Genomic DNA, 244,986 nt, shown 5'->3' with positions numbered 1-244,986 from the left:
AGATTCTACTATGGCGTCATGAGCCGCTTGGAGTCGATTCCAAAAATTGTTGAGATTTATATTTTTGATTTCTAGTAAAGATTCCGAGTTTTCGTGAATCGGTGAAGAGGCAAATCTAGTGCAGTATCTTGTTAAACTGTCACTTTCTGAAATAAATCTAGCAACCTGTTTTGAGCGTGTAGCTCCAGGTGTACTTTGATTTTTGTTATTGACCATTTTTGTTATATTATTAAAAATATTTATTTGTTATTTTATATATTTATGGTCCGGCTCGAAGGACCATGTCTAAAAGAGATACAAAATTTATAAGAACACGCGCTCTTAAATATAAATATATTTTGGTTTTATTTTGACAATATACATAAATTACGGCACTTATAAATTTTAATATCAAAATGTTTTAACGTTTAATTTTAATAAAATTAAAGGCCAACAAGCGAGGCGGCGAGAATATACTCGAAGATGATTTGATTTTTGTTGACGACCAAGTTTCCGCACATCGATGTCACAAAGTAGAATCGCGGTAGAAAAGCGTAGGTGTCGACCCGCCGCAGTGCTTAGGCGAATGTCCAAAGTAGCGATGATGCAATCCTTTTGTTAGTTAGATAGTTGTCATCCTGCTGTGGTGAAATGCAATTTGTCCCCAGGTGTGTTGTATTAGTGCATGTTGTTTTCCGATGTTGAGTGTGGTGTTCGTCTCAGGGGAGTTGAGTTGTGCTAGGGTGCGCCAGTTTTTCTCGGATAGAGTTGCGGAGGCTTAACTCATTTAAACAAACTTAATTTTGATTGATAAATGTTGAGTGGTATATATTTCCAAAAGATATCTTGTCAAATAAAACAGTTTTGCATACAATGACTTGACATTTGACAATACTGTCAATTTGTGTGGCAGCAACTGCTCTGACAAATGAGCAGCTTCAAATCAGGAGAAAAAAGGACGTGTACAAAATTTCACATCAATATCTTAAAAACTCTAGTGTTCACTTTTGGCGTATATACCGACAGACAGACGGACATGGTTAAATGGACTCACTCGTAACGTAAATTATATTATATCGTAAATTATATGTATATGTATGTGTGTACACTCGTGGCCACGCAAAGCTTACCACTCAAAATTTTCAAGTGTTGTGCATATTTGACAAAACTTTATAGCGGTACTATTGCGTTATAAACATTTTTTATTTAGAAATAAGTTAATCACATGTTATTTATCAAAACTATTAAAAATTAAAAACAAAATACATTCAGCTATAGACAAAATCATTTGAAAGTTAGTGAGCTTTACAAAATGAGCTCGAAATGTAATAGACTGATATGCGATTTCATTTACACCATAATTGAAATTAGTGTTTTATTTTATTTATTTTTTTTTTAACTGAGACACAAAGTTTAGTCGCGGTAATTAATATCAGTCTCTTTTCTATAAGCACAGAAAGTCTAGTTTGTCTTTTACTCATTAAACGTAATAAATTAAAAACTATAATTATAATTAGATTATATAACTTTGTTTACTTTTGCTTACTAAAAACTTAACAAAAAACAAAATTGAAAAAAAATCCTGGAGGAAAATAATGGCGAAGAAATAAGAAAGAGTTAATTCCGGGTGAATCTGAACATTGTATATTCTCGCAATTACCAAGGATCATAAGCGGAGCAATACGTCCAGATGTTGATGAAAGCGTGAATTGATCATATACAATAACGAATCTTTTATTCAAAACATTTGGAAGGATTAAAAACTAAATTTTCATTGTTTAATCCCAATTAAAAACTAGATTTTTAATATATATAAAGTACACAAACAATTAAAACAATTTCTTTTTTAAAAAGCATATAATTGCTTTGGATAACAATTTTTATTTTTTATTTTCCAATCCGGTTTGTGGGATCAATTTTTTTAATTCATTTATTGATTAAAATTATCAATTATATTTTAATGCATTATTTGCAACCCTGCATACAATGGATCATTAATCATATTTGGCACCTTAACTTTTGGACGACACACTTTTTATACTTTACATCAAAGATACTTACAAACTGTATTTACTATATAAAATAATTTTAAAATTAAATATGTTTTTGAACTTTGACAAGGGTAACAGTTAATAAAATACCACAATTAACACACACAAAAGTTATTAGTATAAAGATCTCGTTTAACAAAAGTAAATATTGTATGGGCTGTTTTACGTCTCAAAATGTTTTCTGAAGGTTAATAAATTATATTATAGGTTCTTAACTCCTCTAGTTAAATTACTTATTTGTAAACAATTTTTTGAAATTGGTTGTTAGTGTTGAGTTATTAGTGGTACTCATTTACTTACGCAAACTTGTAGCATGTACTACAAACTTCGCAAAATGGCAATGTCGCAAAACAAAGCTACTATTTCTTACATGCAATTTTGCGTTAATTAAATATTTAAAGAAAAATATTTAAATGAGGAACAACTGATTTATTGCAATATTACCACGGGGCGCTTATTTAACCGAAGCTGCCATTTTGCCACTATTTTATAAATGCCATATTAAATGTGTGGTGTTATTGTGTTTCACCTGAAGGTAGAACACCATTAATTCCGATTTCTACACATATAAGAATCTTCCATGCCATCTTGCGATAATGTGTTTCACCTAAAATAGAAGACCTTTAATTCCAATTTTTGCACATATAGAGCTCTTATTGTAAAATTTAGTGCTTCTGGCTGTTTGTTTAGTGAGTACTCGCACTTTCAGTGGTTTTCAACAAACCATAGATATATGTATCTGATATAGATTGATAGATATTTAAGGATATCTACGTTAACCCTCGGGTTGAAACCATGCCCAATTGTTAAATAATCGCAAACCACGGATACCCTCCCTACTTCCATTTCCAGTTGATCGGACGGAGGTACAGACCGCCAGCGGGATTATGTCTTATATAAAATCATTAATTTTTGTCCAAAATGTTTCAATTTGCAGTTAAATCTCCCATAAGAGGACACTGGCAGGACCAGGATTTCTGTCCGCTTAATAGATTGTCCTTAACCCCCAAAAAATTTTGGGCCAGCAAATGTCAACGGTTTATGGAGATATCTGCTTAGAAGAGAGTCCGTTTAATAGAGCTTTCAAATTTCGAAGTCGATCCGCCTCAACCCATTTGGGGCTGTTTCGCCGTGGAGGATGAATTTAGCTTCCTTGCCCACTCTGGCGTTAAAGTCACCCGGCCCGATTTTGACGTCTTGGCGGGGGCAGTTCTCATAGGTGCGCTCCAAGAGCTCTTAGAAGGCATCTTTGGTCACATCGTCTTTCTCTCCCGTCGGGGCGTGGACGCAAATGAGCGATATGTTGAAGAACTTCGCTTTGATGCGGATTGTGGCTCGACGTACATCCCCCAGGGTGAATTACAGTACTCGAAGTCTCCCTTCCCCACGAAGCCCACACCGAATTTGCGCTCCTTTATATGACCACTGTAGTAAATGCCACAAGGACCTACTTGCCTCAGAAGAAATGCTCAATTCTGCTATTTTCCATTCCCCTGATGTTGAATGTTGGTGAAATCCGATAATAATTTTTTGTGGTGAAATCCTCTAATCTTGACGAGTACCCTCCAAAAAGGGGAACGTTTTGACAATCGGCACACCATGAACATTCTCTATAATCAATGGTCTCTGGTAATATATAGTTCGGAGCTTAATTTTTATTCAACGCTCAGCTCTGTTCAAGCGCTACTGTTAAAAATTTCTCCTTCTGAGTTGCCCAGAAATATTTTTACGTTATCTTCACTGTGAACCTTCTCATTCATATACATACATACATACGTTCTCCGGCCAAGATAAAATTACTCCTTCCGAGCTAGCTGTGGTGAAACACGCTGAACGCATTTTATTAGCTTTTGACAATACACGCTTGTTCGTAGTTGGACCTTCTCTATAATTTACGTTCTCTGGTTCTACTCTTTCGCAAAACAATAGGATGCGACACCGCAACCACATTTTCGCGTTTGAACAGACTCTGACGAACGACACAACTTGTTTTATTGAGTTACCATAGAAATTGTTGTATAGTGCATTGTCATTATAATGCTATTCTGTGTTTTATTTTGAACACTTTTTTCTTGTGTAGAAAAATCGTAAAGAAAAAAATGGTAGAAGAAAGAATTGAAAAGTGAACAGCTAGCATAGTAGTGATTTGTACGTGTTTGGGAAGTGTATTGTTAAATACATAAATTTTAAATTTGTGCATACATATGTAATTGTGAAAGAGGTCTATATCATTATAAAAAATTAAGTAATTTACGCTCATTCCCCAAAAGAAGTTAGAAAACCGCAGAAGTTTTACAAAACTTATATATGTATATTATATATGTATGTATATGTATTGTAAATACTGAAGTCACTGTAAAGTAAGATATTGAAATTCGTTGTGTATAATAATTACATTTATTTTGTGCAGGAAAGCGCTAAAGAGAATAGTGTTCCTTTAAGTGAAAAAAGTACATAACAAACCTAAAGTAAAAACAATACCATGTGATTTAGATATTTCAAAAAACCCTAAAAGTGTTAGAAGATATGAATCGTAACCTTGTCAATGGCAAATGCAGATAATGAATATATGTATTTCCCGCATATAAGTATATTGTATGTACTTTTGTACACATACATGCAATTACATATAATTTTTTGGTAAATATATGGAAGCGATTTAGAATAGCATCCCCGAATTTCGGGGTTAAAAGGGTTATGTACGGATAGGGGAGGTCCTCCAGATTAAGAATATATATACATATATATACATACATAGTTGCCGCTGACTTATGGTTTTTGAGATATTTGCATTTAAAGTTAAAAAAATAAACTATTTAAAATGCGTGTTTCTCCGATTTATAATGCATTTTACACTTATATTTTTAACCTTTATATTCACTAACACTTCACTAATTCGCTTCTAATCATTTATTTTATAATAAATAGTGCAAAAATAACTTTAATTCCATATCAAACTTTAGTTAAAATCCATTTATTAATAAAATAAGAAAATGGTTGTAAACAAGCAAAACATTAGTGTTATCATATGTTGTAATGGAATAAAAATAAGAAAAAAGAAAGATTATGAAGTCATAACTAAATTCATTATCGTGTGATGTAAAGAAAAACATTTCAGAATTCTCATTATCTTGATAAATCCCGGTGTTGGATCGGCCAGTGTTATATTTTTTTAAGCGCGGCCGAAGGCCGCCAACGCAAAAAAGAATTCAACGCAAAAGAACTGAGGGCACAATTCCGATTTCTTTGGCGCCGCGATTTGAAGGTACCGTTGGAAAGAGGAAGTCCTCCTGATTAAAAAATATATAGGGTTATACATAGGTACCGCATACGCTTAGTTTACGAGATATTCGACCTTAAAGTTCAAAAATTCCCAAAATTCGAACATTTCAACAAGCGATTTTACCACATTAAACACACTTTACTCACATTTTTCATTTCAAATTAATTAAATTAAACTATAAACTTTTAAATAAATCCACATTTTACACTTTTAACAGTCTTTTCACCGAAGAAATCTTTATTTTAACAAATAAGGAAGGGCTAAGTTCGGGTGTCACCGAACATTTTAAACTCTCGAATGATAAAGTGATAATCGAGATTTCATTATCCGTCATTTACATATTTTTCAAATACCGTATTTGTGTAAAGTTTTATTCCTCTATCATCATTGATTCCTAATGTATGTATATACTCGTATTATACATAGAAGGCATCAGATGGAATTCAAAATAGCGTTATATTGGAAGAAGGCGTGGTTGTAAACTGATTTCACCCATATTTCGTACATGTCATCAGGGTGTTACGTGAATATTATATACCGAATTTCATTGAAATCGGTCAAGTAGTTCCTGAGATATGGTTTTTGGTCCATAAGTGGGCGACGCCACGCCCATTTTCAATTTAAAAAAAAAGCCTGACGTTTTTTGTTAGTCGGTTAACGCACTTTTAGTGATTTTCAACATAACTTTAGTGTGGGAGGTGGGCGTGATTTTTATGCGATTTCTTCCATTTTTGAACTGTATATGGAAATGCCTGAAGGAAACGACTTTATAGAGTTTGGTTGACATAGTTTCCGAGATATGTACAAAAAAATTTGTAGGGGGCGGGGCCACTCCAACTTTTCCAAAAAAATTACATCCAAATTTGCCCCTCCCTAATGCGATCCTTTGTGCCAAATTTCTCTTTAATATCTTTATTTATGGCTTAGTTATGACACTTTATAGGTTTTCGGTTTTCGCCATTTTGTGGGCGTGGCAGTTGGCCGATTTTGCCCATCTTCGAACTTAACCTTCTTATGGAGCCAAGAAATACGTGTACCATCATGATATCTCAATTTTTACTCAAGTTACAGCTTGCACGGACGGACGGACGGACAGACCGACGGACGGACAGACAGACATCCGGATTTCAACTCTACTCGTCACCCTGATCACTTTGGTATATATAACCCTATATCTAACTCTTTTAGTTTTAGGACTTACAAACGACCGTTATGTGAACAAAAGGCACGATTCCGATTACTTTGGCGGAGGGGTAAAAAAACCGAATTTCCGTATAAATGGGGTATGTACGGATAGGGGAGCTTCTCCAGAGGAGGAATATCCAAAAATAATGTAAAAATTACTAATTATTTTTTCTATATTAACTATAAAAAAATACTTTCTACATATGTATATGTGTAATACGTAAATTATGTGACTGAAGTACTTTGGCGAAGTACTCTTTTCTGCGTGGGCGGCCTTCGGCCGCGCTTTAAAAAAATAACCCTGGTCGAGCGAATACCCGGGGTGACTGAAGTACTTTCGCGTAGTAATCCTACCCGGGGTGACTGAAGTACTATCGCGTAGTACTCCTTTCTGCGTTGGCTAAAAAAATAACTCTGGCCGAGCAAATACCCGGGGTGACTGATGTACTTTCGCGTGGTACTCCTTTCTGCGTTGGCGGCCTTCGGCCGCTCTCTAAAAAAATAACTCTGGCCGAGCGAATACCCGGGGTGACTAAATACTTTCGCGTAGTACTTCTTTCTGCGTTAAAAATAAAAAAAGATATTGACTTTTTGTTATAAAGTGGTGAAAGTGGTTATATTCTTTGGTTATTATGCACTCATATTCAAACAAGATTTAAGTTTTCGTTATAAAATTTATACATTTTGGTTATTATATCTGTCAGCAATTTCCATTTATTTTTTATGATACATTGGTTTGTATTTTAGGTGACGATATATTTAAAATATGAGTTTTGGATATAAAGTGGTTATATTTTACGGTTATCATGCACTCACACATATTGAAACAAAATTTGAGTTTTCGCACTGTACTGTAATAGCCTTGACAGACGGCAGCGTTAATCCGGATTAACTGCGCACTTAATCAGATCCAAATTTGTAGGTGACAGACGGCAGCTATGCGAGTTTGAAACTCTCATAAACAGCTCATTGTCCTTTTTATAATATTTTCAATGAAAATTGATAGAAGATAAACATTACGGTTGTTAGCCGACCAATTTTTACCAAATCATTTTTTATTACAAAAGCATATCAACACATTATTTTTAAAACTGCATCATAACATAGAAATTTTATTGGCATTATATTGAGAATTTGATAAACAGCTGTCAGGGTTGCTTGTATTTCATTCACAATAGATAAAAATTGGCCATTTTTAACAATGTTGCCAACGAAAATCTCACAAACTCCTAAAATTTTGAGAGTTATTTTTGGATTCAGCAACGGAGTTAGCTGTGGTAACTCCTGAATTAATCCCGAAAAATGCAATTAATCTGGTTTAACGCTGCATTATTACAGCAAATTGAACAAAAGTTAAGTGTTAAATAAAAGTTATTTTTGCATTATTTAATATAAATTAAATGGTTAGAAAGGAATTAGTGAAGTGTTAGTGGATATAAAAGTTAAAAATATAAGTGTAAAATTTATTATAAATCGGAGAAACACGCATTTTTAACAGTTAATTTTTTAAACTTTAAATGCAAATATCTCAATAACCATAAGTCAGCGGCAACTATCTATTCTTGATCTGGCGGACCTCCTCTTTCCGTACATAACCATTTTAACCCCGAAGACGGGGATGCCATCTAAATCGCAGTCTTCCCCGATTTCGGGGTTATCGGTATGTACGGATAGAGGAGGTCCTCAAAATCAAGAATATATATATATATACATATGGTTTTAGAGATATTTGCTTGTTTCTCCGATTTATAATGGGCTAAACACTTATATTTTTAACTTTTACATCCACTAATTAGAACCGAATTAGTGGATATAAAAGTTAAAAATACCTTTGTTTTGTAGTAAAAAGTGCAAAAATAACTTTAGTTCCATATTTAACTTTCTTTGAAATCCGTTTATTGATATAATAAGAACACGTTTGCAAGCAACCAGAGCATGGCACGATTCCAATTACTTTGGCGGAGCAGTAAAAAAACCGAATTTCCGTATAAATGAGGTATGTGCGGATAGGGGAGCTTCTACAGAGGAGGAATATCCAAAAATAAAAATAGCTTATACTTTTTAAAATATTTACGATTAAAAATTCAAAAATTTGCACTAATAACACATGGTATTTCTCTATGTTTTACTAAATTTTTCCACGTTTTTCACTTCGTATATGTAAATATACACTCTAAACATTGAAATAAGTTCACATTTCACATTTATTTTGTAATTTTTCAGCTAAGTTTATTCATTTAAAAATCACTTATCAAATTCTTGGCTGAAAAGTTTAGAGTGTTTATAATTCCGAGGAAAACCATATATTTTTTTAAAGGAGACTTCAGTCACCCCGGGTATTCGCTCGACCAGGGTTATATTTTTTAGAGCGCGACTTAAAGCCGCCAACACTGAAAGGAGTACTTTGCTAATAAAGAAAAAATAATCACGCGGAAGTACAAACAAAGAAAACGCTGTCGTTGAAAAATCCTTCGTATTTGGTTTTTAAGATGTGGCAACGCCCGTTTTCCTCATAATTGTAAACACTAACCTTCTCAGCGATTAGTGTGATTTTTAAATTAATAAATTTGGCAAAAACAAAAAGTGAACTTATTTCAATGTTTAAAGTGAATATTTCAATATATGTACAAAGTAAAAAATGTAAAAAATTTAGTTAATTTATACCATATAATTGTACCTTTTATACCGAAATTCTTTTTCAATTTGTATTACCTTGATAAATATGTTTTATATTTTCCCCAAGTATTATTTGTTTTCTTATTTTTTTGATTCTTTTGTAAAATATATACCTAAGATAACTTTGATTATTGGTTAGAATGCAACTCTTATGTTATTGTCTGAATTGTACAAAAATTAGATATTGAATAACAGTTATTTTTGCATTATTTAATATAAATGCTTGCGTCAAACAATTATCACCAAATGCCTTTTCCAAGATTCTATACGTTTCAGCATCAAAAATTTGATTCCGCACACAAAATTTAATGAAATTTCTTTGTTGAATAATTTCACTCAACTTAAAAATCGCTGAATGTACTTTATGTACTTTAGAAAGATAAGCGTATACCAAACACTAATGATTATTTTGATGTGACATTTGGCACAGCTGTAACTGACAGTCATACTAATCTCGAAAAAAATGCTTCGAATGGGTTTTCTGACCAAATTTAAATTAAAAAGTCTTACTTTCTTGCCACACAGTTGCCTCTGGCTTATGGTTTTTGGGATATTTGATTTATAGTGTTATATTTATATGAATTTTACACTTATAGTGTTAACTTTCATACCCACTTACATTTCGGTAAAAAAAACTTTATAAATTAGAGAAATACGCACTTTAAAAAGTTGAATTTTTGAAATCACAAAAACCATAAGCCAGCGCAAACTACACTTGTGGCCCATAAAAACGCACCACGAAGTATAATTGAATTGCAATTTGTTTATAAAGGTAAAATATTAGGCCCATTTTTATTTGTATACCCACATAAAGTAAATTAGTTACCCACAAATTTTTTCTCGAAAATAGTTTTTATATGAAATAGACAATTAAAAAAATTGAACATGTGAAGTTAATTTAAAGTGGCTACATTATTTTCACTTCGAATAGTACAAATATAGTTTTCACAATATAATCTTCTAATAACGAGTCGTTCTACTTCTAGCCTCAATAACTGCCTTAATCCTTGAAGGGATGGAATTCACTAGGACCTCAACCGATTTCCTTATAACGGGACAATACTAAACAAGTTCTAAAATCTTTGTCAATTGACTTTTATTTGTTGGCTTCTGTTTAGCAACTTCACATTTCTTTATGTGCAATAAGTGCTTAATAGAGTTCAAATCGGGAGAGTTCACAGCCAATCTAAGCGTTGAATCCTTAGTTCGTTAAATTTATCGGCCAACTAAAAATAAAATTTCGAGCTGATTAGGATCATATACACCAATATTGTATAGATGTTTTATACACGATTTGTTTCCAATCAAAACTTAACCATTTTGCACGATGGTTTTGCGCTGAATCATCCTGGAGGATTAAGCGATCTCTAGAAGGATATTGCCCTTCAATTGTGGGTACTAAAAAATTGTTTACCACTGTCGCATATTTTTGTACATTCATTATTTCATCAACAAGGTATAGAGGTGCGAAAACATGGTATGAAAATCAGCATCAAATTATTTGTCCTTGAGAAAACTTAATTTTCTTTACTACATAATTATCGAGGAACCTCTCACTATTTGAACGGCGCACGTAAAGCAAAATTTGTAAGCTTAGCAAATTAAATTTAATTTCGTCAAACAACATAATCTATTGCCAATCATATTAATGCCAATTTTGATATCTTATAGCTCATTTACGACGTGCAGTCTTAATTTTTTATGTTAATAGTGGCTTTTTAGCAAGGCGTCATCTCTAAGCAACGACACTTAAGCGATCGTCTCAGTGTGACTCCCCGAAAAATCATTGATTTTCGAGTTTTTTGTTTTTATAAAAAAATACATACATACATTCATTACGAATGCAAAATTATAAAAGGTAAATAAATTGTTGGAATGACACGTAAAAAAAGTCCTGTACGATGTTCATCATTGCGGCCGCAATTATGGTCTAAAACAAAAATTTCGAAACGATTATTAATCTGTAGGAAAGTCGTTATTGCGCCATTGAAGCTTTTTTGTTTTTTAAATTTTTTTAAAAGTAGGAGATGTTGTTGTTGTTTTAACGGTTATCAATCCCCGTTAGGATGGTAAGGGTTATCTGTGTTGTCATCGACGTCATCTAACGAGGGGCCCAGGAAATGTGCTGTTTCGACGGGGTCGGACCAAAGGGAAAAGGGTGTTAGATACATACATATGTACATTGGGTATGCCAGGGAGTTTAACCTACTACAATATCCAGAACGAAGCTGCGCTAGGGTCACTCGCGTTTCTCGCTGCAACTCGAGCTCTTCGTCTGCGATGGGTGGTGGTTTGACTCCAAGAACGTCATTCACGGGAAGGGAGTCGGTGAAGGTGTTAATGGCTCCACTGTGAATGGCAGTTAGTACCTGTCGAATGTCAGTTGCGTTCGAAGTTCGGTCGGCGTACTGTACGACGTCGTCGACGTAGTCAAGGAAAGACCTTTTGATGCTCCCAGGAGGCGGTTCCGCTCCGAGCAGATGGCTGCAATGGTGATTTCTACGAAAACATCCTAGCAGGAACTACTTGGAGAGGAGTTCATTATGCTCTTTAACTGGGAGCATAAGCGTCTCACTGTGAAGGTGTTCGATAGGAGACATCAAAAGGCATCCCGTCGTCGTCCGAAGTGCAGTATTTGGCAGGTCTGGAGTTTCCTCATCTGCGTACTACTGCATCCAGGCGACCGTATAGGTGTTGCGTAGTTGACTACCGGCCGCCCGATTGCCTTGTATGTTGCCAACAACGTTTTTTGTACTTTGGCGATAATCGCGGTCGTATGGGGAGTGAAGGAGCCAAAGGTTACACCTAAAATTAGGGTTATTGACAGTCGGAATTTTCACGCCATCGACTGCAATATTGAGTTCAAGTCTATACTTCTTCGTCCAGTTCGTAAAAATGGACGCTGTGGATTTGGTGGGGGAAAGTGTGAGGTTCCGTACAGTGAGGAAACGAGAAAGGTCGGAGAGGTAGTTGTTTACCTTTGAACACGTGCCATCGATACCATTGCCCGACGTTAATATCGTGCAATCATCTGCGTACGAGGTTATGGAAACCCCTCTGTTGGCTGCGGGAGTTTCGAGATGTAGAAGTTAAACAGTAACGGGGAGAGGACACCACCTTGCGGAACCCCCTCTTTAATTCTTCTCAGTTTAGATGTTTCACCTCGAAATAGTACGGATGATTGACGACCGTTCAGGTAGTTCATGGTCCACCCCTTTAAACCTGGAGGGAGCGTGGTTTTCTCAATGTCCTGCAATAGCGTTGTGTGGTTGACTGTGTCAAAAGCTTTTGACAAGTTCAACGCTACGAGGATCGTTCTCTCACAGGCTGGTTTCTGGTTGAGGCCCCGAACTATCTGAGCGTTTATGACGCTAAGTGCTGTGGTGGTGCTGTGCACTTTTCGGAATCCATGCTGGTGGATGGCTACGCTCAGGTGGTGAGTGAAGGCCTCAAGTGTCTTCACTACTGGGGAGAGGAGAGTTATCGGACGATAAGATTCCCCTTTGTTGGCGCGTTTCCCAGGTTTCAGTAGTGGGACCACTCTTCCGACTTTCCACACATCGGGTATTTCAACAGTGGTCAGCGACAGGTTGAGGACCTTGGTGAGATAACTTACTCCCGTCGAGCCTAGCTGCTTTAGCATTAGCATGTTAATTCCATCAGGGCCAATGGATTTAGAGGATTTTGCTTTGTTGATGACACTCTGAACCTCCTCATCGGTGAAAGTAAGTGGCGCGCAGTCGTTTGGCATTTTGCGCAGCCGACGGTTAACACATCTCTTGGCTTTGTCTACCGAAGGGTGCAGTGTGAACTGCCGGCTGACCATTGAATTGAACTTCAACTCGGTCGTCGTGTCTCTTCGGTTTAGACAAAGCTTTGACAGTAGCCCAAAGCTTACTCACACCGCTGGAGAGGTTGCGGGACTTGAGGTGCTCTATCCATTTCGTCCGCTTATGTTGATTTACCATACGCCGAATCTCCAAATTGAGATCCCTTATTCGGGGATCCCCGGGATCGGCATGGCGTAAGGGTTCGCGCTTGTTAGCTAAAACGGCTGCTTCGGCTGTGAAATTGTGGCGGATTTCCGCTGTTCTTCCAGCCGGGATGAAGCGAGCGGTAGCTACTGCGATCACCTTGCGGAATCGACGTTCGCCAACGCATATGTCGTAGGAATGCGTATAGCGTTGAAGGTGCTCTCAGTAAATTCTGTGAAGCCGACCCAGTTAGCTTTATTAAAGTTAAGGAATGTACAGTTTTCCACAGAAACGAAATCAGGAGGTTTCTCGATCGAGATAATTATGGACAGATGGTCTGATGGGAGAGTTAGCATAGGTCGCCAGGTTATGCTATTTATCAGACCACCGCTAGCAATGGTTATATCGGGCGAGCTATTACAGGTGACCATAACTCTGGTGGGGGCTTCGTCATTCATTGTGCAGAATGTCGAGTCGTCAATCTGTTCTGCCAGCTCCATCCCCCTACTATCATTTGACAAGTAGGGATGCCAAAGATCGTGGTGCGCGTTAAAGTCGCCTAGTACCAAACGGTTTTCACCACGAAGTAGCGCGCCTATATTTGGGTGATACCCTGTAGGGCAACATGTAACTGGGGGGATGTATATATTAAATATTTCGAGCTCGACATCGCCTGACCGGATAGCTATACCCTGACATTCTAAGGTAGTATCCCTGCGGTCGATGTCTTCATCGATTAGACGATACTACATGGTGTTGTGTAATATGAAAGCTAGGTCACCACCATAATCTCGCTTGCGATCTTTACGTATTACGTTGAAACCGGCACATCTCAGAAGATCTGAGCGGCTGTTTAGTTTGGTTTCTTGGAACGCAGCTATCAATACGTGTTCCCGATTCATAAGTGCAACTATCTCCTCGATCTTACTCTGGCCGGAACACGCCGGGAAGTGACACCAGCCAGTGCAGGAATTGCACTTAACTGATGTAACGCTCCGACGTATGGCGGTCTGACACACGGAACAGACTGTGCGAGGAACCAAGAGTAGCTGATTGGTTCTCGCACGAGGATTGGAGTGGGATGAAGATTTGGCTCCTAGGGACCGTGGAGGTCCTCGGTTGGCCACTCGGGGTGAGTGGCGGCGCAGCGCGCAAACTATGTGCAGATTGCACAGCCGTAGAGGCTAGTGTCGCAGTATTGCGTAGGCAACATGGGGCCACGTAACTCGTGGTCCACTCCCTGTGAGTCTTAAGATCTGAGCAGGTCTTAAGATGGCTCCATCCATTGCATGTATTACACCTAACCGAGGTGGAGTTTGAATGGAGCCTTTTTGCGCAAACGCAGCAGAAAAATTCCTCTGGGCCCGGGTTGGACTCAATGCCAGCACGAGTCAGGAGGATACGGAGCAACCCTGCTGCAAGGCATTGCTCTCAATGACGATAAACACAAATCAACACTCACCGATTCAAACGGGGTTAGATCTCCGAAAAAACAGCCCTTGGTCGGATGAAATCCGAGTCAATTCCGGTGCGTAGAACCGGCTGTCGTGGGAATTGGAAAAGTGAGAGATCGTCCCTTTCGCTTACCTTAGGGATGAAGAATTCTTCGATGCCACAGTTAAAAAAGAATTCTTCGGTGCCAAAATTAAGGAAGAATTTTTCTATGCCAAGGTCAATATTAGAATAGAAAAAATTGCATATTAATTTTGCTTTATTTATGAAAGTACATGTTTTCGTTATGAAAATAAGTATTTATTATATGTATAAAAAGGAATGGTTTTATTTAAATTTAGTGGCTGAGTCTCTTTTCGTTTTTTTTTTTCAAGCAACGAGACTTTTTTGAATTTGGTGAGCATACTCCGATTCAGTGAAGCCTTCTACTTTTACACATTCTACAAAAAAAGTTGAAACCGTATATAGTTATAAATTTCCTTCAATGATAAAAACACGAAAAACTTACCAAATAGTAACGCATTAAAGTGCTTCACTTTCTTCATTTTTAATTAGTTTTCTCATATGCCTTTTCGAGAATATTCTTTTATTACTTTATTCAAAGTCTAAACACAAAAATAAGCAAAATTTTGATTAAAATAGCAGCTCACCTAAACACAACCAACTTTCTGCAAATTTTCTTCAAATGCTTGACGATTTGACCATGTAATGAAAATATTTACATATAAATTTTGCGCTTGTATTTGTTGTTTACATATTGTATTGTAACGTTTTTCATGTACTTGCTTGATTGTAAATATGAACGCTGTAGAATTTAGCCGCATAGCTTACTTTTATATATTACCTGGTATGAAAGAACTCTACATAGAATTTTCTTCGAAGCATTCTTCAAAGAAAAATGTAAGCGGTGGAAGACGTTTTGAAAAACGCCATTCTGAGAAAAACGCGTTTAAAAATTTCGGGTTTTTTTTTGTAAAAGACGAACAATACTTGAATGCCTACAACCAAGTCTACCTGCTATTTGCCGATGAGATCTTTTTCTTCATCTTATACCATATAGCGATTTGTTTGGTCACGGCTTAACTTCTGATGTTTTGGCACTACTATAACTGAACGGTGTTCAACCACTATTCATAAAAAATAATTGATTTCTCAGTGCTTACTAGATCAGTAAGTATTGCTTAGGATAGTCTAAAAAAGTGGAGGTGGGTTTTTGTTGGTTGCAAGTATATTATATATATATTCTTAATCTGGATAACCTCCCCTATCCATACATAGGTAACCGCGGAAATCGGAAAGCAAATTTTTTAAATAATTCTTCTTTTTTGTTTATTTACAACCAAAATATTTTTTTTTAATAAACGAACTCCTTTCCGCATAGGAGTTTCCGCGGATGAATTATGAACACTTCGGAGTTGCATAGCCGCACTATCACACTAAGTGATCTGAATTCTGCAGAATTGTGATGTTAAAACCAAAAACTAAATTAAAAGAAAAATGTGTGTTAAATATATTTATAAAAATATATACATAAATATATTTATAAATATATATATATATATACATATATATAAATATATATATATGCATATATATTTATTTATTCGTAAATATTTATTCATAAATATATATATATATACATATATGTATATATATTAGAGTGATTCAAAAAAATTTTTTTTTTCGTTTGGTACTCGGAAAAATAGGTTCCTAGACACCTCTAAGAAAGCCTCTCCAAACATGAGTTTTTAACTGTAACGGGAAGGTCCTCCTTTAATATCTTTTAAACGTTTGGGTTGAGCATTCAATTTCCCCACAAAATCTAAGAAACAAGATATTTTTTTATGTAGTTGGAAGCGAGATATAAATTTTTCTATCTGATAATAAAAAAAATAGAAAACTGTATGTAGGAGGACCTTCCCGTTACAATTAAAAACTCATGTTTGGAGAGGCTTTCTTAGAGGTGTCTAGGAACCTATTTTTCCGAGTACCAAACGAAAAAAAAAATTTTTTTTTTGAATCACTCTAATATATATATATATACATATATACGTAAATTATTGCCTTCGCCTCAAAATAAGACAACGATTTAAAAAATAACCGAGCTCTAAAGACGAATACGTTTGTTCTCATGAAAAGTATCCATGGTTATTAATATTTTTTTCTTATTAACCATTTAAAATTGCCTAAAAATTTTCTTGTGTTAAAAGCAGAAAAGATTATTGTATGGACTTGCAGACCTTAACTAAGACAATATCAATCATCACCAATCGGAGTCTAAATGTAATATAAGAAAACTATTTAGGATAGTTTTGCAGATTAACTCGAAAAGTTTACTTCTACACAAAACTTTCAAAGCGGAAAATTGTGTCCAAATGGCGACTTCAGGAGCAACTGCGTCGGCGACAGCACACGCTACCAGTGTCGTGGTTCTGGATCGCGGTAACAATACAACATGTACCATAAATCTGCATGGTGAGTATTCGTAATATAAGTTCCTTATATTGACAATGCTTATATCAATTAATTTTGTACAAAAATTAAAGTATTAAATGTTGTAGCATTCTTACTTCTCAGAATTTTTTACCATATTTCGATAGAAATCATTTATCAATCACAATTTGTATATTGAACGAGCGAATTGAAATGTCATACGTATATACATACGTAAATATGTGTAAATGCAGTGAAAGCTCTATTAATCGCACTCTCTTCTAAGCAGATGTCTCCATAAACTCTAGACATTTGCTGGCCCAAAATTTTTTGAGGGTGATTAAGGACAATCTATTAAGCGGACAGAAATCCTGGTCCTGCCAGTGTCCTCTTATGGGAAATTTAACTGAAAATTGAAACATTTTGGACAAAAAGTAGTGATTTTATATAAGACATCGGGATGAGCTGTAATCCCACTGGCGGTCTGTACCTCCGTCCGATCAACTGTCCTTACAATTGATATATTGAGAAATCTTAATGAAACTTAGTATTTTGAGTGACTGCTGCGTACAAAACTGTAATATAGGGAATAGAAGTAGGGAGGGTATCCGTGGTTTGCGATTATTTAACAATTGGGCATGGTTTCAACCCGAGGGTTAACGTAGATATCCTTAAATATCTATCAATCTATATCAAATACATATATCTATGGTCTGTTGAAAACCACTGAAAGTGCGACTACTCACTAAACAAACAGCCAGAAGCACTAAATTTTACAATAAGAGCACTACATGTGCAAAAATTGGAATTAAAGGTCTGCTATCTTTAGGTGAAACACATTATCGCAAGATGGCATGGAAGATTTTGATATGTGTAGAAATTGGAATTAATGGTGTTCTACCTTCAAGTGAAACACAATAACACCACACATTTAATATGGCATTTATAAAATAGTGGCAAAATGGCAGCTTCGGTTAAATAAGCGCCCCGTGGTAATATTGCAATAAATCAGTTGTTCCTCATTTAAATATTTTTCTTTAAATATTTAATTAACGCAAAATTGCATGTAAGAAATAGTAGCTGTTTTGCGACATTGCCATTTTGCGAAGTTTGTAGTACATGCTACAAGTTTGCGTAAGTAAATGAGTACCACTAATAACTCAACACTAACTTAACCAATTTCAAAAAATTGTTTACAAATAAGTAATTTAACTAGAGGAGTTAAGAACCTATAATATAATTTATTAACCTTCAGAAAACATTTTGAGACGTAAAACAGCCCATACAATATTTACTTTTGTTAAACGAGATCTTTATACTAATAACTTTTGTGTGTGTTAATTGTGGTATTTTATTAACTGTTACCCTTGTCAAAGTTCAAAAACATATTTAATTTTAAAATTATTTTATATAGTAAATACAGTTTGTAAGTATCTTTGATGTAAAGTATAAAAAGCATTAAAATATAATTGATAATTTTAATCAATAAATGAATTAAAAAAATTGATCCCACAAACCGGATTGGAAAATAAAAAATAAAAATTGTTATCCAAAGCAATTATATGCTTTTTAAAAAAGAAATTGTTTTAATTGTTTGTGTACTTTATATATATTAAAAAATCTAGTTTTTAATTGGGATTAAACAATGAAAATTTAGTTTTTAATCCTTCCAAATGTTTTGAATAAAAGATTCGTTATTGTATATGATCAATTCACGCTTTCATCAACATCTGGACGTATTGCTCCGCTTATGATCCTTGGTAATTGCGAGAATATACAATGTTCAGATTCACCCGGAATTAACTCTTTCTTATTTCTTCGCCATTATTTTCCTCCAGGATTTTTTCAATTTTGTTTTTGTTAAGTTTTTAGTAAGCAGAAGTAAACAAAGTTATATAGTCTAATTACAATTATAGTTTTTAATTTATTACGTTTAATGAGTAAAAGACAAACTAGATTTTCTGTGCTTATAGAAAAGAGACATATATATATTATTAGATATTAATTACCGCGACCAAACTTTGTGTCTCAGTTAAAAAAAAAATAAATAAAATAAAACACTAATTTCAATTATGGTGTACATGAAATCGCATATCAGTCTATTACATTTCGAGCTCATTTTGTAAAGCTCACTAACTTTCCAATGATTTTGTCTATAGCTGAATGTATTTTGTTTTTAATGTTTAATAGTTTTGATAAATAACGTGTGATTAACTCATTTCTAAATAAAAATGTTTATACCGCAATAGTACCGCTATAAAGTTTTGTCAAATATTCACAACACTTGAAAATTTTGAGTGGTAAGCTTTGCGTGGCCACGAGTGTACAGACATACATATATAATTTACGATATAATATAATTTACGTTACGAGTGAGTATTTAACCATGTCCGTCTGTCTGTCGGTATATACGCCATAAAAAGTGAACACTAGAGTTTTTAAGATATTGATGTGAAATTTTGTACACGTCCTTTTTTCTCCTGATTTGAAGCTGCTCATTTGTCAGAGCAGTTGCTGCCACACAAATTGAGAGTATTGTCAAATGTCAAGTTATTGTATGCAAAACTTTTTTATTTGACAAGATATCTTTTGGAAATATATACCACTCAACATTTATCAATCAAAATTAAGTTCTTGTATGTAGCAGAAGTTAAACTTTTTTGTTTAATATATGAAAAGGCTTTTAAATAAAAATTATGATTGAAAAATATTTACAATTATTAATATTTTTAATGCTTATGAGGTGTCTAATGTTTGGTTCTGCCCGAAATTAGCCTATATATTTTTCTTATGCCTTACATGTGTATGCATCTTGAGAACTTTAAACACTGTATCCATATTTGCCAATGATTTATGATTGTTACTTTGTAATTTTAACACAAATGTATACATATACATAATGTATTTACATATGTATATATTTGGGGGATTCATTTGCTCCTACGAAACCCTTTTACGGTGCACGGATTGCTAAATTTTCTGATCCTTGCAAAGGCGTAACCAGAGAAAGTGAATTAGAGCGAAGGTTCATGGTGTGCTGACTGTCGAAACGTTCCTCTTTTTGGAGAGTTACTCGTTTCTATTAGAGGATTTCACCACAAAAATATTATTAGCGGGGTTTCACCAATATTTAACATGAGGGGATGGGGTCGAAAATGGCAGAATTGAGCATTTTCAGTGTTAAATGAGAAAAATAATGCTAATTTCAATGTTTAGAAACAGATTTGCATATTTACAATGTGCAAACGACTATGACTATAATTTATAGATATTCTCAATTAGGGGTGTTGTGGAATGCAAGACAGAATTGCTTAGCTGCCAGAAATGCAAACCAATTATAATTTTAAACCAGTTCGAATTCGAACCAGCTGTTTCCTAATGTGACAAAACTTGCTAATGAATACATTTGGAAGCAATCCTATTAAAGTTTTTAATGGGTTCCGAATTAAAGAAAGATTTTAAGAGATAATATTTATCGAATGAATGAAGCCTGCTTTCGAAGCTTCAAAAAATTGATTTTTTTTTTTACTTAAATCTCTTCAAAAATTATCTGAGAATATGTCCCTAAAGTTATAGATGGGAATTCGAAATTTTGTCGAAGCTAGAAGGGAAATAGTGACTGTGCGTCCGGCAGATACATACCTATATGAGCGCTTGGGCAGAAAGCAAAAGGTTTGACTCGGTTTTTCATTTTTACGATTTTTCTTAATTGGCGGTCAGGATTGAAAAAAAACTAAACGTATGGAATTGGGGCAAACTTTATTATTTTTGGCATTCAATTATCTTCTATTTAAACTAAAAAAAGCTAAGAAAAGTTAAGTTTGAACATATGTTTAAACAACATAAAGTAAAATTTTTTTGGTCAAAAACCATATTTTATTCAAATTATAACAAATTTTAGAATTTTAAACTTTCTTTTCAAATTTTCCTAGTTCAACGTGATCATAAGTTATTAACAAATATGAATCTCTTTGACTTTTTTGTTTCCGATCGACATTGCGACCTGCATACTGCCCGCCGTCAGACAAATGCACATGAAGAGTATCAAAGAATTCGTATCCAAAAAATTTTCGGGTTAATCAATATTTCTTTCCCCTCCCAAAAAAAAATCAAAAAAATCGATTTTTTTAAGCATCTTTTTGAAGCCTCTCCTCCCCCCTTAAATATCCGCATTTTTTTCCAAGACTGAATAATTAAGACATTTCGTGTTTTATTCTTATGTTTTTTTCCTATAGAAATAAAGATAAATCAATTCGTAACAATAAAATTACTTGATTTCTTAACTTACATTTCAAATCTGTGTGCGACTATCCTCTTGCTTTGTTTCTGACAGCAAACCCGATAAAATTGGTTTCCGTGACACCCAAAACCGATACGAATTCTGTTTCGAATATCAAACCAATAACATCTGAATTCATGACACCTACTACGTTTTTTGATCGGTTTCAATTTTGATTCCGACAACTATCAGATTCCACAATACCCCTGAAAGTCATTTTTGTATTATTACCTAAATATTTAATTAATATTGGTTTGAAAAATTATATACATATTTATATATGAATTTATTTGCTTTGGGCATTAGAAGTTTTGATAACATCTTATAACCAAGCCCTCCTGCATTCACATACGCATGTAATTATGTTTACATGTAAAAAGATTTTAAAAAACCATACGCATAATATTTGTAAATTTGTCTACACACAACTTTGTATGTAAATAAATATATACACCTATTGTTTACGTATGTTTGTGTGTGAACTTGCATACATATCGACGGAGATTTTTGGGAGCCGCGTAAAAATATTTCAGAATTATAAAATATTTTTTTACATTCCCTGACAAATACAGCCAATGCCGGTTATGTGCCACAATCAAAGATACAGATTTTTGTGGTTTGTTAAAAATAAAAAAAATAATAAGGTACATAAGGGAGTGCGGATACTTAAGCGAGTCGTACTTAAAACAATAATTTGAATGTATTTAAAAAAACAAAGCTTGAGATGCAGCAAGATACAGGAAGTTAAGAGGAAATGGCACTTAAGCGGAGTACTACTTAACGGGGAATGACTGCACAAATAAATCAGAGGAATATTGTATATTTTCTTTGAAACATTTCTTGACTTGATAATCGACATGAACTATGTTATTCTAAAATATTTCAATACTTATATTTGCAGGATTGTTTCTTTTCCCTTCTCATTAATTTCAGAAATACAAGGTCTGTCGCAAAAGAAACAGGACTGTTAAAAAAACAACAAAAAATTAATATTTTTCAAAAGTTATATTTTTTTATTCAAAGTAGTTTCCTTGTGCTTCGATACAGCGTATAGCCCGGTCAATTAGCATTTCAAATGAGTGTTTAAGGTCTTTTTTCGGAATGCTCTTGAGAATATCGGTCGTCGCCTTTTGGATAGCTGAAATGTCCTGAAACCAGTGTGCTTTCATGAGCAAATGAAGTTTTCCAAATAGGTAAAAATCACAGGGTGCCAGATCAGGTGAGTGGGGTGAGTGATTAATGATTAATATGGAGTTTTTGTCAAAAAATCAGTGACAAGCGTCGACCGATGACACGGCGCATTATCGTGCAACAGGCGCCAGGACCCTGCCTCACGGTATTGTGGTCGAGAACGACTAATGCGTGATAAAAGACGTTTCATAACACCAAGGTAAAACACAGCATTAATCGTTTGGCCAAGTGGGACGAACTCTCGGTGTACAATACCCTCGGAATCGTAAAAACAAATCAGCATTGTCTTTATTTTTGACTTCTGAAGACGACCGACTTCTGATCGTCACAGAGGTCCTCACGACCTTCTTAGAATCGCTTAAACCACTCATGCACATTACTACGGGATAGGCACTGATCACCATACACTTTTTTCATCATTTAAAATATTTCAGTAAACGTTTTCCCAAGTTTAAAACAAAATTTAATATTTGCTCTTTGTTCAAAATGCATTTTACGACCGATGACCAAAAGCTGCTGTCACTTTTTGATCGATAACATCGATTGTAGTTATCAAATTGTCCTAATTTTACGAAATGTCAACAAGAGATCAAACTTTTTATTACATATACCCACCAATAGGTGGCGCCACCAGAAACAGTTCAATTTATGATTTTTAGCTTTTGCCATCGTCGAGAAAAACCGCTTGTAGGTAAAGGCATGCTCGGGGTGATGTAATGGCGTCTGCTATTATGAATGATTCGAATTTGCTTTTTGTAAGTGCGTTTGCGTTCATGAATGAAAATTTTGTTGTTGCGTAATTTACTATAAATTTTGGCGTCAGCAATTTGGCTGCCATATTGATTTGTGATGCTATTTTAGACGATTGTTTGCAGATATTTACATGTGTTCGCATATAAGTACATACATATGTATGATGATGTTTGAAACGATTGTAGAAACACATTTATAGTTTTTACGGGCAACATTTTTACGCAGATAAGTATGTATGTATGTTGTTTATACGAGTATGTACATCATTTGTGTGGGAACCCTGCTAGCCAAGAGCGGTTAAAAAACTAGTGAAACAGTAGGTTGAAAAGTGGTTAGATGGCCATAGGCCGCGTGAAGATTCTTACCTCTCGTACGTATACATGTGATCATACATCTTTGTTGCGCTCATTCAGCAATGTCATATAAACAAGTATATCTGTCCTGCTCTAATATCCCCAATCGACAGCTGATGTAGGGTTGCATTTTCTCTTTCCTAATTTAAAATATTTTTAAAATTTTAAACATTTTACATTTAAATTTTTTTATTTTTCTTTATTAATGAACATTTTTTATAGAATTACAAATATGTACATATGTTCAATAAAAAAATTATTAATATCTGAAAATAAAGCTTAATTAAATAAAAATAGTGATAAAATCTGAAAAAAATTGTAATTAGATAAAAAGAACAATAGCATCTGAAAGAAAAGATTAATATTGTCTGATAATTTAAAATATAAAACAAACATTTGTGCTCAGTTATTATATTGGATTGTGCAGGCCGCCTTAAACGCATAAAATACATACATATGTATGTATTTATTTTTGCGTATTATATTGGACTGCGCTGTTCAATTTCAAACAACACACACTTATTTTCACATACTTAACAATTGATATTTGCTGCTTCTGATGATATTGCTGCTGCTGCTATTTCCAATTCATTATGATTTCCAATGCTATAAAAACAAATGAAGTAATTATTTGCAAATTATTTAAAAAAAAATCACATAAAATTCACTTAATTACCTTCTTGTTGTACGAGCACGAAGGCCACGGCTAACCACTTTTCTCAAATATTTCAATATAACTACACATTTTTTCTCTATGCACATTTTCGGGTTATTTTTTGTTTACCTAAATGTGATGAAAAAAAGGTTCTTTCATTTTTTTGATTTATTTGAATGAATGCGAAGGAGAAAACATAATTGTCAATAGTGCCAAAAGAAAATCCCAAAAAGGGTAATAAAAAACGATTGAAAGACGCATGTCATTCGTAATCGTACCATCGTAAAGGAGGCTCGTACAACAAGAAGGTAAGTGAATGATTTTTATGTGATTTTTTTTTAATAATTTGCAAATAATTACTTCCTTTGGTTTTTATAGCATTGGAAAGCAGAACTGAATTGTAAATAGCAGCAGCAGCAATATTATCAGAAGCAGCAAATATAAATTGTTATGTACATATGTGAAAATAAGTGTGTGTTATATGAAATTGGATTGCGCAGTCCAATATAATACGCAAAAATAATTACAAATGTAGATAAGTATGTATTTTATGCGTTTAAGGCGGCCTGCACAATCCGATATAAGATGTGAAAACAAATGTTTGTTTTATATTTTAAATAATGAGACAATATTATTCTTTTCTTTCAGATATTGTTATGATTTTTATATAAATAATCTTTCTTTCAGTGTCAATTCTATTTGTATTTAATATATTTTGTTGTTTTTTCAGATAATATTAATCTTTTCTTTCAGGCATTATTATCATTTTATATAATTAATCTTTATTTTCAGATATTAATAATTTTTTTTATCGAACATATGTACATATTTGTAATTTTTAAAAAATTTTATTAATAAAGAAAAATAAAAAAATTTAAGAAGTTTAGAATTTTAGAATTTTAGAATTTTAAAAATATTTTAAATTAGGGAAAAGAAAATGCAACCCTGCATCAGCTGTTTAAAAATGGAAAGTGCAACTCTTACCTTACACTTACTACCTACTGTTTCACTGGTTTTTAACCGCTCATAGTTGGCAGAGAATGTACGCGCATACATACATACATATGTATGTATGTACATATAGAGCAGCGCGCTCATATTATATTACTGATAAATGACAAATCTTGATCTGTACTTACATACAGCCATATCTGCAGGATAAATGCGTATGCAAGTTTTAAATGATAAAAGGTGTAATTTACATATATTATTATTGTAATATATTACGTTTTTATAGTAGATAGTATATCATTTATACAACATATTTACATACATTGAAGTTATATTATATTATCAAAGATAAGAAAAATTTAAAAAGTAGTAGTTTGCACGTTAACTACAAATATTGTTTGTTATTATTATATGTTATTGAATAATTTAATTATAATACTATCAATTTTGCATTCATTCACAAAAATTCGCAAAATGATTTTCATATCAATTGATATGATTGCATGTAAACGTATAAAAATAATATATAAGCCAAAGGGCCCAACATACATACGTCTGTAATAGCAATGTACATTTCTGAGCATAATTTTCATTCAATGCTGAGCTCTGTTCACTCGTTTCACTTAAAATTTCTCTTTCCGAGCCAATAGTGGTGAAATTCACTAATAGAAAATTAATAGCTCTTGACAGTTCACACGACTCTCCGCAATTGAACCTTTTCTATAATTCACGTTCTCTGGGCGTAACAACAAAAAATGCAATGGCTGCAAAATATGCTACCCCAAAACTCATGATATTTTTCATGAAATAATTATAACCGTGTGGCATTTGTCATATTACATATACTCATATACATTTCGCAGATATTTTTTGTTTCTGTAATGTGGTGTTCAAAATATTTTTTTAAAAAGTTTTTGTATTCCGTGCAATCTTGCAAGAGGTAGAGAATCCGCCTATTTTCTTATTACATATAACCTTTTTACGTACTGTACCTTTCGTCAGCATTTAATAAAGTTAAAATTCTCATACTTGTAAGCAAGGGCATGAGAAATTTTAGACAGAAATTTGTCATTGACGCAGTTACCCTTTATCATTCAGTCGTTACTGGGATAGTGATGAAGCAACGCTAAGGGAAATGTTCTTTGCACGAAACTCATTATGATTATATGGTATGCACCTTCCTGTTTTGAATTACATTTTGTGTTTTAGGTTATTTAAGTACGATAAAGTTAAGGTATTTGTGCTCCAATGTAATTTTCTAAATTGTAACATATCTAAAATTAATAAAAAAAAATATTTTTAAAATATAAGGTTACATAGTTCTCAGTGGGTCTCAATGACTGAACGTGTGATATGAGAAAATGTTTATATGAAAAAAATACCCATATATTTCACGCAACATTATTCCATTCCTTCTTATTTCTTCTTCTCAACTCAAAAGCATTTGTAATTTGTTTTTGTAACAATTTATCACAGCCTAAACCGAAAAAAGTAACGGTAAATCATTGGCGTAATCTTGTATTTTATCATTCTGGTGCTCTAACCTGTCTACTCCTCCTTTGCTGACGTTATAAAAACCTATCATATTTGGCTTTTTTGTTTTACATTAATTATGCACGAGGACAATAAGATAATAATTTTATTAGGTTTTTGTTCAAGACTTTTTTCTTTTGAGTTGAAAAATCTCTTAGCAATAGTTAAATTATATGGTTCTCTAAATAAAGTTATTGCCAGAAGAATTGATGTAAACTAATTATCCATTGTAACATTTCTGTTAGTTCCATGAATACTCTTGGTCAATTCTTTGACGAAATACTCGATCAGAGGCTGATTTCCATAGGTAGACCTTTTTCTGAGGTATGGCATCGTATTTACCATACACATATTTAGTGCCACTTTCACACATTTTTACTATTTTTAGTCCACTTCGCGGGTTCGGCATATAAATTCAAACTGACGATCTACTGCTAAATGTCAACAGTTGCCTCTTAAGCGTCACATAACTTCTCGGAGTAAAGTTGTCGATAAATTAAAAAAAAAACAAATTCCACACATTTCGAATCGGGTCGAATTTGTCATCAAACCGTAAACGCCGTTTGTAAAAAACGAAACCACTGTTTGCTCTTAGTGACAGCGTATCGCAATTTAGAATAAGAGCTATCAACGAAATGGAGTTCGACTATGCGACACTTATTACTTACTTATAATACCCGCTCATAGTATTTTCAAGGCCAAATTTATGATGGGAATTTATCTACTGAAACACTCATGAATTAATTATATTTCTTATTTTAGTTAAAATGATACTTGAATCGGTTAAAACAAATAAAAATTAAAGCATCTTAATACTTTTATGTAAATTTACAAAAATAAAAGTAACTCCGTTTTCATTAAAATTAATTTATATATAAGTAAACAATTTCTCTTTGAATTTGTTTTAAAAATTTTATTTCCCTTGGTAATACCAAGGGCAGCCGGTCTCAGCGGAAGAGTTGAAATAACTGAATTACATACGAGCGACGTTAGCGTCTAAATACCTACACTACTTTGCCCTAACTTTAGTTGCTGCACGTTATTGGCTGTGTGACTTTTTAGTTGCTTACACTTTGTTTGTTGTTGTCACGCGCAAGGCTAAAAGCGTGCGATCAGCATAATGGCCGGATGCATACTTAATGCGGTATTGAGTTCTTATAAAGTTGCAGACGCGCCGTCAGCGAATTCGGTGCAAGTGATATTTTTGCCGGATGTTTGGTTACCTGTGCGTCCCCGGTTTCCTTTATGATGTTCTTCAGTACTACCATATTTCTTTGTCGTTTTCGCAGAAATATTGCTATGCTCATAGCTGTGGCAATTAGGATTAGGATCAAGGCGGTTCCCGATTGTATGGAGCGGGTTTCAATAAGATTCTGTAGGTGCGCTATGTGCCTGAGGTTTTTTATATTAACTCTTTGTAGGTGTGGGAGTGATAACAACTCGATATGTTCTGTAAAGTTAACGTGCTGCGCGGGTACTGCTTCAGGATACGAAAGTATTACCTCGTTCCAATTGCTATAAACGGTGGAGTTTATTGTAATTTCCCCTTTGAATGTTATCAAAAAGGTTCCTCTAGCTAATCTTGTCAAATTTTCATTTTTTATTACAGCGGGTTGATCATTAATTAGAATTACACCGTTATTGATCTCCTCAAGAGCGAGAACGTGATCGGCGGATTTGGATTTACATTCTGCGAAGTGCTGGTTCAATAGTTGTCGTACACAGGAACTTTCTTTCAAGGGTTGGCAGAAGTTTGATATTATGGCTTCCTTGCAATTTTAAAGTGGGATGTATTCTCTGTTGCATTCGGCAATAAGATTTGTTTCCAAGGAAATAATCTTTCCTTCCTGGATTACGGGCAGCAACTTATTACAAACTCTAGCTATTTTTGGGTATTTAATAATGAAATAAATAAATTGTGTATTTTGAAATATCTTAAGTTTAGAAACAGAAAGTATGTCAGTTATACTGGTATTTGTAGAGAGCTCAGCAGCTAATATATTATTTATTTCCATGCCATTAACCAGAATGGGGTTAATAACATTTACTTTTCCTAGAGCTACCGACGTTATAATGGTTTCTAATTCCATTATCACCGCTCTATTTTTAGTACTGACTAAAGAAAAGAGATTTCCAGTGTCGATCTGTGTCTGTTTTGCCTGTGCTAAAAGTTTATTAACTGTCACCGTCAATTCGTTTATTTGTTTCTGTGTAACTAAATTAATTGTTGCCTGCTGTTCGTTTGCTTCTATTAGGGCTTCAGCTCTGGTCTCAATTGTTTGAAAGTCATCAAAGTCCGGGGTGCCGGTTATGTATTTTAATGCAGTCTCTAGGATATTGATGCTTCGCGCATGTCGGTGATGTACTCTGTCCGCGTCTAGTAGTTTTAATATTTCGTTAGCGTCGTTTCGAAGTAGTTGCCTGGCGTGGGAATGCGGAAAGTGCTTTAATATTGTGTCCGTCTCTTCGGCTATCGTCTCGAATTCTGATAAGTTTGTCTTGTGTAGTAAAAACTCGTATTGTTCATGGAGGATTACTTTCCCTGTTGTTAATGGAATGTAGTGAGAGGTGGTATAGTTGAATATCCTCGCGGTAGTCCAATGGTTCATTGCCAAGAGTAGGGTTATCCTAAGGAGGAGGGAGAAGTTTTAGTTTTTTAAGTTGGATTTGTGAACTTTGCGTCCGTCTATCAAAACATAGGTACCTAAATCGTTTTGGACTGTTTTTTCGGTGTAAAGTCTAGTAAATTTGTTTCCTATTCTCCTGTTGGTCTTTACAAAAACTTTTTCTCCTGACTTATATTGTCTTGTTTGTTTTTTTATATTGTGTATTCTTAAGTCCTTTTGTTGGGTGCATATAAGTTTGTTTTTTATTTCGTTAAGAAGTTCGTCAGGCGCTGCATGTATGACATCTATGGGTTTCTTGCCTGTTACGGAGTGTATGGTGCGGTTGTATTTAACCGTGGCTAGCAGGATTAATTCGGCAGTGTCGGAAATGCAGGTCTCGAGCTTTTGGCAGCGTGCGATTTCCGTTAATGTACTGTGGAACCTTTCCACTTGGCCGTTAGTCGCACTATGAGCCGGTGGTGTGGTGTAGATCGTGACTCCAAAGTGGTTTTTTAGGATTGCTCTAATAGTCTCAGAATTCAATGACCTCTCGTTATCGCAAACCAGAACTTTAGTATTTTTGTAAAGGTTGAGGAGTTCATAGATTGGTTCCTTAATATCTACTATGGCTCTAGATTTTATTGGAAAAACTATTGCAAATTTAGAGAATTTATCTATTGTTGTGAGAAAATGCGTTTTGTCTGTTGAATAAATGTCAACGTGAAGGATTTCTCCTGGGTAGGAAGGTATGGGGGTTTACCCTATTTCAGGGTTTAGGGGATGTCGTCGGTATTTGGCTTCGTGACAAATTTTGCAGTTTGAAACTATTTCTTTTAACATTTTCCTTAAGTCAGGAAAGTAGTAATTCTCTAAGACTTGTTGTTCATTTTCGCGACAGGATCTATGTGCGCGACTGTGTTCGGTTTGGAGGATCTCTCTTTGGTCTTCCTTATTGAAAACGTCGATAACCTGTTTTGTAGTGTGACGGAACTTTATTCCCGGGAAAGATGTGGTAAGTTCGCTTTGGATCAGTGCCAGAGTGGGGAGTTCGCATAGCAACCCGTTAACGACGTTCGGGTTAACACATTGTTTAATGGATTTCAGTAAATCCTGTAGATTACTGAACGATATTCGATGCCTTACTCGTGTCCTAAAGAGGATTGACGTGCTAACTGGTTGGCACCCTCTTCCAGAATAATCTGAGTTTGGAAACAATTAATGGGGTTCTTTACTGTAGTTATTACTTGAGTGAGTGATAACTCGCTGTTGGTGGCCATACTTTCTGTGTCTGCCTCATGATCCAAGGCATTTATGTATTGCCGGGAAAGTGCATCGGCGATAAAGTTTGCTTTGCCAGGTTTGTAGTGAAACTTGGGTGAAAACTCCTCAACAAAAGCGCGCCACCTTTTCATCTTTGCATTTGGGTTTTATCGGACAGAGCAAAGGTGAGTGGTTGATGATCAGTATAGATGTTTAGGTGTTTTACGCCGTACAAATAGTTGCGCAATTTTTGTAGGGCCCATACGATCGCCAAGAGCTCTCGTTCATTGGTCGCATAGATTTCCTCTGTCTGAGACAGAGTTCTCGAGATCATGGTGATGGGTCTGCCGTTTTGCGACAAAACAGCGCCTATGGCATGTGAAGAGGCGTCCGTTGTCAGATCAAAGGGCTGTTTGTAGTCTGGGTAAAGGAGCAGTACATCCTCTGATGCAAGAATCTTTTTGATTCTACCAAAGGCGTTAAGTGCTTCTTCATCTAATGTTATTTCGATTTTCCGGGATTGGTTAGCACCGATATTTCCATTTTCCCCACGCAAGTATTTTGTTAGAGGCTTTGTAATCGCAGCGTAGTCTTTTACGAATCGTCTGTAATAGCCGGCCAATCCCAAGAATGAGCGTAAGGCTCTCAAGGATTTGGGAACAGCGAAGTCCAAAATGTCCCTGACTTTATCGGGGCATGTCTTTATACCTTCTTTAGACACTGTAAAGCCCAGAAATTCGACGCTTTCTTGAAAAAATTTAGATTTTTCAGCGGACACTCGCATGTTAGCGGCATGAAGTTTGTGTAGTACCTGGTCTATGTCCTTTGAATGTTGCTCAGCACTTTCTGAAAAAATTATCACATCGTCCACGTAGACATGGCATATTTTACCGATTTCTTCTCTTAATACGTCATAGATAGCTCTCTGGAAGATGCTGGGCGCATTTTTTAAGCCAAAAGGGAGCCTACAGAACTCGTACTTGCCGTTATTGACTGAGAATGCTGTTTTTTCCCGATCCTTTTCAGCTAACTTAATTTGGTGGAAGCCGGACTTGAGGTCTATTGTTGAAAAAAACCTGGCATTTCCCATGTTAGCCAGAATTACAGAAGTATTCGGGATTGGATACTTGTCACTAACCGTTTTGTTGTTCAGTTTCCTAAAATCTATCACGAGTCTGGACCTCCTATTGCCATCTTCATCGACGGCCTTTTTACTTACAACTCAAATCGGATTATTATAAGGAGAGCGGGATGGTCTTATTATACCATCACGCAAGAGGTTCGAAATCTCCTTATTGACAAACTCGGCTGAAGCTATGGGGTATGGGTAGCTTCTTGAGTAAACCGAAAGGTCATCGGTGGTCCTTATTGTTCCTATGATATTGGTGTTATAGGGTAGAGCTTCATTGGGGTCCGCGAAAACTTTAGCATGTTGTTACAGTAACTTAGGAATATCCAACTCGCTCACGTTTGTTTCTATTAATTTATTCAAGTCCGGGCAATAGTGATAAAAGAGCCTTTCCTGCCCACCATTTTAACTAAGAAGACCATTTTTACAATCTATTTTACCGTTCACTTCAGTTAATAGATCAAAACCTATGATACCGTCGAAAGTGTCCAGGTTGGGTAGGATAAAAAAATCTAGTATTTTTGTTAAAAATATTGATTGTACAATATTTGTCAATTTCAGTGGTGCCGTGGATGGATTTGGCTGTAAAGGTGCGGTTTGCGTGTTTGATTCCCTTTAGATCGTTGAGATATCTTATGTAACTCTTCGCGGCACCAGTGTCCATAAGGAATTTTATACCTCTTCCCCCGATTGTCCGCTCGATGTAGGGTAAGAGGGATTTTGCCCTAAAAAATTCACCTCGTCATTTGTTTCGTTTTGGTATTCGACTGGTTTAAACTCTTCATAAACCTCACTCTGGTGGTAATAATCATTATTGTCACTATTCCAATATTCTCCTTCAGACTCATCCTGTTCGTGGGTAAGGTTGTTTATGCTTTGTACCTTTGCTAGCGCCTGCTGGCCATTCCCGTGTGGTCTTTTCTCTGGCCTTTCCCTACTCAAAAAATCTGGTACCTGTTTTCCGAAGGTTTGAGTGGTGTTTCGGTTGGACAAGCCACTGGGGTTGCCAATACCCGGACGAGGAGCTCTTGGATAGGCTCCTTGATGGATCCTCTCGTCATTCTTGTTTATTTGTGGGGGTCCATTTTGTCTGAACCTTGAGAGCGATGTATCTACATCCATTGGTACGACCCTTTGTGCCTGAGTTTGTCGCTGTTGGTCAGGCCGAATCGTTCGGTATTGTGGTAAATATGAAAATTGGTTGGGAGCCTGAATTGTTTGCCTGTTAAAGGACTGGGCAAACATTGACCTAGCTTGATTTGATTCAAGCTCCTGTGCTAAAGCTAATGCAGAGGGGAGATCGCTAGGCCTGGAGGAAAACAATATGTCGCACAAAGGACGTTTGAGTCCTGAGATAAAAACACGAAGAGCGTCTTCGCGATACTTATTATTGAGTGATTCTATTAGGGTGGCATTTCCACCATGGGTCATAATGGTTTGTTAATTATTAGGGTCAGCTTCTTTTCAACCTCATCGTAGAATCCTATCACTGAAAGTTTACCCTGCCTCAAAGTGGAGAGTTCCTGCTCTATCAAATGGATAGGCCTCTTATCGGCGTAGGCGAAGTCTAGCCGTGAAATAATTGCATGAAAATTTAAAATGGTGTTGAAGGACGACAGAACACCATCTGCTGCACCTACCACTTATTCCTGATGATGCCTACGGCTTGGTAGTGCCTAGAGCTACCCTGGAAATTTTCAAAAACCTTATACGCAATGTGCGCGGCTTGCCTCCAAGATACATAGCGGGTAGGGTCGCCCTTGAATTCTGGCATGGTTTTTACCAGATCCAAAGATTCGTCACACACTACGTTTGGTTCGATTGTGACTGGTTCATATTGGACGACCTGGGTTGGAGTTTCAATTCTGGCTAGCCTGTTTGTCAACTCATCTATGCGAGTTTGGAATTCCTGCCTTGAATGTTCCGTTGCCGTACGGATTGCGGTATTAAGAAGGATCTGGAGGGTTTGGTCCATCGTTTAGAATTTAAAAAAAAAATCTCTGATTTTGTATTTGTAATTGTATTTATTTTAACAATTTATCAAATTATCTGATTGGAATACTATATTACTCTCGAATGGAATTTTCAGAATAGTAGCTGCTGAACTTTCTACTTACAAAAATATTCCCATGTTAAGTTGCTTTCGGTCTTCAATGGATGATTGATACTTGATTATTGACCCTCGAAAGTAACGCCTCTGCGTGGCTTGATGATTTATTGATGATCTTATTGTGGTACTTCTTTGGTGTCACTAATGGTTTTATTTAAAATTTTTAGCTCGTAATATTTGATAGCACTTCTATGATGGCACTGGTAGTTTTTAAAATAATATTTGGTGGCACTGATGGCTTAAAATCTTTAGCTCATAATATTTGGTGGCACTTCTATGGTGGCACTGGTGGTTTTATTTAAAATTTTTGTTCGTAATATTTGGTGGCACTTCTATGATGGCATTGATGGCACTTCTATGGTGGCACTGATGTTTTTTAAATAATATTTGGTGGCACTTCTATGGTGGCACTGATAGTTTTATTAAAAAAAATTTTGTTTATATTTGGTGGCACTTCTATGGTGGCACTGATAGTTTTATTAAAAAAAAATTTTGTTTATATTTGGTGGCACTTCTATGGTGGCACTGATGGTTTTATTTAAACTAGTAAGGAGATGGGTCCGAACCCACGGCCAAACTTGCGTGTCCTTTTATAAGGATTTTTTTGTTTGGCCCCACGTTGGGCGCCAGTAAACAATTTCTCTTTGAATTTGTTTTAAAAATTTTATTTCCCTTGGTAATACCAAGGGCAGCCGGTCTCAGCGGAAGAGTTGAAATAACTGAATTACATACGAGCGACGTTAGCGTCTAAATACCTACACTACTTTGCCCTAACTTTAGTTGCTGCACGTTATTGGTCGTGTGACTTCTTAGTTGCTTACACTTTGTTTAAATGAGTTAAGCATCCACCCACTCTACCTGGGTAAACTGGCGCATCTTAATAAGACAGCTTAATTCACCACAGCTGATGACACCAACACAACTCACCATACCTATACACCCACTCTTCAAAAAGGATGGACAAGGAGAAAGCAGACACAATTCGTTCTACACAAGCCGCCCAGCCACAATCGTTTCTTACTTTCACTGCGTCGCGATAACACCTCACGCTACTCTCCCTTAATCATAAAAGTCAATCACAATTCACGTCAACTTTCGCCAGCATCTACAATCAACAACATTGCTCATCAACATTCATCAAGATATTCGATTCTACGCGCCACATCGACATCTTCTACAATCGCTCAGCGGTCCGGTTGGCAAATAATATCCACTCACTCCGTACATTCGGCTTTCGACTATAACTTTATATTTTGTAAACATAAGTACGTCTTAAGTAAACAATAAATTAAAATTAGTATACATTTAAAACGTGTGAGCATCTGTATTTAAGTGCGAAAGTGGTTAGTATTATTATCAAAGTAAACACACTTTGTTTGTTGTTGTCACGCGCAAGGCTAAAAACGTGCGATCAGCATAATGGCTGGATGCATACTTAATGCGGTATTGAGTTCTTACAAAGTTGCAGACGCGCCGTCAGCGAATTCGGTGCAAGTGATATTTTTGCCGGATGTTTGGTTACCTGTGCTAACTTATACTATTGCATTTAATACTTCTAAATGTCATTACATATTTGAATTAGCTATCTTATTTTTATCCTTAATAACTTTAATATTCTTAAGACTAACTCATTACATAAATCTTACTTCTATTTATACTAACTAGTGTGTTTACTTATTATTAGTTGATATTTTGTTTTGATACATTATGTATATATTTTAAGGAATACGTTCCTTAACACACCCGACCACAGGAGCCACGGTCCTTTCGTCCTTCCTCGTTGTCCCCCCGCCCACAAAAAACCTTTTTTGGGCGACAAAAGAATCCGTATGTGAACTGGCAATTGTAAGCAATGAGCTGCTGACTTTTTGTTGCTGTGTTGTATGATAATTTATAACATTATATACAATTTTACCTAACATGTCTAAAATATTTTAATATTTTCAATAATTCTATTAATTTTTTAATATTGCGACCCTATCTCCATCTCCTTTAACCCTTTCGATCCGAAAAACCGTTGAAGTAAATAAAACATATTTCGCATAATCAATACGCGTCTAAATGAACACGTGTTCACTATTTAAAATACGAATACAAATACCAGTAAGAATAGTATAAGCTACAAAATGGGTTAAGGGGCTATACCAGTGTGACACTTTCAAAAAAAAATTTTTTTTGCTTTTTCGATAGTTTATATGTGGGTGATAAAGGGTTAAACGACAGCCGTCGCACACAGTAAATAAGAAGAAGCATCGACATCCACCATCCACCGACGCCTTGAAAGAAGAAGAATTCTACGAGCTTACAACAAGGAGTTTGAATAAAACGACGGACGCGAAACGACGTGGCATAAAAAGACGACGCGCATCAATTCTCCTCATCACGCATAATAAAATCCCACATAGATGATAAGATAAATTAAACTAAATAATATTTAAATCCTTTTTATAGATCAAACATAATAAAATCCCACATAAATGGGGGCTCAACCTAAAAAATAAAGTGCAAACTGAAAGTGTAAATTAACGTGAAAAAAAAAAAAAAAAAAATCAAAAGCACAAAAAAAAAAAAAAAAGCATAGCCGAAATGGCATGTCTCAACGATTTCATGCAGTACAGCCTGCGCAATAGCAGCAAGCCTAAAATTGCGACGTTACATAAATACATCTTTGAAAGCGAAGGCGACAGAAGTAACTGCCGACGCCTCAGAGAATTTTCTGGATTCACATACGACGAAGGCAGCGCTGAATACAAACAGAAAGCAGATTACATAAATACGAATCTAAACGAAAGCGACCTAGTAACAATATGCAACATGTTAGAAATCGACTACAATGTAGCTGACATAAAGCTGCACATTTTCAAAAACTTACGACGTAACCACTTGTTGGCCGATCGAAACAGAGACGAAGCTGATATAATTGAAGACGAAGACGAAGACGACGAAAACAACAGCGCCGAAATTGACGACAACGGGAGTAATAACGATGCAGAGAGTAACAGCAAGCTTAACGAAAATAAGGGTGAAATTACAAACTACTACAGTTTCCCTACAGGTGCAACTGAAAGAGATGATGATGAACAAGACACGAACCAAACAAACGCGAGAAACAACGATATACGCATGAGCAATAGTGTTTCAAAACATATACCAAAATTTGCAATATCAATGCGCGACGTAGAGGACTCAATTAGAATTTTCGATGGTTCTGATAAGATTCCAATAGAACTATGGGTAGAAGAATTCGAAGAACAAGCAATCGTGATGCAATGGGACAATTTACAAAAACTGGTATTCGCAAAAAAATCGATACACGGTATAGCTAAACAATTTGTGTTAAGTGAAAGAGGCCTAAATTCGTGGCAAAAACTGAAAGACGTTCTGATAAGTGAATTTAAATCAACAACAAATAGTGCAGTGTTACACAAGCAACTATGTGAACGTAAAATACGAGAAAACGAAAGTGTGCAAGAATATTTCTACACTATGAAAGAAATTGCCTCGCAAGGTAATATCGAAAATGATGCGTTAATGCAATATATAATTGATGGCATTACTGACTTAAGTGTAAACAAAGCGATGTTACATGGTGGCAAAAATTTAAAAGATTTTAAAGAAAAGTTGAAATTCTATGAAATTATGTGCAAACGCAATACGAATAAACAAGGTATAACCACAATAAAAAAGAGTATACAAAGTAATGTAAAAAAAGAAATCAACTGTTTTAACTGCGGTGAAAAAGGACATTTGTCTAACAACTGCAAGAATAAGGAAAGAGGCAGAAAGTGTTTCAAATGTAATCAATTCGGACACATTTCGGTTAACTGTGAACAAAAGAGAAAAGAGACAAATGCAAATACTCGCCAAATCGTATCAAGTCGTGATTTAACTAATAAAAACGTCAAAATCGGTGATAAATACTACATATCATTGTTCGACACTGGTAGCAAATTTAATATAGTAACAAAAGCGGTGTATAACAATTTACACAAAACAAAATTACGTGCATGTAATATATCATTAATCGGGTTTGGTGGAAACATGAAAGAAAATAAAATCAAACCAGACGGTTACTTCGATCACGATATACAAATAGACGGTCAAATATTTCATTTAACGTTCTACGTTGTTCCAACCAAGTGTATGGATATCGATGTGGTCCTGGACGAAGATTTATGTTTAAAAGCAGAAATAACAATTAGCCGTGAAGGTTTAACAATTAAAAAGATCCAAGCGGACAACGAAAATAATGAAGAAGTGCCATTTATGAAGATAGATGCGTTGACTGACAATTTTGAATTAGATATTGGTAATGACGCGAGTGCAATCACCAAACAAAAAGTACGCGAATTAATATACAATTATGAACCCAAAAAGATTGCTACAACTGATGTAGAAATGCGAATTGTACTTAGTGATGAATCGCCAATTTTTTGTAGACCACGCCGGGTACCTTTCTCGCAAGTAGCTATCGTTAATAATCAAATCGATGAATGGCTTAAAGACGGTATAATCGAAGAATCAAACTCTGACTTTACAAGTCCAGTTGTGTTAGTTAAAAAAAGAGACGGGTCACATAGACTTTGCGTTGATTATCGACAAATTAACAAAGTAATTATTAAAGATCGATACCCACTTCCACTTATAGACGACCAATTTGATCGATTACAAGATGCAACAATTTTTAGTACCATAGACCTTAAAAATGGATTTTTCCACGTTCCGGTAGCAGAATGCAGTAAAAAATACACATCGTTTGTAACACAAAATGGTCAATACCAATTTAATAAAGTACCGTTTGGATTATCGAATTCTCCGGGAGCTTTTCAAAGGCACATAAACGCAATCTTCAGAAATTTTACACGACAAGGTATTGCATTGCCATACATCGACGACATCATAATCCCAGGTAAAAACGAAGAACACGCAGTAAGTAATCTAGAGAAAGTAATCAACACATGCAGAGACTACGGGTTGCAGTTAAACATTAAAAAATGTCAGTTCTTGAAAAAGAAAGTCACATTTCTCGGATACGTTATAGAAAACCAGACGCTACGGGCATCACCAGAGAAAATAGAAGCTGTTTTAAACTATAAAACACCACAGACGACAAAACAACTTCTTAGTTTTTAGGATTGGCAGGTCATTTTAGAAAGTTCATACCAAATTATTCTATTATTACAAACCATTAACAGACATGACTAAACAAAATTGTTCATTTAAAATCGGACATGAAGAAGAAACAGCTTTCGATTTACTCAAGAAAGCTCTAGTCGAAAATCCCGTACTTGGTATTTATAATCAGAAGTACGAAACGGAGCTTCATACTGACGCTTCTATAGACGGTTTCGGGGCTATGCTATTACAGAAGTCTCCAAACGACGGACAACTTCATCCAATTTACTACATGAGTAGAAAAACGACTGATGATCAGAGAAAATTCACAAGCTATGAACTTGAAATACTTGCGGTGGTAGAAGCGCTAACAAAGTTTAGAGTGTACTTATTGGGTATAAAATTTAAATTAGTTACGGACTGTAACGCATTCACGAAGACGCTAGAAAAAAAAACCTGTGTACACGTGTAGCAAGATGGATACTATTGTTACAAGAATTCGACTATGTGGTTGAACACAGAAGTGGCAATCGTATGAAACATGTCGACGCTCTTAGCCGGTACGCAATTGTGATGATACACTGCGATGACTTAACCATTAGAATAAGCCAAGCACAACAACAAGACGAAAAATTAATCGCAATCCGAGAATTACTCAACAGTAATAAAAGTTCCTATGATGACTATTTTCTTAGATCGAATATTTTATACAAAATCTATAAAGGTAATGAATTAATAGAAGTCCCGGAATGCATGCAAAATCAAATTATTGCACGTGCTCATGACAGAGGCCATTTCGCCGTTAGAAAGACAAAAGATCTCATCATTCAAGAATATTTCATACAAAACGTCGACGATAAAATTAAGAAATACATTAGTTGCTGCATACCTTGTATACTAAGCAATCGTAAACATGGCAAACAAGAAGGCTTACTACATCCGCTGAACAAAGAGGAAACACGACTACATACTTTTCATATAGATTTTCTGGGTCCGCTAGAGTCAACAAATAAAAACTACAAGCATATTTTGGCAGTGGTTGACTCATTTACTAAGTTTTGTTGGCTGTATCCCTCTAAATCGACTACTACGTCCGAAGTAATATCGAAACTACAAAATCAGAGCATGATTTTCGGTAATCCAGCAAATATTATCTGCGACAGAGGTGCTGCTTTTTCCTCAAACGACTTCCAAAATATTGTGACAATGAAAACATAAAGATGTTCCAGATAACAACAGGACTACCTCGAGTAAACGGACAAGTCGAAAGGCTGAACGCTATCATTATTTCAGTCTTATCGAAACTCAGCATAGACGACCCTCGAAATGGTACAGATACGTGGACAGAGTTCAACAAGCAGTTAATTCAACGTATTCAAGAAGTATAAAAACTACGCCTTTTGAATTATTAATCGGCACGAAGATGCGAACAAAAGATGACCCTCAAATACACGATCTCATCCAGCAAGAGATTACAGAATTATTCAACAACGAACGCTGTGAACAACGTAAGCAAGCAAAATTACAAATACTTAAAATTCAGAGCGAGAACAAGAAGACGTACAACCTGAGACGCAAACAAGCACAGCAGTATAAAATCAATGACTTGGTGGCAATCAAGCGCACGCAATTTGGTAGCGGTCTTAAACTAAAATCTAAATTTTTAGGACCCTATCAAATAACTAAAATCAAAAATAATAACTCATACGACGTACGAAAACTTACAAACGCAGAAGGTCCCATCAACACAACAACTACAGCTGAATATATGAAGCCATGGGCGAAAGACAACGACGCAACATTCGGGTCGAATGTACAACAGGATGGCCGAATGTGGGTGATAAAGGGTTAAACGACAGCCGCCGCACACAGTAAATAAGAAGAAGCATCGACATCCACCATCCACCGACGCCTTGAAAGAAGAAGAATTCTACGAGCTTACAACAAGGAGTTTGAATAAAACGACGGACGCGAAACGACGTGGCATAAAAGACGACGCGCATCAATTCTCCTCATCACGCATAATAAAATCCCACATAGATGATAAGATAAATTAAACTAAATAATATTTAAATCCTTTTTATAGATCAAACATAATAAAATCCCACATATATATTCAAAAATATCCTGTGAAATCGTCTTGTATCTTGAATAGTTTTTGAATGGCAGCGTTCTAAACAGCGACCGCTCAGAAGTGCTAACATATATAAGTGAAACTTTAAACACGTTTTTCTCGAAGCGACACATCAAAATTGCTGACATCATAACTTAACGAGAATTGACCGATCGAGATAAAATTAAAACTGGGTATAGTTTTTTTCGTAAAAGATCGTAGTTCATGGTATAGAATATGTATTTAAGTTTATTAAACATTTTGAATTTATTTGTTTCAGCTACTCATTCGACCGGAATCATGCCAGCGGTTGAGGCACTTTTTTTCGGCACTTCCGCAGACAGCACATAACTCCGTTATTTTTCAATATTTTTGTAAAAAAAAATTAATATAGCTAAAAATATACTTTATTATGACCATAGAACGTCGAAACATTCAATCTAATACTTTCTTTTAAAAAAATTCACGAAAATCGCTTAATTTTTCATGCGTCACACTGGTATAGCCCCTTAAGGGGGTATTCTCATGTAATCACTTCGAAAAATCGATTTTTTTTATATTTTGACAGTAAAACCTATTGAAAACATGCTGTGAAAAATTCAGACCGAAATTCATACTTGATAAGTTACAGCTCATATTCGCCGACTCTCTACCAGGCGCCATGACAAGTCTGCAGCTCTTGAAACTTTAACCCTGGTCGAGACCAACGGTCTGATACACTTAGTCGAGACCAATGGTGTTTGGCTAGGCCAAGTGGTGTTTACATACATTTGTATGGAAATACGTGTTGTATTTACGCTCATATATGTACAATATAAATACATTTTTGAAATTTCTTACCTCTCGATTTGGTTGAAATCAAATTGACTGCCTTGTTCACGCTTGGCGTGGCAATAGCGTTCACAAAAAATGTAACATTTTGAGAAAAATTAAATTTTTTCTTAACCTTTTAAAACGCTCTAGCGGCTAAAGTATTGACCTAGGTGGGTCAAATAAAGTGCACCGGTTAGGTAATTTAAAGAGCTTTCAGGAAATGTATAATTCGCCCCCAAGGCCCCACCGGGGGCGTGGCAATAGGCGAATTTCACCATGTCCCCCCTTTTGTTTCACTACAGTTGGGGGGGTGTGGGGCCGGGGGGAATCAAAACCATTTTGCGAGTTAGTTCACCCCTGGGGATTTCAGGAAAGCCCTCAACCTCCCCTCTATCCCTACCAGAGGCGTGGCAATAGCGTTCACAAAAACTGTAACATTTTGAGAAAAATTACATTATTCTTAACCTTTAAAACGCTCTAGCGGCTAAAGTATTTGACCTAGATAAAGATACAAACCAATTTGGACATGTAACAAACATGAAAACAGATAAATCAACCGTGCAAAGTGATAGAAACATACCAAAGTTCATATATTTTCATACAAAATATATGGGGTCTAGACAAGGTCTAAGGTGTAATATTATAATATCCTTTTTTCGTCCTTTTCGATACGATATCCTTGATTTTTTTTCTGAATTCTATAGACAATAAAATTCTAGGAAGCTACCTGGAACCGCAAGTCGTTTGCTACACTCTAAATATATTTAAATAACATTTAAAAACAAAATATGCCTGGCCAGACCCGAGGGTCTCGATGAGGGTTAAACGCTTTTTTTCGAATCATCATTTTCTGAAACCATCATGGTCCTAAAAAAAGTATTCAACCGATTGATTTAAAATTTACATACATATGTTCATCAACTCGTATATAGTCATCGTCCCTACCAGAATTGTTTTTTTTCGAAAATATTTTCATATTTTTTTAAACGATTTTTAACAAAAAAAAAACAAGATTGTCGTGACTTTTGTTTTTGAAGTTCGACATTTTTTTTAATGAAATTGATTATATTTGGTAGGGACGATAGCCGCAGAACTACTGAATAATAATCCATTCGACTTTTTTATTTCAGACAACATGAACAGCCGCTATCACCATGACCAGTGAACTATTTTTTTTTTTGTTGGGGACTACTTTGATTTAAAAAAATATATATTAAAAATGTAAAAAACAAAAAAAAATTGTTTGTACATTTAAAAATACATTAAAATTATTGAATTTTTTTGTCGCATAAAAAAAATTTTCCTAAAAAGTGGTAAAATGTATGCGTTCACATGAGAGTACCCCCTTAAGGGGTAAAAAGGGTAATATTTTTAAATTTTTTTTGCATTATCTGTTCCCTTATTCCCTTAGAATTAATGTAGAAACCCACTTAACCATTGGAAGGTTTCGAAAAGGCCCAAAAATAATAATACCGCTCGACGTTCGGAGCGCTCGAACTTTAAAAGCGTTTTTCTCAAAACACATTTTTTTTAAACTGGCGGACATGATTCCGGTCGAACTACCGATTTGCTTAATTTTTTTTTAAATGTTCACAAAACGCCTGGCTATCGTCCCTATATATGTATATATTATAATTATTGACAATGTGACAAAATTTATGTAAAAAAACATGGTGAAAATTAAAAAAAAAACGTTAATTACTTTTTTATTTATCAACATTTTTTCATGACTATTATTTTCTACGCTAGGTATCTTTGCAATTACACCGGAGTAAATTCATAATCTGCTGTGTTTAATCATTTGCGGTCAATAAAAACGCACAATCAAATCAAATATAATTAAAATGAGATGACATTAGTAATTTGTTTACAAAGTTTTGTCGAAAATTTTTTTTATAAGGAATATCCAATTAATAAAAAAAATTAACAAATGTGTACATTCCATGGTTTTCTTGATTAATTAAAAGAAAACAATGTGAAGTTAATTTAAAGGGACTACATCATTTTCACCACTAACGGTGTAAATATAGACACAATAGGCTCTTCTAATAACGAGTCGTTTTACTTCTAGCCTTAATCCTTGAAGCCATGAAATTCATTAGGAACTAAACTAATTTCCTTATAACGGGACCATACTAAACCAAACCTAAAAACTTTATTATTTGACTTTTATTTGTTGGCTTCTATTTAGCAACTTCACTCTTCATTATATGCCATAAGTGCTCAATAGAGTTTAAATCGAGCGAGTTTCCAGACCAATCCAAGCGTTGAATCTTTAGATCGTTAAACGTACTGGCCAGCTAAAAATAAAAATTCAAGCTAAATAGGATCATGTACACCAATATTGTATAGATGTTTTATACACGATTTGTTTCCAATGAAAACTTAGCCATTTGGCATGATGGTGGCGATCTCCAAAAGAATAATGCCCTTCAATAGCGGGTACTAAAAAATTATTAAGCACTGTCGCATATTTTTCACATTCATTATTCCATAAACAGGCAGTATCAAATTATTTGTCTTTTCATTTTCTTTACCACCATGAGCTTAGCAAATTGTTGTGGTCGATTGTAACGATGCGAGGTAGGCAGTCTGTTTGGCGCAGATTGTGGGGTCTCGCTTTTTGTGCCGAGTACACTTAAATTCCAATCGTCAGATATGCTTTCGTCCGACCATATTCTACAAAGAAGTTGATGTATGCTTCTTATCAGAACTTCGCCGTCTGGTTTGAATAGCACTAAAAGTAGACGTAAGGTATTTCCCTGAGGTATTCGTGCTTCAATATCTTTTAGTTTCGAGAATTCATTTCCTTGTTTTACACGGAAAAAGCTCACGGTAGTATACGATTCTAGAAAAGCATAATACTTAATCGGAAGACATGATTTTAGTTTTTGCAAAAGCCGGATTAACTGCTTTTCGTTGAGTATAGATTTCAACCTTTGATAAATTCATTTTTCAAAAAGTTTTTAGATTTGTGGAAGTAGTGAAATTGGGCTATATGACTAGACAATATGAGGATCCTTTTCTGGCTTAGGAACCTTAACAACTTCTGCAACTATCCATTTCTTGGAAAATGTGTCAGACGGATTGCTGTATTGAAAAGATAGGCGTGCTTCAGTGATTGCTGGTATTGTTGTATGAGCCTCTTGAATACTACTAAGGAACGCGATCTCACTATTCAGGCCAAATGAGAATAGGTTTCAGCTAGGTATTTTTCAAATGCATTAGCCTTATCACAATCACTTCTAGCCCATGTATTAGAAGCAATTTTTAATTGTGCAACGTGGCTTGTTAGACGTTTAAGATATTTAGTCAGTATTTGTCAGCGGATAGTTAAGATACATATGTATTTTTTAATTGACTCATTCCTAATTTTCGTTTTACTTCAGCTGTTGCCTTATTAAGGTTGGTTTTGTCGAGTGGTGAGCGTGTTTATATGTAATGTAATAATATTATGAGGATTTTTATATCTTTAAAGTAATTTGAACCTATAATTTTCCGCTTTATCTCTGGAGTAATATCCCAAGCTGCTTGTTGGATTTCTTTCGTAAATGTGTCAACTTCTAAATCTAGTTGTTCAATTGTTGTGATTTTTGGACACTTTATTTTAGTCCGAAGTATTTGTTTGAGCGTAGTCCAATTTTCGATATATATTCTTAGTTATAAAGAAGTCTGTTACATCTGGTATTTTGTTGGTATCCGTTGGTCAGTAAGTTGATGTTTCGGTCGATACAAACTCACACCCCGTTTCTTGATCTGCCTGGACTAAGTCTCGCCCTCTAGCGATGATGTCTCCATTAGAATCAAGAGTCGCTAAAAACATTTTTAAAGATTCTCGTGTTTTCCACTTGAGTTTATTTACGACGTTCATAACATTTAAACCTTGTTTTTTTAAATTCGCGATAGTATCACTAATGCTACACGAATGATGGATATTTTTAATCATAACCTTTATTAGGCGGTTTTGTTTGTCTTCAAAGGAATACCATGGTGCTACCGTCGCAGACAACATTTTTGTCACAGGTCTATAGATTATTTTGTTTTTTAAACTTTTGATTCTCACTTTTCAATTGTTGGCATAATTGCTCTAATTCTTTAAATTTTTTGTTTTAGTTCATCTATTTCACAAACTAATTTTTTCGGTTGACTTGTTGGTATTTCTTGACCCCCTTCAGGGGGCGGGGTACGAAGCTATTATACATTTTTTGTGATTATAGGGTATTTTTCATAGGTCAAAGTCCAAGTGGTGGTGAGACGGTTAGTTAGCCAATAGTTAGTAAAAATAAATATGTGGCTACTATCATAATCGTCTACCGATTTTGGTGTATACTTTACAGCTAAAAAAACTTAAACAACGGAAATATAATTTGGTTCTTGTATTGGATAACAATAAAACTTGTACTATGATAGTCACTTTTTCAGACTCCCTTTTGCTGGTCAAAGTCCAATATGAAAAAATGGTACTTAGAAACTAATAAACTGGTAACAGCCTCTCCACTTAGTCATCTCACCGTACTTCAACTTCCAGCCGGACTCCGTTAAAAGCACTTCCTGCGAATAGTAATACGCAGCCCCCGACCAAGAGCTGCAAGAGAGAAGGGCTAGGCTCAAAACGCCTAATGCGCCCAATGATGCTCCGGCGAAGAAGCAAGAAGATGCTGCCTTTAAATAAGGGTCCACAACCCCCACCAGGGTTGCACCGAGGGAGAACCTACCCACGAGAGGGAGGCAACAAAGCGACGAGGAAACCATACAGCGAGCGCCAACAAAAGTGCACAGATGTCGACGAAAACCCTGGGCAAGCGCCCATCAGAATCGAGGTCAGTAAGATTCTGATTATACGACAAAGTACTAAAAACCCGTAACGGATTAGTTTGACAAAGGGCTGGTGAGGGCAGTATTCTATCACGTCATTAAGTAAGAGTGACATCTTACCGAAATGGCTGGCAGGTTAATACTCTTCTCACCTTCGCCTCAATAAAACCATGACAGGTCTTCTAGTTTGTTCAATGCACGTCGCCATAATTTTTTGTCCGCGCAGATTCAGTTCCCATAAGGACTTGTGTCAGCCCTTGCGTGGCCTCCCTGCATAGATAACTCTGGTTCATAAAGGGCAACTGTTACAACGTGCGGAGATAGCTTGATAGCGGAGATGGCTTGAAGCGGAGACCCATTAGAACAAAAATGAATACAACGCAACAACAACAAAAACCGCAACAGAAGGAACAAAAAAACTAAAAATGGCCAAGACGAGAAATACGGGGTCGTGTTCCGTTGAAGAAGAAAGAAGAAGATCCCCTACACTCACCATCACTTCTAAACAACCTGAGAAAACTGGAGAAAATATAGCCTCACAGGAAACTCCAGCCACACAAGCACTACCAGCAAAACAAAGAGAAGGAAAGAGCACTGCAGTTGCCACCACAGAAAAACCTCAAAACTCACCGAAACAGGAGTACATTACTCAAATGAAACGAGCAAAAGAAGAATCCTTGCAAATGCAAGGGTATCGTGCAAATTATGAAGACGGTGATGGCAAAGCAAAAGAACGTCAGTTTGGACGTCAAGAACAGCGGCACAGCTAGATGAACTCTTTGACGTAATCAGGAGTTATTGCTCATCGCAGAAAGCACATCACGACCCCAGAGCCAACAACCTCGAAGCGGCGGACTACAAGCCCGTTGGAGCCTCGAGAAACAGTGCGACCACGAAATGAAAAGGATGGCCAGTGGCAAAAAGCCTTTCCCAAAAAAGCAGGGAAGACCCGCGCAAACGAAGGAACGGAACACAAAAACGCAAAAGAGGCACAACATTCCCCCCATGTTGTGCCTCTTTTGGCTACAAACCAAAGAGCAAATAGTAGGCAAAAACGACAATCAGAGGTCGTGATTATACACCCAGTAAAAGGAAATATCTACGCCGAGGTCCTCAAGAATATCCGTAGCAAGATAAATCTTAAAGAAGCAGAGGTTAATATCAAAGGGATGCGCAAAACAAGAGCCTAAGCTTTATTACCCTTCAAGAATATGCAACTGGGCCGACTTTAATTCAAAGTCCACAATAGAGATTAGAGACCTCGACCCCCTTTCAACAAAAGAGGTAGAGCAGAGGCAGTAAAAAATCGCTACAGGACCCCATAGAAGACTCGATAAGTATAACAGCACATAACACAAGAGAGCAGGTCAGGGCATATATAACGCTCGCGCATTAAAATTGGTTGGGTTAACTGCAGGCTGCGACTGAAAAAAAACCCAAAAGGCTAGAAGATAGCAACTCGACCGCCGCTATATGGTTACCACCAGGGAGTATAAAATACTCACTGTAAACAAAGGGAAGGCAACGGTTTTGTCTGGGCCAAATGTGATCTTTTTACAGAAATTAGCTGCTACTTGACGCTAAGCGATAGCATACAGGAAGTCCAAGAAAAGCTCGACAATATTGATGACATAGCCAGGTCTATAGAAGGTCAACTAATTATAGCCGGGGACCTAAATTCCAAAGCCGTAGAGTGGGATATGCAAAACATGGGCTCGAGAGGAAAGCGCATTCTAGAAATGGCTGCGCGGCTAGGTCTAGTAGTGCTCAACACGGGAAATTCAGCCACATTTAGAAGACCGAGATGCGAGAACACTATACCACATATTACCCTATCATCAGAACACATGGCAGTCTCAATGAAGAAATGGAAAGTCCCGGAGGATTACACTGACAGCGATCACTAGTGTATTTCCTTCACGTGCGATACCGGAGCAAACGTTAACCTCTCTTTACTGGCGTAGACACCGCTTACGCGATTATAGTCGAGTTAACAACAGCGCGCCAGTCGTTCCTTTTCGCTACGTGGCGCCAATTGGATATTCCAAGCGAAGCCAGGTCCTTCTTCACTTGGCCCTTCTAACGGAGTGGTCGAGAAAGGACTTTACTTTTCAATTGTAACATTGTTGGTGGTGCTTATGCTGGTACCCAAATATACGAAACTATCTACAACTTCAATACTCTGACTGTCCACGTGACTGTCAACAGTGACGTGGGAGCCAAGTCGCGAGTGCGAAGACTGTTTGTTTGATGACAGGAGATATTTCGTCTAGCTCTCGTTCACTGCCAGACCCATTTGCTTTGCTTCCTTGTCCAGTCTGGAGAAAGCAGAACTAACGGCGCGGGTGTTGAGGCCGATGTTATCAATGTCAAACAAACGCTAACCAGTACAGGAAAAGCATTGGAAGACGAAAGTGGAACCTTTAGAAACTAAATGCTTCGAAATTGATCTACGCAATAGAAGACCAAAATCCATCTAGCAGCTCCCCCAAAAATGTAAGAACAATTATCGAGCACGCAATGCTTAATATAACAAGAGCTAGTCAAAAATCAATCTCCAATGCTTCCCACAGCAAACATTAAGCAGCAGGTTTCCTGAAAATATCGTAGAACTCAGACGCTCATGCCTCCGCCTTCGGAGATCCTATACGAAATTCAGCCGCAGAGGAGCTACATCCCAAGAAGCCGTAAGCAGTAAAAAAGGAGCTGAAGCACGCCATCGACGACAGCAAAAAGAAAAAATGGGAGGAACTACGCGAGGATATAAACAGAAAGCCCTGGGGACTCAGGTATAAAATAGTAATCAATAAACTCGGCGCTCGAGCAAAGCCACCTGTCTCAAGCGTTGCCAAATGGATATAAAATGCGTAATTGAAAGCGTAGAAGCCGCACAGCGTAGATGGCATAAATATAAAAGAATAGTGTTGCTGGCAACTCTAGATGTCCGAAACGCCTTCAACAGCTGTAGATGGGAGGATATGATCGACGCTCTCGAAAAAAGCTTTAAGATACTCTACTACCTCAGGGCTGTGGTGCGGAGCTACCTTAGCAACAGGAAACTGCTGTACGAAACTAAAGAGGGATCACGGCAGATAGCGGTCACGTCAGGAGAAGCACAAGGATCCATTCTAGGCCCAGACTTATGAAACATTAGCTAAAGCGCTATATTAAAACTAGAAATTCCAGATGAATCGTATTTAATTGGCTACACGGACGACATTGCGGCAGTAATCAAAGCAAGGGATACAGAAGAAGCGCGAAGAAAGCTGAACCGAGTTATGTTACGGACGTAAGCATGGCTCGATTCACACAACCTCCAGCTCGCTACGGAGAAAACTGAGCTACTACGGCTAACAAACAAACACATACCCCTCGAGATAAGCATGCACACGACTACGGATATTATTAGAACATAAAGAGCAGTAAACTACCTACATATGCGTAAGACTGGACCCCAGACTAACCTTTCGGGTACAAATCTAGCACGCCGCAGGAAAGGCAACGAAGATCACCTCTCAACCTAGCCGATTAATAGCCAACATAGGAGGCCCCAGCCGAGAAAAGTGAAAGCTCCTAATGTCGACGACAATCAGCGTCTTATTTTACGGATGCGTGATCTGGGCAGACACACTTAAAAAGAAAAACCGGCGTAAAGTAGTGGTCAGAGTACACCGTACTTCAGCCTTCAGAGTTGTATCAGCCTACCGAACAGTATCGGGCGAAGCAATATTAGTTATAAGCGGCAATGCCCCCATTGACCTTTTAGCATATGAAAGGAAAAAGCTGTGGGACCTAAAGGAATCATCCGGCAATAACAAGAGCGTAAATACAACAAATAAGGAAAGATACAATAACAGCATGGCAATAAAGATGGGAGAGTGAAAGGAAAAAGCGGAACCTGAACGCAGGTGCGCAGCTGTAAATCTCTCAACGAGAAAAATGGAAGGCCACCCTAAAGTAATGCAAATGTGGTCCCAGGTAGGCGACGGTTCCTTAGAAGGGGGTTTTTAGAGACCTTCAAGTGGCACATAACGTTGCTCTGACGACAGCACTGGTGCGGAAGACATTTCCACCCCCTCATCCGCAAAAAAAATTACTCATTTCGCTCTGGTCTAGGGAATACACCATTAATGTGCACCATTAATGTGTTGTTTTTGGTCAAATATTCGCAGATTAAAAAAGTGCAAAAGCCAGTTTTTGTTCTGCCACAAATCCGAGCGTTTCTGGCGGATTGCTTCGCGCAAATTGCGTATAACTTGCAGGTAATATTTTTTTATTGGCCGTACGACCGTTTGGCTAGAATTCGTTGTCAAAACCATGTTTTTAATTAGCAAAATTCGAAGACGAACCAAAACGAGTCCAAGTAAAACAGCTGTAAAAATTAACTCAAAATTTAAAATAGCCAATCTTTTCAGCATAAGCAAGGAATATGAGTACCAACATGACACAACAAAACAATCAAAAATTTCAAAATTCCGCAAAAAATCGAAATTTACGATACTTTTTATATAAACCTCGTATATCCTCCAGCTCCCAGATTCCTAATATAATTATATTAAACTGGAAACTTTGAGAGTGTAAAATGTTCGGTTACGAACTTTCTTACTTGTTTTATATTTGGTTTTTATAAACTTTTTTTCTACTATGTCCTCTAAAATTGTTCTCTAATTTCTTTCAGGCGCAACTGTCGTTTCGTGGCGTGTTAATAATCAGGAGCAGCTTTTTGTAAGGTACAATTATAATGATTCATTAATATATTACAATAATTGCAATTAGTATCAATGTTTTTTCGCAAGTTATTTTATGGTATATCGTTACAATGTGTTTGTATACATGTATGTATACCCCTGTTCGGGGTATACTAAATTGCCAAGAAGCTTGTAACACCCAGAAGGGGTATATATGTACATATATATATGTATGTATGTATATGATCAGCCTGACGCGCTGGGTCGATTTAGTCCATCAGTTTTTGAGACATTGATCTGAAATTTTGCTCACGTCCTTTTCTCACAGCAGAACATTGGTTAGTACATCCGATATCGTGCTACAATATCATATAGCTGGCATACAAACTGTTTGTTTTTGTATGGAAAACTTTTTTACTTAAGATATTTTCAAAAAGTTTGGTTTAAACATTGCTCTAAAGTGGTTTTGTAGTCGAACAAAAGTAATGAAACTATAAATGATTTGGTAGGATTTGCTCCCGTTTATTTTTACTAAACCCCTATTTCCATTTTACATTACAAAAATCAGAAAACATGAAACAAAATAACATATATTATTTATAGATGATCATATCGTATATTCAAGTAAACAGCGAGAAAAATGTCGAAAACCTACATACATACATACGTAGATATATTATATTTCAATGAAACTTGAAAAGTAAACGGTGTTTTTATTGATTGAAACAGAACATTTTGTAGACTGTGAGCGTAGATACCTTCACGTTTAATGTTTATTTAAATCTAAAAATTTTTCGTATAGTTTTTCTCATATTTTTGCTAAACAGTTTTAGTTCACGAGATGTTTCTGTGCACGAAAACGGTGCGAAAAGCCCCAACACGACTTGGAAAATAAATGTAATTACTCAGAAGCCGATAATTGATCAAAATATAAGATAAGCAAAATATCTTAAAAACAAAAACACATTCAAATTTCTCATGAATAATTTCATAATTTGGGCACTAGAAACCATCAAAATTTGATAAGATATCTAGGGCACCAAAAAAATTGTGTAATTGTTCACGGCAGTTCTATAATTTTAAATTTATTCAAATGTTCAGATCGGATCACTTTAGTATAAAGTTGACAAATTAAAATTGAGCAATCAACATCTTTTGATACCCTTATATCAAGAAAAATTATTAGAAAGTAAATACATAAAGCTAATGTACAAATCAGAATCTTAAAAATAAAAAGTTGTTGAGAAAGAATTGGAAGTAACTATGCAGACGAAAAAAAAACTAAATGAGCGAGAAACGTAAAAACTCGTTAGTTGTCTCTGATTGTCGTATAAGTCAAAAACAACGAACTCATGAATACATACGCCTTGATTTGAGGTGACGCAGCGGGTTCTATTAAAGAACAAAGTGTCGTTTTGACTTATTAGCATACCTTAATAAAATCATGAACGGCGCTTAAATAAAGCGGCAACGTTACGCCAAATTCTCACTTAAATTTTAAAATTAGTACAAAAGAAGTTAAATACAAAACGAGTTAATTTATTAATAATAGTTTCATCTATCTGAACAAGCATTAAACAGAAAATTTTAAGAGAAATTACATAAATGGATACAAAATCCATGGGAATTTTCTTTAGGGACGGCAGTTAGCCTTCGCAGAGTGTATTGCACTGTGTATTGTTTGCTTGATTAATATTGTATAGGCAACAGCTTCTCTTATAAATACATTAAATATTTTAGTTGAAAGTTCATTTAAATAGGCCCACGTCCATCATAGTTTATTTTTAACTTCCTACAGTAAACTGTTAAAATATATGAAATATCTTATTTTTGAATTATGGAAGAAAACACTTTTGGAACCAGTAATTTTCAATATAGTAGTTAAATTAATATTTAATATGAATCGTATTCTTTTCATTTGCAACGATTTTCATAAAAAAACGCGTTCAATGATAAATCGAAAAGTTCCTTCGCTCAATTTTATCATTTCTTCGATTTTTCAGTCCCATTTAATAATGTTTTAGAACAATTACGCGCCTTTCAACATTTGTTTGGTTCATTTTGATCTACAATTTGCGAATGTCCCCACTAGCAAGTCAAAAGTATCAAATTCTGATATACAATTGATCTCCTTTTTGCATGGTTAATTGGAACTGTAAGTTATCCGAAAACAGATTTCCATAAAAAGTCACTATCAGAACCAATTTAGAAAAAAACCGTGCAAAAAAGGAAATCATGTAAAAGATATCTCATTTTATATATGTATAAATCTATTTTTTCGTACAGAGAGAATTACACAATTAAACAATGTAGATTTTCATGGTATTACAAGTATATGTACTGCCGTTAAAAGGTACAGACAAAAAATACTCTGCAAATGGTGAAAAGATAATAGTAAATTTCAAATTTCACGAATTAAAAAAAGAATCGTCATTGATCGCTGTATCTTCCTTACCTTTACTTCATCATACATATCACGGTAGCATTCAGCTACTTAAATAATTTTATTGGTGATGAAATCTTGCAGACCGTTCTCTATTTGGGTCCAAGTTGAGGAAATTATTATTACGTACGTAGCCATTTTTCAACTCGTATATAAAATACTTTTCGTCGTAGACGTAAATATTTAAAGGTAATTTTTTAGAGAGTTGAAATTTTGAAAATTAATAACTCAAAAATTTTTCATATTGAGTTGAAATAAAGAAAACAGTGTCCAATATTTTGTTTCAAGGATCACAAAATCTGTTTTGCAGAAAAAAAAAGTTGAAAGCAAATTTTGGATGGAATGAATTTTACTAAAAAAGTACAAACTACCTTTAAATAAATTACTGCTTACTAGCTAGAAAGAAAGCCTTATGATTTTCGGGAATATTTGGCTTCTGGAAGATCTTTTTTAAGTTTAGAACAATTGTCCATATTCTAGTATCCCTGCCTCTAATTTCTCTTAGTAGCGCTTTTCCATTAAAGAAATAAAAACCTTTTCTCAATAAATAAAAGATATAAAGAGTTTTTGAACAAATGACAAATTATTTATTTAAAACAGAATTTAAAAATAACAATTTGGAAATGTCAAGCGCTCCAGCTTTAGAAAACAGTCGTTTACTAGGGACTGAAGTGGCCACAATGGATAAATATTTGGAAGCTTGTTTATTCAATTCAAGTAATACAATTTTCATATCATCCCACCTTTCTGTTGGATTCTGATTGATAGAAGCTCATCCAAAAAATATTTGCACTTCAACTTCCGTTGCTGCAATTGCAGATAAATTGGAAAGCTTACATTTAATTTGAATTGTTTAGGATGGGTCCAAATATCAAACTAGTTTTCTGTCACACACTCATCCGAAGATTTCCACGTACTAACACCACTATTTGCGTCATTTATGAAACTTTTTAAATACAAAATTGTTTTGTTTTTAGCCAGCACATCTCTAAACCGCAGTAATTTTAATCTCGGAACCAATACAGTAGCCAACGCCAGAATTGATTTGAATTCAAGTTTGTCAAATCTTTTATTTATGTTATTTTGCTCAGTTCACTTTTTAATTCCCCTACAATAGAATATTGGGCTGAAATTTTTGTCAGAACTTCAGTTAAACAACATACTAAAGGTAAAAACTTGCTAACGGTAACGTAGGTATTCGCGGAAATCCCGCTGGTCACAATTTCAAAACACTATAGTAATTCAAACACCTCCTCAATTTTGTTCAGCTCAGGCATTAATCGTAGAGGGTGCTTCCAGACGAGTGAGCAGTACTTTACTTAAAATAGGGGCTAACTGGACAAATCTCTCTAACATATAAAAACATAAATTCCATCGCGTTCTTACGTCAAGAATCATTTTCTTGGTATTACTTGTAGAAGCCCCGGCGTTCATTTGTTTCTTCCGCAATTTATCACTGGTATTAACAGTTCTTTTAAAAACTAAACAATGTCACGCACCTTAGTGATCAAAGCTGATACTTCCGTAGACTTATCTATTGATTGCGTTACAACCAAATTAAGGGTGTCTGTGCAAAGCAGGGTATTACTTTTTTTTCGTCAAACTCAATTTCATCATGGTTGTATCACACAAGCAGAAACTCTAATTATGGAAAGGTTCTACTCGTTGAAAAGTCTAGACATATTTTCTTCTAAATAAGCTACTCGTGCAGTTCGATTACTCCTAGAGCCATCTTGGGAAGAAATACTTTTGGCCTGCTCAAAAAAGTCTTTCACATTAGGTTGGATGAGCGCTGGACGGAAGGAGTACATGTACTAGGAGACGATTCAATACATGCTGTCTTATTAGTACTGGCGGATAACTCATTTAGACTTGACGCTGTCGTCTCAGCGTTTGGTGATATGTTAATTATTTTAGAAATTTTTGGTTCCGGGTGCAGCGTAGTTTTGGAGAAGCATTCTGCATTATCAACTTGATTGAGTAATACCATTTTATGTATATTCCCAACATGACAGCGAAGACTCGACGTGTTACCTGACGTTTTTAATTTCTTGTTGCAGAGTTTGGATGTGGGGAAGCATCTGAATTTCTTATAAAGAAGCTTCAGACCTTGCCTTTTAATTTTGAAGGCAGCATTTTAAAAATCTGAAATATTATGTACAAAATATGTAAACGTCTAAAGCAATTTTTTACACATATTTTATATTTACCAAACCTGTAATAAAGTTGTGCCTTATAACAGATGAATTCTAAACAGAACTTATATGAAACGCTCCCAAACAACCTCTTAAACACATAGCATGAAATAGACTGTCACACAAAATGAATTTTCGATTTTTTGTACAACTTACTTCGCATTAATTCAATTGCGAATTCTCAGTATTATTCAAGTGCACATTTCACCAACCAGGTTTTCACATTAATACCGAGAAAAAGTGCTGTAAAGATGTGAAGTAAAATTTGAACGAAAAACATCGATCCAGGCAACATTGATGTATCGATGTTTTTAAAATCACAACTTCAATAGCATACATCGATGCTTTTTGACAAAAAATCGATGTATTGTTTGCATCCCTACTTACAGTACGGATTTGTCGGAAAGAAATTCAGACGAGAGTCCAGTATATCGTCACCTGAAATGCAAAATAACGTAACAACATTTTCGGAAATTTACAGTGGCATGAATTAAACACGACATAAAATGGAACATAAGTGAAAAAAATGTTTAATATTGGTTAAAACGGGTTTATATCTGAGCGCAGAACCTGACAATGTTGGACATATGTAATATTATGTTTGTAATTTGAAGTAGTGAATCATAATCAATAAGGCACTCAATTTCGAATTTTTTGATGATACGTTATTTTGCATTTCAGGTGACGATATGTATCTTTAGAGGCATATTTCACCCGAGGCTTTATATGATATTATAAATTCGTTTATTAAGGCATTGTAATTTTCCGATTTTTGGCTTCCTTGAAAATTGTGGACAACGTTCACAAAAAATTTCGTGACGAATTTTCCCTGACCAATCAGTCTTTCTTCAAAGTTCTTATCTGCTGCTACAGATTATAATAGTTTTGTTCTCCTAACGGTAGTATGTATCACCCAAAATTCATCGAGATATAGGGTTATATTACAATAAATGATCAGGATGACGAGAAAAATTGAAATTTGGGTGACTGTCTGTATGTCCGACTGTCCTTACAAGCAGTTACTTGAGTAAAAATTGAGATATCTTGATGAAACTTGGTATGCGAGTTCCTTAGTACAAAAGTAGATGGGCGTAATCGGACCACTGCCACGCCCAGAAAACACCACTAACCGAAAACCTATAAAATGCCATAACTAAACTCTAAATTAAGACAAAAAGATGTTATTTGGCACAGGGAATCGCAGTAGTAAGGGGCACCTCTCGGTAAAAAATTTTGAAAAAGTGGTGTGGCGTCGCCCTCTAATAAGTTTAATGTACATATCTACAATAACCAAATTTGCCCAGCTCAAATACTACAAGTATAAGAACTGCTACGACAATGTGAAAATTGATGAAATCAGAAGATAACCCCGCTCGCTCCCAATATAACGGTACTGTTAAAAACTACTAAAAGCGCAATAAATCAATAATTAAATAGGCCAGAGACATTAAATTTAACCTCCGAGGGCTTTATGGAAGTCGGTGTTAAAATTGGACGATGGGCGTGGCACCGCCTAATTTTAGGTGAAAGCACATATCTCGGGACCCGACCCACCGATTTCGTCAAAATTTTGTAGTTCCTATATTCTCATGTCGCAGTGTAGAAGTGGGCGAAATCGGACTACAGCCACGCCTACTTCCCATATTATTAATATCATAATTTTTGAACATCCCGCTGACTTTACTCCATGTGATTGGAGATTGTATATGAGGTGCCTTAATGAAACCCAGAGAACATTTTTTTAGTATGTGGCATGATAATAAGTCATAGATAAAATCGGATCGGTACTACTCCAACTCCTATATACTACATATAATGATTTTCGTTTTTCTAACAAACCTTATGCCAAATTTGTCGGTCTGTGTATGAGTTATATACTCTATATCGCCACCTGAAATGCAAAATAACGTATCATCAAAAAATTCAAAATGGAGTTTTTACTAATTACGATTCACCACATCATATTACATACATATGTGTCACAAATTTTAAGCTTCTGCGATCAAAAATACCCAAGCTATATTAAAAATTCAAAAAAACGTATCATCAAGTGCTTGATTTCGTTAAACAAAATAACGTATCATCACTCATGTATGTAAATATGACAGAGTGTTTTTTTTTATATAGAAGTTAGCCTTCATTTATTGTTTATGTTTATTTTTAGTGATTAAGTTCAATGTGCTTTGGTTAGTTTAGGCCACATGGTTGATCGAACGTAGACTACTATATACATACGTATATGTAGTCCTTTGTGAGGCCATAGAAAAGAAGAACCCCTGTGTTCGAACTTATAAATTGACAAAACGCTTCCCGCCAGTTCGGTGGGATGCCTGAAGGTATGCGCCCCCAAGTGATTAAGTCTTGACCTCCCTAACGCAAGACAGCCAAGAAGGAAGTGTTGAGTTGTTTCCACCTAATCTTCTTCAATACAGCTTCTGCAAAAGGCGTCTGGTAGGACAATGGCGTGTTACAAGCTTCTAAAGTAGGGAAAGGCTGCCTTACTGAGGGCAAAGAGATCACTAGATCTCATGCGAACGATCTTGAGACAAAAGACTTTTTCGACAGCGTGTGTAAAAGTTGTGGCCCAGCAGTAATAGAATAGGATACGGGAGCACAGATCCGCTTCCATTCTACCGATAGCGGTTCTAGGGTGCCTCTCCTTGCTAGCTCATGTTTTCTGCTGTTGCGCTGTGGTCTGGCACTCATATCATTCTTATCATAAAGACACTCGATGCTATTGATAGCGAGGTTAGGTCTTCGATCAACTCTGAATTCTTTCATTGTTAATGAGTTCAAGGAGGCTGCACTCCGGAGTAGTAAATCTACTGCTACCTTAATGGCTCTAATCTCGGCCTGGAAGACACTGCAATACTTAGGATGTTGGAGAAACTGGAGTTGATAGAGAGCTCCTGATAGTAGACCCCTCCACCTTTGACCCATCCGTAAAAAAGCTCACTGTCCCTTTTCTCCAACGGCTTCTTCCCACCCACAACTCCCTCGGTATATGGGTAGAGAAGGAGCCGCCAGAGTTCGGTTTAGCGACTCCATGATCCAAGTGATCAGACCCGTGCTTTTTTAGGAATTCAGCAGCCTGTTCTTTTGCAAAGTTTAACAATAATTAAGAAGAAATGGCAACATCTGCAGGACTTAGAAGCTTTAATTCCAGCAGAATGTTATTACTTTTATGATAATATACCTTTGGAATAACACAGTACAACAGCTAATCTGGAGGGCGAGAAATTCCAAGTCAGGGTGACGGTACTAGGTCAGTATAGTAAAACCCTCAAAGGGTTTGGCGTTCGTATGTGTCAGTTTTTTTTTATGACCTTTTAAATTTTTTCCTTATCTTGATGTTTTTATTTAAAATTAAAACAAAGTATTAATATTCAAATTTTTAACTTTTATTCAAATTTAGATTGATCATACGTTATTTTGTTTCAGAAATTAAAATTCAAAATAACGTAAAACACCTACTATAAAATTTGCTTAATTTTTTCTTTATTTTTTTCTAAAATATACTTACTGTTTCATGTTAATTCAGATTTGAAAATTTTGTTTCAATATCTCAAGTGGTTTTCTTTTTATACGGTTTTTTGCTTCTCCTGTAAACCTACGAAAAGTGATGTTACGTTATTTTGCATTTCAGGTGACGATATGTATATATAAAATGTCTTAGATTGCGATCCTCTGGTTGAAGTGTTACATCTTAACATATTTCCTTGACGTTGATTTATGCAAGTTGCAAGAGTACAAAATGTTCGGTTGCACCCGAACTTAACCCTTTTCTGCTTCTTTTGTTTTTTAACACAGCCTATCAAACAGTGCCAGCTAAAAAAAAAGTACGTACAATCGTACAGATGAAACAATAAAAGCGTTATAATAAATTCGGCCTACACAAAAACTTCAACTTTCATATAATAAAAGATAACAACAACGACGTCATAGAAGCAACAGCATCATACTTACAGTGGGACAAATTTGAAAAAAAATAACTGTTTATTTGTTTGTTATTGTATTCAAACCGATATCTTCTATATTTTTTTTAAGAGATCAAATCTGAAAATACGTACGAGATTAAACAAATGTATGTCCCAATATTCCAGGCTTTCTTCCAAATGTTTGCGATCAGAATTTTTTTTTGATAATAAAATTGTTTCTAATGTACATACATACACCCGCGGCCAAGCGTAACTTACCACTTGATATTTTTTTACTATTTTCAATTTTTTCGTTCTTTGGGGAACTTTTTTATGGATTTAATAGAATACGGGGAATATATAGATGGCTCGAATATATTTGGTTAACTGTTGACTTTAATCTGGCCCATTTGTAAAATTAAATTGAGACAACTTTTTTTTATTTGCACACAAGTCTTTGATTTCATTTTTTATTACTAATTCTTGTAATAACTTAACAACATTTTTTGTTTCAATTGAAAATGGAATTACAACATATTCAAAAAGAATAACGGGAAATGTAATATGGCGTCGGTCCACCTCTAGCGAATATTACAGCTTCGATACGAGCAGGCATTGACCCAACAAGTTTCTCCAAAACACTGCTTGAAATTTCCTCCTCCCAAACACTTTCTAACATTTTTTTTAGTTCTGGTTTACTTTTACTTTTTTGACAAAACTTATTTTTTTCTTAATATTTTATATTTGTGTAAGTCAGAGATCACTTCGTTAAAACTTAAGGGAAAAATTCCATTACCGCAACAAGTACCGTTACAATGAGTGATAGAACACGTTTTCGCTAGAAATTTCTTAATGGTAAGTTACGCTTGGCCGCGGGTGTACATACATACGTATGTACATCTCTTCGAATATTTTTTTCACGTTGGAACATCATCTTCATTACTTTTATACTCTCGCCATATGTTTCTACAGAATATAATAGTTTGGTTCACCTAAGGTCTGTTTGTATCACCTAAAACTAATTGACCGGAGGTCTTCCTCTTCCTCTGCTTACCCCGGCGGGTACTGCATCGAATACTTTCAGAGCTGGGGTGTTTTCGTCCATTCGGTCAACATGTTCTAGCCAGCATAGCCGCTGTCTTTTAATTTGCTGAACACTTGTATGTCAATGTCGTCATATATCTCATACATCTCTTCATTCCATCGAATGCGATATTCGCCGTGGCCAACGCGCAAAGGACCATAAATCTTTCGCAGAACCTTTCTCTCGAAAATTCGCAAAGGACTTCTCAATTGCCTACTAAGTCCGAAGTAGCTCTAGTTGGCAAGAGATATTCTGCGTTGGATTTCGAGGCTGACTTTGTTATTGGTGTTTACGCTGGTTAAAACAAAGATAGACGAAAATATCTACGACTTCGAAGTTATGACTGTCAACAGTGACGTGGGAGCCAAGTCGCGAATGCGACGACTGTATGTTTGATAACAGGAGATATTTCGTCTTGCCCTCGTTCACTGCCAGACCCATTTGCTTTGCTTCCTTGCCTAGTCTGGAGAAAGCAGATCTAACGGCGCGGGTGTTGAGGCCGATGATATCAATATCAGTCGCCTTGTCTGAAACCTCGTTTGGTATCGAATGGCTCGGAGAGGTCCTCTCCGATCCTGACGGAGCTTTTGGTGTTGCTCAACGTCAGTTTACACAACCGTATTAGTTTTGCGGGGATACCAAACTCAGACATCCCGGCATAAAGGCAGCTTCTTTTCGTGCTGCCAAAAGCAGCTTTGAAATCGATGAAGAGGTAGTGTGTGTCGATTCTTCTTTCACGGGTTTTCCAAGATTTGGCGCATGGTGAATATCTGGTCGGTTGTTGATTTGCCAGGTCTAAAGCCACACTGATAAGGTCCAATCAGTTTGTTGACGGTGGGATTTAATCTTTCACACAATACGCTGGATAGAACCTTCTACGCGATGTTGAGGAGGCTTATCTCACGGTAGTTGGCGCAGATTGTGCGGTCTCCCTTTTTGTGGATTGGGTAGAGCACACTTAAATTCCAAATAAATATTTTACAAAAAAGCTGATGCATTCTTCTTATCAGTTCTTCATCGCCGTGTTTGAATAGCTTGGCCGGCAATCCATCGCCCCCCGCCGCTTTGTTGTTCTTTAGGCGGGTAATTGCTATTCGAACTTCTTCATGGTCGGGCAACGGAACGTCTGCTCCATCGTCATCGATTGGGCAATCGGGTTCGCCTTCTCCTAGCGTTGTACGTTCACTGCCATTCAGCAGGCTGGAGAAGTGTTCCCTCCATAATTTAAGTATGCTCTGGGCATCGGTCACTATATCACCTTTGGGGGTTCCGCTTCTGAAACCTTCTGTTAGTCGCCGCATCTTTTTGAAGAATTTTGGAGCACTACCCTTGTCGGCCAGCTTGTCAAGCTCTTCATACTCACGCATTTCGACCTCTTTCTTTTTCCGTCTCGCTTCCCTCTTCAACTCTCGGTATCTATCCCATCTCGCACGTGTTGTGGTCGATCGTAACGTTGCGAGGTAGGCAGTCTGTTTTCTCTCCGCTGCGACACGGCACTCCTCATCATACCAGCTTTTGCATTTTCCGAAAACCAATGGATTCGTTTGCAGCTAGACGGAAGGAGGTGTTGATGAGTGCTCTCAGAGAGTAGAGTGCAAGTAGAGTAGAAAATCGTTCAGCTGTCTGTTCTGATTGCAGCTTCTCGACGTCGAACTTTCCTTGTGTTTGTTGACGTGCGTGTTTTGCTGCACAGGGGTGCGAATCTTGGCTGTAACAAGATAGTGGTCCGAGTCGATGTTAGGACCTCAGAGCGCACGTACATCTAAAACAGTGGAGACGTGTATTCCGTCTATCACAACATGATCGATCTGGTTGGTGGTTTTTCGATCCGGGGACAGCCAGATGGTTTGATGAATTTTCTTATGCTGGAATCTAGTACTACAAATAACCATAATTCGGGCCACGGCGAAGTCGATCAGCCTCGATCCATTTGGGGATGTTTCGTCATGGAGGCTGAATTTACCAACCGTAGTGCCAAGGATACCTTCTTTGCCCACCCTGGCGTTAAAGTCGCCAAGCATGATTTTGATATCGTGGCGGGGGCAGCTCTCATAGGTGCGCTCCAAGCTCTCGTAGAAGCCATCTTTGGTCATATCGTCCTTTTCTTCCGACGGGGCGTGTGCGCAAATCAGCGATATGTTGAAGAACTTCGCTTTGGTGCGGATTGTGGCTAAACGTTCATCCACCGTTGTGAATGTCAGAACTCGGCGATGGAGTATCTCTCCCACCACGAATCCCACACCAAATTTGCGCTCATTTATATGGCCACTGTAGTAAATGCCACAAGGACCTACTCGCCTCAGTCCTTATCCCGTCCATCGTATTTCTTGGACGGCGGTGATGTCAGAACACGTCAAAATATTCATTAGTATTTGAGATACGCGTCGTTTTGTGAGGCTCTAAAAGTGTATTTTTTAATTTTGACTATGTCTGAATTTATTGAGCTAAGAAGTGCGATAATGCATCATCTTATATTGCATTGGTTATTCGTGACATTTCGCCACATTTTCAACTAATATTGTGCCGCAACCACCTCATTCGCCTGATTTACGTTCGTGTAACTTCTGGCTATTCAGCAAATTCATATGACCACTCCGTTTTGATTCAATTGAGGATGTAAAAGCTGAGTCGAAGAAGGCTCTGATCTGATCACGACGGAGAATTTTTCCAAGTGCTATGATGACTGAAAAGTTCTTTGGCGTAAGTGTATTGCAGCGGGAGGAGATTACTTTAAAGGAAATGAAATGGACAAAATTCACCTTTCAATTTGATCACAGTAGTATGTCGGCTTACCAGGAGATTATGTCAAGGTTATTGTGCCTATTTTATTAGTGTGATACGGTTGTCCTCCTTTCTGATTAATTGATTGCATCGTGAGCCCCAATACATGTGTTTTGCCTCCTAGAAATCAATGACCTAGTGTTCCAAAAAAATTTTTAAATTGGATATCTGTAATTTTAAATCGAGGTGGGCAGTACATGTCCGTGAGGTTTAAGTCCCCGTAGCGATTTTTTATAGATATTGTTGTAGCTTGTAACCGCGCTGCAGCATGAGATTCTAATACCTGGGTGGTTTGTAACATAGGGTGTAAATCCCGGTATAAATAAATTGTTTTTTACGTAAGATGAGTTTCTCACAATAGCATTCCATCTATATTATTTTTATCAAGAAAGCTAATAAGCTCCAATATATGTTGGTTAATTCCATATACAAATGTTGAATACACTGATTTTTATTTAAAAAAGTTTTCCCCATTTGGTTTTGTGATTTGAATATATACATATACATATATCATATTTTGCATTGTAGACATAAGTTGTGTCATACATTGGGCAAGGTTAAAAATTATTTGGTTGGTTTTGAGACAATTGCATTCTCTGAAGCACTAGGTTTTCAAACTCTCAAAAAAGTCTTAAGTTTGCCATAAGCCTCGTGCTGATGCAGGGTTGCATTTTTTGATTCCTACTTTTAAATATTCTTAAAATTTCAAGCAAAACTTTTTAATTTTGAAGTTATAAATTTTATTATTTTTTCCACATATTTATATAAAATTTATTATAATTATATATACAAGGTCTGTCGCAAAAGAAAAAGGACTGTTAAAAAAAAAACAACAAAAAATTAATATTTTTCAAGAGTTATATTTTTTTATTCAAAGTAGTTTCCTTGTGCTTCGATACAGCGTTTAGCCCGGTCAATTAGCATTTCAAATGAGTGTTTAAGGTTATTTTTCGGAATGCTCTTGAGAATATCGGTCGTCGCCTTTTGGATAGCAGAAATGTCCTGAAACCAGTGTGCTTTCATGAGCAAATGAAGTTTTCCAAATAGGTAAAAATCACAGGGTGCCAGATCAGGTGAGTGGGGTGAGTGATTAATGATTAATATGGAGTTTTTTGTCAAAAAATCAGTGACAAGCGTCGACCGATGACACGGCGCATTATCGTGCAACAGGCGCCAGGACCCTGCCTCACGGTATTGTGGTCGAGAACGACTAATGCGTGATAAAAGACGTTTCATAACACCAAGGTAAAACACAGCATTAATCGTTTGGCCAAGTGGGACGAACTCTCGGTGTACAATACCCTCGGAATCGTAAAAACAAATCAGCATTGTCTTTATTTTTGACTTCTGAAGACGACCGACTTCTGATCGTCACAGAGGTCCTCACGACCTTGCACATTACTACGGGATAGGCACTGATCACCAAACACTTTTTTCATCATTTGAAATATTTCAGTAAACGTTTTCCCAAGTTTAAAACAAAATTTAATATTTGCTCTTTGTTCAAAATGCATTTTACGACCGATGACCAAAAGCTGCTGTCACTTTTTGATCGATAACATCGATTGTAATTATCCAATTCTCTTAAAATTTTTACGAAATGTCAATAAGAGATTAAACTTTTTATTTCATCCACCAAGATGTTAAGCGAATTTTTATTCTTATTTTAAAACACCATTTTTCTAAATGAAAAATTCAAATATGCACAGATATAAAGAGAACCGCCACAATGAAATATGTAAATACTAAATAAAAAACCTTTATGACGGTGTAAAGTATATACTTATATATATATTTAAATAGTACGCTAAAAATAATTAAGTGAAGTTTAAAATACATAAATACAGCACGCAAAACTAACATAAAATAAAATTTGTGAAAATATTATATATTGTAGGAATATTAATTAATAGGATTAATATTGGTTAAAATAAATTTACGCACAACTATATACAATTTTTAATTTTAGAATTCATTTTAGTATTATTAGAATAAATAACATTACTAACTAATAATATATAATTTTCTGCTTGTGTTTGTTGTTGTGCCGTTGCATCAAGAGGGAATTTCTGAAATGGCAAAAAGTGGTCGACTAAAATGGTGCATACTTGTTTTTTTATTTATTAGTATAAATATAAAAAAAGAAGTTGAAGTTTTATTAGAAATACGAAAAGACAACACAATATATCTCACACATAGACCGATATTTTCGATCATTGAACAGTTTTTATTTTAATTAAAGAGTTTTTAGTCATAAGGTGGCATACACTAAAGGCATTATTCGTGTTAAGTTTTATTCCGTTATATTAATTGCTTCTTGATTTGTGTACTGGGAAATGAAATAATCAATCACACTGTGGCATAGAAATGTAAGAAGACAGCCACATACTAACTTTAGTTGAAATCGGTCGGACGGGCCCAGAGATATGGGACTTCACACCAAAAAGTGGGCGGTGCCATTCTCATCGTCCAACTTTCACACCGGCTGCCATAAACACTCATACTAACTCAAAGCTAAAATTTAATGTGTTTATCGTATTGAGTTATTGATTTATTGGGGAGATTTGTATGGGGAGTGAGCGAGGTTATCTCTCGAATTCATCCATTTTCACATCGTCGATAGGAGTTGTTATAATATTTGTGCTAGGTAAATTTGCTTGTTGTAGCTTTAGTGATTTAGAAGATATGTACAATAAACTTATTATTACTTTTCAAAATCCCTTGTTCCAAATTAGAGTTCTATGTTCTAGTTATGGCACTTTATAGGTTTTCGGTTAAGGGCGTTTTGTGGGCGTGGTAGTGGTCCGATTACGCCCATCTGCGAACCCGTAATTGTTTTTTTTATACTAAGGAACCCGCATACCAAGTTTCATCAAGATATCTTAATTTTTACTCAAATTACAGTTTGCACGTACGAACGGACAGACAAAGATTCACCCGGATTTCAACTTTGCTCGTCATTCTAATCATTTATATATACATAAGCCTATATCTATCTCGATTAGTTTATGTTGATACGTACAAGCGTTAGGTGAACAAAAGTATTATACTCTGTAGCAACAGGTTGCAAGAGTATAAAAATATTACAATTGATAGTACAATAGAAAAAGTTAATAATTTACATATTTTCGTGCCTTTGATTTGGAAAAATCATACAAAACTGTTCTAAGAGTTTTTGCCGCTACATTTTCAACAATAAACGATAGCAAGCGCCAGGAAACATCTGTCAAATATTAAAATTCACAATTTCTTACCCGCACAGTTATTTAGCCAACAGCACGACTTTATGGCAGAAGGCTTAGAGTTGGCGTTGTGCTAAATTAAACCGATTTCTAATTTTGGCGCTTGGTTCACAAATATGTGAAATGTAAGAAAACTTTTTCACACCGTATTCCACCTACATGCACAATTTTCAGAGGAATGGCATTTAAACCTGTGAATCACTTGGAATAAATGAAATTGTAGTTCAAAAAATTTACCATTTGCGCGTAAGTTATGATTTTATGCCCAATATGTCGTTTATTTTAAAAAGACATTCCTTCCTAAGATTTTCTATTTGAATTCTACCGCCACTGCTCAAAGAGTTAACTTTATTTTACCAGAAGTATAAATTAACTCCGAGGTATCATTTCAACGGCAATAACGAAGTTGTGTACATCAGCTGCTTGATATGTTGCTGCTGTCTTCAAAATGTTCAAGAAGAGCGCTTCAAGATTACATTTATAGAAAAAAAATTCAGTGAGGTGCAGTCATGTCATGCAGCATTTGATAACAAAAAATCAAAACAAAACAAGTAAGGAAGGGCTAAGTACGGGTGTCACCGAACATTTTATACTCCCGCATGATAAAGTGATAATAATTTAAATATTTTTTTTATTTTGCTGTAAAATTAATTAGATTAAATAAATTTGTGTACTTTGAGTATTGAATTGTATTTTCATTTCCTAATGTATATATTATACAGAGAAGGCATCAGATGGAATTCAAAATAGCGTTATATTGGAAGAAGGCGTGGTTGTGAACCGATTTCACCCATATTTCGTATATGTCATCAGGGTGTTAAGAAAATATTATGTACCGAATTTCATTGAAATCGGTAGAGTAGTTCCTGAGATATGGTTTTTGGTCCATAAGTGGGCGGCGCCACGCCCATTTTCAATTTTTAAAAAAGCCTGGGTGCACCTTCCTTCTGCCATTTCTTCCGTTTGCTGTAGTGTTTCTGACGTTTTTTGTTAGTCGGTTAACGCACTTTTAGTGATTTTCAACATAACCTTTGTATGGGCGTGGTTATTATCCGATTTCTTCCAATTTTGAACTGTATATGGAAATGCCTAAAGGAAACGACTCTATAGAGTTTGGTTGACATAGCCATAGCAGTTTCCGAGATATGTACAAAAAACTTAGTAGGGGCGGGGCCACGCCCACATTTCCAAAAAAATTACATCCAAATATGCCCCTCCCTAATGCGATCCTTTGTGCCAAATTTCACTTTAATATCTTTATTTATAGCTTAGTTATGACACTTTATAGGTTTTCGGTTTCTGCCATTTTGTGGGCGTGGCAGTGGGCCGATTTTGCCCATCTTCGAACTTAACCTTCTTATGGAGCCAAGAAATACGTGTACCAAGTTTCATCATGATATCTCAATTTTTACTCAAGTTACGGCTTGCACGGACGGACGGACGGACGGACAGACAGACATCCGGATTTCAACTCTACTCGTCACCCTGATCACTTTGGTATATATAACCCTATATCTGACTCTTTTAGTTTTAGGACTTACAAACAACCGTTATGTGAACAAAACTATAATACTCTCCTTAGCAACTTTGTTGCGAGAGTATAAAAAATGTGTGACATATTGACGATCGAAAGTCCAGTCGAGTACTTTTATGAACAATATTTCAGCCGATTGCTTGTACTTCGTTGTATAAATCTGTTGCATCTACTTATATCCGTCAACCAAACGTGATCAACGAAATACTCGCAATCAACGCACAGCAACGTACTTGTATATCATATATACGGTGACCATAAATATGAATCGAAAAAGCAGGACAATTTTTCAAATGATATATGTATGTACATATTTTTATTTACGCAACATTAAAATAATAAAAAAAATATATGTAAATATTTTTCAATCCAATTTTAACTTGAAACATAAATCACATTTTCTTCATTGGTATGCATATTTTTCATATGAGAGTACAAAAACTTATTGTAAATGATAAAATGCTTGTCAAAATAATAGCACCTTGATATTTAAACCATTTTCCCTACAGTTCTTTAATGTTCATAAATTTTGTATAAGGTTTTGTTAATTTTATAACTACAACCATATAAATCCACATTTCAAACCTTATACAAAAGAGATACAAAATTAACAAATTTTCACTAAAAATTAAAATTTTTAAACCGAATCTGTATAAAAAATATGGAAATGCAGTTAAATTTTAGTACAATTAAGTTCAAGTTTGAAGTTGCTAAAAAATCCTGTTGATTTTTTTAATATTTTTTTTCTCTTAATGGCGTCACGCTTATGTTCAAAAAATAAGAAGAAAGTGCGCAATCATAAAAAACTGCATTACAATATTTTTTATAAAGATTCGGATTTTTAGTGAAAATTTAGTAATTTTGTATCTCTTTTGTATAAGGTTTGAAATGTGGATTTATATGGTTGTAGTTATAAAATTAACTAAACCTTATACAAAATTTATGAACATTAAAGAACTGTAGGGAAAATGGTTTAAATATCAAGGTGCTATTATTATGGTCACAACAGGTACATATGTATGTATGTAAGTATATCTAATTATTGATATTTTTCTGAACTATAAATTTTTTTTAATAAATGATTTTTATTTTGTAAATCCTCCTTAAATTCTAGGCAGGTAAGATCATAGTTGCATTTTGTTATTAATATTGCTTTGATAGTTTCCACTTTTATCTGGGATTTTTCATCAGTCCACACGTTGTTTAAGATTGAAAAGATTCTTTCGGTTGGGGCATTTGAGCCTGGCAAACACAAGGCAAATTCAACAACTTTTAAAATATTTTTAAAAGGTATAGAATTATTTTTAAAATGCATACATATTTCAACCCATTTATCTACTACAGTTTTTTCACTGTTTTCCCATTCGTTTAATTTATCGGAAGTTAAATAATTTTTAACGAAAGAAAACTCGTCAAATAATTCACCTTCATTTATATCAGTTTTATTTCTGATTTCCATGACGTATATTAAATTTCTTTCCACAGAATTCCAAGATGGTAATTTACGCAGAAGTACCCGTTCCATCACTTCTACGTCTTTAAAGGCTTGATCCCACTGATGTAAATAATCAATGCAATTATAATAAAATTTTGTCGAGTTACTATTAAATTCATCTGCATATTTCATTCCCGTTTTATCCAACGCGGAAATTAAATTCCTTACAACTATAGGTATAAAAATTTCATCACGGCGTTCGGTTATTTTAAATTTGAGTTCTTTAATAAGTAAGGCCACTTCTATCATAGAGATTTTCTGGGACTCAATTTGAAGAATATAAGTGTGGAAAAAATATGCTTGAAAATGTGCAAAAAAAAGCCACGCTTCGGATGCAGGATATCCAAAAAATTGTATAAAATAGTCGGGCATTTGGGTTGTTGTAAAAAATATTCCTTCAATGGTTTATAAACCTTTAAAATTCTTTCTATTGACGGCTTAAGAGTAAGCCATCTGGTTTTACTAAATCCAAGTAATTTTTTGTATTCAACATCAACTGCGTCACATATTTGCTTTAAATTTTCAACTATAACTGTATATATGTAGAAGTACGAAAAAATTGTAACTACAACTACTTCAATATCTATCGGCTGACAATCTATGGAGGCTTGAATACAATTATTAATAATGTGCGCAGCACAATTTATTCCAATAAGCATATTACCGGTAGATTCTTTAAGCTTATGAAAAAGATTTTTTTTCCACGTGTTGCTGCTCCACCAAAATTGCAGTTGGTGTTATCCGCGCATAAAGCGAGTAATTTTTGGTTCACATCAAATTTAGACACTACATTGGAAATTAGAGCTGTTAAAATATCTGACGATTCACCTGACAGTTCCTTTACATCCAATATTTTTATTTGTATCCCCTTTTGCGGCAAGAAGTATCTGACAAGCACCGGACAAATCTTAATGCTGCCATGATTTGAACAATCGGAGAAAATGGAAATAAAATTAACTTCCCGCAAATCAGCTTCGATTTGCTGCAATACGTGTGGTATTAATACATTACACACAATAGCTTCAGTTTTAGTGCGAGGGGATGAATAGTTTTCGTCAAAACATCATTTAATTAATTTTGATGTGCAATCATTAGAACGAAACCAAAAGTTGTGGTTTACGGTGTGGTTCGCCCAAGTACCTTCATTGATGCTGGTCTTCATTCCCTGGTCATCCATTGTACGTGGTCGCACAAAATTGAGAACGGATTGACTGGTTGAAGCTTCAAAATCAGCCTTACGATGTTATTGCGATATTAAATGGCGTTCAATATCACATTTACCACCATTAACAATGGAAAAAACAGCACTGCATTTCAAACATTTCACTTCATTCTCATGTGCAGCCTTTTTTATAAACGCGTACTTCTCTTTCAAATTATTGTTGAAAGTGCATTTTCTATGTGGAGCCATAACGCTACAATAAAAAAAGTATTTAATTGAAGTGTTCAAACAATTTTCTGAAGACTTACCAATTTTGTTCGCTATTTCTTGTTCGATGGTCAATCGTTGCGCAGCATTCACGAAAATTGCATTGCAAGAAACATATGTTCATTAGAAATGGTAGTTATTATCGATAACTTCCTACATTTTGATTAGTAAAGGGCTGCCACCGTACATTTTTAAGTATCGAATAAAATGCGGGACAAAGGCAGGACACTTGGGAAAAAACAGTACATTTTCAGGTTTATCTGTTTCGAAAAATTTCGCAGGACAGAGGTATGAAAAACAGTACGGTCCTGCAAAAAACAGTACGGATGGTCACCGAAATCATATATCAACAACCGGTGGGTTTTATTATTAAAGAAATTAACATTACTCCCAGTGATATTTATAATTTTAATTAGAACCAAAATATGAAACTATGAGTTTCGTATATTCAACCTAGTCGTGAACTTCGCGTGAACGCCGTTTCTAATGAAAAAATTCCCAAATTTGTGTCTTTCTTATCGTGAACTTCACGTGTATTCTTTTTTTTCATGTGAAATCATAAAATTCGTTCACAAAGCCTTTGAGAGGGAACAAACTTTCATTGAAATGTAAGTATATTTTATTAACAATTTTCTTAATTTAAAAAAATGTTTTTATGGAATAAGGTCTATTAATAAGGCCCAGTTAACATATTTGGTCAACACTATGTCGAAAAATCCTAACAGAAGGAGAATAAAGAATGCGTATTGTAATAAGTTGTATGATTCTCTCAACAGCATGGGGCCACCATTGAAATCAATTGCAGAATGGAGAAAGGTAAACAATGATTGTCGATTGATTGTCTTAATCAAGGGTGGGCATATTAACCTTCAGTGGCATTTTGCCCGTTCGGGCACGAGTGCACATTTTGAGGGCTAGATGAGGGGATCATCGCGGGCAAACATGAAGAGGGAAGTGAGAGCAACGTATTTTACCACTCCATATTTACAAATGAGAGCAACGTATTTTGCCACACCGTGTTTACAAATGAGAGGGCGAGTTATGGTTTACAAAATAAAAAAGCTTCGGCCTTTTTTTGACAACCGTATTTATTGAAGTGAATCTTAAGACTGACTAACTTTATATTCCTTATTAGTTTACATACTCCTTATTCTAATGCTAACTGTACTGACATTCTTAGTTAGTTAGCTTCTAATATTAGGCTTAACTGTATTATCGTTCGACATTAGCTTATTTACTTATATATACTTATTTATATATATATGTATGTATATATTTATGTTTTTAGTTGAGTTGGCGTTAGCAGACCCGAAATACGCTCACTCTCTTATTCCACAACTAATAGCGCCCATACATGAGCACACAAGTGCGTTCGATCGGTATGAATTCGTTTGCCCATACACGACACACAAATCCATTTTGCGTTCGTTCTTCACAGAGTTAACATGTGCGATAGGCAAGCGGAACATTTCTTGGAATTTATTTCTAATGTAGCATTTTAATTATAATTATAATCAATAATTTTGATCGTAAAAAATCAAACATTTTCGCGAAAATGGATCGGTACGCGAACAAGCCCATACACGATAAACCGCAAGCACACACATACCGATCGAACGCACTTGTGTGCTCGTGTATGGGCGCTTTAAGCCTAATGTGGAACCTAATTTTATGTTAGTAAGCTATTAAGCATTTACTATATACATACATAAGTATATATTATTACAAGGTGTTTAGAGTATAGGAATGTAACTCCTCCACCCTTTGATTTGAGATTCTCCTGGATCTCATTACAAAAATATCTAATAATTTTATTAAATTTTAATTAATTCAATAGATAAAATAAGTTTTTTTTTATAAATATGTAAATTGTAAACATTTTTAATTTGGAGTTGTTTTAAATATGATTTTAACAGCGTAGCGTATCTATGTACATATGTATAGTGCTTAAACAAAAGAAACGTTGTTTTATATTAATATTAATATAAATTATGATAGGTAATTATTGTTTTATATTTTTGCAATTTTATTTTCAACAATGGTAAGTATATATTTATTAAAATTGAGACGATCGATGGGAATATAGGTTATATACATACATATAACCGGAATTAAAAAAAAATGTATATTTTGTTTTTTTATCTTCTTTTAAAAGATATATATTGTGCATTACACTGAAGGGGATAGATTTTTGTTTTAAAATGGGCTAATTGTCGTTAGAGTTTCTATTGTGATTGTTGTCATTTGCAAATTTAAAAGGGCGTTTAATATTTGAAGTATGTACGTTTTCTAGATTTCTTTTAATAAATTTTGGTTCTTCTTTGTGTCTAACGCTTTTGTAATTTCGAATGAAACCTTCTCGCCTTTTTTCTAGGTAATTTTCCTTTCTTGTGTTATGCTTAGAAATGATCTTCAATTTTGCTTCTTCTAACCGATTTTTAATTATGCTATGATTAACTTTGTTGTTTTGAACATCTAAAGGAGTAGCTTTTATTGTGATATGAAATGAATTGTTATAAAGTTTTACGGCTTTACACATTTGAATGGTAATTGGAACTTTTTCTTCTACATTTAGGATTCTTATACGTTCGGTAAGGGTATTATTTATTCTCTCTACATCTGAATTTCCCGTATGGCTATGTGGTTTAGTGGCATGAAATTCTATATTTTCTCTATTTAAAAATTCCCGGATTGGTTTTGAATTAAATTCATTACCGAAAACAAACTTTTTTATATGGCCTTTAATTGACAAGAATTCATTAATTTTATCTATGATCGTTAGACTATTTCTATCAGGTAAATGGAAAGAAATAACATGTTTTGAAAATTTATCGATGAATATTATAAATGACTGTTTACTGTTAACATAAGTATCTATATGAACAATTTCATTTCTTTTGCTTCGACTAAAATTAATTGCTGTTTGAAACGATTTACGACTGTATTGAGAATGTTAAAGAGATTATAAAGATTTTCTTCATGAGAATGGCTAGTTTGGACTTTTATTGAAAGCATTGTTTGGTCTTGTTGTTCACCAGCGTTTAAATCTTTTATTTGCAACATTTTGTTAAGGGTAATTCCCAAATTTTCGGAATTCACCATGTTTATTTCATCACTGTTAATTCGGCTCAGAAAATCCGCTATTTTATTTTCCTTACCGGTTATATAATCGATTTTTGCATCGTACTCTCCTAATTGTACCAGCGACGTTGAAGTCTTGGATTTATATCCTTACCAGAATTTTTCTTTTGTAGCCTTTTAAGTGGTTGGTGATCTGTTTTTAGATCGAATTCTCTTCCATATAAGGAGGGTCTATAGTATTTTACTGACCACACTATTGCTAATAGTTCCTTTTCGATGGTTGAGTAGTTTTTCTCGTGAGTATTTAATGTGCGTGAAGCATATGAAATTGGGTGGTCGTCTTGTGTGAGAACTGCGCCAATAGCAAAGTTGCTAGCGTCTGTAGTTAATTTAAATCTTTTTGTAAAAATTGGATACCTTAAAATGGGAGGATTTGTAATAATATTTTTTAAATTTTCGAAAGCGGTTATATAACTTGGGTTATTAACGTTAATCTTTGCATCTTTTTTCAGATATGCGACCATAGGATAAGCTATTTTAGAATAGTCTTTTATAAATTTCCTGTAAAAGCCGGTAATGCCTAAGAAAGATTTTATTTGCTTTTGAGAAATTGGTAACTTTAATTTTTGGATAACTTCAACTTTGTTTGGATTTGGTTTTATTCCTTCAGGAGTTAGTATATGACCTAGAAAGTCTGTTTCTCTCTTTAAAAACTGCATTTTTCTAAACGTATTTTCAATTTTGCTTGTTTTAGTTTTGTAAAAATTTTCCGCATATTATTTATATGTTCTGACAAAGAAGTACTAAAAATCAAAATGTCTCAGTATACAGCATATCTTGTTTATGAAATCTCGAAGTACTGAGTTCATAAGACGTTGGAATGTCGATGGAGCATTTTTAAGACCGAATGGCATTCTTAAGAATTCATAATGTCCTAACGGAGTAGAAAACGCTGTTTTCTTCCTGTCTTTTTCATCTACCAGTATTTGATGAAATCCTTTCGCGAGATCGATAGAGGAAAAATATTGTGCTCTACCTAGTTTATCCATGATACCATCGATATTAGGTATCGGGAATTTATCACAAATAGTAATTTCATTTAATCTCCTGTAATCGACGACGATACGCCATTTTTTATATCCGTCTGCATCCGCTTTTTTGGGGACTATCCACAAAGGGCTGTTGTAAGCAGAGTTGCTTTCTCTAATTATATTATGTTCTAACATTTCTTTTATTTGTTTTTGTATTTCTAATTCATGAACTTGTGGATACCTATTTCAATATTTTCACTATAACCAGTATTACTTGGCGTGTTTTGTTTTATTTTGATGGTTAAATTCGGTTGTCCGTAACGTAATTTCCGTTGTTACTGTTGCAAGCTGTAAATTTCTTAAATCTTTGTCGAAACTGTACTCTTTCTTTGTGATACGTGACACTAGCACTTTTTGGACGACTTGCAACTTTCTGTATATTTTTTTCTTTTTTAGCACTTATTTCGCTTCTCTTTTCCTTCAAGACTTTAATGCTTTTTGTTTAATGCTTTATTTTCACTTATTTTCAAAAAAAAATTTTCTAATTTTTTTTTTCACTGTAACTTTCGTTTTCTTTTTTTTTTGGAAATTTGAGTTCGATTTTCACTAAAAAAAAAATGTTTTTTTTGTTTTTTTTTTTAATTTTCACTGGAGCTTTCGTTTTTTATAGATTTTTGTACTATTTTCACGCTCACTTTTATTGTAAAATGTATACTTTAGTATTTATTTTAAACTTTTTGCACTATTGTTTCGTTTTTTATAGAATTTGTTGCTATTTTCGCACTTCCCTTTTTTTGTAAAATGTACATTTAAGTATTTATTTTAAAATTTTTGCACTTTTGTTTCGTTTTTCATAGGATTTTTACTATCTTCGCACTTCCTATTTATTTTAAAATTTTTGCACTTTTGTTTCGTTTTTTTATAGGATTTTTTACTATCTTCGCACTTCCTATTTATTTTAAACATTTTGCACTTTTGTTTCGTTTTTTATAGAATTTTTTTTTACTATTTTCGCACTTTCTTTTTTTTTTGTAAAATGTATATTTAAGTATATATTCTAAACTTTTTGCACTTTTGTTTCGTTTTTTTTATAGAATTTTGTTTACTATTTTCGCACTTTCTATTTATTTTAAACTTTTTGCACTTTTGTTTATTCTATATATCTCACTAATTTCACTAATTTATGCATCGTTTACTTTTTTGTAATATTAATGATTATTTTGATTCTTTTTTTCTTTTCGGCATAAAACATTCGCTTATTTTTTTAATTAAACTTTTTAAATATTTTCGGCATTACGATTCGATTCCTTTGATCTTTTGATCAAAGTTAACCCGACTGCGCCAGTTATGGTTTACAAAATAAAAAAGCTTCGGCCTTTTTTTGACAACCGTATTTATTGAAGTGAATCTTAAGACTGACTAACTTTATATTCCTTATTAGTTTACATACTCCTTATTCTAATGCTAACTGTACTGACATTCTTAGTTAGTTAGCTTCTAATATTAGGCTTAACTGTATTATCGTTCGACATTAGCTTATTTACTTATATATACTTATTTATATATATATGTATGTATATATTTATGTTTTTAGTTGAGTTGGCGTTAGCAGACCCGAAATACGCTCACTCTCTTATTCCACAACTAAGCCTAATGTGGAACCTAATTTTATGTTATTAAGCTATTAAGCATTTACTATATACATACATAAGTATATATTATTACAAGGTGTTTAGAGTATAGGAATGTAACTCGCGCGCATATATGGGAAGTTGCACTGTGGGTAATAACTATAAAATTGCCTAACAATTCTAAGTTTCTTTGTAACTACTATAAATTTATAAAATGTAAGACAAATAACAAAAAGTATAATAAATATTTTATTTTAGTAATAATTTTTTTCATATTCACATAATAATTTCTATGTTTTGGTTTAATCTCATTTGCTGTAGCTGCACGCATAATTGTACCAAAATTTAAATCAAATAAGCTACTTCTTATTTTGTGTTTGTTTAATTTAATTTTTGAAAAAAATTGTTCACAAGTTTATGTGCTTTGAAACACAGATATAATTTTCGAAGCAAAAAGTTTCAAACCAGGTTATTTCTTTAAGCTTCCTTATAAAAAGTAATTTCAATAATAACTTCAGGTTATGAACCACTGTTTCTTCAAACGCATATACACAAATGAATCTTATGAGAGCGCAATGTAAAGAATTGCCCAACAACGCTTCTACCGCCCGCTTACCGTAGAATTTCCAACGACTTGGGGGTTTTCCCCATAGAAACAACTCAGCTGATTGCTCTCTCACAACGAAGGGTTGCCAGGCTCGATATACTGTAGTAATTATAAAAATTGTCTTCAATATATTTGAAATTTTCTTAAACTAAAGCAAAATCAGAATCGAATGCTATTATTAATAAATACATAAACTAGTTTTACTAGTTTGATTTCAGTGTTGATATTTTATATTACGAAAAATTATAATTGAAAAGTTAGATGTGTGCAAAACTAAATATGCGTATTGAGTAATGGCAACATTGTTCGAATGAAAACGAGAAAAAACGCTTGCCGCTCGTAGCGAAGGGAGAAGCGGTATTCTATGTTTCTGCCATTAGCCTTTGTATCCCATTTGTGTGCTTAGCCACTCTCAATCAATAATGCCATACCGCGAAAATATATTTTTATTTGATGATTTCTTATATTTTTGAAAATATGTGTTCCCTTTCTACAGCGCGTATTATTATTTTAATACATTTTCAGAGGCAATTTAGATTTTTAAAATTTAACAGATCAATTATAGAAAAAAACCTCACTTCTTTGAATATTTTGATAAAACAACCAAACTGAAAATATCACAAATATTAATATATATTTATATATATGTATATATATTTAATATATATTTATTTAAGCATTTTCATTAAATGGAACTGCAATATGTTTAAAAAAATATATATTATGGTCACAAGTATCTTTTTTTTTATATATTCAGATATATAAAACTGCCTTGCATATGTACGTATAAAAGCCCACAACTTGAGAAAAGTTTTCCCAATTGTAGCTAAAATGAGTTTTTACAACTGGCATCAGCACCATTACTGTTCTATCGCATGTACAGTGGTGTGAACAAAATAGGAACAACCATAAGGTGTTGTGAAGTTTTAAAATGTGCTGTTTTCTTATTAAATAAAATTGTTTTTAGATACAAGTATAACTCATATAATTTTTCCTACCAGTGATTAGAATTCCGCAACATGCAAAGGAAAATAAAAACAAATATTAATGCGAAACTTTAAAACTTGCAAATTATGTTTACCTCTTTTTGTTCTCACAACTGTACAATTCCGATATGAAGTAAACTTCCGCTCTTTAATTTGTGTACAATGTCAGTATTGGCGCAACCATTCTGCCACAGTATATACAGTAGATAACCTTTTCGTGGTAGCTTTCTGAGGGGTGAATAGCGGCCATCTTGGATTTTCAGAGGTAGCAACGCAGTGCTGTATATATTGAGGCAGTAAATACTTAGCAAATTTATTCTATTAAATAACAAAAACTATAAATATTGTTGCTTAATATAAAAGGAAATTATTTATTAATGACATATATTTACTAATACTTGATTTAAACGCCATAGTGTGTCATGTTTCGCCCATAAAAATATCATTTACTGATAGTCAGATATTTTTATGTAGTGAGTTCTTATTAATAAAAAGCAGCCCTGTTCTTAGATTTCTCGGTGGTGAGTTTTCTTCTGAATGTATTTGTTTTCAATTGACAGACAGAAAATATAAAACGGTTTGTATTCGTAAGTTTTTGAAATATTATTACCAATAATTTTAATTTGGGAAGAAGATATTTAGGCATTTGAAGCCGAATTTTTAATACATCGTTCTAATTCTCATCCGTATACTATTTTTGATAATTTATTTTTGAATATTTAAGTTTTGCATTTTTCACACCACCCCAGAGGTTTGCAATAAAGCGCGTTACAGACTTTTTTTAGGTGTTCGGTTCTCCGGTAGGCCTATTTTCACCTTTTCAACTTAAAATAAACATAATTAATAATTTACATAAAAATTTAAATAAAAATATTGCACAAAATAATTTAATAATTAATAAAGATTTCTAAGCTCTCACAATAGATGCATCCAAAATCCTACAACTCTATTAAATATATTAAAATACATAAGCTAACTTTTAGAATGGGGAGGTAGTTACCTATGTGAAATGCTCAAAAATTTGATGTGCCGAAAATGAGGGCTGGCTGCCTGCCCATTAAAAATTCTTAAAGAAAAATATGTTCTAATTCTTATAAAAAGTATTTTAATACGTCGGGTTGTGAATTTTCGCAGCAATAAAAAGGCTCTACAATTTTTAATATAAACTTTATTATTAACATTAATATGTATTCTTATTAAAACTTCGACATACATATCTTTCATTTCAAACTCAATTTCCAATTGATGTTTTCCTATAACGGCTAACGAGTTGTCAATTTGTATATGTCAAACGACAAATTACCACCCAGGATTGTATCCTACTGCATGCAAAAATTTGGAAATACTTGAAGCGTGTTTAAAAATTGCACAAAAAAAACTGATTTAACATTAAACAACAACTAATATTCCAATAAAATTGAACAGATATGCAAAGTAATTCAATATAATCACTTAAATAACGTGAACACTTGCATTATTTAATATATTTTAAAGTCTCGGTCATCAAAATTTAAAATTTATATGTAGTTTAAATGCTAACACAACACCCTGATTACCATTAAAGTAGCAAAAAAAGTGTAACACAACACCCTAAGATTTTCTAGAGGTGAGTATATGTATGTAAACAAAGAAAAGGTTTATTAAGTTATGGAGGAATGTAATTGATTTTTTTCGCAACATTTTATGCCCTTCCCTCCGTAAACTGATATTGCCCTCATCTAGCCTTCGTGCGCACTTTGCTAATTTTGCGGGCTAAAAATGTGCCCATCCCTGATCTAACACAATTGATAGCAACCAGTGTGAAACAAGTAAGAATGAAGAACCTGATATACTCACAGATACAGAAGACCAAAGTTTTGCCTATGAAAAAGTTTTTTGAATAATAGCTTTGACGGTGAAACTATCATTGAAATACCAACGAAAAATATAAGTGCAATGCCTACTCACAAGCAGGAGCGACAACCCACAACAAAATTAATACTTCAGAAGTACTGCAAATGTAAAAAAAAAATATGTGCTAACTTAGGTAAGAGTCTACAAATACGGATTAATATTGGCTGCAAGGAGCTGCATTAACTAGTAATGTTGTTTTATATAGTACACCTCTTTGTTGTTTTTAATTTTTCTTTTTCTGCATTTAATAAACTATATTTACCTTATTTTAACACATTTTATTTAAATTAAGAGTTAATAAAATTTGTGAATAAAATTAAGTATATTTAGTTTAAAGAAAGAATTATATGGTTTATTGAATGAAACTATTGTTTTTAAAAGTACAATGAAAATGATTTATTTTTAAATTAATAAAGCATGTTTTTAAATTTATAATGAATTCCCTATAAAAGCTCTAACAACACATCTAGCTTCATTGATATAGGAGGAGTTAGATTCAGTTTCATCAAACTGTATTGCTTCAAAAACTTCATCCTGGGAAGATTCATTTGTTATAAAATCGGTAATTTACACAAATGTTGTGTAATGCACAGCAAAAGTTAATAATTTGTAAAGCTTTTTTAGGAGAGTAATGCAATTGTCTAGCTTCCAGTACACATCTCCATCAATTTTTGAAAACACCATTTTTTCTCTACAACATTACGTACGCGTGCATGTACATCGTTAAATTTGCGTCCTGAAGATCCTTCTGTAGGCGATCGGTGGGGTTTTAGCAGCCAAGGCTCTAGTGGATAGCCAGCGTCACCTATGAAAAAAAATGTATATATTTAAAGATTAAAATATTTAATTAAAAATGTACCTGACAACCAAACGTTTTTTGTACCCCCATATACTCCTGCTCCATTAAAGTTCTTAAATGACTCGTATTCCAAAGGAATGAATCATGGCAGGCTCCAGGGTGTGTATCATCAACATACTATACATATCTTATTTTCAATTTAAATCATATACCTTCAAATAAACTTTTATTAAGAAACATATACACACAAGAAAATTCCTTTAAGTTACCAGCAAAACATTTATACTTAATAATACTTTCCTGTTGTAGTGTAAGGGGTTATTACTTTTGGGAGCTATAATTTTAACGTGCGCGAGTTAATTTATTTACTCGTTAGGAATAAAATAAATATATAATTTTAAGTCAGCCAATGAGATTGGTTCTGACTGATCCTTTATTTCTATAATATTTCACCGTATACACATGCACTTCAATATTGAATATAATTATTACACTTAAACTGTACAAGTGTTACAAGTGGTAACTTGTTACCCGGCAGTCGATGATGATAAAGTGACCTCGAGGCTATTGTTCCAGCTGCTTATATAGGCTATGGTTATCGCTGCTCATACTATTGAGATGCTGGTTGTTTACCAGTCAATAACTATTTGGGTTGTTATTGTTTGTTGTACTGATAGTGCCCTTCTATTGTTCAAAGATAAAGTTGTTTTGATGATTTTTCTTTAATGTTTACTGAAACATAAGGTTGTGGTTAAAGGTTAAAGTATTAACTCTCCCCTCTCTTGTGAAAAATAGATCTCCTGATCTATACTTGAGTCTTGAGTAGATGAGTCATTCCTACACGTTCTATGGTAGCGTTGTAGTTTCTCAGATATACAGTTTTTTGATAAATTATATATAGTTTGAATATTACAAATATACTTAATTCTAGGACTACAAGTACTCCTATCGTTATGAACATATTCTTGATTGGGTGTTCCTCAAATGGTATTAAAAATTTATTTAATTTTTTAATGTTGTCAAATTGATATTCGTTTTCTGATTCCAATATTTCAAGAATGTGAACTCTTTCGTTTCCATTAGCTATAATATAATCTTTAATTTCTTGTTCCTGGTTGTGGAAAACTTCTGAGTCAATAATAATTGTTCCATTAAATTGAATTGGATTCAATCCTTCAATTGATTTTTCGTTTAAAATATGTTTTCCTTGTAGTACGACATTACCATGTCCTAAATCAATAATAGGTGCGTTATTTTCTTGGATAACATTACGAGTACAATGGGCTTCGCAACCTTCGATCATTGGTATTGTACAATTGTCATTAGGTTCTTGTTTACAAATATATTTACTTAAATTATTTTTACATTTAGATGTTAATATTATTTTATCTTCACATTTACTTACGATTTTATTCATATCCAAAATGACTTGACGATAGGATAATGGAGTAACTTTGTATGTTGTGCATTTCTTTTCAATGACTGGATATTTATAAATTACAATGAAAGTGAAATCTACCTACATGCGTGTCTGCATATTCTAGTATGTCAATAACCGGTATACTAGTTTGTTCCTTTTCTAATATCCTTTCAATCTCGTCCGTATTTATTGCTGCTGAATAAAAATTTCCGTTCTTCGCGAAATTAATTGCCGTAGGTAAGTCAAATAACTCCTGTGTAATTCTTGCAATATAACTTTTTGTTTAATCGTCCCAATATTAAATGTTTTCATCATTATTTCAAAGTTGGAATTAATTTGTCTTTGTTTGTTATTATTTTCAATTATGTCGTTGAGTATTGTTTTAATTTCAATCAGGTCGTCGTGGTCTGGAACTCCTGTGATAAATTTCAAAATCGATCCTAAGAAATCAAGAGATCGTCTTGAGCGTCTGGCTCGTCCATTATTCAGTAGTTGTTTTCTGAGGATTTTTATTCTGTTGAACAATGCTGTTTCTGTTGCGTCTTCACTAGGCATCTCTCCTTTATATTCAACGATCTTGTAGTATGGTTTAAGTATTTTGCTTAAGTTCGTCATATGGAATAGGTACTCATGTTCTTGATACAAAAATGATGAGTCAGTCTCGGTTAGCACGTGCTTGCGATCTTGTAAGTCGGTTATTTCCTGAGCTAAGGATGTTGCTATCATTCATCATTGTTTCTGAGGTTGTCCTTGTGTACGATCTTCCCCTCCGTTGTTAAAATTGTGTCCTAACGATTCTCTTGTACTGTTTTCTTCAAATAGCGAGGATTTGTTTTATTTCGTCGGTTTTGTTTCACATAAACTGTTTGTCCTGTTTTATATTCCTTTTGTGTTCGTTTTTTATTGTGGTATGATAGCCTATACTCCTGCTTATTTTCGACCAGTTCTTTTATTCCTTCAGTCTTGCTCCTTTCAAAAAATAATTCGATAGGTTTCCTTTTTGTGACGGAATGTTTTGTCCTATTGTATTCTTTGATTGCGTTGAATAGTTCTTCAGTCGCGGTTGATTTATTTTGTTTAATGCGAATTCTAGTAATTTCCAGAATGGTTGAATGCAGCCGTTCAACTTGAGCGTTCGATGTTGAATGGTTTGCTGCGGTCAATGAATGTTCAATATATAGCCGTTGGATTAGAGCTTTTGCTGCTATGCTATTAAATATAGTCTCGTTATCTGTCATTATTTATTACAAAATGGGAATATTGTATGAGTACTTCCTCTAATATTTTGTACAATTCTCTTTCATCGTTTAATTTTCTCATATATGCGTATTTTGAGTATCTATCTATGCATGAGAGATACACCCAGTTAGAACAGTGACGGTCATGTTACCTAGTGACATGCCGGTAACGCGTGCAGGTTTAATTGTCACACTTTCCTATCACGTTCTTAAGGGCGAATCAAAAAACCTCCCAAAACTTTTGTATACATGTGATTTTTTATCACCTTCTTGAGCACACATTTTCTGCTACAATAAAACTATATCCTCACTACTCACACTTTAGTTAAATTTAAGGCAAACGGGGAAAACTGGTTCCAGGAAAGCGCGACGCTGCCTGCTATACTAGCCTAGTGGTTAAACGCACGGCTTGGTATTCCGTGAGACTCGAGTTCGAATCTCAAAATAAAAGATTTTTTTTTTTTTTTAATTTTTAATTTTTTTTCAAATCATTTTTAACAAAAATTACATTAAAGTTTTAATTAAAATAAATATTTCATTATTAATTCAATTCCTGCTTTGCAATGCTTTCTTAAAATCTAGTATGTATTAAAATAATTATTTTTAATATATCAGAAATGCATGTAACTTTTTATTAAATATTTAAAGGGTTCACTCCTCAGTTTTCCTCTTCCTATAAATTCTTTGTTTGTGCCTATGGTGGCTCATTTCAATGGCTTTTCGAACTTGTTTTTCGAACATTGCCAATCCATACGTTATGAATGAATCTATAAAAAACATAATGAAAATTACAAATTAAAACAAATAATTATAAGTAAAATTAAATAAAAACAGAATTTACCGTATAAAAATGTTGGAAACCAGCAGGAATTTGGAGAGAGGTTGCTTCCCACCCCTACCGTCCCAGTTACATAAATAAAGAAGTTCATCAGTGTACAGACTTCGCAACACATCATGTACACTATCTGAAGTACCTTTTATCCTCAAAACGAATTGTTTCTGTAAATAAAAATAGTATGTAAAAACTGAATTGTTTATTGAAAAAAGTTTATATATTACTTACCGTTGTAGCAGCAAATTCGTCACATTTCAATTTTTCGTCCATTTCCAAAGCTGCAGCAAGCGTATTTAATGGTAGGGTGGAAGCAATTTCGGTTTGAACGTTGTCGACATCTTCACCAGTCATTCGCCATACCGATTGATGAATTTTGCGGATGAGGACCTTGCATTCATGAACCGTTTTTTGCTGCGCCATTTCTTCACTTTTATGAATAATCTGAAAAAGAAACAAAGAGACATGTAGAGAAAAATAATAATGTATGCATATAAAAACTGTTCACTTACATTTTCTTTTAAATGCTTATCGATTTTAGTTTCCAAATCGCATACCCTCGTCGTCAAATCGTCAAGCTGTTTGGAAATAGTGGTTAAAATGTCAATAACCTTTGGAAAAAGGTTGGAAACATAATAAATTAAACAAATTTAAAGAAATAAATTATATGGATGTTAGATTACCGTTTTCCTTCCACAGGTCGTTTTGAAATGCTGACCTCTGTATTGCCAGCAACCAGACGTGTTAAACTTTTTATGCTTTAAATGTAATTGGTCTATAATAACAAAAACGTAACAATATATTGAAACGAAATTTTGTAAGTTTACATTTATTTACATACCTTTTGTTGGGAGTTGAAGACGTTGTTGGACAATCCTCTAAGTCAATTTCGTCAAATATATTTTCCATCTAATTGAGAAATAAAAATTGGCAGTATCAAAGTTCTTTTCCAAAAATTTAAGAAAATGTAATAAAATGAGCCGAGAAAAATATATGTAAATACTTAAAAATCCTAATTTGAAAATTTATGAAATAAATGATGTAGAATGGGTATAAGGAGAAACTTTCCCTCATGTGGAATAGAGAAATATTTGTAAACTATATCGTCTTTTTTGATTTTAAATACCTTTTTATCTAATTCCTTCGCTACTAAAATACCTAAACCCGATGACGATTCTAAAGGTTCTTCAAAATAATTTTCAACATCTAAAAAACAATGTGCAGATACCATAACGCAACCAGATTCGTCTGACATAGTTATTACTTTTATGGGCCCTAATTTTTCACTAAAACAATAAGAATCTTTTTCCTTTTAAATTCTATATTAAATAAATTAATTTTTAAAGTTTTGTTGGGTTCAATGTTTGTATTAGTTCTTTCATCAAGTCTTAAATGCAATTGCTGAAGGATTTTATTCGGTTTATTTATAAGTTTTTTAAATATTGCATATGGTTTTCAAACTTATAGGCTGAAAACTGATCTAGAGGACCGAATTGCTTAGTGCAGTCAGTTAAATGCAGTAAACCATGCACGTTATAACTAACTAAATGGTCTCCGTATATATTCCCAAACAAATCAACGAATTCTTGTAATATTTGTTGGGCAACGTTAGCTTCAGTACTATATGATTTTTCACATGATAACAGCCTTATCCTGCGTGCAATAATAAAAAATGGTAGTAATGGTCACTACTAATACAATCTTTTAGGACAAATATGCCTATATACAATAAAAACTGCCTAAACTCTGTCGCTTTCCAATTGCTGATTTCATCTAAACTTCACCACATATCCTGCCAAACTCAGAAGGAACTAAACTAGAGAGAAAAGTTATTTTTTCGTTAATTTTGCTTACATTTATATTCCCTTTTTTAATTAGTAATTGAAGCAAATTTTTACATACACCAAGATCTACAAGATGCATCGGGTCTAATGGAAATTGGGAGACCATATTGAAATTAGCTAATTCTAAAATGCTTTCTCTAAATTTAAATGGATTAATATGATGTGATTTATCAATTCTATTTTTAAAAGACAAGTCAGTTCTTAAGTGATTAACTCGTTTTGAAAAACAAACTCTTCTCTCTTTGTATTCTCCGATTTGATCGCATTTCGAACAGCTGTTTTTTCCAGTGTGCGATTGCACACCTGTGACAAAAGCTCGAGCGGGAGAATCACAGCAAAATAAACGAATGTTAAATTTCTTTTTAACGGTAGAAGAACCTACCTGAAGACCGTTTTCTTTTAAATAAGCTACTTCTTCACAAAAGTCTTTTGTGACGGAATGTTTTGTCCTATTGTATTCTTTGATTGCGTTGAATAGTTCTTCAGTCGCGGTTGATTTATTTTGTTTAATGCGAATTCTAGTAATTTCCAGAATGGTTGAATGCAGCCGTTCAACTTGAGCGTTCGATGTTGAATGGTTTGCTGCGGTCAATGAATGTTCAATATATAGCCGTTGGATTAGAGCTTTTGCTGCTATGCTATTAAATATAGTCTCGTTATCTGTCATTAGTTTATTACAAAATGGGAATATTGTATGAGTACTTCCTCTAATATTTTGTACAATTCTCTTTCATCGTTTAATTTTCTCATATATGCGTATTTTGAGTATCTATCTATGCATGAGAGATACACCCAGTTAGAACAGTGACGGTCATGTTACCTAGTGACATGCCGGTAACGCGTGCAGGTTTAATTGTCACACTTTCCTATCACGTTCTTAAGGGCGAATCAAAAACCTCCCAAAACTTTTGTATACATGTGATTTTTTATCACCTTCTTGAGCACACATTTTCTGCTACAATAAAACTATATCCTCACTACTCACACTTTAGTTAAATTTAAGGCAAACGGGGAAAACTGGTTCCAGGAAAGCGCGACGCTGCCTGCTATACTAGCCTAGTGGTTAAACGCACGGCTTGGTATTCCGTGAGACTCGAGTTCGAATCTCAAAATAAAAGATTTTTTTTTTTTTTTTTAATTTTTAATTTTTTTTCAAATCATTTTTAACAAAAATTACATTAAAGTTTAAATTAAAATAAATATTTCATTATTAATTCAATTCCTGCTTTGCAATGCTTTCTTAAAATCTAGTATGTATTAAAATAATTATTTTTAATATATCAGAAATACATGTAACTTTTTATTAAATATTTAAAGGGTTCACTCCTCAGTTTTCCTCTTCCTATAAATTCTTTGTTTGTGCCTATGGTGGCTCATTTCAATGGCTTTTCGAACTTGTTTTTCGAACATTGCCAATCCATACGTTATGAATGAATCTATAAAAAACATAATGAAAATTACAAATTAAAACAAATAATTGTAAGTAAAATTAAATAAAAACAGAATTTACCGTATAAAATGTTGGAAACCAGCAGGAATTTGGAGAGAGGTTGCTTCCCACCCCTACCGTCCCAGTTACATAAATAAAGTAGTTCATCAGTGTACAGACTTCGCAACACATCATGTACACTATCTGAAGTACCTTTTATCCTCAAAACGAATTGTTTCTGTAAATAAAAATAGTATGTAAAAACTGAATTGTTTATTGAAAAAAGTTTATATATTACTTACCGTTGTAGCAGCAAATTCGTCGCATTTCAATTTTTCGTCCATTTCCAAAGCTGCAGCAAGCGTATTTAATGGTAGGGTGGAAGCAATTTCTGTTTGAACGTTGTCGACATCTTCACCAGTCATTCGGCATACCGATTGATGAATTTTGCGGATGAGGACCTTGCATTCACGAACCGTTTTTTGCTGCGCCATTTCTTCACTTTTATGAATAATCTGAAAAAGAAACAAAGAGACATGTAGAGAAAAATAATAATGTATGCATATAAAAACTGTTCACATACATTTTCTTTTAAATGCTTATCGATTTTAGTTTCCAAATCGCATACCCTCGTCGTCAAATCGTCAAGCTGTTTGGAAATAGTGGTTAAAATGTCAATAACCTCTGGAAAAAGGTTGGAAACATAATAAATTAAACAAATTTAAAGAAATAAATTATATGGATGTTAGATTACCGTTTCCTTCCACAGGTCGTTTTGAAATGCTGACCTCTGTATTGTAGCAACCAGACGTGTTAAACTTTTTACGCTTTAAATGTAATTGGTCTACAATAACAAAAACATAACAATATATTGAAACGAAATTTTGTAAGTTTACATTTATTTACATACCTTTTGCGGGAGTTGAAGACGTTGTTGGACAATCCTCTAAGTCAATTTCGTCAAATATATTTTCCATCTAATTGAGAAATAAAAATTGGCAGTATCAAAGTTCTTTTCCAAAAATTTAAGAAAATGTAATAAAATGAGCCGAGAAAAATATATGTAAATACTTAAAAATCCTAATTTGAAAATTTATGAAATAAATGATGTAGAATGGGTATAAGGAGAAACTTTCCCTCATGTGGAATAGAGAAATATTTGTAAACTATATCGTCTTTTTTGATTTTAAACACCTTTTTATCTAATTCCTTCGCTACTAAAATACCTAAACCCGATGACGATTCTAAAGGTTCTTCAAAATAATTTTCAACATCTAAAAAACAATGTGCAGATACCATAACGCAACCAGATTCGTCTGACATAGTTATTACTTTTATGGGCCCTAATTTTTCACTAAAACAATAAGAATCTTTTTCCTTTTTAAAATCTATATTAAATAAATTAATTTTTAAAGTTTTGTTGGGTTCAATGTTTGTATTAGTTCTTTCATCAAGTCTTAAATGCAATTGCTGAAGGATTTTATTCGGTTTATTTATAAGTTTTTTTAAATATTGCATATGGTTTTCAAACTTATAGGCTGAAAACTGATCTAGAGGACCGAATTGCTTAGTGCAGTCAGTTAAATGCAGTAAACCATGCACGTTATAACTAACTAAATGGTCTCCGTATATATTCCCAAACAAATCAACGAATTCTTGTAATATTTGTTGGGCAACGTTAGCTTCAGTACTATATGATTTTTCACATGATAACAGCCTTATTCCTGCGTGCAATAATAAAAATGGTAGTAATGGTCACTACTAATACAATCTTTTAGGACAAATATGCCTATATACAATAAAAACTGCCTAAACTCTGTCGCTTTCCAATTGCTGATTTCATCTAAACTTCTACATATCCTGCCAAACTCAGAAGGAACTAAACTAGAGAGAAAAGTTATTTTTTCGTTAATTTTGCTTACAGTTATATTCCCTTTTTTAATTAGTAATTGAAGCAACTTTTTACATACACCAAGATCTACAAGATGCATCGGGTCTAATGGAAATTGGGAGACCATATTGAAATTAGCTAATTCTAAAATGCTTTCTCTAAATTTAAATGGATTAATATGATGTGATTTATCAATTCTATTTTTAAAAGACAAGTCAGTTCTTAATTGATTAACTCGTTTTGAAAAACAAACTCTTCTCTCTTTGTATTCTCCGATTTGATCGCATTTCGAACAGCTGTTTTTTCCAGTGTGCGATTGCACACCTGTGACAAAAGCTCGAGCGGGAGAATCACAGCAAAATAAACGAATGTTAAATTTCTTTTTAACGGTAGAAGAACCTACCTGAAGACCGTTTTCTTTTAAATAAGCTACTTCTTCACAAAAGTCTTTTAAGAAATCGTTAATATTCCAGGGTTTTTCTGTTCCAGAAAAACATGCTACTGTAAATGGCAATTCGTTTGGCAAATCAACGATGGACGCTAAAATTGGCCATAATACTTTATTCGAATTTTTGAATAATCTAAGACCATCTATTCCTATATCAAGTACAACGCTATCTTTTATTTCAAGGTGAGGAAATGAATTTTTCTCAAAATAATTTTGAATTCCTCTATATAAAAACGCGCCACTTGGAATGGTTTCAATATTAACCTTTTTTCTACTTGTACCTAATAGACTTTTTGCTGTTAAGGGCAAATCCACTAAACCTATTTTTCGCAAGGTTTGAAGCAAATCAGTCACTGTATTGTGGGACACTCTATTGCGTAAAGCCCAAGCTTTTATTTCTTTGCATTTATCATTTTTCACTACAATATTCACATTGTCACTATCACTATCAATGGTATCTTGGCTATCATAATCATTCAAAGATATATCTACGGAGCTCAATTCTTCCACATTTGAATCACTATCAGAATTCACATTAATATTACATATTTTGGCAAATTTGGAGGCACTGACATTAAAAGCCTTTTTTTCTCGGCTCATGTAAGCACTAAATGTATTTTTTTTCATATTAAAATGTACTCCGTTTACTCACCTTTTCAAATTATATATGTACCACTTTTATAATCACGTTTTTAATCACTTTTTTCATCAAATATAACCCAATTTAATTTGAATACAAATTTTTCACAATTTAACACGCGTGCCGAATTTCTTTTTCTTTGAATTCGAATTTTCGCAACGAATAAACGAATGTAAACAATCATGTTATCATGTTGTATACTTTTACATGCATCGTTTTCCATAAACAGTGGCAAGTCCAAAATCAGTTTGTCTTCTTTTGTTTTGTTTTTATAGAAAAGATGTTGTGTGAAGAGCTTGTAATATAAAACAATCAAAAGGCACAGCGGATAGACTCTTTACGCAATTAAATGATTTGTGAGGGTGTGTTAGTAATAAGTAAAAATTGTGTAAATGTGTGGGAGTTTCAGTCACGCAGGTTTTGCTGGGCATTGTTCCATCGATTTCAAATATGTCGATTTGTATTTGTGTGCCTATACCTTCGGTTATGGGTGATTTTGCAAAAACTTGTTTTGTCGGGTGGCGTTCGTATTTGTTCTCTTCACAAATGCTACAATTTCTAGTTAGTCGGATTACATCATTTTTTATATTTGGCCAATAGCAAGTTTCTAGTATCTCTAATGTATTATTTTTTGCGTTTCTATGTGCTCTTTAATGCGTATGTTTAATTATATTTTCTCTATCCTCTTCACCATTAAAAATGCCGTTAAATAGCATTTCTAGACTAGAATAAGAAATGCTATTTAACGGCATTTTTTAAAGTCCAATAAAAAAAAAACTAAGAACATTTTTTCTATCCATATCCAGAATACAATTTTTTATCAGATATTTATTGATATTTTAAGAATACAAAAAAAAAATAAGAAAATAAAATAAGGGTGCGCCCTTCCTGACACGGTTCCAACACTTTGGGTGATTTGAAAAAAAAATATTTAATCAGTACAAATGCCGCTATCGTCAAATCGCTATCATAAATAAAAAAAAATTGACAAAAAACCTTTTTCTCTATATTAAATGAAGAGTTTATAATATCATGAATTTCATACCAGGGGGTTTACTCTGTAAAACGATGCGAAAGACAATGCGATTCGAAAGCCCAATGCGATGCGATAGGCAATTGATACTCTGTATTGCTTTCGCATCACTAACAATGTTGTTCACCTTTGCTTTATTTCTTTTTAAGTAATAGTTGGCATTACTTCCAAAAATGTCAAAGTATAAACTATTGCTAGAAACATTAGGGACGATATTAAAACAAATATGATAAATGCTCGTAACTCAACTTAATTAAAACGAACTATTTGCAAATTAATAAATCCAATCTTTTATTTCATTGTAATAACGAAAATTAAATTTAAATAATTACGGATTAAATTTGTAGTTTTTAATTCTGTTTCTCGCAGTTATATAGTTATTTAACTTACATTTTCCAGTTTCTCAATTTTTGTTCATCAATTTTTTGTTTATATAGACATTTTTCCTTTTCAAAGGTTAGTCTCCGTTTTTCTAATTTATTTCTTTTTTTCAGTGTTTTAAAAATGTTTTTTATATTAAAATTTATATCGTTTAACACTTTAATCGAGTTATTGTGGAATATAATTTGGTTTTCGACTTGTTTTTCAATCAGAGTCTGCTGCTTTTTGCGCGGTGGGTACGTCACATTTGAACAATGTGCTAGTTCATTTTCTTGTGTATTAAGAGGAGTCTGCTGTTTTTTGTGAGGTGTGCATGCCACTTTGGAACATTGTGGTAGTTCCCTGTTTTGTGTATTTGGTTCGGTAGGGTCTGCATTTACCTCCGACATGCTGCTTGTAGCTGCACCGAATGACAAGGTACCACTCATTCCATTTATTGATTCCTCTATTGATAATAACTCACTCACTTGTTGCTCTAACTGTGATAAGGGTATGAAAAGTGAGGGACCACCTTCAGTTCCCGAAATATTATTTTTGTTTCGTCGCATTTTTGCCTTTAAGTGAATCTTATAGTCTGTCCAAACCTTTAATTGATTGCATTTAATCACATTTATAATTTATCTGTGCAATTATTGGAATTACCTTTTTCCACCCCGCAATGTCGCGCAATGGTGGTCCAACTGCGTTTAAATGGGAAACTAAATTTTTCCATAAATTATTGGAGGTATTTTTGGCGTCTGGTGTTTTTAGGGATCTTTTCGATAAATCGGGATGCGCCTTCATGAAATCCACGAGAATTTCAAATTGCTTTGGTTGAGTTTGTTGTTTTATTTTCGGTGCTTCCCTGTAAATTTGTGCAAAATAGTTCATGTGCACGGCGTTATATATTTTAGTAGCAATTAAAACAACTAATTTATATTTGAAACTTACATTTTCAAGCAATGCGACTTCTTTATACTTGTAGCACAAAAATTACGAATATAACGCATGTTTGACAATTGCTTTAGCAAAGCAGAGTACCGCTAATGCGAAAGGGAAAAACTAAATTCGAAAATTTCAAAATTTACTGCGATTGTCGAATTACAGAGTACCAAAATTGAAGATGCGAACATTTTCATATTCGTATCGCATTACAGAGTAACCCCCCAGGTTTCTAGTGTAGAGTGAAATGCGGTCGTGATATTAGGTTTGATAATTTTCGTTAGTGTATCTGTCAAGTCTTGTGGTGTGACGTAATTAACATAAAATCTCTCGTGGTTTGCAAAAATTGTTGCTCTTTCTAATGTATCTATTTCACATTTTTTTTATCACAATTTGTGTTTTAAATTGGTTCAGTAAAGCGCTGACATCTTTAATTCTGATTGACGAGGATGATTCCTGCGAGTGTATTGAGTCGTTCGTAGTTACGTTTACTTGACGGCTGAGTGCGTCGGCTACTACATTTAAATCTCTTTAACCCTAGAACACACACCCGGGTACAAATATCGGGTGATTTTTTTGAGGTTAGGATTTTCATGCATTAGTATTTGACAGATCACGTGGGATTTCAGACATGGTGTCAAAGAGAAAGATGCTCAGTATGCTTTGACATTTCATCATGAATAGACTTACTAACGAGCAACGCTTGCAAATCATTGAATTTTATTACCAAAATCAGTGTTCGGTTCGAAATGTGTTTCGCGCTTTACGTCCGATTTATTTTTGTTCAGCGATGAGGCTCATTTCTGGTTGAATGGCTACGTAAATAAGCAAAATTGCCGCATTTGGGGTGAAGAGCAACCAGAAGCCGTTCAAGAACTGCCCATGCATCCCGAAAAATGCACTGTTTGGTGTGGTTTGTACGCTGGTGGAATCATTGGACCGTATTTTTTTCAAAGATGCTGTTGGACGCAACGTTACGGTGAATGGCGATCGCTATCGTTCGATGCTAACAAACTTTTGTTGCCAAAAATGGAAGAACTGAACTTGGTTGACATGTGGTTTCAACAAGATGGCGCTACATGCCACACAGCTCGCGATTCTATGGCCATTTTGAGGGAAAACTTCGGAGAACAATTCATCTCAAGAAATGGACCCGTAAGTTGGCCACCAAGATCATGCGATTTAACGCCTTTAGACTATGTTTTGTGGGGCTACGTCAAGTCTAAAGTCTACAGAAATAAGCCAGCAACTATTCCAGCTTTGGAAGACAACATTTCCGAAGAAATTCGGGCTATTCCGGCCGAAATGCTCGAAAAAGTTGCCCAAAATTGGACTTTCCGAATGGACCACCTAAGACGCAGCCGCGGTCAACATTTAAATGAAATTATCTTCAAAAAGTAAATGTCATGAACCAATCTAACGTTTCAAATAAAGAACCGATGAGATTTTGCAAATTTTATGCGTTTTTTTTTTAAAAAAAGTTATCAAGCTCTTCAAAAATCACCCGATATATACACTTTCAACTTTGAAGTGTTGTAACTTTTGAACCGCTATACCTCTATACCGCTAACCGGATCTAGGAAGATTATTTAGTTTTGAGTTCAAATTCAAAATTTGAACCAGATCGGACCATTGGTTCAGGAGCTACAGCCTTCCAAACACATTATATACGTAAACACACACCCGGGATACGTTTGTACCCCAATAGTAAAAATCCTCATAATAATCAAAAAAAAAACATTTTTTATATTATTTTTTTTTGTTTGAAAAATTAAAAATATTCATTTCACACAATATATTATTGACTTTTATTATAAAAATTATAAAAATGCATCCTATATCCAAGGAAAATAATGGCAAATTGAGCAATTTGTTGATGTGACCGAATGTTCAAGACACATTGGCTTCTTACATTTGGCGCACAGCTTTCTGTTTTTTCTACGGCGTTTTTCCTCTTGTGCGTAACATAAATAGCAAGATCCGGACACAGGTTTTGGCGTGCGCGCTGCGGCAGATGTTGATGCTGCTGTTGACACCATTGATTCCACCGGTCGGTTGAAATATGCTTCAATAGCAATTTTAGTCGAAAAATTTCGCGTAACTTGACGATTTATGGCTCTAGCTTCAATAATGGGCATACACAATGCTTCAGCCAAGTAGGATCTGCTTACGCTTGTTGTTTGTTCTCCAAGGCAACATAGGGTTATTCAAATCGTAGACAATGTAGGCTGCAAGAGTTGTAATGTCCAAAATGTTGAAGAACATCGCTAGTGGCCATCGTTTTGTTTGTCTTTGTGTCGGATATTCCGCAAACATTTAGTCCATTCGATCAACACCACCTTTGGTACGATTATAAAATTCAATTATTTCAGGTTTCCCACTGTCAGCTATTTCAGCATCATTATGCATGGTCGAAAGCAAAATTACTGCTTTATTTTTTTTTTTGGGAACATAAGAGCACATTGTCACATTATTTTTGAAACCAAATGTCGTTGAACCAATTGTCCTGTTTTTGTTCTGCTTCATTTCTTGAGGAATATATGATTTGTTTTTGCGCAAAGTTCCAACGATCGTGAGTTTCCAGGTGAGAAGCAGTTCTGCAACTGGCACGGTCGTAAACAAATTGTCCACTGTAATGTTTCGGCCACTTCCTTGGTATTTGGCAGACAAATCCTTCACCACTCGTTCGCCTTGGTTTGTTTCCCTACCAGTTTCTGCTTGGCCAGTATATATTTGTCCATGCAGTGGATATGCATTTGTGGCATCGCAAATCCACCAAACCTTGACAGCATATTTAGCAGGTTTTGACGGTATGTACTGCGTAAACCGTGTGTGTCCAGTAAGGAAATAATTGTTCATCAATCGTCAAGCATGAGCTGGGCTTGTAATGTGCAGCAAGATTATTGTTCATCATCGTCCACAACTCACTGATCGGTGCTGCTTTATCAGTTAGTAAGCGTGTTGCACGAGTGTTTTTATCGTCAAATCTTAGGAACCGCAATATCGAACAGAAACGGTTGCTCCCATTGTGGCGCGATATAGTTTTTGACGCTCCATAAATCTCGAACATGTTCTCCATTGCTATGGTTCGCACCAGTCATAATAAGTATGCCAAAAAATGCATACAGCTCTGTTATTGACACAGGCGTCCATGACTTAGGAGTTGTGTTTGGATGCGCATTGTTGTAAGCATTATAAGTTTCTTTTGCTAACTTATTTGTGTGGCGCATAATTATATCAGCCATTTCAACGTTCATGAAACATTTGAATGTTTGCTCTATTGACAACATTTCAGTGCATCTAGCTGGTCCAGAACGTTCTCTTATAATATTTTGTCTGAGTACCTGACGACTTACAATTGGTTCTTTCATCCACTCAGTACCATCACGTGCAACAAATTTTTCGGCACTAGCAGGTAATTTATTATTTTTTTCTACTTCTTCTTTTTCATCATCTTCATAGTCCGCATAATCAAGTAATTCTTCTGCGGCACTTTGCGAAACTTCAGCATCGTCATCAGCAATTTCAGTGACATTGATTTGAATTTCTTCTTCATCTTCTGAGTCAAAGTCATAGGGAGCGTCATCGTCACAAATTTCATCAAATAAAGATTGTATATATGATTCTCGCTGTTCCTCAGTTAGCCTGCATAATAAAAAAATTAGTATATGTTTACATTGTTGCTTATTTTACATTTTTTACCTATTATATGCTGCACTTGATAAATATTCGTTTCTTCTTGAAGTCATTTCGTATCCAGTTATTTATAGTTTCAGTTATATTTTCACTTCTTACACTTTTGAGCACCAAAACAATAATGAAAATATCAACAGGCAGCATTTATAACAACACCTCGTGTGAAAACAACCCTTGCAGCTGCATATAAAATACAAAAACCAGTTATACCAGTGTATTTGCTACCTATGTATGTACCCATACCTTGCGCAACCTTTTTGCACATATCTTTTGAACCAGGTAGAATATTTCAATGAAATAAAAACCAAAATGTGTATTCGTTGTTACTCTACAAGTATATTATTATAAATTACATTATTTTGTTTTGCATTTATCAAGACAACAACAAAAACAAAAATCCACTGTTGCATGTCCTGACTTTATTTGCCCATATCGCTGGAACCAGTAGGAATATTCGAATGAAACAAAAGACAAAATGCTTATTATATATTAAAATATACATTAAAAAAAAAAAACAATCATAGAAATTGGTTGAATAAGCATTAAAAAAACCGCAAAATAAGGTCCCGGGTGTGTGTTTACGTGGCATTTTCTGGATGTGTGTTCTAGGGTTAATATATTTAATTTTTGGTCCGTATTCTTCTATAAAATTTTTCCATCGTTTTAATTTTGAATTTGGGTTGTCCTCTGATATTAAAAAAATTAGGGATTGATGATCGGTGTAAATAGTAGTATTACTAGTGAAACCATATAGATAATTCCTAAGTTTCTTGAGTGCCCAAACGATTGCTAACATTTCTTTTTCGTCTGTTGAGTAATTTTGTTCAGTTCGCGTTAATGTACGTGAAATGAATGCTATAGGTTTCTTGCCTTGTGACAATACAGCTCCAATCGCATGATTGCTTGCGTCTGTGGTCAAATTAAATTGTTTTCCAAAATCTGGTTGGAATAATTCTATTTGTTCTTTTAGTTTATTTTATAGTGTTTCAACTGCTTTAAGTGCTTCGTCATCTAATTTTACATGTACTGAGCTACTTTTATTCTTTGAAATATTACCATTCTCTCCTCGTAGGTAGAGTGTTAATGGTTTTGTTTAAATGAGTTAAGCATCCACCCTTTCTACCCGGTAAAACAGGCGCATCCTAATACAACAGCGCAATTCACCACAACTAATAACACCACTCAACACAACTCACCACACTTCTACATTATTCATCCCATTCAACCAAAAGGATGAACAAAAGGGAAAGCGGACACAATTCGTTGACACACAGCGCCGCGTCGACACCTTTCGCCAGCACATACTTACATTTCGGTACACATCTTATCAACAGCACTTCAACTTTCAGTTTGTGACACCCATCCCACGCATTTAAGTTGTAATAAAAACGTTCGACATCGTCTCCACCCATCTCCGCCGCGCTAAAGCTGTACACTTCGATCGCCTCCTATCCTGCGCGCAACGCTCAGCTTTTAATTCTAAAACAGCCGGATGCTGTCTCACTAATGCTCCGGATTATGCGTTCGACCATGATCCGAAGCAACTCGATCGCCAGCACCGGCATCATATTTATTAACTTGTAAAAATACAAACTTAACGCTTTAAATAAAATTGTTAAATACAAACCTAAAATTCAGATATTTTCATTTCAATCAAAGCAGTGGTGTGTGTTCCCTAATAAATTGGGTATATATTTAATTAGGTTTCGTTATGGATGCAAATCCCTTTATAAACTTTCTATAATATGAGGTCATTCCCAAGAAAGATCTTAAGTCTTTCAAATTTGTAGGGGTTTTATACCTATCTATAGCTTATATTTTTCCTGGATCTACTGTAATTCTACCGTTTTTAATTATATGTCCTAAAAATTCTGTCTGTCTTTGAAAAAATTTTGACTTTTCATCCGAGATTTTCATGTTGGCTGCGTGTAAAGTGTGTAGTATGTTGGTGATATCTTTCATATGTTGTTCAGGGTTAGCTGAATATATTAGGACATCATCTATATACACCAGGGTGTGTCATTCTGAGGCAACCTTTTTTTTTCAACTGAAAAACAGGTTAAAAACTTTCGAAAATGTGAAAAAGAAAGTCACTCAAAAGATCAGCTCTTAATATTAATACTAAGAGGTGCCTATTTCAAATTTTCTGTTTTCCATATAAAATTACATGGAAAAAAATCATTTTTTTTTGTGGTGGTTATTGTGCGGAGGTTATTATATGTGCACACGATGGCTGCCAGTAGGGATGGTAAACTCGATTCCGATTCTACTAGAAAATCGAGTTTTCTCGTAAAATAATCGATTTTTCGAATGTCAAGAATCGATTCTTAATCGACTTCGACTACTGAAGATCGATATATATATAAATGATCAGTATGTCGAGCTGAGTCGATTTAGCCATGTCCGTCTGTCTGTCTGTCCGTCCGTCTGTCTGTCTGTATATATACGAACTAGTCCCTCAGTTTTTAAGATATCGTTTTGAAATTTTGCAAACGTCATTTTCTCTTCAAGAAGCTGCTCAGAACCACTATAACATCCAGCTGCCATACAAACTGAACGATCGGAATCAAATGCTTGTATGGAAAACTTTCACATTTGACAAGATATATTCACGAAATTTGGTATATATTATTTCCTAAAGCAACAATGTAATCTCCGAAGAAAATGTTCAGATCGGTTGACTATAGCATATAGCTGCCATACAAACTGAACGATCGGAATCAAGTTCTTGTAAGGACAACTTTCACATTTGACAAGATATATTCACGAAATTTGGTATAGATTATTTTTTAAGGCAACAATGCAATCTCTAAAAAACTTGTTCAGAAGGGATTACTATAGCATATAGCTTCCATACAAACTGAACACATAGTTACTAACAGAAATGCATCTGTGTTTTTTTTGTTTTTATTTTAATTTGATGAAATCCTGATTCCAAATCTAGCGTCGTGAAGTACTGTGCTTCTCCTAAGTTTTGGAGCATCATGGTGATATCCGGAATGGGATATCTATCAGCGATTGTTTGCGCATTTAACTTCTGGAAGTCAATAACCATGCGTCTTTTTGGGTTGCCTTACTCGTCATTCCCTTTTTAGAAACTGTCCATATGGGTGAATTGTACGGGCTTTTGCTTGGCTGTATTATTTCATTACCCAATAATTTTTCTATTTCAGCGTCTACAAATGCTCTATCCGCTTGGGGGTATATAGGATTATTTGTTTCTGTTCTGATTTCTGCCTCTACTGTAGTTACGTAGGGTAATGTTTTACTCTGCTCATTTCTTTTCATTAATTCATTCATTTCTTTTTTATACATTTCTTCTCGTAACATATAATTTATCCTTGTTAATTTATTCTTTTTCACAATTACTAAATTTTTTTCTGTATCTATCATTGCTTTCATTTGCTTTAAACCTTTAATTCCTATCAAGAAATCGAAATCTTGTAAGCTATCGAGTTCTAAAAATTCCATACTGAATCCTATTATATTCACTTTCTTTTTATATTTAATTAATGATTTACCGTGTAAAGTAGCGGCTTGTTTTTTACTTTCTACTTCTATCCTTTTAGCGTGAGGGAATTTTGGATTTACATAATTTTCTTCTGCACCACTATCAATTAAAATATACACTGAGTTACCTTCTTCTGTGGTCCTTACAAGCGTTGGTAACCCATGCCTTAGAATAAAAAATATTCTTCATGTTCATATTCTGTATTTGATTGTTGGTCCTGTGTAATTTGGTTTATCCGTTGATTCTTCGGTAGTATATTAGCATGACTTGTATTATCTCGTTCTCGTTTGTATCCCAATGCTTCTGCTACTTTCTTAAATGGATTTTGATAATTCTGTCGAGGCTGCGGTTTTCGCGGTGGTTGTTGCTGATTCTTGTTGTAACCTTGTCTCGTTAGTCCATTGGTTCAACTAGGGGTTTTTGTTGACAAGAATAATTATTGTGATGTTGATTGCTGAAATTATGATTCTGATGATGGTTGTATCGTGGAATGTACTCGAGGTTCTGATGGCGTGAATCATGTTGCATTGTACGGGCGATACTGTAGGCATCTGCTAATGTTGTGCAGGCTCGTGCATAGATGGCATTCTTAATAGCTACACTTCTCAGTCCAGTGACGAATGTTCTGATTGCTTTAGCTTGGATTTCTTGTGTCAATACTTGGACTATTCGTTCTTCCTTGTGTGTCATCTCAATCTTGGATAGCACTACATTCAATGCTTGGTTCAGATTGTCATACTATTCATGCAGTGGTAGTACTTTTTGTTGTATTTTCATCATATCTTCCTCCAGAACGTATATTGGTCGTTTGTTGGCATAGGAATCGTCTAGCCTATCGATGATGTCTTGGAAGTTTCTCTTTACGTTGTGCATGATCAGGATCTGTGCTGCTTTCCCAGTAATTTTTCCTCTGTTCAATACTAATGCTTGGGCATATATATTATGTCCTTCGAATTGTCATATGTCTTCCATTAATGTGGTTGCTACTTTCCTCCAATTCCTGTATTCGTTGTAATCACCATTAAATTGTGTTATTGATTTAAACATATTCAGATCAACTTCTTCTGGTTTGGTAAGAACATATTTGTTCTGTTCGTTGTGGAATGGTTGCACTTCTTCCTAATTGTAGTTCGGATAACTGTCGTTGCAGATCGGCGAAAGCGTTGGTTAATGCAATTAAATTTGCTTGTTCAGTCATCTTGCTGATTTATTTGTTGATTTGTTTTACTGAAGATCGGTCTGTCCAGCTGTATTCTTGGAGCGATGCTTGATATGGTATTCTTTCTATGAAAGCGTGTTGTTTGCCAAGGATGGTATATTGATCCTTTACTTTCAATTTGTTGTCGTATTAGGATTTTTATGTGAATCCCTTTTGATTGACGTTGTGTGGGATGATGCACTGGTAAACTTCTTGGATGGTTTAAATTAATCATTTTTTTGTTTCCAGGGACTAGGTTCTTCCCTTTCAGGTAGGCTGACTAAAGATATTATTGATGATCCGTTTTTGTTGCTGCCCCACGTTGGGCGCCTGTAAATTTATTTACTCGTTAGGAATACAATAAATATATAATTTTAAGTCAGCCAATGAGATTGGTTCTGACTGATCCTTTATTTGTATAATATTTCACCGTATACACATGTACTTCAATATTGAATATATTAAACTTAAACTGTACAAGTGGTACAAGTGGTAACTTGTTACTCGGCAGTCGATAATGATAAAGTGACCGCAAGGCTATTGTTCCAGTTGCTAATATAGGCTATGCTTATCGCTGCTCATACTATTGAGATGCTGGTTGTTTACTAGTAAATAACTATTTGGGTTGTTATTGTTTGTTGTACTGATAGTGCGCTTCTATTGTTGTAAGATAAAGTTGTATTGATGATTTTTCTTTAATGTTTACTAAAACATAAGTTTGTGGTTAAAGGTTAAAGTATTAACTCGCGCCATCCAGGCAACCAATGATGCCAGGGATATTAATTTTTTGGTAAGAATTTAAATTTATTTCCTGCATATCCTCTTTAGTAGGCCACGTTATTCACTTCTTGCATATATTTGACTCGAATACGTCCAACACTTCAGGAAGGATTTCACTAAGGCTGGATTGTGATAAACCAACATCCATTTGCCTGCCCACACCTTTCTGATACGCTCCATCTCCACAAAATGGCAAACAAGCTGATAGTTGTACAACTGTATCAATTGAAAAACTTTTTTTTCGCCATTGGCAAGCCATTTTGTAATACTTCCAATAAGTATTTAAACGTAGGCTTGTTAATTCTAACTATAACTGTTTAAAACTATAAATTTTTTGAGATATGTTTATATATTTCTTAAATAAAGTAATAAATAAATAAACTTACATTATATTAGGTAAATCAAGACGATTGGTGTTATCTCCCAAAATCCGTCCTTACAGCCACCTGCTAAGCGGGAATTGTTTTCCTCCTCCAATATACGTTGTTGCAAATAGTACAACATCTGTGACAGATTGCCGAAGTTCACAATAGTTTAATCGAAATTCGAACACAAATCTTCGTTCATGCGAAATTCGCGATAGGAATTCTTCGTTCGCGTGAAAATAAAAATACACGGGAAAGAATTATTCACGCGAAGTTCACGAAAAGGCTGATATAACGGGTTATAACTAAAAATCTGCACTAATTTTATTTCAGCGTAAGTCAAAAGATACTATTAACATATTAACAGAAAGGTAAGCTATTCCATGTAGTATAATTGCATTATTTTAAAAATGAAAAAATTATGAACTTCAAAATACGGGCCATTGTCAGCAACCCGTCTTAGTTTAGTCAGGATACTTGCGCAAGCACGTTGTACACGCTAGTATCAACTTTCTTAAGGCACTTCTGGGATGCGATGTGTCAGCTGCTTCAAATTTTGAGCCTTCCAACTATTTTTGTACACCTAAAGCTTTGACTTCTCCAGAAAAAATCCTCGATCGGTCGGCATTGTGTTAAGTTTGTCGGGTTATTTTCTTTCGGCACAAAGTAGATGTTTTTGTTGACCAAGATCTCCAATGTTGCATTTGCATAGTAAATAGAGGATTTGACCGGCCAAAATAAGACTTCATCGTTTTTATAGAGTTTTTGTATTGGAGAAATCAAAATTTTGTCCAAACATTGATTGATGTACGTCTCATGATTTATTGTCAGTCCATTTGGTTTAAAGAATGGCTCAGAAATACTCATAGGAGAAACTGTAATGTAGAGCATAACTTTGGACTCAATTTGTTTTTTAAATTTGTATTTTATCCCGGGAAGCGTTATAGACATATCGTTTGTGTAATAAACATCATTGCCCGGCATTTGCGGCCCGCTGAGTGAAAAATGGCTCTCATCATCCAAAATGGATGATTTTCCACTCAAATTCTTGGACATCCACCGACATTGTGATTTTACTTGACTTATCTGCTCGGTGTACCCTGGACAACGCTGCTTTTTTCTGGCTTTAATGTTAAGTCTATTTAATGTTTTGCTGATATATGGCTGTGAGCAACCGAATTTTCGTGCGGCTTTGCTTTGACTTATGCAATCCTTATTGCTGAACACTGTCTTCAGCTTCCGAATGTTTTGGGGCGTCATAACAGAATCCAATGTGGTTTAACGTGGGTATCTGCCTAAGGAGGCTCAAATCCACGGTGTTTTCTATTACTAGAAACACACAGATCAAAACAATGCGTTGATCAGCGCCCCAAAGCGTAAGTGTGTGCACCCACACTACACTCTGGAAGAACCACGGCATGAGTGACGCCACACACACATACACTTTGGTTCCAATTGGTAGGGTGAAAACCAAAGGAAGCACCCTTTCCACCTTGGTCGGGTTCGAGGCCCATCTAAAACCGTACTCTGGGTCCGGCACCCGGCCGCAGTGCGACTCCACATTGGACTAATGTCCTTCCTGCATTTAGGTTTAAACCACACCCACCACGAATCTCCCCAAAAGGCCAAACCCAATGAGCAGACTGAAGTGAACTTCAGGGGCGGCTGCTCCCCGTGGTACCATGTTTTAGTCTTTGGAGTGACCTGTAGCCCAAGCTTGCGCTTAAGCTACTGCCAGTCGAGCCCCCAAGAATTCCAATTAATTCTTAAGAACCCGACTGTATGATTTTTGTTGTCGCTTGAAACTCTAGTATTTGTTATATAATTGCAAACCCATTTGAAGAATATAACATCATGTCGAGCTATTTTTATAGCACTTTTCCGACTTAGACCATGCTGACATTTAAAACAGACCTGTACTTGTCAGACATAGTGCATTTGGCTTTTAGTCGCCTCTTACGACAGGCCTGCCTTGGGCCTTGGGGCTCGTCATAACAGTCGGCTTGCTTCAAAACCCGGTTGCCTTTCTATTTTTAGAATACTTAATATTGAGTATATTGTTCTTCTGGAGAGGCCTTCCGCCATAAAATGCACACACGTAAACTTTTTTCCAGCGGTTTCAGGTTTTTGATAAAAATGTACAACGCGGTCGCGGAGGTGTTGTTACTTAGAAGATTTTAAACACTAATTGAATTTGTAAGCTGTTACAAATTACACGTCAAAAAGATGATGCAAATAGTTCGCACAAAATATAATTATAAAAATAAAATAAATCTACAAAATTTAATAACGTAAAGATTTTTAAGTCTTCTCGTCTTTTAATTATTAATTAATTACAGTAAATTTAAAATTGTTATCAATTATTTTATTTTTTATTGAAATATAATAACAGTATATGTACATATCGTCGCTCGCATGACCAACTAACGGAACTGACATTTTTTCCGAAATTGAGTTAGGACCACTATGGGACTTCTTTAGGCATGTCGCATCTTGTGTGTAAATTATGTGATTGTATATAGTACCGTTATCTCAGAAAACGCCATAACATTTTCAACGTATCTGCAGATGGACCAAAAAAATTTTTCACTAACTAACGTAACTGCAATTTAATACCTACTGCTATACTTTATAAAGAAATTTTCCAATATTATTGCAAGATATTATTTAATATGCCAACAAAATGCATGCAAAACTACAGTATTCTTATAAAACAAGTAAGGAAAGGCTAAAGTCGGGCGTGGCCTACTATAATATAGACGGACGGACGGAAGGACAGACATGCTTAAATCGAATCAGGTAGTGATTCTGAGCCGATCGGTATACTTTAAGGTGGGTCCAGCTCGCATATTTCGAGGTGTTACAAACATTTGGGGCAACGAGGAGGTCGTCGTCAAAATTACATCGAAAGAGATCGACTTATAACTCTTCAAGTGGAAAGCCATATTGATAGATTTCCACGAGTGGAGTCTCATTATTGCCGTAACAACTCGACTCGAGAGTACCTTAACGGCGATCTGACAATAAAAGAAATAGTTTGTTTACAAAGGAAATTGGAGAGGGCGCTGTTGTCAGCCTTTCGACTTATCGAAAGATATTTCAAACAAAAAATTTATCATTCCATCGGCCCAAAAAAGATCAGTGTGGACTATGTATGAGTTATCATAAAGGAACTGAAGAAGTCAAAAATAATTTAAGCAAACGATTTGAAATACACAGTGAGAAAAAAAACAAATTTCGGCTAATTAGAAATGGATGTAAAGAAGCCGCTAAAATAGATCGACAATTCTGTGCGCAACTTTTGACATGCAGCAAGTCATAAGTCTTCCAATTTCAATGGACAATGCTGTATTTTATAAGAGACGCCTTTCTGTATATAATTTGACATTCTATAATATTGCATCTGGTGATTGTTCTTGCTACGCTTGGCACGAAGGAATTAGCAAACGAGGCGCAGATGAAGTGTCTACTGCTGTTTATCATTTTCTTCAGAAGTATGACAATAATGGCTGCAAAAAAGTTTATCTGTTTGCCGACGGATGTAGTGGTCAGAACAAAAATTCAGTGACAGTTGCTACTTTACTATATATAGTAAACAACTCAACTAATATTGAAGAAATAGAGTTAAGAATATCGGTACCTTGCCATGGACAAAACGAAGGAGATTCTGCCCACAGCGCTATCTCCTACGCCTTAAAGAAAAGTGGTGATGTTCATGTTCCAAGTCAACTAAACTCAATATTCAGGCTGGCGCGGATAAAGAAGCCATACGATGTAGTTAACATGGATTATTCTGATTTTTTAAATTTCAAATTCATTGTCGACCGATCTTAAACTATTATCCATTCGAAAAGACGACTCAGGAGAACCAATAAACTGGACCCAAATGGTTGAGTACAGAGTAGAAAAAGGAGAACCTTTCAAATTGTTTTTTAAAAATAAACATACAGACAAATATTATAGATCCTTGACTCTAAAACGCCTTGTTGTCAGTTTATTGACGGGAGAGATTTCAAAATTAAACACGACTCCTCCTAAAATACCTCAAAATAAATCCGAAGATTTAGTATTGCTTGCTACTGAAGATACGCCAGTAATCAAGTTATGTGAACATACAAATTTTTATAAATCCCTTCCTCATTAATTACAAATATTGTTTTCATTAATTTTTTTTATTTTTGTATTTCATATCTATAGTCCAATAAAGATTAAAAAAAAATTCAATTCAAAATCCTGTTTTTTTTTAATAAAAAAAACGTATCTGCAACTAGGCAAAAAAAAATTTCACAAAGGTAACGTATCTGCATTGCAATCAAAAAATCGCATTAAAATCCAATATAATACCATTTTGCCATAATAATATTGAAGAGTAGACGTCAGAGTACATAATTAGAAAAGCAGACTGAAAATATCATGCATACCTATCGACAGGGACAATGGAATAAAGGGTCAAAAATATTAAAACTGCTCTCCTGTAAAATTTTGTAAATGTCAGTTCCGTTAGTTGGTCATGCGAGCGACAATATGTATGTATGTTAAGAAAGTAACCAAAAATTTGGCCCTAGGCAATTGCCTAAATGGACAGAAGGCCGGCCTTTTATAATGCAGATTAAATTTATAGTTGCGTTTAACTTTGCATTGGCACACCAAAACTATTTTGAGCAAATAAAACACTGATTTTCCATTCACTGCTCACTGTGGGCAAAAAATAGTAAGACTTTTTAATTTAATTTAATAATTTAATTTCGCGTGAAAACACATTCGTAGAAATATTTTTTCTTTGTTGGTATGACTGTCAGTGACGTCTGTCCCAAGTGTTACATCAAAATAATCGTTAGTGTTTTTACGATGAGTGAAATTAATCAACTCTTGCCAACAGGTGTTACTTCGGACTGAATAGGCAATTGAGAAGAAAAGTCCTCTCTCGACAAACAAAAACCAAACACTATAAGTCACTCATAATTCCCGTCCTGCTATATGGTGCAGAGTCTTGGGCGATGAGCTGTACGAGATATACGACGACATCGACATAGTTCAGCGAATTAAAAGACAGCGGCTACGCTGGCTAGGTCAAATATCCAATTGGCGCCACGTAGCGAAAAGAAGAAACGACTGGCGCGCTGTTGTTAACTCGGCTATAATCGCGTAAGCGGTGTCTACGCCAATTAAGAAGAAGAAGAAATTAATCAACAAAGAAGTACGATTGGTTCCAAAATCACTAAATTTGTCGAAAAACAGAGTCGCATCAACGCCTGTACAACATCTATGCTTACGGCCCAGAAACAGACGATCGATCGCCCGAATATCGTGGAAAAGGTGAGCCGTAGCCGAAAAGCCATGTCAAAGCAGGTCAAACATCAAGGTTATGTTGACAGTTTCCTTCGATTACCGAGGTGTGGTGCACTCCGAATTCTTTTCGACCGGGCCCCACTGTCAACAATGGATACTACTTCAGTGTTATGCGTCGTTTGCAAAGCTAATCGTAAAAGGAACGAAAAACTCAACGCTCCGGGGAAACCGTTTTGAGTCTATTGAAGACATTAAACGACATAGATTTTGAAGAATAAATACAATTTTAAATTTATAAACAAAGTCTTACTACTTTTTGCTCATACTAGTAGTCATAATAGTAGTCATAGCATATATATATGTATGTATATACTGGAAGCAACTCCAGAAAATTACCATTTTTAGTACATTTTATATTTCTGTCCATATTTTATATTTTTTCAGCAAACTTGCCTCATTTGATGGGAAAAAAGCTATACGTGGCGGCATTCCTTTTGTGTTTCGTAAGTTATTATTGCTACCGTATTTGTTTAATATAGAAATTATTTGCATATCTTTTCTAAACAAAATTTTATAAAATTTCAATTAAATAAATTTATTAGAAATCTAATAAGTATAGCGTTTAAGCTCTTACAAAGTTATTATTTTGTTGTGTGCCCACAATTTTTCAAATTGCTTAGCGTACCATGCCTCCTTGATTCCAGTCTAAAGTTCTTTCACATATTTGAATTTTTTCTTGGCAATCTGTACCTTAACGTCGAAACGTAGAAAAGGATTAGTCGATCGGATTGGGTCTCTTTTTCGATTTACCCGTGACCCGTGGTTTTTGCCGTTGGTATGTGCGCCAAAGTAACGTTGCTAGATAAAAATATATTCATTATTGAAAGTGAAACATAGTCATTTCATTATTTTCGAAAAATTTGCATATTGTGTTTATATTCAACATTCAAGGTGCACGTGAGTATATCACCGATATCAGGGGGAACCAAAAAAAAAAAATAAGTTAACTAAACAAATGGGCCTTCGAGCCTCTTTGAAGGGCACCTAGAAGAAACAAAAAAAAAAATTAAAGAAAAACCAAAATTACAAATGTACAAAAATATGCATTTGCAAATTACATACTAACAGTGCAATAAAATTATAATAAACGGGCGCGAAACACAACTAATACTCACTAAAATCTAAAAGCGAGCGCGAGCTAATGCAAATTAAGTAAAAAAAACCACAAAAAACCAACCAAAAAGGGAACAAGTAAGGAAGGGCTAAGTTCGGGTGTCACCTAACATTTTACACTCTCGCATGATAAAGTGATAATCGAGATTTCATTATACGTCATTTACATATTTTTCAAATACCGTATTTTTGTAAAGTTTTTAGTACATTGGTTCCTAATGTACTATATATTATACAGAGAAGGCATCAGATGGAATTCAAAATAGCGTTATATTAGAAGAAGGCGTGGTTGTGAACCGATTTCACCTATATTTCGTACATGTCATCAGGGTGTTAAGAAAATATTATATACCGAATTTCATTGAAATCGGTCTAGTAGTTCCTGAGATATGGTTTTTGGTCCATAAGTGGGCGAGGCCACGCCCATTTTCAATTTTTAAAAAAAGCCTGGGTGCAGCTTCCTTCTGTAATTTCTTCCGTAAAATTTAGTGTTTCTGACGTTTTTTGTTAGTCCCTTAACGCACTTTTAGTGATTTTCAACATAACCTTTGTATGGGAGGTGGGCGTGGTTATTATCCGATTTCTTCCATTTTTGAACTATATGGAAATGCCTGAAGAAAACGACTCTGTAGAGTTTGGTTGACATAGCTATAGTAGTTTCCGAGATACGTACAAAAAACTTAGTAGGGGGCGGGGCCACTCCCACTTTTCCAAAAAAATTAGTTCCAAATATGCCCCTCCCTAATGCGATCCCTTATGCCAAATTTCACTTTAATATCTTTATTTATGGCTTAGTTAAGACACTTTATAGGTTTTCGGTTTCCGCCATTTTGTGGGCGTGGCAGTTGGCCGATTTTGCCCATCTTCGAATTTAACCTTCCTATGGAGCCAAGGAATACGTGTACCAAGTTTCATCATGATATCTCAATTTTTACTCAAGTTACAGCTTGCACGGACAGACGGACGGACGGACAGACAGACATCCGGATTTCGACTCTACTCGTCACCCTGATCACTTTGGTATATATAACCCTATATCTGACTCTTTTAGTTTTAGGACTTACAAACAACCGTTATGTGAACAAAACTATAATACTCTCCTTAGCAACATTGTTGCGAGAGTATAAAAAGAAAACGAGAATGAAGAGAAATATGCATACATAAGTATCATCAATCTGAAAAACCCTTAGCGGAAATTAATGTGAGTCCAGATCAATTGAAATTTATGATTGAAGTATTTTATGCACGTACTTGTATGTAAATACACATGTATGTATATTTCATTTACAGTTATTAGTATTTCGGCATACAGTTCTTAAAAATGTATGTATATACAGTGGGCCAATAAAGTTTACATACACCTAGTTCTATTAAATTACGACATGTTTGTATTAATTTTGTTTGTTTAAATTTTGTGGTTTTTTTTTCTGTGCATTTCAAGATATGTATATTTAACATTAAATATAGCATATCAAAATATTTTTTTTTTTTTACACAAATAAAAAAATTAATGCTAAAGCTTAAAATGCGCCTAATTCATATCAAAAAAGTTTACATACGCCAATGATAATTTATATAATTCATAGGTAATTACAAGAGTTTTAGCGATTTTTGGGCTACATTTTGTTGCTATTATTGTACCTAGACGTCGGCGTATGCTCCCCACTTGCTTTCTAGTATTATTTTCGAATATTTTGATCCACTAAGTCGATAATCCAGTTTTTTGGCCTTATTTTGAAGAAATTGGATATTTTCGAATACAGTTTTCCAAAAAGTTTTTATGCTCAAAGCTTCCAATTTAATTCTATAAATTCAATCTGAGAAATCAAACCAATCTGAGAAGTTAAACCAAGAACACCTCAATTATTGGAAATTCAAAAAATAGCTGATGATGATAAATCAAAAAGCACACCTGCAGAAGGTACAAGCTCAAAGCAGGGTGCCAAACAAAAAATAACCAAAGATAATGCAGTGTCAAGGTTCATAATTGAAAGTGAGTTTTATTAGATAATGAACACGATTTTCGGCTTCTTCTATTAATGACAACACAGAATCCGTTCTAAATTTAAAAATTCAAAGCATAGATAGCATATGGGCACGCCTTCTGACAGCGTACGATACAGTGATGAATACTGACAACGCTGAACTCCCAGAAAACACGAAAGCTTCTCGTCCCCCGAGAGTAGTTACAACTCAAAAAGAAGACCTAGATACAGGTATATTCTTGAAAGTACCAGCTTGTGATACTGAAGTTCTTCACGGATATTATGATCAATTACCGTCCTTCAGGGACATGTTTACTGCTGTATACATAAACCATCCTAAACTTTCACGAGCACGAAAGTTGTACCATCTCAGGTACAAAACAAAAGGGAAAGAAGGCAGTATCATCAAGCGCTTCGCTTTAAAAGACGAAAAATTTAATCTGGCTTGCGAAGCACTAGTTGAAAAATACGAAAATGAAAGAGTATTGGTGGATAACCAAACAACAATTTTAATGAATTTAATGAACCAAAAATTCAACAAGAAACCAGCCAAAAATGTCAAAAACTATACTCGACAGTGACTAATTGTTTATCTGTGTTAGAAACACAAAACATTTCTACAGAATCGTGGGACCCTATTTTAGTAAATATTTGTCCAGCAACACTGTCTGGTGCTGCTTTGCTACGATGGGAGTAATCACTAGTGGCAAGAAAGAAATCGCCAAAGTGGAATCAAATGAAAGAACTCTTAACAACTCAGTACGAAATAGCTGAGCGAGTAGACAAAAAAATAGTAAAGCCAAAAAATAATTCAAATGACTCGAATAAAAACTTGTTTAAACCTCAAGCCAGAAATAATATACAATATAATAGACACGTTAATAGAAGCGAACCATCCGTGTCAAATCAAACAAGTCATTGGCAATCATTATGCGATATTTGTAAAGGAAGTCATAATATAAGATCTTGCGAGAAGTTTACAAAAAATGTTTCAAACATTTTCAAAATATGAAGAAAAAACATTTCATAAAACCACCGGGTTAGGCTCTCAGAGATCCTTTATATCATCAAAGGCTCAAATCGGCTAAAATTGCCAGTCAAAAAATTCCAATTTTCAAATTTCAGGAATGGGTGCTTGAACTTACAAAATTCAAATAAAATTTGCCCAATCACCATAGTCTCTCCAAACGCAGATATAAGAATAGATGCAGAAGCCATCGCTCTACCGCAACTCACAAATTTACTTTCAAGTTGTGATGTAAATAAAAACAGTGGGAAACCAGCAGAACCCAACTGCCATACCCCATCACAAATCGACATATTATTAGACAGTGATTTAATACTTCAAATAATCGTTGAAGGTATAGAAAAAATCTAAATACAATCTTTGGGTGGATTTTAAGTGGCCCAGTCACTGAAAAAATAAATTATTTGACTACACAAGTTAAAAATATTTCAAAATATTTCCATTATTTGGCAGTACATTTTAGTAATGTCTGCCGTTAAAGCGTACTTGTGTAAACGAAAACGAAGAAGAGTTGAGTACAATTCTTCTTGGAAGGTTGGGCCTACCATCAAAAGTTTACACAATGAAACTTGATATGAAGTACGGTAGGTAGGTAGGTAGGAGTGCAGCCTTAGCACTTGATGTGCCATTTTGATACACCGTTCGTTGAAACTCCTGTATCTGCTATTACGTTTCACTTCCTCTCTCAAACCATTTTGAGGTTTCGATGAAACTACTTATGTCCGATATGCTTTTAGTGGAAATCCATCCAAGGTTTGGTGCTTGATGAATTCCAAGTGTTTTGTGTCGAATCTGTGCTAGAGCTGGGCATTCGCAGAGAAAGTGGAAGATTGTTTCCTTGTTCCCTGCTACTCCGCAGCCACGGCAGATGTCGTTGTAGGGCATACCCATGTTGGATGCGTGTTCCCCAAATGGCCAGTGCCCTGTTGTGGTAGCTGTTACTCTGTAAATACTTTTTCTTGACCTATTTAGTAGGTCGTTGGTTCTTTTCCTGTCATATGTTGGCCATAATTGTTTAGTTATGACGCATTTTGTAATGTTTTTCCACCTGTTATTTGCAACTTGTTGAAATTGTCTATTGATCTCTCCTTTGATCGATCCTAGCGGGCTTGGTGTTAGCTCCGCCTCGGATTCGTTGAGGAAAGCTCCTGTCTTTGCCAACTCGTCTGCTTTTTCGTTACCGAAAATGTTCCTGTGGCCGGGAACCCAGATCAAGTTTAGTTGGAGCTTGTCTTTTATTGAGCTTAGTGCTCTCTTGCAGTTGTTAACTATGCTGGAATTTGTCATGGGTGAGGCCAGGAGCGCCGCCTGGCTATCCGTAAATATAGTTGCTTTATTTATATTCCCGTGGTTTTCTAATAGAGCTTCGCAGGCTTTTTCTATGCCTAGTACTTCTGCTTGGAAGATGCTAGCCGTGTTCGGTAGACGTATAGAGAGAGATATGCCTAGATCAGCGGAGAATACCCCCGTGCCTTCTCCTCTGCCTACTCTGCATGGAAAAAAGCCTGACGAAGAAAACCGAACTCAAATCAGAAATGATAATGTGATGGACGAATATTGGGATCTTAATCATATGGAAGAAACGGTACCAATGGAAAAATATTTAAAGGTAGAAATTTATCGTTTTATCTTCCTGATCACGGGGTATTAAAACCAGATAAAATCACAACAAAAGTACGAGTGGTTTTCAATGCCTCAAAGTGTACGAGGTCAGGCAAATCTCTTAACGACGTACCATATACTGGGCCAACATTACAACCTGACCATTTTACTTAAACTGAATTGGCGCATCTGTTTTCAACGCATATGTTCTCAACGGGGATGTAGAGAAAATGTATACACAAATTCTAAAGCATAAATATCACGACGATTTCGAGCGTATAGTCTTCCGCAAATCAAGTATCAGTCCAATCAGCGACTACAAACTTAAAACCGTCACCTTAACATATCAACTAAATTTGCCTTTAGCAACTTCTGTGTTACAAACACAAACATACCTTGACGATATGCTTTCAGGTGTCCACAGTCTCTCATTAGCGTGCAAATCATTATCCCAAGTGATCAAAGCACTAAATTCGATTCGTCCAAAAGAAAATTACATCAAATCATCCCGAGATAAGAAAAAACATGAAAATGGAAGATTTATTAGATACAGATTTCCTTAAATTTGAAAAGGGCAGTACAACAAAAACCCTAGGGATTCAATGGAATGCGATAACAGATCAATTCTCATACACAATTGAGTCAATATCTGCAATTTCCGCCATAACCAAACGCCAAATCCTTTCTTCGGTGGCAAAACTTTTCGACCCCGAAGGATGGCTTTCGCCAATAATGATTCAAGCAAAAATCCTCATTCAAGAATGGGATGAGCAGGTAAAAGCTGTGCGTTTAACAAAATGGATTCAATCAATTAGAATCCCTCGATAGGTACATTTCTCTCCTAACATTAATGCAGAATTACACAGCTTCTGTAATGGCTCTTGAAATTTCTCAAGATTTTTTGAGACACGAAAAGTAACTTTAAATAGAGATGCGCGATTAGAAACTAAAAACCACCAATTAATTACCTGTCTCGAAAGAAGTAAAATTAGCCGACAAATTAAAACACGTGCGTACGGTTTCACGGTTCGATTCAAAGATAGTTCTTTATTTATTCCGTTTTATGGTATCGCATAGCCTAAATCTTAAACTAACGGCTTAATCTAGTGGTAATGTAAGTATGTGTTACAAAATGAGTTCGTTAAACATTATACTAGTTTATGTTAGGATTAGTATTATGAATGCATTATTAAGGTAAGTATTTTATATAATTGAGTTTCTTAATTTAATTTTTAATAATTCAATGTTCAATATTTTACAATTCATTTAATTATTCTTCTTTTAGGTATAAATATGTCACTGGCCGGTCACCAAGGTCAGTTTGTGGATGGGACGCTTAATTGTGCTCGGCTTGGTTGCTACGTCTGCGACTCGCACCTTGCCGTTTAACCCTTCGACGGTTGCGACGACGCGTCCTAGTACCCACCGCGCTCCTTAATGCCCGTCAGGTATACTTTGGACCACTGTCACCTTCTCTGGGGGTAACGCTCGCAGGGAGCATCCTATTAGCAGATGCGCTGGTGTTAAGGCCTCGCCGTCGTTGGGATTTTAGCTCAGAGGTACTAGGGGGCGAGAGTTGAAGATGGCGTCCAATGAACCTTTTTAGGCCGAAAATAAATGAATTAGAAGATAGGTTCGAAACTAATTCTAAATGTACTGCTTTGGAAGTAAAACAAACGAAAACTGCAATATATATTTTTACGGGTGGTCGAGCGCGTATTTTTAGAGTTGTGTATATCAGACCACAAAAATCTACGCCTCATATAAGAAAGGGCCGTAGTGCTCGAAGTCTTTCGACTGGCGAATTTCCCATTATTTGGTTTTGCAACTTCGGCTTGTAATGAAAACAATGTGTACAGTTTCTTACGGTTCTTGCAGAAGCTTGCAGTTCTCTAGAATTAATTAGCCATATGCGTTCTCGAAGAAGCGCAACCAACGCTTTAACCCCAGCTTGGTTATTTCGAATGTGCAGGAACCGTAAATATGTTATAACGAAGTGCGAACTTTTATTTAGTAAATAATAATTTTAATAGGCGTCCTCCTATTCAGATTAATTTGAACGACATCGACATATCCGAGTACTCATGCAAAAACGGGTTGAATTTTTGCAATTTTGCGGGTAGGGTGGTACATTTATGCAATTTTTGAATAACATCCGAAATTTCTAAATGTTGGACCTCCAGTGCATTTTTAGAAAACTCAAGTTTAATTCGTCTGCAGTCAAAGCTCTTCCCACAGTAGACATTTGTGGTCGTCTAATCCATCGTAATAAATATGCGACCACACGATGCAACTTTTGATGAGAAGAGCATTTTCAATCAATTCCATTTTAGGGTTATCACTAACATTTGCAGAAAATGTGAAAGCGTTTTTGTTCCTCTCTAAGGCTTCGTTTTCTGGGGAGAGCTGGAAGTGAATGTTAATTGGCCATTAAGCGGGGTCTGCTAGGAGGAACTGTGCACCGCCAACCCATATAGAATTATTCAATTCGCCCACGTTACAACTCCGAGACACTTGATCCGAAGGATTTTGTTTTGTTGGCACATGTCGCCAATGTACATTGTCAGTCAATTCTTCGGACACTCTATTTGCGACAAAAGTTTGTAATGAAGATGGATGCATTTTTGCCCAATGCAATGTCGATAACTTATTGACAGGATCTGAAATTTTGAGTCTATAACAAGTGAAGTAATTAAAATATTAAACTCGGTCGGATTCACCTTAACGAAGTGGTTTTCGAACCACCTTAAATTTTTCGGCAGCCAACTTTGCTGATCTGCGAGCCACTAAACGGATCATATTGTCAGTCTCCGCTCGCATTTTCGATCCTCTTGGATTATTAGCCCCACTAGTTACCAAAGCAAAAATCTTATTGCAAGAGCTTTGGATTCAAAAACTATATTGGGATTAGTTGATTCCATTGCGCTTCAACACTAGCTGGCAGAATTTCAAAGCCAACCTACTGGAGCTCTCGTCAATTAGTATTCCTCGGTATGTAAACCTAGAGTCGACTGCTATATGCCAAATCCATGGCCAATCTGCTAGTGGTCTCAAATGTATGCTGCTTACTGCAAAATTTAGAGTGCCTCCGCTGAAGACCAATTCTCTTTCGCGTCCCTAGCTCTCGGCAGCACATCTTGCCAAATTATGATCACGAGTTGCACCAATGTTGAGTCAACGATTCGAGGACATTACATTTTGCAGACTCTGAAATCGTATTGCATTGGGTAAAAATGCATCCATCTTCATAACAAACCTTTCTCGCAAATAGAGTGTCCGAAATCCAAGAATTGACTGACAATGTACATTGGCGACATGTGCCAAAAAAACAAAATCCTGCGGATCAAATTCCAACGGTCCACAGTTCCATCGACATAAAAGTCTCTTTTAATGGCAAATGAACCGAGTGTATATTTAGTCGAATTAGCATCGGTGAGCTTTTGTAAACAGAGTGACGGTGTGAAGTCGAAAAATTTTAATATGCTCTAAGGGATGCTCCACACAATAAGCTGACAATTTCTGTCTTCTTCGTGCACCATTATTTGGCGGTACATTTTAGTAATGTCTGCCGTTAAAGCGTACTTGTGTAAACGAAAACGAAGAAGAGTTGAGTACAATTCTTCTTGGATGGTTGGGCCTACCATCAAAAGTTCACATAATGAAACTTGATATGAAGTACGGTAGGTAGGTAGGTAGGAGTGCAGCCTTAGCACTTGATGTGCCATTTTGATACACTGTTCGTTGAACCTCCTGTATCTGCTATTATGTTTCACTTCCTCTCTCAAACCATTTTGAGGTTTCGATGAAACTAATTATGTCCGATATGCTTTTAGTGGAAATCCATCCAAGGTTTGGTGTTTGATGAATTCCAAGTGTTTTGTGTCGAATCTGTGCTAGAGTTGGGCATTCGCAGAGAAAGTGGAAGATTGTTTCCTTGTTCCCTGCTACTCCGCAGCCACGGCAGATGTCGTTGTAGGGCATACCCATGTTGGATGCGTGTTCCCCAAATGGCCAGTGCCCTGTTGTGGTAGCTGTTACTATGTAAATACTTTTTCTTGACCTATTTATTAGGTCATTGGTTCTTTTCCTGTCATATGTTGGCCGCCTCGGATTCGTTGAGGAAAGCTCCTGTCTTTGCCAACTCGTCTGCTTTTTCGTTACCGAAAATGTTCCTGTGGCCGGGAACCCAGATCAAGTTTAGTTGGAGCTTGTCTTTTATTGAGCTTAGTGCTCTCTTGCAGTTGTTAACTATGCTGGAATTTGTCATGGGTGAGGCCAGGAGCGCCGCCTGGCTATCCGTAAATATAGTTGCTTTATTTATATTCCCGTGGTTTTCTAATAGAGCTTCGCAGGCTTTTTCTATGCCTAGTACTTCTGCTTGGAAGATGCTAGCCGTGTTCGGTAGACGTATAGAGAGAGATATGCCTAGATCAGCGGAGAACACCCCCGTGCCTACTCCGCAGTCCATTTTGGACCCGTCGGTGTAGACTGAGATGGTATCCTCCTCTCCTATTGAACCTCTTCTCCATTCTCGTCTAGATGGTATCCTCACCTGGAAGTGTCTATTGAAATCCAGCTTTGGGAGAATGTAGTCTGATTTATTAATGGTGAGCTTGTTTAGGATTACACTATGTCCGTAGTTTTGCTGATTCCAACCTCCCAATTCTTTTATTCTTATCGCCGCAATAGCTGCTGTTTTGTGAATAAAAATGTCTATTGGTAGTTGATGCAGGATAACATTGAGCGCATCAGTCGGACACCATGTACCAGTAACACCCGCACATGCTGCTCTTTGTATACCATTTATTTTTTTTATGTTGCATTGTTTGTTTAGCGCTGGCCACCATACCAAAGCTCCACATGTAAGTATAGATCTTATGACAGCTGTATACATCCACATGATTATACTTGGTTTGAGGCCCCAATTCTTGTTGACAATTCTCTTACAAGTATAGTAGGCCATGTATGCTTTGTTTATTCGTTTTTCTATATTTATTTTCCAGGACAGACGAAGCAAAGGGTACCACCACGGTCGTGAATGCCAAACCCCCTCCAATCTATTTGCGTGAGCGTAGCTCAAATACGCTTGTTTCAAAAATGAGCAATATAATAGGCACAAACAATTTCCACATTGTGCCTTTGAAAAAAGGTAACATAGATGAAACAAAAATTCAAACATACACTGAAAAAAGTTTCATGGAAATTGTAAAATTCCTATCAAATAATAACAAGAATTACTACTCTTACCAACTGAAGAGCTCAAAAGGCCTAGTTGTTGTCATAAAAGGTATAGAGTCTTCGGTAGACTCTAACGATGTTAGAGAAGCACTAGAAGAAGGTGGTTTTAGCATTAAATCAGTAGTAAATATTTTTAACAGGAACAAAGTCCCACAACCAATGTTCAAAATAGAATTGATGCCAGATTCCAACAAATTAATGAAAAATGAAATACACCCGATTTACAATTTAAAATATCTTCTCCATCGCAGAATCACCGTTGAGGAACCACACAAGAGAAATGGTCCAGTACAATGTACAAACTGCCAAGAGTATGGACACACGAAAGCATATTGCACTCTACGAAGTGTATGTGTAGTATGTGGTGATCTACATCCAACTTCAAAATGTACTCTTAAAAAAGAGGATTTAAATAAAAAATGCAGCAATTGTGGAGGAAATCACACTGCTAACTACAGGGGTTGCCCTGTATACAAAGATTTAAAATCGAAGTTGTCACAGGGCATCCAAGCACGTCGTAATCAAATGATGAATATTCCATCTAATGAAAATATTAAAATCCCTGTCCAAATTTCAAAACCAGTAAATCTTAAGGACAATGCTACACAAGGGAGTTATGCAAACGTGGTGAAAGGCAATACTACACAAATGCAATTGCCCCAAAACCAACCAAATGGAAGCGTTGAAACTATGATTTTAAACCTCACCCAATGTATGACACAATTTATGGCTTCAATGCAAAATATGATTCAAGAGGTAATCAATCACAAAACCAAATGTTGCAAACTTTTTTAAGTAAAAATGAGTGTATTGAACATTTGTTTATGGAATGCTAACGGTGTTAACCAACATAAATTGGAACTCATTAGATTTCTGGATGAAAAAAGTATCGATGTAATGCTATTGTCAGAAACTCATCTTACGAACAAAAACAATTTCTTTATACCGGGATTTAGACTCTATGTTACAAACCACCCAGATGGAAAGGCACATGGAGGAACAGCAGTGTTGGTTAGAAAACGGTTAAATCACCACACATCAGAATCTTATGCCACCGCGCAATTACAAGCTACAACAATAACTATTAAAAATCGCTGCGGGGACTTAAATCTGACGGCCATATACTGCCCGCCTCGGTTTAAAATTACAGACATCCAATTCAAAGACTTTTTTGGAACACTAGGCCATAGATTTATAGCAGGTGGAGATTACAATGCAAAGCACACGTATTGGGGCTCACGGCTAATTAATCCGAAAGGACGACAGCTGTATCACACTATTATAAATAGGCACAATAACCTTGACATAATATCTCCTGGTAAGCCGACATATTGGCCTAGTGATCGTAAAAAATACCAGATTTAATTGATTTTGCTGTAATCAAAAATATAGATAAATCGCTTATAACAGCTGATACAAGTACTGATCTATCTTCTGATCACTCTCCTGTACTAATAAAGTTATGTGAACAACCTATATTCGTTAATCCAAAAGTAGGTTTGACTTCTTATAAAACGAATTGGCTAAAATATAAAAATACGTGAGTAGCCACATTAATGTTGAGTACAAAATAAATACAGGTAGAGATATCGACGAAAGCATAGAAGAACTCAATGATATAATAACTAAAGCAGCTGTCTTAGCAACACCAAACAAAAACTATAAGCCGCTTGGTGCCAGAAAATTACTAACAGAGAAATAGAAAAGCTTGTAAACGAAAAAAGGCGTGCAAGGCGTGAATGGCAGATAAGTCGCTCCCCTTCCACTCAGCTTCAATTGAAATCAGCTGCACGTAACCAAAAAGCGCTTAAACGTGAGGAAGAATCCAATACCGAAATGTATATAAAGAAGCTGAGTCCAAATTCAAGCAAGCAAAATTCTCTTTGGAAAGCCCAAAAGTCCCTGAAGCCACCAACTAACTCCAACATGCCTATACGAGACATAGGCGGAAATTGGGCTCGAAGTGACGAGGAAAAAGGCTAATTGTTTTGCAAATTACCTAGAAAAGGTATTTCAACCAAATTGCCCAAAGAACAACTTCGAGTTGTCCAGCTTACCCAACTCAGTTAACGAGTCACTCGAGTCTTTTAAGACTTCACCTACTGAAATTATTAGAATAATAAAAGAACTTAAACCAAAAAAGTCACCAGGACATGACAATATTACCCCAAAAATGCTAATTGAGTTACCAAATATTGCTGTAGAAATGCTCTCTTCGCTCTTCAGTGCAATTCTTAATCTCGGATACTATCCTATTTCATGGAAAAAGTCGCAGATTATCTTGATAGATAAACCTGGGAAAGACTTAACACAGCCGTCTTCATACAGACCAATCAGTCTTCTACCCTGTCTTTCTAAAATATTTGAAAAAGTGTTACTATCAAAGATGTCTCCTTTCCTCCACAAAAATAATATAATACCAACGCACCAATTCGGGTTTCGTGAAAAACATAGCACGATAGAGCAAGTAAATAGATAGAATTACTAACGAAATAAGAAAAGCATTTGAGCAAAGAGAGTACTGTTCAGCTTTATTTCTAGACGTGGCTCAGGCGTTTGATAAGGTGTGGCATGAAGGCCTTTTGTATAAGATTAAAAACATTCTACCTTTAGAATTTGTATAAGACATTGGAGTCTTATTTAAAAAAATAGACAATTTATGGTAAAAGTGGAGATTTCATATCTGACGAACGACAGATAAGGGCTGGTGTAAATTCTGGGGTAGTGTTTTTAGGCCCAACTCTATACATCATTTATACTGCAGATCTTCCTACAGCTAATAATATATTGACCTCAACTTTTGCGGATGACACAGCTTTAGTGAGCCGTAACAAATGCCACATAATAGCATCAAGAATATTAGCCGAGCACTTAAGGTCTGTCGAAGAATGGCTAGCCAACTGGCGTATAAATGTAAATGAACAAAAATGCAAGCATGTTACGTTTTCACTAAGACCTAAAATGTGTCCGGCAGTAAAATGAACAATATTCTAGTACCCCAAGCGAACGACGTAACTTATCTTGGTATTCACCTAGATAGAAGACTTACGTGGAGAAAAAACACATATCTAGTAAAATAACTTGCATGAAGATAAGAGCTGCAAATTTAAATTGGCTTTTAAATAAAAACTCAAAACTTAGCCTAGACAACAAAGTGCTTTTATATAATGCGGCCATAAAGCCGATTTGGATGTATGGCATTCAACTGTGGGGTACGACCTGTGCAACTAATATTGATATAATACAAAGGTTCCAATCAAAAATGCTTAGAAAAATCACGTGTTCACCGTGGTACATGCGTAATGAAAATATCCATAAAGACCTTGGTATTTCTATGGTAAAGAAAGAAGTAGAAGACAGCAGAATTAAATATATATCTAAACTCCGAGATCACCCAAACCCTTTGGCTAATGCTTTGGTACATTCCTGCGATCAAACACGACTTAAAAGAAGAGATATGCCTGCGTACTAAGGAGCAACGTATCACCAAAACAGCTCAAACACTTGCTTGAGCTTGTCTAGTTTTTAAATAGATTTAAGATTTTAAAACTTATTGTTAGGCTTTTAAAACAAAAAGCAGATTCAATAAATAAAAAAGATATTGCAAAAAAAAAAAAAAAAAGGACAGTTTGGTGTCAATCTCCACCCCCAAGTATTTAGCTGTTTTTTTTTATAGTAGGGGGAAGCATCGAAAGCCGGAGTGCGGAACTTTAATCCGCTAAACCCAACCTACTCCCAACTCAGGACTCTCCCACGGGACCACCGATTAAATATTACTTCGTGGGAGGGACAGGACATTTAAGTCTCCTCTATCGCGCGGATTGACGGACGCCTAATTTGTTCAAAAAGTCTCAGTTTTGTCATTATGGATGCTGACGCTTCGCTGACAGCTTTCCATTTATCAGTCGACTGACACATGAGTATCTTTAAATTATCGACTGTGAAACTACCACCGAGTGTGGTTTTTAGTTTTTCCCTTGTATTTGAAAATCTAGGGCAATAAAATAATACATGTTCAGAGTCTTCTATATGCTCTGTACACGTCGGACAGTTCGGACTAATGTCATTGTGGAATCTGAAAAGGTAGCTTCTAAAGCACCCATGTCCACTAAGTATTTGGGTCAGATAAAAGTCTAGGTCCACATGTCGTCTATCAATCAAAGAGTGGATGTCTGGTATAAGTCGGTGGGTCCAACGCCCTTTGAATGAGGAATTCCACCGCTCCTGCCACATTTTAATGCTGTTGTTCCTCTCCTCTGATAGATGATATAAACGCTCGAGTTCATCAACCTGGATGTCAATGGGCAGCATGCTGGCTAATACTTCAGCAGCGTCAGTTGATGTAGTCCGGAAAGCACTTATTACTCGAATTGCAGAAAGCCTATGCATTGCAATTATTTGTTTAGCATATGCTTTCATATTCATTGCCTGTATCCATACTGGTGCTGCGTACAAGATTACGGTACTCATTGCTTTCGCTATTAAGAATCGCCGACTGGAACGCACACAGCCTGTATTGGTCATCATTCTCGATAGTGCATTGTAAATTTTGTTTGCTTTACTGGAGGAATACTCCAGGTGTTCTTTGAATTTTAATTTATAATCTAATATTACCCCCAGATACTTCAGCTGCTTCTGCGAAGTAATCTCGCACTCCCCTATGATGAGCTCTATTTTTTCCTCTACCTTTCTGGTGCTTATAAGTAAAACTTCAGTTTTTTGCTCCGCCAGTTCCAGACTCACAGAAGAGAACCAGTGCCGTAGATCATTTACGCACTCATTGCATTTGCTTCTTCTCTTCTTCTTCTTAATTGGCGTAGACACCGCTTACGCGATGATAGCCGAGTTAACAAGATGAGAAGATCTGTCTGTCAAACTGCGACAGTTACGCGCCATGTGACCCAGGTGGAAACATTTATGACATCTAGGAATAGGCGAGTATTCTCGAAGGCGACAGATCGACCATCCTATCATAACTTTGCCCGACTTTAGTGCAGCTTTGGCATCCTGAGCACGTAGGCATACTAGAGCTATCTGAGTGCCACTACGCGTTTTTCTCATACTTTGGACGCTTGATTTCTCCAGGTTTTGGATCCCCCACTCGTTTTTAGCGCCTCACAGATTTCTTCAGGTGCAGTAATTTCGTCTAAATCCTTACACACTATTGTGACGCTATGGGTTTTTGGCTGTATTAGCGCCATTTCACCCACCGCGAATGATTTGGCTCTCTTGTCCGCCTGATTTTTTAGCTCAATCAGTAGGTCTCCCTTCATCGTTTTTCTTATGTAGGTCACGTTTCCGTTTCGTTCTTATTTTCTTCTGAATCGGCTTTCTCTTTTTGACAACATCCACTCATTTTGCACATGCGTTATGTTGACCCGTGATATCTATTATTTTCGTGGCCTCACTGGTCATTTGTTGCACCTTTTCAACAGTCTTTTTTGGCTTTTTTGTGGAGGGTAGCTCTCCCGATGCTTCTCGCAGCCGCTTTGGAGTATTAATCTTTTTGGAAATATGAGAAAGCTGTGTTGCTTCCTCAACCATAGTTTTTTTCCGCCGGTTTCTCGGCTTTACTATATAAGCACATTATGCTACTAAGTAAATCGCGCATTGCCTGGTTTACGTGCCTTTGACCAGCCATCATATTTTCTAACTCTTTTATTTTGCAGCCCAGCTTGTTGAAATAGTTGGAGGATTCATTATTGATTTCTCTTCACTTTTGCTTGCCCGGTCAGCAGTTTCACTAAATGTTGGTCCCGCAGCGGTGGATTCCTCATTTCTGCCGTTTGGGGGCGTTCTTAAAATTTTAGAATTCCTCCGAAAAGGATTCTCTGGTGTACGCTCCATACTATTCTCGGAGACCATAACCTCAGTGAGAAAATAGTTTGGGTACACCTGTTAGTGAGTACGTTCAGTCCCTGCCGCTAAAACCAAATTTATATTATGTATTATTGGCAATGCCTAAACCAAAAGCAAGACGAAAAGGAGAAAAAAGCGGAAAAGCGAGAAAAGCTGATTTGATCAAAGCAAAATGGCAAATTAAAAATAAGCGCACGTTTGATTCGCTGTTATTAGGGGTAATAAAAAAGTTATTTAAGCCGAAGGTCTTGGCAGTCAGTGCTTTAGTTGTTAAGTGGAATAATTATTTATAATTATTACTCTTGTAAATAAATAAATAAATAAAAAAGTTATTACTAAATAATTTGGAAATTGGCCGCAAAAAGGGCAGGTATTTGCAAATAAATTTTGTTTAAATTAAATTGTACTTATCTATTTTTTTGGGTTTAGTATCCACTTTGATCGTCCGGAATTCCGGTAAGTCCTAACACAAAAAATCTATTGTTTCCACTATGAAAAGCTAGGATTATTCAGCGAGTAATCCAAGAGCGTAAATAACACGTCCACTTCACTCAACACTAAACATATAACAAACATATTTAGCTGTGGAAGATAGAGTGAGTGTTGTACCGTTTAGTACCGGAAGTTGAAACTGAGGTATCTTGGTTCTGCTTGTGAATAGCAACAGTTCTGTTTTGTTCGGGTTAACTCCTAGTCCATTGTTTTTAGCCCATAGGTTTTACCTTCGAAGTGCACTTTCCATAATCTCGCTGACTGTTGACATGACCTGATACCAAAAACACTATATCGTTTGCATACGCTACTGCTTTCACTCCTCCTCCGTTTAGTTGGAGCAGTATTTCGTTCAGCGCTACAATCCATAGAAGCGGAGAGAGGACCCCCTTAAGGCGTCCCTCTACTCTCATAACTTGTTTGTGTTGCAGCGCCGTTTGAAGCTATAATCTTCCTATTCTCAAGTATTGATAGTATCCATCTGCACACAGTGTCATCTATGCCACCATGTGCTAGAGAATTAATTATAGCATTTATTTCTAAGTTATTAAAGGCATCCTCTATGTCTAGAAAAGCAGCCATGGTGTATTGTTTGTGATGTAGGGATTTTTCAATTACACTTATCACCTCGTGAAGGGCAGTTTCGGTTGATCGGCCCTTTATGTACGCATAATGGGACTTCGACAACTTCTCCGCCATTATTGTTCTTACGTGTAGATCTAATAGCCTTTCCAGTACCTTCAGCATAAAGGAGGTAAGGCTTATAGGTCTAAAATCCTTGGCATTCTCGTGTGTTCTTCTGCCTGGTTTTGGAAGGAACACAACTTGACTTCTTTTTTAACTTCTTTGGATGTAAGATAGTTGAATGCTAGCCTTGTATATATTTTCAAGCTTTTGAACCATTGGTTCTACCAGTTTTTGCAACATTATGGCATGGTGCAAAACTGTTTATGGCATATTTGATTTTGCTTTTGTCTACTATTTGGCTTTGATAATCAGCTGCGTTCAACGGTGGTTCTGGTTGAACCCTCGTTGAAGGTGTTTGCTGACTCCCGGGGAAGTGCGTTGTAATTAGTACCTCCAGAGACTCTTTTGCCGAGGAGGTCCAATCACTTCCCCCCGTCCTAATGTAGGCAGTATTAATATGATCTTTGGATAGCATTTTGCTCAGCCTAGCGGTTTCTCTGCAACTTTCTATCGATGTGCAGAAAGATCGTCATGAGTCGTTTTTAGCTTTCCTGACTGCTTTTTTGTATCTTTTCATAATATCTTTATATGGCCATCAAATTTTAGTTCTAAAACTCTACTTGAACGCTTTCCTTAGTTGTGTTCTCAAATTCTTGAGATCACTGTTCCACCAAGGAAGAGACTTTCTCTTTTTCAAAACTGTTAGCGGAATAGATTTATTGAAAGTTGTGGTTAAGATTTTTTCCAACTTCTCTACTTCTGAATCTAGATCCTGAAGATTTCTGATACCCTTATTGCCCCCCCTTTTCGAGGCATTTTGTTGCTATACTGGTAAATTTTTCCCATGCTGTTCTTCTGGGGTTCCGGTATGTGAGAGGAGCACTGTATTTCTCGCGGAGGCTGAAGAATATCCAGGAGTGATCCGACATATAAGGCTCATCGGATACCCTCCAGTTATCCACAACGAGACTGTCTGTGTCTGTTGATAGCGTGATGTCAGGTACTTCCTCCCACCCCGGAAACCTATCAGAGCTTCGGAAAAAAAAAGTTGGTAAGAGTGACTCACCTCTGGTGTTTATGCTGAAGCTTCCCCATACGGTGTGCCTTGCGTTCGCATCACACCCTATTAGGACATCTTCTTTCCTGTTCTCCTCTACTAGTCTGATGAGTGGGGCCGGTGGTATGTCTTCGTCATGGGCCAAGTAGGCCGAGACCAAGAAGAAGGGCTTTTCCTTCTGTTCCACCTTTACCACTATGATATCTGCTGTGCTGTAATTAGGACAAAGAAATGCATTTACACTTTTATTGATAAGAATGCATGCCCTAGGTTCACCTTTGTTCCGTGTGTAAAACAGATTATAGTTGCTGCTGTTTAGCCCTTTAATGGTATCTTTTCTGACCCAGGGCTCCTGTATTATGCTGATGTCGATGCCCCCCTCGTTCATGAGGGTTGTGTGATTCGCTGTAGCACTCTTCGAGTGCTGCAGGTTTATCTGTACGCATCTTAAGTTATTGGGCATCTCGGGTTTCTTCGATGCCGACATTCCTTAACAACTGGCTGGCGTCGTCGACCTTTTCCGTTTCGTCTTCGTCAGCCGCTTTGTCGCCTTGGAAGATTTTTAACCTGGCCTTGCGAATTCCGACCGCCGAACTGCAGTTTCATGAGAGTGACCGAGTAACTTCAGTTGCTTTCACGAAAAAGTTTTCACACTCTTCTTGCTCTGGTGTGAATTTGATGCCATTTATTTCTGAAGGTAATTCTTCTAAAGCCCAAAATTTTTGGACCACCGAATTTATTGACGTTAAGTCATCTTCAGATTGGCATAATGTGCTAGTTGCAGAAGGAGGAGGACTTAGATTGCTGACATATTTGCCAGACACAACCCACCCCAAAAGGGTTTTCTGTAGCGTTGGTTGATTAGGGCCACTTTTAATTTGGCCAACCCCTAACAGATCGAAAAAGGCTTCTGATCCCAACAAGATATCAATCTTTTTTGCTTTATGGACTTCTGGATCCGCCAATTTAATATTTTGCGGAATTTTCCAGCCATTAGCATTTATGATATGGTCTGTATAATTAGCCGTGACTTAACAAACGCGCTTAATTTTGCCCCCACTTTCGTAGGAATTTCCAATTCCTATTATGTTTAACGTTTTTTGTTGGCGTCGAATCCGTAACTTTTGTGTCAAGTCCTCCGTCATAAAGTTGACTTGGGAGCCTGAGTCCAGCAACGCTCTCACAGGTAGCTTCACAGTCCTTCCTCAGGGGAAACTTATCATAATCCAGCTGTTCCTCCCATTTGGATCGGGTAGCAGAGTCGACCTTTGTCATCACTATGTGTATAATTATAGCGTTTGTTATCTGTTTCTCATCGCCCAGCGATAGCAATGAGTCATATACCGCTGACACTTCGTCAATCATTGATGGCAATGAAGGTGCGGATGGCTTTGGGATGGTTGGCATCTCAAAAAGTTTAGATATTGTATTGAAAAATATCAAACATTTATTATTCGGGTAATTTTCATTCGACATCTGAAACGCTTTAACTGTTCCCAAGCCTCTCCAGATAGACAATTAACCAAATGGTTAAATTTTTCAATATCTGGGATAGTTTGATCATCATGAACCAAGCACTTAAACAAATTCATAAATTTTTTAAATTCTGAACATTCTCCCTTGAATTTCGGCAGATTCATTTTCGGGAGCCTTGGCTTCGGCTAGTGAAGTTTTATTTTTCGCTAAAATTTACTTTATTATAGACATCGTTTCAACGATTATGTCGCTAACTCCTCTCGGGCCATTTTGTCTTCATCAATTTCTTCAATCTTTGATTGGCATTTCATTAGTTATTCACTATGTGAATTTAAGATGTTGAGCGGACATTCAAAAGGATCTAGCGACATGGTTTTTTCGAGAAGGTCCGTTTTTATGCGCAAAATGCCTTATTAAGCACAAAAGGCATCAAAAAAACGCAAGCGAATGGAAAACATTTAAACATCACTACTCGGTCATAAACCCAGCCAGAAATCGTATAATCTACTCGTCAACAGTTCCAACTAGCGCAATGAAGACATATACTCGATTAAGGATTGGACACACTATCATAACACACGCCCACTAACTATCGGGTAAAAGCCCATCCATTTGCCCCCTTTGCGATGACACCGCTACTATCAAACACTTACTCACACTCTGTCCGATGCTTCACCCAACAACCCACAACTCTGGCAACATTGATCTCATAAAACTACTAAGTGAACCTTCAGAAAAAAACGTGATGATTGTATATAGATTCTTAAAAACCAACGATTTGTTAAAATATATTTAAGCAACTTACATCTTTACTAACCCTTAGCAAATAGAATTTTTCACCTAGTTATAATTACAAGACGGCTGAAGGCCTCGTAGCCAGTGCTACGTTTATGTATTTATATAATGAAACTCTTTTTGTTATATGAATTATTATAAATAAATAAATAAAAATAAATAAATATGCGCAAAATGTTACTTTTCGCAACCGTTCTTTGACGTCTTAACGACTTTAAGTCCGTCAACTCCTTACTTGGAGACAAGTTTACGAGAGTTGGCTTGGCTTGCTCATTGTGTTTTGTTTGAATTAAAAATTCACGAAAAAATATTAATTTAATGTTGGGAGTCAAATAGCGTAAGCGAAAAATATCGATTCCCAAATAACGAAAAGCCAAATCGAAAAAAGACACAAATGAGCAATAGCACGACCAGAGAAATGTGATACGAGAAAGTGTGTTTGAAAATCGAAAATTTGTCACCTTTATTTAAAAAATTAAAGGACTACCGCAAATTCCAAAATCCCTTGTTTCACTTGCGTACGCATATACATACGTAGGTTGCTATATATATTTCTGACCTAATAATGTAAATAGGTATATTTATCAACGAAAAATTTTTTTTTTTTTTGTCGATTGCTGTTTTGTTTCGGGCTCATACGCCTAGATCCATGATTCATCACCTGTGACGATCTTATAAACGTCTTTTGAAGCACCGCGATCGTATTTTTTCAGCATTTCTTTACACCAATCCACACGAGCCTTTTTTTGAGCGATTGTCAAATTGTGCGGGATCCAACGAGAACAAACCTTTTTTACGGCCAGGTGTTCTTGCAATATCGAATGATGCTGATGGGAGAAATGCATAGGCATGCCTTTATCTGAAGGTATGTTACATGACGGTCTTGCATTATCAGTTCACATACGGTATCGATGTTTTCTGGCACAACGGCTGTTTTTGGACAACCTTCAAGAAATTCCCCTTTGAGCGAGCGTCGGCTACGATTGAATTCGTTGTACCAGTTTTTCACAGTGCTATTGGATGGTGCTTCATAGCCATACAAAGATTTTAGTTCATCGATGCACTCTTGTCGTGATAATCCACGTCGAAAGCTGTGAAAAATGATCGCACGAAAATGTTCACGAGTTAATTCCATTTTTTGGCCGAGATGAATTTTTTAATTCCCTGAAAATAAAACAATTCACGATTAAATGACAAAACGTTCTGAGTGCTGTTATGCTTAAAAATGTCAAACTTTCCAATGGAAATGTCAGATTGCACCTGGCAACACTTAGTGTTGCCCTAGGCCAGAATATATATAGCAGCCCTCGTATATGGGCGTATGTTTATTGCATTTAATTATGTATATGTTTATTTATATATGTATGTTATACATATGTATATATATACATACAAGGTCTGTCGCAAAAGAAACAGGACTGTTAAAAAAAACAACAAAAAATTAATATTTTTCAAAAGTTATATTTTTTTTATTCAAAGTAGTTTCCTTGAGCTTCGATACAGCGTTTAGCCCGGTCAATTAGCATTTCAAATGAGTATTTAAGGTCATTTTTCGGATTGCTCTTGAGAATATCGGTCGTCGCCTTTTGGATAGCTGAAATGTCCTGAAACCAGTGTCCTTTCATGGGCAAATTAAGTCTTCCAAATAGGTAAAAATCACAGGTTGCCAGATCAGATGAGTAGGGTGAGTGATTAATGGTTAATATGGAGTTTTTTGTTAAAAAAAATCAGTAACAAGCGTCGACCGATGACACGGCGCATTATCGTGCAACAGGCGCCAGGACCCTGCCTCACGGTATTGTGGTCGAGCACGACGAATGCGTGACAAAAGACGCTTCATAATACCAAGGTAAAATACAGCATTAATCGTTTGGCCAAGTGGGACGAACTCTCGGTGTACAATACCTTCGGAATCGTAAAAACAAATCAGCATTGTCTTTATTTTTGACTTCTGAAGACGACCGACTTCTGATCGCCACAGAGGTCCTCACGACCTTGCACATTACTACGGGATAGGCACTGATCACCATACACTTTTTTCATCATTTGAAATGTTTCAGTAAACGTTTTCCCAAGTTTAAAACAAAATTTAATATTTGCTCTTTGTTCAAAATGCATTTTACGACCGATGACCAAAAGCTGCTGTCACTTTTTGATCGATAACATCGATTATAGTTATCCAATTGTCTTAAAATTTTTAAGAAATGTCAACAAGAGATCAAATTTGTATTTCATATACTCACCAATAGGTGGCGCCACCAGAAACAGTTATATTTAAAAAGTTCTGTTTCTTTTGCAACAGACCTTGTATATGTGTATTTATATGAACGTGTCAATATAATAGAAAGTGAAAAAAGGGAGAGCCAAAAACTGAATGTGTGCACTTATGTTTATTTTAATTTTATTTGTATGTGTTTTCGTTTTATTTTTTGTTTGCACTGCTTTCAGTAATTCGCACTCGTTACCTGGTGCGTTGATAGCACAAACATACATTTTTTTAACGTTTTAGGACGGCTCCTCTGGTTAATTACCAAGTTAAACACTTTGGTACGATTTTTTATGGAATTCACTGTACCCTTTGCGTATGTACATATGCAAGTACAATCTCCTTGTGCGCAGACCTTTCCCTTTCACACTTTTTATTTATTACACTCTTTTGTATGTTTGTCACTTTGACTATGACACTATACATATGCACCTCTTGTTTTTTTGTTTTTGTTTTTCGTAGGTTTAGGAAAGCAGAGTTGGGTAAGTATTTTTGTTATGTATACTTTAGAATTGTTATTTTCAATTATTATATTTTTTTCTTTTCGTCTTTTTTGCTTTTTAGGTATCACTGCACCACACTATGTACAAGGTGCGTTCCAAAGTAAACAGGAACAAACACACAAAACAAATGGTTTTTTCAGCAAAATCAACGTAGTTTAATCAAAATAGTCTCCTTCTGCTTCAATACAGCTTTTTGCACGGTCAATAAGCACGTCGAACGAGTGTTTTAGCTTGTTGGCCGGTATTTTTTCGAAAAGGAAGAAGTCGCACGGTGGAAAATAAGAAGAATACGGGGGAGTGGTTAATGCTTAAATGTGATTTTTGGTTAAATAATCGTCCTTCGAATGTTGGATTCTGAGCAATTTTTGGTCGTCAGTCAATTTGTGCGGAACAAACCGTGCACACACCTTTCGTAAGCCCAAATGTTCGGTCAAAATGCGATAAATCGATGTTTTAGAGATGTTCAATTCCATTTCCATGAATTTCAATGATGGTTTCGGCACAGTTTCGATTCAATTTCCGGTGATCACGGATTTTGATTGACATGTTGATCGTCATTTATGTCCTCACGACCACTTTGAAAACGTTGAAACCACTCGTGCACTCTGCTACGGGATAGGCAATCATCGCCATAAACTTGTTTCATGAATTGAACCGTTTCGATGAAAGTTTTACCAATTTTAAAACAAAATTTAATGTTGGCTCTTTGTTCGGAGATCATTTTCGCACCGATAGCACAAACATACTGACACGTAAAACGAAATAGCTTCAGTTCTAACGCACCAGTCGACATATAGATAGCGCCACCAGGGGGCGCTAGATTCGAAAGGTCCTGTTTACTTTGGAACGTACCTTGAATTATTTTATTAACTTTTTGTTCACTTTGTGCAATGTATATAATTTTCGTTGTGGCACTTTTTGTTGTTTCGTATTTGTTAATGTCACTGCACTTCTGACACTTCACTTTTGCACATATGTAGATATGTATGTATGTATTCTTGTATTAATTTTTTATTTTTTTATGTCCTTTTTATACTCTCGCAACAAAGTTGCTAAGGAGAGTATTATAGTTTTGTTCACATAACGGTTGTTTGTAAGTCCTAAAACTAAAAGAGTCAGATATAGGGTTATATATACCAAAGTGATCAGGGTGACGAATAGAGTTGAAATCCGGATGTCTGTCTGTCCGTCCGTCCGTCCGTGCAAGCTGTAACTTGAGTAAAAATTGAGATATCATGATGAAACTTGGTACATGTATTTCTTGGCTCCATAAGAAGGTTAAGTTCGAAGATGGACAAAATCGGCCCACTGCCACGTCCACAAAATAGCGGAAACCGAAAACCTATAAAGTGTCATTACTAAGCCATAAATAAGGATATTAAAGTGAAAGGACACAAAGGATCGCATTAGGGAAGGGCATATTTGGATGTAATTTTTTTGGAAAATCGGGCGTGGTCCCGCCCCCCACTAAGTTTTTCGTACATATCTCGGAAACTACTATAGCTATGTCAACCAAACTCTATAGAGTCGTTTCCTTCAGGCATTTCCATATGCAGTTCAAAAATGGAAGAAATCGGATAATAACCACGCCCACCTCCCATACAAAGGTTATGTTGAAAATCACTAAAAGTGCGTTAACCGACTAACAAAAAACGTCAGAAACACTAAATTTTACGGAAGAAATTGCAGAAGGAAGCTGCGCAGAGGCTTTTTTTAAAAATTGAAAATGGGAGTGGCGTCGCCCACTTATGGACCAAAAACCATATCTCAGGAACTACTAGACCGATTTCAATGAAATTCGGTATATAAGATTTTCTTAACACCCTGAGGACATGTACGAAATATGGGTGAAATCGGTTCACAACTACGCCTTCTTCCAATATAACGCTATTTTGAATTCCATCTGATGCCTTCTCTGTATAATATATACGTATACATTAGGAACCAATGATGATAGCGGAATAAAACTTTACACAAATACGGTATTTGAAAAATATGTAAATGACGGATAATGAAATCTCGATTATCACTTTATCATGCGAGAGTATAAAATGTTAGGTGACACCCGAACTTAGCCCTTCCTTACTTGTTTAGGTTTTGTTTTATGTTTCTTTTATATGTTTAATTTTTATTTGTTTTCACTTCACAAGGCTGAAAACCGAAAAGTATTAAACAGGCAATTGGTACCGAAAATAATAACGAACACTAATATATGTTTCTGTAGGTTAAAAATTTTAACTTTATTTTTTTTTAAGTCTTAAATGCACGCACGCATGTCCCTTCTCAGGCGCCATGAAATTTCTAAAGCTTTTTTGAGACACGAAAAGTTACTTTAAATTTGGATGCGCGATTAGAAATTAAAAACTACCAATTGCCTGTCTCGAAAGAAGTCAAATTAAAATAGCCGACAAATTAAAACACGTGCGTACGGTTTCACGGTTCAATTCAAAGAGAGTTCTTTATTCCGTTTGATGGTATCGCTTAGCCTGTATCTTAAACTAACGGCTTAATCTAGTGGTAATGAAAGTATGTGCTACAAAATGGGTAAGTAACTATCTTTCGTTAAACATTGTACTAGCTTATGTTAATATAAGTATTAAGGTAAGTATTAGATTAGTATTATGAATGCATTATTAAGGTAAGTATTTTATAAAATTGGGTTTCTTAATTTAATTTTTAATAATTTAATATTCAATATTTTACAATTTTTTGAATTATTCTTGTTTTAGATACAAATATGTCACTTGACGCAACAGCTCTGAAAAGGCCTATTGCGCAACAATTTACGTACGCACTCAGTATGATTACAAAATATCTTTACATCTTTTGGTAGCAAAAGCCAAAGTTGCACCCTTGAAGACGCTAAGCCTACCACGGTTCGAACAGAATAGTGCAGCGGATCTAGGGACAAGAGGCTACAAACCACTTTACCTCACCAGCACTAAACTCTGGTGAAACAGTTCTATGTGGCTGACAGAATCACAAGAATTCTGACCAAAGTCTCCCGCTCGCAATATCTTAGCTCCTCCTGAAATTCGGAAAATTAAAAATTTGTATATCACTCCAGATAAGTATGATATTCTACATATACCCAAACTCCATATTTCAGTCGAGAGAAATTAAACTTGCTCTAAAGACGATCTCGAAAGGGGAAGCTCTCTTCTCGTCTAAACCCCATTCTTGAACGCCAAGGGCATAATATGGGCAAATGGTAGACTAGCGAGCTCCAGCCTTAGTTACAATGAACAACATCCCATCATTATTCCTGAGAAATCCCGTTTCACTTCTTTATTTCTAGTATATCTCCATCAGTTAACACTGCATGGTGAGCCTCGCTTGATGCAACAAATGGTCCGACAAGAATTTTACATACCGCGACTAAAGCCACAAATCAAATAGGTGATTTTTATGTTTAAACAATGCACTATGTACAAACACAAAATGCGTGCGCAGATCATGCCAGCTTTACCACCTGAACGCTAAAATTATAATCTACCCTTTACCATTACTGGTGTTGGTTTTGCTGGACCTTTTCAAATAAAGACCTCGGTGTTAAGGTCTTCCTCATTTAGAAAAGGGTATGTGGCTGTCTTTGTATGTTTTACGACAAAGGCAATACACATCGAGCTTTGTTCAGATCTGAACAGACGACGCGGATTTCCTTCAAAGATTTAGATCGACAATGGAAAACCTTTATCGGAGCTCAAAGAACCACAGAGAAAAAGTTTATAAACTTCATGAAATAAGTCTCCCCTGAATTTGTCGAAAAGTACATATGCACCTCAAGGGATCGATTGGCAGTTTATACCTCCATGTTATCTACAAATGGTCGGACTTTGGCAATCAGCAGTAAAAAGCTTTAAGTACCATTTAAAGAAAACGGCACGTAATTCATTTATGAGGAGTTTACTACACTACTCGTATCGAAGCCAAACTAAAATCACGACCCATATCGCCACTCTGGCAAGATTCCTCCGAGTTAACAGCTTTTACAACTGGTCATTTATTAGAGAAGCTCCACTTCCCGCTATCCCTGAGACAGATGGAGACTCACTCAGTTTAATAAACCGATGGGAAAGAATCAAAATTCTCTATCATGAATTCAACCATAGATGGAAGTAAGACTACCTCAAAGATCTCCATAAGAGATATCGGTAAAAAACGATCCAGAATGAACCAAGCAAGAATGAATGCGTTATCATACAGGAGAGGCATTCCTCCAACCGAATGGCGTTTAGGCCGTATTGAAAAGGTCCATCGGAGCGATGGTCACATTAGACTAGTAGATGTCCGAACACAAATTGGCATACTAACTCGACCATTAGTAATATTGTGTTTCCTTCCAAACACTGAAGAACCGATAACACAAACGCCGCGAAATCAAACGCATAAATATAATCAAAATCGGGATTGCTGCGCCTAGAGCATCACCTTCACCCATCGCCGCACCAAGGACATCAAGGTCTTGAGTCCGCCAAGCTAAGCATCTGCTGCAGCACATAAGGATGCAAATGAGGATAAATTTGAAGAGAATTTGCCTCCACGATGCAGCTTATGCCATCGACCACGCGTTCTGAAGAGGTGCACCATCTTTAAAAGTATGAAGCACGCTCAACACCAACAAATCGCCAGAGCACACGACCATTGCATGAATTGCTTGGCAGACACCCACACCATATTCGAATGCCTAACGGGTCATGCCAATATTGTCAACGCTCTCATCATATCCTGTTTCACCGATTCCCCCGCCGAGTCAAAAAAAGTATCAGGCACAGACAACACGGAGATCCCGTCCAGCGCTGGAGAATTCACCATTCCAGGCGCAGCAGAAGAGCGTAGTCGCGGCCAGACTTCTAGGCGATAAATCCGCCTAGGGTGGCCGGGATGTTCATGCGACATTTGATCTTGCGATATTTTGATACATACAACATCACACGACCCAATGCAACACAACATATCATCCACACAACCACAACACATCATACCAATAACCAACCACATTACACACCAATAATTCGTTCTTCCACCACCCACAACCAATAGAAAAGGATTTGTCAGATCAGAATGGGTCTATTTTTTCAATTTATCCGTGACCTCAAAGGTTTTCGCCGTTTGTACGTGCGTTAAAGTAACGTTGGTAAATAAGGTTCCTTTTATCCATATATGTTTTAAGCTGCATCCACTTAAAGTGTTAGGAAAAAGTGAAAACTAAAGTATTAATAATAAGAACATTTTGTACAATTACAAAAATAATATAAATGCATTTAAAAATATAATTATTCATTATTGAAAGTGTAACATAGTCATTTCTTTATTTCCGGAAATTTATTGTGTTTATATTCAACATTGCAAGGTGAGTATATTACTGATATCGGGGGGATCCAAAAAAAATATAATTTATGTGTTTTTTTTTTGAAGTTATACTTCTTATACGAGTTGGGATTCGAACCTACGTACCTACGTGCTCGTCGTAACCTTTGAAGCGCTTACCACCTCGACCACCATTGACTCCTGTATTGCGTTGTCCTAATTATGGTTTGGTTATGCATGAAAGAAATATACAATGGATCGCCGGTTGTTACCTCTTTCCTTGCTGCTGCTGCGCATATGTATGTTTATATGCTTGTGCATTATTGAAGTTATGCTTCTTTTTCTTTCGTTTGTCTTTCATTTCTGCGAATTCTCAACTATTTTGCGTATATTTTGGTTGAAATACTCTGCGTTGGCCGTTGAAAAATTAAGGCTATACTTTACAGGATCATTTCTGTAGTTAGTCTTCATTTAAATTTTTTGGAAATCGACCCGCGATTACGAGGTATATCGTTTTATCTGACAGCGTGAGGTTTATATATTGTGTTGTGGCATATTAGAAATGATGTTTCTTCGAAAATCGCTCGCTTACAACGGATAAAATGACTTCTGAGTGGTGATTTTAATGAATAAATTCCAAGGTTTTACGCAAAAATAATGCGGCCAATAAGTACAGTACGCTTATGTATGCTTGCGCATTATTTTTCTTTCGTTTGTCTTTCATTTTTGCGAATTCTCAACTATTTTATGCGACTTTATTTCTTTCGTCTCTCTTTTTTTTTGTGCGAATTCTTTGAATTTCTGAACGCGCACATGCCTATACATACATACATTCATATGAGCATGTGCAGATACACAAGATAGGATAGAAAGATGTATGCCTTTTAACATCGTATACTATACTAATAATTATTTTTCGTACTAATAGAAATTAAATTTATCACAGCAATATTATGTATATGTATATTAGGTATATTGCTGTGATAAATTTAATTTCTATTAGTAAGAAAAATATTTATTAGTATAGTATTACGACATTGTGACTTTTTATGTGCTTACCACCAACACCACTATTGACACTTTCGTGGCGTTGTCTTAAGTATGGTTTGGTTATGCATGTAAGAAATATACGATGGTTCAAATAATTTTGTTTAAGTATAGAAATATGCTTTTGTAGAACATTTGCTTTCGCAAACATACAGACAAATGTGCAAACGACATAATATATGTATGATTGTTTCGCATTTTGCTTCTATGCCGGTCAAATTTCTATACAAAAATCGACTGATATACATGAGAAAATAAAATGGACAACTAGGGCAAATAATTTAAAAAAAAATTTATTGATAATTAAATATAAATGAAAATACATGTAAATTTACTTAAATTTATTTAAACTTATTAAAAAACTTATTTAAATTTATTAAGAAACTTATTTAAATTTATTGAAAAACTGCAAAGAAAAATAAAAAGAAAATTCATTTTACTTTGGCCCAGTTTTGTGCGCAATACAAATGCAACGCCACTAATGAATACAAGAAATTGACTAAACACCATGATATAAGATATACAAATTATAATATGACAACCCAATTAGAAGAGTACAAAAGAGAGATGGTTACGCTGCACGCACCTTTTTTTTATTTGGATAGGTGTCACTTTTTTCGACTCATTCCTCCAAACAACTAACTATCATTTGGACGTCTTCGCACAAGTCCACTGGATATGTTAAGCCCAAATTCGTTATTTACTTCCGCCACAATCGCTCTGTATGATTTAAAAAGATCAACCTTGCTTTTTCTGATGATGACTATCAACAAGTTCCGTTGTTTTACGCCCAGGAGCTTTGTGGATTTTTTTATTTTTGAGCAAAATCGGATTAATTTTATCATAATTAGCAATCTGTGTTGGATTTTTGCCTTTCCTGTGAAGGTCCAAAATTACACTGGTCAACAAATTTGTATTTTTTTGTGTCACATGAAAATTTATATCAAATTTTGAATATAGTAGGGCCACCAAATAATAATATATCAATGAAAAAAAATGTACACATCATCATACACATCACATCATCACCACATTTTTGTGACATCAAAACATATATTTTCGTAAAAAGTACAAAATTCAGCCACACTTACAGAATTATTTCCTAATATCTAATAGATACTTATGATTTTCTTGAATATTTGGCTTCCGGTAGGTCCCTTTTAAGTCTCCAACAATAGTCTGCTAGCATTCCTGGACTCCATTTCCCTTGATAACGCTTCTCCACTAAGGAAATGTCTTGATGGAACCTCTCACCTTGTTCGTCTCTCACAGCACCCAAATTTGCCGGAACGAAATCCAGATGAGAGTCCAGCATATGTATTTTCAAGGACATATTACACCCCAAAACTTTAAATGATATCATTAGTTCATTTATTAAATCTTTGTAATTTTCCGCTTTATGGTTACCTAGAAAATTTTGAACAACATACACAAAACATTTCCAGGCGAGTTTTTCCTGATCATTCAGTTTTTCTTCAAAGCTCTTATCCTTCATCAATTTATCAGGCCAAGCTTTATGTGCAACGGTGGTAAAAGTATGTCATCAGGGTTCACTAGAGGATCATTTTTAACATTTTTATGGCCTGGAGTTAGTGATTAACGCTTGGGCCACACTTTCTTTTTATAGTGACTTTTTCTGTCTCTACTGTCTCATTCACAAATAAAACAGCAAAATTTCGTATAACCAAGCTGTAGTCCAAGTAAAAGTGCAATGACTTTAAAATCACCACAAATTTTCCAAGCGTGTTTACTGTATTCAATTTTTTCAAGTATAAATCTCATATTTTCGTAAGTCTCTTTCATATTAGAACCATGAGCAATCGGCACTGAAGGAAGTTTGTTTTCGTTATGCAGTAACACTGCTTTTAAACTAGTTTTTGAAGAGTCAATAAACAGTCGCCAGTGACTTGGATCATATTCGAAATTTAATAAATTCATCACAACAGGAACGTTATTACAATAGACTAATTCACTTCCTTCAGAAAATTAATGTTTTATTTCATCGTCACGGCGTCGAAAATAAGAAATCTTTGTACCACGAGAAAGTAAATTCCAGTCGTTTAATCAAGACCCCAAAAGCTCAGCCTATTTTTTGGACAGATTTAGATCACGTACTAAATCGTTTAAGTCACGTTATGTCAATAAGTGCGGTTCTTTTGAAGTTGACGGTTCATAACTTGAGTCACTACCTTCAGATACCTTACTATGCTGACTGAGAACAAATTCCGGACTAGAATTCTCACTTTTTATCGATTTGGAGGCATCGGCACTACGTAGGATGGGTCTCTTGGCGGAAGACAAGTTTGGATACTGGATAGTGTGTTTGGATTTGCTAGAAATACCTTTTGTTTGAGTCAAACAAAAATAACAATCACTTACATGATCCTTTGGTTCCGTCCAAATCATTGGTATATCAAATGATAAATGTCTAGGTTCTTGTTTGGCCCAACCTAAAAGGAGCCTCACTCACGTTACACAACATTTATGTGGAACCCAGGATATGTCTTGATTCCTCACAGGAAATTCAAAATAGTCTAAATAGCACTGTTCAATTAGTGATGTGAAATTTCGACGCCGAGATGTAAAAGTTAAATCTCCACACACATAACAAAAATTGTCCGGGTTGTTCAAACACTTTCGTGGCATATTTACGATCTAACTAATATAAATAAAATGTAATTTAGCAAACACAATAGTTACACAGTCGACTAAATGCAATTATGTAAACAAAGAAATGTATATGAGATCAGAAATGAATATGTAGCTGTCACAAGAAAACTGGATGTGATAGAAACAAAACTGTTATATATTTTTAATGAGGGTACACCAACATATATAAAAATCATAACAAAGTTCATGTGACAAAAACAGTGTTTACCAGTGTTGTTCAGTGTTTTCGAATGCACATTTCTTCCCGTTTTGAAAATATGTTAATTTTTTTTTGTTATAGTTAAAACAGCGTCTTTTTGGCACGATTGCTAATTAATAATATTTGCACAAATAACTAAAAGTGTGCTATTTCATTGTCCAATCAAATTTCGTTGCTCTGCGTGTGAGAGAGCAACAACAAAAAAGTAAGTATGATAACGTTATAAGTTGTGGAAGTCAAGCCATACACTAACGTGGGAATTTGTTAGGATTCATTTACTCGATAAAACTGAAAACTTATTTGAATAACTTATATTAAGTGTTCTATTTCTCTGTCCATGACTGTATATATTCTATCGCTCGTTTTACTCATTGATGCGAAAGAAACGTTTGATTCCATAAAATGTAAAATTTCAAATATATGCAGATAGCTTATCCTTCTTCTTCTTTACTGCCGTAGACACCGCTTACGTGGTTATAGACGAGTTAACAACAGCGTGCCAGTTGTTTCTTCTTTACGTAGTGTGGCGCCAATGAGAGACTCCCAGCGAAGCCAGGTCCTTCTCCACCAGATCTTTCTTTCCTTCCCAGGCGGGTACTGCGTCGAATACTTTCAGAGCTAGAGTGTTTTCGTCCATTCGGACGACATGACCTAGTCAGCGTAACCGCTGTTTAATACGCCGAACTATGTCAATGTCATCGTATATATCATATAGCTCATTGTTCCATCGAATGCGATATTCGCCGTGGCTAATGCGCAAAGGACCATAAATTTTTCGCAGAACCTTTCTCTCGAAAACTCCGACTCATCAGATGTTGTCATCGTCCATGCCTCGGCACCATATAGCAGGACGGGAATAATGAGTGACTTATGGAGTTTGGTCGAGAGAGGATTTTAATTCTCAATTGCCTACTCAATCCCGAAGTAGCACCTGTTGGTAAAAGTTATTCTGTGTTGGATATCGAGGCTGGCATTGTTGTAGTTGTTAATACTGGTTGGAAAAGATACGAAATTGTCTACGACTTCGAAGTTATGGCTGTCATCAGTGACGTGGGAGCCTAGCCGCGATTGCGACGACTGTTTCTTTGATGGCAGGAGATTTTTCGTTTTGCCCTCGTCCACTACCAGACCCAATTGCTTCCCTTCCTTATCCATTTTGGAGGTAGCAGAATTAATGGCGTTGTTGGTTGTTAATGCCAATGATATCAATATCATCGGCGTACGTCAGCAGCGGTACGCTCTTATAGAACATGATGCCTTCTCTATTTAGTTCTGCAGCTCGAATTATTTTCTCCAGAATTAGTTTGAAGAATTCACACGAAAGAGAGTGGCCTTGCCTGAAACCTCCTTTGGTATCGAAAGGCCCGAAAAGGTCCTTCCTGGTCACGACGGAGCTTTTGGTATTGCACAACGTTAGTTTACCAAATTCAGACATAGCGGCATAAAGGCAGCCCCTTTTCGTGCTGTCGAAAGCAGCTTTGAAATCAACGAAGAGGTGGTGTGTGTCGATTCTCTTATCACGGGTCTTTTTCAAAATTTGGCGCATGGTGAATATCTGGCCACACTGATAAGGTCCAATCAGTTTGTTGACAGTGAGCTTTAATCTTTCACACAATACGCTCAATAGCGATGTTGAGAAGGCTTATACTACTACGGTAGTTGGCGCAGATGGAGGGGTCTCTCTTTTTGTGGATTGGGCAGAGAACACTTAAATTCCAATCGTCAGCAGTGTTAAAAATTAATTATCAATTGATTTTAGTGAAAAGAGATCCAACCTGGACTATACTCACACCCTTTTAAATGTGATATATTTTAAATATTTTAAAACATAAAAACCAACATTAAAAAATTTGCATTCTGACTTACTTTTCTTTCTGTTTTTAATCGTAAAAAAAGCAAATTATAATTCACTATATCATAGAATTGTATCATGGGAAAACATTGGAAAAAGAAAGGTTTATGTACTAAATATCTTCATAAATATTATTAATATAATTGACAAAACTTATTTCATATTTTTATTTACTTAAATTTCAGCTCAATTTGGACCCTGGTCATTCGGTCCGCAGCACGGATTTGCTCGTATAACTAGATGGAATTTAGAGCGATCTCCAGAACGTTTACACAATGGTGATATTGAAGCTATTTTCTCTTTGACGGACAACGAATTCACTCGTTCTATGTGGAATTATCAGTAAGAATAAAAATAAATATTTGATTGGTCACTTTCGACTTCAATTGTTCGGTTAGCATAAAAATTAATTACGTTCAATTTTATTTTGCTGTCTTCCTCTTCCTCTGCTTCCCCCGGCGGGTATTGCGTCGAATACTTTCAGAGCTGGAGTGTTTTCGTCCCTACGTACGACATGATCTCGGCAGCGCAACCGCTTTCTTAATTCGCTGAGCTATGGTCAATGTCGTCGTATATCTCATACAGCTCATCGTTCCATCGAATATCCTTTAAATCTTTCGCAGAACCTTTCTCTCGAAAACTCGTAACGTCGACTCATCAGATGTTGTCATAGTCCATGCCTCAGCACCATATAGCAGGACGGGAATAATACTCATAGAGTTTGGTTTTTGTTCGTCGAGAGAAGACTTTACTTCTCAATTGCCTTCCCCTTCTAAAGTAGCACCTGTTGGCAATAGTTATTCTGTGTTGGATTTCGAGACTGACATTGTTGTTGCTGTTAATACTGGTTCCAAGATAGACGAAATGATCTACAACTTCGAAGTTATGACTGTCATCAGTGACATGGGAGCCTAGTCGCGAGTGCGACGACTGTTTATTTGATGACGAGAGATAGTTTGGTATTACTCAACGTCAGTTTACACAGCTGTATTAGTTTTGCGGGGATACCAAATTCAGACATCGCGGCGTAAAGCCAGCTTCTTTTCATGAAGTTAAAAGCAGCTTTGAAATCGACAAAGAGGTGGTGAGTGTCGATTCTCCTTTCATGGGTCTCTTCCAAAATGTGGCGCATAGTGAATATCTGGTCGGGTTGTTGATTTTCCTGGTCTAAAGCCACACTGATAAGGTCCAATCAGTTTGTTGATGGTGGGGTTTAACAATACCCTCGATAGAACCTTCTTTGGGATGTTTAGGAGACTTATCCCACGGTAGTTGGCGCAGATTGTGGGGTCTCCCTTTTTGTGGATTGAGCAGAGCACACTTAAATTTCAATCGTCAGGCATGCATGCGTCGGACCATATTTTACAAAGAAGCTGATATGTGCTCCTTATCAGTTCTTCGCCGTCGTGTTTGAATAGCTCGACCAGCAATCCATCAGCCCCACCGCTTTCTTGTTCTTCAGACGGGTAATTGCTATTATCTGTCTGCAAATGCGTTTCGTTTCCCTTTTCAATTCTCGGTATCTATCTATACGTGTTGTGGTCGATCGTAACGTTGCGAGATAAGCAGTTTGTTTCCTCTCCGCTGCGACACGGCACTCCTTGTCGTGCCAGCTGTTCCTTTGCTTTTTCCGAAAACTGATGGTTTCGCTGGCAGCTATGCGTGAGGAGCTTGAAATGCCGTCTCACAGTTCGCTTATACCGAGTTGTGTTCTCAGAGAGCATGAGTGCAAGTTGAGTAGAAAACTGCTCGGCTGTCTGTTGTAATTGCAGCTTCTCGACGTCGAACCTTTCTTGTGTTTGTTGACGTGCATTTTTTGCTGCACAGAGACGGGTGCGAATCTTTGCTGCAACAAGACAGTGGTTCGAGTCGATGTTAGGACCTCGGAGCAGACGCACGTCTAGAACACTGCAGAGGAGACGTATCTTACGTCTATTGCAACATGATCGCTGGTTGATAGCTATTCTATTCGGAGACAGCCAGATAGCTTTATGTATTTTCTTATGCTGGAATCCAGTACTACAGATAACCATATTTCGGGCCCCGGTAAAGTCGATCAGCTTCAACCCATTTGAGGCTGAATTTACCGACTGTTGTGTCAAAGATACTTTCCTTGCCTACCCTAGCGTTAAAGACGCCAAGCACGATTGTGATATCGTGGAGGGGCAGCTCTCATAGTTGCGCTTCAAGCGCTCATAGAAGGCATCTTTGGTCACATCGTCCTTCTCTTCCGTCGGGGCGTGGGCGCAAAACAGCGATATGTTGAGGAACTTCACTTTGATGCGGATTGTGGCTAGACGTTCATCTACAGGGGTGAATGACAGTACTCAGCGGCGGAGTCTTTCTCACAACACAAATCTCACACCGAATTTGCGCTCCTTTATATAACCACTGTAGTAAATGCTATGAGTGACCTACTCGCCTCAGTCCTTGTTCCGTCCATTGCATTTCTTATACGGCGGTGATGTCAGCCTTCACTCTAACGAGGACATCAACCAGCTGGGCAGCGATACCCTCCCATTTAAGGGACCGGACATTCCAGGTGTATGCAAATCGTTATCATTCATGCGTTTGCCATGATCGTCATCAAAACTGGAGTCTCTCATCCGAGGCTGCTTATGCTTTTTCATTGGAGACTTTTTTACGTGGCGGGTCCCAAACCCAGTACACAACCCTTCGGAGGGAATGTTACCGGACCGGAGGCATATGTAAAATAATCGTTTACTGCCAAGTGAATGGCAATCAGAGAACTTTCCTCAATTGCGTGAACTTCTACACATGACTCCATCCTTTTATTTTATATTAGTTATATATAACTTATACGCTAATCGACATACATACATATGTGTGGTGCATAGGTTTGTGAGAAAAACGAAAATCATTATATGTAGTGTATGGGAGTTGGGGTAGTATCTATCCGATTTTATCTATTAAATATTATTTTTGCCACATACTAAAAAGATGTTTCCGGGGTTTCATTAAGGTACCTTACATGCAATCACCTATCATATGGAGTAAAGTCAGCCGGTTATTCGAAAATCCTGATATTAGTTATGTGGGGCTAGGTCAAGATTTCCCCCAATTTTATGTTACACTGTAGGTCGGAGTTATTATAATATTTGTGTTGGGCGAATTTTAGCTTTGGTGACATAGGAGATGTGTACATGCATCTTATTAGAGGGCGGGCCCATGTGCTTTTTTCAAAATTTTTTGCACACAAGTGCCCCTAGCTACAGCGTTCTATGTCAGTTATGACTCTTTACAGGTTTTCGGTTAATGGCGTTTTGTGGTCCGATTACACCTATCTACGAACTCGTAACTTTTTTAAACAACGCGCTTACCACTCACCACTTTTACTTCAGTTACAGTGGAAGGATGGGCGGGCAGATATACAATCATGCGGATTTTAACTCGTCTCATCATTCTGAATATACACTAGGGTGTTTCAAAACAAATTTTGATTTTTTTTTTCAACTCTTACCCCTTCAAATGTTAGTGATTGGCAAAAAAATCCTCCTTCAGGCCAGGCGCTGAAATTTAATTCTAAGAGGTCGCTTTTTTGGTTTTCTATTCATTTAACATAGGAATTTTCGTTTTTTCATTTAAACCAAAATTTCACCAATTAATTTTCTTTTCTCAAAAATAACCATCACATATTCAGAAAGTTGACTTCGCCACATTTTCAACAAATATCGTGCCACAACCACCTCATTCGCCTGATTTACCTTTATGTAACTTCTGGCTATTCACAAATTCACATTCATTCCGAGGACATCGTTTTGACTCAATTGAGGATATAAAACTTGAATCGAAAAAGGCTCTGATGGCCATCACGACGGAGGATTTCTCCAAGTGCTATGATAACTGGAACATTTGTTGGCATAAGTGTATTACAGCGGGAGGGGATTACTTTGAAGGAGGTGAAATGTACAAAATTCACCACAGAGTACATATACATACATATCGCTCCTTTAGATGAATAGTATCATAACATAAAGACGATTTTTAAGGCGAGCGGTTTAAAGTTTTCAATTATCTCTTATTTAGCAAATAAAAAACTAAAACTAAAATAAACACACCATACATTATTGAATATATAATACACCAGAGGACCCGTCCACGCTTCACTGTGGCTGATACATAGATAGTACTATTATTACCATCTATTTGATATGTATTAGTTGGATTATAGCTATTAGTTAATGACGTATAGCATTTTTGTGAAGCAATTTGTGTTAGTTTATAAAAAAAATGGATCCTAAAGAATTTCGTGTGTTAATAAAGCATTTTTTTTTTTGGGGGAAATACTGTTGCATTTGGGCTCAGGGAAACCCTCCGTTGAAAAGATATTTGCTAAGCTGGAAACAGGCGAAATGAGCACCGAGGACAATGATGCTCTAAAGAGGCGAAAGCTCTGTGCAAAGTGGGTGCCTCGCAAGTTCATAATCCAACAAAAACAACGAATAACTGATTCTGAAAAGTGTTTGAGTGCTCTTTAACCGTAATAAAACAAAATTCTTGCGTCGGCGTGTGACAATAGAAACATAGCTCCATAATTTCCCATTGGAGTCCAATCGACAGTGATTCTAGTGGACTGCACATGATGAACCGGTTCTCAAGGGTGAAAAGACGAAAAAGTCGGCTGGAAAGGTTATGACATCAGTCTTTTGGGATGCACGTTGTATAATATTCATCGACTGATTACTGAGCCAGTTATAATCCATTGCACTGCGTATTTGGTTGCAGTTCTTTTCTACTATTCCAAATACATAGCAATTGTATTCTTTTTGAGGAAGAATCTGTTTAAAATTGTACGCAAATATTTAGATGATTCCTACAAACATGAATTTTGAACAAATGCTTATGATTTGGAATATAATTTGTGTATTTATGAAATTTTCAACCAAATCGGTTCAGCCGTTCTTGAGTTATAAATGGTGTAACTAACACAACTTTCTTTTATATATATAGTTGTGAGGTTGTTTCTATTGTTTAATTATTGTTTTTTTTTTTTAAGAAATATTCAAATGATTCCTTCTTCTTCTTAATTTTCGTAGACACCGCTTACGCGATTATAGCCGAGTTAACAACAGCGCGCCACGTGGCGCTACGTGGCGCCAATTGGATATTCCAAGCGAAGCCAGGTCCTTCTCCACTTGGTCCTTCCCACGGAGTGGAGGTCTTCCTCTTCCTCTGCTTCCCCCGGCGGGTACTGTGTCGAATACTTTCAGAGCTGGAGTGTTTTCATCCATTCGGACAACATGACCTAGCCAGCGTAGCCGCTGTCTTTTAATTCGCTGAACTGTGTCAATGTCGTCGTATATCTCGAACAGCTCATCGTTCCATCGAATGCGATATTCGCCGTGGCTAATGCGCAAAAAACCATAAATCTTTCGCAGAATTTTTCTCTCGAAAACTCGTAACGTCGACTCATCGGTTGCTGTCATCGCCCAAGCCTCTGCACTATATAGCAGGACGGGAATTAGGAGCGACTTATAGAGTTTAGCTTTTGTTCGTCGAGAGAGGACTTTACTTTTCAATTGCTTACTCAGTCCGAAGTAGCACCTGTTGGCAAGAGCAATCCTGCGTTGGATTTCCAGGCTGACATTGTTGGTGGTGTTTACGCTGATTCCAAGATAGACGAAATTATCTACAACTTCGAATGTTAACAGCCATGACTGTTAACAGTGACGTGAGAGCCAAGTCGCGAGTGCGACAACTGTTTGTTTGATGACAGGAGATATTTCGTCTTGCCCTCGTTCACTGCCAGACCCATTTTCTGTGCTTCCTTGTCCAGCCTGGAGAAAGCAGAACTAACGGCGCGGGTGTTGAGTCCGATGATATCAATATCGTCGGCATACGCCAGCAGCTGTACACTCTTATAGAAGATGGTATCTTCTCTATTTAGTTCTGCGGCTCGAACTATTTTCTCCAAAAGCAGGTTGAAAAAGTCGCACGATAGGGAATCGTCTTGTCTGAAACCTCGTTTGGTATCGAACGGCTCGGAGAGGTCCTTCCCGATCCTGACGGAGCTTTTGGTGTTACTCAACGTCAGTTTACACAGCCGTATTAGTTTTGCGGGGATACCAAATTCAGATATCGCGGCATAAAGGCAGCTCCTTTTCGTGCTGTCGAAAGCAGCTTTGAAATCGACGAAGAGGTGGTGTGTGTCGATTCTCCTTTCGCGGGTCTTTTCCAAGATTTGGCGCATGGTGAATATCTGGTCGGTTGTTGATTTGCCAGGTCTAAAGCCAACTGATAAGGTCCAATCAGTTTGTTGACGGTGGGCTTTAATTTTTTACACAATACGCTCGATAGAACCTTATACGCGATGTTGAGGAGGCTTATCCCACGGTAGTTGGCGCAGATTGTGGGGTCTCCCTTTTTGTGGATTGGGCAGAGCACACATAAATTCCAATCGTTGGGCATGCCATCGTTCGACCATATTTTACAAAGAAGCTGATACATGCTCCTTATCAGTTCTTTGCCGCCGTGTCGGCCCCCGCCGCTTTGTTGTTCTTCAGGCGGGTAATTGCTATTCGAACTTCTTCTTGGTCGGGCAATGCAACGTCTGCTCTATCGTCATAGATTGGGGAATCGGGTTCGCCTTCTCCTGGTGTTATACTTTCACTGCCATTCAGCATGCTGGAGAAGTGTTCCCTCCATAATTTAAGTATTCTCTGGGCATCGGTCACTAGATCACCTTTGGGGGTTCTACAAGAGTATGCTCCGGTCTTGAAACCTTCTGTAAGCCGCCGCATTTTTTCGTAGAATTTTCGAGCATTACCCCTGTCGGCCAGCATATCAAGCTCTTCGTACTCACGCATTTCAGTCTCTTTCTTTTTCTGTCTGCAAATGCGTCTCGCTTCCCTTTTACACTCTCGGTATCTATCCCATTCCGCACGTGTTGTGGTTGATCGTAACGTCTCTCCGCTGCGACACGGCACTCCTCGTCGTACCAGCTGTTCTTTTGCACTTTCCGAAAACCAATGGTTTCGGTTGCAGCTGTACGTAAGGAATTTGAAATGCCGTCCCACAGTTCCCTTATACCGGGTTGTTGACGCGTGCTCTCAGAGAGCAGGAGTGCAAGCCGAGTAGAAAATCGTTCGGCTGTCTGTTGTGATTGCAGCTTCTCGACGTCGAACCTTCCTTGTGTGTGTAGTCGTGCGTGCACAGAGGCGGGTGCGAATCTTGGCTGCAACAAGATATTAGTCCGAGTCGATGTTAGGACCTCGGAGCAGACGCACATCTAAAACACTGGAGACGTGTCTTCCGTCTATCACAACATGATCGATCTGGTTGATAGCTATTCTATTCGGAGACAGCCAGATAGCTTTATGTATTTTCTTATGCTGGAATCCAGTACTACAGATAACCATATTTCGGGCCCCGGTAAAGTCGATCAGCTTCAACCCATTTGGGGATGTTTCCTCGTGGAGGCTGAATTTACCGACTGTTGTGTCAAAGATACTTTCCTTGCCTACCCTAGCGTTAAAGACGCCAAGCACGATTGTGATATCGTGGAGGGGCAGCTCTCATAGTTGCGCTTCAAGCGCTCATAGAAGGCATCTTTGGTCACATCGTCCTTCTCTTCCGTCGGGCGTGGGCGCAAATCAGCGATATGTTGAAGAACCTCGCTTTGATGCGGATTGTGGCTAGACGTTCATTCACCAATTTTGTAGGAAATTGGATGCTCTACAAAAAAGGTCTATAATGATTTTTTCGTAAGCCCAAACGGGTTTAACGGTTAAAGTTTGATTATTTTTGGGAAAATTTTTTATTTCTTATGAATTTTATAACTCAATGAAAAAAAAATATTTTGAATGTTGAAACTTATAGGCTTTCTTAGAGGTGTCTTCAAACGAAAAAAACAAATTTTTTTTTGATCCACCTTAATATGCATTGATGTTTGACGATGAATATCTCGTAAACGCTTAACTTAATCGAAAAATCATATAAGACCATCTTTATAGAGCAGCAAATTGCCTACAAAACTATGGGTTTCATCATTCATAATAATTTTTTTTCATTGAGTTATAAAATTTTATCCAATTTCCTACAAAATCTAAGGAACAAAATGTTTTTTCAAATAGTTGGAAGCGAGATATAAATTTTTCTATCTGATAATAAGAAAAAATAGAAAACTGTATGTAGGAGGACCTTCCCGTTACAATAAAAAACTCATATTTGGAGAGGCTTTCTTAGAGGTGTATAGGAACCTATTTTTCCGAGTACCAAACGAAAAAAAAAAAAAATTTTTTTTGAATCACTCTAGTATATATGTTGCATATTGTTTATGCTGCATGGGGTTGTTTTCAGGTGCACATCTGCAATTATAATCAGTTGCCTAAATGTATATCTTAGGTCAATAGGTTATCGTATGTATACATCTTAACCTAAGTAAATATATTTGTGTTGAAAGTTGAGTGCGTGCGTATTGCATATAAATGCATCAGAGAGCTGCAACGAGTATGAAGTGATAAAATCAAAACAAACACTCGTGCAAAAAGCACAATCAAATCAATACAGTTCATCATAGACATCAATGTTGATCAATTCGAGTACCGACCCGCGTCAACTGATCTGATGCAACACGAACAACCAGTTCTTCGGCAATCACGATCGAGTAAACGGTATGGCTGGCTTCGGTTCCAATCGTATCATGTCAGTTCATTGCGTTGCGACGATTGTTTGAATTTTGGAACTTCGGGTAAACTATAAGTAATCTACGAGTAAATCTATGAGTACAGCAAACAACAACAATTTTTGAATTATGTGTGGCAATAATTGATCAGCTGTGTTCCTTCATCTATGAGTGCCCGTTGCAATATTCCCCACCTGCTGTTCTTCCTCTTATTTGAGCTGTAGCTAGAATAACTGCTTTTGAGCTATTTGTTGTAGACATAGCTTTTTTGTACTCTTCGGATTCGACATGTTGTAAATTTCTCCCCAATTATGATTTGGGCACTGTAGCAGACTTTGTTATTCTTTACATATTTACGCTTATCATCAATGGGTATGCTTTTGAATCTTCTGCATTGCGGTAAAGTGTGACCTATAATTTTACAATTGGTACACATCTGCTTGATTGGCTGTTTTGTATTATTCAAGGTGTTATTGACCTGGAATATATGTATGTTGTTTACGATTTCTATTAAGATGTTCTATTACTATGTTACTTTCAATGTTTGATATTGTTGATCCAAAAATTCTCTGATGTCTGATAACTGTTGAATTTCTCTCGTCTTTTTAACTGTTTGTTCATATAATTTCAGCCCTTCTTTGGACAATTACACGTGCAATATATGGATCAGCTTATTCAATGCTTATTAATAGTGACTCTATAGCGTTAAGACACTCCGTTATAGTATCTAATAATTGCCTCACGCTTTCAGCATTGTCACTATTTATAATTTGTTAATATATTACTCCGTCCCACTACGTTGTGAACAGAATTCGTTGATTGTCATACCTTTGCTTAAGTAGACTCCATTCAGCTGCAAACTTTTTCGACGAAATTTGTATGTGATGTATTAATCGCGCAGCTTCGCTTTTTAAGCAGAGACGAAGACACAGCATTTTTTCTGCGCTTGGTAACTGCACGTTATAATGTACTATATCTAGGCACACGTTATAAAAATTGGTCTATTCTTTAACATCGCCGTAGAATATTGGAATTTTTATACTCTTGCAACCTGCTCCTACAGAGTATTATCGTTTTGTTCACCTACCGGTTGTTCATATCATCTAAAACTAAGCGAAACTTGGTATTCTGGTTCTTTCTTAGATGTGCGTAATCGGACCATTAACCGAAAACATATAAAGTGCCAGCATTAAATTAAGATATAAAAATGTAATTTGGCAAAAGCGATCGCAGTAGCAAGGGGCACTTGTGAGAAAAAAATTGAAAAAGTGGGCGTGGCTCATAACAAGATATCTCCCCCCACTGTCATATACTACATGTAATTTCGTTTTTGGTATGAGTTATAAATAGTATATGAACAATAAAAGAGTATAAAATGTTCGGTTGCACCCGAATTTAGCCCTTCCTTACTTGTTATAATTCCAAGTTATGGCGATAAGTAATGTTGGGCTCTTCTTTTTTATCATTTTGTAGCCTTTATTTGCCATCATTCTTGGTAAGGCATTCAGGATTTCATTCGTTTTGCCTGAAGTGTATTCTAGGTGATCCTTAAACTTGAGCCAAGAGTCTACTATTACTCCCAGATATTTTAGGTGTGGCTATGAATGAATCTCGCAATCTCCTATGGTGAGAAATATGTATACTTTCCTCCACTTTTCTTGTACTTATGAGCAAGATTTCTGTCTTCTGATCAGCCAGTTCTAAAGTCATTGATAACACAATCGATCTCGTCACCTTTGCGAAAACGCCGGCTGGAACATGCAGCCTTTATTTGCCATCATTCTTGATAAGGCATTCAGGATTTCATTCGCTTTACCTGAAGTGTATTCTAGGTGATCCTTAAATTTGAGCCATGAGTCTACTATTACTCCCAGATATTTTAGGTGTGGCTATGAATGAATCTCGCAATCTCCTATGGTGAGAGATATACTTTCCTCCACTTTTCTTGTACTTATGAGCAAGATTTCTGTCTTCTGATCAGCCAGTTCTAAACTCATTGAGAAGAACCATTGGCGCAGACCGTTTATGCACTCATTGCATTTGCTCCGGAGGTCATCGAGGTGTTTAGTAGGGTGGGTCGATTCCGGACTTTTTTCGATTCGGGATTTCTAATAGTGCGGAAAAGTTGCCTTAGTACTTCCTGATTCCAATGCAACTTTGTGTTTTGAGATCGGATTGCATCTTCAACCCCAACTCCGGCCTTGAAATTTCGGAAATTCGCCTAAAATCGTGAAATTGTCTACCTAGCGCCAGAAATACGCATCTCATGGCAAAATGTATAAAACAAAAGTTATTTGTCACGTCATTTGCTACCGAAATGGTATATGTGATCATGGCCATAGAACGAACTGTTCCCGAGATACGAGCGAAAATGCGGCGCGCCCCAGCGCAAGGTGAAAATCGGCTTGCGGCCACACTTCTTGACGTTGATTTCGCCAAGTGCTATCACTCACATTCATTCACCTACGCCAAAGGACACGTTCGGATAGGTCTCCACACAAATATTTTTTCATCGAGTTTTTTCACTCCTGTCGGTGATTTCGCCGAGTTCTATCACTTACATTCATTTCCCTGCGCCATACGACACGTTCGGACTGGTCTCCACATAAATATTTTTTCATCGAATTCCTTCACTCTTGTCGTTGATTTCGCCTAGTGCTATCACTTATATTCTCTCAACAGAACACAGAACTCAAAATGTCTGTATCTAAATTTAAATTTAGACAGAAATGTCCTGTGTTTGGCATTATCCGTACAATCTCTCTGAGTCCCAGTTACCTACTTACCAGGATGTTCTTTTGTGTTATCAGTTTGAATGATTTCGTATAGGGCGACTCCGAGGCGACAACTATGAACCTAGGAGTAAAGAGGTTACAGAAATAGTTGCAAAAAAGGTTGAAAATACTTTAATATTTTAAATTGTCACGAAGTTTGTAACACCCAGAAGGAAGTTTCGGAGACCCTATATATAAATGATCAGTATGTTGAGCTGAGTCGATTTAGCCATTTCCGTATGTCTGTCCGTCTGTCCGTCTGTCTGTATATATACGAACTAGTCCCTCAGCTTTTAAAACATCGTTTTGAAATTTTGCAAACGTCATTTGTCGGAACAGCCGATATCGGACCACTATAACATATAGCTGCCATACAAACTGAACTAGAAAACTTTCACATTTGACAAGATATATTCACCAAATTTGGTATAGATTATTTTCTAAAGCAACAATGCAATCTCCGAAGAAATTATTCAGATCGGCTCACTACAGCATATAGCTGTCATACAAACCGAACGATTGGAATCAAGTTTTTGTTTGGAAAACTTTCGCATTTGACGTGGTATCTTCACGAAATTTGACATGGTTTACTGTTCAGATCGGATTACTATAGCATATAGCTTCCATACAAACTGTACACATAGTTGCTAAAAGAAATGTGAAGGGTATATTAGCTTCGGTGCAGCCGAGTTAACGTTTTTTCTTGCTCTGCCTGCAAATGCGTCTCACTTCCCTCTTCAGCACTCGGTATTTATCTCATCCTGCATCGTCGATGTTAGGACCTTGGACCGGTGGCACGTTTAAAACACTGAAGACGTGTCTTCCGTCTATCACAACATAATCGATCCTGTTGGTGGTTTTTCGATCCGGAGACAGCCAGGTAGCTTGGTGAATTTTTCTATGCTGGAATATTGGATAACCATATTTCGGGCCCCAGCGAATTCGATCAGCCTCAACCCATTTGGGGATGTTTCCTCGTGGAGGCTGAATTTACCGACTGTTGCGCCAGAGATACTTTATTTGCCCATCCTACCGTTTAAGTCGCCAAGCATGATTTTAACATCGTGGCGGGGGCAGCTTTCATAGGTGCGCTCCAAACGCTCATAGAAGGCATCTTTGGTTACATCGTCCTTCTCTTCCGTCGGGGCGTGGACGCAAATCAGCGATATGTTGAAGAACCTCGCTTTGATGCGGATTGTGGCTAGACGTTCATCCACGGGGATGAATGACAGTACTCGGTGATGGAGTCTCTCTCCCATCGCGAATCCCACACCGAATTCGCGCTGCTTTAATGTCCACTGTATTAAATGCCACAAGGACCTACTCGGCGCAGTTGTTGTCCCGTCCATCGCATTTCTTGGACGGCGATGATGTCAGCCATTTATCAATTTCATAAAAATTTAAATCATGTCCAACTAAATTTATTTCTCTTTTGTGAGTTATAATTGATCCACCATTTAACGTATTTGTTTTTATATGTTTATCTAATGCAATTCTCTTAGCGTATGAATAATCTCTTTTTATATAACTACTAGTTGCGCCTGAGTCTAAAAGTTTATACTCCGTTATATACCGTCTGGTGATGTGCGCTGTAAGGTTGGTAGACCGTGTCGTCTTATAAAAAATGCTTATGGTCGGTGTACTCGCTTGGTGACTCATTGTATAATGACTGGATATCTTGCATGCCATCATTTATTTGGTTGACTCTCTGTGCCTTAGTGTGAACGTTGGCGTCTCTGGTTCTCTTGAATTGATTAGTGATGACTTGTGCTGCTTTTCGGAACGGGTTTTAATGATGTTGTAGCGGTTGCTGAGCAACCGAAGAGCAGCCACCTCCACGCGGTGGGTTCTGGGTGACCAATACAGGTTAGCTGAGAGCTGCACCAATTTTCACCTTGCGCTGTGGCGCGCCGCCTTTTCGCTTGTATCTCGGGAACGGTTCGTCCATTCGGTAGCAAATGGCGTGACAAATAACTTTTGTTTTATACATTTTGCCATAAGATGCGTATTTCAGGCGATAGGTAGACAATTTCACGAAATTCCGAAATTTCAAGGCCGAAGTTGGGGTTGAAGATGCAATCCGATCTCAAAACAAAAAGCTGCATTGGAATCAGGAAGTACTAAGGCAACTTTTCCGCACTATTAGAAATCCCGAATCGAAAAAAGTCCGGAATCGACCCACCCTAGTGTTTAGCCACTGCTACCACAATAAGGTCGTCTGCGAATGCAACTAATTTAATAGCTTTCGGTTGGTATCTCCTTAGCACAACATCATACATACATTATGTTCCATAGAAGGCGGCCTAGTACCGAGCCTTGCGGTACTCCACTCGAAATAGAGTAGTTCTTGGTGCCTTTATCTGTATCGAATAATAGTCAACTGTTTTCAAAATAACTCATAACAATTTCCTTAAGATGTTGAGGAGCACGTATGTTATACAGAGCCTTGATTATGTTTGCCCACTTTGCTGAGTTGAAGGCATTCTTCGCATCAAGGGTGATCAGCACACAATATTTTTTTGTTTCGCCTTTCCATCGCTTGCCACTTACTGGGAATTTCGCAATGTCAACGTCATCGTATAGTGCGCCAACGATGGACCTCTTATTCATAAAACCGTATTGTTCTTCTGATAATCCGCCGGCTTTCTGCATTGCTAACTCCAAGCGGTTTCTTACTATGCTTTCATATACTTTCCCAATAGTGTCAAGCATGCAAAGAGGTCGATATGATAAAGGTTCCTCCGGAACCTTTTTTGGTTTAGGAAGTAAAACCAATCGCTGCACTTTCCATGGGTTGAGAAATATCCCTTCATTTAAGCACGCATTGTACATTTTTAAGAACAATTTTGCTTTCAGAGACATAGCTTCCTTTAAGTCACTGTTTGGTATGACATCTAATCCAGGCGCTTTTCTGCTTTTAATTTTTCCGGCTATGCCCAATTTTTCTTCTTCACTAACTAGCAGTGGTGGCTCTACGACTTCGGTTCGAGGCTTAGAAAAAGAAATAATGTGGTGTTTTGGAAACAAAGTTTCGACAACATTTCTGATGAAGGATGCACTTTTGAGTTGTTGTGTCTTATTTTTGAATTTTGACATACAGATTTTCTATTCTGCTCCCCAGGAGCCTTCGTTTGCTTCCTCACAGAGTTTTTCAAAACACTTCTTCTGACTTTTAAATAATTACTTTGCAGAGACTGCTTTCGCTTTCTACACGTTGATTACGTATAGGCGGCGTCTAGCTGAACTGCAGAGCTTTCTGAGCCCAGCTATTTCTTCATTCCTCCGATTCGCTCTAATTCCGATTAATCCTTCTGTTTTTGCTGCGTAGCCACTCTTTCTTCCTTAACTCTTGCATAGCTATAGCTGCCTATGCTCTCATTCTGTCCCAGACCACCTTCGATTCGATCATGTAAATCACTATATTCACCGATGTCACTCGTTTGTTTGTCCCATTTTCTATTTCAAGTCTTTGCATTTTCGTCGCTGCTGCTGCAGAAGGAGCAGTTTGTTTCGTCCATATTTGTATAGATATTCTCCACAACAACCATATCCTGTTAAAAACTGCGTAAAATAAAAATCAGTTTTCCCTTGTTTCCGTTCAATCCCTGGTTGTATGCTTCTAATAAGCCGGTGCGTCCATCTCCCTGTAGTTGCTTCGTCCCATCGTTTCTGCTCTTCCTTTAAGCTCCTTTGTCTTTCCTGCTTCCTCTCTTCTTTTGTTAAGAGAGCGCCAGTGCTTTTCGTTTTATCGAATTTGATTTCCATGGCCATTATGTTTGGTGTCATGGCATAAGGCTTGATATGACTCCAGCCGCCTGATGTGATACAGTGCGGTAGGCACATGTAACTCTTATTGCGTTCAGTCGGACTATTGACTTCGCCTTTTCTGCGAATGTTTTCTGCTGCAGCGCTTTCCCCCATATGGGCGCAGCATACATAAGTATAGACTGACTTACTTTAGCCAGCAGTACTCATCTATTCTGCCTTGGTCCACCAATGTTAGCCATTATCGTAGTTAGCGCCGCATTAACCTTTGATGTTTCTTCACAGGCTTTGTCTATATGCGTCTTGTAACTTAACCTCGAGTCTATCATCACTCCTAGATATCTCAAAAATTGCTGTGTCGTTATGGTATATCCGTCAATATTGAGTGTGGCGACCTCTAGTTTCTTGCTGTTTATGGTTAGTACGGCTTCTATCTTTTGGCCAGTTACCATAAGCTATTTTTTTATTTTTGTCGCTGCATGATTGCACAGACGCTCTATTCCGTGTATTTCTTTCGCTACCATAGTCACCGGGATGTCATCCGCGTATCCGATTATTTGCACCTCCTTGAATAATGGGAGGCGCAGCACTCTATCATTTAAGATATTCCACAAAAGTGGGCCTAGGACTGAGCCTTGTGGAACTCCGCCCGTCACCACATAGATTTGTGGTCCTTCGTCTGTGTCGTATAGTAGAACTCTGTCCGACAGGTAGTTGGAGATGATCTTCAGCAAATAGTGTGGTGTTTTCTTTAATTGAAGAGCTCTTATTATACTACAAGTATCAGGCCAGTAGGCTGAATTAAAGGCATTCTTAACATCGACAAATTTTTGGAAATATGCCCTCTGGAAGGCACTTTGCGAACAATCTTGTGAACGGGTCAGTGTTGTGTTTAATCGCGATCTTTAGGGCCTTGTGAGGAACACCGTTCAGCCCTGATGCCTTGTTGTTGGCGAACCGTTCTGCAAGTCATGTCGTGTCGCTCTCTATGTGTTCACCACATTAATGTAAAATGTATAACGTAAACATGTTTGGATATTTAAGTGCTTATTATATTGGAATGCATGTATATAAGTACACCCAACTCTTTTTTTACACGGTAGATACGTTCCTCAGAAAACCGTGTATTTTTCGATTAGTTTCCTCGTACTCACCGTTCGGAATTACAAGAAAGAAGGCAACACACAATTCCGCCAAAAATCTCACAAAGTGTATTTTATTAAACTTTATGTACTATATACTACAAATTAACTTTCAAAATTCTCAAAAGGTATTTCACTGAACTTTATTTATAATACAAATTAACTTTGCTCGAATTGTAAAATTGGATGTTGGCACAATGTTAAAAGTTGGCACTTGGGGTGAACAGCATGGCTTTCGTTAGCGGATCGAAAAAAGGAAGTAGTGACGAACTTGTTTCTCCGCCCTTTTTGTTCCCTTTTGGTTGTGGTGAAAAATGCAGTGGTAATGTAGTTATGTGTGATGTGGACTGTAGGTGGTGTCGAGATGAGTGTGGTGAATGAAGCGTGTTAGTGACGTATATTTTAATGCGGTGAATGTAGAGTGTTTTGGATGCGAGAATATTGCTGTGGTTAGGTGTTCGGTGTTGGTTAGATGTTGTGTGGGGCAGGAGACTGAAGCTCATTTAGCCACCGTGTAAAAAAAAAACATGTAAAAAAGAGGCGTTTCCTATAGTAAAATAGGGGATACGTTCCATGTCATCTGAAAACCGTGTAAGATGAAATAAAGAACTATATTTACTTCGAAAAACCGTGTAAAAAAATGTTGAAAACTATAAAATTTCAGATATGTATACAAATTGTATCTTCATATGGCATTTTATTGAGCATTAAAACTTAAAATACATATGTAATTCATACAGGTGAAAAATTGGTAGGTTAAGCAAAAAACCAAAGAAATCTGTTAATCCAGAATTAAGAACAGAAAAATTAGAGAAAAAATATTTACATAGCTACATAATTATTCGTCGCTACTTGATAACAAGCGCTATTGTTTGTGACGAACTGGACTAAAGTCGGTATCGTTACTGGAGATATCCATTTGAGCAATGTAAATATCATGCGAACAAAATGGTTATTATTCAAACTTTATTAATTTATTATGTATTACTCCTCCGCCCTCAAATTTGAGCGTCTTTGTTCGAAGGAGTAGATTTTTGTAAATGGTTTATCACGATTTCTATTGTGTCTTGGTTTGTTTCTTTATTTATTTTATGTTTATTTTGCTTAAGTTTACCTAGACATTACAATCAACGTAGCTGTTGCATTAATAGTAAGGTAAATATAATGGTGTCTCCTTAACAATGAAATTTCTTCAGTCTCATTTGACTGAAATTCTTTAATTGATTTCAAAGATAAAATTTCTACTACCTTGCTATGCATTGCCATTGGTTGCAATATTGCTAGCAACGGCTTATTTTCTGTTATTTCTTTTGAAAAATACCTTTTGTTTTCTATCTCATTGTTTGATCAAATATGATCCATTTAATTTTATATTTTCATTTGCAAATTTTACATACCCATTAAAATCAATTAAAAATGTTATATCATTAGTTATTTCTTCGATTTTTTTAACATGTTGGTTGTTTAATTTTGTGCAGTTGTCGACTTTACTTTTTAACAGGTTGTGCTGTGCAGGTGTCATTTGAAATTTCAACCACTACATTTCATGGACAAATAGACAAATTATTATAAGATTTGCAATTTTTAATTTTTCCATAAATTTTATTTTCACATAATAGAATTATTGTGTACTCAATTTTATTTATTAATTCTCTTTTCTTTATCGCTTTTACTTTTAATGCTCTACAATAGTTTTTTTTCGGTTGTAAGGTTGGTACGCAGCTCTCAAGTAATTGGTCAAGAAAAAAATACATTATTTCTGAAGTAATTTTGACAGCTGCTCACGCATTGTGAATGATCCACATTAGAAGAGCAAGAGAGAATAAACAAAGAAAACAAACTTTGTGCGTAATATGTATGTGTGTATGTGTATGGTAACATAAATATTTTCATTGAGATTTAAGAAATGTTGTTGATGATTGGTAGGTTTTATACAACATTTCAAAATGGAATATACTTCATAATATTGATTTCAACTAATTTATGATGAATTTCACGATTACTTCGAATTTCCTTCAAGAAACAATTGTTGATTTGATGTTTCTTCGCAAAACCAGGTTTGTCATATTCACATTTTACTGAAAAAAAGTATCAAAAATTAGTACTAGATTTCCTGAGAGCTGCGTACTAGCACAAGTAAATTTATCGCAGGAAAGTTTCTTGACTGTTTCTTAAGCGTTTTTTTATATGAAGTTTTTACGTTTCTTGGGAGCTGCGTACTAAGCTGTAGGCAGAAATTTTAATTTTGGCATACTCTAAGGCTTCGTCTACGTTTATAAATGGTATATTTCTAATAAAAATTATTTTGTAATTTCGATTTCTTTGTCTGATAAAATATAGGAACTTATTTTATTTGATTTTGCCCAAGCTTACGCCATCAGCTATGATAATTAATCCTTCTTCATCAATAGTATATGTAATGTGATTTAGTAGTTATATGTCTGTGGTATGTCGGAAAGGGTATTTTGAATTCGTAAGAATTCTTTTGTCTTGGTTTGTAAATACGTTGATAAACACCTCTGCTGATGGTATCAGATTGTATCCTGAACTTTCATTGGAGTGCGTTACTATTCTTAAGGGAGTAGTATGGTAAAAGCAACATTTTTTTCAATATTTTTTTTTCACACAAATTTTTATTTCAGAGTTCAGGTTTTTCATATGTTATTCTAGATGTAATATAGTATAGAGAAAAACTTTTTTTCTCAATTTTTCTTGATATCCGGTGGAGTATGGGTGACCGGAAGATGCCATCTTTAAAAGTGGTACCCACGATTTCTCAATTGTGGATGATCTGAAACGAACGGGATAAATCTTATTTTAGAGTACATATGAATAGCTATGAGAGCAATGTCAAAATATTCATTTTAATAATACGAGTATGTAACACGGAAGCAACATGGAAAAATAATAAATTTTTAATTTTGAACGCGAATAAGTTAATAAATCGATCCTGGATTGAACGAACTTTTTTGCTATTTATTTTTTCGGTATTATTAGTTTTGTTGTCTATCATTTGTATATAGGTCATTGGTTCCCTCAAGAAGAAAAGTTTCGTGTTATATTATTTTTAGTACAAAGTTTTCTAAAGTTATGTCACTAGATCTTACGAGGATTTAAAAAGTTTGTCAGGGAAATTTAATTTATAGTATTATAACTATGCACCGCTGTGTTGCCAACTGATATAAAACTTGTATACGAGTGTTTTATACCATAATAAAAGATATAGTAAAAATATATCACTTATTTTTGCGTTGTATAAGCAACGGGATTTTCCATAGGGACGCTTCAAAAGGAGACCGATGGGTCATCAAACGACGCCATATTTTTTCCCGCTCTTTTGACGTTTCTCTTCAGTTAGGTTTGTCATTTATGGAAAGACTACAGGGTTTGTCCGGAAGGTCATAGAACTGATTTTCTTCCGCCGCGACTGTACTTCGTAGCGTGCGCGAGTTAAGTGTGTAGAGCCAAGATTAAATAAATCCACAAAGTTGTTGTAATTAACTGCACTCTACTTTATTGGTTCTTCTGAACTCAACTGAAAATGTGAATATCACTACTCTTTATAATGACGAAAATTGTTAAGCTGTTATACTGCAACATATTGTGTATTTCCCTGCAAGACGGGTAGCTGTTAGCAAACGTGTAAGCGACTTGTTATTGTTCACTTTTGCATTCGTTAAAATATTTGTTACTTTTGTTCAGAGAGTGGGAAAAAAGTAACACATAGCTATTTAATGTTCAATGGTTTTCTCGCTCTAACCAATGGCAAATATCGGATGCTGCCTTGTTCTAACAGAATACATACATTTGTTAGCAAATCTCTTCACACTATGTTACGGGTAACAAATTCTTTTGTTAGCGCATAGCTTACTTATGTGTTATGGATAACAAAAAGTATTTGTTACCCGAATATCTGTTACTGTTATTATTTTTGTTATCCGTTTGTTACCTATAACATATAAACATGTTAGTAGGAATAAGCAGTAACAAGATTATTTGTTACCCATTTGTTACTTCTAGAAAATTCAATTCTTTTAAATAAAATTCAGTTTTTTTTATTATTTCGCTTTATTTAATAATAAAATTAAAATAATCAAATATTTACTTAAACTAATAGCGAGTTCCACGTAATGCTCGTCCTCTAAGTCACCGGTGATGCGGCTAATTGAATGATGCGTCTTTGTTATACGCATCCAAATGCTCCAAATGATTTCTGTAATATTAAACATTTTAATTACACAATTAATTTTTCTCCTTGTTAAGCTTTTTCGTTTACTCTATATAAAAGAAATTAATAACATATATATATATATATATACTATATAAGAAATTAATTATAAAATATCAAATTATGAAATAAGGAACTTACCTCTTTAAAATCCAAAATAAACTGCGCTTTTCGTTTTCTTCTTCTTGAAAAATTGGGCTTTCGTCCCTCCTATTCTAGCAAGTTAATATTACAATATGTTTAGAATGTCGATGGTTTTTCTCTATCTTACTTACGTATTCTCCCATTCAATTGAAAATTCCAGAAAATGTAACAGTGTTAGTGAAAAACTGAAAATGTTTCAATGTGTTTGTGCAATCTGTTACCTCCGTCTTGCAGTGTTGTTTGTGACCATTATTTGCATATGCAGAATTTACTGGTCAATGCTCGAAAAGTAATATAAACAATAATAAAGTGAACGACCCTTATGCAAGCAAATTGCGTAAGTGTCGTTCTGTACATAAATTGTGTAAGTGTCGCTACAAAGTAATAAGCGACAATAATAAAAACTGCTGTTTATGCTTAATCGGAATATTTCATTTCTGATTGTTTATATTTTCGTGGCTTTTTTCAATTGTAAAGGCTAAGCCTTAGCTGTGGCTTTGGTGCTTTTGAAGTTGGAGCTGCCATCGTTGTTACTGATGTAACTCCTCCTTCCCTTGATTGAAAATTCTCCCGAATTATTATTCTAAGTATTGAGAATTTTTTGTATATGTGGACAATAGCACTCACAGTGATAATTATTATCAATAATATGATTACAAAAGTTATAATGATTGACGTTGAGTGAATATTTTTATCGAATTTTAATTCTTTGATATTTTTGATGTTGTCTATTTCATTCAAGACTATTTCGTCTAATGATAAAATTAATTTTGTATTATTGTACATAAATGTGGGTAACTAAATGAAGCTATTTTTAAATGTTTTATCATAATTGGAAAAAATTACATTATTTATTTCTATTTTACAATTACTAAAAATTATTAAATTATTAGGGGAAACTTTAGTATACCATCCCACGATTTCAGAGTTAAAAGTGGTATGGTTGGATAGTGCTGATGCTCCAGATTAAGAATATATATAATTATTGCCGCCGCAAACTTATAGTTTTCGAGATATTTGCATTTAAAGTTGAAAATTTTGCAAATTTAATTTTGCAATTTCTCGACTTATGGTTAGTTTTTCTTCCATATTATGCCCTTTTTATACACTTACAATTCACTACAATATTTCTACATATTTATTTTTTATTAATATTTTAGATATTTGCTTAAAATAAGCATTTTATATTTTACATACATATTACTACACGCACAATAACAATAAATGTTCCGTGTTGTCATTGGTTTCGCAAAATGTACTTCTTCTTCTGACTTTAGGAAATCTTTAACATTTATTGAGTTGAACTCGTTATCAGTAATTATTTTCTATAATTGTGTTACTATTTCTGTCTTCTAATTGTATGGCTGTTGCATGTTTTGAAAACTTATCCATGAATGTGATAAAACTATGTTTCTTTATAGTGTAAACATCTATATGTAAAATTTCATTTACATCAAATGGTGTTTCTGTGATATTAAATTTTGCTTCAATAGGGTTCCTACTATATTTTGATCTGTTGCAAATATCACTATTATTTATATATTTCTTTACGAAAATTTTGAGGTTTTTGTAGTAAATTGATTTGACACTTTCATAATTTTCTGTTATTCCTGCTTGTCCTGTTTCATTAATATGATATTTAGCAATTTGTTTGAATAATTCATCTTCACTGCTAACATCTTTCGCGTTAAGGCTACATTTATAAAATTTTACTTCAGTGTTAAATAACTCTACTAACTTGGATTGAACCTGTTTGTATAAATTATCGGGAAGTTCGGTATATATTCCTACCCTTTTCGACTTTATATGTTGCCTAAACAAATCAGCCATATAATTAGTCTCAATATCATTTGAATTTATATATATTTTGATTTTACCGTTCTCTACTTTCGTGTCTTGCGTTTTATTATTTGTAATTATAATTTGAGTTGCAAATCTGTTAAATACTGTATTGAGTGGTGTAAAGTTTTGATGGGTACTGTTATCTTCTTCAACGTTTTCGGCGTTTAATATGTAGCCTGATTGACTATTTATTCGGTTCATAAAATCGGCTACTTTATTTTCCTTACCCTTTATGTAGTTAATATGTATATTATATTCGCCAAGTTTCAAGAGCCACCTTTGTAGTCTTGGGTTAATATCTTTTCCTTTCGTCTTTGTGTGCAACCAAACAAGTGGTTGATGGGGTGTTAGGAGTTCAAATGGTTTGCCATATAAATATTGTCGGAAATAGTTGACTGACCAGACGATAGCAAGCAATTCTTTTTCGATTGCAGCATAATGTTTTTCGTGATCGTTTAAGATTCTACTAGCGTAAGCGATGGGGTGATTTTCTTGAGAAAGGACTGCTCCTATTGCATTATCACTAGCATCTGTTGTTAGTTAAAAATTTTTAGACCAGTCTGGGTATTTCAAAATCGGAGGGTTAATGAGCATTTTTTTAAATTTTTCAAATGCATCTATATATTGAGTATCTTTTATATTAATTGTGGTGTTTTTCTTTAGGTACTTTGTAAGTCCGTGGGCTACTTTAGCATAATCCTTTATGAATTTCCTATAGTAGCCTGTTATATCTAGGAATGATTTTATTTCTTTTTGAGTGTGGGGAAGCTTTAGCTTCTGAATGGCTTCAACTTTTGTTGAATTAGGTTTAATTCCTTCTGTGGTCAAAGTGTGACCAAGATATTGAGTTTCTTTGCAAAAAAAATTGCATTTGTCTATTTGGATTTTAAGATTGAACTCCCTTAATTTTGCAAAAATTTGGTTTTATGCTGTTCATATGCTCTTCTATGGAAGTGCTAAAAATGAGTATATCATCGAGATATACAACGCATATTTTGTTAATATATTCCTAAGTACCGATTTAATCAAACGTTGGAAAGTGGAAGGGGAATTCTTCAATCCAAATAGCATACGGATGAATTCGTAATGCCCGAAGGGGGTAGAAAAGGCAGTTTTCTTTTGATCGTTTTCATCCATTAATACTTGAAATCCCTTCGCCAAGTCAATTGTTGAAAAGTAATTTGCTTTTCCTAATTTGTCTAATATATTCTCTATATTAGGAATAGGAAATTTATCTACAACAATACGCCATTTTTGTTTCCCTGAATTATCCAATTTTTTGGGGACTATCTAAATTGGAGAATTGTAAGGGGAAAAGCTTTCTTTAATAATATTTTGCTCCAACATTTCATTCACCTGCCTTTTAATTTCTTCTTCGTGTATCTTTGGGTACCTGTATATTTTAGAATATACAGGTTTATTCGTATTTGTTATTATGTGGTGTTTTATATTATGTGTGTGGGTTAACTTTTCTTCTTCTCTGTAAAACATATTAGAATATTTTCGCAAAATCAAATCTATATATGTATATTTTTCCCTCCTCATTCATATCATCTCTATAGAGCTTTGATACGTTTTCCAAATTTAAGGTTGAGGGTTCTAGTGTAGGGATTTTCGTATACATATGTATATGAATTTAATTTTATTGTTATTAATTTCAAGAAAATCTTCTTCAAGATTAATTTTTTCATTTAATGCTTTTAGTATATTTTGACCAATTACTCCCTTGAAGTTTTTATTTCTGAATGGGGTTGCCTTCCAAGCCATTTTATTCGGGTTATTGAATTCTTGAGGTACTTCTGTTATAATTTCAAAGTCTACTTTTATCTGTCCTGATAGTGTACTATATACTTATGTTAGGTTTTATTAATTTAGTCCTTTTATATTCTTTTAATGAATGATCGTCGATCAGGGTTGTAGAACCGGCATCGATTAAACATTTAATTATATTTTTACCTATTGTTAAATTTGCTATCGGTAAATGTTGTTCTCGCTGGTTAATTGAAAATTTACCTCACCAGTTTCTTCTGTATCAGTATTATTTTCTTGAAGATGAGCGACATTATTTTGGTTTCTTCTTGCGTATATTAGATTTCTATATGCTCCTAAATTTCTTGAAAATTGTTGTTGTGTATGGGGATTATCTTGCCTCGAATTATTGTTTTGGTTTTGAAACCGGTTATTTGTTTGCCTGCCTTGATAATTATTTTGATCTACTGGGTTGCGATTTGGCCTAAAATTATTGCTACTATTTGATTGTGTGTTGCTATTTGTACTAACTCTATTCTGTACCAGACCCCATTCCTCTAAACAATAATATGGTTCTCTAAGATTCCCTATGCTTCTACTATGTATGTATTATGCTCGCTAGATGCACTGGCATGCTGCTCAAAAATGTTTTTAATATTATTGCCCTTCATTATTTTAATGTTTTTTTGTTGTTTTATAGTTTAAAGATGTTTTGTAACGAATACGTCAGAATTCTTCTGCTTGGTTGAATTTTAACAGTATAGTATATATTTTCACTTCTCAACTTTTAGCGTAAGTTTTTTTTTATTTATTTAAATTTTGCGATAAATATATGAATTTTGTGTTTGTAATTAAAGTTTTTTTTCTTCACAGTTATGCAATTTAATTAATTACTTTTAATTTTTAGTTTTTTTTTTATTTTATGTTTTCTTCACCACCGTGTCCAGCGAAAGTAATACTGAATGTTCATCAATAATGATTCAATAAAATTTTGGTTGAATATCCTTGTGGATATCGATAGTAGGTACTTTTTGTTATTTTTCTTCAGAAAAAATAACTCTTCGACTGCGGCAGTTAGATGTGTAGAGCCAAGATTAAATAAAAACACAAAGTTGTTATAATTAACAGCACTCTACTTTATTGGTTCTTCTGAACTGAACTGAAAATGTGAATATCACTACTATTTATAATAACAAAAATTGTTCAAGTTGTTATACTGTAACATTTTGTGTATTTGTTTGTGTACATTATTTGCATATGCAGAATTTACTGGTCAATGCTCGAAAAGTAATATAGTATAAACAATAATAAAGGGAACGACCTTATGTTTATGCTTAATCGGCATATTTCATTTCTGATTGTTTATATTTTCGTGCATTGGTTTTTTTTCAATTGTAAAGGCTAAGCCTTAGCTGTGGTTTTGATGAGGTACGCGATTAAATTCTGTGTGAAACTCGGTAAATCTGCGACAGAGACGTTTGATATGATCAAGCAGGCTTACCCAGATGTTGCTTTAGCAAGAAGTGGTGTGTTTCCGGCCGGGTAGAAGTCGCTGATGAAGGCCGGAAGAATGAGCAAATCCAAAGTGAAAACGATGCTAATTATCTTTTTTGAAGTCAAGGGCATCGTTCACCATGAATTTGTTCCTTACGGACACAATCGATTTATTGAAAACCAAGTTTGGTGAACGTGTTATCTCACGTAATGGTCCAGTCTATTTGCTGTGGGGCTACGTAAAGTCTATGGTCTATGCCAACAAGCCAGCGACGACGGATGAATTTCGTACGCATATCGAACGAAAAGTTGCGGCAGTATTGGCCGATTTATGCTTGAAAACCGACGAAAATTAGGTTCAGCGTCTTTACTTCTGCAAACATGCCCGTGGTGGCCATGCAAGAAATCGAGTTCCATACATAATGGTACGAATGTACTTTCACAGGAATAAAGAATTTTATTGATATCCCAAACCGTTTTTGTTTTATTTAAACAAATTTTTAGCGCTCTTATTGAAAAACCCGTTACTATCGAGTTACGCGATATGACAAGAAAAAGATAAAATTTCGCTTTTCAATAATTTTGATTTTTTATTTGTACAGATTTCGTATCACATATCGCCTGATTTTACGAGAAAAGGAGTTACATTTTCACATTGGAGTATATAACCCGAGCAAGGATTTATCTTTCACTTTCAATATGCTATTGCATACATATCTAAAAGTTCCTGATGTACGCCGTTGTCAAATAACCGGTTTGCATGGTTGCACATTTATTGATAAGGTAAAATATATAAAAAGTTATACTTGTCGAATTTTTTTTTAAGTTAATAGATAGAAGCAAATAAAATATATAAAATTCTTAGAACTGTAGCGTGGATTCTAAAAAAAACGGTTGCCCCTTATAATTATTAAACTCTGAAAGACTTGTTCCACGCGGCATATTTCACTATAAATCCGAAACTATTGATCAGTTTTTTATTTTTCTTTTAAATTCCTTACTTACTTTTAGATTCATGTATACTACTATTTAGTTGTCAAATATAGGCGCTTCTCTGAAGCAGAACAATCAACAAAATCGATAAAAACAAAACGCTACTACGAATCGATTAACCGTAATTAATAACCCGTCTTTGTAATAACAATCTACTATAAAAACTAAAAACTATTTTTTTATGAAACTTTGGTTAGATATATACCACGTTTTTCCAATTCTAAATATATGTTTATACATAATCAAGTTTATCTTCCTTAAAGAAAAAACTTGGTAGCAATATGAAAAATTACATTTTTTAAATGAAAAATTGATAGAATTATTGATTTTTTTTATAGTTTGTCATCGAAATATGATGGGATACACTTAAAATACCGAAGTTCAAAATACTGACAAAAGATAAATATGCAGCTAAATCAAAATACCGACAAATCAAAACACCGACAAATCTTCTTCTTCTTTATTGGCGTAAACACCGCTTACGCGATTATAGCCGAGTTAGCGCCAGTCGTTCCTTCTTTTCGCTACGTGGCGCCAATTGGATATTCCAAGCGAAGCCAGGTCCTTCTCCGCTTGGTCCTTCCCACGGAGTGGAGGTCTTCCTCTTCCTCTGCTTCCCCCGGCGGGTACTGCGTCGAATACTTTCAGAGCTGGAGTATTTTCGTCCATTCGCACAACATGACCTAGCCAGGGTAGCCGCTGTTTTTTAATTCACTGAACTATGTCAATGTCATCTCATCGTTCCATCGAATGCGATATTCGCCGTGGTTAATGCGCAAAGGACCATAAATCTTTCGCAGAACTTTTCTCTCGAAAACTCGCAACATCGACTCATCAGTTGTTGTCATCGTCCAAGCCTCTGGACCATATAGCAGGAAGGGAATTATGAGCGACTTATAGAGTTTGGCTTTTGTTCGCCGAGAGGGGAATTTACTTCTCAATTGCCTACCCAGTCCGAAGTAGCACCTGTTGGCAAGAGTTATCCTGCGTTGGATTTCCGGGCTGACATTGTTGATGGTGTTCACACTGGTTCCTAAATATACGAAACTATCTAAAACTGCAAAGTTATGTTTGATATCAATATCATCGGCATACGTCAGCAGCTGTACTCTCTTATAAAATATTGTATATGCTCGATTAAGTTCTGCAGTTCGAATTATTTTCTCCAGCAGCAGGTTGAAGAAGTCGCACGATAGGGAGTCACCTTGTCTGAAACCTCGTTTGGTATCGAAAGGCTCGAAGAGGTCCTTCCCGAACCTGACGGAGCTTTTGGTGTTGCTCAACGTCAGTTTACACAACCATATTAGTTTGGCGGGGATACCAAATTCAGACATCGCGACATAAAGGCAGCTCCTTTTCGTGCTGTCGAAAGCAGCTTTGAAATCGACGAAGAGTTGGTGTGTGTCGATTCTCCTTTCACGGGTCTTTTCCAAGATTTGGCGCATGGTGAATATCTGGTCGGTTGTTGATTTGCCAGGTCTAAAGCCACCTGGTAAGGTCCAATCAGTTTGTTGACGGTGGGCTTTAATTTTTTTACACAATACGCTCGATAGAACCTTATACGCGATGTTGAGGAGGCTTATCCCACGGTAGTTGGCGCAGATTGTGGGGTCTCCCTTTTTGTGGATTGGGCAGAGCACACATAAATTCCAATCGTTGGGCATGCCATCGTTCGACCATATTTTACAAAGAAGCTGATACATGCTCCTTATCAGTTCTTTGCCGCCGTGTCGGCCCCCGCCGCTTTGTTGTTCTTCAGGCGGGTAATTGCTATTCGAACTTCTTCTTGGTCGGGCAATGCAACGTCTGCTCTATCGTCATCGATTGGGGAATCGGGTTCGCCTTCTCCTGGCGTTGTATTTTCACTGCCATTCCGCAGGCTGGAGAAGTGTTCCCTCCATAATTTAAGTATGCTCTGGGCATCGGTCACTAGATCACCTTTGGGGGTTCTACAAGAGTATGCTCCAGTCTTGAAACCTTCTGTAACCAGCCGCATTTTTTCGTAGAATTTTCGAGCATTACCCCTGTCGGCCAGCTTATCAAGCTCTTCGTACTCACGCATTTCAGCCTCTTTCTTTTTCTTTCTGCAAATGCGCCCCGCATCCCTCTTCAACTCTCGGTATCTATCACATCCCGCACGTGTTGTGGTCGATCGTAACGGTGCGTGGTAGGCAGCCTGTTTTCTCTCCGCTGCTTCACGGCACTTCTCGTCGTACCAGCTATTTTTTTTGCACTTTTCGAAAACCAATGGTTTCGGTCGCAGCTGTACGTAAGGAGTTTGAAATGCCGTCCCACAGTTCCCTTATACCGAGTTGTTGCCGAGTGCTCTCAGAGAGCAGGAGTGCAAGCCGAGTAGAGAATCGTTCGGCTGTCTGTTGTGATTGCAGTTTCTCGACGTCGAACCTTCCTTGTGTTTGTTGGCGTAAGTTTTTTGCTGCACAGAGGCGGGTGCGAATCTTGGCTGCAACAAGATAGTGGTCCGAGTCGATGTTAGGACCTCGGAGCGCACGCACATCTAAAACACTGGAGACGTGTCTTCCGTCTATCACAACATGATCCATCCGGTTGGTGGTTTTTCGATCCGGAGACAGCCAGGTGGCTTGATGAATCTTCTAATGCTGGAATCTAGTACTACAGATAACCATATTTCGGGCCCCGGCGAAGTCGATCAGCCTCAACCCATTTGGGGATGTTTCCTCGTGGAGGCTGAATTTACCAACCGTCTTGCCAAAGATACCTTCTTTGCCCACCCTAGCGTTAACGTCGCCAAGCACGATTTTTATATCGCGCTCATAGGTGTGCTCCAAGCGCTCATAGAAGGCATTTTTGGTCACATCGTCCTTCTCTTCCGTCGGGGCGTGGGCGCAAATCAGCGATATGTTGAAGAACCTCGCTTTGATGCGGATTGTGGCTAGATATTCATTCACCGGAGTGAATGATAGTTCTCGGCGACGGAGTCTCTCTCCAACCACGAATTTCATGCCAAACTTCCGCTACTTTATATGGCCACTTTAGTAAATGCCACAAGGACCTACTCGTCGCTGTCCTTGTCCCGTCCATCGCATTTCTTGGACGGCGGTGATGTCAGCCTTTATTTTCACGAGAACATCAACCAGCTGGGCAGCGGCACCTTCCCAATTAAGGGGCCGGACATTCCAGGTGCATGCCCTGATATCGTAGTCCTTACTTCGTTTGCCACAACCCTATGTAGGGGATGTTTCGCCTTCTCACTTTGGCTCGCCTTCGAACGGATGTTCTCAGGCTACCCAGAGAATACTTGGCCAGAGACCGGAAGTCGTGAGCTACTTGGGCGATGTGTAAAAGAATCGTTTCTGGCCACTCCCAAGTGAATGGAGATCAGAGAACTTTCCTCATTTTCTTGAACTTCTACACATGACTCCATCCTCCGACAAATCAGTACATCAAAAATGCCATCGTGTGTGAAATATTTTATCTTATCTGCCCTTATTTCTGAGAATTCTACTGACTAAGGGTTATGATCCTGAGAGTGTTCGTGGCCGGAGGCTGAAGGCCGCAGGGCCTCGAGCGAACAACGCCACCTTTTCCTGATTTTTCGGTATTGTGATTTATCGGTGCTTTGATTTGTCGGTATTTTGATTTGTTAGTGTTTTAATTTGTTGGGGTTTTGATTTGTCGGTGTTTTGATTTGTCTGTGTTTTCATTTCTCGGTGGTTTGACTGTGGGGTTTCTAAATTTCAAAATTTTGATTTTCGGCATTACGTTACACACCCAAATATGATAGTTTGTAGATAGTAAACTTTTCTTCTCTAATTATTTATAATTCCAGACTCGTGACGGTGCTATATACCAAGAAGGACGTGAAATAGTGACCATTGGCGAATGGACGGATCGAGTTTACCAACACACTCCACAAGAACATGTCATAACGAACGTTGTATCCGGAAGAAAAATGCGATTACAAAAATACAATTTTCCTGACACAGGTAATTTTAAATATTATAGTTGGATAATGTGGCCGTTTGTAGTTTAGGGATAGTGAATCAGACAACAATTTTTTTCGGCTTCCGTAAACTTAATTGTGTATTTACTACGACCGTGGGGAGTACTCACGCAATGATGGTGTTATTCTATCCCTTATAACAGAACTTGTTTTTTTTTTCTTTTGACTTCTATTGTTCTATATCACAGGGTCTTGACTGAAAATGTTATGTCTTTTGTCGGATCTGACAACCCCTTTAGTTATTGCCAAATAATAAGTCAAATATATTGGCATTTAAGTTGACAATACAAGTATGATGTTGCGAATGTATGAGCTTTTCAACCGCTTTTATGATGATGACAAAAATCTAGGAGAAGAATGGAAGAAATTAGAAAATCTACTTTTTTCGGTGAATGTATTTTGAGAAGAATGGAAAAAAGTAGAAAATTCCACAAATGTATTTTGCAAAAATAAGATTTCATATTTTATGTGCTTCAATCTTTACTAATATTTTTAATGTTAAAGTACGATTGTTCGCTACGCTTTCTCGCCTGAAAACAATTATTTGGAAGATATGATTGTTTGCCGAAAAAATTTTCATTATATTTCTACAAATCAAATAAAATTGAATTTTTCTACCAGACTAACTTAATCTAAGCTAATTTTGTAACACCGAATAATTCTTTAAATCGAAAGATTTTTTTTTACCTCTAATAAAAACATCGGCGCAGCTCTTATTTCCTATCAGCAACACAATGTTGTGATGCTTTGTCGTCTCGTTAGTTTTTCGACACATTGACTCTTTGCCATGAAAACAAAAGCATGTCAACGAAAATCCGGGAAGATGTGGGCGGCACTTGTTATTTGAAAAATTTTTTTTTTTTAATTTTTGTAAGGTTTACATTTTATACTTAAGCTAAAAAGTAACCTTATTCTACCTGTCCCATATATTATAATTCTTAGGAATTGTAGCTTTAGCGGCTCGTGGCGGATGTTACTTCCTGTTGACAAATATTAGCGTCAGCATATTACTTATGTTAACTCAAATATTAGCGTCAGCTATAATTGTATTAGCGTCAGTTATAATTTTTATACTCTCGCAACAAAGTTGCTAAGGAGAGTATTATAGTTTTGTTCACATAACGGTTGTTTGTAAGTCCTAAAACTAAAAGAGTCAGATATAGGGTTATATATACCAAAGTGATCAGGGTGACGAGTAGAGTTGAAATCCGGATGTCTGTCTGTACGTCCGTCCGTGCAAGCTGTAACATGAGTAAAAATTGAGATATCATGATGAAACTTTGTGCACGTATTCCTTGGCTCCATAAGAAGGTTAAGTTCGAAGACGGGCAAAATCGGCCCACTGCCACGCCCACAAAATGGCGAAAACCGAAAACCTATAAAGTGTCATAACTAAACCATAAATAAAGATATTAAAGTGAAATTTGGCACAAAAGATCGCATTAGGAAGGGGCATATTTGGACGTAATTTTTTTGGAAAAGTGGGCGTGGCCCCGCCCCCTACTAAGTTTTTTGTGCATATCTCGGAAACTACTATAGCTATGTCAACCAAACTCTATAGAGTCGTTTCCTTCAGGCATTTCCATATACAGTTCAAAAATGGAAGAAATCGGATAATAACCACGCCCACCAAAGGTTATGTTGAAAATCACTAACAGTGCGTTAACCGACTAACAAAAAACGTCAGAAACACTAAATTTTACGGAAGAAATGGCAGAAGGAAGCTGCCGTCGCCCACTTATGGACCAAAAACCATACCTCAGAAACTACTCAATGAAATTCGGTATATAACATTTTCTTAACACCCTGATGACATGTACGAAATATGGGTGAAATAGGTTCACAACCACGCCTTCTTCTAATATAACGCTATTTTGAATTCCATCTGATGCCTTCTCTGTATAATATATAAATTAGGAAATGAAAATACAATTCAATACTCAAAGTACGCAAATTGATCTAATCTAATTAATTTTACAGCAAAATAACAAAATATGTAAATGACGGATAATGAAATCTCGATTATCACTTTATCATGCGAGATTATTCTTATCGTACCGTTATATTGGTTTAGTAATATAATGCCAGGTGATACATTTTCTACCGATAGTATGTGTTGATTATTTATTAAAATACATTCTGCCGGTTTGCTCTTTAGTAGACGTGAGACACAGGTAGTGTTTCTTATGTCTATAATATTCTTATTACTACATATTTTTATATTATTTTATTCGTTACATTTGCACTTAATGCTCAATATTTATTATTCTTACACACTATTACATTTTCATATGGAATCTTATTTATATTCCTAATAATGGTATTCCAATAATGTATGTATAACAACATAGTTTCATTTGATGTAAGTTTATCATTTGCTAATTCGAGTTATTCTTCGATATTATTCAATGTAAAATTATTTTTTCTAAACGTATATTTTAATAAATTTAATTTCTTATTTGACAAAATATAAGAATTAACTATGCCGGCTTTTGCCGAATGTATTGCATATTATATATTTATTATCTCTTCTTTTATTATATTTAATTTATATTTGATTTCAATAGGAAGACTACTTCATTTGTTTGTAGTACTTCTATAAAAATTTTGTTTGATATTGCAGAAATATTATTAATTCTGTCGAAAATGACTTTATTAATTGTTATTTATTCGATATTTTCAATTATGTTATTAATTTGATTTTTTAGTGTTACAAGGTCGTCAGGGTCAGAATTTCCCGCGACTCATTTCCAGACTGTTCCTATTTCGTTTATTGATTTCCTAAATCTTTTTGGTTTTAGTCTATTTAAATAGGTCTGTGTCAGTTTTAGTTCATTAAAGAGTATAGGAAGGAGTGGAATCTCTTCTCTAATTTTTGTTTTAATCGTATTACTTAAATCGTTTAGTGCTTTCTGATATTCCCCTATGTCCACTTTGTGTATCAATCGAAATGTTCCTGTTTGAATTTTAACTGGTCCTGTACGGAATTCGTATAGTCTATTATTTTAAAGGCAGCGTACACCAAATGTACGAAAAATCTGTAGAATTAAAATAAAGAAAGATATGCTAGGTTTTGATGTTACTTTGGTGTACTGTTCGTCCTTTTTCTGTGATTACGATACTAGATTTGCCTTCTTTTACAATTTCCTTTCTATATCTTGCTGTTAATTTTGATAATGTTTTTTTTTTTTTTGTGTGTGAGGGGGTGGAAAATGCCTTCCGCATCATCGGTGCTATCGTCACAGCAGCGGTATGTACCACTTACAGGTCACTAAAAACCCCCCCTCTAAGGAACCGCCGCCCACCCTGGGACCGCATTTGCATTACTTCAGGGTGGAGATTTACGTCTGCGCACCTGCGTCCAGGTCCCGCTTTTTGCTGCGAAGCAAGATTGCTGCGAAATTCTTGATAATCTCCCAGTTTGCTTCACTCTCCAACATGACGCTGATTAAATTGTCCGCGTTTATTGGGCCAACCATCTAATCTAAGTATCCTACTACTTCTGCGGAACGCGGTCCCGTATTCCTCGTCTTGAGCATCTTTGTTTTGTTGTTCTTTATGTTGTCTTATGTCCTTATGGGAGCTTGTGTTCAAGGCCAGGTTCAGGCACGAATCAGGAGCTCGTCTCAAAGAAACCTGTACGCCCACAAAAATTTTGGCAACGTGCATTGAACGTACTTGAAGACCTGCCAGTGTTTTAACGAGACGGAGGTGAGAGCAGTAATAGCAATATTGGTTTCCAGTATTCCATAATCAGAACCTTACTGGCCTCGATTCTGATGGGCGCTTGTCCAGGGTTTTCGCCGTCGTCTGTGCACTTTTGGTGCTGCTCACTGTATGGTTCCCTCGTCGCTTTGTTGCCTCCTTCTCGTGGGTAGGTTCTCCCTCGGTGCAACCCCAGTGGGGGTTGTGGACGCTTATTTAAAGGCGGCATCTTCTCGCCTCTTCGCTGGAGGTTTATTGGGCGTATTAGGCGTTTTGAGCCAAGCCCTCCTCTCCTGCAGCTCTTGGTCGGGGGCTGCGTACTATCCGCCAGCTGTGACCCCGGTAGTAGCCTGAGCTCACCCTTACCAATTTTGAGAATGTTCGTTTATTTATTTTAACACATATTATTTCTCCTGAGGCGTAGGTTTTTTATTAGATTTCTAGTTTTGTTGTGAGTTTCTAAGTCCTTCATCTGTTGTTTTCTCAATGTCTCTCAAGTTTTCATATTGATGTTGGTCTATTGAAACGCGTCTTCCAAAAAAAGTTTCTATTGGTCTTTTCCCGGTTGTAGAGTGTATTGAGTAATTATATTTGTAGGTGCAACGATTTATGTAAAATTTTTTGAAATTTGGGTTTGATTCTATTAATCTAACTTGGGCAGATTTCGAAAATTTGTCTACTGCGGTAAGTACAAGATTTTTCTCTGTACTGTATATAAGTATGTATGTATATGAACTATTTCACCAGTATTTTGTGGAATGGGGGTTTCAAGTAAATATGGTTTATTACGATGACGATCGTATTTATTTTCTTTACAGATTTTGCATTGTTTAATTATAGCTTCTATTTTTGCTTTCATTTTTGGAAAATAACATAAAAGTTTATGTTCTTTTAATATTGCTTTGTTTTGAATGTCCTCAACTTTCGTTTGAGGATATCGAATTTTATAATTAGAAAAGTGAATTGCGTATTATTGTTGAATTATTCCCATTATTTCTTCGGAAGTAAATATGCCATTTATCACCGAAGAGTTTAAGTAACGTTTAAAAAGTGAAATTAGGTTTTCTGAGGAAAATGTTTATTTAATTATTACATGTCTATGGTATGTAGGGAATGACATTTTAAATTAGTAACTATCTTCGTTCCCTAAAGAGATCCAAAGTTGGTTTTTGAAAACATTTATGGGTACTTCTACAGTAGGAATTAGGTTGTGCTTGTGTGTCTTGAATGAGTATCTGCTACTATGTTGGCTTTACCAGGTGAAGAATTGTGAGTCGTTTTGCTAATTTTACGTAATATTTTATGAAACGTCTATAGTATCCTGAAAGTCCTAAAATGATCTAAGGTCTATAAGTGTTTTGGGGTATGGAAAATCTACAATAGTTTTTACTTTATATGGGTTTGTGGAAATACCAGCAGAAGAAATTATGAATCCTAAAAATTTTACTTGATTCGCATTTGTCTGCTTGTGCTATCATATTAGCTTTACGGAGTGTATCATAAATTTTGTCAATATGCTCTGAATGAGATTTTTCGTCTTTGCTAAATATTATTATGTCATCTATATAGACATAACATATTTTTCCTATATATTGTCTCAGAATGTCGTCTAATACCATGTTCAGACCGACACTTAATCACACGATTTCGGCTATTGAGTGGTCTATTCCACTAACCTTACAAATTTATCAAGATTTCGCCATACAAAAATGACAGTTCAAAATCACTTCATCAAAGTGATTTGAAACTGATTCACGCTAAATATCTCTGTGCGACTCTGATTTTGCGCCATCTGTTGGTCACATTTGTTTAATCGCAGCTGATTTTCACACTATAGACTGTCAAAATTTAAAACTAACAGACAAAAAAAAAAAACAAAAAACTGCCGTTTATTACAAACAAAAGAACAAAATAAAAACAAAATGGAAAAATCTAAAAAAAAGAAGAGAGTTGTGTGGAGTGAGGCTGCCGAGACCGACTTATTAGAGATATGGCAACAAAAAATGCCAGAGCTGCGATCTATGAGAAAAAACAATCACATATATGACGAAATGTTTTGTGCAATGATGCTGGCTGGACACGATTATACGTCCACGGAAATAAAGATAAAATTGCACAATTTCACTAACAAATACAGGTAAGTAATAAATTATAAAGTAAACATATAATATTAAATATATTTTTTTTTATTTTTAGACAAGAAAAGCAGAAAATTGGCCCTTCGGGTGGCTCCCCTAGTCGGTGGAAATATTATGAGGCGGTACACCAAGCAGTAGGCGGCTTTAAAAGTTTTTGTTCCGCCGAACTTGTGGAGGATAGCATTGTGGGTAAGTTTAAAGCGCATTGGAGTAGATTCCAATATACGTATTAAAATGAAAAACGTTTATGGAATGTTTCTTTACGCTTTTATTTGTTTCTTCTATTTTCAGTTGACATGAAGGAGAGTCGCCGCGCCCAAGCCAGGCGATGGTCCTTCTACGTCGCGTAGTTGCGCTCGGCCATCGTCAAGCGATGCTGTAAGGAAGAAAAAATCAGCAATAACAATAATAAAAGCGTCTTTCTCTCCTAGAAACATACATTAATGATTCAAAGGAAGTGAAGGACGCTTTCATTGACTTCCTTCGTCCCCAAAAATAGATTTAAAATTTTTCTTTTAAGTTTTAGTTTTAAGATATACATATACATATAAATAAATGAATACGAAAATGGAAAATGAATATGAAAATATATATGTATATAATATATAAAACATAGAAATATCTGTTTTTTTGTACTGGAATTAAATTATGAGATATTTAAGTATGGATCGGTTGCTGGTAGAGATTTAATAATATTTCAAAGTTGAATGCAATAACTCACCGAAATACCGAACGAACTCTTGTCTTATTTCCTCTGCTCTTGGGTTTACATTTCCACAAATGAAAGAGACGTTTTCTGGCAACTGCCGAGATTCGTTTTCGATTTGTTGTGCTGCAATCCACTTTTCATTAATTTCATCATTTTCCTCATTTAAAAAGTTGTGCAAAACGCAGCACGCTGTGATGACAATTCTCGTGTTGGCCATGTGGTTATCCAAGCCTTTCCCAACCCGTCAAAACCTTCCCTTTAAAAAATCCAAAGTCTTCTCTACCGCTCTTCGGCATTTCGAGAGTACATAGTTGAATTTTTTTTTATTCAAAGTTTGGTTCACACAAAATGGGTACGGTTTCATCAAATGTTCATCAATTTTGAACGCAGAGTCGCCCAACAAAACGACTGGAACATTAACTGACGATATTTGTCTACTCAATATAGTAGATTGTGCCAACTCGCTTTTTAAAGATAAACCCTCAAATATTGAAGAGTCATTACAACGACCTGGACTACCAACGTTGATGTATATAAAGCGACATCTATAACATTGTAATGGGGTTTCGTCCATAGCTGAGGTATGCTCAGCCGTTCCAGGGTCTGCCTTGGGACCCACGAACCCTTAGCAAAAAATATTTACTTTTTGTAATAGATGTATCCACACCCCTTATGTGAACAGCCAGACCAGCTTATATTTATATGGCGAATCAGGTGGAATCGATTGGATTTGGTGTGCCAGGCCTGTCGAAGTCGGCACGGTAATTACGGTAAGGTGGTGGTCCTTCTATATTCTGGTGAGGAGTAGTCACTCCCAGACACAGTGTTGACTGTACGGTACAGTGCAGTATTCTATGGATCCCCTGCGAAGGAGAAATTATAAAAATATTAATATGTCAACCGAACGCGTTGGCCTACGGTTAGCCACTCCTCGAGAACTATTCCTTTTCTCTTGTCTGTACTTACGTGCGAGTCGCCTGTTAATCGCGTTAGTTTGGTAACGATGCACTATGGTGTGCAAGCAGTGGTACTGACGCCGTTCGAGGCAGCGCAGCTGTGACTGATATATTAACGGTGCACTAGTATGCAGTCTGCGGTAGTGACGCTGTTCGAGGCAGCGCAGCTGTGACTGATATATTAACGGTTCACTGGTGTGCAGGCTGCGGTAGTGACGCTGCTCGAGGCAGCGCAGCTGTGGTATCGCAAACCAACTGAGACTACGGTCGAGCCATTGCGCGCACTGATTTCACACCGATTGGTGTGCTACCTTTTCAACGCAATGTCTACAAAAACTAACTACTTCACTTACCACTGCATATTGCTGCTTGCTGCTGTATGACCGTCCTGGCTGGCGAGTTGGAAGAAATGATCGAATTTGGTGTGAAGTGCTTGCTTATATAGAAGCATAGCGCAACTTTGGTCAGCGTAGTGAGGTAAATTGTGTGCGTAGCTTTGGTCGATGCAGTGAGGTGAAGATATTTCTAGTATGGTGGAAAGCACTATGTTGAGGTATGGTAAGGATAAATGATGTACAGTGTTGGAGTAAATTATTGTAAGGTGGTAAAAGCCACTTTACAACATTAAAGAAATACACTAGGTCTTTAAACGAGCTTCATGAAAAAACTTACTTTGCATCTACTAAAGACAAAATAACTGTGGAATACTAGCCTTTGTAATTGTAGTAGTCAACCGCATCTCCTGCAGCTGGGCGAACTTCTATATGACAACCATCTAAAACTTAAAAATATATAAAAGCTCCATTGTAAAAAATTTAACTTATTACCTATAGCTCCTAACACTTGAGGGAAACCCAATGACTCAAAACCATTTAAATACTCGCGCAATTGAACTTCGTTCATTGGAAATTTCTTCAAATACAAAGGCCACAAACATCGTCAGACTTCATGACAGAAATCATTTAGAATGGAGCAGACAGTGCTTTTACGAATTCCGAACATATTTCCAATTCTGCAGAAGAGCCAAGAGCATATAAAGCAATAGCAATGCGTTTTTATAATTGAATTGCTTGCCGGTAGTTAGTGTTTGTCTTCTCCAAGCCTTTAAACATAATGCACAAATTAATGAAGAATGCGCATCATTCGAAAGTTGTTTTTAAAAAATGCATCTGAATTCACCTGGCAATCGACTTCCCAAAACATTTGGCCACGAGTCTGAATTATATACACATTATAAGTAAACGAAGTTATAGTAACAATATTTATACATATACTTGCTTTTATCCAAATAGCCCTTGTTGAATTTGCTCCACATAGACCATCCATTTTTAGTATTACCTGATTATGGAGCAAACGTTTCATTGCTAGGCGGTTAAAATCAAACAATCCCCAAATTATTTCCATTGAGCGGGGATAATTTAGAAAAAAAAACACAATTTTTATAACAAGGTACGACATTACAATACTTTCCGTTAATCAATACTTTGCTGTTTATGGCTGATTGTCAAAAACATCTGATTTATAAATCTCTAACGGCAGTAAGAACAGGGTTGGGATATGAAGGGCTTAAATGTAATCTAATCCCTTCAAATTTTCGATCGGAACATGGTAATGTACGTTCGAATATGGATGGGGCGTTCTTCAGTTCAAAAGGTAGTCTTGTGAACTCGTTCTTTCCGTTGTTCACTGAGAAGGCTGTTTTCTCCACGTCAGATTCCCTAAGAGGAATTTGATGGAAACTGCTTTTTAAGTCGATTACTGAAAAAATTCGGGTTTCTTCTAATTGTGATAATACTTTATTTATCGCCGGTATTGAATATCTGTCAGCAGTTGTAGCTGTAATCAGCAACTATTCTGAAATTTTTGTTCGCCTGATGCATCGTCTTTTTTAGGTACAACCCATATAGGTGAGTTGTATGGTGATCTTGATTTTCTAATAATACCGTCCTCTAATAGTTTATTTATTTGTTTTTATACTTCTTGGTTTAAACTGACAGAATATAGGTATGATTTTGAGTATACAGGTGTTTAAATTTGTTCTAATTTCCGCTATTACTGTTGTTGTGTACATTAGTTTTTCATTAGGTTCTGAAAATAGACTTCGATGTTTTTGAACAAGTTGTTTAATTTCGTTTTTTTCTGAAGTGTTCATACAAGGTGCGTTCCAAAGTAAACAGGACTTTTTCAATCTAGCTCCCCCTGGTGGCGCCATCTATATGTCGACTGGTGTATTAGAATCTGCTATCTTTATCGATTGACCAGTGAGAGTGAGTGAGTTTCATGACATTTCATCGATTGGAAGTGAATTTATCAATAAATAAATAAATTTTATTGCGTTTTAAGTGTCAGTATGTTTGTAGCGGTTCAATTGATGAAACAAGTTTATGGCGAGGATTCCCTATCCCGTAGCAGAGTGCACGAGTGGTTTCAACGTTTTCTAAGTGGTCGTAAGGACATAAATGACGATCAACATGTGGGCCATTCAAAATCCGTGATCACCGGAAATTCCATCGAAACTGTCCGTGAATTCATCAAACATGGATTCCCATGAAAGGAAAGCGTTATGCAGATGTAGAGGCCATTGAAAAGGCTTGCACCGGCATTCAGGCGGCCATACCGGCCAACGAGCCAAAACACTCGTTCGACATGCATGACATGCATACTAAGGACAACAGTATGTATTATGCTGATAATTCCTTTAAACTATCACTTCCAAAAATTGCGTGAAAAGTTGTAAGAGTAGGTAGCAAAAAAAATTTCAATTTGCATTCTTCAATATTAAAAAGATTTAAAAAAGTGTGATGGCTAATGTGTATTTTCCCACCGATTGAATTTGCGTAAAAAGGGTTGTTCTTTGGGATTTGGAACAAAATTTGATTGTATATAGATAGTTTTTATTGAAACTTGTATCAACTAGAATTTTTAAAATTTCTCCACTCTTCGTTTTTCAGTTAAAATAAGGTAACGAAGAGCTGTTTAATCTTAAAAATGGACATCTGTCAGGTCTGTTCGTTTTCGTCGGTTTCTGTTGTATCGGAAAAGTCGTAGTTGTATTCGTTGTTTTGGGAATCATTGTTGTATAGGTTATTTTGTTCACTGTAAGGTTCAAAGTTTGAATTTACGTGAAAGTTTCTTTGAACTTTTGGTTGCAGTTCATTTTTGTTTGAAAAATTGGATGGCCGTTTGACAGTGAATTTGGGATTTGGTCTATTGGCGTAAGTAATAGCATTTGTTCTTAAGCTAACGTCTACATCCATTGGTTGAGGTGGTTCTGGTGGCCTTGAAAGAGGATTATTTGGTGATTGATTAAATGGATTTTGGTTATGGTAACCATGTTGCTGATTTACTGGATATTGGAGATAGCGTTGTTGGCTGTAAGAATTATATATTTGAGTTGATTTTGGTACAAAAGCTAATTCGGGATGAAATTTGGTTTGAGGAAATTAATGGTTAAAAGTTGGAAGAAATTTCTGTTGTTTGTATTGTTGTCTAGGATATTGATGTTGGTAATTACTATGGTCATGCTGATTGTTAGCGTGTTTTGATCTGAATGTTTGATTTTCTAATTTCAGGCAAAGGTGAAGAGCTTCTGGTAGGCTTTTTGGTTCTCTGATGCCGAGAAGCCTAGAAAGGTCACCCGAAAGTCCTCTGACAAACGTGTCAAGGGCTTTAGCACGGTAGTTTTCCGTAAGAAGATGTATTGCTTCCTCTCCTACTTCCATACAACCAATTTTGTTGAGGATTAATGATGTGTGGTGCGAATACACTTTTTGGTAAAATTCGTTAATCGTTAGTCTTCCCTGTAAAAGACAAGTCATTTGATACTCTTAAGTACCAATGTCTCTTTTGTCTGCGTAATGGGTAGTTAAACACCGAGATATTACTTTCCAATCTAAAGGTGTATTATACGACTCTAGTGCTATGTCTGCTTTCCCTATAATTTTATTTCGAATTACATTTAATATACCAAAATATCTTTGTGTGTTGAGGGTTCATATATCCTCAGAATCCGCTCGACACTTTTCTTCCAGGAAGTAAATTCCGAAACGTTCCCCGAAGATTCCCGTAGTGATCGCACTACGTCGGGAATTTTGCCCATTTCGTTTATGTTGTCCCTATATCTATCGTCTATTGTTTGGTCAGTAATATTCTGGTTCATGCCATTATTTAGAATACTTTTTATTATGGCTTGTCCGTCCGTCTGTAATATCTGAGCTACAACGTTTTTAACTAAATGTGCCAATTCTGGCGAAATTTGGTATTATCTAGCACTGGTGGCCTTATCAAATTATTTGGACATATTTTTTATTTAGATTTTGGTTTATTTTCTTTAGAATATTTGTTTTTTCCTTTTGTTTTTTACAGGAAAGTCGCAGAGTTATTTTACTGTTATAAGAACCGGAGGGTCCCCCGTTAGGTGGTGAATTGCGGCCCTTTTGAAAATTAAAAGTTATTGGCTCTACAAGCCTTTTTTTATTTAGCTTTGTAGTTTATGATTCTCTGGAGGGTCCATTTAGTGGCGAATCGCAGCTTTTATATTATTATTTATTATTGGCTGTCCAAGCCGGTTAATATGTGTACTAAAAAAGGATGAGGTCATGTGTAGAAGTTCACGCAAGTGAGGAAAGTTCTCTGATCGCCATTCACTTGGGAGTGGCCAGAAACGATTCTTTTACTCATGGCTCAAGCAGCTCACGACTTCTGGTCTTTGACCAAGTATCCTCTGGGTAACCTAAGAACATCCGTTCGAAGGCGAGCTAAAGTGAGAGGACGAAACATCCCCTTGTTGGGTTGTGCGCTGGGTTTGGGACCCGCCATGTAAAAAACACTACCAATGAAAAGAAGCAACAAGCCACAGATGAGTGACCCTCCTTTTGATGACGACCATGGCAAACGAAATAAGGCCAACGAATTGAGGGAATGTGCGTAGAATGTCCGGTCCTTAATTGGAAAGGTGCCGCTGCCCAGCTGGTTGTTGTCCTCGTTAGAGTGAAGGCTGACATCACCGCCGTCCAAGAAATGCGATGGACGGGACAAGGACTGAGACGAGTAGGTCCTTGTGGCATTTACTAGAGTCGCCATATAAAGGAGCGCAAGTTTGGCATGAGATTCGTGGTGGGGGAGAGACTCCGTCGCCGGGAACTATCATTCACCCCGGTGAATGAATATCTAGCCACAATCCGCATCAAAGCGAGGTTTTTTAACATATCGCTGATTTTCGCCCACGCCCCGACGGAAGAGAAGGACGATGTGACTAAAGATGCCTTCTATGAGCGCTTGGAGCACACCTATGAGCGCTGCCCCCGCCACGATGTCAAAATCGTGCTTGGCGCCTTTAACGACAGAGTAGGCAAATTAGGTATCTTAGGCACTACGGTCGGTAAATTCAGCCTCCACGAGGAAACATCCCCAAATGGGTTGAGGCTGATCGACTTCGCAGGGGCCCGAAATATGGTTATCTGTAGTACTAGATTCCAACATCAAGCCACCTGGCTGTCTCTGGATCGAAAAACCACCAACCGGATCGATCATGTTGTGATAAACGGAAGACACGTCTCCAGTGTTTTAGATGTGCGTGCGCTCCGAGGTCCTAACATCGACTCGGACCACTATATTGTTGCAGCCAAGATTCGCACCCGCCTCTGTGCATGCAGGTTAGACGTCGAGACAGCCGAACGATTTTCCACTCGACTTGCACTCCTGCTCTCTGAGAGCACTCGTTAACAACTCTGAAACCATTGGTTTTCGTAAAATGCAAAATAACAGCTGGTACGACGAGGAGTGCGTGTTGCAGCGGAGAGAAAACAGGCTATCTGCCTCGCAACGTTACGATCGACTACAACACGTGCAGGATGGGATAAATAGCGAGAGTTGAAGAGGAAAGCGAGACACATTTGCAGACAGAAAACGAAAGAGGCCGAAATGCGTGAGTATGAAGAGCTTGATAAGCTGGCCGACAGAGGTAATGCTCGAAAATTCTACGAAAAGATGCAGCGGCTAACTGAAGGTTTCAAGACCGAAAAGGTGCCAAAGGTGATCTAGTAACCGATGCCCAGAGCATACTTAAATTATGGAGGGAACACTTCTCCAGCCTGCTGAATGGCAGTGAACGCACAACGTCAGGAGAAGGCGAACCTGATTCCTCAATCGATGACGATGGAGCAGACGTTCCATTGCCCGACCATAAAGAAATTCGAATAGCAATTACCCCTCTGAAGAACAACAAAAAGACCGAGGGGGGTTGCACTCCGGGAGTGCAGGCAGAAGTGAAAACTTTAACTTATGGCGCGTTGGGCACGACGTGAGAAATTGTATATAAAAATCAAGTTTATCAAAGAAATGTGGGCACTTTTGGAATAGACATGAAGTATAATAATATAGAAACTATATTCGAAGGAAGTGGTTTTATTTGAATGAGTAAATATTAGTAAATAGTAAGTACAAAATTTATCAATTCTCATCCAAAATTTCAACAACTCTTACATCATCATTATCAGCATTTTCATCATTATTATCAGGATTTTCATCAGATTCTAAAACTGAAACAATAGGTCTATGGTAACTAAAGAATTAAATGAACAATTTTGATTTAAATATATTTATATATCTTGAGATTGCTAAGATTGCGATCATTGGACATCGTTAAATCAAATTCTTCATATAAAAATTAAATTAATGATTGATTTTTGACATCTGCAAAGTTTATGTTGAAATCTCCACTCAAAATCATAGGATAATGATCAAATCTTCTATTAATTTTCATCATAAATAGTGCGGAAGCACCTTTTGAAAAAATTAATAAATTTGAATACAAGAACTCTCGTATTGCTTGTAAAGACTGTTTTGGTGAAATATAAACGGCAGCCATCATTATTGTTTGTCCATTAGAATGGCATTGGGAAATACATATATCCCCAATATTCGAAACATTAGTGCTAAACATATTGGTACGGATATATCTCGCATGCACTTCCATATGATTTGTAGAAAATGTGACCATAGTATCATCGGACCAATGATAAATAGCCACCCCAGCTGCTGGGCGATTGTTTCTTTTGAAACTTGCTGTAAAGTTGAAATTTGGAATGTCAATGGTTTCTTCGTTACTCACATGAGTTTTTGATAATATTAACACACTCATTTTCTCAACAAGAGCATCAACTGATAGGTCATGTACATGTCGTCGTAAGCTTTGACAATTGAATGAAAAAATAGATAACCCTTTTTTTGTAGAAATGAAATCAATAAATGTTTTAGTAACAGTTTGTAAGTTATTGTCATGTAATCGATTCAGTTCGATGGATAAATCATCTCGATGAGTTGTAGATCTCTTTTGGTTTTTGCTTGTGTTTGAATCATCTGTCGGTAAGTTTTCTACTCTGCCATGATGAAATTTCCAGCTCGCTCCTGTATCTTATTTAGTAAGTAAGAACAAACCTTCTATATTAGTTACTCTTGATAAGGCTACGTAAACTAATTCTCTTGAGTGAGAACGACTGTATTCATAAACAATAGCATCTAAAGTACCTCCCTGAGGCTTGTGAATCGTCATAGCCAAAGCCGAAACTAGTGGAAAATGTTTTCTTTTCGTCACTATAGTTTTGTTCTTGTTCAGTGATATTGATGATGTTTGAACAGAAATTGGCACAGCATCTCTGTCGATTCCTAAGCGTTCAATGTCATTTCTTGCCTTAGTTTTGCGCTTTTGACCAGCAGATTTTGGAAACTTTAACCAAATTCTTGTAATTTCACCATTTTCATTTGATTCAATATGAATTAATGTACCTACAGTGCCATAAGATAAACCATCAGCTACATCAATATTTGTAGTTATCATATAAGGCCGGTTGGGAACTAGAATTAATTCGTATGGCCGGTCTCGTCCGGTTTCATTTTGTGTAACTTTTGTCTAATATAAGCTTCTTGGTCGGCATTATGACGGCCAACGAAAACATCCGATGCCAATGAAATAATTTTATTTTGGTAACTTTCAAAATTGTATTGTTGTATTGTATTTGCAAACATAAGTCTTGTTCCTTCCGGACATACAGATTGCGCATATTCTTTAGTAACAAATCTAGATTCAATCACGTTCAATTCTTCTTGTGTTAAAATAGTTCCATCTCCTATTTCCGTTAAAATCGAAGAAAATAGTCTATCTTGTCGCATTACTTTCTTGAGTTGAAATTGTTTAAATTTTCGCCAAGGTGTTTCGCCTGAAATTCTATTTGTAGTTTGCTTGAAGATTTGCGTAGCTTTTACAGGGGGCAATTGACGCAAATCTCCGATAAGAATTACATCCAATCCACCAAAATCTTTTTGAAGCAAGCCAGTTATTTGCCTAAGACATGCGTCAATTTGCTGTAATAATTCTGCAGAAACCATGCTTACTTCGTCAATGATAACAACATTAACATACCTACTGAAATAGAGCTCTGTATTGTTGAGCTTTTTCAACGTTGAGGGGCATTAACCTTGACAGTGTTATACTTAAGGGGCTACACCAGTGTGACAATTTCAAAAAAAAAATTTTTTTTTTTGCTTTTTCGATAGTTTATACATTCAAAAATATTCTATGAAATCGGCAAGGTCGTATCTTGAATAGTTTTTGAATGGCAGCTTTCTAAACAGCGACCGCTCAGAAGTGCAAACATATATAAGTGAAACTTTAAACGCGTTTTTCTCGAAACGACATTTTTCAAAATTGCTGACATCATAACTCAACGAGAAATTGACCGATCGACTTGAAATTAAAACTGGGTATAGTTGAATACATTTGATATACAATAGACTACGATCTTTTTGATTGGTTGAAAATTGTCAATTTAGCAGCATTTAGCATTAATTTTTGGTATTTTTCAAAGATCGTAGTTCATTGTATAGAAAATATATTTAAGTTTAATAAACATTTTGAATTTTTTTGTCTCAGCTACTCATTCGGCCGGAATCATGCTAGCAGTTGAGGCACTTTTTTTTCGGCACTTCCGCAGACAGCACATAACTCCGTTATTTTTCAATATTTTTGTAAAAAACAAAACTTTTAATATAGCTAAAAATATACTTTATTACGTCCATAGAACGTCGAAACATTCAATCTAGTACTTTATTTTAAAAAAATTCACGAAAATCGTCTAATTTTTCATGCGTCACACTGGTATAGCCCCTTAAAGCATTATGCACCGTTGTGCCACCTATGGCTGTAGCAGCTTTTCCGGTTGAAGCACAAGCAATATATGCATTAAAAATTCCATCAGTATCCGAAAATATATTGTAAATTTCCATAAGCGCTTTTATTACAAATGTTTTACCACTTCCAGCCGGTCCAGTCAAATACACGAGCAATGGATCTTTCATCTCTTCGGTTTTCGATATCAAGTGATGCATAGTGTGAAACAAAATTTCTCGTTGTCTCGCTGTTTCGTTAGCCTTGCGCATAAGTTCATAAAATTCTTCATATGGTAAAATGTTTTCTTTCTTTTTAGCAATGGCCCCAAGCTTATCAAATAGCGCAAGTCGTAGATCATCATTTGGATTATCATACAATTCGGCAAATGGATTTTCATCAGGTATTCTACCAACAACCTCATTTATTTCCTCTCCATCAGTGTTAATATCTTCGCAACATAACTCTCTGCAGATCTCCAGCGTCTTTCGGATATCCAGATTTGATTCGAACTCTTTTCTTCTCTCCAGTATAAGTGCTTCATTTTCATCATATAGCTGAATATACCGCATTTCCGCAATAATTTCAGCTTCTCCGTGTGGGAACGGTATGTGCAAAGTAACCATTTCTCTCCTGTATTCATTGTAGTCTGTAGCCATGTCATAATTACGATATCATATAACTTTTGGTTCTTCTCGTTCTACATATTCACCTTTGTTAGTTTTGTAATATTTAGAAACAAACTGAGCAAGAGAAACATTTTCTATAGCATCGGGTCTTTTCTCATATTTGTCGAACCAATTTTCTTTCCATATATCTATTGAATCGTCTTCAAGTTCACTCAATTGCTTCATTTTCTTCTTTACTCTGTGTCTTTCGATTGGCCATATAGTCGGTATAAATTCGAACGCAGTTGAACTTTTTGACATCGGCTCCCTCAATAGATACCATGCAGCTTCTTGACTCCTCATCTTAGTCTGGTTCAAAAGATGGATACTAAGATGTTTAGTAATTTCAAAAATATTGAATTCAGGATGTTCATTCATAACCTCGATGAATTTTCTTTGCAAATTATTAGTCTTATTTACGTATTCTACTACGTAAGCTGCACAAGAGTATTCTTCAGTAAAAAATTGAAATTTTTCCGAAGGTTCTCTTTTTATAAAAACTCGTGGTCTATTAATTCCCGCTCGAATTATCCCTACGTATTCCTTATCTGAATCAATATCATTTTCACTGTAAAATGATGCAAAATCATCGTAGTCATAGATTTCGAAATTTTTACGGACTGAATTGTATTTCGCCTTGTAGTGTTGGAAACAATCTTCTGTATCTTTCATAGGTGTTAAAATCATTGTTTCCTTAACAGGCAAAAATGGAGCATCAAATCTACATTTTTGTTGTCTTCTCGATGCTATTCCTTTATAGCAGGTAAAATAATGCCTATGAGTTTGTAATTTAATATTACCAGGAGCTTCGGTGGCTGATACTGATATCAAAAAATTTATGACTTTATTTATGGCTTTATTGTAATCCTTGTCAAGAGCATCTTCAGGAGCATTATCTAACCCCGCTAAAATATGTGCATGTGGACTACCTCTGTGTTGAAATTCAATTCTTTTGAAGTAATGCAAAACTCTGTATTGTTTAAAAGGACTAAACCTTTTAGATTGTAATATTTTCATAATAACATTGACTAGCTTGTTAAAATAAATAGCGCAAGTTACAGCGTCTTCATTAATGAGAGTACTTTTTTCAATGTAATGCAATTCAGCAGCTTGTTCTGCAGATATTTCCGAATTGTTTTTCAATTTATCCAACAATTGCAATAACTTTGGCCATCCGATTTCAGTGGCACTTATAGTAAAGAAAACAGTAGGCTTACCTAAAGTCGAATCATTGCAAAAATATCTCTTTTTCTTTCTGCCCAATAATATGCTGAATTCGGAATTGAGCGAAGAAATGCCAAATTGGTCTCAATGTAGCCATGCATATAATCGTCTGACTGTATTTGCTCTTTAGTTATTGCAATACCTTGGCCAGCATGTCTGAATGCTATAGAAAGAGACTGTTTGATTCGAAACCTCATGATTTTCATCGCAATGTATAGCAAGTGTTGAGGGGTTACACCTTGTCTATCAGATCTACCAAGTTCACTGGTAGCCATCATGAAAACTGTAGCAACCACACCATCATGGAATTGCCTAAATTGTCACAAATATATTTGTGGGAAAGATAATTCTTCAGCGTGTTCATCGAATAGCAGACTGATTGGAACGTTTCCTGAAAAAATACATATGTTTATTTTGCAAATTTAGCGAATTAAATAAGAAAAGAACAAAAATAAAATAGAGTACCTTCTCCAGGAGCAATGCTCAAGTACATATTTTCGTCCCACATCAATGTTTGCTTCTGAGCTATTAAACTTTCGCCAATTGGTATCTGTTCTAAAATGTCATTGTCGCCATCTTCATCAAAGACAATATCATCTGCAACTTCGCATTCATTGTTGTCATTCAAAAAACGATCATCAACTGCAACACCGTAGTAAGTGTAAAGAGGAGTGTCTTTCAAATATCGTAACCAAACTTGTATGCTTCTTTTCCTTACTATACCATATACGTAACTAGATTTGTGAATTTTTTTTCGTTTAATATGAACAGTGATGGAATAATCATCATCTACTTGCCTTGGCAACACAGTAACCGTTGTATTCACTTCGATTGGAACATTAATGACCTGTCCATAAATTCCATATTGACCATGTACATGTCGTAGTCTACGAATTTGCATGAACGGAGTTCTTGGAGATATTAACCTTTCGGTTACCAAGTCTAAAGGAAAGTCTTTCAGAGATGCAGGAACAGATGGATATTTAAATCCATTGTAAACAGACATCGGTGGAATACGTTGCTTTTTAATTGCTGCGTCGCAAGTTGAACATAATTTAATTTCCGATAAAGCAGTGTTTGAAAGCAATGGTCTTATAAAATCAATATTTTTTGTCGTATCAATATTTTGTAAGTAACTCAAATCTTTTTTGAACCACAGTCTGTCGCAGACATCACAAGCAAGGCCGAATTCATTTGCAACGAAATCTTTCTGAAATTCTCGATGCGCAGAGGAATTTCGTTGAAAAGCAGAGTATGTTTGAACCTGAACATTAGGTAAGGAAGCATTTACAATCTCAGAGGGAGGTTGACTTGGAACTATTATATCCGCGACATTGTAAATTGGTGGATTGTCGTCAGAATGGCTTGGTGGACCTGTAATTTGCTCGTTGTGTATGATTTATGAATGTACATATGTCATCTGTGGTAAATGGACCAGACGAATGTATTGCTGTCCGAGGTATATAAGGCACATCTCTGGTAGATGGATCAGCGATTTGAGATGAATGTATTACTGTTGAAGGTACATAAGGCAGAGAACGTAAAGTATAGAGAAGGTGCAGGTTCGAATATTTGTTAGATTTATAGTAAGGAATTCATCTCACAGCCACAGAAGTCACGCTGTAAAAAGTTAACACTTTTAACAGTTCTCCACATACTCAACAGAGAACATGAAAATAAATAAATATATGTATTTACGGCATATCGAGCCATAACCGCCGAAAAAATGTATCCCACAAACTCGAAATTTTACAGGAGAAGGTTTTTTTTTAAATTAAATCAGTTTGAATAAAGCCATTATTTTAAAATTTATAATGTAAATATTTTTTTGTATAATACATTTAATTTTAATAATTTTAAATAGATATTTGCATCATAACGGTTGTTTTTGTGGGATACATTTTTTTTGCTTTCCTTCTGGCAACCTATTATTAAAAAAGTGTGTGGGTTACACAAAAAAATTGTTTTAAGGAAGTGACTTCCCGTTTTTTTTTATTTAATTTTTTTACTTAGTCCTTAAAATTAAATTACATTTGATTTAAAAAAGAAAAAATGCATACATTTCTTAGTATATTCGATAAAACAAAAATAAAGCAATGTAAATCATATATTTAAAGTTTTCTGTTAACAAAGTAATGTTATTCATATTAAAATCTTGTAAACTTGAATAACGATAGATAAAAATATATAAAGAACGCTAAATACTGTCTTCCTGGTCGGTTTCAGGTAACAAATTTTTAACAGATCCATCCCATTTTAAATTTAAATACTCGTGTTGGAATTTTACGGGTATAGTTTTTCTATCGCAAAGCGTTTTCAAATCCTTATATTTAGCAGAAGAAATGTTTAATATATGATCATATAATTGAGTAGATCCCTCACAAACTATTTGGGAGTTTCGTCTGGATCGTGGAATTGAATCTAGATCATCATTTTAGGTTTCAGATTCATCAGAGTAGCCATATTTAAGAGTAATATTTGAAATTTTTTTTTCCAATGTAGCAGAGCATAATTTTGTAAATTGAATTTTCACTGAATTTTGAAGTAACGCCTGTGAAAATGTCTTCCAGTCTTTAAAATCACTGTTAGTTAATTCAATACAATTATATTTTCTTGGGTTAGTTCTTGCATTTGATATTATGGTGTACCACTCACTTGGAGCCCAAACAGTCCTATTCCGAATAAACGATTCAATTGTACTATGTATCGAATCAACAGGCATCATGGTGTGTCCAGGCAACAAGTATGTGATTTTTATATTAGTTACAAAATTAGAATTTTCAACAAAATAGGTTAATGTCGCAAGCATAGCTCTGTTTTTGTTCTGTCCTGCGCAGCTATCACAATAAAGATGGACTATCGACTGGGTTTTTCCTTCATCGACTAATTTAAAGTATTGGAAAACAGTTGTGCAAATTTCATTACACCCTCGTTTACCATCCTTTTCTCCCCATAAAAAAAACAAAACCCATCTCTTGTACCACTCTCATAAAAACTTTCATTGTAGAATGAATATTTTCTAGAATAGAACAAAGAAACACTTTTTCCATAGGGAGTATTTAAGACCTTTTGCAAGTCGAAACTTGTACATAAATAAGCCGGATTCTCTTTGCATAGCTTTTGGTCCTCCAAAAATATTAGCTTACATTTCTCTTTGTCCTTTAGATGAATTTGATACTCTTCTGATGAATGCAATTGCTTTTTGGATTCTGTGTCTAAATTATTGTAATTCTCGCATAAGATACATTTATCTTTTTCAGGTAAATGAAAGCCTAAATTGAAACTGTTTTTAAAAATATTACGGAATACTCTTAACGATAACTGACTATTTACTTTATTAATAGTTTTCAAATGTTCTACATAATGCTGATATACAGTTTGGACATTTTTTCTTTAAGCACGGGTTGGGCAAAACACTCGTATTTTTTTCTTAACTTTTTGCAGCCTTTTAGGTATTCTCTTTTGCTTTCTGTAGCCCCTTTTCCCAACACACGTTTCCTCCTCGACTTCTTTTAAACTTTCCAAACCATTTAAATCAACGAAAGATTCATCTGAATCGCTATACGGTACCAGGGAGAGCTGTAAAAATATCCAATAATTAAAAACAAAAACATATTTTGCAAAAAAAACAAATTCATACTTTCGACATATTGTTCTAAAGCTTTATCTTTAATTAAAGTCTCAAAAAATTTTGTTTTTTTCCCCTTGTGTTTCATTTATTTTAAAAGAGAATTTAATTGTATCCCACACAAGCGTTCAAAGAAAATGTAAACAAGTCACCATATGCATTTACATTAAAATTGTTTTTGTTATAAAATCATAACGGTTTAATCTGCAGCCATTAAATTTTGACAGATGATGCAAATGATGTTGAACTATCGATTTCGATAACAAACCAAAAATCGATTATGGTGTGGGATACATTATTTTGGAGGTAATGGCTCGATATGATGACATGCCATATGCAGAGAATGTAAAGTATAGAGAAGGTGCAAATTGAATTCTGTATGATGTTCGATTTGGCGGCTAACAGAGCCGATAGAATCATAGTAAGGAATTCGCCGTTGTCGCTGCTATTTAGCAGAATTGTGCACGTGCAGTGGCAAAAAAATATATAAAACGACTGAATTCATGCCTGAATAAATAAAGAAAAATGCTTTGAAGAAAAATATACAATGCATTCTCTGAGTCACATATGCGTGATTATTTTGTATTATATGAACCACTGTTTTCTGGAAAATGGTAAAAATTTTAATTATTTTTACAAAATCGGGGAAAATTAGGTAACGTTATTTTAATTTTATTTTTCTTTAATTTGATTTTTTAATTTTTAAATAATTTAATATTTCAAATAAATTATATTTATTTCGACTATTAAAAAGTGAAGAAGAAAATTGAAGACCTTCATGAAATATGCATATTCGCATTATTTCGTTATCATTTCCATATTTGTACCAATAGAATTTATATGACACATGCATATGTATGTACATATGTATATTATTTCTTTGGCACATTTGTCTGTATGTTTACGAAAGCAAACGCGAGCCAGATACATATGTACATACATTCATAATAACAAGTGTCGCACGCATCTTTCGCATCTCCGTTGTCACCAAATGGTCAACCAATAGCCCAAAACTTGCGTATTGTCAACGCTTCCCTTGCCCCTGTAACAGCTTCGCCTACAAACTAGTATAAATATGTATGCATATGTATGAGCTTGCATACATATCGACGCAGATTTTTGCGAGTCACGGAAAAATATTTCAGAATGGACAAATATTATAAATCGACAACTCCGTTGTTGCCAGTTTTCTGACTTCTTTCTGTGAAGAAGCATCAGAAAGTTGCCATCGTCGCGAAAAGACGCTTGTAGGCGAAGGCATGCTCGGGGATATGTTACGGCGTCTGTTTTTATGAATGAAGCGAGGTCGCTTGTAGAATTTGCGCCTGCGTTTATGAATGAAATCGTTTTTGTTGTAAAATTTACTACATTTGGGCTTCGCCAATTCGGCTGCCAAATTGACTTTTGATGCTTCTGCTATTTAGACAATTGTTGTTTTTGTAGAACAATGCTTCAATTTATTGTTGGTGACATATTCACATGTGTACGCATATGTATGTATGCGTGCCTGTGCATTATTTGTTCGGAAGTGAAAGTTATCGGGCTTTTTGCTAGAGCTCCGAAAAAAAGTGGTTTTATTTTAATTGGGTCCGTATGACCTTCTTTATTAAACTTTAAATTGCAACTGACTTACATATTCTTTCTTAAGCTAAAAGTAACCTTAATCAAACCTGTCCCGTAACTTGCAGTTCTGTGGAATTGCACCTTTGCGGCTCGTGGCGGATGTTCGCTTCCTGTTGTTGACGAAAATATTACTGTCAGCTATAACTTTATTTCTGATTGCGAAATATTAGCTCAGCTATATTTGTTATTAAAATATTAGCGTGAGCTATAATTATGAATATGTTTCGTGTTAACTCCTCCGCCGTCAAAAACAAACGTCCCCGTTTGTTCGCTGCATTTGATCTGTCAGAGTTATTGATCCTTCTAGTGTTGGTATTTCAGGTGTTTTGACTTCATTATGATCGTTCAGATTAACATTTACATGGTAATTTGATAGCTCTGTTATACTTGCTTTGCATTTATTTTTTAGACTCAAAATGGTGATAATTACGATGATGCACATCATGCAGATGATTATGAGCGAAAAATTGGTAATTAAAGCTGCAGTGTGGGCTATTTTTAATTTTTCCAGGTGATGTGTGTTGTTCAGATGAAGCTCCTTCATCATCTCCAAACTTAAAATTTCTTCTTCTTGAAACGATGGGACACAGGTAGTGTTGCTTATGTCTATAATATTTTTGTTATTACATATTTTTATACTACATATTATATTCTTAACATTTGTTCCTTATACCAAATATTTTATTATTCTTACACGCTATTACATTTTCAAATGGAATCTTATTTATATTCCTTTTTATTTTTATTGGTCTTATCATAATTGATTCACAAAGATCTTTATTAGATAACGGTATTCCAATAATGTATAGTAACATAGTTTCATTTGATGCAAGTTTAACATTTGCTAATTCGATAGATTCTTCAATATTATTTAGTGCAAAGTTATTTTTCCCTAGTGTATATTGTAATATATTTTATTCTTCATTTGACAAAATATAAGAATTAACTATGCCGGCTTTTGCCCAATGTATTGCATAGTCTATATTAATTATCTAATCTTTTATTATATTTAATTTCAATAGCAATATTATGTTGTACAACTTCATTTGTTTGTACTTCTTTTAAAATTTTATTTGATATTGTAGAAATATTATTTATTCTTTCGAAAATTACTTTATTGATTGTTATTTGTTCGTTATTATTTTCAATTATATTATTAATATGATTTTCTAGTATTATTAAGTCGTCGTGGTCAGGATTTCCCGCAATCCATTTCCAGACTGTTCCTAATTCGTTTACTGATTTCCTAAATCTCTTTGGTTTTAGTCTATGTAAGTATGTCTGTGTCAGTTTTAGTTCATTAATGAGGATAGGAAGGAGTGGGTTTTCTTCTTTAACTTTAGTTCTAATTGAATTACTTAAATTGTTTAGTGCGTTGGTATTGGTCTATGTCCACTTTGTGTATCAGTCGGAATGTTCCTGTTTGAATTTTTACTGGTCCTGTACTAAATGTGGCTAGTTGTGAGTTTGTATAGTCTATTATCCTAAAGTCAGCGTACACCAAATGTTCGAAAAATCTGAAAAATTAAAGTAAAGAATGATGTGTCTAGGTCTTGATATTGCTTTTGTGTACTGTGGGTCTATTGAAACGCGTCTTCCAAAAAAAGTTTCTATTGGTCTTTTTCTGGTTGTAGAATGTATTGAGTAATTATATTCGTAGGTGCAACGATCTAAAAGTTCTTGAAATGAGCGGTGGGTGCGTTCGGTTTGAAGACAACGCATAATTTCAGAAAGTGTGGAGTGAAATCTTTCGACTTGTCCATTGACTTTGCTAGCGTAGGGGGGTGTTTTGAAAATGTTAATACCAAGTTGGTCTTCGACCATAAATTGTATTGAGGCTGAGTTTAAAGATTTTTCATTATCTATAATTATGGTTTTCGGTACACCGAAGGAAAAAAGTATTTGTCGCAAGGGTTCTCTGATATCCTATATTGCTTTCGATTCTATTAATCTAACTTGGGCGTATTTCGAAAATTTGTCTACTGCGGTAAGTACAAGATTTCTCTCTGTACTGTATATATCAATGTGAACTATTTCTCCAGGATATTGTGGAATAGGGGTTTCAAGTAAATGTGGTTTATTAGGATGACGATCGTATTTGTTTTCTTTACATATTTTGCATTGTTTAATTATTGCTTCTATTTTTGCTTTCATTTTTGGAAAATAATATTTTTGTATGAGTTGTTTTGAATTTTCGTCTCGGTTTCTATGTGCGCGTTCTTTTAATATTGTTTCGTTCTGAATGTCCTCGTTCGTAATGTCATCAACTTTCATCTGAGTATATCGAATTTTATAATTGGAAAAATGGATTGGGTATATTTGTTGAATTATTCCCATTATTTCTTCGGAAGTAAATATACCATTTATCACCGAAGGGTTTAAGTAACGTTTAAAAAGTGAAATTAGGTTTTCTGAGGAATATGCTTGTTTAATTATTACATGTCTAGTGTATGTAGGGAATGGTATTTTAAATAGGTAACTATCTTCGTCTCCTAAAGGGATCCAAAGTTGGTTTTTGAAAACATTTATGGGTACTTCTACGGCTGGAATTAGATTGTGAGATGAGCTGTCATCTGAATGTGTGGCTACTGATAAAGAATTTATTTCGAATGGTCTTGAAAGTGTATCTGCTACTATGTTGGCTTTACCAGGTTTATATCTTAATTCGTAATTATATTCTTCGAGTATGGCTTTCCACCGTTTTAATTTAGAATTATTGTTTTTATTGCTTAAGGCGTATGTGAGAGGTTGGTGGTCTGTATGGATTACTACTTTTGCCATTGCATAGAGATAATTTCTAAAAGTATTTAATGCCCAAATAATAGCAAGCATTTCTTTTTCATTAACTGCATAATTTTCTTCGGTTTTACTTAATGTCCTAGATATAAAGGTTATGGGTTTTCCATTCTGTTCTAAGACAGCGCCTATGGCATATTTGGAAGCATCTGTTGTTAAATCGAACTCTTTTTTATAATCGGGATATTGTAAAATGACGTCTTTCGATGTCAATGTGGATTTTATTTTAGTAAATGCTGCTTTAGCGTCATTGTTTAATTGGATTTGGTTTTTTTGGAAACATTTCTTGACATTCTACCTTCTTCACCACGAAGTAGAGTTGTGAGGGGTTTAGCTAATTTTGCATAATCTTTTATGAAACGTCTATAGTATCCTGAAAGTCCTAGAAATGATCTAAGGTCTATAAGTGTTTTGGGGTATGGAAAATCTAAAATACTTTTTTCTTTAGATGGGTTTGTGGAAATACCAGCAGAAGAAACTATGAATCCTAAAAATTCTACTTGGTTTTTATAGAATTCGCATTTGTCTGCTTGTACTTTCATATTAGCTTTACGAAGTGTATCAAAAATTTTGTCAATATGCTCTGAATGAGATTTTTCATCATTGCGAAATATTATTATGTCGTCTATATAGACATAACATATTTTCTCAGAATATCGTCTAATGTACGTTGAAATATGGATGGGGCGTTCTTCAGTCCAAAAGGTAATCTTGTGAACTCATACTTTCCATTGTTCACTGAAAAGGCTGTTTTCTCCACGTCAGATTCCTTAAGAGGAATTTGATGGAAACCGCTTTTTAAGTCGATTACTGAAAATATTCGTTTTTCTCCTAATTGTGATAGTACTTCATTTATCTCTGGTATTGTGTATTATTGCTGATAGTTCCTTTAACCTATCATTTCCAAGAATTGCGTGAAAAGTTGTAAGAGTGGGTAACAAAGATTGCAGTTGCAGATCATTTTTGATTGAAAGGTTTGATGGTCGTTTGACAGTGAATTTGGCATTTGGTCTATTGGCGTAATTGATAGCATTTGTTCTTAAGGGGCTATACCAGTGTGACACTTTCAAAAAAAAAAATTTTTTTTTTTGCTTTTTTCGATAGCTTATATATTCAAAAATATCCTGTAAAATCGGCGAGGTCGTATTTTAAATAGTTTTTGAATGGCAGCGTTCTAAATAGCGACCGCTCAGAGGTGCAAACATATATAAGTGAAACTTTAAACGCGTTTTTCTCGAAACGACATTTTTCAAAATTGCTGACATCATAACTCAACGAGAAATTGACCGATCGACTTGAAATTAAAACTGGATATAGTTGAATACATTTGCTATACAATAGACTACGATCTTTTTGATTGGCTGAAAATTGTCAATTTGGCATTAAAAAAACGACAATTTTTTTCGTAAAAAAACGATTTTTTTTTTCAAAATGGCGCCATTTTCTTAATTTTTGATATTTTTCAAAGATCGTAGTCCATTGTATAGAAAATATATTTAAGTTTAATAAACATTTTGAATTTTTTTGTTTCAGCTACTCAATCGACCGGAATCATGCCAGCAGTTGAGGCACTTTTTTTTTTGGCACTTCCGCAGACAGCACATTACTCCGTTATTTTTCAATATTTTTGTAAATTTTTTTTTTAATATAGCTAAAAATATACTTTATTACGTCCATAGAACGCCGAAACATTCAATCTAGTACATACTTTCTTTTAAAAAAATTCACGAAAATCGCCTAATTTTTCATGCGTCACACTGGTATAGCCCCTTAAGCTAACGTCTACGTCCATTGGTTGAGGTGGTTTTGGTGGTCTTGGAAGGGGATTATTTGGTGGTTGATTAAATGGGTTTTGATTATGAAAACCATGTTGTTGATTTACTGGATTTTGGGGATACCGTTGTTGACCATAAGGATTAAATATTTGATTTGGTTTTGGTATAAAAGCTAACTCGGGATGGAATTTGGTTTGAGGAAGTTGTCGATTAAGATTTGGAAAAAAATTCTGTTGTTGGAATTGTTGTCTAGGAACTTGATTGTTAGCGTGATTTGCTCTAAAGTTTGGATTTTCTAACTTCAGGCAAAGGTGAAGAGCTTCTGGTAGGCTTTTTGGTTCTCTGATGCCGAGAGCCTAGGAAGGTCACCCGAAAGTCCTCTGACAAACGTGTCAAGGGCTTTAGCACGGTAGTTTTCCGTAAGAAGATGTATTGCTTCCTCTCCTACTTCCATACAACCAATTTTGTTGATGATTAATGATGGGTGCGAATACACTTTTTGGTGAAATTCGTTAATCGTTAGTCTTCCCTGTATAAGACAAGTCATTTGATACTCTAAAGTACCAATGTCTCTTTTGTCTGCATAATAGGTAGTTAGACAACGAGATATTGCTGTCCAATCTAAAGGCATGTTATACGACTCTAGTGCTATGTCCGCTTTCCCTATAATTTTGTTTCTAATTACATTTAAATTCCGAAATATATTGGTGTGCCTTTCGAGGGTTCATATATCCTCAGAATCCGCTCGACACTCTTTTTCCAGGAGGTAAACTCTGAAGCGTTTCCTGAAAATTCTCGTAGTGATCGCACTACGTCGGGAATTTTGTCCATTTCGTTCATGTTGTCTCTGTATCTTTCGTCTATAGTTTGATCCCTAATGTTCTGGTGCGTACCATTATTCAAAACACTTTGTATTGTGCTTTGTCCGTCCGTCTGTAACATATGAGTTACAACGTTTTTAACTAAATGTGCCAATTCTGGCGAAATTTGGGTGTCACAATCGGAAGGTCTTGTTGGTGCAACGGGAGTTGTATTCCCTAGCACTGGTGGTCTGATTAAATTATTTGGGTTAGACATTTTCTTTAAAATATATAACTATTATTTCTTTGTTAATCTCTGGAGGGTCTCTTTTACAGGAAAGTCGCAGAGTTATTTTACTTTTATAAAAACCGGAGGGTCCCCGTTAGGTGGTGAATAGCAGAAAATTTTGTATGTTATATGCTGGAGGGTCCCCCCGTAGGTGGTGAATCGCAGCTTTGTATTATTATTTATTATTGGCTGTACGAGCCCGTTTATTATTTGTAAAAGAAATAATTTTCTTATTGGAACTCTAAAAACTTTCTTTAAATTATTTACTTCGTTTTCCAAACAAAAAAAAATTGTTTTAAATATTTTTAAATTATTAATTTTCTCTTATAAATTTCTTTTTTTCCTTTCCAAAAAATTTGTTTATATATTTCTAAATTATTAATTTTCAAAAAATGTTCTTTTCTTTTTTTTTTTTTTTTTTATATTCTTAATTATTAAATTTAAATAGCTTAACTTATTCCTTACATAGATATCAGCTTCCCTTCCATGGCCGGTGACCGTGCAGTTGTCCTTTTTCCTCTCGGTACTTGGGCGCACTCTTTCACTCCCTCGATGCCAGAAAGTCAGTTCCGCTGCTTGCTTTCCGTACTGCTTATGGTACTTTTGTGAGTTGCTTGTTTAACACATTGCTCGTTTTCCGTACCGTTATGTTACTTTTGTGAGTTGCTTGTTTAACACATTGCTCGGGCGCCAGTTATCGGGCTTTTTGCTAGAGCTCCGAAAAAAAGTGGTTTTATTTTAATTAGGTCCGTATGACCTTCTTTATTAAACTTTAAATTGCAACTGACTTACATATTCTTTCTTAAGCTAAAAGTAACCTTAATCTACCTGTCCCGTAACTTACAGTTCTGTGGAATTGCACCTTTGCGGCTCGTGGCGGATGTTCGCTTCCTGTTGTTGACGAAAATATTACTGTCAGCTATAACTTTATTTCTAATTGCGAAATATTAGCTCAGCTATATTTGATATTAAAATATTATCGTCAGCTATAATTATGAATACCAGTAATAACCCCCGATAATCGGGGGACTCCGTTATTTAAAACGAAAAAAGTAAAAAAAATTTTTTTTTATAAAAACTCAATTTTATCAAGTACTTCATGGAAAACTACATTCGTAGTGGTTTTATTTTGGTCGTAAGTCTTAACTTTGATATCTTGAGAAGATCGTACTCGACTCAATGCGACATACAGCTGGCCATGCGTAAAACAATCCCTTGAGGAAAACACCAACTCTTGCTAGAGTCTGCGCTTGAGATTTGTTTATTGTTATTGCGAATGCTACAATTATTGGAAATTGGCGACGCTTTAAAATAAAAGGAAGTGTTGATTCGCTGGGCTGTAAATTTATACGGGGCAATAAAATTTGTTTCCCTTGTGATTCACCGGTTGAAATTTCGACCTCCAAACAATTACAATGTAGTGCTTTTGCTATCAAGCGAGTCCCATTGACCAACCCTTCATATGTATTAAGATTGCGGATTAACATCACAACTGTTCCAACCTTAAGCCTTAACTCATGAGGCGCTACTCCACTGAAATTAAGGGAGTTTAGAAATTCTGTAGGGAATCCGACATGCTCTTGAGGATCTTCAGAAACGACAGTATCCACGCTATAATATACCCTTTCTTCACCGGGCAACATATTTACTATTCTGCTATTTATTATCGTACAGTGATCATTTTTTGGACACAAAATTGCCCGATCCTTCAAATGGTTTTGACTAATAACACCAGACTGAGGCTGAAATACCCAATCCACTAAATTTTCATTTAGCAAAATTATCTCTTCTGGTATATTGATTTTCGACTCTGGAGAGAGCTCTCGACCTTCTCCAACACGCAAAAGAAAACTGTTGTATAAGGATTCTTTAGAACGCATATTCGTTGAGAGTTTGAGACACCTAAAAAATTTCCAAAGTGAGCACCGTTTCAAACTATTACCAACTATAGCGGCGCGTGAGCTATTGGGCACCACAGGAAGAACTTGCCTGAAATCACCACCTAATAAAATAACCTTTCCACCAAAAGGTATTTCATTTTGGTGAATATCACGTAATAATCGATCTAAGCAAAAGTAGCATGCTAATTCGGCGAGCATTGCGATTTTCTTCTCTGGCTCTCTGTTCCTCTTCGCGTTCAACCTGCGCCATATGCTTATACTCATTTGCCAAGGGGTTAATATTTGAAAGCATTTCGTTGATTTCTCTCAGCAAATACCTATCGCAGATTGAATTATGTTGTGCCCTTATATCAGTTGCTTGATCCGTGTCAAGAATAAACAGCTGGGCGTAGGAGGATTCTGAAGGATGATCTGCATGCAATGGACCTACGCTATGATATATTGATCCATGTATTCGGAAGCAATATGGTCCGCGCCCTGTAGGCTCCGCAATTTTCGCTTCGAATGATGCAAAAGCAAACGAACTATTTAGCTGCCGAATATTCTCCAAATAGTGTCCCCACCAAGAGTTCAAATCATTTTCTAACACAGCTTTCAAAAACTCAGGTACACGTAATTCTTGAAGTTTAACTTTTCCGCCATGACAACATGTCGTAAAGCCATTTCTTACCTAGTAACAATTTCAACCAAATATTAAGACAATAAGTATGTATATACATATATTACGAATATAAAACAATGAAAAGTACAGGTACCTTTTCACTTCCGAAATGTTTTGCTTTACAGTGTAAACATATATTAGTCAAACCCCCAAGCGAACTATACTCCGGAAGAACTACGGAGTTTAGGGCAGCTTTGAAATAACTTGCTATAGATCCTGCATGACTACGGCTCTAATAAAACAGGTCAATTCATATACATACATACATTAACAATTAAAAATTCCTTTTTATCTATAACATTCACCTCTTCTCTTCGACCTGTTAAACTCCTTTTTCGTCTAATTCGCCTTTGGTTTGGCATTTTATTTTTAATAATTAATCTGAATCTGAACTGAAATTCGATGTAGTATGTACTTAAGTATTCGCTGGTAATAGCCGCCTTGACTTTTGGAAGAAAACTGAACTGACTCAAAGCTTACCTAACGCAATAACACTTCTAATCAAAATAACGCCGACAACAATATTTCTGTTAGATTTTGCACTTGCGTCTTCGCCCATACATATGTATATACATACATATGTTTGTAAGTATGTATGTGTGAATATAAAACAAAGTAGAGTGCGCATGTCAAACATACATATTCGTGCAACATAGAAGAGAGCGCATGTTAAATGTAAATGTAAATATGTATGTATGTACCAGTGCACATGCCAAAGCAAACATTTGTATTTTGTAATATTCGTCATTCTCTTATTGTCATAGATAACTTGATTAGAATCTCTTTTCTTGCTCTCTCGCTTGCAGCTGATCTGTTTTCTGAACTGGCAACAAAACACAATCAGGGTGCCGTCAACCAGCAGTTAGTGAAAAAGGCGGGGTGCCAGAAAAGCAGCGCTATAATTACTTGACGAAATTAGTGTGAAATGAAACTGTGCGAACATATTTTGGCAAAATAAATGTTTATGTAAATTAATTAATGATTTTGCATTTTAGCATTTACATATATATGTATGTATGCATTTTCAAAGTGTTTAATTTAGTGTTTTGTATAATTTATTAAATACTCAAATTAATATTTTTCAGCAGTGGCATCATTGGCAAATGTTATAAAAAATGCGAGTTTTGACAGCTCTCTCTCGAACCAAAGAGTCTCGTATCAAGTTATCTATGCTTATTGTCATTTTGCTACCGAGCAGACAACATTGTTGTTGTTAGATTTCGCACTTGCGCCTTCGCGTATGTGGGTATGTGTGTAACGAAAGCAAATGACAGAAACATTTTTAATTATTCATTCTCTTACATATATGCTCTTTTCTGTAGAAGCGCTGCTTATATTAACTTAATGTAAAAATTGAAGAACTTTAAACGCAAATATATCGAAAGTGGTTCAATGAATTTAAAATCTGTAAAATTTGTGCAAAGTTTCAGATCTCACACTTTAATTTGATGTATTATTTGTCTCTGTACGTTTTGTAGATCTCTGGAAATAAGCGCCTTGTCTTAGAATAATATATAGATGTTTCGTGTTAACTTGTATACAAATATATGTATGTACACATAAGTATATATGAATGTATGAACAAACAGATTAATGCGCGCACATGTAATATGTATAAGTGATAAAATCATGATTTGAATTTCTGAATGCGCACATGCGTATACATATGAGCAAATAATAAGATTAATATGACAGGCGATATATGTATGTATTTATTATTGTTGTGATGAATTCAATTTCTATTACTACTATTAGTATAGTATCGGGTGATTTTTTAAGAGCTTGATAACTTTTTTTAAAAAAAAAACGCATAAAATTTGCAAAATCTCATCGGTTCTTTATTTGAAACGTTAGATTGGTTCATGACATTTACTTTTTGAAGATAATTTCATTTAAATGTTGACCGCGGCTGCGTCTTAGGTGGTCCATTCGGAAAGTCCAATTTTGGGCAACTTTTTCGAGCATTTCGGCCGGAATAGCCCGAATTTCTTCGGAAATGTTGTCTTCCAAAGCTGGAATAGTTGCTGGCTTATTTCTGTAGACTTTAGACTTGTCGTAGCCCCACAAAAAATAGTCTAAAGGCGTTAAATCGCATGATCTTGGTGGCCAACTTACGGGTCCATTTCTTGAGATGAATTGTTCTCCGAAGTTTTCCCTCAAAATGGCCATAGAATCGCGAGCTGTGTGGCATGTAGCGCCATCTTGTTGAAACCACATGTCAACCAAGTTCAGTTCTTCCATTTTGGCAACAAAAGTTTGTTAGCATCGAACGATAGCGATCGCCATTCACCGTAACGTTGCGTCCAACAGCATCTTTGAAAAAATACGGTCCAATGATTCCACCAGCGTACAAACCACACCAAACAGTGCATTTTTCGGGATGCATGGACAGTTGGCCACCAAGATCATGCGATTTAACGCCTTTAGACTATTTTTTGTGGGGCTACGTCAAGTCTAAAGTCTACAGAAATAAGCCAGCAACTATTCCAGCTTTGGAAGACAACATTTCCGAAGAAATTCGGCTATTCCGCCGAAATGCTCGAAAAAGTTGCCCAAAATTGGACTTTCTGAATGGACCACCTAAGACGCAGCCGCGGTCAACATTTAAATGAAATTATCTTCAAAAAGTAAATGTCATGAACCAATCTAACGTTTCAAATAAAGAACCGATGAGATTTTGCAAATTTTATGCGTTTTTTTTTTTTAAAAAGTTATCAAGCTCTTAAAAAATCACCCGATATATTATGTAAAAATCAAAAAAAAGTATTAGATATGCAAGTCCAAATCGACTATAAATATTACTATGCATGCATTCATACAAAATTATACTCATATCACAATTATATTTACATGCCAATATGGAAATCCCGACGGCAAAACGCAAAAGCATACATATTTACATCGCGAAGGCAAAAATTGAAGCATGAAAATATAACAATGCTCTTGTTGGGAGTATCATAAGGAGCATGCATACATATGTATATTTATGACTCTTCATATTCTTGGGTATGTAAAACAGAGAACACAATAAAAAATGTCTTTATGTTATCAGGAGGATGGAATCATGTGTAGAAGTTCAAACAAGTGAGGAAAGTTCACTGATCGCCATTCACTTGGGAGTGGCCAGAAACGATTCTTTTACATATGACTCAAGCAGCTCACGACTTCCGGTTTTTTACCAAGTATCCTTGAAGGCGAGCTAAAGTGAGGAGGCGAAATATCCCCTACATAGGGTTGTGCGATGGGTTTGGGACCCGCCACGTAAAAAACAGTACCAATGAAAACTAAACGACAGCCTCGGATGAGAGACCCCCCTTTTGATGACGACCATGGCAAACGAAATAAGGACTGCGATATCAGGGCATGCACCTGGAATGTCCGGTCCCTTAATTGGGAAGGTGCCGCTGCCCAGCCAGTATGCTAAACATATGTTTATGTATGTATATATGTATGTATGAATGTAGGCTTTTGAGTTTTGCCGTCGGCAATTTAATATTGACAGGTAAACATATTTATGATATGAGTATAATTTTGTATGAATGCATGCATAGTAATATTTATAGTCAATTTGGACTTGCATATCTAATGCTTTTTTTTGATTTTTACATAATATACTATAGTAATAAATATTTTTGTATTATGTTTCTTACTAATAGAAATTAAATTTATCACAACAATATATAAACATGATCTCCATGTTCATATACATTCATTTATACTTATATGTACATATATTTGTATACACTTCCGAACAAATAATGCACAAGCATACAAACATATATATGCGTACACATGTGAATATGTCACCAACAAAAAATTGAAACATTGTTCTACAAAAACCATTATCTCAAATAACAGAAGTATCACAAGTCAATATGGCAGCCAAATTACCGAGAACAAATGTAGTAAATTTTACAATAAAAACGATTTCATTCATAAACGCAGGCGCAAATTCCACAAGCGACCTCTCTTCATTCATAAAAACAGACTACGTAACATCTCCCTGAGCATGCCTTTGCCAACAAGCGTCTTTTCGCAACGATGGCAAATGCTAAAAATCATAAATTGAACAACTTTCTGATGCTTCTTCACAGAAAGAAGTGAGAAAAGTGGCAACAACGGAGTTGTCGATTTATAATATTTGTCCATTCTGAAATATTTTTCCGTGACTCGCAAAAATCTGCGTCAATATGTATTCACGCTCACACGTATACATACATACATTTTTACGCACGTTTGTAGGCAAAGCTGTTACAGCGGAAAGGGGAGCGTTGATAATAGGCGGCCATTCGTTTATTTTTTTCGGCACAGCTTGGATTTTCTATCATCATACAAGTGCTGAACCAATGAGCGCGACAGATATTAGAATACACACGTTCTTAGGACACAAGTATTGAGGAAGCTGCACAACTACATAACTGTGTCCCTAAGAACGTGTGTATTTTAATATTTAACAGATGTCGCTTGCAGTCTGTTGTGCTCAATGTGTTCGGCACTTGACTCTTTGACAAAACGCAAGTTTCGGCCATTGGTTGACCGTGACAACGGAGATGCGAAAGATGCGTGCGACATTTGTTATTATGAATGTACATATGTACATATGTATATGGCTCGCGTTTGCTTTCGTAAACATACAGACAAATGTGCCAAAGAAATAATATATGTACATATGCATGTGTCATAGAAATTCTATTGGTACAAATATGAAATGATAACGAAATAATGCGAATATGCATATTTCATGAAGGTCATCAATTTTCTTTGAAGAAATTATGTAAATATAAGTTTTTTGAAATAATTAAAAAATTTAAAAAAATAATTAAATTACTTTTTACCTAATTTTTCACAATTTTGTAAAAAAATTAAAATTTTTATAATTTTTCTGAAAAAATGGTTCATATGATACAAGATAAATCACGCATATGTGACTCAGAGAATGCTTCTTTACATTCTTTGTGTGACTTTGTATATTTTTCTTCAAAGCATTTCTCTTTATTCATTCTCGCATGAATTCAGTCGTTTTACATATATTTCTACCAGAGAACGTGCTCATTTCTGCTAAATAGCAGCGAGAATGGTGAAATTCTGCATCGCAATCTTTTAAGTTCTGTTAACCGTCCAATCGAACATCATACAGAATTCAATTTGCACCTTCTCTATGTCTTTATGTTCTCTGTCTGAGTATAGGTATATGTAGGTATGTAATCTCGTCTGTCGCGAAAGCACGAACGAATGCCCATGCAAAGAGCGCGTATAGTATACATACATATAATATATTATAAGAATACACGCGGAGTATATCTGTGTAAAATCTCATCTGTCGCGAGAATGGCTGAAAATGCTCACCCACAAAAGTGCCCAACGCGCCATAAGAAGTTTTCACTTCAAAAAATGGTCGGACGAAAGCGTGCCCAACGATTAGAATTTAAGTGTGCTCTGCCCAATCCACAAAAAGGGAGACCCCGCAATCTGCGCCAACTACGGTGGGATAAGCCTCCTTAACATCGCGTATAATTTTCTATCGAGCGTATTGTGGGAAAGATTAAAGCCCACCGTCAACAAACTGATTGGACCTTATCAGTGTGGATTTAGACCTGGCAAATCAACAACCGACCAGATATTCACCATGCGAGTTGAGGAACGTATTCCTTATAATAGGAACAAACATTAAAACAACCTTTTGTTTCAGTAAACAGAATGCATCAAAACAACCTAGAGTTTGAATACCGCAACAACCTTATCTTAAAACAAAGCAAATGTATCTAAGCAAACAATATATATGTAAACAAACCTAAACAAATAATATAATCTGTATCTTAACAAACCATCAACTAGTAATAAGTATACATACTAGTTAGTGTAAATAGAAGTAAGAACCATGTAATGAGTTAGTCTTAAGAGTATAAATAAAGAGTACACATTTCGGTGCAGCTCAAAATATATTCTTTTGCCTCATTTTTACTTAATCTAAAAATTAACTTTCGCCAAATCTTGGAAAAGACCCGTGAAAGGAGAATCGACACACACCACCTCTCCGTCGATATCAATGCTGCTTTTGACAGCACGAAAAGGAGCTGCCTTTATGCCGCGATGTCTGAATTTGGTATCCCCGCAAAACTAATACGGCTGTGTAAACAGACGTTGAGCAACACGAAACTTACTTACTTACTTAATCTAAAAATTAACTTGCGCCAAATCTTGGAAAAGACCCGTGAAAGGAGAATCGACACACACCACCTCTTCGTCGATTTCAAAGCTGCTTTCGACAGCACGAAAAGGAGCTGCCTTTATGCCGCGATGTCTGAATTTGGTATCCCCGCAAAACTAATACGGCTGTGTAAACTGACGTTGAGCAACACCAAAAGCTCCGTCAGGATCGGGAAGGACCTCTCCGAGCCGTTCGATACCAAACGAGGTTTCAGACAAGGCGACTCCCTATCGTGCGACTTCTTCAATCTGCTGCTGGAGAAAATAGTTCGAGCTGCAGAACTTAATCGAGCAGGTACAATCTTTCGCATTTGCAGACAGAAAAAGAGAGAGACCGAAATGCGTGGGTACGAAGAGCTTGACAAGCTGGCTGACATGGGCAATGCTCAAAAATTCTACGAAAATATGCGGCGACTAGCAGAAGGTTTCAAGACCGGATCATAGTGACTGATGTCCAGAGCATACTAAAATTATGGAGGGAACACTTCTACAGCCTGCTGAATGGCAGGGAAAGCATAACGCCAGGAGAAGGCAAACCCGATTCCCCAATCGATGACGATGGAGCAGATGTTCCACTGCCCGACCATGAAGAAGTTCGAACAGCAATTACCCGTCTGAAGAACAACAAAGCGGCGGGGGCCGATGGATTGCCGGCCGATCTATTCAAACACGGCTGTGAAGAAATGATAGGGAACATGCATCAGCTTCTTTGTTAAATATGGTCGAACGAAAGCATGCCCATCGATTGGAATTTAAATGTGCTCTGCCCAATCCACAAAAAATGGAGACCCCACAATCTGCGCCAACTATTGTGGGATAAGTCTCCTAAACATCGCGTATAAGGTTTAATGGAGCGTATTGTGTGAAATATTAAAGCCCACCGTCAACAAACTGATTGGACCTTATCAGTGTGTATCAGTGGTATTCACCATGCGCCAGATTTTGAAAAAGACCCGCGAAAAGACAATCGACACACACCACGTCTTCGTCGATTTGAAAACTAATACGGCTGTGTAAATTGACGTTGAGCAACACCAAAAACTTCGTGAGGATCGGAAAGGACCTCTCCGAGCCGTTCGATTCCAAACGAGATTTCAGACCAGGCGACTCCCTTTCGTGTGACTTCTTCAACCTACTTTTGGAGAAAATAATTCGAGCTGTAGAGTTAAATAGAGAACGTACCATCTTCTACAAGAGTGTACAACTGCTGGCGCATGCTGATGATATTGATATCATCGCCCTCAACACCCGCGCCGTTAGTTCTGCTTTCTTCAGAATGGAAAGGCAAGAAAGCAAATGGGTCTGGCAGTGAACGAGGGCAAGATGAAATATCTCCTGTCATCAAACAAACAGTCGTCGCATTCGCGACGTGGCCCTCACGTCACTGTTGACAGTCAAAACTTTGAAGTTGTATATAATTTCGTCAGATGCTACTTCGGACTGAGTAGGCACTTGAGAAGTAACGTCCTCTCTCGACGAACAAAAACCAAACTCTTTAAGCAACTCATAATTCCCGACCTCCTATATGGTGCAAAGGCTTGGACGATGACTACAACTGATGAGTCGACGTTGCGAGTTTTCGAGAGAAAAGTTCTGCGAAAGATTTATGGTCCATTGCGCGTTGGCAACGGCGAATATCGCATTCGATGCAACGATGAGCTGTATGATCTGCTGTTGATTCATCCTGGAAGTAATGTCCGCTGTTACAGGATTTATACTTACATCTATTGCTATTTGTTTCTGAATTTTTCCCTTATTACATGGTTATTACTTGTTTAGGTTTGTTTACGTATATAGTATATCGTTTGCTTAAATACATTTGGTTTGTTTTAAGATAAGGTTGTTCAGGTATACAAACTCAAAGTTGTTTTGTTATTTGTTTGTTTAGGATTTGTTTGTAGTGCATTTCAATTGTTCCAACTCAAGGTTGTTTTGATGCATTCTGTTTACTGAAAAAAAAGTTGTTTTGATGTTTGTTACTATTATAAGGAATACGTTCCTTAACTCGCGCTGTTGTTAACTCGGCTATAATCGCGTAAGCGGTGTCTACGCCAGTAAAGAAGAAGATTTGGTCGCTGCAATTGCAGTAGAGATCTGTTAACTTAAGGTGCGAAACCTTTTTCCAATTCTTGCTATTTGTGTGATAGGAAGCATGTTTGTTAATTGCGGTAAGACAATAACTTCTGCTAGAATGCGCTTATCCGCTTGGGGAGAAATTGGCGGAGCAGATTTTATTGGAGTTTTGAACTACTCTTCCGCACATTCTCATATGAATCAAAGAAGCAGCCGACTGTAGCCCTGAGCAGTCTTGAATATATGGCACTTACATCTGCAGCAAAAGAAGCATTTTATGTGAAAGAGCTATTAACAGGAATGAAATTTCAGTGTCCAAAGGCGATAGTAGTGAATGCCGACTACTTGAGTGCGATGCATCTCGTAAAAGATTCCGTTTATCATTCGAAGAGTAAGCATTTTAATATAAAATATCACTGTATAAGAGATGTTAACCAAGAAGACATTATTGATTTAAAATAGTGTTGTATTCTAATATTACTGACATTCAACTAAAATTTAAACAAGAATAGTCATAACAAGTATTAGGTTTGAATTAAAGAAATTATTTAATTTTTTCACATGTAAGAATATGCTCGTTGAGGAGACGTGTTGAAATACATGCCTGTATACAACGCACATATTCATGCAACACTGTTTTTGTACTTCATACACGTTTTTCACTTCATTTGCTTTTTAATTGCTTTCTTGTACATACTTACATTATACTGAATTAAATATAATATAATTGTTTTACTCCCTTTAGATTGCAAAAGTAAGTCACTGGAAAATATAAGCTGTTTTCCAATGGTTGCAGCAAAAATTCTATATTTCGAAAGTTCGTTGTAACGGACCACCACCGTATGTACATACATATTGGACTTATTGCATTATAGCTTGGCTATAAAGACAACCTTTTACATAGCACTGCAATTTAAGCATCAATCAGTGCGTGCAGAAAACACATTTTTCGTTTCATTCGTTTAGTTTTTTCAACATAGTTTCTTTCAAGGTTGATAGACTGATTATAGCGCCACTCCAACTTTCGATACCATTTTTTTAAATTTAAAATACATTGTTGTAGTATGATTTTTCCATTGCTTCAAAATAGAGCTTAGTTTCGGCGATCATCCCTTCTTTCGGCGAAAATTTCTTCCCAACAAAGCATTTTTTTTGAGATCTGAGAACAGGAAATAGTCGCTGGGGGCTAAATCTGAAGAATACGGTGGATGTGAAAGCAATTCGAAGCCCAATTAATTGATTTTTGCCATTGTTTTCACAAAGTTGTAAACGATGCATTCTTTTTTTTCAAATGCATCCGTTTTTTAGTGATTTCGTTCTTCAAAATGTCCAATAACGCTATGTAATAGTCGCTGTTGTTTTTTGATGTTTTCGACGGTAACAACCTCTTTTGCATGTCCACTAGGTTCACCGTTTTCGATGCTCATTTCACCATGTCTAAATTTAGCATACCAATCTTTGATTTTCCCTGTGGCAGTATCCGCAAACTAGTCATAAAGGCAAGTTTTTGCTTCAACTGTTTTTTCGCTTTTTTTCACAATAAACAAAGTTGCTTCACTCAAAATGATATAATTCACAAACATATTATCCGACAGCTATAAAATGTATACACGCGCCTTTTGAAGGTTAAGGCTAATTAAAAATCATATTGGCCTTGTTTCACGTAACGAGTACAGTCGCGAGACAGTGACTCGGCCGAGTGCTCGTTTCGTTTAAACAGTAAGGCGAGTAATGAACCGAGTCAGTGGGCGAGTTTAGTGGCGAGAGAGTCACTAGAATCACATTTTGTTTACTAGGCCGAGTGCTTCTTTTTTCTTCACTCTTTTGCCCCTTCTGAGCTAATCACTGACTCGCTCGTTGCATGTGAACACGCGTTCGGTGTTCACTCGCCACTCGGTCGATTTTTATGTTGTTTATTTAGTTTCAATTGCATTTTGCGTTGTGAAAGAATTGAAAATCCCACAACTCTTTTATGAGATGCGGTAGAACTTCATTAAAAACTCTTTTAAAATGTCTTTTTCTACCAAACATTGCAAATAAAACTTAGAAAAACTTCACTGTCTAACTAGATGAACAAAATACGTGTAAACCTCTACTCGCCAACGCAACTCTCTCGACCGAGTATCATACTCGGCCAGAATACTGTCTCGCCACTGTACTCGGTACGTGTAACAAGGCCATATGGATTTAATTCTATGTATCAGGCCGGGGACATAGTGCAAATTGATTAATTCAAATTTCACACGATAAAAGCGTCATTGAGTTCAAGTTACTTTCCGATGCATTCATTAACATATACAATGTCTAAAAAAGACGGATTTGATATCTGTGATTTACAGGTATATTAATATGTATTTATACTCTCGCAACAATGTTGCTAAGGAGAGTATTATAGTTTTGTTCACATAACGGTTGTTTGTAAGTCCTAAAACTAAAAGAGTCAGATATACGGTTATATATACCAAAGTGATCAGGGTGACGAGTAGAGTCGAAATCCGGATGTCTGTCTGTCCGTCCGTCCGTGCAAGCTGTAACTTGAGTAAAAATTGAGATATCATGATGAAACTTGGTACACGTATTCCTTGGCTCCATAAGAAGGTTAAGTTCGAAGATGGGCAAAATCGGCCAACTGCCACGCCCACAAAATGGCGGAAACCGAAAACCTATAAAGTGTCATAACTAAGCCATAAATAAAGATATTAAAGTGAAATTTGGCACAAGGGATCGCATTCGGGAGGGGCATATTTGGACGTAATTTTTTTGGAAAAGTGGGCGTGGCCCCGCCCCCTACTAAGTTTTTTGTACGTATCTCGGAAACTACTATAGCTATGTCAACCAACAGAGTCGTTTTTTCAGGCATTTCCATATACAGTTCAAAAATGGAAGAAATCGGATAATAACCACGCCCACCTCCCATACAAAGGTTATGTTGAATATCACTAAAAGTGCGTTTACGGACTAACAAAAAACGTCAGAAACACTAAATTTCACGGAAGAAATTGCAGAAGGAAGCTGCACCCAGGCTTTTTTTAAAAATTGAAAATGGGCGTGGCCTCGCCCACTTATGGACCAAAAACCATATCTCAGGAACTACTAGACCGATTTCAATGAAATTCGGTATATAATATTTTCTTAACACCCTGATGACATGTACGAAATATAGGTGAAATCGGTTCACAACCACGCCTTCTTCCAATATAACGCTATTTTGAATTCCATCTGATGCCTTCTCTGTATAATATATACATAGTACATTAGGAACCAATGATGATAGCGGAATAAAACTTTACAAAAATACGGTATTTGAAAAATATGTAAATGACGTATAATGAAATCTCGATTATCACTTTATGATGCGAGAGTATAAAATGTTCGGTGACACCCGAATTTAGCCCTTCCTTACTTGTTTTTGTCTGTCGTAAAACATTAAGTAAACGTAATTAATTATTGTGATTCATATTGATAATTTGGCCTCAATGTGCAATTTAGCCTTAATATAAGGTTATTTAGTAACTAGTGTTAATATTTGTTATAATTTAAATTATTTTGCAGTTATTTGGAACCCATGGATAGATCAAGCAAGAGAAATGAGTGATTTTGGGGATGATGAATTTCCCAATATGCTGTGCGTGGAGTCGGGTCATGTATCATCTCCGATTATTTTACTACCAGGTACAGCATTTGAGGCCAGCCAAATACTACAGGTTTGTTTTGCATACGCATTTTTAAACATAAAGAGTAAAATGATGACATACTCATCTGTATACCAAGTTTACCTTACAGAATTTGTCCGGAAAGTAATAGGACTGAGTCGATTTAAAAAAAATGTATTGAACCAATCGTTACAATTCTTTAAAAACTTTCAAAATAGGCACCTTCTGCGTCGATGCAGCGCTGCCAACGCGATTTTCAAGCATTGAAGCTGAGGTGCAAGCTGCTTGGATCCCCTCTATGGTCTCAAAACGCTTGCCTTTCATCGGCCTTTTCTGGCAAGGAAACAAAAATGTATTCAAAAAATGGGGGTCACTTTCACACATGTTCAAATTTTCTTGGCACACTTCCACTCGCCGCAATTTCTGATTGTCAGTGAGCACTTTTGAGACCATCTTCGCGCACATCTTGCGCTCAGTCACAAAGTCATGAACCATAGATTTTCATAAATTTAACATCTGTGCAATTAAACGAATACTTAGTCGACGGTCTGAGTTGACAACTTTGCGCAAGAGTCACATGTCTTCCAGCACGGTCTTCATCAGCGACCTCTTCCCGGCCGTCCAAAAAGGCCTAGTGCCACCGAAACATACTGCTTGATCATATCAAACGTCCCTGTCGCAGATTTAGCTAGTTTCACATAGAATTTAATCACGTACCTCTGCTCTAACGAACTCTGCATTTTCGGCTTGCACCATTCACAGAAACACGTCGCGCGAAAATGTTTGTCGTAACTCTTCAGGTGATCGGAAATAACTGACCAGCCGCTCGTTCGTTAGCTAGGAACGCCCTTTACCGAATCCGGTCGGTACGCGCACTATCCGAAGTACAGTCGCGGCGGGAGAAAATCAGTCCTTTTACTTTCCAGGAACCCTGTATTCACTAAATGTATACACCTTATCAAAATAATAATTTTAAATACTGAATGTGTAAATGAGGTGGCTAGTTTTTTTAGCCACGGTTAACTATTCAAATAAAATTAAATTTTAGTAATAAATACCGCCGTAATCTATTTTATGATTGAAGTTATTTGTCGTTATTTAAAATTTTTATCAAAATTCCTAATTGAATAAGCTTTGATTTTTTATAAAAAGTCGAATACTATTATCTAAGCAGCTACTATTATCTCTTCTGCGTCATGGGTTATGTAAATGTTAGGGTTCTGTTAGGTAATGAATATTTTCCTCTTCCAGTTTTTATACTAGTTTAACATGTTGAAACATAGTTAAATAGCTTTGTTCACCTAACGATTGTATGTATTTTCTAAAACTAATCAAGATAGATATAGGGTTATATATCAGGATGACGAAACGGGTTGTAAACCGGATGACTGTATGTCCGTGAGTAATAATTGAGATATCTTAATGAAACTTGGAATCCGCATTCCTTGGTGAAAAAGTAAGGATGAGTTCGTAGATAGGCGTAATCGGATCACTGCCACGCCCACAAAACACCATTAACCGAAAACGTATAAAGTACCATACTGTAGGGAAGAATTTTTGTAAAAGTGGGCATGGCCCCGTCGTTTAATAAGTGTTAATGCACATATCTCCTAAACCACTAAAGCTACAACAATCAAACTCGCCTAGCGCAAATATTATCAGAACTCCTACCGAAATGTGAAAATGAAAGAAATTGCCTGATCCCCATATACGTACTGTTGTAAACTGCTAAAAGCGCGATAAATCAATAACTAAATACGGCAGACACATTAAATTTTGGTAACATATGTAACAGTGCAAAAATGGGCGTAATTGGGCATTCACGCCTATTTCCCATATAATACCATTTTAAATTCTATTGGAAACTTTCATGAAGAATTAATTAACATATCGACATAAAACTTTGCACGAATTTGCATTTGAGGTATGTCACCTTATGCCTAAAAATTGCGTAAATCGAACCAAAACTGTTTAACTAGGTACTGAATATGTGGACCCTATGTTTATATAAGGAGTCATGTGTAGAAGTTCACGAAAGTGAGGAAAGTTCTCTGATCGCCATTCACTTGGGAGTGGCCAGAAACGATTCTTTTATACATGGCTCAAGCAGCTCACGACTTCCGGTCTTTGACCAAGTATCCGCTGGGTAGCCTAAGAACATCCGTTCGAAGGCGAGCCAAAGTGAGAAGGCGAAACATCCCCTACATAGGGTTGTGGGCTGGGTTTGGGACCCGCCATGTAAAAAACACTACCAATGAAAAATTACCAAAAGCCTCGGAAGAGAAACTCCCATTTTGATGACGACCATGGCAAACGAAATAAGAACTACGATATTAGGGCATGCACCTGGAATGTCCGGTCCCTTAATTGGGAAGGTGCCGCTGCCCAGCTGGTTGATGTCCTCGCGAAAATAAAGGCTGACATCACCGTCATCCAAGAAATGCGACGGACGGTACAAGGACAGCGACGAGTAGGTCCTTGTGGTATTTACTACAGTGGCCATATAAAGGAGCGGAAGTTTGGCATGGGATTGGTGGTGGGAGAGAGACTCCGTCGCTGAGTACTATTATTCACTCCGGTGAATGAACATCTAGCCACAATCCGCATCAAAGCGAGGTTCTTCAACATATCGCTGATTTGCGCCCGACGGAAGAGAAGGACGATGTGACCAAAGATGCCTTCAATGAGCGCTTGGAGCACACCTATGAGCGCGATATCAAAATCGTGCTTGTCGACTTTAACGCCAGGGTGGGCAAAGAAGGCATCTTTGGCACTACGGTCGGTAAATTCAGCCTCTACGACGAAACATTCCCAAATGGGTTGAGGCTGATCGCCTTCGCCGGGGCTCGAAATATGGTTATCTGTAGTACTAGATTCCAGCATAAGATCAAACCATCTGGCTGTCCCCACATCGAAAAGGCCGAAATGCGTGAATACGAAGAGCTTGATAAGCTGGCCGACAGGGGAAATGCTCGAAAATTCTACGAAAAAATGCGGCGGCTTACAGTAGGTTTCAAGACCGGAGCATACTATTGTAGAACTCTCAAAGGTGATCTAGTGACTGATGATGGATGAAAACACTCCAGCTCTGAAAGTATTCGACGCCGTAACCGTCGGGGGAAGCAGAGGAAAAGGACCTGGCTACGTTTGGAATATCCAATTGGCGCCACGTAGCGAAAAGAAGAAACGACTGGCGCGCTGTTGTTAATTCGGCTATAATCGCGTAAGCGGTGTCTACGCCAATTAAGAAGAAGAAGAGCACGCCTTGTATATCTGACTGTGTGAAAAACATAGCATTTCCAAATTTATGCTACACACTATGCAACTATCCTTGTGTCCTGTTGATAATCTCAAATGCAATTTCTACTGGAAACGGAATACGTTTGAACTGAAATGGCAAATCGTTAGAACTCAAAGGAATTCGTAGAATCAAGCATTCTGCCACCTTTAATTCGATAGCTGCGTTGCAATCAGTCGGGTTCCATTACACAGTTTTGGCTCATGAAGATTTCGGAATATAATAACGACAGAACCAATTTGAGACGCAAACGGTGGCATACCAAGCCTCTCTAAAAAATTTTGAAATTCTACTGTATAATTCACGGCGTTGTCTTCATTGTCAAGACGATCGATCGATCGATATGTATGAGCGCAAGTCTCCCGGAATTTGACTTTGAATCTTCCAGTTTAAGTCAGCAACATCGGTATTTTTGGCAGCTAAAAGTGCACTCAAAGAATCGTAGTTACGATAATTTGGCCAATGTTCAGATAAACATTCGTCATGAGTTTATCTTTCGTTGAAGTTAACCGAAATTTGCCCATTTCCAATACTTAGCGAATACGATGTAAATTGTCTTCGGCAATGTCATTTTTGTTATCTCATAATTAAAGCGACTTTGAAGGCTGATTATCATGTTCCAGCAATTGTAATTGCTGGCATGCTTCTCAAAAAGCTTCACACATCGTACCATTCACAGTACACAATGACTCAAATGAAGTTGAACCGCGTACATTAATCAATAGCAACCGAAGGTAGAAGCAATCGTCGTTTTTCGGGTGTAATGTGTAAATTTGTCCTTATGCATTAGTTGAGAACACAGCTAGATGTCCATTTACTGGTTGGCCTTGCTTTCTGCGTAACCATTTCTTCGACGATGCATTCCATGTATAATATTGAATAGAGCAATGTTCTCATAAACGGATCACTGACGAAAGTTGAGAAAACTCGTCAATGTTAATTTTGTTGCTGGCGGTGTTTCCACTGGTTGTACTGTATTCGCTGGGTTAAAATATACTTTTTTTCTTATTCTCCAAATTAAATGCGAGACTGTTGTGCGTCTGCGTCGGAAAACGTTCATGAATTGCAAAAGTAAATATCCTACAAAGCGTTTTATTGCAGTTTACGTATCGATGTTTCGTTCAAGACCATGCTGCTTCTTTTGGTGACGTAGTTACAAACGTATTTTATCGATTTCACCAAACTGCAATATTCAACATTGATATGAGTTTTGAATTTGATTTAGACAATAGTGGTGAATATAGTACGATCCATGTGTTGTCAACTTCGATATTCATTCCTCTAAAATGAAAGCTGAATGTTCTGCCATTGTCGTCTGGTGAGCGTCGCCGATAGAGTGGATATCTATTAGTTTTCCAGTTTGTGCTTCCGAAAGAAAAGTACGTGGATAGCGTTTTGTGCATTTATTGTCAGACATACAAACCAAAGAATGTGTGCATGTGACAAATCTCTCTTTTGCCACTCAACAGAGTACATCTAGTATCTGACAACACCACATATACATACATACGTTGCTTCAAGATATAGTCCATCAAACATCGTAACTGTTGTTTGAAAAGTCGTGCTGTGACATCGTGACGATCGCTTGGTGATTGACCGCGATCCATAATTCCACACGTATGTCATCGCATCCTGGAAGTACTCGGTCATGTGCCCTTGGTTGCCAACGTATGTTGATGCCAAAAATACCGCCGACCGATATTAGCGCGACCTGATCACTTTGTGTGAAACACACAAAACAAAAAAAGTTTTTATGAAAAAAAGTTACTTTTTGGAATTGTCCAATTTTCCGACTTTTCCTCACGATGACGCTGGAGTGGATGGTCCATTGCCCGACCATGAAGAAGTTCGAATAGCAATTACCCGTCTAAAGAAGCGATATTCACAATGCGCCAAATCTTGGAAAATACCCGTGAAAAGAGAATCGACACACAGTTATTTGTACATATATATCACACTTTGACCCTCATTTTCGATCAAAAGTCAACTATAGGTACCGGGGACTAAATTTTCGGTACCTAGGGACTTGAACAGTTTTTATTGCACTTAAACAATTTTTGGTCATAAGGTGGCCCACACTAAAGACATTTTTCGTGCAAAGTTTTATCCTGTTATATTAATTGCTTCTTGATTTGTGCACTGGAAACTGAACGAATCAAGTGAAATTTTTAATTGTGCTATACGGGAAGTAGGCGTGGTTGCTGTCCGATTTCGTCCATTTTCACAGTGTGACATAGGAATTTAAAAAGAATGGCACGTACTAAATTTTGTCGAAATCTGTTGGTCGGGTCCAGAGATATGAGATTTCACCAAAAAGTGGGCGGTAGAGGTCCGATTACACCCATCTACGAATTGGAATTTTTTGTACTAAGGAACCTGCGTACCAAGTTTCATCAAAATATCTCAATTTTTACTCAAGTTAAAGATGGCACAGACGGACGGACAGGCAGACAGTCAGACGGATTTAAATTTTTATTTATATATGTATGTATAACCCTATATCTATCTCGCTTAGTTTTAGGTCATACGTACAACCGTTACGAGAACAAAACTATAATACTCTGTAGCAACTGTTTGCAAGAGTATAGAAATATGCGTTTCAATTAAGGCCATAAAGTAGGCATTGAGCGAAGAAAAAAGAAAAAATTGTATTTTTGGCAGGCAATGAAAATTTCTAGTTGTTTTTTTTTTTTTAATATTTGTAATTGAACAAAAAAATCCTTCTTTCAAGAAATCTTTTTTTTTTTAAGCCATTGAGTTTTGGAAATGCTCCGATTTACAAATCCAAACATAAAGATACGATTATAAAAATACTAGAACTTATAATATTTATTTGCACATTTTATTTCTAGATCATCATCGAGGGGAATGTCAATAGAAAAACAAAACGAAATCGCTAACGTTTAAAGAATCGGAACCCGCAGAGGTAAACCGATTCATAAAAGGCAATTTGCATAATAAAACACATACATAATTATTATACGTTTAGATGCAAAGAGCTGGAGAAGGAAAAAGAGACCGTCAATTTACTCAACAGCAAAATAAAGCATTCCACTAAATGAAAATAAATTCGGAAATTTTGTATATGCATGTATATAATGTAGACGTGATTTGAAATTACAAATATGAACTTAATCAAATTAAATTTTCCAATTTTGACTTGAGTATCTAAAATTTCTTTTACAAAAATATATATTGAGTTAATTTTTATTTGTGGACCACTACTTTGGTGTCATATTAAGAAATTTACACAAAGTTCTGCAGACATTGTTAGTTTAAATAAATGGTGCTAAGTCAGTGCGTTCAAGTTTTAAAGATATTTGCCTACTATATTAAAAATATAAATAAATAATATTTATAATATTAAATATATTGATAGAAATTAAATAATTAATTAATTCAACTCAACTATCCGGAAGATTCTAAAAAAATAATTACTGACCTCTGCTTTTAATCATTATGTTCAAATATGGTTATAATATTTACAAACCCAATAGAAATCAAGAGGAATTATTTGAAATTTTTTTAAATAAAGCAAAGTTTGTTAATGGCAATATTCCGAACGAGGTTTACTGTTAGCATTAAAGCTTTTAGTATTTCATGGTGTCTGCAAATATAAATTTTAATTAAATTTATTAATGAATCTTTAAATATTATTGACCATTTAAATAACTTACCTATAACATAAAAGCATTAACAATCTATTGTTAACATACAATGAAGGTTCTGTTATTTCAAGACATTTCAAATTAGGTATTTTAAATAATTAATTTTTATAAACTGTGTTTAAGAATATTATAGTATATATATTTATAATATTAATCTTACAGTTTTTCTTAACTAAAACTAAGATTTTGTAACCACAAAAGTTAAATAAGTGTTGACTTTAACAAAAATGGTGCTCAAATATATTTATGAATAAGTTTAACTTTATGCATTTTATATGTATTATTATGTAAACCCATATTTTGTATATGCTCAATTAAAACATTGGAAGCTATTCGTATGAAAGAGAGCATATGAATCATTGTGATAATGTAGTATATTACATAAAATTTTGATTTACAGAAATGTTTTGTACATAATAAAAATGCTACCCATGTTAAATAATCAACATTTAAAGAAACGAAGCAAAACCGTTTGGACGTTCGTCACTTTTGCATTTTAAATCTTACAAAATATTTTATAACTCAAATTTGATCAAAATTTCAGTGTACGTTTTTTTGTATTATGTAATAAACTAAAACAAACTCATTAAGTACAGTTTCTCTGGTAAAAAGTAGATGTCTTTAAACTAGATTATTTAATTTTTGATCTTTTGTGCTTACTTACATTTTATAGACATCTCGTCATAATTTCAATTTAATGCGCTAGTATTTACTTCGGTATGCTTCTCCATTCGTTGTATACTCTGCTTCATAGTCTGGCTCTTGTTCACAGTAGCCCACAAATCCTTAATCAGGTTAAGGGATTTTGTGCTGACCAGTGGATGTGTTGAAATTGATTAGAGCGAGTAACAATTTGGCAGTGTGCTTCATATGGTTACTCCCATAGAAAATTACCTCTTCCTATGGATAAGCACTTTCGTCCATAAATTCAATTAATTTTGACTGTAAATTATTCCAATAGTATCCTTTTTTCAGAATTCCTGAGGTTCTTCAAGTGAAGCATCCCCATAGAATGAGACCGTACCTATCATATTTTACATTCCGTCACTGTTTCCAGGACATTCGGGTCTAAGTAACCGGAACGAACCTGGTTTTCCAGCTAAGGACTGCCAACTCGACACCATTCCTCTAAATTACTTCGGGAATGTTTTCTGCCGCTATAACAACAACAACGACAGTCTGCCGCTCATAATGTCGTTGTAGATTTTCATGTGGATATTATTGTTTGCCTTCCGATTGGAAATGATTGATTTTCGTTACATCTGATGAGAAGTTGTTTTTCGAATCTTCCACAGAACAGTTTTTATGTTTATATTTTTAGTAGATATAGGCGTTAGGAAGCAACTACGTGTTTTTATGGCCACAACAGAGCTCATAGACAATTTTAACATACTAGCAATTTCACGGGTCGGAAGGCCACTTTTTGCCAAAGTATGTTTATGCAAACGAAAATCAATTAAAAATTCCAGCAAACCAAATCGACAAAATTTACTGTTAATTTACAGTTATGTTATACTTATATCAAATTGAATGCAACGAGCAAAATTGTACTGAATGAGGTTGTTTTTTTCTTTCATTTTTGTTATAGATTTTTTGCACATTTGGTATCGTTTGAGCTAATAGTTAGAAAAATACATATTAGAGATCTTACATATATACAAAAGAGGCGAGCATATAAATATATTAAATATAAATAAAACATTCCTATATTTGCATATGTATTCATAAGTCGATTTTTGTAACATAAATACTAAAATAAAATATCAATACAAGTATACGATTTTGTAACCAGCTATACCGAAAATCAAAAGTTTAATATTCATATAACATAGTACTATTACTATATATAACACTGTCGAATTCACAAAATAATTTGGATGATAAAATGTGTGAGAGTTGAGCAGTCATATATATACACTTGATCTCCTTTTTGCACGGACGCTCTTTTCACAGGACGCTCTGCAGGACTTCAGTGCCAATTAAATTATGCAGTAGAATGCTACTGTAAACTGTATAAAGAAGTAAAGTCAAGGAAAGCACAGCGATTAATGACGATTTTTTTAATCATAAACGTAACATTATATGAACTCTGAAATTTATTTTTGCTAATTTCTTTTTACGGTAATACATATACAATATAACACCATGGAAATCTACAGTGTTTTAATTGTGTAAATTCTCGCTGTACGAAAAGATAGATTTGCATATAAGTAAAATGAGATTTCTTTTATACGTTTTCCTTTTTTCACGAATTTTTTGGATTGGTTCTAATAGTGAGTTTTACATGAAAATCTGACTTTTTGAACTGGTAATTACTGCCCCAGTTAACCATACAAAAATGAGATCAAGTATATATGTACATACATATCTATATGAATAAAAAATAATAATTTACAATTACATAACGTAAAACAATTAAGCTATACCGTTTTTTATTATGCAACGTGTTATACAATTGAATAAATTAACACCTTAATATATGTATGTATTGTGTACGGCGTAGACTGGAGTAAAACGTACATAATTCTGAGCTTACATTTTCTACAAGTACTTCTTAAAATATTTAGCAGTATTGCTAATTAATAGACGAAGCTGGTGCAGGCAAAATAATGAAATTGAGTTTCATACCATAAAGTACTTAAAAAGTTTTTTTTAGATCAATTTGGTAATACAAAAGATGTTCAATGTGTTGTTTTGTGTTGGAATTTCAAAATTCTGCCTGATTATGAAATTTCAGTTTAAAAAAGACGACTGGTGAGTCAGTTGTCTTGATTGGTAGCTGATAGTTATGCATATGTTAATTTTGGTGTAGGCAAGTCAAGCGGTAGTAGCTTTACACAATACGACTAATTTGGTGATCTTCTCCCTTCTTCGTCCACCCTATGTACAATATTTATTTTTCTACCCTAGGTAGTTCCTTCTTTGATTGATTATAGAAAATCTTGGAGGAGATAAAATTATTACTCCCAAAGAAATCGGGCTATTCCATTTAAGATCGGTTTTGTTGAATGTCTTCTTATTTACTAGCGTAGAAACCGCTTACGCGGTTATAGGCGAATTAATAACAGCGCGCCAGTCGTTTCTTCTTTTTGCAAGGTGGCACCAATTGGTTATTCCAAGCGAAGGCAGATCCTTCTCCACGAAGTGAAGGTCTACCTCTTCCTCTGCTTCCCCAGCGGGTACTGCATCGAATACTTTCAGAGCTGGAGTGTTTTCGTCCATTCGGACAACATGACCTAGCCAGCGTAGCCGCTGTCTTTTACCTACACTAATGTCTTCGTACTACTGTGATCAAACTGAAAGGTGAATTTTGTCCATTTCATCTTCTTTAAAGTAATCCCCTCCCGTTACAATACACTTATGCTTACAGATTTTCCAGTCATCATAGCACTTGGAAAAGCCTCCGTCGTGATGGCCAACAGAGCCTCCTTCGATTCAACTTTTATGTCCTCAATTGAGTCAAAACGGTGTCCGAAGGAGCGGTCATGTGAATTTGCTGAATAGCCTGAAGTTACACGAACGTAAATTAGGCGAATGCCGTGGTTGCGGCACGATATTAGTTGAAAATGTGCGAAGTGATCACGAATAACAAATGCAGTATGAGATGGTGCATTATCGCAATTCTTTGTTCAATAAATTCAGACATGATAAAAATCGAAGAATTCACTTTTAGAGCCTCACAAAACGGCGCGCATCTCAAATACTAATGAATATTTTGACGTGAAGCATAGATGTCACTAACAGTACTACCAACTTACCGAAAAAACAAATGTCTCAATTCGAAAAACTCGCGAAGTATATGTAAATTAACCACCATTCAATTGATCACAGTAGTATATCTCATACAGCTCATCGTTCCATCGAATGCGATATTCGCCGTGGTCCACACGCAAAGGGCCATAAATCTTCCCCAGAACCCTTCTCTCGAAAACTCGTAACGTCGGCTCATCATGCTTCTGCATCGTATAGCAAGGTCAAAAGTAGCACCTGTTGGCAAAACTTATTCTGCGTTGAATTTCGAGGCTGACATTATTGTTTCTGTTAATGCTGGTTTCAAGATAGACAAAATTATCTACAACTTCAAAGTTATGAGTGTCAACAGTGACGTGAGAGCCTAGTCGCAAGTGCATCGACTGTTTGTTTGATGACAGGAGATATATCATCTTGCCCTCGTTCACTACCAAACTCATTTGTTTGCTTCCTTATCCAGTCTGAAGAAAGCAGAATAACGGCGTGGCCAATCAATATCAATATCACCAGCATATGCCAGCAGCTGTACACTCTTATAAAAGATTGTACCTTCTCGATTAAGTTCTGCAGCTCGAATTATTTTCTCCAGAAGCAGGTTGAAGAAGGTGCACGATAGGGAGTCGCCACTGTTACCTTAATGGCTGCAACCTCGGCTTGGAAACACTGCAATAGTCAGGAACAATGAAACTGGAGTTGATAGAGAGCTTCTGACAGTAAACTCCTTCATAAACCTTTCCCCCAAGCTTTGACCCATCCGTAAAGAAGCTCACTGCGCCACTCCTCCAACGGATTCTTTCTATTCACAAGCTGCCAGAATTCGGTTTGGCGACTTCAAAATCCAAGTGTTCCTGTATGAAGTCAAAGTGTGTGAGGATTTTTGAGTGTTCAGACATGTGCTCATTTAGCAATCCAGATTCTCTGAGTCTGATAACAACTTTCGCAGTCGCACACAAAATGGCGTTAAGTGACATAGTTGGAGTGAACCTCAGTGTAACCCACATGCTGATGTGTGTGATGAAGTGTGGTAATTATGAGAATAACGACTCCGTAGAACATAATGGGATTGGTGACACCTTTTTCCAACGGCTCCAGAAAAAGATAAGATAATTTCTTTAGAGTTCAAGACTTCATCGCTATATCATTTAAACAATTCATCAATATTTTATACTAATTATTTTGTCATCTTTTCGCAGGTGCATTCGTAGCCATGACGGCATTTTCAATATCTATTGTTCACTCAAGGAAGCATTAAGTCTAAACCAGAAACAGAACAAATGATTTTGAACAAGAATGAATTATAATTTATTTTCTTAATTTATTTTTGTAAATTGTTTTCTACAACTTTAGATTTTGTTCAAATTCTTCAATAAAATGTAAATACTATTAACATGGCTATAATTCGTAAATTGAAATCCCTTAATCTTCGATATATTTCCTGTGCATTTAGTGGTATTGCTTCTGCATTATTGATTGGTGGAAAGACACTGCCTATAAATCTGATGGAAAATATAGTACTGATTATATAAAAATAGTAGTGTTAATACCTCAATGAAGTTTTATTCAATACCTTACCACTGCATCAAGAGACAATTATTTCATTCTGATTTTCTTTTAATATTTTTAAGCCTTATATTCTATTTTGGAAATCTTACGTATCTAATTAAATATATGTATATTTTGGTATGTACTGCACACCACATGGGATCCCTGCCAGCGGTTAAAAAACTGGTGAAACAGTAGGTAGTAAATTTGTGAAAAAGATGTAAATTTTGATAGTGATCCTGAGGAATGGAGTTCAGTAAGGTCTCTTAATTTTTCTTCAATTTGCAGCGATAGCTATGTTAGTGTTTGGAATAATAGTGATAGCGAAATTTTAAAAGTGATACAAAATAATACATTTAGTTTAGAATTAAAAGCTTTAAGAAATAGGGTATTCCACAATCCAATAACCGATCTTCTGCAAACGTTGCGAAAAATAGGTTGTGCTGGTTTACCTCTAACGGCTAAAAGTCTCTTAGGTACCATCCGATAAAAGTAAATATTCAAACAATTCCAAGTGGATCTTTTTTATATAGAGGAATTCAAAATCATTTTGAGAAAAATTCATTTCCTCAACTTCAAAATAAAAACAATATTGTGTTTGATGTGGAAATAGATAGCCTCAAATTATTCAAGAATTCGAATAGAGTATTGTGGCCTATTCTAGCATCCATAGTTGATTTTCCAAACGAATTGTCGCTTATAATTGCATCAATGATTTTTTAAAAGAATTTTGTGAAGAAGTAAATTATTTAAAAAAAAAATTGGTTTTCAGGTTGGTATTTATCCTGTAAAGAAGAAACTTGACATTCTTTTGTTTTGCTGCGATGCTCCCGCTCGAGCTTTTGCTACAGATGTGCAGTCGCACACTGGAAAAAGTAGTTGTTCTAAATGTGAAAGGAGAGTTTGTTTTTCAAAACAAATAAAACGTTAAGAACTGACCAATCTTTTAAAAATAGAAGTAATAGATCACATCACATTAATCCTTTTAAATTTAGAGAAAGCATTTTAGAGTCAGGAAATTTCAAAATGATTTCCCAATTTCCTTTAGACCCAATGCACCTTGTAGATCTTGGTGTATGTAAAAAGTTGCATCTATTGTTGATTAAAATAGGCAACATAAACATAAGCAAAGTTAACGAAAAAATAACATTTCTCTCCAATTTATTTCCTTTAAAGTTCGGTCAAATAGGTAGAAGTTTAGAAAAAATCAGCAATTGGAAAGCGACAGAGTTTAGGCATTTCTTATTGTATATAGGTATATTTGTTATAAAGGATTGCATTGGTTATGACCATTACTACAATTTCCTCTTATTACAAAACGGAGACCATTTAGTTAGTTGCAATATACAGTACTTTTCGGATATAAGCCCCCCGGTTAAAAGATTTCCCCGCTTATAAGGAAATAAAATCAGGTCACAAAAAATTCCACATAAGCAATATACAGAACAATCCCCGGTTAATGTGTTCCCCTTTTAAAAGGTCTCCCCGCTTATAATATTGAAAATGTGTGAGCCATTTAAAGAAATCCATACGAAAATCTCCGGATATAAGAATGAAAAATCTGACAACACTTAACACCAAGACTTCGTTTTTTAAAAAAATGTAATTTTTTAAGACTTCGTTCTGTGCAAAATTTTTTCAAGCATGAGCGACAAAGATCTCATTTCTTCCTTACATTTTTATGTTTTGTTTTTTTATATGAAGTTTACTTTTGTTTTTTTCTGTTCACTATGTAGTGATGAATACATATACTTAAGTACTTTTAAAAAGTATCTAATAAATATTTACATACACGTAGCTTAAAAAAGTAGTTGTTTCATATGTGCACTTTTATATAAGGCTCAAAAGGTGCATAAAGCGGGATTTTCATATAAGCCCCAAAAGTGCTATTAACCGGGGTTTTCATATAAGACTTCCCCGGATAAAGTGTTCCAATTTTGAGCATTTCGCTCGGCTCTTATATCCGAAAAATACTGTACATGTTTTACTCCATTTAACTGACTGTACCAAGCAATATGGTCCTCTAGATAACTTTTCCGCTTACAAGTTTGAAAATCACATGCAGTATGTAAAAAAAACTTATAAATAAGCCTAATAAAATCCTGCAGCAATAACATTTTAGGCTTGAAGAAAGAAATATTGCAGATTTTACTTGCAATAAAATATCCAAAATTAAATCATTCAATTTAGATTTTAAAAAAGAAAAAGACTTTTTGTTTTAGTAAAAAATTAGGTCCCATAAAAGTAACATGCATGACAAAGGAATCTGGTATCGCTATTTTATCGGCACATTGTTTCTTGGGTGTTGAAAAGTACTTTCAAGAACCTTTGGAATCGTCTTTTGGTTTAGGTATTTTGGCAATAAAATTACATCCACATTTGTTTAAAATAGAAAAAGACGATACAGTTTATAACTATTTTTCTATTCCACATGAGAACAAGTTTCTTCTAATTCCCATTTTACATCATTTATTTCATTAATTGCAAATTACTATTTTTCACTGAAATTATTACATTTTCCCGACTGTATTTTAATATATTATGTTAAGTTATTTAAAATGAATTTTGATGCTGCCAAATTTTTATTACTCAATCAGATGGATTCACCAGCGCTATTCGATGAAATTTATTTGGAGGAATGCCCGAAAACGTCTTCGACTTCCGTAAAAGGTATATGTAAAATTGTAATTTTAGTTTTTAATTTATTTTTACGCCTTTGTTATTGTAAAACAATTGACATTAAAACGGAAGAAGTTCAATATTTCTGGTTACTACAACTCAGAGGCAAGCTTCTCAAAGCAACAAGTAAACAATTTACCTGTGGATGGAAACGGTAATCTACAATATTTTTAAAATGTATTTCTTAAAAATTTTTACTTTATTATGTTAACATCTGAAATGTTTTTAACATGTTAAAGACTATTTCCATCCAACAAGAAGATTTGACTTCAAGTGTTGGTAATATAGAAAAAAAGATGGACAGCTTTTCGAAAGAAAATGTAAGTTTTTGTCCATACAAGTTTTTATTCTCTAACTGCACTTGTTCTCTTTTCAGATAATTCATAAAGCGAGGAAATAGCCCAACAAAAGACCGTCCGTGAATGTTAGGTGCTAATTCGAATTTTTTTTCAATTTGCAGAAACAGTTTATTTTAAGGATGAAAGGCAGTTCAGACAGTGTATGTGATGTGCTGCGGCACCTATTCACTGACGAATTCCTTATTTTGTGTAACTCTACTGTCCAACATATTATATGGTAAATTTAATAAATACATATTTACCTAAAAAGATGTATTTTAAATTGATTTTTCATTACATTTTTAATAGATTCTTTCTTCACTTTTGGGCTTGCAAATTTCTAACAACGAATTCGGAAGTCCATCGAAATGAGCCACCATAGATTTAAGCAAAAAAATATATAGGAAGGGAAGAGCTGAGACATCATAATATTATAATAATTTTTTAGATATAAGTATGTATGCATATTGCATATGGATGTGCATATGGATATTATTTTTTGTATATGTATATATAATAAATTTTATATATTATATGTATGTAGAAATAATTTTTAAATTATTAAAAAAAATGTGTTAAGAAAAATGAATTTAATGTAAATAAAATAAAATGATTTCATTATTATAAAAATTAATAAAAATATTTTAATAAAAAAGAGATCTTTTTATTTTTGAGATTTGAACTTTAAGTAATGAATGGTAAGCGAGTAGTTTACCCACTAGGCTATTTTAGAATGCACCGTCACGCTTTCTTGAAAGCAATATTGTTGATGTGTCCCAAATTTATTGAAAGTGTGCGAAAGAAGGATATAGTTTCATTACAGCAGAAAATATGTGAACGGGAAGGTGATAAAAGATCATATGTATACAAACGTTTTGGGAGTTTTTTTGTTTCGTCCTTAAGAACGTGATAGGAAAGAGTGACAATTAAACCGGCACGCGACACCGGCATGTCACTAGGTACCATGACCGTCACTGTTCTGAGTTGTTTATGTTGCGTGGTTTGGGTTGTTTTCAAGTGTGGACCGTATAATAAATAAATAAAATAATATTTGTAAAATATATAAAAGGAAATATATTGCTGCATTCCGTCCTTTTGTAGCAATGAACATTTACAATTTTGAACAGTAATTATGCCAGATTTATTAGTTCGGCGGATTATTTATTAATTTTTGATGAAATTTCGAAGTGTCCGTTACAAGTGATCAAATATATTGATACCAGAGAGCTGCAACGAGTATGATAAAATCAGAACAAACAGTCGTGCCAAAAACACAGTCAAATCAATTCAGTTCAGCATAAACAACATTGTTAACCAATTCGTGTATCTGCCAGCGTCAACTGACCTGATGCAACACGAACAATCTGTTCGTCGGCAATCACGATCGTGTAAACGTATGGCTCGCTTCGGTTGCAATCGTATCATATGATATTGATTTGAATCATGTGTCACTGATTTGAATCATGTGTGGCAAAAAATGTATCAGCTTTGAAAATGTGCGCGTGTAAACAAATTTTCGAAGCGTAAACAATGGAAATTGCATCGAATACGTACATATGGATGTACATACATATATACATACATTTGTTGTATGTATGTATGTAATCGATGGAATTTCCATTTTACATATAACATATATACATTCATACATACATGTGTATACAAACATACATATATATGTAGTTGAAATAGAACAGAAGTGCACTAGAGAAAATCAGTGTTTAGGGGATGATATACAAACCGAACGCTGTCGATCATTTCAATCATTGAAGCATGAGTTTGCATCACTTTGGGTATTTTCTGCTGATACGAATGTTCATAAACAAATCAGATATAAGCCTATCGCTAGTGATACAAAGTTGTTCTCTATCGCTGATTTGAAGACAAACAGTTCGCTTCGTGTACATGAACTGAACTGAAAGAATCAGACAGAGTAACGGATCAGTACTTAAGTATACACAAAAATTTATTACTCGTTGCAGTTCTCTGATTGATACCTTGTTCAAAGACGGAAACGTATGTACCCGCAAAAGGATGACAAAATAATTAGTATAGTGGATCGTAAGAGTACACAAGTAAAGAACGGCTAAGCTCGTGTGTAACCGATCATTTTCTACTCTTGCAACTTCCAAAAAAATTGGATAAGTTCCTTCGGGTCCATGTAGCAAAAGAATTAAGTATCCATTTTTCGATGAAGTCGTGAATAAATTATACTACATTACTAAATCTTAATCGCATCAGCGAAAATTATCTAAACTTATCCTCAAATTAGATATATGTACATATGTGTTATAAACTCAACTGAAGAGAATAAATTTAATATATTGAATTGATGTGAAAAATGTCATCAAAGGATCGGAATTCATGATATTAGAAATATGATCTTTAAACCAAGCCCAATTCATTTTAATTGAGCGCCAAACCATTAATATAATTTTGTAACTTTTAAGAAAACGTATCACCTCAATTTCTTTAAAATATGGTATCACACATTTTGAGCAACCTATAGAACATATTGGGGAAAGAGAAATTGAGGGCTGATTTCATTCATTTTTGACGCCGCTCAGGTATACTTTAAAACTTATTTTCAAGCAATTTTATAAATATGCTAGAGGACCCGGCGAACTCTGTTTTGCCTTGGATGACAAATAAGCGGGGTTTGAATTATGTTAAATCCTTTTTTAGGAAATAAAAACTAAATTATTTATGTTTTTTAATGATTCTTTATTGTTCATATATAATAGTGCAGATGTCGTTCACTTCAGTTAACTTAATTGGTATGCACAATATTTTCTGTTTAATTATTATGCGCAATAATTAAGATCGTAGATGGTCATCCGTCCCTTGAACATGCCGCATATTCCAGATTCAAACCCCAAACTTTAAAAGATTGACCTTGTAATGTCGGTACCTGACTTGGAGATGCAAATATAATTGCTTCAAAGGCGCACTCATCTTTTTGGTTGTTCAGTTTACCACAAAATAAAAAGAAATAGCGAAAGAAAAACGAGCTTATCCGTCCGTGTGGATATTTTCTCGGCACTGTCGGGGAAATAGATTTTTATTTAAAAATCGAAGCGAAATCATCACTTATTTCTTGTATTATTGTCGTATTGTTATACTTAAATTCACAAGCGTTAAAAAATACAATTCCTACTTAATTTTAGTTTTTTAATAACGATTTTTATTTATTGTTACAATTTTTTCATCCTCTTGAGCTATTTGCAAATTTCGTTTGTTTGGTAAAGGCATAATTATTTTACATATACTTTAAAAAACTTTTTTGTATTTGAATAGTGAACACAAGTGCTTCATTTTTGAAAGCTACTACTCCTACTTTGATTAGTTTCATTTGATCATTGTAAGGAACCAATTTCTCTATCTCTCTGTCCTCCTTTTGTATCTGATTTAATTCTTTTAAAACTTTACTACTGTAATTTTTATACTCTCGCAACAAAGTTGCTAAGGAGAGTATTATGGTTTTGTTCACATAACGGTTGTTTGTAAGTCCTAAAACTAAAAGAGTCAGATATAGGGTTATAAATACCGAAGTGATCAGGGTGACGAGTAGAGTTGAAATGTCTGTCTGTCCGTCCGTCCGTCCGTCTGTCCGTCCGTCCGTCCGTGCAAGCTGTAACTTGAGTAAAAATTGAGATATCACGATGAAACTTGGTACACGTATTTCTTGGCTCCATAAGTTCGAAGATGGGCAAAATCGGCCCACTGCCACGCCCACAAAATGGCGGAAACCGAAAACCTATAAAGTGTCATAACTAAGCCATAAATAAAGATATTAGACGTAATTTTTTTGGAAAAGTGGGCGTGGCCCCGCCCCCTACTAAGTTTTTTGTACATATCTCGGAAACTACTATAGCTATGTCAACCAAACTCTATAGAGTCGTTTTCTTCAGGTATTTCCATATACCGTTCGAAAATGGAAGAAATCGGATAATAACCACGCCCACCTCCCATACAAAGGTTATGTTGAAAATCACTAAAAGTGCGTTAACCGACTAACAAAAAACGTCAGAAATACTAAATTTTAAGGAGGAAGCTGCACCCAGGCTTTTTTTAAAAATTGAAAATGGGCGTGGCGTCGTCCACTTATGGACCAAAAACCATATCTCAGGAACTACTCTACCGATTTCAATGAAATTCAGTATATAAAATTTTCTTAACACCCTGATGGCATGTACGAAATATGGGTGAAATCCGTTCACAACCACGCCTTCTTGCAATCGTCAAGAATGTCCAAATTGTTTATTTTCAGATTATTATTAAACGAATACAGATTTATTTAGAATTTGTTATTGAATGAATCATAAAATATTCAAAAGAAAATTAAATTTATTTCCCAGCGCCAGCTACCACTACCCCTTTTGCTTGCTTGTTAACGAATGCCTCTCACTTGTTAAAACTGTCGGTGACACAATATAACGCTATTTTGAATTTCATCTGATGCCTTCTCTGTATAATATATATATTAGGAACCAATGATGATAGCGGAATAAAGCTTTACACAAATACGGTATTTGAAAAATATGTAAATGACGGATAATGAAATCTCGATTATCACTTTATCATGCGAGAGTATAAAATGTTCGGTGACACCCGAACTTAGCCCTTCCTTACTTGTTAAATTAATTCAATATTAAAATGCTTATTTATGATAATCTGCTTATTGATATTTGTTATTGCATTGTGCGAATTTCCGTCTATTACTTCTAAATGCTTAATTATATCCTGTCGGTCCACCTCGTCTATTACCCCGAACAACAATTTATACATTGTCCCTCTTAAATTAATTAAACCTCTCTTCTTTCTTCCCTCTTCCTTGGGAGTAATCGATCTAATTTTTGCTTTGATTACTTTAATTTCGTTAAAAAGAAGTGCCTTGTTACTTATGTAGGTCTTCTTGTCTTATGTTTTCTTCCATTTCCCCCACCAAACTTGCTAGCTCTATCGGATGTATGTATGTATATATTCGTCAAAGATCTTTACTTCGTCCAGTTGGATCATGGCGTATCCTGCTTCTTCAACTATCGGTGACACTTGTAGGAACGCTGTAGCCAATTTCATGGCGGTCATCAGAAACTTTATTATCCACATGGTCTGAAAATATATTGATTCGTGAATTAACACTTTCAATCAGGGTTCTCATATACTACTCCGTAGCAGCAAAATTTATAAAATTATTGCTATGCTATCGCTACCGCTCTCACTTTGTCGGGGGCCACAGCATAGTCTTAGCATAACAATGTAAAAGTATCTGCTCTACTCTGCTCCGAGTTTTGTTAGGTAAAAAGATAGCGAGAGCAAAAAATTAAATGCTGCGCTATGCTCTGGCGTAGCGGTAGCAAAAAATTGGGAGCGGTAGCAGAGCGGAGCTAATGAAAATTTTCATTTGCTACAGCTCACGCATGTGTTTGTTGTTTTTTCTTTTTTGCTATTTTTTGTCATAATATTTGAATTAATTGAATAATTCAAACAAAAAAATGTTATGCAAATCACTTTGGCACTTGTTGCATCAAGTGACTTTATAAATCTAAAATCAAATATATTAAGAAATTTTTTAATAAAGTGAATTAGACAATAATTGAATAAATTATAAAATGTTTTTCTATATTATGTAAAATATTTACCATTTTTGCGTTACCAAAAAAATCATCTTTACAAATGTATTACAATACTCAATTCCTATGAATTTTCGAGATTAATTTTAACTATATATACTTTCCCCCTTTTTATACCCTGAACAGGGTATATTAAGTTTGTCACGAAGTTTGTAACACCCAGAAGGAATCGTCGGAGACCCAATAAAGTATATATATAAATGATCAGTATGTCGAGCTGAGTCGATTTAGCCATGTCCGTCTGTCTGTCTGTCCGTCTGTCTGTATATATACGAACTAGTCTCTCAGTTTTTAAGATATCTTTTTGAAATTTTGCAAACGTCATTTTCTCTTCAAGAAGCTGCTCATTTGTCGGAACGGCCGATATCGGGCCACTATAACATATAGCTGCCATACAAACTGAACGATCGGAATCAAATGCTTGTATGGAAAAATTTCACATTTGACAAGATATATTCACGAAATTTGGTATATGTTATTTCTAGGGCAACAATATAATTTCCGAAGAAATTTTTCAGATCGGTTAACTATAGCATATAGCTGCCATACAAACTGAACGATCGGAAACAAGTTCTTGTATGGAAAACTTTCACGTTTGACAAGATATATTCACGAAACTTGGCATATGTTATTTTCTAAGGCAACAATGTAATCTCCGAAGAAATTTTTCAGATCGGTTAACTATAGCATATATCTGCCATACAAACTGAACGATCGGAATCAAGTTCTTGTATGGACAACTTTCACATTTGACAAGATATATTCACGAAATTTGGGATATATTATTTTCTAAAGCAACTATGTAATCTCCGAAGAAAATGTTCAGATCGGTTGACTATAGCATATAGCTGCCATACCAACTGAACGATCGGAATCAAGTTCTTGTATGGACAACTTTCACATTTGACAAGATATATTCACGAAATTTGTAACAATGTAATCTCCGAAGAAAATGTTCAGATCGGTTGATTATAGCATATAGCTGCCATACAAACTGAACACATAGTTACTAACAGAAATGCACCTGTGAAGGGTATTTAGCTTCGGTGCAACCGAAGTTAACGTTTTTTCTTGTTTACGTTTTCATAGGCACAGGCACGTTCTTAGTAATTCGCGCAACTCAATTAATTTGTTCGTCCTAAAAAAAACTGGCTGGTTCAGAAGCAAAATCAGTATAACCCATATACTAAACATCTATGAATATGAACATTTTTACTTATTTCTTTCTATTTTTGAATTACTAAAATTTTCAAATGATGCTTACATCAATTTTGATCAAATGCTTATGATTTGAAATATAATATTTGTATTTATGAGTTGTATTGAATTTTAAGCCAAATCGGTTCAGCCGTTCTTGAGTTATAAATGGTGTAACTAATACGACTTTCTTTTATATACTATATACATACATAGAGTAAGTTGGGGTATTGTGATATGGGTGTGCAATGTGATATCTATAAACGTATAAACGTATCTATAAACTATTCATGTTTTGACATGAATCTTTCCGAGAATACAAAAGCAACTGTAAAAAACTGTTGCTGCAAAGCTGCGCGTGCTACTGAACACTTCGTTTGCTCTCAGTGGGCCAAAAAGTTTATAGTAGTGCGGTCACCATTATTTCAACGGGCGTTTCGACAAAGGATTATTCAGAGTTTAATTCATATTTTAGAATTCTAGTATTTTTTCTTGATCTTTCGTTAATATAATTAATCGTAATTCAGGTAATTTTTAGCCCAAATAAATATTTTTTTGTGAAACAAATATTTTATTATTTCAAACTCGAGTTTGGCTAATGTGATATAGTCAATGTTGTCCATTGTGATATAGTATATCATATTAAACAAACATAATATCATACAACGTATCTTGTAGGTAAAAGTAATACTCTTCTTAAATTATAGTTTTTCGCAATGCCGAAGAAAGGGGAAATTCGTAAGTGGAATGCAGAAAACATGAAAAAAGCCATACAGGCTGTAAGAGCCGAAAAGATGGGAATACTTCTGGCATCGAAAACGTATGGTGTCCCACTTGCAACCTTGCAAAGAGCTGCCCGCAGCGATAAAACAATCGACGAAATATTAGCTATTCCATTGGGACGTAGGCCGGTTTTTAACCGAGATGTTGAATTGGAGCTGGTAAGATATTTGAGAGAAATGGAGGCAAAGTTTTGGGGGCTCACTCGAAGTGATGTGCGTTCGCTTGCATTTCAATTAGCAAAGCGAAATAATATTGAGAACCCATTTTCCATAATCAGGGAATGCGCCGGAAAAGATTGGTTGCGTAGCTTTCTAAATAGACATAAAACGGAAATAAGTTTACGCTCTGCCACAGGTACCTCAATCGAGAGAATCAAAGGATTCAATGTGGAAAATGTGAGCAAGTTCTATAATTTATTGAAGCAGGAGTTTGAGAAGCATAAATTTTCTGCAACTAGAATAATATATGGAATGTTGATGAGACAGGAGTGTCTATCGTGCAAAGTAAGCAGCCAAAAATTTTAGCAGCAAAAGGTAAAAGGCAAATTGGTTGCATGACTTCAGCAGAAAGAAGATCTCTCATAACAGTTATAAACTGCATTAGCGCAGGAGGAGCCTTTGTTCCACCATCTTTCATTTTTCCAAGAAAAAATCCCTCTCCGCTTTTAATGAAACATGCTCCCCCTGGTTCCGATTCTGCTTGTCACATATCGTGATGGATACAAATACCAATATTTACCGCGTGGTTTGATCACTTTTTGCGATTCACTAGTCCATCAAAGGAGAACCCAATCTTGCTTATTTTAGATGGCCACTACAGTCATACGCGTAATGTTGATGTTTTGGATAAGGCTCGTCAAAATGGCGTCATTATCTTATCATTGCCACCTCATTGTACACACAAAATGCAACCCTTAGATAAAGCATTTATGGGTCCTCTTAAAACATATTACAATGACGAAATAAGACGATTTATGCGAGAGCAAGGCCGAAAGGTGACACAATTTGATGTAGTTGAGCTGTTTTCAAAGGCTTATCTGAAAGTTCAAACGGCACAGATAGCAATTAATGGGTTCAAATTTGATAAAAATATTTTCCAGGAAAGTGATTTTATGGAGCAACGCCAAGAAAATCCGCTGAAAGATACTCAACCTATAGAAGATATATTTTTAGAAGAACCAGTGGCCAGCACAAGTAGGGCAGCGATGAAAAATTTCGTCACACCTTGGCAGATATCCCCACCACCTAAGCTAGAACTGTCTACCAGCTCCAGAGGCAAACGATCAGAATCGACAGTGTTAACAACATCACCATATAAAGCGCTTTTGGAGGAAAGCATCAGAAATGTTGAAAAGCGCAAGAAAAAAGGAAATGTAAAAGACATACCGCATTCACGTAAAACCAAAACACAACGGGCAACCAAAACTAGGGAAACTTCTTCGAGCGAGTCGGAAAAAAGCTTGCATCTTCCCAGTTCAGATGAGGAATGTTGGGCGGAAACACCACCTAGTAAGGATACTGCGTGCGCTTTTTGCAACAAAAACTTTGAGACGGATAAAGGAAGTATTGCTTGGGTACCATGTTTGCTATGTGACTTAGTTTGGGCACATAGCAAATGTCTCCCTAAGCGTCAAGCAACATTTGTTTGCGAGTCCTGCCAAACATTTTAAAATTAAAAACAGTACACATTTTTTTGAATCCTTGATTGTTTCTATGTACATACTTGAATAGTCATGTTTTTTTTATTCTTAATGAATTATATTACAACAATACAAAATGTCGCTTTTTTGTTTTTAATAAATGTATTATTTAGCAATTCGTTCTTATTTTATTTTTTTTAAGGAAAGCTTATAGGTAATGTGATATAGTATATCACTTTACCTGACATAGTATATCACATTACCCATACATTTTGGCGAAGTCGCTTTTTCGACCATCTATAATTTAATTGAGTTATCTTTCAAAGTACTTGAGATACCGAAATATCCCTTTGAGATATATTGCGCAATGAAGCAAGGAACAGTATTGCATAATTTTTGTAAGTATTAGTTTATGAAATTTTAAGTAATAGTAGAAAAACTTATACGCATATCACAATACCCAAACTTACTCCACATGTAGATGACAGAAAATAGCAAAAAAGAAAAAAAAAACAACAAACACATGCGGGGGCTGTAGCTCATGAAAATTTTCATTAGCTCTGCTCTGCTACCGCTCCCAATTTTTTGCTAAAGCTACGCCAGAGCATAGCGCAGAATTTAATTTTTTGCTCCCGCTCCAGCTATAGTTTTTTACCTAACAAAACTCGGAGCAGAGTAGAGCACATACTTTTACACAGAGTTCGCAAATACATACTCATCACTGAGGAGTAAAATTTTTATCTTCCTCCTCAGTACAACAGAATTGAGGAGCAATAAATTTTGATTTCCTCAATTGTGAGTTCAAAGGAAAGAGTTCTCTTCTAGAATATTTCTCTTTAATACTTATCTTATCTTTTCGCTCTAATATTTACCGCAAACGTACGTGCTCCTCAAAATAATACTTCTCACAAGAGCGCTAAGTTTCTTTTTCTCATCTCAGGTTTCAGCACTCAGTATTTTGTATCGCTGATAAAGTCAGTAATGCAGCAGAGAGTGCACTTGAGCAATTTCTTATTCTCTTAGAGAGTATGTATATTTATGTATAAATTTATGTTAAAGTTTAACTGTTGTTGGTGTAAATATTAACAGTTTTGGGTACATGCATGATTAACCGTTCATTTAAGTTGTATTGTGTGTAGGTAAATAATTTTAATCAGGAAGACGATGCAAAAATACTGTTCTCTAAGAGAATTTCGCTATACAATGATTGTTTTTTTTTTTTTGTCATGGGTCGGCATTTTTTCAATTGTCATTTTGGATTAAGATGCATTGCAGTTTTGTTAGCTTAAAATTTTATAAGTTAAAAATGGGCAGGTTTTCAAAAATTGACAAAACTAAGTACGTATCATACGACAGTGAAACAAATCAATCGATGTGCCTTTTATGCAAAAAACATTTTAAAGGTCAAGTTTTGCACAACATAAAAATACATTACACTTTAGTTCACAAATATAATTTTGTACAAATTGAGTCATCGGAAACATTGAGAAAAGTAAAAATAAAATTGAATCTAAGTAATTTTTTTAAGTGCTGTGTGGGGCTGATTACTGTTAAAGCATTACCATTTAGGCTTTTTGATGATTAACAGTATTTTAAAAAAATTATAGAGCATTATGAACACGAATTTGATATAACAGTAAACCCAAGAAACTTGAAAGACTTGGCACGTGTGCCGAACAAATGAAAATCAAACTATCTGATTTACTACGAAACAAAATGATTTGCATAAAGTTGGACATTGCTTCACGAATGGAAAAAAGTATATTGGAAATTAACGTTCAAGTTATTGATAATTTTCAAATAAAAATTTTTACTATTGGGATGGTGGAATTGAAAAAAGACACACTGCACTGTTTCTAAAGGAAGAAATCTTAAAAAGTTTCCATAAATTTGGTATAAACGCGGCACAAATATATTCTTCTACTACCGATAATGGAGCGAACGTTGTGAAAACTTCAGAGTTACTTCAAGAAAGTGAAACCACGGATGGTGATGAACAAATTCACACTAGATTGAATTCGGTATTGTCGGTGG

The 244,986-nt window shown here is 35.8% G+C and overlaps 3 protein-coding genes and 1 pseudogene across 13 annotated transcripts; 3 read left to right on the top strand and 1 right to left on the bottom strand.

Annotated features, from left to right (window-relative positions):
• The first annotated feature begins 4,128 nt into the window (after positions 1 to 4,128).
• On the top strand, positions 4,129 to 227,810 carry LOC120781698 (glucose-6-phosphate 1-epimerase). 11 transcript variants are annotated; one of them, XM_040113921.1, is made up of 10 exons: positions 4,129 to 4,251; positions 4,441 to 4,625; positions 16,814 to 17,075; positions 51,388 to 51,439; positions 108,906 to 108,964; positions 143,885 to 144,041; positions 170,084 to 170,264; positions 174,283 to 174,439; positions 218,325 to 218,476; positions 224,576 to 227,810. In XM_040113921.1, the coding sequence occupies exons 3-10, from the start codon at positions 16,976 to 16,978 to the stop codon at positions 224,621 to 224,623; spliced, it is 906 nt and encodes a 301-aa protein (XP_039969855.1). In that variant the 5' UTR covers positions 4,129 to 4,251; positions 4,441 to 4,625; positions 16,814 to 16,975; the 3' UTR covers positions 224,624 to 227,810. The 11 variants fall into 11 exon arrangements, with proteins under 11 accessions (XP_039969855.1, XP_039969852.1, XP_039969853.1 ...); XM_040113918.1 differs by lacking the exon at positions 4,441 to 4,625 and having other exon boundaries at positions 4,129 to 4,390; positions 224,576 to 224,649; positions 224,713 to 227,810; XM_040113919.1 differs by lacking the exon at positions 4,441 to 4,625.
• LOC120781700 lies at positions 88,178 to 91,688 on the bottom strand. Its single transcript, XM_040113925.1, has 7 exons — positions 91,300 to 91,688; positions 89,219 to 89,285; positions 89,063 to 89,152; positions 88,892 to 88,992; positions 88,611 to 88,823; positions 88,390 to 88,546; positions 88,178 to 88,315 (listed from the first exon to the last, which is right to left on the bottom strand). Exons 2-7 carry the CDS (start codon positions 89,283 to 89,285, stop codon positions 88,200 to 88,202), a joined length of 744 nt encoding a protein of 247 aa, XP_039969859.1. The 5' UTR covers positions 91,300 to 91,688; the 3' UTR covers positions 88,178 to 88,199.
• On the top strand, positions 138,361 to 138,549 carry LOC120781868 (annotated as a pseudogene).
• LOC120781701 lies at positions 180,084 to 180,784 on the top strand. The gene is made up of 3 exons (XM_040113926.1): positions 180,084 to 180,298; positions 180,358 to 180,488; positions 180,591 to 180,784. The coding sequence occupies exons 1-3, from the start codon at positions 180,084 to 180,086 to the stop codon at positions 180,647 to 180,649; spliced, it is 405 nt and encodes a 134-aa protein (XP_039969860.1). The 3' UTR covers positions 180,650 to 180,784.
• Positions 227,811 to 244,986: the final 17,176 nt, after the last annotated feature.

Source organism: Bactrocera tryoni, unplaced genomic scaffold, assembly GCF_016617805.1.
Source record: "Bactrocera tryoni isolate S06 unplaced genomic scaffold, CSIRO_BtryS06_freeze2 scaffold_7, whole genome shotgun sequence".
Classification (NCBI taxonomy): Eukaryota; Metazoa; Arthropoda; class Insecta; order Diptera; family Tephritidae; genus Bactrocera; species Bactrocera tryoni.
Note: the sequence above shows the minus strand (reverse complement) of the source record. Positions and strands in the feature narration are given on the sequence as shown.

What these genes read in the sequence shown, in the direction of transcription:
- LOC120781701 (XM_040113926.1), top strand. Translation starts at nt 180,084, where the DNA reads ATGGAAAAATCTAAAAAAAAGAAGAGAGTTGTGTGGAGTGAGGCTGCC. An exon ending in AATTTCACTAACAAATACAG is followed by an intron (nt 180,299 to 180,357) that starts GTAAGTAATAAA and finishes TTTTATTTTTAG; the next exon opens with ACAAGAAAAGCAGAAAATTG. An exon ending in TGTGGAGGATAGCATTGTGG is followed by an intron (nt 180,489 to 180,590) that starts GTAAGTTTAAAG and finishes TTCTATTTTCAG; the next exon opens with TTGACATGAAGGAGAGTCGC.
- LOC120781698 (XM_040113919.1), top strand. Translation starts at nt 16,976, where the DNA reads ATGGCGACTTCAGGAGCAACTGCGTCGGCGACAGCACACGCTACCAGT. An exon ending in ATGTACCATAAATCTGCATG is followed by an intron (nt 17,076 to 51,387) that starts GTGAGTATTCGT and finishes AATTTCTTTCAG; the next exon opens with GCGCAACTGTCGTTTCGTGG. An exon ending in CGTTCTATGTGGAATTATCA is followed by an intron (nt 144,042 to 170,083) that starts GTAAGAATAAAA and finishes TTATTTGTACAG; the next exon opens with ATTTCGTATCACATATCGCC.
- LOC120781700 (XM_040113925.1), bottom strand. Translation starts at nt 89,285, where the DNA reads ATGGAAAATATATTTGACGAAATTGACTTAGAGGATTGTCCAACAACG. An exon ending in GTCTTCAACTCCCGCAAAAG is followed by an intron (nt 89,153 to 89,218) that starts GTATGTAAATAA and finishes TTGTTATTGTAG; the next exon opens with ACCAATTACATTTAAAGCGT. An exon ending in ACGACCTGTGGAAGGAAACG is followed by an intron (nt 88,993 to 89,062) that starts GTAATCTAACAT and finishes ACCTTTTTCCAG; the next exon opens with AGGTTATTGACATTTTAACC.